At 37.3% G+C, this 203,494-nt stretch overlaps 2 protein-coding genes and 1 long non-coding RNA gene across 7 annotated transcripts; 1 reads left to right on the top strand and 2 right to left on the bottom strand.

The window, feature by feature from the left end:
- Nucleotides 1-6,082: 6,082 nt before the first annotated feature.
- Nucleotides 6,083-47,616, bottom strand: prkag2b (protein kinase, AMP-activated, gamma 2 non-catalytic subunit b). Of its 5 annotated transcripts, none has more exons than XR_007181111.1 (16): nucleotides 47,478-47,616; nucleotides 43,072-43,143; nucleotides 39,481-39,727; nucleotides 23,541-23,752; nucleotides 21,275-21,326; nucleotides 20,868-20,977; nucleotides 18,832-18,913; nucleotides 17,983-18,041; nucleotides 16,935-16,980; nucleotides 15,657-15,711; nucleotides 15,198-15,324; nucleotides 14,854-15,019; nucleotides 14,671-14,708; nucleotides 12,860-13,006; nucleotides 10,670-10,898; nucleotides 6,083-7,552 (listed from the first exon to the last, which is right to left on the bottom strand). XR_007181111.1 is itself a non-coding variant. In XM_048165068.1 (16 exons), exons 1-16 carry the CDS (start codon nucleotides 47,562-47,564, stop codon nucleotides 7,521-7,523), a joined length of 1,626 nt encoding a protein of 541 aa, XP_048021025.1. In that variant the 5' UTR covers nucleotides 47,565-47,616; the 3' UTR covers nucleotides 6,083-7,520. The 5 variants fall into 5 exon arrangements, 4 of the variants coding, with proteins under 4 accessions (XP_048021025.1, XP_048021026.1, XP_048021027.1 ...); XM_048165068.1 differs by having other exon boundaries at nucleotides 10,805-10,898; XM_048165069.1 differs by lacking the exon at nucleotides 47,478-47,616 and adding an exon at nucleotides 46,731-46,894 and having other exon boundaries at nucleotides 10,805-10,898.
- Nucleotides 47,617-47,730: 114 nt separating this feature from the next.
- On the top strand, nucleotides 47,731-75,828 carry LOC125252004. The gene is made up of 5 exons (XR_007181112.1): nucleotides 47,731-47,867; nucleotides 66,052-66,285; nucleotides 72,429-73,159; nucleotides 73,269-73,474; nucleotides 74,067-75,828. It is a non-coding gene; the product is annotated as an uncharacterized LOC125252004 (long non-coding RNA).
- kmt2cb (lysine (K)-specific methyltransferase 2Cb) lies at nucleotides 57,040-190,705 on the bottom strand. Its single transcript, XM_048165067.1, is given in 63 exon segments — nucleotides 57,040-58,983; nucleotides 63,631-63,739; nucleotides 64,421-64,494; nucleotides 64,596-64,712; nucleotides 66,110-66,281; nucleotides 66,791-66,921; nucleotides 67,037-67,173; nucleotides 70,165-71,314; nucleotides 71,451-71,552; nucleotides 71,771-71,910; nucleotides 72,407-72,617; nucleotides 73,041-73,177; nucleotides 73,294-73,472; nucleotides 76,365-76,506; nucleotides 76,836-76,977; nucleotides 77,150-77,317; nucleotides 78,630-78,821; nucleotides 78,908-80,166; nucleotides 80,169-80,478; nucleotides 81,768-82,000; nucleotides 82,216-82,279; nucleotides 82,531-82,597; nucleotides 82,713-82,824; nucleotides 85,774-86,934; nucleotides 86,937-87,457; nucleotides 87,567-87,883; nucleotides 87,998-89,866; nucleotides 90,662-90,865; nucleotides 91,470-91,543; nucleotides 91,811-92,043; nucleotides 92,211-92,355; nucleotides 94,275-94,424; nucleotides 94,512-94,544; nucleotides 94,629-94,766; nucleotides 95,820-95,867; nucleotides 96,859-96,963; nucleotides 97,631-97,811; nucleotides 101,902-102,044; nucleotides 102,358-102,471; nucleotides 102,969-103,094; nucleotides 105,274-105,486; nucleotides 106,025-106,108; nucleotides 106,205-106,314; nucleotides 106,589-106,753; nucleotides 107,065-107,246; nucleotides 109,290-109,394; nucleotides 109,498-109,602; nucleotides 109,713-109,829; nucleotides 114,969-115,088; nucleotides 118,101-118,804; nucleotides 120,043-120,129; nucleotides 130,584-130,876; nucleotides 131,159-131,331; nucleotides 131,427-131,541; nucleotides 133,511-133,682; nucleotides 134,655-134,817; nucleotides 142,141-142,250; nucleotides 142,778-142,875; nucleotides 151,194-151,379; nucleotides 161,307-161,460; nucleotides 169,891-169,979; nucleotides 186,296-186,478; nucleotides 190,646-190,705. Coding segments are annotated over 62 exon segments (14,730 nt in total). The 5' UTR covers nucleotide 186,478; nucleotides 190,646-190,705; the 3' UTR covers nucleotides 57,040-58,890.
- Nucleotides 190,706-203,494: the final 12,789 nt, after the last annotated feature.

A 203,494-nucleotide genomic window follows, 5' to 3' on the forward strand; every position in this document is an offset into this window, starting at 1 on the left:
AGGCCAGCTTTCACTTCGCACTCAATCTCTCTCCTCACACGCTCTTTCTTTTTCTTCAGCTCATGGCGTTCTTCAAAAAGACACCACTGAATCTGTGAAAAGCATGATGCGGTAAAACGAAGGGTGACTGAGAGCGCGACAGACAGGCAGAGAGAGTGAGTGAGTGAGAGAGAGAGAGAGACAGTTCCCTGAGGAGCGAGTTCATCCCGCTTGAACCGCCCTCCATCCCCTGAGCGCTATCTCTCCCTTTCTCTCTGTCTTCATGCATATGGAAGACATGACATGCTTTGACTGGAAAAAGAATTGAAAATCAAAGCCAGACGCGGGTGTGAGCGACATACCAATAGTTGTGTGCTAGTTTTGGTCAGAGTAATCAATATTTGGACTAGTTGAAATGTACAGTTTTGTTACAAGAATTGTACCTGCATGTTTCAGGTTATGTTCTGATAAAAAATGAAAACAGCAGGGAATACCAATGCTAAGTGTAAAGAACAGAATGCGAATAAAGTCATTCATGTTTTCAGTATCTTAAAAGTGAGTAAATAGTGATAGAATTTAAAGTCCCTGTAAAGTCATTTTAAAGTATGTGTTCTGAGTTTTTCACTCTGCAGAAAAATGTGTTATTAACCACCCAGCCAAATTTGAATGATTAAAAAAATCTGCAAATAAATTAAATAAGTTATCAAAATCTCGAAAAAATAGGCAGCGCTCTCTGCTCTCAAACGCTGGGGGCGTGTCCTCTGGCGGCGCTGAAGCCACGCCCACTCGCGAGAGCTGCAGTCTCAACTAACTTGAGTCTAATGAGTCAAACATACTGATGCATATGAAAAGAATCATTTAGATGATTGCAAATTTTAGCAGAGTTACTGTGGACTACCTACTAATTATAACATAAGCAAACTCGGCAACTTACACTCATTGGTGGGCACGAACTGCCGACTGTTGTCGAGTCGACAAATGACGGTGCCGCGAGACGGGAGGATGAAGGCCGGGACGGGAGAGACTCTGTCCAGCCCCATATATCATCGGTTATCGGTGGGACGGTAGGAAGGCCGAGGCGCGAGGGGGGCCGAGGTCTGTTCAGTCACAATTACCAAAAACAGCGGATTATCTGTGAATCCCAGCTGTCTGATGAAAGTTTGTAAAATTATCTGGTGTAGAACGATCACTTTAGAATATTTCATATCGTCGTTTTAGACAATTTAAATAAGGAGACCGAGCATATTGTATATTATAACAACCATGTAAATGTGCAAAGGGCTGTATAACTGTAATGACACTCGAGATTGAGCGAGTGAACTGCTGTAGAGTTAGAGGCGGCGCCACGCTCGGTGCGTCATCGACAGTTATATAGTTTTAGGGGAGGGGCTATGCTCGGGGGTCCAAGTGCGTCATCAGACCCCCGTTTTAGCTCCGCCCAAAAAATCCTGAACAGAGACTTGGTGAAAAACTGTTTAACGCTCTAACTTCACAATTAAGCATTACACAATTCACAGTCTTTGTAGTGTGTTTCAGCAATACATTTGTAACATTTATAAAGTGTTTAGAAAGAATTCTCAGAATTGACTTTACAGGGACTTTAACTATCCCTTAAATTTTTCATTAAAACGCTGCTTTAAAGGGTTAGCTCACCCAAAAAATGAAAATAATGTCATTACTCACCCTCATGCCGTTCCACACCCCTAAGACCATACACAAACACAAATTTTTGATATTTTTGTTGAAATCCGATGGCTCAGTGAGGCCTGCGCAGCCAGCTATGACATTTCCTCTCTCAAGATCCATTAATGTACTAAAAACATATCTAAATCAGATCATGTGAGTACAGTGGTTCAATATTAATATTATAAAGCGACGAGAATATTTTTGGTGTGTTATGTGTTATGAATCAGCGTGTCGAATCAGCGGTTCGGAGCGCCAAAGTCACGTGATTTCAGCAGTTTGCCGGTTTGACACGCGATCCGAATCATGATTCGACACAAAAGATTCATAACGCTTCTGAAGCTTCATGCAGTGTTTTGAAATCGGCCATCACTATATAAGTCATTATTTTGTTTTTTTTGGCGCACCAAAAATATTCTTGTCGCTTTATAATAGTAATATTGAACCACTGTACTGACATGAAACGATTTAAATATGTTTTTAGTACATTAATGGATCTTGAGAGAGGAAATGTCATTGCTGGCTATGCAGGCTTCACTGAGCCATCGGATTTAATCAAATCAAAGATTTGTGTTCCGAAGATGAACGAAGGTCTTACGGGTGTGGAACGACATGAGGGTGAGTAATAAATTACATTATTTTCATTTTTGGGTGAACTAACCCTTTAATATGCAAATTCATTAAGTGCTTCTGCTAGAAGATCTATAGTGACTGCCTGACATGGTGATATGGTGAACAGGTCATAACTGTTCACCATATCACAGCTGGACCCCTGTATTGTTCCTGCAGATCAAGGTCATGGGTTTGATTCCAAGGGAATGCATTTGGGAAAAAAAAACATGTACCTTGAATGCAATACCAGCTGTGGTGTATAAAACTCAGTGACAAATTTATAAATATAAATGCAGTGACCAATCAACATCCAGAACTGAGCCAACAGCATCATGGTCCGATATGTAGCGCATTTGTGCTTCAGGCTACCCAAGTTCGAATTCCAGCTTGTGGTCTTCCCGATTTCATGTCCCTTCTCTCTCCCACTTTGCTTCATGTCCATCCTCCAAACTGAATTGGAATAAAGGCAAAAATGCAAAAAAAATAGTTTGATACACGCTCCGAACCACTGTTTCAAAACAAAAGATTCGTAAAGCTTAGATATTGTTGAATAAAGTTTTTTTTTTTACGCACAAAAAGTATTCTCGTCGCTTCATAACATTAAGGTTGAACCACTGTAGTCACATGGACTGTTTTAAATACGTCTTTAGTAGCTTTCTGGGCATTGAAAGTGTTAATTGTCTTGCTGGCAATGCAGGCCTCACTGAGCCATCAGATTTCATCAAAAATATCTTAATTTGTGTTCCGAAGATGAATGAAGGTCTTATGGGTGTGGAACAACATGAGGGTGAGTAATTAATGACAGAATTTTCATTTTTGGGTTAACTAACCCTTTAAAATGTATAGAATAGTAAAATAATTGGACGAGAAATGGAATGGGAAAAGAAATGCTGTGTATACAAAGTTCTGTCATGAAACTCTAGATGGCACAGGCTGATAGGTCCTTAACTCAATCTGCTTGCAATCACATCATTCTCTGTAGGGCACAGCTGATTGGTTCCTGTTAAAGCAGTAACCAATGAGCTCGCTGCTCAACCTTCAAATACTTGGTCAGCATTTGCTGTAGCAGTTGCAGCACACTTACAATAACCCAGCTCCACCTGTATAGATCTGCAGGGGGTAATTTGTGTAAGTCCCGTACTTGCTCTGCAGCATCAATAACAGCAGCAACAGCATAGCAGATCTATCCCGCCAAGACAAAACATAAACATTGTCATATCCATTACAATGCCAAACACTCCAAGAGTTGTCATGACAGAAATACTATAGTTTGTTGTTGTTGCATGATATGAAACAATGAAATCCTAGGTAAAATAAGGTAAAAGGTAAAAATAAAATAAAAATACAACCCAGACTACATTACATACAGGTTGACTTGCAAACATGGTTTGTGCTGACTGTACTGTGTTTTGCAAAATCTAAATGAATTATGAGCTGCTGAGAGCATAGAACCATTGTAAGGACATTGGTAACAACCAATGTAAGGACATTTTGTGTACCTTTTATAAGCTTACCAATTGTTGGTACTGTGTTTGATACACTAGGCCACTCACTTCTTAATGTACAAAGCACAGCTGAGAAAAACTACTTCTTTTAGGCTTACAAAACCTGAAAAACCTTTTCCTTAAAGTGATAAAACATTTAAATTATATGTATAAATATAAAGAAAGAAATTACACATTCATAATTCTCTAAGAAGTACTTTACATAGTGATTAGGCACTGCGCCATGAGAATGTCAAACAGCAGAGGACAGTGTCCCCTAGTGGACATCCCAAATAAAACCCATGCATGGCCATATCAATACTGCAGAACACTGTGAAAAATGTAAACATTGTAGGATTACAAATTTAAAAATCTGTTTAAGATCTGCTGATCATATGTCCTGACATAACATTACACGAAAACTAAAGGGATATACATTGTATTATTGGCCATTTAAGGAGAGGATGATAACATCAGATGAATTAAGCGAATGTTCTCGGAGGTTTCTGCCAGTTCCAGATCTCCGTATTTGGTAGTTAAACAAACATAATACTCGAGGCTATCACCTTTTGTCTGTGATGGCTTTTGGTGCCCCTTTTGCATCTGCAGAAAGTAAGTAATTTGTGCTCAAAATGAGTAAAATGCAAAATAAAAGTCCTAGGGGATATTAAAGATCCATTTCCAACACAAACATAAAATAACATTGAAAAGTAAGCTACTGATTATTAACAGTTTGTAAAAATATTAAACTATTGTATTGTAAAATATTAAACTTTATACAAATTACATGACAAAAACCTATTACATTAATATAATCTGATTACTTTTGACCTAGCTCAATTATTACATTGATTTGAATACAATAGGCTAACCCTGTAGCATATTGATATAAAAATGCAAAAAGAAAGAAAATGTTGTCCACTCTGTTATCAACAATGTGATAAAACATGTCAGGCTTTCTCACTGGGGGTTCTGAAATTGATGAAAAGCCTATAATCAATTAAATATTAAAAATGTTATATTAAAAATATATTTTAAAATAAAAACAATCAAAATAAAACACTTACGAAAAATACATTTTACTTCTGTGGCCTCTCAATTTTCCATGTAGCCTATAATAGCTGCCTAACTAGTGGCTGGTCTTGTGTGTGCAATTACTGGCTTTCCGAACATAGGTTTATTTTATTTTTTTGAAAGGAAAATTTATAAGATAAAATTTGGAGAATTATGGGTAACCATTGAAATATGAATACTTTACTGCCATTTTTGAATATTAAGTAGTAATCATGTAATCAACATAAATGTAACTTTAGTCTAATTACTGGTATTTTAAAATGTAATATAATGTAATTAATTTATTTTTATTTTAATTATTTTACTATACAGCACTGGAAATGTAGACTTGTTTCCATTTCAGAAATCTGCTGTATTCACAAAACATTTTATCTTACCAGTTCTCCTAAACAGCAGTAAAAGTTATTAGCTACGAGTTTTCTCTCAAAGCTGCTGAGACAAACTTTTACTAAGGAATAGAGAGAAGTCTTAAAAGAGCTGCTGTGCTTTTTGCGACTAACAACGAACACTTTTTATTAGTTTTTACTCTTGTGTACTGTACATTTGTCTTGGAGGCGGAGCAATGAAGAGAGGGGTGGCTTTGTTTGGGTTGATTTCAAATCAACAATATCCAACAGCGTTGTTCAAAATCTACTTACCGCACCTTTAAGTTTTTTGAAAGTAATTACTACATTCAAGGTCTAGAAAAGTAGTAAAGACATGGTTAAAAAAGTCAATGTTACTACAGTGGTTCAACCTTAAAGTTATGAAGCGACGAGAATACTTATAAGTACAAAAATCCCTTTTCTTCCCTGTCATTCTCCTGCGCTGTTTATCTACATCAGAACGCCGACACAGTATAGATCAAAGTCCCTTGTCGCCACCTACTGGCATAACAATGTAACCTGCAGAAAGAGTCGCTGAAAAATACTACTCGTGCAGACTGACTCTGTCTCTCTCTCTCACACACACACACACTCCATAGGCGTAATGGTTTTTATACTGTACAAACTTTATATTCTATCCCCCTACACTACCCCTAAACCTACCCATCACAGAAAACATTCTGCATTTTTACATTTTTAATAAAACATTGTTTAGTATGTTTTTAAAGCTATTTTAAATATGAGGACTCATGAAACGTAATACCAGTGTCATAGCCATCATTATACAAATTTGTTTCCTCAAATCACAAAAGCGCGCTCTCACACACACACACACACAACCAAACATTAGTGACATACCACAAATAAATAAATCTCAGACAAATATTAATGCATTATCAATATATTTTAGCTCAACCACATAAAAAATATAATAGTGTCATTTCTGTGTACAAAAATGTACATTTCTTTCTTTCTGGACAGAACAGTCTTAAATTCCACTGACAGCAGTTATAATAATGAAAAATGTAATCAAATAATACATGATTTATCAGTTTTGAATCCATTACATGACATGTTGTATTTACAGTAGCTCAGCATATCACTGGGGTGCAAAGATGCGTGGCCATTTTTGAAACTGCAAGCTTTGACATTCATGCTCTTTTAGTGCATTAAGACAGGTAGTGCACATGGTTTCCCACACAAGCCAAACACTAGAGATAGTCATGATAGAAAAATAAGGCTCTGTATATAGTCTCTTTTCATTACACATTCTTTGTTCCAGTAAAAATACAGCCCATGACAGTCAGTGTGTACGCGGTGTGGTAGTACATTCATTATTCCACTGACTAACAAGGTGAAAAACAATTCATACAGTAGACATATTAGCCTAATAGGCCAGTGCTGACAGGCAAATCAACCGTATTCAGATGTATCTCATTCAAGAATTTGTCCAGGTCATATCACCTCAAAATTGAAAGAAACAGGACCACAGATTTTTTTTTTTTTTTTTTGCTCGTTACATTATTTTCATGACAATTAAGTGCATTTCCCTGCTATTTTAATTATTGTCTTATTCTCTTACTGTACACGTTTAAATATATTATAGTACTTGTTCTAATTCCTGTAATTTATGCAGAATTTAAAAGAACAATTTTTTTACTGCGTTATTCAATATTACATAATTGTTATGAAAATAATGGTGTGAGATTATATAATATTTCAGTTTGAGGTGAAATATAATGGCCACATGACTACAGAGTCTACATTTGCACCATTTACTAGCAGGTTCTTTTAACCAACAGCAATTTTTGCCTATTGCTCAAGGATCACGAACCTGCTTTTACATGCACATCTGTGGGTCTCTGTTAACCTTTCCAATCAGCTCTCACTGAGGTCTTCATTTAAGGCAAATTTCCACGTCAAACACTCAGCCAAGAGTGGATTTCAGTGCCTGATGATATAACGCAGACCCAGCTAGAACACAAAAGGAGACTTCCTCCCTGTGCCTGATATAGCTCTGTCAGTGAAGGACTCTAAAACCAGCAGCACGACCAGGCAAACATGCCCAGCATTTAAAGCAGTGTACAGTATAGCGGCAGATTCTCACGACTGGCCCACCGTAAACATGTCCAGTAATGTGTGCATTATGATCACATGTCCATTCCTTCAGCTGCAGATTCAAACGGTTTCATTCAGCCCTTCAATGAGCATCTAAAATGCTTTCAGCTGTCCTCTTCTCCGTATCCAGGAATGCAGGCTGGACTTTTTTGGTTCTCTGAATTTCTTGTGTTTCTCTTTCACCTCCAAAAAGTTGTATGTCTTGTCATTCGGTCACACTGTCCATTCTGCATCTACCTGTGGAGCAAATAATATGAAATTCAGTTAGTGAAACATAAATCTGTCAATCAGTGCTGTTTTAATACAACAAGTTTTTAAGACACTAATTTTTTTGAACCCTCTCAGCAACAAATCTGTAATTGCAGACTCAAATGATCACTAAGCAGAATGCAAATAAGCTCAAAACTAAAGTATGAACTATGGGTTATAACAGTTTACACAAATAACCAACGACATTTACATTTTTCACAATTACTGAAAAAAGTAATTTTGAAAAAAATTTTTATACAAATAATTTGAGAATTAGCGAATTTGAAATATTTTATAGCTGAAGGAAACTATAAAAATGTAAATTCAATAAATACATTTCCATGACTGACCTATGACAAATTACATTTCCATGATTTTCAGTGAATTATGATTTTACTTTTCATAACTTTCCAACAACTTTAAGATTTTATCAATGACCTTTACTTTACTGTAACTTTTTAAAACTTTTATAATTTCCATACATTTTCTGTGGCGTTTTATGATAGTATTGATTTTCATGACTTTCCTGTGACTTTTTACAATTGTATTAATTTCCATGAATTTTTTGTCACTTTTTACAATACTGTTTTCCACAACCTTCCCATTTTTTTATTTTATTTATTTATTTATTTATTTTTTAACAATTTTAATCATTTCCATGAATTTTCTTTAAAGGGTTAGTTCACCCAAAAATTACATTTCTGTCATTAAGTACTCATCTTCATGTTTTTCCAAACCTTCAAGACCTTCGTTTTTCATCAGTACACAAATTAAGGTATTTTTGATGAAATCTGAGGGTATCTGATCCACACATAAGCAGCAATGACACTGCATCTTTTAAGGTCCAGAAGGGTATTAAAAGACATCAATAAAATGGTCAACGTGACTACAGTGGTTCAACCTTAATGTTATGAAGTGATGAGAATACTTTTTGTGCACAAAAACAAAACAAAATAATGACTTTTTCAACAATACTGTATCTAGTGATGGGCGATTTCAAAACACTGCTTCATGAAGCTTCGAAGCTTTACGAATCTTTTGTTTCAAATCAGCGGTTCAGAACGCCAAAGTCACGCGATTTCAGTAAACGAGGCATCGTTACGTCATAAGTGTTTTGAAATTTCAGTGGTTCACGTGACTTTGGCAGTTTGATTCGAAACTAAATATTCATGAAGCTTCGAAGCTTCATGAAGCAGTGTTTTAAAGGTGCCCAAGAATGCTTTTTCACAAGATGTAATATAAGTCTAAGGTGTCCCCTGAATGTGTCTGTGAAGTTTCAGCTCAAAATACCCCATAGATTTTTTTAACTGCCTATTTTGGGACATCATTAACTATGGACTGATTTTTTCAGCGTGCCGCCCCTTTAATTCGCGTGCTCCCTGCCACACGAGCTCTCGATTATATTACAGCACATTTACAAAGGTCACACAGCTAATATAACCCTCAAATGGATCTTTACAAGATGTTCATCATGCATGCTGTATGCATGCTTCGAATTATGTGAGTAAAGTATTTATTTTGATGTTTATATTTGATTCTCTATTAGTTTGAGGCTGTGCTCTGTGGCTAACGGCTAATGCTACACTGTTGGAGAGATTTATAAAGAATGAAGTTGTATTTATGAATTATACAGACTGCAAGTGTTTAAAAATGAAAATAGCGACGGCTCTTGTCTCCGTGAATTCAGTAAGAAACGATGGTAACTTTAACCTCATTTAACAGTACATCAGCAACATGCTAACGAAACATTTAGATAGACAATTTACAAATATCACTAAAAATATCATGCTATCATGGATCAGTTATTATTGCTCCATCTGCCATTTTCGCTGTTGTTCTTGCTGGATCTGCACAGGTGAATCAATAGTCTGTTGATTCACCTGTGCAGATCCAGATGTTACTGGCTGCCCTTGTCTAATGCCTTTCATAATGTTGGGAACATGGGCTGGCATATGCAAATATTGGGGCGTACACCCTGACTGTTACGTAACAATCGGTGTTATGTTGAGATCCGCGTGTTTTCCGGAAGTCTTTTAAACAAATGAGATTTACATAAGAAAGAGAAAGCAATGGAGTTGCTTTCAATGAAACTCAATGTATGTCTTTTCCATGTACTGAACTCTTGTTATTCAACTATGCCAAGGTAAATTAAAATTTTGAATCTAGGGCACCTTTAAAATCGCCCGTTACTAGATATTGTTGAAAAAGTCGTTATTTTGTTTTGTTTTTGCGCACAAAAAGTATTCTCGTCGCTTCATAACATTAAGGTTGAACCACTGTAGTCACTTTGACCATGTAATCGATGTTTTTTAATACCCTTCTGGACCTTAAAAGATGCAGTGTCATTGCTGCTTATGTGTGGAGCAGATACCCTCGAATTTCATCAAAAATATCTTAATTTGTGTTCCGAAGATGAACGAAGGTCTTACGGGTGTGGGACAACATAAGTAATTAATGACAGAAATTCCATTTTTTGGGTGAACTAACCCTTTAACATTTTAGGTTAGTACCATGACTTTTTACAAATTGTATTAATCTCCATAAATTTTCGGTTACTTTTTACGATAGTATTGATTTGCATAACTTTAAGGTTTTTAATTTCTACAATTTTATATGGCTTTTAAAGTTTTTATTAGATTTTTATTTCCATAACTTTCTGGCCTAGAAAAGAGTTTTTTTTTTTTTAAATTCCATCATATTTTCAGGTTCTCCATCAATCTACATTTCATATTTTTGCTTTCAAAAGAGTGTTGCTTCTAGCAGCTCAAGACATTAAAGACAACATGCCGAGGAGCATGTGAGAGATGTGGAGTGTTTCATGCAGTTTTCCCAGCAGGCTTTATAAGGGGCGCTGAGAGCACATGCTGTATTCCAATCACTATTTAACCAGACAGCTATTTCTGTCTCATATTGATTTGTTTGCCATTGACAGAGTCTGTCAGGTCAACCTGCAGTCATATATAAGCTGTCTGTGTTATAAAAAAAAAATCAGTACCAGACAAACGCTTGCAGTGATGCCGTCACAATGTGTATCACTTTGGAATACACACCTACATCCAGCCTCATTCAGTACAATCATAGCAAGCCAATCAGAATCCACTGTACCTGTGATCAGGGGGGTCAGAGAGGGACACTCGAGTGGTAGATGTCCAAGGAGAGGAGATTGGGTCCGGGGAAGAGTGGAGAGGAGAAAAGGAAAGTGAAATGGAGGGTTGGATTAGGAATTCTGTGCGTCTATACCTGCGGGGGTGAGTACCAGCGCCTGCAGGATGTCAGACAGGGAGATGATGCCCTCGATGCTGGAGTTATCATCCACCACTACCAGCCTGTGCACCTGCAGGACACATAGATTACACAAACACAAAACTTGAGCGCCATGACTTTAGAACGCCTTCATGTGTGACAGTACCAGACAAAGACGTCTGTCTGGTGCATGTTCACCCAGGAAAACAATGGAAACGCAGCACAGTTAAATGTAAAAATGTGTTCTTTGTGAACGGCCCTGAAATAATCCAAATAAATTAAAGGGTTAGTTTACCAAAAAATAGAAAATTCTGTCATCATTTACTCACCCTCATGTCATTCCAAACCTGTAAGACTTTTGGTCATCTTCGGAACACAAATGAAGATCTTTTTAATGAAATCTGAGCGATTTCTGCCCCTCCGCTGACATACGCAGCTACCCCTTTGATGCTTCAAAAAGTTCATAAAGAGATTGTAAAACTAATCCACATGAATTGAGCGGTTTAGTCTAAATTTTCTGAAGAGACACAATGTGCTAAACAGATTTAATTTAGGCTTTTAGTCACATATAAACATTCATCAACACACACATTCGTTGTAGTAAACGGAAGCTTGCTTGACACGTGTGAGAACCAATGAGGTTCATTCTCGTGTGTTACACAGCACGTTTGAGCTTCCAGAAGAGGTTTTTTCTTGCATCATGCAGGTTCCATTAAGCTTCTGTTATGTTTGCTGATCAATGTTTATATGTGAATAAAAGCCTGAATTCAATCGGTTCATCATATCAAGCGATCATGTCTCTTCAGAAAATTTGGACTAAACCGCTCAATTCATATAGATTAGTTTTATGATCTCTTTATGAACTTTTTGAAGTGTCAAAGTAGTAGTCACGTAGCTGTCAATGGAGGGACAGAAATCGCTCAGATTTCCTTCAAAATATCTTCATTTGTGTTCCAAAAAGATGAACAAAGGTTTATGGGTTTGGAACAAACTGAGGGTGACTACATGATGACAGAATTTTCATTTTTGGGTGAACTAATCCTTCAACTAAAATACCGAAAATTAAATGGTTTTGAGTTTGGCATTTAAAGTGGAAGTTGCAATAGTCGTTTCTTCCCTTACTGTGGCTTACATCTAAGGGTGCTTTTGCCTGGACCGAACCCGAGTTCGATTGCTCCCTCCTCCCCCTGCCCCCATTGGACTGTGTTCACATTATAGGGTCCGAACCGTGGTTCGTTGGCATCATCAAACCAGCAGCTGTTTACTCCGTTGCTTAGTAACGACGGCGCAGGAGAAGGCGGCAAAATGCATAACGTTGCTCTCCTCACTTTTATATTTTTATTTTTGAACCGTTGGTTTTGTTTATAACGGCACTTGCCTCTATCTGCCGTGAATGTAGAACGCTGAAGGCGAGCAGAAATGAGAAAAGCTACGCTACAGCTCTCTGCTTGCAGCACGTCAGTCACGCTCGCCAGGAAAGTGAGTGAAACACACACACAAACACACATTTCTATCAAATAATATGGCATTAGTAGCAGTTCACTTCTGCAATTTGGTACTTTTGCATTCATATCAGAAGCGAACCGTACCGGAGTTCACTTGAACCGCACCCCTTTTTAAGCGGACTCGGGTACGGTTCGCGGGTGCGCACCCGATTTCAGAAGACAGTGTTCACATCATCCAAACGTACCGAACTCTGACGTCATTCGAACCCGGGTGCGCACCAAAAGTGCTAATGTGAAAGCACCCCAAGTGAAACGGTCTCTCGAGCAAGAAAAAAAAAAAGGGGAATTGATTGGATGGTTGTGGTTTGCTATTGCTGTAATTTCATGTGAGTGACAGGTGTGCCAGAAAAAAACATCACCAGAGAAGAGATGTCACTGCAAGAGGAAGGAGATAATGATAAGATTTCTTTATCATTAAAAATATGTTACTTGAGAAGTAAAGTGTCTAAACTGTAAACTAAATTTCAGGTGGGAATTCTTTTCTAGTGATGATGTAATTCCTGTGTTTTTCTTACTGTTGGGGATGTGTGCATTGAGTAAATCTCACCTCAGCTTTGACAATCCTGTTCACTATGGTCTCCAGGGTCTCGTGCCGATAACACTTCATAACCCCCTCGAAGTACTGTGAGCGATGCAGCAGAGCCTGAGTCACGGTGATGTCCAGATTATTGTATGTCTTCTCAGCAGCCAGGTTCTACACACACCCACAACACTAATGAGCATAGAACGACGCTATAGGGATACAGCCGCATACAGCCGAAATATACACTACACATCTACACATCATTAGTAATTTATGAATAAACATGCATGTTGTGATGCACCGTCGCGTATTTATTGTATGGAAATACATATTTGACAGAGCTTTCTTAAACAGCTGCAGGTGACTTTTACATTTACATTTTGACCCAATAGACCTTATTCCTGACAAGCAGAATTAATTTCAATGTAAGCTGTACGTAAACTCATTTGAATTTACATACACATAATTTGATACATTTACTTTAATGGATATAAATCTATTTTAAAGGTACAGTGTGTAAATTTTAGCGCCATCTAGCGGCGAGGTTGCAAATTGCTCAGTCCACCACGCCGTCGACTGAGATGTCGTCGACTGAGACAGCAGAGAGTAGTTAGTCAAGCAATGAGGTTTCGTCTTACTTCTAACAAAGAACGGTCTCTGCTTCTAATAAACCAGACGACAACTACTACTACTTCTTCGTGCGTATTCAACGTAGTGACAGTGGAAGCTGCCTTTAAAAACAATGAAGAAGAAGAACAACAACATAGTGACAAAACGTGCTCTGTAGAGCAGTTTGTCTCTTTAAGGTAATAAAAACTTAAAGGTTCATTATGTAAGGTCTTTATACACCACTGAAAACATAGTTGTGTATATTGTATTGCATTTCTATCAATAGATCCTCCGAAAATTTACACACTGCACCTTTAAGGTACATATGAATAGATTTATGAACGATATACACAAAGTACTTCATGAATAATGTCCAATAACTACCTTTCAAAAGTTTGGGCTCTGTATATATTATATTAGTCCACTTTCAAATAAAATGTTCCTGATAATTTACTCACCCCCATGTCATCCAAGATGTTCATGTCTGTCTTTCTTCAGTCGAAAAGAAATTGAGGTTTTTGATGAAAACATTCCAGGATTATTCTCCTTATAGTGGACTTCAATGGCCTCCAGACGGTTAAAGGTCAAAATTACAGTTTCAGTGCAGCTTCAAAGGGCTTTAAAGGATACCAGACGAGGAATAAGGGTTTTATCTAGCGGAATGATCAGTCATTTTCGAAAAAAAAATACAACTGTATATGCTTTATAAACACAAATGATCGCCTTGCACGTTCTTCCGCTTTCCATATTCTTCAAAAAGCTTACACTGTATGTCCTACGCCTTCCCTATTCTACTTTTTTTTTTTCACTAGATCGCTAGATATTTAAAGCCCTTTGAAGCTGCACTGAAACGGTCATTTTGACCTTCAACCGTCTGGAGGCCATTGAAGTCCACTATAAGGAGAATAATCCTGGAATGTTTTCATCAAAAACCTCAATTTCTTTTCGACTGAAGAAAGAAAGACATGAACATCTTGGATGACATGGGGGTGAGTAAATTATCAGGAAAATTTTATTTGAAAGTGAACTAATCCTTTAAGAAATTAATACTTTTATTTAGAAAAGGATGCACTCAATTAATCAAAGTGACAGTAAATACATTTACTACGTTATATAAGATTTCTATTACAAATCACAAAGCATCACTTTCATAACAAAAATGTGGTATATTACTCTTTAAGTAGTTATTCTTCAACTTTAAGTAGTATATCAAAGGCACAACTTACAATGACATCAAATTTGGAGTAAATGTCCACAACCTTTCCTTTGGGAGAAAAAAAGATGAAAAGCAAATATGAGAAAGATTTGACCTTCAAAGATGTGTACAATGAAAAATAGTTTCTAAGAAAGGCTTGACAAAAAAAATGATTACACAAACCGACAGAAAAGTTAACAATGTGTGTTGTTACCTGTGACATCCACCACTGGCAGGGCAGACACTCTCCTCTCCACAAACATGCCCAGTGCTTTAATAATGGGTGTATCTGGGTGAATGAAAGCAATGTTGCTGTACGTGCCAATGCCCAGCTCCTCCAGAGTCTGCCTCATGAAGGCTGGTTTAGGCATCTCACACACCTACAAGATCACACACACACCATGAGCGTACACAGGACGCTGCATAACGCAGGATGATTAGAGGATACTTTTCTGTAACCTTTCTCTAGTAGCTGTGTTCCCAATAACTACCATTTATAAAAGAATATTAATTGTATGCATAAAAGATCAGTAAGCCAAAAGGAAGTGGTATACTCACAAAGAGCTGCAGAAACTTGAGGATTCTCTTGTGAGTGAGGATATACAGGGCGTTTCCTGTGACTGGATCAATCACTGGCAAACGATGGATCTTATTTTTGATGAGTGAGTAAACAGCATCAAATATACTGGGGGAAAAACAGCAAAGAGTTACAAGAAACCAAACATTATTAAAAATATTTTGGATGCTCTGCTGATTAAGTCTGCAAATAAATCTGAAATAATTGCTGAATTTGGTTCAAGATAATTTTGAGGGAATGATCCCATGAACCGAAGAGATGATTGTGGGAATACAAATTGAAAAATGTCCTGACATAGCATCACTTGAAAAACTATAAAGCATCCTTCTGAAGATACACCCGAGTCTCCTGGTCTTCGCTTCTGAGTTTCCTATTGGTTCATGCGTCATGCAATGAAAATGATAAAACACAGTCAACAAAAATATGACCCAGTGTCTCACCTTGCATCTGGAGATATGTTGACTAAGGGTTTAAAAGTTTCTTGCAAGTAAAGTTCTGTTGGTATAAACAGAAATGAAAAATAATGAAAACACTTTAAAGTTAGCCAATAGTGAAAATTCTGTCATTATTTACTTACCCTCATGTATTTCCATTTTTTGTGTTGTTATTTAAATTTCCATACATGGGTGTGAGTAAATAATAACATAATTTTCATTTTCAGGTGTACTATCTGTTATATCAGTGGTTCTCAAACTTTTTAGCGTGGAGTACCCCCTGAAGGGATTCCCATCCTTCTGCGTACCCCCTCTCTTCCACTTCGACTGCAGTCACACCTTTACCATTAAGGGACAATATTTGCCCCCTAAATTGATTTTCCAGTGCATATTTTTACGTTTATGAATAACTTTATAAAATAAATAATGTTTTAAATAAAAAATGTTTAATAGAGAAATATACAATGACGGTAAAACAAAGTGATACTTTTAAATATTAAACTAAAACCGCCAGTAGGTGGCAGCAAGTCACTTTCATTCAGTAACGAAGCAAGTGGCTGTGAATGAATCATTGAATCACTGACTCTCACGATTCGTTCAAAGCCGCATTCGTGTGTTGTAGTTCTGCTCTGGTTTTCGTTAGAAATATTTTTTTCGTTGCAAAATAGAGTAAATACTGACAGTACTGTGTTTAAAATGTACGTTTTGTTTTTTGACCTGTTGTATAATAACGCACGTTTGCAGTCATGTGGATATTTGGGTACAAATGCATTCTTCCTCGTTATCAACATTAAATACAAGAACTCACACAAGGTATGTTTTTGTATCGAAGAAAGTTTGAGTCTTAAATTGATATAAATCCACTATCTGTGTCTATATTTGGGTCTTCATGCAAGTGCTAAATCCCCACTTTTACAAAGATGCATTGTCGAGAACGGCAGTAATTTAGCGCGATTTAAGGCAGCAGATTCGGCACGAATATGATTCGTTCATTTTAGCAGATTCGATCATTTTAGACTGCAAAACATGAGGTAATTTGATTAAATGTAATGGATTTACGGCATTTTGCCAGTTAGAAATACATGCTCGGTTTTAATATTATTTTAAGGTATGGTAGAGTTAAATTAACTACTCCGCATTTTGTTCGCGTACCCCCTTTTTGTCACCTCACGTACCCCAGTTTGAGAAACACTGTGTTATATATAAAAGCCTATTGTGTGACATAGTTACATAAATAAGTGTAAGCAGTGGTGAACTGAAAATGAAAACAGTGAACATATTTACCTCTCCAAGTCTCAATTTTATGCTCCTCCAGTTCATATATTTGCACCTGAGGCATATATTACAGAATATGACTTAAAATGTTAAAAAAGACAAACAATAATCCTTTTAGATGAACATTTCATTAAAGGTGGGGTAAGTCATTTTTCAAAAGCACTGTTTGGAAGTTAGTCGGGCCAACACCAACTACAAACGTGTAACCAATCAGCATTAAGGGGCGCATGACGATCGAGGAGAGAGAACGAGCAAGAGGGAGATTTGAAGAAAAACTGCAGAAAGAGAGATGAGACACAATACAAAAAAGCTCAAAAGAATATCACTGGAATAAGGGTTATGACTGTACAAGCGCTTTAGGACCAGTGTTAATATTAGAAAAGCTTTCCAGCGCTGGAGAGAGCTAAGCAGAAAGGCCTGAAAACAGACGCGGAGGCTGCTTTGATTCCGCTTCACGTGTGAGTAACACTGGGTTTGAGTGTCATGATTGTCTGGAGCTGCTGTGCTGTTGGCGACTAACAACAAACTCTTGTTTGTATTTAGTAGTGTGTACTGTATGTTCATTTTTTGTGCTTCCTTGTCGTTTGTTCATCATCTGTGCTTTATTTTTCATGAAGCATTTTGTTGATCGTCAGCTGTGATAGACATACACTCACACATTGCATGTGACACAGTGGCCAGATATTGAGAGTTGTGCAGGTAAACCACTGCACACCGACGTGTGCTAGAGAATGCAGTGTTTAACGTCATTGTCAGTGCACTCGCCTCGCCTGCCAGCAACGATCGGGCCGGTGTTCGAGACCGACTTGGAGCAGGGTGGTTAGGATTGGAGGGTGAGTTTTGGAGCAATGAAGAGAGGGGAAGGTTTTTTTGGGTTGATTTCAAATATCAACAATGTCCAACAGAGTTTTTGAAAAATGGCATACCCCACCTTTAAGTGATAACATGCAGGAGAAATGGCATGGCAAAAACTTTTTCCTTTAGATTTGGCACTTCCATTTGAACATCTGTAAAGCCACTAAACCAGCACTGTTTCTGTGAAGTCTTAAATACTTACCAGTGGTGATTTGTAGTATCTGTGAAGTATGATGATGAAGTCTGTGATGGTTAACATTCCTATTGAGAAAACATATCATTATTAGAGTAAAATCTTCTGTTAGCTTGCTGACTTATGTGTAGGCTTACAGGGAAATTGTGCCTTCAGAATTCACTAGGGCTGGGCGATATATCGCATGCGATTCTCACGCGCATTTCGTCAGTAAAGCCGGTTCCCTGATTACTGCTAAATCGCCATCACCTGCTTTCAAATGGAGGGCCATTTAACAGACAGAGCCGTAGTTCACTGATAAGCCACACAAATATCGCGTTCATTATCGAAGGCGATTCATCTGCGATATGAACGTGATATTGCGGGGCTTATCAGTGAACTATGGCGATTTAGCGGTAATCAGGGAACTGGCTTTACTGACGAAATGCGCGTGAGAATCGCATGCGATATATCGCCCAGCCCTAGAATTCACCCATCATTCACAAAGTTCTATACCTGCTTATATCTAACTACAATTCAAAACACTCCAGACAGGAAGGAGACAGCAATGAATTTCAACCAATTTGGTACATTGTTGTTAGCTAGCTAATCTAAGCATGTCCAATTATGTTACAGGTGAACAAAAATGTCCTGAAGTAATGTTTTCATTTGATTACTAATTACTAAGTTTTTTTTTTTTTTTGACAATAATTTCAAGACAGGAGGTGTATGTCAGGTAAATTGACTTGCAGGTTAAACATTTTCTGTCTATACAGCTGAAAAAAAAAAAAAGAAGAAAAAAAAAAAAAAAAGAATGACAGAAATGCAGGTAAAAGCTTGAGTGTGAGTGTGTGTGTGTGTGTATGTATCGTTGCTCACCCACAAAGCTTTGCTTTTTCGTTTCCCATAATGGGGCAGCTCGAACTCCATTAGCAACCAAGGCAAAGAAAGCTTTCTTTACCTAACAAAGAACAAAGAATTCACAAAACAATGCTTTTCTTTTAGGTGCCTTTAAAAACACGTCTGGAGGAACTGGTCATGTGAGCCAAAAATCACAGGAGACAATGAGTTGAGTGCAACCAGTGTTTGAAAAAAATAAAAATAAAAAAAATGTCCACACCTGACAAATTGAAAATTTGGCCTTAAACAATTCTTACCAGCCATAAAGTTGTATTTTGCATTTATTAAGACAGGGTTCCTCAAATCTTGCCCTGGAGGGCTAGTGCCCTGCACAGTTTAGTTCCAACCCTGATCAAACACACTTGAGCAAGCTAGTCAAGGAATAGAGTTAGTAGAAAATCACAGGTAGGCGGGTTTGATCAGGGTTTCAGCTAAACTCTGCAGGGAAGTGGCCCTCCAGGACCAGATTTGAGGAACCCTGGATGAAGACATATATTTTTCCATTTAACAACAGGATTAGTCTCTTGCAGCGTCATATAAGATAAGCCAGGGAGTGAAACGGTTCTAACTGTCCAAGTAGTTTTTTTCCTCCTCTGCATTTTTTTTTAACTTCATACAATATGCTTATTTATTGAAAAGCGACCTTGAGGTTGGGAAATGAGCTTTATAAATAAAAACTTATATTAATTATACTTTTATTTAATGGTTTAATGCAAAGAATATTCCTTATATAATGCATCCTAGATCAAGATGACGGAGATGTTAGAAGTTAAAGAAAATTTTCTTTAGTAGACTCCAGTTTCTATTTTTGAATTTAAAAAGTCACTTACATCAGCAAGTGGTTCATTCTTCATTTAACTTACACCATGAGACATTGCAATTTCCAAATAAAGTCATCGGCCCACTGGTGTATAACATTTTATTTACTCACTAATGCCATTATTTTCTCAGATATGCCACATTTTGGGCCCTGGGCGCAACATTTCTAACACAAATTGTCTCCAATTTAGACCAGCTCAGCTATCCATTAAAAATTAACTTGATTGTATTATAAAGGCAGTTCATATAAAGGCTTTTTCAATAAACTCAGCATTTTTATATGAATGTATATAGGCAGAACACTTCCTCGTTTTGAACACTTTCATTCAAAGGAATACAATAAGTAAATCATGTCATTCCCCCAATATAAATTCCAGGCATTAAATTTCACTGATCTTCTGTTCCCTAAGCCTTTAATATTTCAAACTTGCCCTCGGCCAGCGGAAATCCAACAGGTTAATAGGTTATATGATGTGTTACCCCCAAATCTAATAACGGCACATGATTACTGATTAACCATAACAAACTAGCTTTATGATGACTTCCCATACACTTCAAAGAGACCCGTCCATTTCAGTCACCAACTAAGATTTATTTACTGATGAAACATTAACCACAATGACTTAAACATCATGTGTTTAAACTGTGAAGCAAAACTGAAAGACAATAACTACAGCTCATACGAACACTAGTATGTTTGGAAAAGAATCTACACTTTCTATTTCTGCAGTGGTTAGTATGTATACTATGCACAATATGCAGCTTTCTGCATTTATGGAATACCAGAATGGCCTATACAATCAAGCAAACAGCATGGGCTTGACCATTTCAAGTGTGATCAATGGGCCAGATGCAATTACAGCTGTGATTTTTAACATCTCTATTTTAACTCATTTTTTGAATGGATGTCAAAAGTTAAGAAATTTAGATAATCCAAGATGATGTTAACTGGATGATACATACACAATAAAGAGGACATGTGACAACAATATAGCATACTACTGTTGTGTATAGTATAACTGCCAAGTTTCATATACTATTTGTAAAATAGAAGGCAGTAAACAGTGTAAACTGCACAGTATGCAGGAAGTAGTAAGATACTTTCCCATTCTGAACATAACCCAAAACACCATACCGAAATCTGTTCTCTTTTTGTTCTTGTACTGGGCAAAAGAAGACAATTAAGATCTAGTTACCTGTAGTGTAGTGTCAAAAACCACTAGCTTGGAACTGGTGGGGATGAGGTCATAGCACTTGTGGGATTTCATAAAGCGCATGTAAATATCACTGTCTGGCTCTTCAGCAGCTGAAGAAAAAAAGAGAAGAAATCATCAGAATCATTAGCAGTTGCCTAACTCTAATCCTTAAAAAGTGTGGTTTTTTTTTTTTTTTTTTTGCAGAAAAATCAAATTACTTGTATTCTTAAACCAATATACAATGCAATTATGTTATGAATAGAAAGCTTATTTTTCCCCAAAACCCATACAAAACACTACATTCAACAAACATGAGTACAAATAAAAATTAAATTTATTCATAAACCATAAACTTGCATATGAAACAAAATAAGCAAGCAATACAGAACATAAGTGTAATCCTTTACCTTCATCATCAAGTTCAAGTTTTTCCAGCATGCCTTCAGCAAGTACGCAGCTCTAAAACACAAACACACGGGCTGATTATTTCATCAACAATCACTTACTTCAAGTTAGTATCACCCTATTAGAGTCTATTGGAGTGGAAGCGTCCATTTTTAAATCTGCTTATCTGCAAACAAGCGGTCTGGTCAAAACCAAAACAAGAAAAAAAGCAGTCTGGTCACTACATTGAACGCAATGATCTTAAGTTTATATTGTTTTCCAGGCACAGCTTTCATTTACAAATTCATTACACGCTGTGGTGAAATATTTATAGACGGACTTCCCCGCGGAGGTGACAGTGGAACACTCCGAATCGATCGATTTTTTTTACGTCTGAATTCTTCAGACCAAACGACACGCAGGTAGAGTAGCCTACTTCATTTTGAGCGTATATCATGTCAACTCCGCGTCTGAAGCGATAACTTTGCCCTAGTTAAAGCTCTGTGTATTTGCGAAAGCGAAAGCATCAAACAACGCACTGCGAATTCATTGATCATGCATAAATCACCCACTGTGGCTTTGTTTCAAACCCTAGAGAGCCGCCTACATAGACAACATTTTTAACCATCCTTAGACATCGACACCACTTGGAAGTCGCTGCAAAAAAGTACATGATGGATCAGTTACAGCTGCAGGAAATAAGGTACTTTCTATTTTAAGGTTTTAAGACAAGGGGATCTTCCAGAAGTCTTATGGAAGCCTGCTGTTCCAGCCACAAAAACTAATAAATAGCGTAGTCAAAACAGGATGTTTTATCAATCTCTTACGACCTATTTTTGAACCCTTAAGACAAGTGCATTTAATTTGCCTAATAGCAATGCCAAATTATGTGTTTGATAACATTGTGTGGTGAAAATAAATTTTAAACATGTTTTGCAGTCTATTTGTTTTGCTGAGGTTAATTTCATACATCGCTGGCATCTGATTGGAAGTGACATCTTCACTGACATCATTGTCTCCTTGGTAGAGAAGTACACTAACTTTTCATAAATCTTTATTAGGTACAAAATTGTTACTGGGGGCCTGTCATATTTGCTGTAAATCACAGTTTCTGTTTATTCACAATTTGTTTAGGTATTTTTTTTATTTATTTTTTTTTTATAAATGCAACAATAGTATATGATGGTTTGCCATATTTTATGATTACATTCAGGTCTGCAATAGGTGTAAAACAATAAAATCTATACATAAAGGGTACCTGAAAAGTAGCAAAAATAAATAAATATGGATTGTAAATCATTTTATGTGATTTTTTTTTTTTTTTTTTTTCCTCCACCACAAAACAAAAAGTATACACCTGTTTGTTTTAATAGAAATCCTCCCATGGGCAGTACATATGCAGTAGAAGAAACCCAATAAAGTAAAACTTTATTATAATTGTGAATTTGCAAATCTACTTCTCATTTTTGTTATGTAGTTCCTCATTTTTCAGTTCCATAAAATGTGAATGTGCCATTTGTATAAGCATGTTCATATTGTTTGTGGTTCAGAATAATAATAAAAAAAACCATTAAAAGTTTTATTAGGCTACATATATTATGTATGTAATATTTTCTCATGTTTGTATCATTGTCTTAAAATATTTAGGAATAAATCCCACAGCTACATTATACATAGCTGTAAAATTTTAACTTTTATAACTCAATAATAAATGCTTTGCAGTAGACTTCCATAACACATTGTCCTGCACATACTGTACAAGTAATTTTACAAACATTTTCACAGATTATTGTATTTAAAGATATGCAAGTGAAGCAGACTAAATGCAGTGGGTGACCTTGTGGATGATATTTATGGGCAAGTGACAAGTCACCTGTGCAAAATATAAAGTCGTCAATTACAGGCAAGCATCATCAAATTGTCAAGAGTGCCTGTACTTGAGCTCAGTTGCAACAGATGGAGCACAAACACATTGCTGACACAAAAATCAATCACTGTGACGTTAACTGTCCATAAATAAATGATGCTTGAGCTACTAACATATCTAAACAAGAAAAAGCATCCATGCCCAACAATTTGAAAGATACATCAAACTTTATGTGAGTGTAGAAAATGAGCAAAATCTTTTGTGTTTTTTATAAATATGCCATTGGTTGGTTGAAGGTCCCTGCCATTCAGACATACATTTCCACCAGGTGCCACTAGTAGTGCAAAAATGACTTGGTTCACTTTGGGACAAGGGTAAACTATTGTAAAGCCCAGAAAGGACATGTGAAGATGTTCACTCACCTGGCGTGAGGTAGAGTTAAAGGTGTACAAGGCGATAGGGGGTTTGGTGGTGGAGGTGCTCAGGCTGAAGCGCTGACCTGTGTCAGGGGGAGACGAGAGAGAGCGGGAACGGCGTTCCTCCACACGCTCCACGGGACTGGGGGTCTCTATAGGGAAGACCGGTGGAACTGGACTCTGCGTCGGGGTGGTGGGGGGAGTCGAAAGCCCAGAGCCTGTGAGACAATCAATATAGAAGACAATGTAGTACTGAATTTGAAAAGTGTATTTAGTTCAATAGAATCCTTATTCAGATGTGACATTAGGAGAGTAGCCCATTTTGTGCAAATCTAAATTTGTGGCATCATAGGAAAGAACTACTCTGTTCCCACAACAACATTAGGCAGTAAAAAAAAGGGGGGTTGGTATGATTTTTTAAAATGTTTTTAAAAGAAGTCTTTTATGTTCATCAAGGCTGCATTTATTTAATCAGTAAAAAGTAAAAACAGTAATATTACACTAAAAATATAATAGTAAAAAAAGGAATATTGTGAAATATTATTTTTTTTAAATAACTGTTTTATATTTCAATTTTTTTTTATGTTTATTCATGTGATGGCAAAGCTGAGTTTTTAGCATCATTACTCCAGTCTTCAGTGTCACATGATCCTTCAGAAATCATTCTAATTTGCTAATATAGAGCTCAGAAATCATTTATTATTGATAAATAGTAAGTAAAATAATATAGTAATAGTAAAAGGAAGGTAAAATAACAGTATTTATTTGAAAAAAAAAAATTATAATATTATAAATGTCTTTACAGTCCCTTTTTTTAAAAGATTTTTTTTTCCCATTTTTGCCTTTATTATGACAACACAGTAAGCAGACAGCAAGCGAAGTGGGAGAGAGAGAGAGAGAGAGAGAGAGAGAGAGAGAGGGGGATGGGATTGGGAAAGATTTGCGAGCCGGGACTTGAACCCGGGTCGCCCGAAGTGCAATGGCACTGTGTCGGCGCATGCTGCCAACGACGCTATCGCGGTGGACTTTACGATCACTTCTGATCAATTTAATGTGTCCTTGCTAAATTACAATACAAAAGAAAAAATCTGACCCAACTTTTAAATGGTAGTTTATAATAATAATAAAAAAACAAAAATAAAAAAAAAAAAAAAAACAAGCAAACATTGTGTTTACAGCACTTGCAATGAACATAAATCAGACAAGATGATACCAGTGGAGAGTTTCAAAGCAGAACTGTGAAGCTTATCCTTTTATTAAAGCACATGAATATAAAATTGAGTGCAACTCATGCATTATTTGGGATTTAAAGTTCTTTTTGAAGGGGGACACCATTCCATTTTAATTAAATTCTGGTTTTGCTCTACCAGCATCATTCTCATGAATTTGCGTAAACAGTCCTGTTCTGGTAACCAAAAGCAAAAGCTACAGGGTTTATTGATGCGGATTGTTTATTATATAATGTTCATAGACAATGTCCCCTTGTACTTCCAAGGGGTATGTCTTAATGTAAATGCAATTCTAAATTATTTTCTGTGATAATTAAAATTATGCCACAAATGTGGTTGACAGAGCTCAACTTGTATTTAACCCAGAACATTCCTTTGATTCAATGTTACTATAGAGTTAATCACTTGCGTTTAGAGCTGGATTCATCAGAGATACCACAGCAAACAGGTGTGTCTCATATGACAGTCCTGACATTACCCCTCATGTACTGCATGACCCAAAACATGCACTGATATATTACTGTACCAGCCTCTACTAATACTGCCATGTCATGATCAAAAGGATATATGCTCTGAGGAATCTTTAAAGCTGTAGAATGGAGCATGATCATGATATCAGGACATTCATTCAGCTGAGGGTAGAAGCAACTGGATATATTCAGGTCAGGGCCTCGCTCATGTATCTCTGCTATCGAGGCATTTGGCTACAGCAGGTCCCTATGCTCTATAGATCTACTGATGTTTCACAACCAAAATGTTCTGTGGGAAATTCATAAGCTGAAGTTTTACACTGTACATTTCTAAATACTGGGTTTCTGTACTATCAAGTTTTTCCCAAATGGACTTATAAAAGGTATGAATAAAACTCATATGTCGCTTCTTGGCTCCAATTCACATATTTCTGTCACCATTTGACATTTTGGCCCTCAAATGCAGAAACGACTGTTTATAAAGCACGTGAATATGAGGCCACTATTGGTTGTCTGTTGCCAAGCATCTAGTTGTAACATTCTAACACTGCATCGCTTTACACTGTACATGTTTTGCACCGCAATGTGGGGTTAACACTACAAAAGCTGTGCTAACCCTGCTCCAGAGGAGGGTTTCATAACCCTGGGTAAAAAGCGATGCAAACCCTGCTTCTAAATTACAAGTGTGAAATGGGGTTAAGAACGATGATAACCCGTAGTTCACAGTTTGAAAAGGACCCCATTGACTTTCATTGTTTCTGAAAAACCGCTTTTGCCCAAACATTTTTCAAAATATGTTCTTACTGTATGTGTTCCATAAAAGAAAGAAAGTCATTTTTGAACTATTCCTTAAAAAATTGCCTGTTCCTAGACCTCCAGGACAGCAGCACTTCTGTCTCTAAACCAGAGGTGTCCAATCCTGCTCTTGGAAGGCCACTTTCTGTGGAGTTTTGCTCCAGTTTTGAAGCCTATATACAATCAGCACAAGTAAAAAGCTAAATGTAGACTATAAGCAAACTACATCATGGTTGTATGACTTCAACGTGACCATCATTAAGCTTTGGACAAACTTTTTTTAAAAACATTTTCCCTGAAGGTCTGAGTTAGAACAGTTTACAAGAACTAGTGAATTTTCCTGTGTGGCGTGATAGCATTTAATTTCCTTCTGTAATCCTATTTACTCATGTTAGCAACTTCCTTTTAAAGACAAATAAAAGCTTTAAATTCATCACAAGGGGTATTACCAATGTATTTATGTCATAGAATAGAATGAGAAAATATCTTAAAGGGATAGTTCACCCAAAAATGAAAATGTTGTCATTAATTACTCACCCTCATGTCTTTCCAAACCTGTACGACTTTCGTTCATCTTCAGAATGCAAATGAAGATCTTTTTGATGAAGAGCTTCTGAGAGCTTTCTGTCCCTCCATAGATAGCAATGCAACTGAAACTTTGACGCTTCAAAAAGTTCATAAAGATATCGTAAAACTAATCCATATGAGTTTGATTAGTTTCCGCCTCCCTTTAGTTACTGTTGCTATGTCCGACAAGCCATGCCACACATCATGTTCTCACGCAGTGAAAAATACATCGCGGAGCAACAAAGACACTGACAATGCGTCGACAGACAAGGCAGAGCAGGTTACTTTTGATATGAAACAAAGTCTCAAATTTTGTAATTTTTAAAGAAATTTAAACAAATACCGTTCTGTGGCTCTTTAATATGTCGTGATGTCCAAGCGGATTGAACCGATCATCTCTTCCTACTAGTTAATCTATAGCACCAAATAAACATGAATGTTTCAACCGCAGAAAGACGTCAGAGCCATTTTTCAAGTTCAAGTCCACCGACGTTAATCCACTAACTGTCCTGACTGCTTTGTTGGACATAATGGCGGATTCAGCGTTATGATTGGTTAGATCGCCTGTCAATCAAACTCACGGCGAAGGGTCAATTGAGTGGTTTAATCCAAATTTTCTTAAGAGACAGATTTCATTTAGGCCTTTAGTCACATATAAACCTTGATCAGCAAACATGAACAGAAGCTCAACGGAACCTGCTTGACAGGTGAGAACAAATCTCTTCTGGAAGCTCAAACAAGCTGCGTGACACGAGAATGAACCTCATTGGTTCCCGCATACTTCAATCAAACATGCTTGAGCTTCCGTTTACCACAACTAATGTGTGCGTTGATGAATGTTTATATGTGAATAAAAGCCTAAATTCAAAAGTGATCATGTCTCTTCTGAAAATTTGGACTAAACCACACAATACATATGGATTAGTTTTACGATCTCTTTTTGTGCTTATCAAAGTTTCAGTTGCGTAGCTGTCTATGGAGGGACAGAAAGCTCTCACATTTCATCAAAAATTTGTGTTCCGAAGATAAACGAAAGTCTTAGGGGTTTGGAATGACTTGAGTGTGAGAAATTAATGACAGAATTGTTAAGCTTGTGTTAATCCACAGACCTTATTTCAGGCATTTAACAAAAAAAACAATTCAAAATACCCACTTCAGGGTGATGGAACTGGAACTCGTTTCTAGATTTTGGCCTACAAAAATATATTATCCCTGCAGCACTCTTATTGACAGTTGACTATGCCCATGAAATTTTGGCAAAATTTAGCTAATGTGACCACATCTTCCTAATAGCTTCTTCTTCCCTCCAGGCCTCTCCCTCCAGCACACTGGCTAGGTGGTTTCACGAATACGCTATAAGCTTTCTCTGCCACCGCTTGATTTATGTCAGTAGATGTGAGGAGCTCATAAGAACAGCTGTGCTGAGATCCTTACTATATGATGCTACTAGTAGCAACACACACTGAAGGATGCTTGTTGGATGAAGGTACAGTACAGTAACTTTCTAATATCGATCTCTATTGAGTTTGGACCCAAACTACACTTCTCATATAAATCATATGTGGGCAGTAAGCATTAAAAGCCAATATGTGTGCACATAAACATGAGTTTGGGTTCCTAGCTATCTCCTGACATTTAGCCACATTCTCCCAGCTGGCTTAGACCTGTTTGGTGTGTTGCTGCGTTAGCTTCTTATTTTAGCCTTGCCACTGCTACACATTCCACGAGGGCAGATAACACTCACTCACAGCACAGGGTCAGACCTCCAGTATGTATGCTGGTATGCTGATCTCAGACCAGTTAGACTACTCTCCATGGTAATGTCAAGTGAGGGATTCTGGTTTTAGACTATGTTATGTAAAACCTGACTGCATGTCTTAATTCAATTCAATAATAATGATGCAATGATAGTTTGAAAGATGGCCACAAAACCTTTGTCCCATTTGAAGAAATGAATGTCATCTTATCTAATTGTGTGCATGTAGTTTTACATTATATTTTCATCCTTCTCAGTTATTTGAGTAACTGTCATGCTACAAATGAGAACATTAATATCAACACCTTCCTACAAGCTATTGCACACAGCACATCCTAATAACTTAACCACATTAACTATATTGAGCAAGAAGACTATTGAGTATCATGCTTTCAACAGCTGGAACTTGAGAAACGGAGGCTAAAGCTTTCAGACACTTCCATGGCTCTTATTGAGCAAATAATCAATGTCAGAGTCAGTCAGGAAATATACTGGCTCTGAAAAATCATCTGACAAATTTAGAACTATACCTATATCCTTAAAACCTATATCCTAAGCATGAACATTAACCTGAATAAAACTTTCAACTGACAGACTGGTGAGGCAATCTGAACCTGTTCGATTTGCGTCAGGAACACCATTTCATGTGACACACAGTGAAGCCCCTTAGGACACTACTGCGGCTCTAATACAACTCTCCAGTCAGGCTGATATAATGTGACCCATCATATGATTCAGTGCATGTGTATGTGTATCCAGACATACTGGAAATGCAGTAGATCAATACAAACTGACTGCTGTAATACGTAGTTAATGTAGTGTAGTTGTTCTTTAAAGGTGTTGTGTTAAATTTCTACATTACTAGCAGCACCATACAAATTATTGCAAAAATATAGGCTTTCCAAACAGATTCCCCAACACTACCCTTTAATTCTTTAATTGCTCAGCCAACAGACAGTCCCGCCCCAAACTTACACCAATGGTTGAGCTAATATCACTATCGCTATGTTGGGCTGGTCAGGACACCCAAACAAGCAGGATAATGTTTTGATAGTGGCATAGTGTTTATACTTTTATGGGAAATCAACTTACGAACAGCTTTCTTGGTTGTACACTAAAAAATGCTGGGTTAAAAACAACCCAAGTTGGGTTCAAAATGGACAAACCCATCTATTGTTTAAAAATTACTATATGGCTGGCTTAAAATGAAACCAAAACTTCAGACACATAATTACTAGAGGCAACAATAATAATCAAAAGCTGAACCTTTACTAATAATAAGCAATTTAATAAAGCAATGTTCATTTATTAAACATATTAATACATGTTAGCCTAATTCTCAACATACTTTGGGTTCATTTTAAGCAACCAATACAGTTTTTAAACAATAGTTGAGTTACCCAGTTACTCAATTAAACTACCCAGCAGGTTGGGCAAACATTTAACCCAACCACTGGATTTGTCCATTTTCAACCCAACTTGGGTTGTTTTTAACCAAGCATTTTTTTTTTGAAAAAATTACATCACCTTCAAGTATGTCCAAAATCAAGTTTTACATGTCACATGACTGCAATACTCAAGATTCTTACATTTACATTCTTAATATAGTATGCATGTTTTGCCAACTGCAATAGTAAAACATGAGTTTTAATTTACAGTTAATGCCTCCAGTTCAATTTAAGTTTAGTAATCAAATAAAAAAATGCATCAAAGGAATGTTACAGGTGACTCTGATGTCCCTTTCAAGCCTTACTCCTAATGGAACCCATAGTCACATTTGTGTTTGCGTCACAGTGACGAAGGCATCAGCTGATGGCTTCAGGGTCAACCCTGAACCAAATTAGTTCTGAAATGAGTTTCCCAGCCAAGTGATTAATAAAGATATACAATGCTCAATGTGGACCATGCCAACCAAGTGTAACTGCCTTTACCTCTACACTGTAATGTCTATTTTAATGATCTAATGACACACAAAATAGTGGCCAAGTCAGCAGACCATGAATGATTGATCCAATTCAAACAATATGAGTCATGGCACTTTATACAACATATACTGTATATATCTGACCAATTCTTAGATTATTTGATGAACAACACAGTCAGTGCTTGCCTCATAATAGCACAAGGCAGACTGTAACATTCCACTACCACCAGATATCAATACTGTTATGTCTAGCTGAAGGCTCTATACAGAGACATATCCTGATTAGTACCATACCAGATGGACATGCCGACTCTGACTGCCGTCTCCCGGTGAGCAGCTCGTCGTCCTTGCGCCTCTTTGTCCGACGCAAACTGCCAAACCTCTTCATGGGAACCAGCAGGCCTCACGTCCGACCTGAAGATCAACCATACCCTCCTAACTAAAATGATGCACGACACAGAGATCCTGTTCCAATAACAGAGAACTCAACACAAGTGAAGCCAAAGCAAATGTCCTGGATTACAAAAGAGGTTCTCGTTCTTAATGAAACCACCAGTTCTAGATGATGGAGCTGAGCTACGGAGAACTGTGCTTTCAGAAGTGTCTCCTATAGGTGTCTCTTTGTGTTTTCCGTCTGATCTTCACAGATGCCACATGTCCCAGCAGTCCACTTGGATTGCCTTAGTGCCCTTTGTAGAAATAAAATCCCAGCATTGGCTGTATTCCAGTGCTATTGATCCCCTGATTTTGTCTCCATGGAACACACACTGTCACTTCAATGCAGTCCGTCACTTTGCTTACACTGTGTCAGTTGAGCAGACCTTGCTGATGAAAGGCAGACTTGCTTATGACCCCCAGTGCCGCAGATTGTCTCAGAAGTGATGCCTCTCTTCACTCATCTGTCTGCTCTCTCTCTCTCTCTCCTCTCGCCTTTTCTCTTCTCCTCTCTCTCTCTCGCTCTCTGTTTGTGGAGATCAGCGTACAGTCCTGCCCTCTCTGCAGGAAATTGTCAGGTGCAGCTGTGTCTCTTTAAAATAGCATACATGGCAGGAAGCTGTAAAAGGAGACCAGGCAACACAAGCCAGCTACACTACTGGTACAGTCCTCCACACGGCGTTGGCTTTTTTGCTTTGCCACTGAATTTGCATACAGACACTATATTACTTTTACTCTGCTACTCTGGCTTTACCCATTTGGTCTTGGTGTCGCCCTCTCAGCTTTCAGTTATGCTATGCCATTTTACTTTCCCTTGATTAGAATTATAAATTTAATTACTACACTTTTAAGAAAAATGGTTCTTCGGCTTGTAACAATAGCAGAACCCTTTTTGGTGCTAAATTGAACCCTTTTTATAAGGTTCCATAAAGAACCATGATTTGAAAATGCTATATAGGACCTTAATGGTGTTATAAATAGCCTTTTATTAATAGTTTGTTTTAAAATTAATATTAGTATATTAGTATCTTTACAGTTACAGTGTGTCTCTGCTATTTGTTTATGTAAAAACTATTATGAAGGCCAAAATTAGCAAAAATGGACAGTATGTGAGCCCTTTACAATGTTAGAAGGAAAATATATAAAGTCATGTGATAGCTTTAATGTTTTTTTGTGGCTGGGTATATTTATGCATAAAGTAGTAATTTAAAAAAATCTAACAATATGGATCATAAATTCAATATCTCTGTTGCTTAGTGGAGAAGAGAAGATAAATAGGCCTATCCTTAAACGAACGGAGCTGCTCACACTTACATGCTCTGTTAAACTAAAAAGAGAAAAAGGCATGACTGGTAGGAAACTAGTAACAACTTTAAAGTTAAGAAAGAAATAATTTACCTATTGAGAGCGTGTTGACAGTCTGTGTAATTAGATGGCTGCTGAGCTCCAGAAAATCAGTAATGAGGTGGCTTTGACAGTTACAGATTTGAAAAACAAAAAAGCGGGAAAAAAGATCAATAAACTCTAACATAAAGAACCATTTCAGCATATAAAGGGTTATGATACAGTTCTAAATAGAACTGTAACTACATGTAAAGAACATTTAAGGAACCATCTTTTTTCAGAGTGTACAATAAACATTTAATTGCAAAAAATATATATTAATGGTGTTTGCTAAGTCTATTATTAATAATTTGATGCTTCAAAACTTTCATATAGAGATCATAAAACTAATACATATGAATTAAGTGGTTAAATCCAAATTTTATGAAGAGACACGATCGCTTTATATGATGAACAGATTGAATTTAGGCTTTTATTCACATAGAAACACTGATCAGCAAACATAACAGAAGCTCAACCGTACTTGCTTAATGCATGAGAACAAACCTCATTGGTTGTTGTGGAAGCTCAAATGTGCTGCGTAACACAAGAATGAACCTCACTGGTTCTCTAATGTCAAGCAAGCATGCTTGAGCTTCCATTTACCATAACTGATGTGTGCGCTGATGAATGTTTATATGTGAATAAAAGCCTAAATTAAATCTGTTCATCATATAAACATTTATCAATGTACACATCAGTTTAATGTGTAAACATTCCCTTTAATATCAATGAGAACTTAAGTGTGCTATTGCTAGAATCTACATTCTATCTGAACAACTGTTTGTGATCTCAATCCTATAGTTTCACTTCTGCAGTTTAAAATCCCATCTCTTCCTGGTTGTTCAGCACTGCCTTCTCTTTCAGGGCAGACAATAATATAGAAACTTTACAGCAGTGACCTTTAAAAAGTGCTGATGCTCTGTGTCCCTCTGAGCCTGCAACTCATCTGATTCCTGGTGTTTACACCCTGCCACAGAGCTCATCAGTCCAATAGATAATAAAGCCTTCTATACATGTTCAGAGTAAAAATGAAATATTCAGTGGTCGATCAAAACAGACCACATTATTCTATGAGATCAATGTCTGTCTGACTATAATACAGCACGACTGTTTAATCAAGGCTGCATGCAATGCTCTCTTACTCGTGAGGGGTGATGTACTTCAAAGATTATGCAGTTGCTGTTTTCCAAGTACTTTGAAGTATGAATTATCATCTAACTCTTGAAACTGGGGTGTATGATATAAGATGAATGTTTGAGCCACAGTGCCTCCTGGTGGGAAGTAAAGGAGATCGCTGAAACAACGTTTGAGGGTCAACCTCTGAGTCTAAGGCCCTGTTTACTCCTGGTATTAAGATGTGTTCTGGTTGATCAGATCACAATTAGACGAGGTAGACATATTTCCAATTACACCCAGTGTTTTAATCCATCTCATTTGTCCACTTTCAACCAATTCTGTCCTGATTCCTTCAAGGGGAGGGTCTATGGTAAGGTAAATGTATGGGCTTTTTCAGATCTTTCAATCTAATGGATAAAATAAGCTCACACAATTTACATATGAATGCGATTGGGGATGACAGAAAAACATGGAGAGCAGCAGCTTTAATTTCTGCTCTGATAGCCGCAATACCATGCCAAACATGGTGAGTGCATGTTAGAAATCAGGAATGATGAGAGAACATTGTGCTTGCTACGTTTTTCATCTTTAAACCAAACTTAGGTCTTCAGCCAACAGCTTAAATTTCATCTGGCTAGTGGGTCCCATAATATTTCCATCGTTTGTGGCTGTTCAAACACATTCAACCACAGGAGTGTCTACACTATGATGAAATACGGTCAAACGCGTTTTTGACTACTTGGAAGTGGAAATCGAAGTGGACAAGCTCAAATCTTGTTTTAGATCCCATTTACATCTGTATTTAGCATTGTCCACTTGTTGTGATAGGATTGACTAATATGCTTCTTAATACCAGTGTAAACAAGGCCAAAGGATAGTATGGGCCAGAATGAAATTTTTCACCATACAGTACAATATGTACTGTATGATTAAACAGAAGTGGAACAGGCCAAACAAATGTGGTGAGATCTCAGTGCATGCAGATGCTCGGGTTTCATATTATTCAAATAAAGTGCACAAAGACATGTATTCATGAAGCCTCAATATGCCCCCACAATCATCAGTCCATAAAAAGAGCTCTTTAAACTGAACTTGCAATTTGAAAATTGGTCTAAAAGCTTTTCATCAATAAAGGAGGCGTTCCTGTGACCCTGAGGCAAAGGAAACACCCTTTGGAAGAGTCCTCTTATTGGAGAACAATCTGGAAACATGGCCAGGAACCAGAATTTTTTTAGGTGTATTCATTTTGATTAAGTATGGAACATAGTAACAGTCACTCAAGTCTTGCCACTCCGCTGGACACATTTATGGAATATTCTTTTCACTGAGATGCAAACAAACCTCTTCATACTATCAGGATAGAATGACTCACTGCTCTTATTTTAAGTGTGTAGACTCATACACCACCATATTTCTTAAGAACATCTTTTCATGTCTTGAACACATTCAAGCAGTTTAGAGATAAAGGAGTTTCTCTCAAGATCAGCTATGTCTGTGTTTTTCAGCAGTTATTAACAGCTCATGAGTTCACATTCCAACTGCTCACAGTGATTTAGTTTGAGAGCAAACATGCTTCCTCAAACTAAAACCTTCAAAAAACAGGGAGGGAGATTTGTCGGTCCTTGGCTCACGAATATGTGGTTACCTTATTTAATAAAAGTATAACCAGCTCATGTTTCAACTGTAGAGAAAAGAATGCTACAGTAGATCAACAGCATAAACCACATCACATAATACATCCCCTATAACAGAACCATTATCAGTGATTTAGTAGTGTATTTTTATGTCATTATTTATGAATATTGTGAGACCAGTTTGAGAAACAAACACACTGGCATCTGATCTTAGTTAAGAAAATCACTGAGAATGTGCACTATTCATTCCGTTAGCAGATTTTGGAAATGACACAAGGAGGACTGAGCACTTCTGTTAATCAGCCAAATTGGCAAAATCTCTGTAATGATCACTTCAAAACAACTAACACTTGAAACCAGACTGAGAAGGTGCTGTGTTTTACTGCCATGCAATTAATATTAAAGCATTTGATTTGTTGACTGTGATATACTGAACCTGCTCTGTTCAAGTACAAAATAGATGCATAAAAGAGTACACTGTAATCTGTTGATATTTGAAATAAACTTAAACAAACACATCCCTTCCTTCATTGCTCAGCCCCCAAAATGCACTAACACGCAAAGCAAAGAGTGGATGTCTCTTTATCATAGCTGAAGCAAAGCAAAATAAAGCAGCACACCAGCTCCAGACAAACAATGACACTCAAAACTATCCCCAGGACAGTAGCTGGGATATATCGGTAGCCATGGTGCAGGTTGTTGCTGTGGCCCCCCTTGATTGATATTGTGTTTCGGATGTTGTGGTGGTGTGGGTTGGGATATTGGTGTTGGGTTTGTCCGTCTCAGGCTGAAATCACAGGGCCCCCCCTGCCAAGGGAATCATCACCACCTTTCGCCCTGCTAGAGATGGCCTTGCCTGTTACTATAGCTAACATTACAACAACAGCATATCTTGGTTCTGTGAAACATAGCAAAACCAATGTTACTCAGGTATGGAGCAGAAACAACGCAACCTCAGTGCCCGTTTTCAGGCCTTCCTGCTTAAGAGCCGGAAAGCTTTTCTAAAATTAACATGGGTCCTAAAGCTCTTGCCTGATCATAACCCTTCTTTTTCCAGTGATATTCCTCTGACCTTTTCTCTGTAATGTCTCTCAGCCATTTCTCTTTCTACAGTCTTTCTTCAAATCTCCCTCTTGCTCACTCTCTCTCCTCCCCCATCATGAGTGTCTACGCCCCCTAATGGTGATTGGCTACAAGTGTGTTGTGCTGCTCGGTCCACTTTCATCAGCATTTCTCAGAAATCACTTACAGCACCTTTAAGACAAATCATTTGAGTTGTAGATGTAAAATAGTTGCATAAAGCTGCAAGATATTAAAAATGTTAAATGTTAAGAAATATGACTAAGTAAAAAAAAAAAAAAAAAAAAAAAAAAAACTGTCATTCACTTCCCCTCGTGTCCTTCAAAACCTGTGAATTTCTTCTGCTGAACACAAAAGATATTTTAACCCTTAAATGCATACCTCGGGTCTTTAGTGACCTGGGACGTCATTCACTACCCTCCTCCTCGTTCATTTTTTAAAGTTAGACATCAACCTTCTTGGTATTCCTCAATCAATTCATTATAAAAAAGAAAAAAAATCATAAAATTATAAAAGAATGCCTATTTTTGTATTAATTTTTTGTAAAAATTGTATAGGGTCGCAAACGACCCGAGGTGTGTATGAGTGTACGTATATTTTTTCTGCACAACAATAATTGAATCTTAGATGACGGAATAAGTGCAATTCACCTTTATTCCACAAGGTGGCAATGTCTGAAACACAATGCTGAAGTGACGACTCATTTAGACAGAAAACGAAATAATAAGAAAAACATGAAATGGCTCAGCGATTTACCGCAGAGCAAGTACTGAACGCAATCAAATATGACTGTAACTGTTACTGGATGGATCTGGTGAAGCTGTTAGCGATCGAAATATTGATTTTGAAGATGCTGAAAATTATATAGTTTTGAGAATATGTTTGAGATCACGAATGGGCTCATATCCTCAAACATAAAACTAGCCCATTATTTGCTGAATTTACTGGGAAATGAGCTCTGACGAGGACAGTGGTGATGGCATAAAACATCTGCTCAAACGGAGCCCTTTCAAGCTCCAAAAGGTAACAAAATATGCTTTATTTTATTCTTCTGTAATTGTTACTCTATTATCAGAAGAGTTTTATATTATCGCGACAGGTAGAGATCCTTCCGTGTTAGATATAGATCTGGGTCGATAAAGACCCGAATATGTAAGAATGATTGGTGAAACAGTCAGGCATTTAAGGGTTAAAGAACGTTAGAGTCCAAACAACTGATTTCCATTTTCTATTTCCAACTTATTTCCTCCCTAAAAAAAAAATCACATCTTTTTTACAATATCATCTTTTGTGTTCCATAGGAGAAAGTAAGTTTAGAAAGACATGAGGGTGGGTAAATGATGAAAGAATTTTTATTTTAGCGTATAGTTCACCCTTTAAAGAACTTGGTGTCGCGTTCATTCCGTAAGTAGAATAGGTAAGGCGTAGGACATACAGCGTAAGCTTTGTGAAGAATATGGAAAGCGGAAGCATGTGCAAGGTGAACATTTGTGTTTATAAAGCATATACAGTTGTTTTTTTTTAGAAAATGACCGACTGTTTCGCTAGATAAGACCCTTATTCCTGATCTGGTATCGTTTAAAGCCCTTTGAAGCTGCACTGAAACTGTCATTTTGACCTTCAACCGTTTGGGCTCCATTGAAGTCCACTATAAGGAGAATAATCCTGGAGTGTTTTAATCAAAAACCTTAATTTCTTTTCGACCGAAGAAAGAAAGACATGAACATCTTGGATGACATGGGGGTGAGTAAATTATCAGGAAAATGTTATTTGAAAGTGGACTAATCCTTTAAACTATGCCACAGCGCGTACACACCTCACGCACCGGATGCAGTGTGCAAGGCAGTTGGACATAGTGGTGTATTAGAGGTAAAAAATGATATAAATACTGTTCCGTTTCTCGCAAAAACCGATCGTTTCGTGTCTTAGGACATCAATGTGTCGGCTCATTTTTTTGTCTGTGCATTTTTTTTTTTTTTTACTCGTGGATGGATGTTGTTCCCATTGACCCACATTATACGACTGACAGACCGCAACAGTTGGAGTTAAAAATCATCATTTGTGTTCTACAAACAAAGTCACCTACATCTTGGATGCCCTGGGGTTAAGCAGATAAACATCAAATTTTCATTTTTGGGTGAACTATCCCTTTAAAAACATCAAAAACATTTTTGCAGCCTTTAATCTGACATCATTAAGAAATACAACCAGGCAGTAAGCTAATAAAGAATGATATTAAATGTAATTATTATAGATAATTCTTCCATTTACCCTTGCATAGCTAGACTCTGTGGTTCTGAGACTGGCCTGTAAATCCAGTAACAACCCCTCACTCAAGTCATTTCCAACCACGACTTGACTCTGACATGTCTGTGCCCCTTTATTTAAAAAATTGCTTAATGTGCACATTAGATCTGCACAATTTGGCCTAATAGCATGTGCTGTAATGGCTTTAGTCATTAGAAAATCAAAGGCTAGAAAATCCAAATCATGATCTAACCACTTCCTGTTCTGGTATTTTGAAAGCAAGTCAACAGGAAGTCAAACTCTGTGAAGAATACCCCCTTGACACTGATGCTAGATTAGCTTCCCCAAACCATTATAACAAAAGAGAGATGCAAAACAGGTCTGCGATCAGTATACAGGGAAAACTGACTAACTAAGGAAGTTAGCTATATGAATTCTTACCATGCTGGTATTGTTTTGGGGTTACACTTCATTTCAATGGTCCACTGTAGACATTCTGTAGCTATGTGTCAGCTAACTCTCATTGCAGTATTAGTAAACTGTTAGTAGACAGTTAGGTTAGGGTTCGGATAAGTAGAGTAAGTTGACATGTAGTTGCAAAGATGCTTATAGTCAGTAGAATGTCTGTTGGGGAAGCATCAAAATAAAGTATTAGCAGATATTAAGCAGTCTACTGATACTCTAATGACTGCTAGTTGGCATGTACTTGCAAAGTTATAGTAAGTAGAATGTCTACAGTGGACCATCGAAATAAAAGTGTAATCTGTTTTGGTCTTGATCTCCAGCATGCTTTGATATGCTCACAGAGCTCACATGTGACCAAAATACTTTAACACCTGATGGCCATAATGTGATATGTTTTACAAGGGTAGAAAGTATATAAATTAAATAGATAATAATTTGTATTTATAAAATGGATAGTTCTGATTCTGGATTGGTCAATACAGCATTCTTGTCATCTTAAAATATATAACACAAAATACAAAAATAACAGCTAAGACACAAAACACATACTGCTGGCTACAGTGTATATGAGTGTGCAAATATTTTGAATAATATAATATAATATAATATAATATAATATAATATAATATAATATAATATAATATAATATAATATAATATGGCTCAGGTACAACTAATTTCATCAGCTAAATAATAAAACAATCTAAAAACAGGGCCAGAACATTATACTTCATTAGCCATTTCATTAATCACCAAGCCTGGAATATGCAGTATTTTCTATTAATGGAAAAATTATGGGTTCAAATCAACTGAAAATATTAAATGAGCAGACTTGTGTCTCACCTTTTCTAGATCTGGAGAAGAGCTTGATGCTGGCAGGGGCTGAGCTGGATGAAGAGCGGAAGATACCACTGAAACTGAGACGGCGGGGAGATTTGGGAGGTGAGTCCTGGTGAGAAGATAGTGGACGTGGAAAGACAGTTTTAGGAGATCCTGGACTGGTCCTGGGACAAATAGGGGCTGAAACTGGGGTACAAGGTTGACTGACAGTAGACCTCAAACATGGGCTAGCTGAGTCACTTCTGTCACCCTGTGGGACAAAAATAAATATTTTCATTAAATGAACTTTTAGAGTTGATGAGAAAGTAGATTCTACACAGCAAAATCCCCAGAGTTAAATCAACTCTGCTCAGAGAACATATGGTCCCTCTCTACATAGAGTTAAAATAACACTGAAGCAGAGTTAAAGTTAATGAGTTAATATGCTGTTTGTGGAGTTGTCATATCCTGAGAGATTTAATGTCTTTTATCTTCAGTTGACTTCATCTAAGACTGTGGCTGGAAGTCATTTGTAGTGTTTCTCTTCTGTGATTCTGTGTTCATCACTAATGCTCAATCATAACTTAATTAATCACTTAATTATCTCACTAACTTTAACTCTGCTTCAATGTTACTTTAACACTATATAGAGAGGGACCATATGTAATCTGAGCAGAGTTGATTTAACTCTGGGGATTTTGCTGTGTAGTTGTGTCCCAAATGACACAATATACAATATACACTTATACTATACACTGATTTATAAGGAAAGCTGTGATAGTTGTGTGTATTAATATGAGTGTCCAACATTCCACGCTAGGTTTTGTGTATAACATGGTATCTTCAGCTCAAAAAAGGACAATCTACAGTATATGGAATCTCCTGACACATCAGCTGTATCTGCCCATTAGTTTTGAAGTTTGAGACTTTTGAATCAAGCAGGAATAGAGAGCTTTGCCATTTCAGAAAAAAAAAAGTTGAAGAGAGAATGAAGTGCTTCAATGTATTGATGTGATACTAGGGTGAAACAGGATGAGAATGTTGCTACATCAGCATACTACTTGAAAAAAAAAAAGCAAAAAAAAAAAAGCACGACAAAACCAAAACATTGCACAACACATGCTGATGGAGAAATATTTACATCAAGAATTGAGAAGAGATAGGAACATATCAACTGTGTAGTTACCTCAAGGCTTCAAGTCAAATCAAACCTTATAAACAGTGACCACGGTTTAAAAATATAACAATTCTGTAATATTAAGTGTAATGATTTGTAGTGAAATGACTCATTATTAACAATAAATTAAATTATTAACTAAACTTTGGTAACTTCACAAATCTTGTTAGTTATTTTCTAAAGTTTAGTTAGAGTGTTTGACAAGGAATATCTTTGTAAACGTGTATAAATATTGAAATGTAAATGTATAATTTTGTGAGAATTAAAGGTGCCCTAGATTATGTTTTTAAAAGATGTAATATAAGTCTAAGGTGTCCCCTGAATGTGTCTGTGAAGTTTCAGATCAAAATACCCCATAGATTTTTTTTTATTAATTTTTTTAACTGCCTATTTTGGGGCATCATTATAAACGCGCCGATTTTATGCTGCGGCCCCTTTAAATCCCGTGGTCCACGCCCACAGAGCTCGCGCTTGCCTTGAACAGTGCCTTAAAGTTTACACAGCTAATATAACCCTCAAAATGGATCTTTACAAAGTGTTCGTCATGCATGCGGCATGCATGCGTCGGATTATGTGAGTATTGTATACTGTTATATTGTTTACTTCTGATTTTGAATGAGTTTGATAGTGCTCCGTGGCTAACGGCTAATGCTACACTGTTGGAGAGATTTATAAAGAATGAAGTTGTTTATGCATTATACAGACTGCAAGTGTTTAAAAATGAAAATAGCGACGGCTCTCTTGTCTCCGTGAATACAGTAATAACTGATGGTAACTTTAACCACATTTAACAGTACATTAGCAGCATGCTAACGAAACATTTAGAAAGACAGTTTACAAATATCACTAAAAATATCATGTTATCATGGATCATGTCAGTTATTATTGCTCCATCTGCCATTTTTCGCTATTGTTCTTGCTTGCTTACCTAGTCTGATGATTTGGTTGTGCACATCCAGACGTTAATACTGGCTGCCCTTGTCTAATGCCTTTTATAATGTTGGGAACATGGGCTGGCATATGCAAATATTGGGGGCGTACACCCCGACTGTTACGTAACAGTCGGTGTTATGTTGAGATTCGCCTGTTCTTCGGAGGTCTTTTAAACAAATGAGATTTATATAAAAAGGAGGAAACAATGGAATTTGAGACTCACTGTATGTAATTTCCATGTACTAAACTCTTGTTATTTAACAATGCCAAGATAAATTCAATTTTTCATTCGAGGGCACCTTTAAGAAAGTAAAAACTAATGCAAATATAAGTATATTAACTATTTCAAAGTTTAGCTGTTCTGTGTGGCTGATCTTAGTACACAAAGGCACACCTGAAAGCAAGCTATGTTTTCTCATACTTCATTGCACAATGAACAATCAGTTTCAAGTTAAGCCAGCAGTGAGTCTACTGCCCTAAATAGTTAGTATTTCAAAGTACTGACCTTCAACTCTTTGGCAAACACTTAGATTGTTTATTTGTTAATGTGCCCATTCACTAGGTTGCGGTTGCTTCACAGGCTGTTTTCATTGGCCCAGCTTTGTTTGGCCTTTGATTACAAGAGGAAGGGTAGGCGTCACCTTCAAGCTTAGCTCTGAGTGGGTGAGATATAAATATTAGATGTTGTAAAATAATAAAGCGTGAAAATGTCCAAAGTGGGCCGAATCATTTTTATAGACAATATATATTGGGCACAGTTAGTTTATACCACAGTTAGTATGGTATATGTGGCACAGTTAGTTTACACGTATTATATCAACAAGGTAAATAAATATAAAAGCCATTAGCGTTAGCTGTAATATGGTACTAAATAATGCAGAACTAACTGTGCATGGTACAACCATCACTCTGACCTATTACAAACACTGCCATTATATAATTCACTGCCACACTTAAGTGCTGGCATAGTTTTTTTTTTCTTTACTGTGCAAAATCATCATCCATAGCCACAAAGAAAGCATTTAAATGGTCTGAAATTGAAAGTACAGCATGTGAAAAGAAAGTTTGCCTCGCCTTTTATTAATGAGCAGGTTTGCCTAACGTTTCTGCCCAACTTTTCTAAGCCAATCCAACAACAAAACTGGTATGGGCAGCACACACACCCTCTTTTTTTCTTTTTCTTTTTACCAACAAACCTTGTCTTTATTTCTCAAGTACATGTTTGAACAAGTCAGCTCTATTTCTGTGTAATATCACGTAACAATCCACACATAATTCCTTCAAACCGCACATGCAAAGGCTCTGTTCCAAAACCTAGTGACACAGTTTTGCTCTCTACTCTCTCTACAGACAACAGCTTTATACAGTAAGGCAGCATGCTGAAATGAAACAAAAGGGAATGATTTGGAATGTTCTACATGGAAAAAAAAAAAACCTCAATGAGTGCAAAAAATGTGCAAACATGCAGAAAAACTGGTAAAAGATTGGCATTTTGTGCATTTTACCTTTTGCAGTTCATCTTTATCTGATCGGTCAGTCTCTCCGTCCATAAGAGAGGATGCAAATGTGCTCAAATCCTGTTTAAAGACAAAAAAAGAAAAAAAAGAGTTATGATAAAAGCCAAACAATATGACTCAAACCATGAATAACAGTCTTTTAAAGAGACAAATTTATACGTTATCAGCAGATATTACAAATTTTTAAAAGCATAACAGAATCAAGATGATTTAGCAATCATTAACCTCATTGTTCTTTAAGAAGGTGCTGTTAAATAACGTACAAAATTAGGATTAAGCAGACATTTAAGATGTCATTTATCACTATGTAAGCAAGACGCTCGGCAAGCAAACATTACTCTGCCAGACATTTCTTATCCTTGTAAAGAAAGACAAAATTGACTCTCTAATCTCGTATTCAATGGAGGCAGACTTGGAACAGGATCTGACATTGGTTGGTTTTTTAGCATCATGCCTTTGTTGGGGGGCCTGAAAAACATCACTGTGGGGGGTCATGTCAAAGTTTAGACATGTTTTAGGCAACTGTTCAACATTTATTCAACTTTCTTAAAAGAGTATATCTTTCTAAACAAAGAGTAGCTCAAACACATTTGGTTTTAGACGACTCACTTTCACAAAAGAATGACCTAATGCATTTCAAACAATGTACACAAAGACGTATAATGGCACTAAAATATATGCTGCATTCATACCAAGAATGATTTAGTAAGGTAACTAGGAAAACTGAAAAAAACCTATATGCAAATAGTTTTGCATACAGAAGCAACAATCATTCAAATTCACAATGGTACAAAAAATACTGAAGTACTAAAGAAACTAAGCTAATTATTTGACTGTAATAACCAGTGTTTGGCATAACACATTACAAGTATCGCGAGTTAGTAATCAGATTACTTTTTTCAAGTAACTAGTAAAGTAATGCATTACTTTAAGATTTACAAGAAAATATCTGAATTACTTTTTCAAATAAGTAACACAATTTACTTTGTTTTCCCATTTATTATTTATAGACTACTTTCTTTACTGAAGTCCTCAACATGTCATCCATGAAAGATGCATATTGTATTTACATAATGAATATACTGGAATAGCAGAACAAATTATGAACTGTTCTTACACTACATACCACTGTAGTCATCATAGTCAAAATACGCTTCTGACAATTCAAGAATATTACATTTCAGACTATGTCTGAAGAGTTCTACTCATGGATATTCATTAATGAGCACTATTACTAATGTTTTATACTGGTGCCAGGGGTTTTATGGTTTTGTCTTAAGACCAAGATTTTCAACCCCCTCCCAAACTGCAGCATTTGAACAGAGAGTCCTTTCTGAGCAGAGCCAGGACACACCTCTCATATGGACAGAGATGTTATGAATATGGAGGCGGATGAATAAATGGAAATACCTCATCTTAAAGCAGTGGTCATTGTTGCAAAAACAAACAACCAACCAAACAAAAGAGCTACAGTTTGTTTTACCTAAAGGGACTTTTCATAGAAACATGAAGTGATCTGTAGGCTACAGTAAAGAATCTACAAGGTAGGAATGGAACTGAAAACGGTGTTGTTTCAATAAATAAATTATCAGTATGCTAATCTACTGCAAAAGTGTTTAAACTATTTTCCCTAAACCGAAACTAATTGTAAGGTAGAGCAGGCAGCTCATTGTTTTTTTGTTGCTCTTAAATGAGGTTGAAACTGATAGCTCATCTTTGGATGGCGTCAAAAGAAGACCTTTGCTTTATGGACCACAAACAAACATTTAAGGCCTACAAGATATGATATTTACAAGAGAGAGAGTGAGAGAGAGAGCAATCAATCATAATGGATGTTTTGCAAATGAGAACTTTAGCCATTCTGCAGCAGTGGAAAGTTTTTTGCAACTTTTTTCAGAATGTTCAGATGAACAGGTCAAGTGTTATGTTTGTTGGCTATGACAGCAAAAACAAATCTTTAAAGAGAAGGACATTTTAAAGAAACAATTCATTCACAAATCACCTCAGTCAGTATTTACTCCTGTACATGTTGTACCAAACCTGTGTGCTGTTATTTACTTTGTGAAACACAACAGGTTAAGCTTAAAATTGTCATAAAATAGAAATTCACCCTATTTCTTAATGCATATGTTTCATTTTTAAAAAGGTTTTTGATCTTGTAAATGTCATAACTGGGCCTTGTGGTGAAAATGACTTTTCCAATCATTTCATATACAATCATATATGTCACAACAAGGAAGAAAATATCTGTTGCTACTTCCTTTTCATCTCAACTATAAAAGGAGGTATTTTTGCACAGCCCTTTTTCATTAATGAAAGTTTACTGTTATTATGTCTGTCAAATTCTAAAAAAAAATGTTCATAAAGATAGTCCATAGACCTTCTGTAATATATTGTAAAGCTTCTGTAGCTATACTACAGCTTTGTGTGAGGAACAGAAAAAAAAGATAAGTCATTAACAGTATTCTCTCTGTCAAATCTTTCATTTGTGTTTGAGTTTAAATTCAAAAATGGTGCATCAGCATTGCAGGTTTGACATCATTGAAGCCAAAACACCATTGATTCTCTCATGTGTCATGACCAAGCATGAAAAAGGAGTTAAAGGATTAGTCCACTTTTAAATAAAATTTTCCTGATAATTTACTCACCCCCATGTCATCCATGATGTTCATGTCTTCTTTCTTCAGTCGAAAAGAAATTAAGGTTTTTGATGAAAACATTCCAGGATTTTTCTCGTTATAGTGGACTTCAATGGCCTAAAAAAGGTTGAAGGTCAAAATTACAGTTTCAGTGCAGCTTCAAAGGGCTTTAAACGACACCAGACGAGGAATAAAGGTCTTATCTAAAGAAACAATCGGTCATTTTCGAAAAAAATACAACTATATATGTTTTATATAAACAGATGATCGCCGCTTCCGCACTTTAAAAAACATATATAGTTGTATTTTTTTCAAAAATGGCAGATCGTTTCGCTAGATAAGACCCTTATTCCTCGTTTAAAGCCCTTTGAAGCTGCACTGAAACTGTCATTTTGACCTTCAACCATTTGGAGTCCATTGAAGTCCACTATAAGGAGAATAATCCTGGAATGTTTTCATCAAAAACCTTAATTTCTTTTCGACTGAAGAAAGAAGAACATGAACGTCTTGGATGACATGGGGATGAGTAAATTATGAGGAAAATGTATTTAAAAGTGGACTAATCCTTTAATTTTTGTTTCTTTTTGAGTTGTATACCACTGATCACAAAGAAAAACCTGGGAAAAGAGCTGTGTGAAGATTCTTTAGAACATTCTCGTGTTCCATTGAAAAAAAGTCATATATGGATCATGAGGGGCAGTAAATAAAGATTTACTGAATCTTTATAAAGAAATAAAGAATCTTCATTCTTATAAACTTATTTCTAAGCAGCAGGGTGCCTGATAATATTCCTGCCAGATATGAGCAGGAGATGATCCCTTTGAAAACCTGAGAGAGATCTACAAAGCATGCTAAGAGAAAACACTTGGCTATATAATGAATGCAGGGTGCCATAGCTTCAGTACTGAACTTAATAATCTCTAAGAAAGACACTGTCATAAATTTTCCTTATCTTTGTTTTGAGTAGATGCCACTGAATGGCATTCCATAAAGGAATAATATACAGACCTGGCCTTCGTGATGTTAATTAAACAGGCAGAGATCTCTTCTCTGCATGTAACGCTATGATGAGTCACGGCTCAGCCGAACACACTCTCTTACAGCTGTTTCCCTCACTTCCTCTTTCAGCTTTCTAAACAGCCAGGCTCATGGAACAGCATGGCGAGCCAAACCATTTACAATTTAAGCCTACATGCGTACATTTCGAGCAATTCTTTTGAAAACGTTAACAATACACCAGCGCGCGCGTTCTGTTTTGTTGTCGTACGCAAAACAAACGTAGGCCTGCTCAACCAAAGCTTGCACACGCGTTCATGTTTGCGACACGAGTTCGCATCAGGGCGGGGGGAGGGTTTGCATGCAACTCATGTTTTGACAGCTCTGGATATCTCAAGCAGAACTGATTTCATACAAAAAAAAAAAAAAAATAATAATAATAATAATAAATAAATTAACTATTATATTTCGCACGATTGTAGTAAGATAAATAGTATTAAAGCAATTAAAAGCATATACATTTAGCTTAATAAGTTTCAACAACTTATTAGGTAACATAAAGACGTTCTTAAAATATAACATCTACCTTTCCAAAAAAATGCATCAGAATGTTTAAAATGTGAACAATGAGAACACACAATGTACTTTATTAAAGACAGTAAACGTATTCCAGCCGCCTACGCAGCACGCACGCGGAATTGTCAACACTTTAGGAAGCAATAAAGTTACAAAATATATGCTGCAAAATATATAACTCACTGGCATGTTTAGGCGCAGAGTTCGCTTTTTCTTTGAGGATTTCTTAGTACATTCCTTTTTCTTGGAGTCCATCACTGTACTTCCCATTTTTCTGCAGTCATAATTCTTCTCTTAATATTTAGGGGGAAACGCTCTCCACTCGCGAATGTATTCACTCCAGTTTACCGACTAAATCGTCGTCCGTAATGTGGATTTTGCAGAAGCTCGACTTAAAATGAGCACATCCCCACACTTCAGTTCCTTATCAGTGTCACCGCGCCGTGGAGGACATCCGCATTCAACTCCGCTTCTGTCATGGGTTCGATTCCCGCACTGAGCAGGCGATTCGCCCGGAGCTGCGCACACCCTTCTCCTGCATGGCGAAGAGCTGTAATACACTGTTACAGAGAAGTGAGTTTTATTCACCTCATTCAGACATTATCTCAGAAGTTTCACACCCGCAACCTGAGTGTCAAACTGGTGTCAGAAGATGACGGAGTTTCACTGACAGTGTCGCTTTCCATCGATTCATTCATTCAACTAGCTACAAAGAAAGTCATGACAAAATGATTAAATATTTACAAAATCCTCCCGTATTAATTCAGGCTTATCTGTAGCCTATGTATTTTTAATATTAGGTAGGCTACTATAAGAAAGGAAAGAGAAACTTCTAATCGCTATCTCACACAGGAATCGTTCTTAAAGAGGTAGTTCACCCAAAAATGTAAAATCTCTCATAGACTAATTTACTCACCCTCATGTCGTTTCGAACCTGTATGACCTTTTTGTGTAACAAAAGATATTTTAAGAAATGTCTCAGAAAATTAATTGTCATCATTTAGGCTACTCACCCTCATTTTGTTTCAAACCTGCATTATTAGATAGGCCTAAATTAGACGATTGTTGGTGACCAAACAGTGTCTGCACTCAGTGGTTAAACCAAATGATTCTCTAAGATCCATACTCATCATATCAAGGCAAAGACAGGCTTATAAGAGAAAATTCACATTTATTAATGTATCTTGATTTATGTTGTGTAAAGTTCACAAAGTTGACATGCTCCACTCATACTAGTTACCGATGGTAAAGTAAATATTATGCTTAGTAGATACAAATCTGGTCTTCATATATAAACAATGTCTGTAGTTCAATATAAATAAAGTTTTATTATAGAAGAATAGCCATTAGTGGAGTTGCATAATACAGTCTCTAGGGGGCGCTACTGCACTGCAAGGTAAGCGACACCACTTCCTATATCAATCAGTCTATCTTTTGTTTCATCATCTAACAAATTTTCTTTTGTGAAACACCAAAAGATATGGAAAGAAAAAAAAAAAAAAAAATAGCATGCATTTTAAAGACATAGCCTATCTAATAAGAGATTTTTCCTCATAAAGAACTACAATAAGGTTTTTTTGTTTACTCGGAAAACCAGTGAATGATTAACAAGAAATTATTAGATTATGTTAACTTAATTTGTTTTGTGGTCTGACTCAGTAGTTTTAGAGATCTGAAAGTCCTATGGAGTCGACATGCATAATGATGACAATAAAAGGCAATTTTGCAGTAAAACACTACACTCAGTGCTTTTAGTATTTTTTCTTTTTATAAACTTAAAAATGATGATATTGCATTTGAATATAGAGGCTGGACATCTGCTCAGCACTTCCTCAGATTTATTAATATTTAGAATTGGTGATTCGGGAGGCCTTCGGAGGTGTCTGCTTTCGTCCTGTCGTTTGTATTTGTGTAGTAGTGTCTGTGGAGACGTTATCATCCTGGAATACGGGATCATCATAATGGAGCAGTGTCTGAATGATGGGGTGCAGCTGGTCCTGCAAAATAGACTCATATTGCTTGGCTGTAATATGACCCTGTAGAGCAATCATCAGACCTAATGACTGCTGTGTCATTATGGATCCTCTGCTAGGATTAATACCTGGAAGCAGATTGAAGGGATTGAAAATTTGCTTTAAAAAAAAAATCACATAAATCACATTTTAAGTGCTGAAACCAGTTTGATAATTATTACATTTCAGAATTGTTTTCCTGTGTCTGAGGATATGCTAGATTGATCAGTCAATTCGATCTTCATTCTGGATCCAAATGTAGTGCAAACTGAATTTAGTGCACTCAGACAATGTCTCTTATGTTTCATATCCCATAGAGCGATAATTTCTTCTAGTTCATTATTGTGTAATATTGCCCTTCAGAGCACCGTGTCTGTGTTGATGTGCAGTTCATTTGATTTTCTGCAGCCAGTCGTGTAAAATTGAGTATCTGTCAACAGGCTCAAGTTTCCACTCTTACTCTCTCTCAGTTCTATTCATGTAAACGCAAATCATCCTCTATCTATCTATCTATCTACAAACCCGGTTCCAAAAAAGTTGGGACACTGTACAAATTGTGAATTAAATAAGGAATGCAATAATTTACAAATCTCATAAACTTATGTTATCTATATTCTATTGTGAATAAAATATATCAAATGTTGAAAGTGAGACATTTTGAAATGTCATGCCAAATATTGGCTCATTTTGGATTTCATGAGAGCTACACATTCCAAAAAAGTTGGGTGGGGTAGCAATAAGAGGCCGGAAAAGTTAAATGTACATATAAGGAACAGCTGGAGGACCAATTTGCAACTTATTAGGTCAATTGGCAACATGATTGGGTATAAAAAGAGCCTCTCAGAGTGGCAGTGTCTCTCAGAAGTCAAGATGGGCAGAGGATCACCAATTCCCCCAATGCTGTGGAGCAATATCAGAAAGGAGTTTCTCAGAGAAAAATTGCAGTTTGAAGTTATCATCATCTACAGTGCATAATATCATCCAAAGATTCAGAGAATCTGGAACAATCTCTGTGCATAAGGGTCAAGGCCAGAAAACCATACTGGATGCCCGTGATCTTCGGGCCCTTAGACGGCACTGCATCACATAGAGGAGTGCCATTCGCCGTTGCCAGCTAAAACTCAATAGGTCAAAAAAGAAGCCATATCTAAACATGATCCAGAAGCGCAGACGTTTTCTCTGGGCCAAGGCTAATTTAAAATGGACTTTGGCAAAGTGGAAAACTGTTCTGTGGTCAGTTCTTTTTGGAAAACTGGGACGCCATGTCATCCGGACTAAAGAGGATAAGGACAACCCAAGTTGTTATCAGCGCTCAGTTCAGAAGCCTGCATCTCTGATGGTATGGGGTTGCATGAGTGCGTGTGGCATGGGCAGCTTACACATCTGGAAAGGCACCATCAATGCTGAAAGGTTTATCCAAGTTCTAGAACAACATATGCTCCCATCCAGATGTCGTCTCTTTCAGGGAAGACCTTGCATTTTCCAACATGACAATGCCAGACCACATACTGCATCAATTACAACATCATGGCTGCGTAGAAGGAGGATCCAGGTACTGAAATGGCCAGCCTGCAGTCCAGATCTTTCACTCATAGAAAACATTTGGCGCATCATAAAGAGGAAGATGTGACAAAGAAGACCTAAGACAGTTGAGCAACTAGAAGCCTGTATTAGACAAGAATGGGACAACATTCCTATTCCTAAACTTGAGCAACTTGTCTCCTCAGTCCCCAGACGTTTGCAGACTGTTATAAAAAGAAGAGGGGATGCCACACAGTGGTAAACATGGCCTTGTCCCAACTTTTTTGAGATGTGTTGATGCCATGAAATTTAAAATCAACTTATTTTTCCCTTAAAATGATACATTTAAACTTTTCATATGTCATTTTTGTTGTATTCTGAACAAAATATTGAAATTTAAAACTTCCACATCATTGCATTCTGTTTTTATTCACAATTTGTACAGTGTCCCAACTTTTTTGGAATCGAGTTTCTATCTATCTATCTATCTATCTTAGGAAAGCCATACATCATCAAGTGTAGATTTTAATTTTGTATATAATTTGTCGAAACCCCTACATTATGTTTTGGAAATTTTGACTGGAGAGGATTTCCCCCCAAAAATGCTAGTTAATGTTATCGCATTGGAGTAAAACTATACTGACTTTGCTCACACAGGGTATAACAACTTCCCAAAAAATGTTAATAATATTAAGTAATAATAAAAGCTAATAATACATTTTTTTTTCACCTTTGATACACTTGTGGAGTTCCCAGTCAAAAATGACAAAAAAAATTATAAATCTCTCATTATGCTATATGTTATTGCCAAATACTGGATTCAATCCTTTTTTTTATCTACTTGTTTCCTTTCAATTAGCACAGGTTTTGTATTTCTTTTTGGATCCGATTGATCATAGCCTAGGTCTCATTGATCTGTGCTTATGCATTATTTTTTTTAAGGGAATATGCTTTAGTAAACTTTTGTAAATTAAAAACCGAGGTGCATAAGCACAGATCAATGAGACCTGCGATCAGTCATTTCCAAAAAGAAATACAAAACCTGTGCTAATTGAAAGGTTGATAGAACTAAATACAATATTTGGTGATAATATGATTACAAGCACAGTCTTTCTGTTTTTTTTTTTTTTTTTTTTTTTTTTTTTTACCAGAAACACCAAATTCGGTAAAGGATTTTCAACACAGCAGACAGCACAACTGTTAATGATAAATGACTGTTGTGATGTTTAACTTAAAAATAAATGTGTTTTCTCATTTGTCAAACTCTAAATTATTTCTGTTTACCAGCAGGTGGTGCCTTTTAATAATGATTCCACTGTAACCCAATGAGGCTTTAATTAATATTAAGGAAAGCAAAAGGATCATCCTTTATTATTTGCATGGTCGTCAGCCTAAAGTTGCACATTAAGAACTTTAATTGAGCTTATTGTTATAGGACCTCAGTTTGTAACTTATACTGTTGTAAATGATCCACCTGACACAGGCTACCATTAACGACTGTATTTTGTTCGGCTTCGTCATTCTCCCCACGAATGAACGGCTCAGTGAATCCTTAAACATTGGTTTTAAAGTAACATAAACCCAGACCGTTACATCTTTCTTCTCAGATATGGTACATTATGATCTAACATTCTGTGTTTGACTGATCGTCAGATGGCCTTTCTTTGAGGCAAAAAAGCAGCCTGAAACCAAATGCTTCCATCATGACTGACAATCAGCATGAGGTATGTTTGGTCCGAGGTTTTGGTTTTTATCATTTTCATATATGATTTCTGGCACTGGCCAAACAGCCTTACTTTATTCTGGTCAGTACCGTGCATTGTTCCAGTTAAATCAGCTCTCCAAATGAAATTGGTGGGGCAACCTGATGTGAATAAATTGCCTAGGGTTTGAAATTTATATAAACTGGAAGATTATTTTTTGGACAGTGCAGCAACTGACAAGAAGTTGCTTGACTGTAAACCTCATCCTAGACTGCAGTCTCAGTAACATCAAATTCTTCTTTTAATGTTGTTCAAATCTGTGCGCCTGTAAAGGCATGTGATGCAGTTTTAAAAGTATAGTAGAAGATTTTAACCACATTTCTGCTGATTCAAATGTAGTATTAATTAGTACAACTGCAATATACACCAATCGGGCATAACATTATGACCACCTTCCTAATATTGTGTTGGTCCCCCTTTTGCTACCAAAACAGCCCTGACCCATCGAGGCATGGACTCCACTAGACCCCTGAAGGTGTGCTGTGGTATCTGGCACCTAGGTATTAGCAGCAGATCCTTTAAGTCCTGTAAGTTGCGAGGTGGGGCCTCCATGGATCGGACTTGTTTGTTCAGTACATCCCACAGATGCTCATTTTACATCCAAGTGATGTAAAAGAAAATGATTCATCAGACCAGGCCACCTTCTTTCATTGCTCCGTGGTCCAGTTCTGATGCTCACGTGCCCACTGTTGGCACTTTCGGCAGTGGACAGGGGTCAGCATGGGCACCCTGACTGATCTGCAGCTATGCAGCCCCATACGCAACAAACTGATGCACTGTGTATTCTGACACCTTTCTATCAGAACCAGCATTAACTTCTTGAGAAATTTTAGCTACAAGAGCGCTTCCGTTGGATTGGACCGCACGGGCCAGCCTTCACTCCCCACGTGCATCAATGAGCCTTGTCTGCCCATGACTCTGTCGCCGGTTCACCACTGTTCCTTCCTTGGACCACTTTTGATAGATACTGACCACTGCAGACTGGGAACACCCCACAAGAGCTGCAATTTTGGAGATGCTCTGACCCAGTCGTCTAGCCATCACAATTTGGCCCTTGTCAAACTCGCTCAAATCCTTATGCTTGCCCATTTTTCCTGCTTCTAACACATCAACTTTGAGGACAAAATGTTCACTTGCTGCCTAATATATCCCACCCACTAACAGGTGCCGTGATGAAGAGATAATCAGTGTTATTCACTTCACAGGGGTCATAATGTTATGCCTGATCGGTGTATTTGTTATACAGCATCTCACAGAAGTGAGTGCACTCCTCACATTTTTGTAAATATTTTATTATATCTTTTCATGTGACAACACTGAAGAAATGACACTTTGCTACAATGTAAAGTAGTGAGTGTACAGCTTGTATAACAGTGTAAATTTGCAGTCCCCTCAAACTAACTCAACACACAGCGATTAATGTCTAAACCGCTGGCCACAAAAGTGAGCACACCCCTAAGTGAAAATGTCCAAATTGGGCCCAATAAGCCATTTTCTCTCCCTGGTGTCATGTGACTCATTAGTGTTACAAGGTCTCAGGTGTGAATGGGGAGCAGGTGTGTTAAATTTGGTGTTATCGCTCTCACTCTCTCATACTGGTCACTGGGAGTTCAACATGGCACCTCATGGCAAAGAACTCTCTGAGGATCTGAAAAAAAGAATTGTTGCTCTACATAAAGATGGCATAGGCTGTAAGAAGATTGCCAAGACCCTGAAACTGAGCTGCAGCATGGTGGCCAAGACCACACAGCGGTTTAACAGGACAGGTTCCACTCAGAACAGGCCTTGCCATGGTCGACCAAAGAAGCTGAGAGCACGTGCTCAGCGTCATATCCAGAGGTTGTGTTTGGGAAATAGATATATGAGTGTTGCCAACATTGCTGCAGAGGTTGAAGGGGTGGGTCAGCCTGTCAGTGCTCAGACCATACGCCGCACACTGCATCAAAATGGTCTGTATGGCTGTCGTCCCAGAAGGAAGCCTCTTCTAAAGATGATGCACAAAAAAGCCCGCAAACAGTTTGCTGAAGACAAGCAGACTAAGGACATGGATTACTGGAACCATGTCCTGTGGTCTGATGAGATCAAGATAAACTTATTTGGTTCAGATGTCAAGCGTGTGTGGCGGCAACCAGGTGAGGAGTACAAAGACAAGTGTGTCTTGCCTACAGTCAAGCATGGTAGTGGGAGTGTCATGGTTTGGGGCTGCATGAGTGCTCCCAGCACTGGGGAGCTACAGTTCATTGAGGGAACCATGAATGAGCAGAGCTCTCCTTCAGAGACTGGGCCGCAGGGCAGTATTCCAACATGATAACGACCCCAAACACACAGACGACCACTGCCTTGCTAAAGAAGCTGAGGGTAAAGGTGATGGACTGGCCAAGCATGTTTCCAGACCTAAACCCTATTGAGCATCTGTGGGGCATCCTCAAATGGAAGGTGGAGGAGCGCAAGGTCTCTAACATCCACCAGCTCCATGATGTTGTCATGGAGGAGTGGAAGAGGTAGAGACTCCAGTGGCAACCTGTGAAGCTCTGGTGAACTCCATAGCCAAGAGGGTTAAGGCAGTGCTGGAAAATAATGGTGGCCACACAAAATATTGACACTTTGGGCCCAATTTGGACATTTTCACTTAGGGGTGTGCTCACTTTTGTGGCCAGCGGTTTAGAAATTAATGGCTGTGTGTTGAGTTATTTTGAGGGGACAACAAATTTACAGTGTTATATAAGCTGTACACTCACTACTTTACATTGTAGCAAAGTGTCATTTCTTCAGTGTTGTCACATGAAAAGATATAATAAAATATTAACAAAAATGTGAGGGGTGTACTCACTTCTGTGAGATACTGTATATTAGTACAACTGATGTTGGTGGCGATTTTCAAAAAAACAAGCCCATTTTATCAGCACTGTAGATGATAAAATAGAGAAACACACACTTTATATTCAGTTTAAATACATCTTATATTTAGGCCAAAATATGCTGTAATCCGTGGCCTAACATAATGGTAGTAGAAAATATAATGGAAGGGGGTGGGTGGGGTGGGACTTATTTTAAAACTTAAAAACCTCTAAAAAGACTGACCTTTGTATTGGGGTTTACCAACTTTTTAACACCACTGTATTTAAATGCACATAATATTATATCCATTTGTTGAAGATGATATTAAAAACAAGCTAATTCAAACTATAATCAAAACTACCATATTAGTAATGACAAAAAAATTGTGAAAACCGTGTCAAACAAAGACTATAACATAGGACATGATATAAGACTGGCTCAGCACTGTCAGATCAGGGTGTGTCAGCGTAATGAGAGTGTCCCACTCATCTATTTAACATGGGGTTACCATGGCTATACAATACAAACTCATACTCTTGACATGGACCTTGTTATGGCTGAAGAACATTGTGTGTGAGTCAGTACACGATTCCCCCTCCCAAACCAGAGGCCTCAGGGGTGTGCTGTGGTGTCTTGCTGCGTCCCAGGAAAGCGAGAGGGTCTTTTAATATCATAAGCATACGACCCCCTCCCTGAATATAAAATAACTAAGACCTGTTGTCACTTCAAAAAAGAAATTTTAAAGGAACACTCCACTTTTTTTGAAAATAGGCTCATTTTCCAACTCCCCTAGAGTTAAACAGTTGAGTTTTACCATTTTCGAATCCATTCAGCCGATCTCCGGGTCTGGAAGTACCACTTTTAGCGTAGCTTAGCATAGTTTATTGAATCTGACGTTGCTGCCGTACCATGGGTGCAGCAGGCGCAATGATATTACGCAGCGCCTCTCACAAATGTCGCCATGGTTGCAAGGCACAGGCGTTGCGTAATATCATTGCGCCTGCTGCACCCATGGTACGGCAGCAAAGTTCCTTGATTATTACGCCGGAATGAGAGTATAGTTCCTAGCCATATCGGCCTAGAAAATCGCAACTTTTAATTTTCCGTCGGTTTTAGGACACGATGTAAATACAGAAGAGTCAAGTTTTAAATAGGAAAAATATCAAAACTCTTTGGTCATTTTTGAGCGAGATGCTAACGGTCTAATCAGATTCAATGAACTATGCTAAGCTATGCTAAAAGTGGTACCGCCAGACCCGGAGATCGGCTGAATGGATTCGAAAATGGTAAAAATGGTAAAAGGGGAGTTGGAAAATAAGCCTATTTTCAAAAAAAGTGGAGTGTTCCTTTAATTAAAAAAAAAAAAAAAAAAAAAAAAAAAAATTTCAGCTAGTTGCAACATTTCTCATTTTCATTTAGCTGATGTACTAGAATAACTAAAACTAATAAAATAATAAAAACAAGACATAGAAATGACAAAACAGTAACTAAAATTAAAATAAAAACAAAAACCACAATAATAAAAAATAATTTAAAATATTGATAAAAATATATATAATTATCTCAATAAAACTGCAACACATTACCAGAAGAAAATAAGTTGTGCATCAATTAATGATGTAAAATATTTTATTATTTTTTTTGTAAATGTAAATTCAATTCCTCAAATACCAAACCCTATATCGCTCTGTGTACTTCAAAAAAGCTTCAGTTTCCAAAACAATTTAGACTACTATACAGAGCAAAAAAGAAAAAAAGAAAAAAAAAGAAAGAAAAAAAAAAAAAACACTAGGAAATTGATGTATTTTACAAGACAAGGAAAATATCCATGAAACAATTTTGTTACAGCTGTTCATTGAGAAAAAATATATACAACTGACTCTTTTGAAAAAATTCATGCCCAGTACAATACAAAGTCTAAACTGTCCATTTTTCAACGTGAAATTGTGCACACAGAAACTCCCAAATTGAAATAACAAGGCATGTGAAATGTGAAAACAGTTTTTGGCTACAAAATGAATAGCGCTCTCTGAACAGATGCTTCACTTCAATCAATAAAACTAATACAGGCATATGTTTTTCATATGTACACATTTTTTAGAGAGTTACGCTGGCCCTTCCTCCCACCGATTCCTGCTCATAATACGACGACTTCTCTTTCTCACGCAACGAAGTTGCATGTTTATAAAATCCACACGACAGCCTTTTTTTTAAAAAAATGAGCATGATCTACTTGTGCCTGTTCAGGTTACGCTTGTGATCTCATAATCGGTTTGTGAGGTTTAAAGTTCATTTCACAGTTATCCCTATATCTACAATCCCACCTGATTTACTAGAATGTCACTTGTTTTGAATTCTGTGTCGCTGCTATCCGTAACATAAAATGGAACAAATTGAAATGAAAACCAACAAAATGGTCAGCAATAATGAATAAACCACAAAGTCACTACAAATACCACATCCTAAGCACAGAGAAAATACTTTCTTGTGAAAATCACTTTTGTAATTCTGTACAGTTTCATAATTACACGTGTACACGTGGTATCGTGATGTGTCTTTGTTAAATAATTCTGAAAAGGAAAAGAAAGGAGAAAAAAGCAAAACAAAACGGAACAAGCACATCTAAAATATCTGAATACCGATATGAATAAGGTAGTGAATAAGGTAGTATTTGGTCAATCATTCCGATATTTCTCTATATTTACACGGTATTTACAGATGTAACAGAATCTCAAACTGCGTGCAAGAATCGCAGTCGGGCATCCTTTTTATCGGCATAAAACCGCTTTTAAAAATAGGCCCATTCATTCACTCACACAGTAATAAATACAAAACACCTTTATTTTCTTACACTAAACAATGAGAGATATCTAGGATAAAACTGACTCATGGAATCAAGTATTTTTGAGTTTTTTCGTGAGTTTGTTTTCTATTTCTTTTTTTTTTCTTTCTTTTTTTTTTAGTGCAACATGTTTTTCCCTTTGCGGAAGTCAATTCCGTACATTCTCCATTCAGTGATGTTCTACATTGATTTCTACGGTACAGATCACGTCATACAGATGGGCCTGCCCTCTCCATCGACCTATAAGGCATACCCGGCACAGTGCTCTCGCTCATTCTCCGTCCTCATTCGCTGGTGAAATCTGTCCCGTGTGACGCACACGCATTTGAGCTGACAAACAAACCAAGCTAAACGCTCACACACACGCACGCACGCGCACACACACACACGCACACAGACTCATGGCACATGCACATAACGGAACCTTTTCCTTTCAAGTCAAGAAAATGAAACAAATGGCTCTCACACAATGCTGTATTCTAGCATTGTGTTTTCCTCTTAGTTTTGCACGTTTAAAAATGATCGCCCGCTAAAACAACTTCCAGGATTGGCTGTTTCCTTTTCTTTTATGTCTCCCTCTGGTAAATTGGCACCTCAAGAGTTGTTGCTGTCACTCCTGTTCAGTTTATCCACTTGCGGCAGTTGGCGGCTCCACAGTGACATGGGATCTTGCTCTGATCTTCAACTGGGGTGAGCTTGTAATCATAGCAGAGCTGAAACAAAATCATTCAAAGGTGGTTCAAATCTCAAATCATAAGCTCTACGGATAGTTCTTATGAAAACAGACACTCCAAAAATTGTCCCTTATTCAGTATTTCATCACATGATCGAGAAAAGCATTATAACCAGACGTGGTGCAGTCGAGAGCACTTTGTCTAAATGAACAGTCACACTAAAAAATGTAGGTATGCACCACAATTCTGGCCGGTACTGATGTTTAAAGGGTTAGTTCACCCAAAAATGAAAATTCTGTCATTAATTACTCATTTGTTGTTCCAAACCCATAAAACCTTCATTCATCTTCGGAACACAAATTAAGATATTTTTGATAAAATCCGATGGATCAGTGAGGCCTCCATTGCCAGCAAGATCATTAACACTTTCAGATGCCCAGAAAGTTACTAAAAACATATTTAAAACAGTTCATGTGACTACAGTGGTTTAACCTTAATGTTATGAAGCGACGAGAATACTTTTTGTGTGGCAAAAAAACAAAATAACGACTATTCAACAATATCTAGTGATGGCCGATTTCAAAACACTTGTTTCATGAAGCTTTGAACCTTCACAAATCTTTTGTTTTAAATCAGTGGTTCGGAGCGTGTATTCGAAATGTGTTTCGAAATTTCAATGGTTCACCCCTGGGGGGCGTGACTTTGGCAGTTTGATACACGAACCACTGATTTGAAACAAAAGATTCATAAAGCTTCGAAGCTTGCTGCAGCAGTGTTTTGAAATCGCCCATCACAAGATATTGTTGAATAAAGTCATTATTTTGTTTTTTGGCAGACAAAAAGTATTCTTGTCACTTCATAACACTGAGGTTGAACCACTGTTGTCGCATGAACTGTTTTAAATATGTCTTTAGTAGCTTTCTGGGCATCTGAAAGTGTTCATTATCAGTGTTGGGCAGTAACGCGTTACTGTAACGCTGTTACTTTTGACAGTAACTAATACTGTAACGCATTACTTTTTAAATAAATTAACTCTGTTACCGTTACCATATGGTGCGTTGTCCATTACTTTTTAAAATGAATTAATTTTAGCTGAAGTGTAGCCTACAGCCTAACCTGTTTACAGCAGCGACGCATTGTAGGATTGGTGGATGCCAACCACTGTAAACACGAAGACGCACTGTGGGCGTGTTTCCGTTCATTCAAGTATGTGCGGCAGTCATGGCGAGTCAAGGCGAGAGCAAGACGAGTTTCTCAAAGTGGAAATATGCTCATTATTTCACTTTAGTTGAGCATAAAGACAAAAACCTTTTAGTCAAATGTAAGCTGTGTCTTTCTGGTTCGAAGGTCCTACCTACTGCGATAACATGTGACATGCTGGATCGAAAATATGTGAAATAAGTTTTTCTAGTCGAATAGTAGTTGTTCGTTTAAGCCATTAGTTGACTAATCACATTTATATTAATTTAATTTCTTAAATACTGGAGAGAATAAACTAATAATGAGTGTTTATGTAATATAGGCTATGCACTCAAGCGCACGCATAACGCTTGTCATAAAGAACCGGCAAAAGTAATGATTATGAATATGACAAAAAAACAGCAAGGAGACATTTTAATTATTTATTAATAAAGTAATGTTTTTTTAATCAGTGTCGGCTGCAAAGATGAAGTTGACATTGCTGACTCTCATCATCTCCGCATATACTGGACGCATCTAGAGAGAAAATGCACATTTCATTCAGATTACATAATCAGAGTAGACTCTTTTCGTTTTTAATTATTTTGTTTTAAAGTATATATTTCAAGCTTTCTATAGATATATTTCTCATGTCTGCGAGGCAAGCAGCCTATACGCTGAGTTTCGGTCCATTTAGCCTATAAGTCGCGCTCCAGTTCACGTGCAAGTGATCGCGCCGGCGCCTCCATGATTATATTGCCTGCTATATTTGCTTCTTATGTATTAAATCCAGGCAATTGGTTGATGAAACATTGATTAAAATTAAGATACAATTTTTACAAAACGAAATTCACTTTAAAGAGAGGCTTTCTATAAAACAAAACTTAATGAAGTGGTCAAAATCATGTCTGACCCACTCCATGAGTCCCGCTATATTGCGGATCTTATAACAACAACAAAAAACTCCCTAAGACTTCCTAGCTCATCCATCCAGATAGCAAAATTCTCTGTTTTTACTATTATTTCTATTCCTTATGTTCTATTTTTATTATTCTTCTTTATGCAAAGCACTTTGAATTACCATTGTGTATGAAATGTGCTATACAAATAAAATTGCCTTGCCTTATGATGCATCTTACTCATGGTGTTCACTTTTAATAATCAAGTAAATGAATTTAAAACATAGGACTATTTAAACATATATATGAAACTACATTTTCTTTAATGACAGTACAGAGAAATTTCATAAGCAAGAGCGGATCATGAGTCACGAGTCAGATCAAGAATTATTTATTCTTAGACTTATATTTAATAATGGGGGCATTCAAGTTATATGACATATTTGAATTTTTTTCAAAGTAACGCAATAGTTACTTTTCCTGGTAATTAGTTACTTTTATAATGATGTAACTCAGTTACTAACTCCGTTACTATTTGTGAGAAATAACTAGTAACTACAACTAATTACTTTTTTAAAGTAACGTGCCCAACACTGTTCATTATCTTGCTGTCAATGGAGGCCTCACTGAGCCATCAGATTTTATCAAGAGTATCTTAATTTGTGTTCCGAAGATGAACAAAGGTCTTATGGGTTTGGAACAACATGAGGGTGAGAAATTAATGACAAAATTTTCATTTTTGGGTGAACAAACCCTTTAAGTGTTGTTAAATTAGTATTTTAAAGGTACACTATGTAATTTTTTTTGTTCAAAATTAACAACATTTAAATAATAAGTCAATACCTCATTAATCCTTCTTCCAAAACAAGTTTTTGCCTTTCCCTTTCCCTGATTCACTATGGTAAGCCTATTATAAGTGTTTATATTTTAGACCTGATGGGATGATTTTTTGCAAGAAATTGCGTACATACTGTACATCACTCGCCTGTTCGTATCTCATCATATCTGTAAATAGAGAAAAGTTGCTCTGGCTACTTTGATGTGTCTTTGGTGTGGGGGTGGCATAGGTTAGTTGTCACAAAGAGTGAGAAATGTTGACATGGAGCATGATAAATTTTGAACCTCTGGGGAATCACCTGTTTAAAAAAACGGCGAACAGAGGGGAGTCTGCTGGCAAAAAGAGAACGTGACAGAGCTCGTAATAAAACAAGAATCAACATTGGCTTGGCTTTTCAGAGATAGCAAGAACTGAGGGATTTGAAATGTTGTAAAACAGACGTGGAGATGGTGTGTTTCCCATACAGCAACGTAACTTGCTGCTTCATTACCATAGTACGATGCATCGTTGAACAAATCACCTAGCTGGTCACGACTGTTTCCTGAAACCGTATTGTCGCAAACCTGATGTTCAGCCACGTTGGTGAAAGATGTCACGCAGGTGGTGGAAGAAATAACTTCTTTAAATGAATCCATTTGAGATTTTTTGCTATAAATCTCGAACTTGGCATCTGAGGACTAATTGTCATTTTTCTCAGTTATTTTGCTTTATTTCTAGATTCAATCATAGGTTCGTTCTAGAGCACGTACGCAGATGCGCACTGTTCAAAAATGGTGCTTAAAATCTCTTGATAAACTAAAATATGTAAATGACATTTGTATTAATTTGAAATAAAACTTAATGTCAGTTTGCTTATTTTGCTCAAGATAACGATTTATCAAGTTCACGTCATAAAAACAAGAAACTATGCTTCTAACCACAGTTCGAGAGCTGTCGTTCCAACCACACAATTTTGCGATGCAGTTTGCGAATGTTCATTTGAACTATGGTTTTGGGAAATACCAAACTGTTGAACTATGTTAGTAACGATGGAACTTGCGATGATAGTTGGCTAACGATGCTTTTGGGAAATGCACCCCAAATAAATTGCCATATGTAGCTCTTTAACAGAATTCATTGTAAAGCATTATCTGTTGTGAAGGGTCATTTCATTATGGTTGTTGTAGCGCTGTGCTGAAATTTATTTTCAAGGAAGTACCGTTTCTATTAATTTTAGTTTTTATTTTAATTTTTTAATTTTAATTTTAATTTTTCTATTAATAATAGCTACAGTAACATCTTCAGCTAGTCAGCTTTCCATCTAAACTGGTTATATCTCTTAAGCCTAGTAGTAAATGTTTTATGAGCAGTAGGATTTAACCATATTTATCTGCACAGTCACACATAGCCAAAGCAAAACCAAAAGAATGTTCTTCCGAAAATTCATGCAGTTTCATTTTTAACCGCTAGAGTGCCAAAAGTTACATAGTGTACCTTTAAGTGAGTGTCAGATGACAGTAAAGGAAATCTAAATGTCAAATAGTGGAAATGAGCATGAACAATTAAATATCCCTTATCAGCCAATACCTATACAAAAAATTCTATAATATCAGCCGATAACCGATTTGGTATCCCTAAAAGTATGCCAGATTGCAATGGTCTGCTGCATCCTTCACAGTTTACCAGAACTGCTCTGCAAGATTGTTGTGCATTGCAAAGTTATTTTTTGGGCATGTTTCCACAGTTTATTTAGGGTGCATGAAAATAAATGACACACTTGTACAGTCTTACCTCTTCTCCCCTCTCAATCCTGCGGGCGGCACTGATTATAATCTTGTAGCCCCGCTCAAACGTCACAACCTCAGCCACACAATTTGGTGAGCATGAATGATTGATGTATCTACGGGAAACATCCAATTAAAATGAATTACAACTTAATTTCTACTTGCATCCAAGAGCACGCTTTGAAATTTCCAACAGCAATTTATGTCAAACATTTTGTCATTCACTAGGAAAAATTGTAATTTAAATATCAGAGAAAAGCAATGGCACACTAAGTTTATACGCAATTTAAAACTTTAAGTCGGTTTGTTCTGATATACACCACCGTTCAAAAGTTTGGAGTTAGTACAGTGTTCCTGGAACATCAAATCTACATATAAGAGTGATTTCTGAAGGATCATGTGACACTGAAGACTGAATGATGCTGAAACTTCAGCTTTGCATCACATGAATAAATTACATTTTTAAATATATTAAAACAGAAAACAGTTATTTTAAATGGTAATAATATTTCACAATATTACCATTTTTACTGTATTTTTGATCAAATAAATGCAGCTTTAGTGAGCATAAGAGACTTCTTTCAAAATCCCCCAAACTTTTGAATATTAGTGCCTCAAATAGTTATCCTAAAACAGTAATATTAAACATTGGGTTCACAGGTATTCAGAACTGTGCTCAGAATTGTGCAAAATACAGAAAATGACAGTAATATATCAGATTTGACATTGCCCATAATGCATCATCAAGTAATGTACATATATGAAAGCTGACTTGACACATCAAGTTCATTTTTTACCTTGCTGGGCTTCCAGAGTGAGTTGCGTCGATAACTCGCTCGCTGTCGATGCGGAACATATATGCTGGGCGGTTCTGTGGGAGAAATCCACACAGATTTAGACAAACGCATTTGACAGCATGTCAAGGTAACATTATTCCCAGCACTATTTCCTCAGTGGATGAGCGAACGTTACCTTAGCCTTGTACAGCAGCTCTTTCCTCATGGCCACCTCAGTGCGCAGAATATCCCCCATGTATTCAATCACCATGGTCTGCTTCTCAATGTCACGCGCTGCAAACAGCCCAAGACCCTGCAGACACAAGATGCATTAGACATGCATCCACACCCAAGGCTAGAGATAACACACACACACACACAAAATGGGCACGTTCCATAGCCTTCTAGTTACAAATACTATAACTTAACCCTAACTGAAAACTAATATATTTTGGATTTTCCTTTTTTTGCAATTTAATTTTTATACTGTTTTTGCACATTACACATCCCAAAAGGAGGTTTTGTCAGGTTTAGCTCACTTCTGAGTATGAATTTGGCCCCAAAATATGGTTAAGCAGGTACACAGACATTTACTTGCTCTATCATACTTGTATTGTTTTTGTACAGCTAATTATCAATACTATAAACCTAACCCGAACCCACACCCTAACAGAAAACTTCTGTATTTTTAGATTTTTAAAATATATTTACTTTATTTTTATATCATTTTTTATTAAAAGTAAAGGGAGTTTTTGTCAAGTTTAGCTCACTTCTTTGAACAATTTTTTCCTTGAAAATGATCATCCCCGAAGAGTTTTCTCTGGGGTTTTTTTTTTTTTTTTTTTCAATTCTGAGAAGAAACATCTCTGGATGATACTTCACAGCAAAAATAAAATTAATATAAGTAAATATAATAATTAAATGAATCAATAAATAAATCAGCAATTATTTTTTTTATAGACATAATGGTTAAAAGGTTATTTAATTTTTATTTATTTTTTTTTTTTTTACATTGTGACATTTTTTATAACTATTAAGCTCATTCCCTGCCCTATTGTCATTACTGTAATGCAGGAAAATATGATTTAAATTGTAGTAATAGTAATTTCAAAATGATTGTAGTACAGTATTTTTACAGTACAATACAATAAATATTTTTACAGCACCGTAATAAGAATCTAAATTTAATGAAAATTTCTAATTCCTTCATTTCCATATGCAAAATATCTTCTAAATATTCTATTTTTTTTTTCTTTTTTGGGGAGAAAATATGACCTAGACATAGTTTCTAGAGACTGACCCATGTACATTCCATTCTACACTGCTTCAATTAGCATACACAGGTTTGTACAGCTGACTGAATGAGACATCAGATTTATCTTAGTAATTTAGCTGTTTTTATGCCTGTGTGGTTTTAAAAAGCTTGGCAGGGAACTGGAAGAGACACTGGATCAGCTGTGGCTCTTTTAGATGACCAACAACTGTGCCAGAGGGAGGAATGCCAATAACACAGGCTTAAAAGAGACCGTTTTCATTAAGATGCTCTTAGAGGAATAACAGAAACTGTAGTCACTCAAGGCACACCGAGTATTTTAAGGCTTCAATCCAATGAGGTCTATCTGAATCTCTTAAAAAAAACTTTACATTTTCAGATAATCAGATGAACCTGACAATTTCAGCCAGCTTTCACAAATAGCTGAACGGACCCACCTGAATGCGGGAGTGTGCCAGAAACACATTTGTCTTCCAGTCGCTGGTCAGCCGGCGGTACTGAGATGACTTTGAGTGCACAAAGTGCTTGCTGTGAGATGATCCACTATCCGTCGAGGTGGAGTTCTGGATGCAGTGAGATGTTCTGGCCCACACGGAGAGGATCTTCAACCTTTGTGAGTATATGCAAATTTGTTGGCGAGTATAAGAAAAGAAAATGGCAGAAACAGAGACAGAATTAATACTGCTCTTCCAACAAACGCATAATGTAAAAGTGTGGTCGCATTTACAGTAAGCCCTGTTCACACTACCAGTAACACGTAGCAACAAAACGACACAATCTCATTCATTTCACTAGAGAGCTGGTGATTTTTGGCAACACGAGTGACAGTGACCATTGGAGACAGGATGTAGGTGTATCCAGCGAAGCGACAAAGTTGAGATATGTTTAACTTTATGCAAATGAAGAGCGAATTTTGTGAGCGACAACCAATAGGAGTGAAGTCACTGGAGCACACATGATCCATGACTACATCACATAGTGGACTGTCACGGCAAGTTAATTTTAGAATTTTAAAACTGATTAGTTGTCTACAACATAGAATAACATCCGAATGAATAACGAATGGCAATCTGAAATTTTGTTAATGTGACCACACTGTAATTTTTCACAATACTGACCTCTCATGATGGGGGAACGTCTGCAACTCAGAACGAGCGCTGCCAGATGGATTGATCGACAGTGGAAGCACCAACATGGGATTACGTCCATAACGGAATCGATACCTTGAGCACGCCTCCACACCCGGCAGCTACAACAGAGTGACGTTTCACAAAATGAGTGCATTGTAAGAAGCTGTACATAACAGGGCATTTCACTTTACAATATGCAGTGAGTGATATTAAGGTTGTAATTATTGTAAATACCGATTCAGTGATGCGGGTAACGGCTGAGATGGTGAGCCCAAACAAGTCCTCTCCCTTCAGATAGATAGGGAAGAGTCTCAGCATGCCCGTCTCAGCCCTCCTCTCAGCCACGGGCCCAAGAACCTTGTCCCAGACTCCTAGAGCACATGGGTGAGAATGAGCACACAAACAAAGCAAAAAAAAAAAAAAAAAAACATCACCTTGATAAGATTATTTTAAACTGGATTTAAATGAGGTTTACACAATTAATCGCATTGAAGTTTAAATTATAATATGGCATAGTGCAATTATTGAACCTCGAAAAGCTGCAACTGTATTTGTTTAAATAAATATACAAGGTCCCTAGACATATTAGAGCAGATTTGTTTTGTCCTCTGCGTATATGGGGCTCGTAAGTTTTTTTTTTTTGTGGTCTCAGGTTGTTTTGTAATATATGCACAACAAAAAGACATCTGAGTCCACTTGTCAGGTCAGTTATAATGTGAATGCACAAAGAACTGGGTTCTTTTACACTCATTTCAGATTTGATAAACTGAAAGCTTTGATTTGGTTCTTTTGAAGTGGATTGTGGGCAAAACACGACTTTGTTTGGAGACAAAAGGCACTGCTTGCAAGTTTGTAGTTTTTTTTTTTTTACACCCTGCTGAACATGAAAGCTGCCATTTAATTTTATGCCCTGTTCTTCTTTTAGTTTAGCTATTTTAAATGTTGTTTTAGGTTTAATGTCAATCATATTGCAGTTAAAATCACTCATATATTTCAAAATAACACTAAATTAGTAATAATAATAACAATAATAATAATTTGTTACATTTATATAGTGCTTTTCTGGATACTCAAAGCAGTTTACATGGAAGTGGGAATCTCCTCAACCATCACCAATGTGCAGCATCCATCTGGATGATGCAACTGCAGCCATATTGTGCCAGAACGCCCACCACACACCAGCTTATTGGTGGAGAGGAGACAGAGTGATGAAGCCAATTGGTATAATGGGGATGATTACGAGGCCAAGATAGACAGAGGCCAATGGGCAAATTTGGCCAGGATGTCAGGGTTACACCCCTACTCTTTTTTTTTCGAAGGACATCCTGGGATTTTTTTTATGACCACAAAGAGTCAGGACCTTTAATGTCTCATCCGAAGGACGGTGCTTTTTGACAGTATAGTGTCCTCATCACTAATGAGTGTCATCATCACCATACTGGGGCATAAGGACCCACACAGACCACAGCAGCAATCTGGGCATTATTTAAAGGTGCCATCAAACGTTTTTTTTTACAAGATGTAATATAAGTCTAAGGTGTCCTCTGAATGTGTCTGTGAAGTTTCAGCTCAAAATACCCCATAGATTTTTTTTTTATTAATTTTTTTAACTGCCTATTTTGAGGCATAATTAGAAACGCGCCGATTCAGGCTGCGGCCCCTTTAATTGCTCGCGCTCTCCGCCCCCTCCCGAGCTCTCGACTCTATCATTGCATAATCAAAGTTCACACAGCTAATATAACCCTCAAAATGGATCTTTACAAACTGTTCGTCATGCAACATGTCTAATCGCGTAAGTATGGTATTTATTTGGATGTTTACATTTGATTCTGAATGAGTTTGAGGCTATGCTCTGTGGCTAACAGGCTAAAGCTAACATTACACACTGTTGGAGAGATTTATAAAGAATGAAGTTGCTTTTATGAATTATACAGACTACAAGTGTTTAAAAAATGAAAATAACGAAGATTGTCTCCGTGAATATAGTAATAAACGATGGTAACTTTAACCACATTTAACAGTACATTAGCAACATGCTAACAAAACATTTAGAAAGACAATTCACAAATATCACTAAAAATATCATGTTATCATGGATCATGTCAGTTATTATCGCTCCATCTGCCATTTTTCGCCATTGTCCTTGCTTGCTTACCTAGTCTGATGATTCAGCTGTGCACAGATCCAGACATTAATACTGGCTGCCCTTGTCTAATGCCTTGATCATGGGCTGGCATATGCAAATATTGGGGGCATACACCCCAACTGTTACATAACAGTCTGTGTTATGTTGAGATTCACCTGTTCTTCGGAGGTCTTTTAAACAAATGAGATTTATATAAGAAGGAGGAAACAATGGTGTTTGAGACTCACTGTATGTCATTTCCATGTACTGAACTCTTGTTATTCAACTATGCCGAGGTAAATTCAATTTTCAATTCGATGGCACCTTTAATACCTCCCCAAATACTGCATGTCCATACAGAACAAACGCAAAAAATGTCAAAATAAATCATGTATTGCAGATTATAAAGCTGAGGCTCACATTCCAGGACTTTTATCAACAAACTGCTAACTGTAACTGCAAATTTTAGAATTGTTTTATAAATAATATACTGTTTTATGTAATATATACATAAGTATTCAAATTGGTATATTTATCAATATAACAATATATATGAATTAGAGGCCGCTAATATTGTATTTTGCTGACAAGTTAATAATGTGTTTAAAGAAAGGCAGTAAATAGATTATTGTGCCAATAATTGTACAATTGTAATTGTTGAATATGTTCCTTCTTCCTTTGACAGGGCAAACCAGAGAGAAGCAAGTTTATGTTGAATTAAATGAGTAACCAAAATAGCAATAGCCAGAAAAAAGACTTAATTATAAACAAGCCTGAAATACACTTGGATCCTTATTTTGTTTAACATCCTTAGATGTTTAACAACGTCTAGCTACTCACTCAAAAAGATGGAGATAAAATATGAATCTTACAACGATCTACAACATAAACACCATAGAGCAAACATATGCCATAATTTATTAACAGATCATGGCATAAATGAGTGGTATTCACTGATTTTGAACTGCTCTGTCTGAAGTCTGTAGTCTGTAGAAAGCGTAGCAGTGCCAAGTTTTTACTTTGAAACTTGTAGCACTGACATTTATTTCAGTAAATCATAGCCATTTGAAGTTTAATAATTGCATTAGGTCATCCCCCAATTTAAGACCTTTTAAAATTCTGATTAAGACTTTTGTTATACCACTTCAGACTTTTTATGAATTTGATAAAACTGATTTTAAGACTTTTTTTAAGGATCTGTCATCAGTATATGTGATGGCGACTGAGGCAGCTGTACCTTTAGCAGAGGTGTCAGTTAGCACCAGATCCTCGTAGCCCTGCTCAATCACACGGATGCTGAATTCAGGACGCCCCTCATGTTCTTCCACAGAGCAGACATATCGGCAGCGCTTCTGACCGTGCCGCATGCTCCAGTAAAGCCTGCTCGCCTCATAGCCTGGTGGATAGATGGCCGTAGACGAGTGGAACGTGGGCAGCAGGGCAGGTGGCAGCTGACCCATCGCATGGAAAAGCAAACTGCCCACACGGAAAGTATGGCCGCGCTCAGGCTGCTGCACAGCCGCTGCTAACTGTCGCAGTTCATCACGCTGTACGAAGACACGGCGGAACACAGAGAAGCAGCGCAGCTGATGTTCTAAGTGCAAGCCAGCGGCAGCGCCGGCTCCCCGGGGCCGGTGCTGGTGGCACAGCATCGTCTTATCCTTAAAAAACGTACAGCCGGCCTGCAGGGCGCAGGTGAAATGGTAGATGTTGAGGCAACGCAGCCGATGGCAGCCACTGGTGGCGCCTAAGCGCTGACAGAACGCACAAACCACCGTTTGCCCACGCTGACGCGCCAATTCTACATTGATCAGGGCACCGGATTGAGTCTCATAGACCTCAGAGGACCAAAGGGCGCAGTTGAGGTGCACCCAGGTGTCCAAGTCCAAGTTGAGCAGCCTGGCAGGGCCATCCGTCATCCCATCGCCAATCTGTTGGCAAAAACAACAGCGGCGCCGGTCACGGGTGGTTGAGCATGGCCGCAGAGATGAGTTGAGCTGCTGCAAGAGCTCCTCAACTTCTGACTCTTGGGTGGCAACTTTTGGTACCGCAATGTGTACTGTCCATTTTCGCCAGCGCAGGCCTTTCCACCGTTTGCCGTGATGCCACAGTTTGTCTTCCATGTGGCTCTCTGAACACGGTTTCAGCTTAACGGTCACTTTAAGATGGCTCTCCGATATGCTTTCAGGTTTAGATTCTGTCTTGATCGCTTGAGATGCTTTGGCTGGGGTAAAAACCGCGTGAAGGTTCGGAGAGGGAGGGGAGGGTTTGGGCTGGAGTTGGGCCAGGCAGTGTACATCCAGCGAGGACATGTTGTTGCTGTACTGGTGCTGGACTTTAGAAGGACTCTGTTTCAAAGCACTTTCAGAAAGTAGAGCAACTGATGCCTGGAAATACAATATAGAAACTTGTGCATAACATTCATCATGCGTAATCAAGAGAAATTCATATATCGGTTAAATAAAATCAGCCACGGTCCGTCTCAAAGCTGTTTGCATATGGATTATGACAGTGAAAACAAACCTTGTTGTCAGTGTTCCCATTGGACTGAGAGGATGATGAGTGCAGAATGAGACAGCTATGACTGCAGAACACCAAACCCCCATCAGAACATAACTGGGACTCCTGGGAGAAATCAGAGGTTGAGATATTGGAATAATGTAACTTGCTTCACCACTGAAACATGCGTCCTACTGGCTAATGTTAACTAATAGCAAAATAACAGTTTAGGCATTAGCATTAGTCTGGCCTCACACTCTATATTTCACATGGAAATATGTCAAATTAGGGTGCGAATGCCTTTTTGAATACATTAAAGGCAAATAAAAATCACACATTCCTACCTGTGCTTTGCCCTGCTCATCTTTGGTAATTTTCCTCACGCCATTGCCCAGGACTACCACTTTACAGTGTTGACACCATTGTTGCCTCGGTCCTGGGCTGCCCTGTCCCTTCTTATACTGCTCTCTACCACCAACAACACCTGAAAGAGATCCACAGTTGTCAATAAACAGAAAAGGTTCCTCCTACCAGCTCTGATTAGCGTAAAAACAGCAATTACACAACGATAATAGTGTCATTACCCTGTAATGAATGAGATGTAATCTTGTATTGAAGCTTTTAATCTGATTCGGTACATTCATTAAGTGAGTATCTGACACAGATGAGCAGACTTCAATAGGATAGCTCAGGCCAAGATCACTACTGTGTAAGTAGCTTCTCCAATCGTTCACAAAATCAATAGTGATTTTCTATTAGCTGAGCCAGACACAGTCATAGTAATGGATACTTAACAACTGGTGGATAAATAATTATATCCTGATCACTATCCTATGATTTTTGTGTCATTTAAAAAAAAAAAAATTAAATATATTATTGCACCACAGTCATTTTAGAATGATTTCTGAAAGATCATGTGACACTATGAAAGAGTGTATTATGACATAAGGCCAAAGTATGGATTAGCAGGCATTTCTCACTTTTGTTATGGTTGTGCTGTAGCTGCAGGTGGTGAGGCGCTTGCCGTATGGCCCTTGGTCCATTCGGCTCGTGAAGTGCAGAGGCTAGACGCTGTGGATCCACAGAAGTCCTGATGGCTCCCATAGAGCCCGGGCCACTGCTGACCTCATAGCTACTGGGGATCTTCACACGGATCAGATCAGCAATGGCTGCAACGACGTCAGTGATGTTCTGAAAGAGCAAAGGAAAGTGCACAGTGAGGAATTAGAAAAGTTTAAATAGTATTTCTCACATTACTTGAAATGTATTAGATATGTTTACTGATGCAAGCAACACTATTCTTATTGCTCATACTTGCTCATACTTTTTTTTTTCCTTGGCAAAACAACTCTAGCTATTTATACCATTTGTACTCACTCCATTCCTACTGACTGCTTGTGCCGTGAATTTAAATTATCTGTCAAATCTTGTGTCAAAGACACCCTTCTTTGCACCTATTCTGTAGTAGGGAAATTGTTGTACTTGTTCCTCTCTGTTTTGTTGTACTGTGTTGTTTTTTCTGTACTTCATGTTCTTGTGCTGTCAATCGAGACAAATTCTGCAAGTACCTCTGCAGAAACAGTTTTTTTTTGGTAAACCAACACTGTTTCTCACCTCAGCAGCAGCTGGCTTCAGTGTGATGGCAATGGACACCAGCCCAGTGTTGGAACCATTTTGTACCGATCCAAACGGAGAGCCGAAGAACACTGAAGAAGGCTCCGTCTTGACCTCACGTAACCTGACTTCTGAGCCTAAAAAATAGGAGGAATAAATAAACAAACAAACAAAAAAATTAAATCCGCTGTAGTCACTCAGCAGCACCCATTTATATTGTAATTGCAGGCACAAAGGGGAAGGAGCTAGTTACCTTTGCCCCTAAAGACAGGAAACATTGGAATTACTGGAGACAGGGCTGGAGAAGGAGGTTCCTCCTTGACCAATGAGAGATCTGGATAGCGACTGATTTCCATGCCAACGACACTCTCTGGGGAAGACGATGGGACAAAGCTGTCTGGGGTGTCTCTGTCTTCACAGTGCTCCTGTCCCCTGTGTGTATGAGAGAAATACATTTGTTACATTTTAACAGAGAAACTGAAAATAGACTAATGGGTAGAAAATACAAAATTCATGATGTTTGTGTGCCATGTTTATATGCAATCTCATTTCAAAGTACTGCCCGCTATTTCCTTTCTGCACATAATATGGCGCTTTTGATAGCTTTGAAAAATTAAACTTCTTTAAATTAAAGGGTTTCATTTGTGTTAAAACATTTGCTCTGGAATAAAGATATAATCAATTTTAACATTAAATTTATTATAGAGGGAAGTTAAAAGGACTTGGGTAGGAGACAAGCCAAAAATAGAGAAATTTCAACTTCAACACTATCAAAATGTAGGAAAAAGTATTCAAATACAAAGTAAAAAGTTATATTGTATAATTTAAAAGTAGAATAATCAATGTCCTTCATGGTATCTTGGAGGGGTGAGGTGTCTAAGTTGCATCATCTTGTTACTGGGGTGCCTCAGGGCTCAGTGCTGGGACCAATTCTCTTCTCCATCTACATGACATCACTAAGATCTGTGATTCAGAAACATGGCTTTTCCTATCACTGCTATGCTGATGACACACATCTCATTCCAGCCAGATCATCTGACAGTAGCTGCTCACATCTCAGCCTGCCTGACAGACATTTCCTCCTGGATGAAGGACCATCTCCTTTAACTCAACCTTGCCAAGACAGAACTGCTTGTGGTTTTGACCAACCAATCATTTCATCACAACTTCTTCATTCAGCTAGGCTTATACACCACAACTCCTTCCAGGACAGCCAGGAACCTTGGAGTTGTGATTGATGATCAGCTAAACTTCACAGACCACATTGCTAGAACTGCCCGGTCCTGCAGATTTGCCTGATAGAGCATTAGGAAAATCAGGCCCTTCCTATCAGCGCATGCAACACGACTCCTTGTCCAAGCTCTTGTTCTATCCAGACTGGACTCTATTGTAATGCTCTCTTGGCAGGCCTTTTGGCATGCAAACCTCTACAAGTGATCCAAAATGTGGCAGCAAGAGTGGTCTTCAATGAGCCAAAGAGAGTTCAGGTCATACCTCTCTTCATCAGTTTGCACTGGTAGCCAATAGTCACTCGCATCAAATTCAAGGCATTAATGTCTGCCTACAGAACAACCACTGGTTTTGCACTCCTATACCTAAATTCACTACTTCAGATTTATGTCCCCTCCAGAAGCTTGCATTCTGAAAGTGAATGGTGCCTTGTGGTGCCATCCCAAAGAGGCACAAAATCACTTTCAAGGACCTTTACCTCGACTGTTCCCTGCTGGTGGAATGACCTGCCTAACTCAACATGAGCAGCTTTAGCCTTTTTAAGAAACAGCATCTTTTTTTTTTTTGACAACACTTGTCCCATTAATACTAACACTAAATTTCTATTCTATTTTTTTTCTTTCTATTTATAAAAAAAAAAAAAAAAAAAAAAAAACTTACTTACATATTTTTGCTCTTTTGTTGGTTTAACTGCTTTTATTGTTCTCATTTGTAAGTCGCTTTGGACAAAAGTGTCTTCTAAATGATTAGATGTAGTGTAAATATAAAAGATTTTTAAATATATAAAAAATAAAGTCTCTTATGTTCACCAAGGCTGCATTTATTTGATCAAAAATACAGTGAAACAGTAATATTGTGAGATATTATTACAATTCAAAATAACTGTTTTCTATTTTATTATATTTTAAAATGTAATTTATTCCTGTGATGGCAAAGCAGCCATTACTCTAGTCTCCCTAATCATTTTTATATCTGCTAGACCAGTGGTCGCCAACCCGTCGATCTTTATCACTGTTCCAGTAGCTCGTGAAAATAACAGAAATATGAGTACAAAAATACATTACATTTCACCAGTCTTTGTACTGTATTTTTGTATTTATTTTATGTTATTTTTGGGAGCTACTGGGACAGACAGATAGAGGTAAATAGCCCACATCATGTCTGAGTCTGTAAATGGCCGTTAACAGAGACGAGACGAATGGCCAGTAACAAATGGCCAGAGACGCTGAAGACAGACGCGAAGAGGAGAAAATTCTGTAGCAGGCAGAGCAGCTCACTGTTCACGATGCTCGAAATATAGGAAGAAAATATAAATATTGAATTGGGGGTGAGGGCTTATATGAATGCATCTCTAAAAGGAGATCAGTTTTCAGAAAGATATTGATGGCAATGGCATTTTATTTTCCTCTTACCTTAGAATAAAGTAGCTAATTATTAGCGCATTTAAGCTTTGTTTACAGCGGTAACCAAGGAAACACCGTATCACTGCTGCTCCATAAGCGCCACCTGCTGTTGAATTTACGTCCCATTCAGCCTGCTGTTTTTGTTTCATGCTTTTTTGTGTGTGTAGCATTTATAATTTCACAAAGATAAAGTCAGACTGTTCTGTTTTTGCTTTAAATCTTGAAATTAAATCTAATTAAAATAAAAAAACAACTGCTCATGTAACGTGCCTAGCATCTTTGTTTGGATTGTGATTAAAAAGCAGTGGTTCCCAATTTGAAATGGCTATGTATTTTTGTTTATTATAATAATATTAATAATGAATATCTGCAACCAGTATCAGAATCAGCGAATTTGCTTGTAAAAATAAATAAATCAGAATTTACATTGGCCACGAAAAAAATACTAAATACAATCTGGGCTGTCTTTTTCTATCAAGTAGATCTTGTCTTTCAAAAGGTCGAGGTCAGGGATCTTGGGCTTAAAAAGGTTGGTGACCAATGTGCTAGACAATATTCTGCTACTTAAAACAATTATAACTCTATTCTGTTACTTAAAATACCTACATTTGAAGGTCAAACTTTGACATAACAGAAGCATTAAAACTTCAGTGGGAAGTGTAATCTCAGTTCTCGGTATTCGCGTACTGACCTGAGCTCTTCCTGGTTGTTATGAGGCGGGGTGGGTAGAGATGCCGGCACATTCACAGTTTTGGGCCCTTGAGCCAGAGCTCGAGCCAGCAGCTCCTCCTCAGCCTTAAACTGCAACGGCCGAGAAAGCAGCCCTTTGGTGACTGTTGGGGAAAAAAACAAAACAATACCCAGCGTCAGTGGTGCATTTCTATAAGCACCTATTGTACATTAGAAATATTATGTTTTGTGATCAAAATTTATCTTTGTTTTGGGCTATTGCTATAAACTGCTACATTTCTAAATGGCAGCAATTTTTGGTAGACTGACACAATATTGACCAAAAACCAATAAGTATAAATGTGTGATTAATCATAAAAAAAAAAAAAAAAAACAATGGCCAAACCTATTATCTCTAGTCAAGAGTATACAGTTCATTGGCCAAATGAACTAGTCAAAATGTTCACTATCAACACCAAATTCAGCCACTCACCATCATGCCCAACAATGACGCCACCTTTGCTGACTAGCTCTTCTGTTGTGGCAAAGCCATTGAGCAACTTTTGCCGTGCCACTGGTGGAGGGGTCGGGGGCAAGGAGGCAGGAGGGGTAGGTGGGTTGCTCAGGTTATTCTGCTGTGGAGAGATAAAAATATGAGTCACCATCTGCACATCTCATATATAAAAACTAATAAGTGAAGTTTACTGCTGATATCACAAAAATTGATGTAAGTAATAAAAGTGATCACTTGATGCTTCAGTAGCAAATGAACAGTCATGGAGTATTTTATTAGCTATTCTTAATTACCTTGTAAATCAGTTGGGAGTAATAGTCTGAGACACCATCCAATGAGGCGCTTCCAAATGTGCCCGAGAGACGGCTCTCTCCATCCAGCTGTCCGCCCCCATAGGGCATGAAATGGGCAAAGTTCACCCCCACAAGAGGCTCCATTAGGGGCAAGAGAGAGAGCTGCTGCTGCAATGAAACAGTGAGCGACACATGGGAAATGTGAGATCATGCTTAGAAAGGTCATGCTTAGAAAAGCATTAGAAGAGAGAAACCAGTGCTCCTGAGGTCCTATGTAAATGTGGAAGAAATTGTCAGAAACTTCTTATGTGATAAGCATTTATTATAATAAAAGATGAAATATACTTAAAAATATTTGATCAAAGTATATTTTATATTTCAAGATATTTTCAATAAACATTTCTGATTATCAATAAAAAAAAAAAACTTGATATTTTTGTGGAAATATACTTTTTTTTTTCTTGATGAATATAAAGTTTAAAAGAACAGCAATTATTTGAAATAAACATCTTTTATAACAGTGTAAATGTCTTTACTGTCAATTTTAAACAATTTAATGTATACTTGCTGAATAAACATACAGATTCCTTTAAAAGAAAAAAAAAAAATCATTCAATTCCTAATAATTGCCATGCCTAAAATGACTTAGAGAAAACTAAAACTAAAACTGCATGACAAAATGGCAATGACCTACACATATATATCAGACCACTGCACATAAAATGTTTCAGTTTAAGTTGCTGCAAAAATAACTTTTTTATTAGTATTTAGTCCCCCTCCCCGCAATAAAAATCTATACCTCCTTAAAATAATATTAATTTAGATTAGAATATAAAATTACCCTTTAGAATATAAAATTACCTGTTAATAAGACTTTCAAGTACACGCACACACAAACGTTTTTTTTTTCTGAAAGAAATTTATACTTTTATTCAGCAAGGATGCATTAAATTGAACAAGTGACAGTAAACACATTTATGATGTTACAAAATATTTCTGTATCAAAGAGGTGCTGTTCTTTTGAATTTACTATTCGTCGAAGAAGCCTAAAAAAAATCATGGTTTCCACAAAAAATATTAATCAGCACAACTGTTTTCAACATTGATAATAATAAGAAATGTTTCTTGAGCATCAAATCAGCTTACAAGAATGATTTCCAAAGGATCATGTGACGCTGAAGACATAAGAATACATTAAATTAATTTAATTTTAAAAAATGTTGAAAGAGAAAACAGTTATAAATTAGAACAATATTTCAATATTACTGTATGTATGCTCAAATAAATGCAGCCTTTCAAAAACAGTGTCCACTTTATTAATATTGCTAATAATGTTAAATGATAATCAGTATAAAAGTGAATAAAAAGTAACACATTTCTGGTTTAGTATTGATGAGGGGATATTTGAGACAGTTTGACAGGGTCATGGAAGTAAATGTGACTCACCTAGACTGAAAATATAAAGGATTTTGGATCTTACCTGTTTTAACTGGGTCATTACTGGCTCAGTAGAGGAATACACTGCTTGACTCTCATCCTCTTCTTTCTTCCTCTTTTTACAGCGGGGGGCGGGTCTGTCTCCGCTCTTGGGTGCCCTCTTGTTCCGCTGTTTCTTCTTGTCCTCTGGAAGCAATGGTCCAGGGAAATCATGGTGGTTTGAATCCGAGAATGTCTGTAGGGAAAGGAAAAATGACAGTCAAGACGAGTTCAAAAATACCCAAGTTTTGAAAAGAAAATGATGCATCCTCAATCACTCACCCCAGTGCTATCCATGGAGCTCTGTCGCAGAAATGCCTTGCTGTCTGTGGATCCCTCTTCCTCCGACCTCAGACTGTCTTCAGACCTCTGGTGGGGCAGTGCAGGAGGTGGAGTCCTCTTATTCTTTAGAAGGTGTTTGAGGAGTTCATTCCCAGCTTCTCCTTTCAAGCTATTGGCTGGACTTTGACTCGCAGGATGAGGCATCATTCCTTCCCTCTCTCCTTCTACCTTGACCATGCCTATTCCGATTTCCATCTCCATTCCCTTATGTCCATGGCAATCACTCGACTCCACCTTCTCCAGTTTGATGTTGGAGAGGATCCTGTCATGCATCTCTTGATGGCTCATGGCCATCTCTGGCCCTCCACCACAGCTGCCTTCAGAGAGCTGGCGCTCTAGCTCAGAGTGCGGCTGGCTGCTCATGGAGCCTGGTGTAGATGATCCAGGTTGGGACGTCTCGCAAAACTCATGGTCGCCGAAGACCATTGGGTTCCTTGTCGGTGTGGATGAGGTATCTGACACGCAGGGTGTTAACGGGGCTGTCAGGTCAGAGTGAGGTGTAGAAGGAGCTCTCAGTGACTCACAATCGTCATCTTTCTTCTTCTTGCGGTTCCTTTTCTTCTTGCCCTTCTCCTCCGGGATGATGTTGGAGTACAGCTGAATAAGTGATGGACCGGGACCTGGAAAGTTTGGAGGCAAGGGCGTGGGTCCTTCCATTGGAAATGGATGCCCTTGAGCTGGATTTTGAGGCATCATATTTGGCCCAGGATATCTCTGAGGTCTAGCTTGTGCCTGGACAAAGTTTGGCCCATGGGGCGCCAGGTTCTCAGAAACAAATCCTGGTCCCATTTCCTGAGGGAATGGACCGTTACCCATCATTGGTCTGGACGGTCCTCCAACGAACCCCGGCTGCATGCCTTGTTGCTGTGGAAATGGTGGCCCTTGCATCTGCTGCTGCATTCTGGGTGGCTGCATGAAGTCCTGCGGTAGGTCCTGATTGTAAAAAGGCATCTGGGACAGGGCCCTCATGGTACCATCTTGGCAGTTAGGAACCTGCTGTTGCTCCATGCAGTGTTTCACACGCTGCCTTTCCACCTCCTTCATGAGCTGAACTCTTTGCCTCTCCTGCTGCTCCCGTAGTCTCTCCTTGCGCTCACGCTCCTGGAAACCTTCACTAAATGGGTTGGTATCATCGAAATTCACATGAGGAGACTCGCCACCTGCCTGCCCCTGACTGGGCCTAGCCACTGGTGGCTGTGGGGCTGTGCCTGGACTGCTTGAGCGGGCATTATTCCTGGCATTTGAGGTCCTCCACTGGGAACAGGTGCACCAGGGTGCCAGCCTGCTGTGTTGGACACATTAGCTGCATCTGGTTGGCCAGGGTGAAGCCGAATGGGCATCATGGGACCCATCATAGGTTGGTTCATGGGGGGCCCAACTGGCATCATGCCAGCATGAGGCTGCATTGGTGGCATTCCAGGCATCAATGGGGGCTGCATTCCACCCTGTTGCTGCTGTTTAACTCTGTACTCCTCTATCAGCTCTGCATGTTCCTTCTGCTGCTTGCGGATCTAGAAAAAGCACAGAAAAAATCCATCATAAATCGGACTGAAACATTTACAACAACATGCACTTTTCCCATTCATTCCAACATGTCCTTGATCTTAAAAGAAAATGTCACAAGGAATCCGGTAACACTTGCTTATTAGCATGCATATTACTAGAATATTGGCTGTTTATTAGTACTTATTAAGCACATATTAATGCCTTATTCTGCATGACATTCTTAATCCTACCCAATACCCAAGCTTAACAACTACCTTACTGACTATTAATAAGCAGTAAATAAAGAGTTTATTGAGGGAAAAGTCATAGTTAATAGTGAATATGTGTTCCCTATACTTAAGTGTTACCAAGAATCCTTGAAACAATATATGATATAAAGTATTGCTGTTAGATAATCATGTGATATCTGAAGTAATATAATGTCAAAGTAAACAACCATATATTAGAAATAATACTACTACTCTTCATTAGACATTAATGAATTGTAAATGCAACAGTATTTCTTACATCAGAAAATGTTTTTTTTCATATTACTTTTTCAAATTGTACAGACCATAGCTGAACCACAAATTTAAATGATTTTCATTTTTTGGAACGTGTTCTGTCCTTGATTACTGCAAAAATCTTACTTAATTAAAATTTTAAACTTTATTTGACTATTACAAAAAGAAACAGTCATACAAATATTTAAGGATTCAAGGAATTTGTATTCACTATTAAAACATTCTGAAAAACTACTGAAGGGTAAGATGATTAAAGTCCTGGTCAATAACTATAACAATATATAAATATATAACTATAAAGTTTTAATAATCATTCTAATTCTATGATAAAATGGAAGTCCAAACCACAACTATAACAAAAATGACACAGAGGAACAATATCGTTGGAATCACTTCCAGAAAGATTTTTTTCTTCCCAATACAAACGATAATCGATAAAACATTGACAGCTAATCAGAATCCACCTGACTTTAAAGAGCTTGAGCATTTAAAGCTACAGGTTATCATGCATTAGTGTGAAGCTAATATAATTATCATTATAGTTATCTTTATAGACATCGCTCTTGTTGTGAATGGGCCTTAAATCAAACAACAAAGTAAACTGTTCTCTGATAAAGGACAAACCATGAAATGATATTTCATTTAAATTTATTTTTCAATACTGTCATAAAGCTTTTCAGGATTGTATTATCAACTGTTTTAATCGGTTTAAGTTTTCAGAAAGAGAGACCAGAGACATTATCTGTAAACAAAGCAGCTTATGAATGATTGATATTATGTGTGTGTTTTACCTGTTCCAGCTGTTTCTGCACCACCCCCTGCTGCTCTGTCACATGTTTCAGCTGCTCCGCGTCTTCTTCAGGAAACTCCCGTCCTGCTTTCTTGGCAGTTCTCTGCTTGGCTGACAGGGCCTTTTTTGACTTTCTGTGGGCCCCAATCTGCTCCTCCAAAAACTTCTGCTGCATCTGAAGCAGCTGCTGAGTTTCCCTGAGCCAGTCCTCATACTGAACTTTCTGTGTGTCATCTTGATGGGGGAAAGGTTGGAATTATTAACTACTGGCATAAAGAATACATTTCTGTAATTAAAGGTAAAATAACATTTAAATATGTTCAGTTCAGTGCTTCATCTGGTATTACATTACACATTATACATATCTTCATATTCAGAATGTTTGCCTTAAAACTGGAAGAGAAACAACATGGACTGTATAATGATATGAATAATTATTAAAAACTTACGGGCAAATCCTGTTCCAAAATTTGGGGGATTGGGTCGTGCCATGTGAGGAGCAAGTTTTCCATCCTAAATGTAAGATTTACAACAAAATTAGACAATCACTGTGGACCTGATCTGCAGATCTTTTATGCATTGACTAAGGAAGTCATTCTGTCTTATTCACTTTTATTGGTGGCTAAAGGAAAATCAAAATATTTAATAAACAAACACACAAGGGGTGGGGGATGTGTAGACTGGCCATTCTAATTTGACTGAAATCTGCTGAATCATGCTTAGATTCCAAGTGCGATTACTGAGAAATCTGCAAAGCGTCTCACCTGTGCAGTCAACTGCATTGGAGCTATACCTCCATCAGGACCAGGTAGGGCCTGCCCTGTCTGGACACTAATTGTGATTTTGTGAAGAGAGGAATAATGGAAGAGCAATTAGTACACATGCCCAAACACACTGAAATAAACTTAATAATATTTCAGACAAACAAACAAGACTATTAACTCACTTGTTCATAACCATTGAAGTCATTCCCATGTTGTTCTGAACCATCATTTTATTGATTCCTTTCAATGCAACCATCTTTGCCTTCATTATGGGGTCAGTGATAGCATCAAAATCTGAATAATTCATTGGAAAAGTATACACATATAAGTAAATTATAGTCCCATGCATTGTCTAGTATATCGCACAAATACGTTTTTTACAAAATATAAAGTACACATATAAATTATTTAGGTTGTGATAAAAATCTACAGAAAAATGCATTTTAAATTATTAGTCTGGGTTAAATATCTGTATATGTAGCATGTTACTAATTTTAGACCTCAGTTTGTAAAAACAGGCAAAAAAGTGTTACAATCATATCCAAGTTTATGGGACAATCCCATAGACTTTCATGATAACAGGGATCCTAGACATTTTTAAAAATTCCATACTTTTCCAGACTCAAATTTCCAAACCTCTCTGTAGATTTTTTCAGACCATATATAACATAAGTGTTTCATACAGCACTGTAAATATTTTCTCTGTAAATGTGGTTTGATGTTGCATGATCACCAAACAGCAAAGTACAGTCTGATTTAGATGAAAGTTCACTCCTTTATCTGTTGCTGGTTTGAATGGGACACATTCATTTAGTGAAGTTCAAAGGAGACTCACTTATGGTAAACAAAAACAGTTCTGCGTAATGAAAATGTGCACCTTGAATTCATTCAGTCTGTTTTGACAATAAGGACTGCCCGATGGTCCGGGGCCAACATGAACGACGCTCAGCACTGTTGACGGTGCTGCATCGTCACGAAAGTTTATTATTTGCACGTTTTTATGCCTTGCCAGTTTAAATATTAAAGCGCAAGAAGACGGGAAAGAGAACTCAATTTGGTACTCGCGTGATGTTTAAGAAGTTTTGGCACACACATTCGAAGCACACAACCAGAAAATCACTTCTCAGACAGCATGTGAATACTGAATTGTAGGGGTGTGACGAGACAGGTAGCTCACGAGATGAGACGAGACACGAGATTGAGTTCACAAGAACGAGACGAGATTTTTACACACTATTTTTAAGAAATCCTCAAAGATGATTAGAAAAATAATCTGCAGGTGTATTTGAAATGTTTTAACTAATCATCTTGTAATTAATGTTATTTCAGTTCTACTTTCGGAGTATGAATTAACATATGCAGCAAAAGACAACAATATTCAAGCGCTGTAAAACGTTTTGCCGCAAACTCAATTGACTGGCTTCTCTCCTGTATAATTTCATAGAAGTCTCTTCAGACCTTACTGTACATGATTTATGAGCTTCTACAACTTTTGACCTCCTAGCTGAAATCCTTTCCACAAATTGATCATAGAAATAAAAAGAGTATAAATAAAAATGGTAAAACTTTACAATAAGGTCTCATTTATAAACAATGTATTAACCAACATCAACAATGAGCAAAATCTTTGCTACAGTATTTATTAATCTTTGTTAATGTTAGTTAAACATAAAAATAGTCATTCATGGTTAGTTCATGATAGTGCATTAAGTAATGTTAACAAATACAACTTTTGATTTTAACAATGTATTAGTAGCCTAAATGTTGAAATTAACATTAGCTAAAATAGTTTAGAAGTATTGTTCTTCCTTAGTTCATTTAAAGTTAACTAACATTAACTAATGAAACCTTATTGTAAATTTTTACCATAAAAATAAATAACAGTTTTCTTTTAGTCTTAAGTGCAATCAATAAGTGCAACCATAATCAAAGCACTCTCTCAATATTCAAAGTGCAAATAGAGACCAAATTTTTCTTTAAGCATGAAACAGAGCTGAGAGATGCTTACAACTACATAGCCCAGCCTAAGATCGCTTTCATATTGGAAGATATTTGCATGCATCAGGGAGCCGCTTTCAAAATGCGGGGTGCTGAAATACGTTTGAAACGATAAGCGACGTATTTGAGCGTTTGAATACGCGCTCACGTTTACTTTCACTTTCGCGATCGCGCATACTCTAGGGAGCGGCAGCGACCGTTATCCAACTGAATTAAATGTTTTTTATTTCTATAAAAAGCAAAATGACAGTGGAGGCATAATGTAAATGTAGCGGTAGCATATTCTTTCCTAATGTCACCCTCACACTATCACGAGACTGCTTTTCGCCTTGACGAGAAATCTCGTCACACTTTAGTCTCGCGAGATCTCGTCACACCCCTACTGAATTGAGCTCTCTTTCATGTCTCCTTGCGCCTGAATGGACAAATCCAGACAAAATTATGTCGACTAAAAATGCCTGTCTTGGCGAGTATCTTATAAAACACCGTCGGTTATGTCTTAAGTGAACTTAACAGTTGAGAAATAAAACGCATGTGTTTTACTCTATATTCGATCCATGCATTCGTTTTCTGGCTGCTGTCAGTGTTTTTAATGTTAATCAAAAAATAAAAGACAGAAAAAAGAAATACTCACTGATATATGAGAATAACTTAACCTGAAAGTACCTGAAAAGCACTGTTTGTTTTCTTTGTATGTTTTTTCTATTGTATGTATTTGTGCTATTGCTATTATTTGTTCTTATTTTATTACTGGCTGTTTACTTGTCTTTAACAATATCTAAGATATATTAGTTAGGCTAGTAGTTTTTGCTGTGGTATCAAAATTATAATCGAGAATTGTAAAATTTCACTGGTATCTGAAATTTGGTGTCATGACCTTATTAAAATTACATGGGTCAAACACAATGAAAACTATTTTAATGCATTTATGTATTACTATTTTGAGGTGGGGCCAGTAAAAATTTTGGCAGGGCAAGTAAAAATTTGAACCACTGGCCCGACCTGGCCAATAGAAAAAATTCTTAGCGCTGCACCCTGATCACTAAACGTTATGCTAAAACTATTATTTTTATTTTTTAATTATTAATTTTATATTTTAGAAAACTGAATAGGGCTAATAGTCTGAAACACAAATATTTTTCCATACTGTTTTCTTTTTTCCATACTTTTCCAGACCTGTAAATTTTCCATATTTTTCCAAACTGTGTAACAAAATTACATCTTTTTATATTAGGTAAACCTTACCTATGTTGGGAAAGAATGAGTCACTGGAACGTTGTCTTATCATAGCTTGCATTTGCTTCTGCTGCTGTTGCTCCTGTCTTTCCTGATCCAGGAGGTCTTGGAGAAGAAGTGGCTGCTCCTCCAGAAGCAGTGGTCTGTTCTGATGGCCTTGCTGTGACAACATTGCCTGTTGTGTAAGAATACTGTGTTGTTCCCCTGAGAGTACATCATCCTTTTGATCCATACCAAAAATATGGCTTTGTTGCTGTTCCTGAATGGAGCCTGGGACTTCTAATGCACTTTCACCATGAGAAGACACCAACGATTGGTCAATACTGAGGCCAGTATCCATCCCCTGCACAGAGAAGTTTCCTTGCCCCAGTATAGAACTACTGAGTGACATTGTAGCTTCCTGATTTGAAGGGTTGCTCTGTGCCGCTGACTGCCCACAGTGTTCCTGCTTTAGTGATTCACTTTCTGGTTGTACATTGACCAGCATACTTGAAAGCACTGGAGTAGCATCAGGGTGAATTCCAGTCTTTGGAATCTGTAAACTGGCATCAATATCACTTTCAAAGCCAGCTTGATTAATGTCAGCATTATCATTTATCTGATTCTTACAAGAGGTGTCTTGGGACAGGCAATCTTTTATTCCATTTTTGCTATCCTCTGTTTTCAAGGAAACCAACACCTGATCTTGAGGAACATCTTTACTGATGTGACCTTGAGACTGGGCAGTTTTGTCTACCACGTCCCTCACCGCTGATGTAGAACATGATGATGATGCGGATGCGTCATCAAAACTTTCAGTCTTTTTTTCAGCTTTGGTTTTTTGGACATCAGACGTCTCAGTGTGGTCTTCCATAGGATCACTGAGATCCAGGTCCTCACTAAGATCTAAATCAGCATCAGCATAAGCAATAATATCAAATTTCCCAGATGTTAAAAAGTCATCTAGATGCAGGTCATTTGTTTCAAGATCCAAGTCCTTTCCATCGTCCGGGTCAAGATTTAGGTTCTCTAAATCGGCATCAACAAGGTCCTTCACCTCAACATCTTCAAGGTCCTTCACAGCAGATTCATCAGTATCAATTTTTTCCTCAGGTACTTCATTTGAGGATAAAGGGACCTCATCACTTTGTACAGCAGATGTAGCAGCAATATTTGTGAGTAGGGGAGACTGAGTGTCTCACTGGGAGCAGGTTGGCTAATAGACCTTGTCAGGGGGATTTGTGGATGTCCAGCTCTCAGCGGAATATTGGCCTGCTGTAAATTCCCCAAGCTCAAAGATGCCTGCATCTGTGTAACAGCTACCTGAGACTGATTCATTGTTGTGTCCATTGTCTTTGGAACCTGATTGAAGGGGAATCCCATTTCTTGGCCACCCAAGAAACCTGGGGGTCGTTGGTGTGAGGGCGATTCCATTCGATTTCCCTGCATAACAGGTGGTCCAAAGGGAAGCCGCAGTCTGTTATCTGGTGCTCTGTGTCTCAGTTCTATGAAAGGTCCCATAATGTTATGCTGTTGCATGTGCATGCCACGAGGTGGCAAATGTGGGTTTCCTAAAGGGCTGCCACCTATTGATTTTCCCAAGTCCATAGACATGGATCTTCTCATCTGTGGATGAGCTTCAATTATTGAGTCCTGCATCTGATGAGGTCTTGGAGCTCCCATAGGACCCTGGACACTGGAAGTGAGGGGCATCCTAAAATCAACAAGAGAATGTTACAATTTTTGCTTAAAAAAACAAAAAACTTTAGTTCCTTAAATTAATACAAAGTGCTACAAGTTTGGTAGTATGTAAATTCACCCACCTTGGCCCAAGCTGCCTTATATTTGAGTCAGCATCCCCAGGAAACTGTGGTCTAGGAAACTGGCTTTCAGGGAAATGCCCCTGCTGATCCCCTGGATATGGTCCATGGAATCTCTGAGGGGCTCTTACAGCTCCTGGACCAGGATATGGTGGTGGTGGGCGATTAAAAATTTCATTCTTTTGGCCTGTAGACTCCTGACTCCAGTGTTGAGGGGTTCCTGGAGGCATGGTCAGAGGATGTTCCTGTATACCCTTGTCTTGACGTATGGCACTTTTCTGCTGTTGCTGTTTGAGGATCAGCTCTCGAATACGCTGACGCTGTGAACAAATTAACAGTATGTGTTAATTGGTGTAAAAATTATATATTGTAACTGATATAATGAACCTCATTAAAAACATCTTAAATAGAGTAGCAATAAATTAAAACAACACCTGTCTGAGTCTTTCCTCAGCTTCAGCAAGAGGTACTGTTTGAGCTTCAGTGCTGGGCTGCCCCATGGTGTGGGAACTGATATTCTGTACTAATCCTTGTTGGTCCTTATTTTCTCCACACTGAGAATGTGGAATTATGGGGGCCTGCTCAAAGGGGTCATGGATTGGAGTCTGATTAGGTCGACTGGATAGTTGCTGAGATCCGGTATCATCTGTCATACCTAGATGTTTGAGGGTCTGAGGTCCATGTTTTGTTGGACTGGCAAAAGTGTCTTGCATCAACACTTGAGGAGGGGAGAATGGATCTTGATTGGACATGGGCCCAGGTCCCAATCCCTGTCCGACACCTCCAGGGTGAGGTGTTTGTGAGAGATGTGCACAGGGATCATTAGGTAATAGCTGGGACCTTCCCAATGACTGTGAATGAGGATCGGGCCCTACCGGGCGTGGCAGTCCAGGAGGTTGACAGAAAGGATCAGGAGCCCTTTGGTGACTTGGAGACTTGGGGAACCGGTCTGCCATCCCTGAGCGTGGGGTCCCAGGGGGTTGTGCGTAAGGGTCCATTGACATAGGGGACATTATGCGGTTTTGAGTCTGCTGCTGAGAGGGTTGATTCATCATGACTGGATGGCGAGATGCAGGCTGCTGAGTATAGGGTTCAGGGTCATGTGGTCTAGGTGTGCCTGGCATTCTAGAGTAGGGGTTAGAAAATGGAGACTGAGCAAAAGGGTCACTTGGAGGTCTTGGTGTAACAGGTTGGGTTCCATAAGGATCACACTGAGAATAGTCTGGCCGAGGGGTAGAGGGGGCTCGAGCATATGGATTACAGGAAGGCTGGCGTGCCATTGGCCCAGGCTGAGGAAACGGGAGGGTTTGGGGCTGCCGTGAAACTCTCTGATTTGCATAGCCGTCACTTACTGCAGGACGTGGAGTGAGCGGAGGCTGTGCATAAGGATCATTCTGTTGATTCTGTGAGAATCCCTCAGAGGAACGAGGTGGCATCATTGATCTTTCAAAGGGATCCCCACTTGCTCTCCGTGCATGCATACCTGCATATTGTTCCTGAGCCTGAGGAGGTGGCATAGGGGTTTTAAAGACCTGGACGGACCCTGATTCATTGCTGCCTGGGATAGGAGTGAGTAAAGGACGCGCATAAGGGTCTGAGAGTATCATCCTGCCTTGAGGCATCCTCTGGTAGGCTTCCTTTCTCACAGACACCCTAGAGAATGGATCATGGCCTGGGGAGCCAATAAGATGTCTTCCTTCCAAAGTTTGACTTGGTCTAGGAGGGCACATAGGCTTGAGAAAAGGATCTGTAGCTACTGTTGGCCTTGGTGTGTCTGGGGGCTTGGCATAGGGGTCATTACATATGGCTGTTGGAGAGCCAATTGGCTCTGAAAGACCCCTGGGAGATTTCCCTGATTCCGAGTTACGGCGTGGAGTTCCCTGCCCAGCTGGTGGTGGTCTGGGTGTGCCAACCATTTTGGTGTAGGGATCCCAGGGTGAGGATGGTCTGGAGCCAGAGGAGCTTGGGGAGAACATCTGAGGGGATTGAGGCTGAGATCCCGAAGATGGGGGTGGAGGGTGAGGGCGCAAAAATACATCATCAGGGGAACATGATGTAGGCGTGCCAGGCAGCTGTGACTTTAAGACCCCATTCTTTGAACTGGGCTGCTTGGGAGACATGTTCCCATTGTTAGAATGCACAGAGACAGGACTCTTAAGGCTACCGGAAGATTCAAGCTCAGATTGGCTGATCGATGGGAGTTGCTGCTGCTGCTGTTGAAGTTGTTCATTCTTCACCTGCTCAAGTTTCTGTGTAGCTTCTATCTTTGCTTGCTGCTTACTTTTCTGTCTCATTTGCTGCAACAATAAGCGAAAATATATATATTCTAATGATTAAATAGTAAGAATATGTGCAATTTATGATTTATTTAAAATACACAATGCATCACAATTATAATCAAATTCATAGAATAGTAATTAGTTAAATTTTAGTCTTCATTTTAGAATTCAAAACAACTCTGCATCTATATTAGGGCTGTGTAATTAATCAAAATTGATTTTCAATTTTGATTTTGGCTTCCAACAATTATGAAAACAAGATAATCAAGGTAAAATTGAGCATCCCTAATCTATATTTTATGTCATTTGATCAGTTTAATTACTTCTTGGCAAAAGAGAACACAGATGTAATTCATTTGAAATTCTGAGGTGTGTGAATATGTGAATTTATGCTTGAAGAAAATTAGATTAAAAAAAAATCATATTCTTTTCTTCCCTCTGAAGAAAACATTTTAGTAGAGTAAGTAAGTTTAGTAAAGTAAATGCTTAAGTATGGTTTATTTGTAAGGTCGCTTCTGCAAAAAATTCAACAACATTAAAAACTGTAGCTCAAAATGCAGCTGTGACAAATTTGTTACAGTTTAAAAAATATATATTTTTTGTGGTCCACAAAAGGAACAGTTTTGCAGATTTGGAACAACATGAAGTTGAGTAAATTAACATTTTTATTTTGGGGTAAACTATTTCTTCAATTTTTGAAGATCTACCATGACAAACCCAATTTCAGGACATCAGGGTCCAGTGGTATGTTTAGTTTGTTGAGATGACCGTTTACAAACTGTCATTTAGCCCTTTTCCAAACAAATATATTAAACTTACCTGTCTAAACTTCCATTCTTGTTCATGTTCTGATTCCTTGTGCTTCAGTGGATCTTTGAACAATAATTCTGGGTCCAGTGGAGGAATAGCAGGATCAAACACTTCTAAAGGCTGCTGGGGCTGGGTTGGCTGCCGCTTAATGGTCTCGTTGGACATTTGGACTTTGTTAATGCGAAGGGCTGCCCTGTTATCTCTGGCCTTTTGCTGTAAATGGTGGAGTAGTCAAGCAGGTTTGATATCAAAAAAAGACCATTGAAATTCAAAGGTTACATACATTTGCTAAAATTACATGCTTTTTAGATTAATTGTCTAAAAGTTTTTTTTTTTTATTATTATTTTAAGTGGTACTCCTTCATGTCAAGGTAATGTTCCCTTTAATCCTGAAATTTATTTATCTCTCAGACTATAATGAGCTCCTTGGACCCAATTTATTCTTTTGACTTTGAGTCCCTATACCTTGCTGAAATAAATTCCAAGCTGGTTTATGCTGTCTAGCAGGTAGACCAGCATAGCTGTGTTATTAACCAACAAAATTGATCAGGTAAAGCTAGTCGACAAGCCAGCACACCAGCATTCAAAACATGAAACTGCATTTGCTGACCAGCTTCCCAAAATACAAAAACACAATATATGCTGCTCTTTTCTGTAATTGATCCAGAAATTTCTATCAACATTTTGTAGGCCCTTAATAGCTGATGAGAGAGGCATTTTACTGTTCTGCTGAACTATAAAGTTCTTTTTGTCATAGCATAATAATGTGATGATGATGATGTCCTCTATGTATTACAGCTGATACTGTGCAACTTACTACATATGGAGCCCGGTCCTGTGAACTTGCTTTTCTCCATAGTTTTGCAATTTGTTTTACTCGTGTTGACCAGTCTGTAAGGTTATAACATCAAAATAAAAGTATCTATTAGAAGAATAACATTGAGAGATATTAAGAAGAGATAGTGTCATTTAAGGTCAACATGTAAATCAATATAGATCTTATTTACTTTCTTAATTGCTTTATATATTTAATATGCAGATTACATACTGTATAGTAAGTAGTTATCGATTACAGTAGTACAGTATTGATTATTACAGTAGTAGTTATTGATTTTTAAAGCTACATTTGACAGATAACTTTAAAGTCTCTTTGCAGACCTGGATATTCCTCCTTGAGGTTTGGGAAGTTGACATTAGTGTACAGGACGGGTGCAACAGTGGCAAGTTCTCCGAGTGTTTCCTCTTTCTCCCACTTCAGAGTGCTTTTCTGTGCAGTGGACATGGAGTCTCCCTCCACTTCCGAGGCAGCGGCTGGAGCAGATGCAGAAGCTGACCCTGTAGCGGACCACGGACCAGCAGTCTCCTGCGCTATCAAATTGAATTTCCTGTCCCTGCACAGTAGATATAATAAATATCATCTAGAAATGCTGATTTTATTGACTAGGCCACAATATTTTTACCTACTGAACAAGAAAAGACCTTTCCTTGTTTTATCAATACTGCAATTTAGATATGTGTGGGTGTGCATATGTCTGAAACAGATATACTCATGGCTGACCTAAGATTGTCTGAGAAAGGCATGCGCTGCATTGGGGGGATATTTCGAGCCATATCTGGCCCTGTTCCAGGACCAATTGGGGACTGTGAAAACTGCTGTTTGGGTTCCATCAAACCATTCATCACTGGCATTCGTGAAGACATTCCTGTACAAAAACATAACAATACAGCTAACCAACAGTGCAACAATGCCTGGTCTTAAAGATTTATCACAACGTAATGTGTCAGTTTGGTTCACCTGAGAATGAAAAACTACAGAAAAACCTTTGTTTGTAAAATGGTAATGCACTTGAGGGATGAGTCAAAATGCCACAGAAACCATCAACTGAGCTGATACAAAACCCAGAATATGCTGATAAAGGTGAAATTTTTGCACCACTACCATCCCCACCGAATTACAAAAATAATAACTGTTATCAAAGAGGTTTCTTGAACACTCTCCGTCTGTTGTTGTCAAAACAGAAAGTCCAGCCCCAAACTCAAACCACTGTAAGCCAATATTGGCTGTGTTGGGCAATGTCGGCTTTGCTTTGAGTAAAACATTTTGCTAGTTAATCCATTCAAGATTTAATTATTGTCAGATTATTGCTGTAAATGATCTCAACACTACTTTGCTGTTTTGTCTGTTGTTTCCAGATGTTTGAATCATTCACAGGTTCCCTATTACGTCACTCTTCAAAAACGATGCTTTCATTCTCTTGACAAACTAAAAGATGTAAAATGTAATTTGGGTCCCACTTTATATTAAGTGGCCTTAACTGCTATGTACTTACATCAAAAAATAAGTACAAAAATAAGTACAATGTACTTATTGGGTTCATATTGAATTGCAAAACACTTTTGCTGCTACTGAGGTGGATATGGGTAAGGTTAGGGGAAGCTCTGGTGGTATGGGTAGGTTTAAGGGTAGGGGTAAGGGTTAAGGGATGGGTCAACAGTGTAATTATAAATGTAATTACAGAAATTAATTACAGATGTAATTATATGCAGGTGTTTTTAAAATATAAGTACAATGTAGAAACATGTATGTACACAATAAGTGCATTGTATCAAATGATTAATTTAAATGTAAGTACATAGTAGTTAAGGCCACTTAATATAAAGTGGGACAGTAATTTGTATTTATATGGAATGAACCATATAGATTGTACAGCATGTGTGCTTGCTTATTTTGCTCAAGAGCATGATATGTGTAAGTCCACATGTTATCTACAACAAGAAACTGTGAGTCTAACCATGAGTTGAGAGCTGTGGTTACAACCACAAAATGTTGCAATGCTGTTTGCAAATATTAATCGGAACCATGGATTCGTTGAACTATGTTGGTAACGACGGAACTTGCGACCACAGTTAGCTAACAATGCTTGGGAAATGCACCCCTGGTGGGGATGCTCAAATAATCCAGTGTCGCATGTGTTCACACTCTTTTGGAAGTCAACTTCTGGGGCCCTATTTTAACGATCTAAGCGCATGGTCTAAAGCGCATGGCGCAAGTGCACTTAGGGCGTGTCCGAATCCATTTTTGCTAGTTTAACAATGGGAAAAATGGTCTGCGCACCAGGCGCATGGTCTAAAAGGGTTGTCCCTATTCTCTTAATGAGTCATGGGTGTATTTTGGGCTAACGTGAAATATAGTCTCGTGTCCCATTCCCTTTAAAAGCCAGTTGCGCTCGCGCCATGGCCTCAAAATAGAAATGCGCCAACAATACACCTGAACACACCTCGTTTTCAGACCAGCACGCCCATGGACGCACAAATGCATTTGCTATGTAAACAACGTGGCGCAGGACCCGAAATTGATAACTGTGTCGGACTGAAACTAGCAAAAAACACTTGCGTCGTGCCTGGCACCGCATTGTGCCAGCTATATAATAGGGACCATGAATGCCACACTTATAGTTGTCTGTGCATATTCAAATCAGCATGGGAATGCTTTAACATGGAAAATATGACACACATCACCTTTAAATTACATAGACAAGCATTACTGTCAAAAGACAACAACAAAATCAGAGTCTCAACCATATCACTCAATCGTAACAGTCATTAATTTCCTACAACAAACCTGAGTTGGGTTGGGAGGGATGTAAACCAGGGCCTGGGGGACCATGCAGGGTTTGAGTTCCCTGAATCTGTTGAGGCATCTGAGGAGGTTGGCTGGTGCTGGGGCTCAGGACAGCTGTGAAGAGATCCTCCACATCCTTCCCACCAAGCTCTGCAAGGAAACATGTCTATTATTAACAACATAATGAATTGCCATGCTCACTGGCAATGTTTAATGTTCACGGAGTACATAACCTACCTGGTATTTTGTAGAGTCTGCTGAGTATTGATTCTGTACGGCAGAAAGATTCAGTGTTTACATTTGTCAGGAACAAATATTACTATTAAACAATGCGAACATTTGTTATATACAGACCATCAGTGACCATCTTGTCCAGTTCAGGGCTGAGGATGCCATCCAGTGGCTCCTCAGGCACCTGACGTGGGTGAGTTCGGCCTAGATGAGCTTGAGATGAGACAGATGCGTCTTCTGTTAAAGGAGCAACGTCCAGACCTATGTAAACACATAAACAGAAAAGCACACAAATATTGTTACTTCCATCTTAACAAACTAAACATACCACTGGGACCCTGATGTCCTGAAATTGGGTTTGTCATGGAAATTGAGAATAGTTTACCCCAAAATAAAAAGGTCAATTTACTCACCCTCATGTTGTTCCAAATCTGTTTATGTGTGTGTGTGTGTGTGTGTGTGTGTGTGTGTGTGTGTGTGTATATACACAGTGTGATATATATAGTGTCTCAGTGGGGTCCATTGTTATTTTGGACCCCAATGACTTTCATTTTAAAAACAAAAACAACTTAAACATTCTTCAGAATATCTTTTGTGCTCCCATTAAGAAGGTTATACAGGTTTGGAACGACAGTAAGTGAGGGCAAGTGATGACAGAGCTTTCATTTTTAGGTGAACTATCCCTCTAACACTGAACTAAAACTAATAAGCAAAACCGAACAGAAACAGGTTGTGTTCAGGTTTGTCTGATGTCAAATGATGTCGCTGCAAATAATTCAAATAGAAATATAACTGTGGGCTCTGAGGGAGGTCAGACCGCCTCATCCTCCAAGGCTGTTTTTACAGCAGGGATGATAGCTCAACATCTTTCACAAATTACTGGGTTGGTTCCTTTTCATCAAACCAAGGACTCTGTGGAACTCATTGCACCTATTCTTCACTTATCCATTCAGATAGAGGCCCTGGCTGTCGCTCATGGGAGGAAGGCCATTCATCAATGCCTTCGGTTTTCTGAAATGCCTGTCTCTAGAACATCTCAGTACAGTGCCGGTATAAGGGAAGCGTCCAGCACTGCATTGCAGCATCATTCCTAATCTGTTAGGTTCTGATAGGAGTCTGTTATGGGATGTTTTACTTAGTGAAACTAAATAGACTACAAGATGCATAATGGTTGGATTCAGCTTCAGTAAACATTGTGAGTGAAGTATCAACAATCAAAAAGTAACAGAAATGTGCCAATAAAAGCCAAGCAAAAGGGTGTGAGAGAACAGAAGAAAAAGGAAATAACCAAAAAACATGACGATGAGCTCTTACCAAATGGTGAAGGAGAGTACTCAACTTGGAAAGGGCAAAAATCAAGACCTACAAGGACCCAAACCAAACACAATGAGGGATCAGCACAGTGGAGAGAGAAAGAAAGAAAGATTCTGCAGATGATTCATACATATATTGTAAAATAAAATGAGCTAAGAATGAAATATGAAAATGCCAAGAAAATTAACAAAATGAAAAGACAATCAAGGCCATTTAGATATTAAACTACTTATGTATTATTTTTAAGAAAAGTTTATTTTGCTATGATGAACATCTGACTGTACACCATATTACACTGGTATAGAGTCACACATTAGAATAATATATTCTATATTTCTCAAAACCACACTGAACTCAACAGAAAATATGAACAGATAATAATGGAATAACAAAATTGACAAAATAACACAATCCTGGACGTGTACAGTTGTTTTTGCTGCTAGCATGTTCAATTTAACTTTTCTATGAATGAGAGCGTTTCACTTGTTTGTGATAATAAAGTTTCACCATGCAAAGAATGCAAATGACACCCCATCTGGGTTTGATTTGTAAATAAATTATATGCAAGTCTTTCTCAATTTACCAAAAAATGCATACTGCGCTAGGGACCTTTATGTATGTGTGTGAGAAAGGGAGACGTTGGTACTACGCCTCAGCTCTGAACATTTGTTGATTTTATTTTGGAAATTGCACAGAACAAATTTAAAGAGTTATGTGTTAATGTGTTAACACAGCATCAAAATGAATTAACGCTGCTAAATAGATTGCATGTACTAACATGCTACATTTGACAACCCTAAAAACTGAAAGTTTTACATGAACATTCATTAACAGGCATACTTTATATCTGTCATCTAAACACATGGCTTTATATTAGATTATGAGAACCTTATGAACTCAAGAAGTTCCTGTTTCAAAGCAGATTCCCAACATTGACAATATTAGAGCTAGAGAGCTGGACCCCACTGAAGGGGCTCAACAGAACAGCAAACATGTGCTGTTATTTCTCATATGTTTAGAGACAGTCATAATGGCCTACCGGGCTCCTCTGTTTGCTTGCCAATGTTATCAGAAAACATTCCCAGCAGTTCTGTGTCTGATTTCAGCTCTTCGGAGAGGTCCACTAGAGGCTCCACAGAGTTTTCTGTGGATGCGGATAAAGCAGGAAAGTGATTATAAGGGCCTAATGATTGTTGTCATGTGTGTGGCTCTAGTAAGCGCACAACGCAGGAGATTCAGAGAAATAAACAGTCTTTAATAATAAATCCAGGGAGAAATTTAGGAGAACACAACCATGTTAAACCATCGACAATACTGGACAAAGAACTAAGGAAACTAAGGGCTTAAATACACAGGGAGAGTTAATTAACCTGAACAGAAACGGGTGCGGGATTAATCAGAAACTAATGACCAAGGAACAGGCAAAACGGAAGCAGGGAAAACAAAACCAAATTACGATGAAACATAACCCTGACAATTGTACTCCAGGAAATTGGTCTAAATTGTGTAGTAAATTTAAAGGCAACATGAAATTGCACTCTCAACCCATTTTACTTTCCCTAAGAGGACATTTCTGAGTGAATCCGCCGGCACCCATACCAGGAATGTGTGTAAAGAATGTAAATGGTGTCTATTTAAATTTCATATTGACTTTAAGGGAAATACTTTTATGAATCAGACTGGGTATGAATGTCAAATGGAAAAAAATATGAAAACAGAAAGAGATGTGTGTGTGTGTGTGTGTGTGTGTGTGTGTGTGTGTGTGTGTGTGTGTGTGTGTGTGATTGCACCAATAACTATGAGTAACGTACGTGCTGCTGCTACTGCTTTACTGGGCAGCGGTGCCGCCGACGCACTGAGTGATGCGTTTGACAACGGCTTCATCTGATTGGCCGTGAGCTGTTTCCTGTCTCGGTCATCTTCTAGCAGCCGTGTGGTTTCCTGTCTGCTCTGCTTGCTCTTGTCCAGCAGGTCTTTCCCAAAAAAGGCCTCCTGTAAGAGAAGAGATTGGAGTCAGAGTACTTCAGTATATAATGTGCTAGGTGACTGATTTGTCAATCTAGTAAGATGATATGGGTTTTAAAAAATTATGGCTTTCATAAATTGAGTAATAACTGTTCAGACTAGTGGTCAACCATTATGGGTTTTTCAGCGGTGAATGCTGATGCCAATATCTAGAGAGTATCTCATGGCCCATAAAATGCAGATACTGCATATAATACAATTTAATGATAGCAAAAAAAGATATACATGAAAATGTAGCAAGTCAATAATCCTTTATGCTACAGAATATTTGAAAAAGGAAAATATTTATTACCCATGACCTACTTCTGTAAATCAAACAAGTGGACACAGATCATTTGAAGGCAGCTAAATATTAGATTAGCCAATATAACAGTCAGGGTTTCCACATTTTTATGACCTTTAAAAAGGTCATAAACTGACTTAAAAAAAATATATATATATAATTCAATAGCATACTAATATGCTAATGAATCATTCAGACTGATTCCTGTGAACTGTTTTTGGCTTTAATTACAAGAAATTAATGATTTTATTCATGAAGGATGCACTATATTAATCAAAAGAGAGTAATGAAATTAATAATTACTCAAGGCATTGAGTAATGATGCTGAAACCTCATCTTTTCTTATCAAAGGAATTAATTACATTAATTGAGATACTCTCTAGATATTGGCATCAGCATTCACCGCTGAAAAACCCATAATGGTTGACCACTAGTCTGAACAGTTAAAATAATTCAGCATATTATTTTAAATTGTAATAATATTTCACAATATTACTGTTTATTGTACTTCTGATCAAATAAATACAGCCTTGGTAAGCATAAAAGACTTTGAATATTCTTAATATTTATAATATATTTATTTTTAAAAATATTTTCATGATTTTTTTCTAAATTTCCAATTTCCCAGTGCTGGAAAACAACAATATTGCACTTCGGATGATCATGACATTCAAAGCAAAATGAGGGATACTCAAATCACATTGTACTGTTATCATTTCTAATGAAAGTATTGTTTATAGAGTATCTTTTTTGGGTACAGTGGAGATTTTCCAGACGGCTCTGTGTTTGTCTGAGCTGACTGTCTGGCAGTGAAGCTCTGGCTTCTCATATGGTGTTACACTGAACTGACTGTCACGTTGTGGGAGCCCCTCAAATGAGCTCATGTTTCATCCCGTCTCGTACCACTCCAGCGCAGTCCCACAGGACGCACGATCTACGAAGACGCACGGCGCTGCATGTGCACGGCAATAACAGGAACAAGCATGAAAACAACAAGCATGCGGTATTGGCCGTAATACGGCCCAACACACCGCCTGTTCTGTCATTTCAGCTCAGCTGACCTGACAGCCTCCAGCTCCCAGCGACCTGCCTGGCTGAGACATTAAAAGCCTCCATTTTCAATAATTGATTTGAAGTGGCTCTTCTGAGAAGCACCTTTAGGGTGGATTCTCTCAGTGATGATGCAGGAGCTAGCAAGCTAGCATTAGCCCAACCATCCAATTACGTCATTCCCATCCCATCCGTTCTTGGTTTCTAGGGCTGGCCGATATGATGGTGGTAATAAAACGTGTGATGGTACAGATTTTGCTGGATCTTTTATAAAGTGGTAAATACATTTGTGCAGCTATCAGTGTACAAGACTGCTTTATACTATGTACACGTGTGGGTGATGGAAACATGAAGTAATATGAAAATACAAAGTGGGATGGGTCCCAAATAAATCAAGATTAAAGGGTGTTGATAAGTACAGCATAAGTTTACTTGTTCTTACAGTTGCCACATTAATAGAGAATTCAACTGATCTGTTAATCAACTATGTAACATTGAAAGTGGCTCATTTAAAGGGTTAGTTCACCCAAAAATTAAAATTTTGTCATTTATTACTCACACTCATGTCGTTCCACACCCGTAAGACCTTTGTTAATCTTCGTAACACAAATTAAGATATTTTTTGTTAAAATCCGATGGCTCAGTGAGGCCTGCATAGCCAGCAATGACACTTTCCTCTCTCAGGATCCATTAATGTACTAAAAACAAATTTAAATCAGTTCATGTGAGTACAGTGGTTCAATATTAATATTATAAAGTGACGACAATATTTTTGGTGCGCCAAAAAAAACAAAATAATGACTTATATAGTGATGGTCGATTTCAAAACACTGCTTCATGAACCTTCGGAGTGTTATGAATCAGCGTGTCGAATCAGCAGTTTGGAGTGCCAAAGTCAAGTGATTTCAGCAGTTTGGCGGTTTGACACACGATCCGAATCATGATTCGACACACTGATTCATTTATTCTCCGAAGCTTAATGAGGTAGTGTTTTGAAATCGGCCATCACTATGTACGTCGTTATTTTGTTTTTTTTTGCCGCAACAAAAATATTGTCGTCGCTTTATAATATTAATATTGAACCACTGTACTCACATGAACTGATTTAAATATGTTTTTAGTACATTAATGGATCTTGAAAGATGAAATGACATGGCTGGCTATGCAGGCCTCACTGAGTCATCAGATTTCAACAAAAATATCTTAATTTGTGTTCCGAAGATGAACGAAGGTTTACAGGTGTGGAACGGCTTGAGGGTGAGTAATTAATGACATTATTTTCATTTTTGGGTCAACCTTGTCAGAATTATTTGTTTCATAATAGTAGTTTTACGGATTTGAATAAATGTTTTTTTGCATTTAACAGTGGTGAGCTTATTCATTATTCATGTTATGAATCTTTTTTTGTTTGCATCCATCATGATCCAGATAAAGAGGAAATTATCTGACAAGATGATGTGCCTTTCATTAGTATACACAACTGTACAAACATTTGAGTTTTTTTTTTTTTTTTTTTTTTGAAAGAAGTCTCTGTTCATCAAGGTTGCATTTTTTTCAGAATATAGTAAAAACTGTAACATTGTGAAATACTATTAGCATTAAAAAAAAAAAAAAAAAAAAAAAAAACTTTTTTCTATTGTAATGTATTTTAAAATGTATTCCTGTGATGCAAAGCTAAATTTTCAGCATCATTACTCCAGTCTTTAATGTCACATTATCCTTCAGAAATTATTCTAATATGATGATTTGGTGCTCAAGAAACATTTCTTAATATTATTAACAGTGTTGAAAACAGTTGTGCTGCTTAATATTTTTGTGGAAACCATACGTTATTTTCAGGTACATTTTGTGACATTATAAATGTCTTTACTGCCACTTTACTACCACAATAAAAGTTGAAAGCTGAAATATTAGTTTCTTTCTTTCTTTCTTTCCAAAAAAAAAAAAAAAAACCTGAACCCAGAACTTTTGAAAGGTAGTGTAATTCACAGGTAACATTCTAATAAATTCTGTTACATTTCCAGCAAAAATACTGTATTGTGATTTACAGATTGACCATGATATAAAATTACCCATACTATGATGTAACATTTTTATCATACCATCCAGCCCTTATGCTTTCTGACATAAATTTATAAGCATGCAAATGAATGCAAAAGAAGTCTAGGACAAACTCTTAAGAGTTTGTTGTAACTTTCAAACATCAGTTTGAAAAGTTTGAAAATGACATCATCTCCCTAAGAGTCCACATGTCAAACTCAGCTAGACATGCTCCCAGTTCACCTAGCAGAGTGCTCTAAAGTCTACTAAAAGCTGTGGCATCTCCCAGCGCATCTGTAGCAGTTGCTCAGTGACATCCTTGGAATTGACTTGAGATATAGTGAGCATTGGCTGAAAAGTTGCAATTGATTTCAGAGGACTGCAGCTTAGAAATGATCTCATATTGTGTGGCCTGTTTCGGAGAGATGTGCTACAGCTTTTCCGAGTGAATGTGATTTATGATTTTTACCTTGTGGATGAAAAACATTGGGTTCCGTTTAACCCAATCCCTAACTTGGGGATGGTCTGACAACCAGCCAGAACACCTTAGCATAGCGATGATGTTTTGCACAGACAAACACCACTCACATTGTCTTTAAAATGTAGTTAATCAATTATATTTTAAAATGTTAAAGAGTAGATAATTTGACCTCAAAGATCTCAAAGGTTGACAATGAGCCAGACCTGTAGGTAAGCGGGGAAAGCCTCCTCCAGTTTTGTCTTCTTTTTCCTATAGCGTTTCCGTATTTTAACTTCAGGATTGTCGGGAAAATCAGACAAAGGATGTTTTTCATCAATTGGAGTGTCAGGCGCTTGGTCACCCCAGCCTATCAGGACAGAAAAGAGAAACCATATTCATTATGCAGGTGAGTTTTACACCTAAAAATATACAGTATCTACATCAATGCAATATATTTTTGTTGTAATAATAACTTCTTATGTTAATCAATAGATCAGTCTAGATTAAGGGTGTCAAATATATGGCGATCGGGATGAGCCCAATCCAGCTTTATGCACTTATGCAGTGGTTGTGGACATTTGACAGCAGTTGATACATTCAAAAAGACATTAAAAAATAGGTATATAAAGACTGAAGATTGACTTAAGCTTCAACATAAGTACCTGCTGAATGATACTCACACTCATCTTTGCCTTGCAGGGTCTCAGAACCAGTGGAGTCCTTCCTGACCAAGGCCGGTTTGGCTCTGCCCGGACCTGTCCGGTTCCTCTGTCTGACCATGAAACCTCCAATACCTGAGTAAAATCAGAAACTCTTCAATATTAACATTTCAAATGAAATTCTGCATCACTTCTGCTGAAATTATGGTACACGTTGTTTAACATTTCAAATTCGGATTGGACTTCCGATTGTAATCAGAATACAATGCTCCATGTAAACGCACCAACTGACTGATATTTTTGTATCCAAGCAGTCATTCATTATGTTTTGGAATAGACTGCCAATGTATAGTTATAATAACATCTGATACAGTGGCACAGAAATTAATTTTTAAAAATTAAAATAAAAAAATAATTAATACATTTATTTGATTTATCTATCAATTAAGAAATAAAAAAATAAAATAAGAGAAGCTCTGTGCCTTTTACTCAATTCCTTTTTCTGATCACGCATAATTGTATCAAGTACAATCGTGCAAAATTTTCCAGCAGACCTGGCAATGCTGTGCTATGGACAATTATAACGAGAAATGCTCTCGTGCAAGGGAAACTGTGTTAGATTCTACTCTCACCTGGGCGGTAGGGCTTCCTCTTCCTCTTCTTGGAGGCATCTGTGTCTTTAGAGTCATCTTCTGCTGTGGCCTCTCTTTCAGGACTGGAGTCTGACTTCCCCTCACCGTCCACCATCTCCCCTTCTGCTGCAAAACACACACAGGCAAACAAATATACACAAAGCTGTCAGGAATCAGACACAGGTAAGCAAACCGCACACTCTGAGCTCCAGACCACAAGATAAAAAACTGTAATATGAGACACTTTAATATGTTTTACGCAACAGATTCAGACAACTGCAGTCCATCTGTGCTAAAAGTAACATTTCAAATCACTATAATGAGCTGCCTAGCTAGATAACTAGTTTTATGGCATCATAAGTGCACTCCCAACGTGAAGGCTGTTTTAAATTGTAGGTAGAAAATTACGCCACCTTCTAGGATACCTAATTTTCCTCTTAATTGGAGGCACAATCACATGGATCCTTTATGGATAATTCCAATGCTTTTCCATGAACTCACCAAAACATTCAAACATTCAAAAGATGAAAGAAATTATATACAGTGGTGGTCAAAATTATTGGCACCCTTGGTAAATATGATCAAAGATGACTAAAAATAAATCTGCATTATTTATCCTTTTGATCTTTAATTCATAAAATTAGCAAAAATCTAACCTTTCATTGAAGGAAAAGAATTGAAAGTGTGTGTGTGTGTGGGGGGGGGGGGGGGTCACATTATGAAATAAATGTTTTTCTCCAAAACACATTGGCCACAATTATTGGCACCATTTTATTCAATATTTTGCCAAGATAACAGCTCTGAGTTTTCTCCTATAATGCCTCATGAGTTTGGAGAACACCTGACAAGAGATCAGAGACCATTCCTTCATGCAGAATTTCTCCAGATCCTTCAGATTTCCAGCTCCATGTTGGTGCTTCTTCTCTTCAGTTCATTCCACTCATTTTCTAGATTGTTCAGGTCAGGGGACTGGGATGGTCATGGCAGAAGCTTCATTTTGTGCTCAGTGACACATTTTTGTGTTGGTTTTGATGTTTGTTTTGGATCATTTTCCTGATGGAAGATCCAACCATGGCCCATTATTGGATTTCTAGCAGAAGCAGTCAGGTTTTGATTTTTTATCTGCTGGTATTTGATAGAATCCATGATACCATGTATCTGAACAAGATGTCCAGGACCTCCAGCAGAAAAATAGGCCCACAACATTAAAGATCCAGCAGTATATTTAACCGTGGACATGGGGTACTTTTATCCATGTGTGCACCAAACCCATCTGGTGGGTTTGCTGCCAAAAAGCTTTTTTTTAGTTTCATCTGACCATAGAAGCCAGTCCCGTTTGAAGTTCCAGTCTTGTCTGACAACTGAATATGCTGGAGATTGTTTCTGGATGAGAGCAGAGGATTTTTCTTGAAACCCTCCCAAACAACTTGAGGGAATGTAGGTGCTGTTTGATCATTTTTTTAGGCTTTCTGAGACTCAAGACTCAACTAATCTCTGCAATTCTCCAGCTGTGATCCTTGAAGAGTCTTTGGCCACTCAAACTTTCCTCCTCACTGCGCATTAGGACGATTTAGACACACGTCCTCTTCCAGGCAGATTTGTAACATCTTTAGTTGATTGGAACTTCTTAATTATTGCCCTGATAGTGGAAATGGGGATTTTCAATGCTTCAGATGATTTCTTACAGCCACTTTCTATTTTGTGAAGCTCAACAATCTTTTGCAGCACATCAGAACTATATTCTTTGGTTTTACTCATTGTGTTGAATGTTTAAGGGAATTTGGCCTTTGTGTTTCCTCATGTTTGTACTCCTGTGGAACAGGAAGTCATGGCTGGACAATTTCATGTTCATGATCACCCTGGTGTGCAAAAAAATGTAAATATGAATGGGAATATACTTCAGAGATATTTTACTCATAAAAAAAATTCTAGGGGTGCCAATAATTGTGGCCAACGTGTATTGGAGAAAAACTTTTATTTCATAATGTGATTTCCCCCCCACTTTCAATTCTTTTCCTTCAATGAAAGGTTAGATTTTTGCTAATTTTATGAATTAAAGATTTACAGTCATCTTTGATCATATTTATCAAGGGTGCCAATAATTCTGACCACCACTGTAATATAAATCAAAAACTATGCATACACGCCAAGGTTTGAATGTATAAACAAAAGCATTTATTTTAGATTTAAGGCATTATGTTAGGTTGTGAACCCCTTAATACTCCATCTCTTAATTCACTTATCATCCAAGGAAATTAAACTATTGCAAAAAAAATAAAAAAGGTCGAGATGTAAGAAGCAGTACTTTTGGTGTCGTCAATGTCTCCATCTCTGGAGAGTTCAGTCTGTGGGTCTGGAGGAGTCTGCAGCACGGCCACACTGTTCTGGTTTATGATCTTCAGTTTGAGTTTGGGTTTGGAGCGTCTCCGGCGAGAGGCTGCATTGGCGAGACTCTGTAGCTGGGACAGACCAGACTCCGTGAGACAAACACCGTCCTGGGTGTACGTCCTCGACAGGTCTGTGGAACAGAAACATAGAGGAACCTCATTCGAAACACGAAGAACCGACTCAAAATAATGATTCACTCTCAACTTGTACATTATTATGGCCTGTGAGAAAGATTTACTCTACAAAAAAATAATATCTAGTTGATTAAATATTTCATAGCAAAGCATAACCAGAAACATTTATATTCAATATAGAAATTTTGGTAACACTAGGTTCCATTAGTTAACAATAATTAATGCATTAACTAACATTAACTAACAATAAGCAATTCATCTTTGTTAATGTTAGTTAAAAATACTATTATTTGTTAGTTCATGTCAGTTCAGGTCCATTAAATAAAATTAAAAGATACAATTTTTGATTTGAATAATGTATTAGTAAATGTTGAAATTAACATTACCTAAGATAAAGACTAAGATTTTTTCTTTGTTAGTTCATGAACCTTATTGTAAAGTGTTAATATAAATTCCATTACTTTTAAATGATAATAATCTGCCATTTTTATAATTCTGTTAAAAAAATGTTTTAGTAAATTACATCAACTTTACCAGGATCTCGTGTTTTTGTAAATCTCTGTGGCATAAGAACAGACTCGACTAAATCCAAATTGGATTTGGCCGGCATTCCAGGTGCTGTGTAATGAACACAAATACACAATATCAACCAAAAAAAAAAAAAAAGATTTATAAATGTAAAACAGACTGTGCTAAAGCAATGTTTGTGTTTACCAGGAGAAAGAGGGGTCTGGCCTTGGCACAGACTGCAGTCAAAGCTGGTATCTGCAATCTTCTCCACTTCCTCCTCCGAGTGGATCCCCTGACACGACGCATGCATCCACCTGCAGACAGGGAAACGACATGTTTGATATATTGCTATATATAGTAACTGTCTAGCAATCACTATTTTAACATCTTATCAAATACCGTGAAATATAAAATGTTGTAAATTTTTATATATATTATTTTGCATGGGCCAGCATCTCTTCCTCAGAAAATACATCCAGTAGGTTTTATAATGTTTCATGGCAGTGATTTGCAGTGAGTTGAATGGAATCCAAGCACACCAGCAGGTACACGCACAGCCCAGACCCAGAATGCTGGACCGCAGCTCACCTGTCACACTGGCGGCACTGCAGGATGATCTCCTCCTCATTGTAGTCCTGCTGGCATAGTGGGCATGATGCCAGGCTGGCACAAGGGGCACACTGAGTGTAATTATTCTGCCACTCACACCTCAGACCCGCAGACGTGGCGCCGCACTGCGTACAGGACACACACCTGTGGGAGGTCAAAGCAGACACAATGACATTAATCACCAAGCACGCGGCTCCACCAATTTTACCAACCTAATAACGGCTCACATCAATACAAGACAAGTAAAATAATTCTCATGAATAAAAGTCATTAAAATATGATTTTGTTAATAAAAATGTACTCCATTGTAACTAGCAAGTATTCTTAAATTAACCATGAGTAAAAAGTAGAATAGTTTTGTAAGACTATGTAAAAAATTATGGTTATCATCCATTATATTATTTTGAATATGCATTTAAATAGCAAAGAGTAAATTGTGAAACAATGTGGAATACCATTTGCATTTCCAGCTCCCATTGGGCACATTCTGCAAGGGCGGGTCTAAGCAGTAGGTATGGTAGCTGATGTCACAATCGTCACAGAGCAGCAGACGTCCCGGGTCACTGGCCTGACCACACGCCTCACACACAGTACACTCCAAACACCGCCAGCCTTTACTCAACACCACCTTAGTGATCTGACAACCAATACATGTCATTTAACATAAGGCAGCATGCATATGATGAGAGGACTTTCAAAAAGAAACGAAAGAACACAGCAGTTTTTAGTATGTTTTTTTTTTTTTTTTTTTTTTTAAACAGTGTAGCTTTTATATATTTTGAAAAATGTTTCGACTGTATTTGTCCATACAATGAAAGGGGTTAAAAACAACATTGTACTCAATTAACTTCAAGGACAAAAGAACGTTGAGATATTTTTCAAAATGACCATTACTTTTGTGTTCCACAGAAAAAAAAGGTGAATTTTGATGTCAATCGATTAAAATAAATAAAATAAAAAACCTAATTAATCTCACATTCTTCTGTAATTAATCGTGATCAACCTTAAACTTTTTTAATATGTTTATATTGTAATAATTTCACATTTAATCTCCAAATGAATGTAGAGACAACATAAAGACAGTATATTTTAAATATTTGGTCTAACAGGTAGGAAATATAGGCCTACAGTAATTGAATATAGTGATCAAACACTTCATAGTCTTCACTGTATAAATTATAAATTAAATATAGATTAATCCTAATTAAAGCTACAGAAGTTTAGTCAAGAGCACTGAGTGATTTTCTCTTTATCTTTTGTTCTTTGATTAACATTAATAACAGACATCACAGCAGCAGGTTTGTTAGGCTGCTGTCACTTTAAGATTTGGCGCTGCCGCACATGATGCAGATCAAATACACATCTGATGTCCTCACAACTCTTTACGGTCATTTAAGATTAATTTAAGTGATTTAAAGGTGCCATCGAACGTTTTTTTACAAGATGTAATATAAGTCTAAGGTGTCCCCTGAATGTGTCTGTGAAGTTTCAGCTCAAAATACCCCATAGATTTTTTTTTATTAATTTTTTTAACTGCCTATTTTGGGGCATCATTAACTATGCACCGATTCAGGCTGCGGCCCTTTTAATTCCTCACACATTCATACAGCTAATATAACCATCAAAATGGATCTTTACAAAGTGTTCGTCATGCATGCTGCATGCATACATCAGATCATGCAAGTATAGTATTTATTTGGATGTTTACATTTGATTCTGAATGAGTTTGATAGTGCTCCGTGGCTAAAGCTAACATTACACACTGTTGGAGAGATTTATAAAAAATGAAGTTGTGTTTATGAATTATACAGACTGCAAGTGTTTAAAAATTAAAATAGCGACGGCTCTTGTCTCCGTGAATACAGTAAGAAACAATGGTAACTTTAACCACATTTAACAGTACATTAGCAACATGCTAACGAAACATTTAGAAAGACAGTTTACAAATATCACTAAAAATAACATGATATCATGGATCATGTCAGTTATTATTGCTCCATCTGCCATTTTTCGCTGTTGTCCTTGCTTGCTTATCTAGTCTGATGATTCAGCTGTGCACAGATCCAGACGTTAATACTGGCTTGTGTAATGCCTTGAACATGAGCTGGCATATGCAAATATTGGGGTCATACATATTAATGATCCCGACTGTTACGTAACAGTCGGTGTTATGTTGAGATTCGCCTGTTCTTCGGAGGTCTTTTAAACAAATGAGATTTATATAAGAAGGAGGAAACAATGGTGTTTGAGACTCACTGTATGTCATTTCCATGTACTGAACTCTTGTTATTTAACTATGCCAAGGTAAATTCAATTTTCCATTCGATGGCACGTTTAAGACTGTGCTTATGAGGATACTCGACAAAGCGGACATTTTAGCATACTTTTGTGAGAACTCAATGTGGCCCTAATATATATAATGTATTACTTATGATTTAAAACAATAACAAATGCTTAAATATATCAATGCGGAGTTGATTGTTATCTTATAGTCTCCTTAAGTAATTTCAGTGGGTTCATTGGTTTGTAGCTTAGTAATATATATATCCTTAAGTAATTTCATTAAATTCATTAATTAAAGCTACCATCATCACCTCCAACACATTTAGAAAAAGGGAAAGATATAATGGCCTCATCCTGTAAAGTGTTCTTTTGTGCTGTGGCGCTGAAATATGCTCACCTTTATGTTAACACAGAAAGGGTGGTAACACTGTCCACACTGAGCACAGGCCAGGAGTCGACCCTCCACACCCTGTCCAAAACTACCACACACTACACACATATCCTAAGGAAACGAAAACACACACAAAATACCACTGTAAGAGAGCAGCAGACTCCACACATATGGCTCTAAGTAGCACCGACTGCTCAGAAACATTCACTTTTACCTGTTTCAGTGTGAACGTGTCTGTACTAGAGAAAATCACCACTGTATTGTGCATAGCGTTTTCCTCTTCGTCCTTGAATGTGCACATTGGTTCCATGATGTTTATCTGCAGAGATACAAACATACCATACAATAAATGGAAAAACAGTCGCACTATAGTTACATATCCACATATCAGAACAAACCATGAAGTAGCTGACAGATAATGTGACATACTCCTGGTGTTGGGATTGGAGGGACTCCATTTTTCATTCTGGCACGGCCACGTCCTCCCCGGCCTGTGACACCCGAACCCCTGGGCCGCCTCCTGCCGGGGAAGCCAGATCCTCGGCCCTGCAGACATGACAGAGAGACCATCAGGGTCATCCTCGCTGGCAGAGATTGATTCTCATCGAAAAGATGGAGCTAAAGGATTTAGTTTATGGATTAGCTTCTACTTTGCCCACTGGGAGCTTCCAATAGCTAGCAGTAACTTTTTAAGTGTGATATATATATATGCGCTTATACATTTGTAATTACACTGTAATAACTGTTCACTGACTGTGTTTGTGATGGGTTCATTTCATATCTCTGCAACAGATCACAGATAGTTTTTAAATATAGGGATCTAACCTCTTTTCTATGAATACACATGACCATTTTTTATAATGAATAAGGATTTAACAAAAATATTTTATAGACTTTTTAAAAGTTTGGGGTCAGTATTTTTTTTTTTTTTCAAAGAAATTAATACTTTTATTCAGCAAGTATGTATTAAACTGATCAAAAGTGATGGTAAAGTACAAAAAAATACATTCAAATAAATGCTGTCCTTTTAAACTTTTAATTATTAGAAAAAATCCTTTTGTGGTTTCAACAAAAATATTAGGCAGCACAACTGTTTTCAATATTGATAATAATAAGAAATGTTTATTGAGCACCAAATCAGCATATTAGAATAATTTCTGAAGGATCATGTGACACTGAAGACTCGAGTAATGATGAAAATGCAGCTTTGCATCATAGGAATAAATTACATTTTAAAATATATTCAAATACAAAGCAGTTATTTTAAATTGTAATACTATTTCCCAATATTAATGTTTTACCTCATTTTTGATCAAATAAATGCAGCCTTGGTGAACATAACAATCTTCTTTCAAAAACATATATATATAAAAAAATCTTACCAACCACAAACTTTTTTGCTCCTAAATATTTACATTACAAAAAAAAAATTGTATTGACTACAGAAATTTCCTTGATTTTTGTATTTGCATAATTCCAATCCAAGTAAATTTTTTAATGACATGAGCGTGGGATGAGGGTGGGGACTCTGTAAGGAGGATTTCAACTAAGCTAAGAAAAGCTTTTTAACTATATGATAGTATTGCTATAGCTAAAAAAAAAAAATGTTAGTTCAGTACTTTGTTAAATGATTTTACTAGATTAACAAACATGTCTGACAGGTGATTAAATGGATTGATAAAAGAAAGGCAAATGATGTAATGGTCCAAACAGTGTAGCCTTCAACTAATTTTCCTGTCATCTTGAAGTGAGTCAAACAAAAGAGAAAAGTAACCTCATCTTTTTCTCTATATACCACTTCAAAGAGCCTTTTTCAAACACTCTTGACAATTTAGTTCTTTTGCATTGACAGAACTGAAGCAATTTTAACTCAAGCAGGAAACGAATGTCCAAAGTTTTCTTTTCTCGTTGTGTTTATATTTAATGAATGGTCTACCAGCTCAACTTTAATGCACTGTGATCAAATAACCAACCCAAACCAAACACGACTCTCCCTCGATTTAACTAGCTGTCATAGTGGAGCAACATTCCCCATAATGACACCAATTTTGGAGAGACTGTGACACTCCGTGTGAGATGGCATCTGAGGGAGCTGCCAACACGGCTATCAGGCTGTTGAGAGGCCTCGGCCGTGTTATTCCAGCGATTTCACTTCTATTACGCTGTCAGCGCGTTTCCTTTCCTCAGGGGCTGTGCCATTCTGACTGTCACAATGAAAACCCTTTCCAAGAATTACACTCCCTCCCTTCCCTCCCCCATCTACTGTTCTTCTCGCTGGACCGTAATTTCACTCGTTCTTTCAACTTCTGCCTCTGCCACTCAGACTTGATGTTTTTTAAATTGGTCTTTTCATCGTCTCTTTTATTCTACCTGACTTTACAAAAAGTACTGTGGTGGTACCATGATACAATGATGGTACTGGATAGTAATACCACGGTACTGTGATGTAGCTTTACCCTGACACAGGACTAGGCGATGCTGTTAAATTACTTTTCAGCTCCTATCGTTTCATATTCGAGATGCGTCAATATTCATTTATTTGTTCCTGAACAGTTTAAAGTGGTGATTACACTTTCACCATTATTTTTAATTAAATTTCATTGAAATGTTAATAATTACAATAAAAAAATTCTAAATTTACAATATATATATATATATATATATATATATATATATATATATATATACACAGACTATAATTTATAAGTAAGTTTATACAACCCTACATATTAGAAAAAGAAAAAGATGATTTAAATTAGGCTAGAGACCAGAAATACCACTTCTTTATTGTTATGGTCAGGTTTTAAAATATATTTATTTAGATATTTATATATAATATTTGATGACACTTTATAGTAGATAACCAGTTAAGTATGCATAATTACATGCAACTAACCATAAACCAAACCCTAATCCTAACCCTATAGTACATATTTTTAATTAATATTACCTAATATTTAATTAGTATAACCTAATATTTCATAAAAGTCATATAATTATTTTTAGTTACTTAAATTATAAACACTATTACTAAAACACAAAAATATCATTTTATTCAATCAAATAAACTAAACAAAACCTAAAAAACAGAAAATTGCCATCAAATGAAGGTGTATCGCATCATCAGCTTCTACATTTCTAGTGTACTCGAAATATTAATAATTACAATTAAATTAATATTATATATATATATATATATATATATATATATATATATGTAAAATCACTGCAATTATATAGTGAATATTTAATATAACACTCGCTCCTATAAAGGCAAAGAATTACCACCTTATTCATATATAATGAAGTAACTGTTTCCATTCCATAAATTCCTTTTATTTATTCTTAAATCCTATTACTTATTCTTCCTTTTCCCCTGCTTCTTCTCCATCATAATCTCTCAGTAGATGCTATTTTTTCAGTGACCCTTCACATGTGGCGAATACTATCCAACATGCTCATTGTCAAGACATGATAATGCAATCGGACCTGGTCTGGCCCCCTGCCCAGATGATTATCCGGGTGGATCCAGCAGCTCAGGAACAGATGGACCTGTAGGCCAGCGAGACTCCTAGCAGAACCAACATTGCCACTGCGCGGCCCCCTGACCCCTCAACACGCAGCACATCTGCTCCTACCCATGGGCTACGGCTCACAACGTGAATACGTTCATAACTCATTTTCATTCATTAGCCCAAGTTAAACCGGGTTCATAGGAAGAAAAGCAATGTGCATGCTGGGAAAAAAATGGTTAGTCAACAGACCATGTTAGTGACAATCATAATGTGCTGCTGTTGTTTCTGACATGAAAAAAGCAGCACAGAATTTGTCTCGCTAAAACCCAAATCAAAGCTGTCCAAGATGAGCATTGTTATGACTTCATTTTCAATGTGTTGGCCCTGCAGCAACTCTAATATTCTCTGCATGAAAAGTCAAAGGTCTGGTGTGGTTTACATTTCATACATCTGTTATTTACTAGCTCTTGCTTTTCTTGAAAATTACTATGTATTCCTATTACTTCCTATTGCTTGAAAATCACTATTAACACTAGGGCTGCCCCCTAATAGTAGACAAACTATTAGTCGACCAAAATTATATTAGTCGCTTAGTCGCAGGGGGAAAAAAATCCACAGGAAGTGGTGAAGTCACAGTCTGTGATGAACAGATCGTTAACAACTGATCTATGTGATAATTACAGTACATCGGGCAATACATCCAAATGCTCCCCTATCATTCATCAACCTCAAATATTGCTTATCTCCTGAAACAAGTAAGTAGTAGCAACTTTACATGGACGCTCGCTTTAACGTTAACCTACAAAAATTGTGGGCTATTCCAGTGTTTGTGTGGAGTGTGAAAGCTGAAAAGTAGTGCGCTTACTGCATGACAGCTAACATGGAGGCGCCGGTGCGATCACTTGCATTTAAAACACTCCGTCATTTTTTATCATACAGATAAGAGTAATACATATTTTGAATGTGTGAAGAGCATACTTTTATTTGTGTGCACTCACAATAACAACAAAATGTTATAATGTATACAGGGTACGCTTTCTGCCATCTCTTTCTGTGAAAAAAAAAAAAAAAAAACGAAACTCTTTGTGAATGTAAACTTGCCTCACAGACATGAAAATATATCTATAGAAATCGAAATGTCTACTTTTAAATTAACCTATTCAAATGAAAAACAAATATTCTCAGGTTATGCAATCCATATGAAACGTGCATATAGGTGCATTAGGGTTAGGGTTATTATTGTCAACTTCATCACTGCAGAAAACACTAGTTTATCAATTATTAAAATGTTAAAGCAGTCTCCTTGCTGTTTTTCCCCCGACACAAGCAAAGCAAGCTTTATGTGTGCGCTTGAACGCTGATTAGGCTATGTGGGCATTAAAATGTCTATTATGATTTAATGGTTTATTAATAAACGTGTGATTAATTGACTAATCGCTTGAAATTAACGAATACTATTTGAACAGAAAAATCTTTAGTGGAGGGCAGCCCTAATTAACAATGATATCAATTTACAACTTAGATAACACAATTTTAACTTTTTTTTTTTTTTTTTTTTTTTTTTTTTTTTACACCTGAAACATGTAAAATATGTTCAGTTTCAAAACATTACTGAACACATTATATTGTGTGCAATTATTTGAAAACCAAACATCTGCTGTTGAGACTGAGGATATCTGGGGAAGGTTCTTTAAAGAGTGCAGGAATAATAAAAAAATAAAAATCTTAATTATTCCAAACTTGTGTTAATTATATGTTACTAATTCATGATAAAATACTATTATTAAAATATAATATAATATAATATTATATATATATATATATATATATATATATATATATATATATATATATATATATATATATATATATATATATACATACATATTATATGACGATGTATACATTTAATTATAATGTATATAATAAAATTGGTATTTTGAATTTAATTGATAAACTATATTAAAATGTATAAAATAAATAAATAAATAAACACATTAAAAAAATATATATAAAGGAAGGGAAGCCCATCAACTGAAGGCGAGCCGAATCGGCTATTTCCAGTATAGATTGCTTCATTGACTATAATGAGAACAATTTAGTATCGTCATGTCGCAAAGTTGCAGCTGAACTTCCACCTGAGGGCTGTGTAATATTTAGCTGTATTTACCACACGGATTATCCAGGCGGCCATGCTGTGGGGCTGCCTGCTCTTTGGCCCGTCCCAGCCCTCAGTCGGGTCAAGGGACCATGAGGGGGAGCTCGGTCTGCGGGAGGCGCTCCATGCTCCCTGAAGATGGGGTGGGTTAGAGAGAGAGAGGAGGAGATGTGGGCGAGAACATGCAAAAACTTAAATACAGCCAGCAAAGAAACATACAGATACATGCATGTACAAACAGACATGGTTAACAGAGAATGTGACACATTAGAGCTGTGAATGAACTAAAAACATGACATTTGAGACAAAGCGTTTCCTGAAAAAAATACATCTGATTAAATTGCTCTCAAACATGCAAACAAAAATCTTCCTTTGGATTAGAAGTACTGCTTCCAGGGCAAGACTGTTATCTTTCGGTATGCATAAAGTGAAAGACTGCATGCGCAAATGATGGAAAGGACCGGCGAAACAGAATCCTCCGCTCTAGGAAGATGACTGATGAAAAATGTCATCAGTGCCTTAAGAGACAATATTTAAAAGGTCAAGTGTGTAGCTAAATGGAATTTAAAAAACAGAATTCAAACAGATTTAAGGCCTGAAAAGTTTGGGGTCGGTACGATTTTTTAAAATGTTTTTGAAGTCTTGTTAAAGCACTTGAATGACTTTCCTTTTCTTGCTGTTAATAGACCTTTCGTCTGCGATTCGTTGCCCTTTTGCTTTTCATTCTTGGTGTGAACAGGCCTTTACTGTTGTAGAGAGGCCTGGCATCAGAATGCCTGTGCTACCTTTGTTGCCATGACAACAGAGACACTTGCTGTCTTGTTTACAAACGCATGTGATTATGTCAGCTCGACAACACATGACTCGAGCACACAAAGGGTGCAAAAGAGCAGGCCTCTTACAGCCGTCTAATTCCTCTAATTAATCCGTTTGTGGCTATAAAGTTAATTAATACTTAGCGATCATCCGGAAATCACGATGATGGCTGTGAATTAAGACTTGCTCAATTAAAATGTAAAGCTGCCTGAAGTGAAATTAACACGTCTGTTTTTAACCAAATATGCAAATGCGTGTATACGCTTGTTGGAATGTAGTTGCTCAAGGGAGTTGTTCTGAGGAGCATTCTGGGTGCATCTCTCTCCATGTCTGTCAGGAGAAACACTGTCTTGTTAGAAAGTATACTCAAGGAAGGTAGCCATCAAGGCACATCGATGTGATTGATTTTGGCTCCTTCGCTGCTTATGATTTTTCACAATTTTGTGCTTGTGATTCGGCGGTTGATGGAATGAATAAAAAAAATAAAAAAATCAGCAGACAGATCAGCTGAAAGCAGGACATTAATTCATAAATGTCCATTTCTTTCTTCTTTTTTTAAACGTATGATTAATTTTCTACTAAGAAAATAATTGAAGTCAATAAATATTCACTTGGTTATGTCTAAAGCTCACTTGAATTTTAAACTTCATTAGATCTAGAGTTCTGGATCATTAGACATGACGTTATTTTTCCCTGGAAGCCAGTCTGAATAAAACGGTCAGACTGCAAGGCAGATGCCTTCGTTTTTCGGACACAGCCTTAGTGAATTAGAGGCTGTTTGGTTAACAGGAAAACACAATCAGAAACAGGATGTGATGAATGATGATCTGATGGCTGAGTATGACATGTATGTGAGAAGTCTGATGCTGAGATAATTCCCTTTGAATTAATATTTGAAGCCTGTGTCATCTCATAAAACGTTCAATTTATCACACATATTGTCTATAATAAAGCTTCCAACCATGGAAGTTCACGTTTCCCATGTATCGTCTATTGTTATTGTGTTCTAGCACAAAATTAACCTTTTACATTCACCAATATTTCCAGTAAAGAGCATGTCTGTATGATTAGACATATGGAAACACGTTTAAGAGTAAAAAACGAAACAGCTAATCACAACAGTGTGGCATAATGTAGCAATTACAAGAAATAGTCACAATTCTGAAAAAATTATCAATTGTGAGAAAAAGTCACAATTATGTGAAATAGCGTCACAATTGTGAGATATTGTGAGAAACAAAGTCACGCTGACAAGAAATAAAGTTGCAATTGTGAGATATACGGTCACAATTACAGGTAACATTTTTGTAGTTGTGATATATGTCATATTGAGATATAATATTGCAATCATAAAAAATAAAACCACAACTGTGAGATATATGGTCACAATTACAGAAAAAAATTGCAATTGTGAGATATACGGTCACAATTACAGGAAACATTTTTGTAGTTGTGAGATATGTCATACTGAGATAAAGTCACAATTACAAGAAATATTACAATTACGAGAAATAAATTCACAATTATGAGAAATAAAGTCACAATTGTGAGATATATGTTCACAATTACAGGAAAAAAATGCAATTGTGAGATAAAACGTCATATTGAGAAAGTCACAATTACGAGAAATAAAGTTGCGATCATAAGAAATAAATTCACAACTGTGAGATATATGGTCACAATTGCATGAAACATTTTTGAAGTTTTGAGCTACCATGTCAAATTGAGATAAAGTCGCAATTACAATAAATAACATTGTAATTATGAGAAATAAAGTCACAATTGATATATGGTCACAATTACAGGAAAAATTGCAATTGTGAGATGTCATATTGAGATATAATGTTGCAATCATAAAAAATAAAACCACAACCGTGAGATATATGGTCACAATTACAGAAAAAAAATTGCAATTGTGAGGTGTCATATTGAGAAATAACATTGCCACAATTGTGAGATATATGGTCACAATTACAAGAAATAACGTAGTTGTGTGATAAAAAGCAGAAACTATAAGAAATACCTTTGCAATTGTGATATATAAAGTCAAATTATGAGATATAAGATAATTTCATGAGATATAAAGTCACATTATGAGAAATACGGTCACAATTACAAGAAATAGTTGTGACTTTGCTGTTGAGATCACAAATAACGAAACAGAATTGAGTCGGACACGCCGAAAACAGTGAACTGAATTGAACCGAACCGAATTTAATTGACTGTTTGAACCAAACCTTTTGCTTATTAATTAACCTACAAAAAGCTATCTGCAAATGATGAATTAAATAAACCACCACAGAACTGATCATAAAGTGTATGACTGACCTGCTTGACTCTGGGCCTTCCAGGTGAAAACTTCCTCTTAGAGATGGCTGGCTTGCCCATGCCGATTTTTGGAGTGAGTGGTATGAAGGTGGATGAAGGCACATTGCTAATGGCTTCTCCTGAGACAGCCTGGGCCAGGGCCTGGAGCTGGGACACCCCCTGCCCAACCGAGGGGAATGCCTCAGGCTGCCTGCATGGAGGTTGCTGTAACGACGTCCTCTCCTCCACCAGTGAGCTCAGCTTGGCCAAGCATCGCTGATCAACATCCATAGAGATGTCCGTTTCCTCCGCGCAGCTCTCAGGAATAATGTCGTGCTGCTGCAACATAACATCCATTTCCTCCTGGCTTTGAACCACTGGCGTAGTCTTATCAGTACTAACCTCAGGCTCTACAGTAACTCCATGCGCCTTTGAGGAAGGTTCCTCTGTGAAGGAAACCTCCATGGGTTCTTCCTCGTGGGAAGTACAGGCTGGAGTTGGCTCTTTGGTGGGTGATAGGTTGGATTTCTGCTCCTCCAGGCAGGGCTTGCTGTCATCCTCATTTTTGGAAATGTTTTCCGTAAGCGTAGCTGACGTCTCTGGAAGCTCCTCTGTTTCAAAGGATGTCACAAGCTGCTGGACTGTGGACGTCTCTGGAGCTGAATCCAGTTTCTGCTCGTGTGGCTCTGAATCTTCAGGACCTTGTGTCTTATGAGGAGATGTAACTGCAACATAGAACGTCGCAAAATGACTTTTCAAAGATTTAAAATATAATACACAGGGATTTTCTACTGCAGGTCAGAAGGTAAAATTTAACCATAATGTTATCATTTTAACAATACTGACCATACTGTCAAAAATTTTATAAGTAGTAGGCTGTTTGGGCTTTTTTACTACTGTTTGATTCAGAGCACAAATATGATATAGAACTATCTAAATCTATCATAATTATAATGAATGCAACTTTAATGACAGATTTAAATGAAATATTCATTGAGAGAGTTAATCGATTATTTGTACATTACATACTACAAAATAATTTAAAATGGGTTTGTAAATGTAATCAGGTGAATAAAAAAAAGAAAAGAAAAAAAAAGAAAAGAAATGGCAGCCTTATACATTTGGTCAGGTACAACAAAATATATTTTGTTGGCATGTAAAAGCAAAGTGGACTATTAAGCATTAGAGAAAATGTTTTGCATTTAAATACATTCAATAATGCAATTAAATTATATTAATATTCCCTTAAATTAACCTTAAATTAAATGTACATTTATTCATTCAGGAGATGCTTTTATCCAAAGTGACTGCCAAAAAGGAAAAATACAAGCAATTTATCATACAAGAGCCATTAACAACATAAGAATTAATACTAAAGCAGGGTAGTAAACAGCTAGAGAAGTCAAATACTATTTTTTCCCCCATTAAAAATTTATTTGTAATTTTTTATATATTTATTTGTTACAGTTATAGACTACGTGAATCAAACAAAGAACGTTTTTTTTTTTTTTTCTTAATCTTTATCAAAATGTGCATGTATCAACCACCTGGTTCCATTCTGACATGCAACATCCACTTTTCACGACCCAATCCCAATGTACAAAATCACATTCTGTCCGATTACATTTACTCTTGATGAATATCCTGCCCTGAATATGTCAGATTACATAAATAAAATGGGATGTGAATGCTGTTTTATGCTGACTTCAATTTTTAATTCAGTATTTATGGTTATGGACTAGTTAATTGCTTGTGGAAAATGAGTGTCTTCAACTATTATCAAATATCCATTAAACTGTCAGAGGAAAACTGAATTTTTCAACAAATTCATTCTCAACCACTTGTTTTGAACAAAAGACATATACAGGAATCTTGGTTATGGTTAAGATAAGGGCATCTTCAATAACTACATGTATTAAATATATGTATGTGTCGCTGAAAGCAAACAGAGTAGATAAAGTACCTGAAGTTCTTTCGTTTTCTGTGCCGTGGTGTGAGGTCTCGCTGGACTCTGGCTTGGCTAAATCGCCACTAGCATCTGCACCAATTTCTAGAGGAGGGGGGAAAAAGTCAATAGTGTGTCTCGACTTATGTTATGTAATACAAACTGCTCCAAGCACTAGTGGAAATAATTACAGGACTGGAAAAACAACTCAACAGGATAGAAAAGTGCAGGGGAAAGTGTGAACGCAGGCACATATGGCATGTGTGTTGTTCAGAAAACATTGCGCTCAAGAGAATACAATGGCTTTGAGCAGTACACAAGTACTGACGGTAATCTTCGCCTCCTCCTATTAGGACAATTTATCCAGTGTCTCCATATACACATGCTGTACGTTTGATTTGTGGTTCTGACTACACTATTGAATGCTTTATTGTCCTCTTATACGGTCTTTAACATCGCACTCTTCTGTTCAATGTATGTTTGGAACAAAAAATTTCCACCTCAAGCACTTTAATTCATTGATTCTGAGGGCCTTATCAGATAAATCACCTCTTATCTCCACTCGGAACAGATAACCAGCCATTACAGAAAGCACGCAATCACAAAAGACTAAATGACTATCGTCCGAAGCGGCTGACATCAGCTGAGCACCATCTGAAGTAATTAGAGGGCAGATTTCTTTCTAATCAGAAGAGCAAAGATAGATCATGATTCTGATCTGGACCTGTGACTGCTATAATAGAGAGAAGATACGGACCTACAATAATGACTCGTGCTTTCGGTTATTCAGCACATCTTTTAATTACGGGAAGAAGTGATACATGCTACTTATGTGCTGTTATGTCAGATGAAGTCACTTCTGGGTAATAGAAGACATTAAAGGCGCTCTAAGCGATTTTGGGTGGAGTAACTTCCTGTTGACGTTCGAAGTGTTGTCAAACAAAACAGAGGCTAGCTAGACCCTCCCTCCTACTCCTCCTGGCCCTCTCCTCCGTGCTTCCTGAAACAGTCATGAACGCGCATTTAAAATGTAAGTAGCTTGCGTATTGACGCTGCTTGTCGGTTATTGGCTGGAGCATGTTAATTATGTTAAGTGGTCCAGGCTGCACCAGTTTGTTTTTATTGCAGTTTTCGGAGCTTGTGGCGACTACAGAGACCGCGTTTTTTTACAGTGTGTTCAGGGGACAGGCAGCTAGCGGATAGTGAGGCGATGTTTGCGGTATGTGACCAAAAAAAAATTGGGCCTAAAAACGCGTCAAATCGCTTAGAGCGCCTTTAAAAGGAAAAATACTGTTATAAACCCAATTCTTTATGAGACACACAGCTGTGGAAGCACACTCATAGTCAATGTCAAGATGTGGACTAAGTTAAAGGCCATACCATACAGGTTACTGACCGATTTTAGAACTGTTTTTAATTTATTGGCATCAGACATTATTGGATATTTAATTGCTCATACACATTTCCTCTATTTTTACATTTAGATTGCTTTTAACATTCATCTATCAATCCCTTTAAATTAATCTTTAAAAAACATGAAAAAAAACTGTTAAATGTAATCTTTAGTAAATCTCAGAATGAATATCCATTTGAACATCCTTGATTTTTCCGTATTTATGCGTATTTCAGTATTTTCCGACCTGAAATGTATGACCCACATGAATAGCATAAATCTGAGAAAAAAAAATTGTTGGTAGCTGCTTCTAACTGTGCTGCAAGAGCTCACAGTGCTATCTGCGGGACACTAAGTTAGTCAGGGCTTAAAGCGCCAAAATCGGCGTTGCAACGATTACTTGCCACTTGCCTGGTAACTTTATGAATTTTGACCATACATGGTTGTGAGAATGTGATCTGGTTTAGTGCGATCATCAAATCACAAAGGCTGTGATGTAATTATATAAATATATGGTCTGATGTGCATGTTTCAGAATAAAGCACAGCACTGTTCATTTTTAGGTTTTCGTTTTTTGTTTTTAACTGCTGCCGGATAAATTTGCGATGCCTAATTTTACTTGCAGCAAAAATAATGATTTTAGTTTTTAGTGTTGTATTTTGAATTTATTTATATTTATAACATTTATCAGTTATTGGCCATAACATGAAAAAAGAGTGTTATTTTAGTATTATTTATATAGTTTTATAGTTTTTTATTAAAGGTGCTCTAGATTATGTTTTTAAAAGATGTAATATAAGTCTAAGGTGTCCCCTGAATGTGTCTGTGAAGTTTCAGATCAAAATACCCCATAGATTTTTTTTATTAATTTTTTTAACTGCCTATTTTGGGGCATCATTATAAACGCGCCGATTTTATGCTGCGGCCCCTTTAAATCCCGTGGTCCACGCCCACAGAGCTCGCGCTTGCCTTAAACAGTGCCTTAACAAAGTTTACACAGCTAATATAAGCCTCAAAATGGATCTTTACAAAGTGTTCGTCATACATGCGGATTATGTGAGTATTGTATACTGTTATATTGTTTACTTCTGATTTTGAATGAGTTTGATAGTGCTCCGTGGCTATCGGGTAATGCTACACTGTTGGAGAGATTTATAAAGAATGAAGTTGTGTTTATGCATTATACAGACTGCAAGTGTTTAAAAATGAAAATAGCGACGGCTCTCTTGTCTCCGTGAATACAGTAATAACCGATGGTAACTTTAACCACATTTAACAGTACATTAGCAACATGCTAACGAAACATTTAGAAAGACAGTTTACAAATATCACTAAAAATATCATGTTATCATGGATCATGTCAGTTATTATTGCTCCATCTGCTATTTTTCACTATTGTTCTTGCTTGCTTACCTAGTCTAATGATTTGGTTGTGCACAGATCCAGACGTTAATACTGGCTGCCCTTGTCTAATGCCTTTTATAATGTTGGAAACGTGGGCTGGCATATGCAAATATTGGGGGCGTACACCTGACTGTTACGTAACAGTCGGTGTTATGTTGAGATTCGCCTGTTCTTCGGAGGTCTTTTAAACAAATGAGATTTATATAAAAAGGAGGAAACAATGGAGTTTGAGACTCACTGTATGTCATTTCCATGTACTGAACTCTTGTTATTTAACAATGCCAAGATAAATTCAATTTTTCATTCGAGGGCACCTTAAATATTTTGAATATTAATATTTTTAATTTTTATTTATTTATTTATTTATTTATTGTAATTGCATTGTGCTTCTGTCATTTTTATTAGTTTTTGATTTTAAAGCATTACTATTTAGGGGTAGTTTATTTTTACTCCAGTTTTCTTTTTAACCCAGTTTAAGTTTTTATTTATTCTCAGTTAGTAATTTTAGTGCTTCAGCTTAAACTAAAAAAATTAGAAGTACTGTCTTCATCTAATATTTATTCTAATATGTTTTTAAAAGCTTTTGTTTTATTTAACAATAATAGCTCTGATTTGTATTGACCAAAATTTTAATAAAATTTTAATAATTTTAATATTAACACCAATATTGAAATTCTGGTTGATAAGTCGTTTTTGTAAAGCTAATAAATGGTAGTTTTTGACTGAGAAGGAAGTTTTGAGTTGTGAAAGATACAGTAGGTTTTCATAAACCACTTGCACTCTTTGATCCCCACTCATATCTGATCACCTGCTGAGTCTCAGAGCCATTTAAATTGTGGAGTCGCCATGGTAACCTCTGGTTCAAGGTCACGTCAAAAGACCAATGGTCCAATAAGCACATATTTTGCTCTTATAAGTCTCCCATTCATAATCCATTAGGCACATATGGGGACTTTCTCTAATGGGTGAACACTGCTGGATCATGACATGTAACATAATTTAATGTTACATTAGAGAGAGCGCGAGAGAGTAAAAGCTAGAGAGAATGACCAGCCACACTAGACCAAGAGTCATTAGGCATCATCTACAGAGGTGAACAAGGTTAACTCTCTGCTGTAAACAAGCCTCTCTAAAATCGATGTGAGGGTCAAAGATCAATAAGCAAAAATCTTTTTTTTTTTTTTTTTTTTTTTTGAAAAGCTAGTTGCGGCAAAGGCATCATCTTCATCCAGCTGTCATCCACACCACCACCTGTTGCCACGTAACTAATTTTAAAATACCATCCTACTAATAATACTAAGTACTACGACTAATAATAATAATAAATGTAATGTTTAAATAAACTGTATTATTTTTAAGAAATATCAAAGCCAAGATATGTTATCATTCATGTTTTATTCATTCATATTTTAATCAGAAATGTCAGGCTTCTGAAAAGTATGTTGATTTCTATGCACTCAATACTTGGTTGGGCCTCCTTTTGCATTAAATAAATTCAATGAACTACTGCATCAATGCGATCAATTTAAAAAAAAAAAAAGTGTGGCATGGAAGCAATCAGCCTGTGGCACTGCTCAGGTGTAATTAAAGCCCAGGGTGCTTTGATAGCGGCCTTCAGGTCATCTGCATTGTTGGATCTGGTGTCTCTCATCTTCCTCTTGACAATACCCCATAGATTCTCTATGGGGTTCGGGTCAGGCGAGTTTGCTGGCCAATCAAGCACAGTAATACCATGGTCATTGAACCAGCTTTTGGTACCTTTGGCAGTGTGGGCATGTGCCAAATCCTGCTGGAAAATGAAATCAGCATCTCCATAAAGCTTGTCAGCAGAAGGAAGCATAAAGTGCTCTAAAATTTCCTGGTAGATGGCTGCGTTGACTGTGGACTTCAGAAAACACAGTGCACCAACACCAGCAGAAGACATGGCAGACCAAATCATCACTGACTGTGGAAACTTCACACTGGACTTCAAGCAACATGGTTTCTGTGCCTCTCCACTCTTCCTCCAGACTCTGGGACCCTGATTTCCAAATGAAATGCAAAATTTACTTTCATCTGAAAAGAGGACTTTGGACCACTGAGCAACAGTCCAGTTCTTTTCCTCCTTAGCCCAGGTAAGACGTTTCTGACGTTGTCTTTGGTTCAGAAGTTGCTTTGTACGTGGAATGTGACAGTTGTAGTCCATTTCCTGAAGATGTCTGTGTGTGGTGGCTCTTGATGCACTGACTCCAGCTTCAGTCCACTCCTTTTGAAGCTCTCCTAAGTTCTTAAATCGGCTTCGCCTGACTGTCTTCTCAAGTCTGCGGTCATTCCTTTCACTTGTACAACTTTTCCTACCACACTTTTTCCTTCCAGTCAACTTTCCATGAATATGCTTTGGTACAGCACTCTATGAACAGCCAGCTCTTTCAGCAATGACCCTCTGTGGCTTACCCTCATTGTAGAGGGTCTTGATGATCGTCTTCTGGAAAACTGTCAAGTCAGCAGACTTCCCCATCACTGCTGTTGAGATTACTGACCTAAACCCAGTATTTATACCCTGAGAATAGTAATTTAATAGAACTTGAAATTAAATATTCTAATAATTTGAGATACTGATTTTTTGACTATTGATGAGCAGCAAGCTGTAATCATCAAAATGAAAACAAAAAAGTCTGGAAATATTTTACTTTATGTCTAATGAATTTAGAATATATTTAAGTTTTACTTTTTGAATTAAATTACAGAAAAAAAATACTTTTTCATGATATTCTAATTTATTGAGATGCACCTGTAGATGTATTGGTAAACATTTGCCACTAGTCCTCATCCTGGCACTGAGGCTGATACTGCAGCTCTAACCCAAATAATGCATGAAAGGGACCGGCAGGGGCACGGGGTGAAATCAAACTTGAGTTTAGACCAAGTCTTTCTGCTTTATATCACCTCTTGCCTGAATTATTTTTTCACTGTTGAACCTTTTCATCGTACAGCTACATACAGCGTAATGCAAGCGCACATGTTCAGGCCGCCCTTTGGCAACCCTAAATAACCATGAACCCAGCGTGGGATGAGGTCAGATCTCTCACCTCTGCACCTAGAGATTTGCACCAGGATGAATAATGCTGTAAAAGGCCTGTGGGCAGCTGCTCCCCTAAAGGTTGAGGAATTGAATTACTGACACTTTGCTGAGCATTTGTACAGTGACAGCGGGGTGTTAATGTACCGCACACCAAAAGCTGGTTGAACGCAAAGCTGTGATGGAATATTACACATGAAGGAGATTGGCAGGAAAGTAAAACTTCCTGCAGATCTGTAAAGTGAGACGGTCTTCAGTCTTCAGGTGGAAAATTGAATTGCGTTCCAAGGAAGACATACTGGTTTGGAACAACATAAGTGAAGTAATGACAGGACTGTAATTTTTAATGTAATAATGATCTATTTCAATCAATAATATAGCCTTTATCCAGATATATGAAAGCACATAGGCAGAAAACATCACACAAGCAACACTTTCATAGAGTCTTAGCCTTCCCCAGGCAAAGTAGGCCCAGGCAAGTTTCAAATACCCCTTTCCTCAAGACCAGTCCAGACTAATCCAGACAGATCTGAGGCATGTGGGCCTATGGGATGCTTTGGCCTACTCTTCCACTTCAGCAACTTCTGGCCTGAAGGACTGGGGTGCTTCACAGAGCAACCTCTGTCCTCATGTTTCAAAGACTCCGGGCTGAACTCACAGTTACTGGACCACTGAGAAAGCAAGTGAACGGTAAAGACACCAAAGACAAAACCAAGCCAATAAGACTCTAAAATCAAATAAAAACTAAAAGATTCAAATCCAAAACCCACAAAAAAACAAGCCAATAAAAAGCCTTTACAAAAATTATTAACTTTAATGATTCATGCTAAGGTTAAAAACTAGATTTGTTGGGCCATGCAAAAAGAGGTAATAAAGCAACCAATCTATAAATTTAAAATACCTTCTCAGGGGGAAAAAAATGGTACAAATGCTCTCACTGGTGCAGTATCTTATAAAAAGGTATTAAAATGTACCATTTAGGCACTAAATGTTATCGATTTGACTGAGAACAGGGGTCAGGAACCTTTTATGACCAAAGAGCCATTTTTTTTCTTCATTTTTGGTTAATACATTATTAGGAAATAATATAATATTATTTATATTTAAAAAAAAAAAAAAAATTTTTATTAGGTCTATAGACAACAACAACAACAACAACAACAACAAAAAATGCAACAAACAATAAATAAGTTTGCAATAAGGAATTAATTGTGCAGGGCTTTCACTGTGAGGTTGAGTTACCAACTGAAGAACATAAATCCTCTTCTTGTGTGTGTGTGTGTGTGTGTGTGTGTGTGTGTGTGTGTGTGTGTGTGTGTGTGTGTGTGTGTGTGTGTGTGTGTGAGTGAGTGAAGAACATTGCACAGTGTTTAGATCGACTGTGTTTACGTGAATACTCAACATCTTGGCATTTTGACATATTTCTGTGTGTAATTTACCATTTAGGCGCGCAACTGAAGACAAAGAGGTAACAAAAGTTTGAGTTTAGCTTGAAGTGAGAATTAAGGAATGCATTTCCCCTGTATGTTTACAGAATTAGTTGAGAGAGATTTGTTTCCTTGAAAAAAATTAACATGTAAGCCCTACTGTACCTGATATTTAGCCAAATGAGCTATCGGTGGCCAGCTGGTATTATTATTAAATGTTCAAATTAACAACTCATTCTTATACAATTGATATAATGTGGTTTTTATAATAATGTTATAATATTTCTTAATGATAGAGTAAAAATATAATAAATATGTAATATAGTGCATATATTTAGCAAAATGCTCCCCTCTAGAGTTAATTTTTCTAGCAACTAACATACTATATGGTCATTGAATGGCTTTACGTGACATTGTTCACAGGTCTCGCGTCTTTTTGTGGTTGAAATACTCATTGAATGATTTTGATGTTCATTCATGTGTATTTGGTGCTATAACTAGCAATACAGAGGATGACAGATCTGTTCACATGCCGTTTGAACTGAGGCACTTCAGTGATCAATCAAGCCATGCAACAAAATGTAGTAAAACTGTCAGAATTTGAAAGCTGAGACTGTTTCATATCAAAAGTAACCTGCTCTGTCTTGACTGTCGGCGCATTGTCAGTGTCCTCTTTACTCCACTATGGTTTTACATTGCGTGAGAAAATAGATGTGTGGCGTGAAAACAGTGTCAATTGCGTGAGTCTCACACTTAATGTGTGAGAGTTGGCAGACCTAGGCTACTATGTTTGTCCTTGTTTCGTTCAGAGCGCGCACACAGAAAGCATCCTGTCAATAGCAGATTCAGTTCTCTTTTGCGGCTTATGGCACTTTTAATATTTATTTTTAATGTCATGCACATTCTGCTCTTTACTTTCTCCTTCATTGATGTTTCTTTATTAATAACTTCATTAAACAGCATCATCAACTGAAAGCCGCCCAGAGTATCATAAATACAACACATTTATAGGACATTAAAAGGTCTCTGTGGCAAAAACAAAAGTACCTGGTAAAATGTTTTGAAATGTCTCTTGGCTCTTTCAATAAAAGAATATGTTTCAGTCCAGTCACTTTTTTATATATTTTTTAAATTTTAGCTGCTGTTCAAAAAATCGTTTTCGCCATTACCACAAATAAGCTACATAGTTGCTTGAATTTGAGTGCAGGAGCACAAGGTTACCACAGAAACGTAAGCGGTTTGCCATTGATTGCGGTCGTGACACTCTCAAACCGCATTGAACAAGCACTTTGGAATATATTATTATTCTAAACTTTTAATTTACTTTGGTAGGCTTTTTCTGCAGAAATCTTTCACACAGGAGGAACCTTTTCATAGTTCCAAGAACTATGAAAAGTACCTGGATTTTGCCGTGTTCGCACTGCAGGAACTAGGACTGATTTTAGTTCTAGGAACTCCTTTTGGAGGAACTAAATTAGCTCCTACTTCAGAGTAGGGTCTAAACCAGCACTATAGGAGCTACCAGTGACATAAGTGCTTGTTGATTGGCTGAAACGCATGCAAAACACAGGCACCCGCCATTTTTAAAAAAGCCGAGTACACACACAGTTTATAGCCTATATATTTACTCCACAAACTAACTCTACAAACACAGAAAACAATGACAGATGGACCTCTCGAGTTAAGGAGAAAATCCAAAGCAACTTTCAGGGGACCAAGTGAAACATGATTATGTATTTCTGCTCAGCTAGTGACATTGGATATCAACCACAGCAAACGCTAATACTTTTTCATATATTGTCTTCTTTCTTTGTATAACAGCTCTATCTAATAACATATTAGACAGACTGTTAAACAAATCGTAAACTAATGAAGACGGAGAATGTGAGCGCTGTGTGCTCAGGCTCTGGCGTTCTCAGCAATCAGGAAAACAGCCATAGGGGAACTATAGTTCTCGGGGAACCACCCTGGTGGCTAGTTCCTATAACTAAGTTCCTAGAACTAAACGGTGTGAAACCCCCTGATGTGTCGATAACTGATGAATTTTGCAATATGACACAATTAGTGAACTGTACCAACACTGAACTGTCTTATTAGAGCTGCTTTACAACAGAATTGATCTCTTATTTGATGAAGTTTGCATCATTGATTCTGTTATTAAAGGTGCTAAAGAGGATGTTTTGTTTTATACATTTTTGAAATATTACTTGAAACTGTCTTTACTAACTGATAAAAGACTATTTATTAAGTGCACTGAAAGTAATAATATTAATATACATCATCTGTGCACGAGGTAGGGCCTTAAAAACATCAGCCAATCGTTTACGCGATCTTCGCGTAAACGATTGGCTCTCTGGCTTGTCAATCACTGCCATGACGTTCCTTGTGAGAGACGTGCGCAGATTGGCCCTCTGGCTTGTCAATCACTGCCATGACGATCCATGTGAGAGACGCGCGGCTGCGCGCTCCAGAAACTTCCCCAACCTTCACAGGCGCCGCATGCAATGTTTTTGTCAGGAGACAGGAGTAACAACTGCAGATTATGAGTCACCTGCGGTGTGTCCGACATAATGAATCCACTAAGTGTGTGCGCGGCTTTAAGTGTAAGGCCGATTATGAATGTAAATTGATACTTATGACTGATCACACTCAAACACGTCCAGTCAGAGCCAGTTGCTTTCAGTCTGCGATTACAGTCGGTGTTCAAATTCCATGTGAAAGTATATAAATCTGCTTCAGGAGCAGGAAACAATCGCTGTATGTTGAGCATAGTCAGAATGTTTTAGCTAGTCGTTAAATGTGTGCCCGGCTTAATAACACAGCGAATGCCGGTGGTAAACACTCGTGTTCCGATACTCGTGCATGAGTTTTGGGAGGCGTTCCCTCTAAATGAGCTGTGAAAGAGGGGGGTTGTTCTTACCCATGCGCTCATTTCAAAAACTCAGTCGACAAAAAGAACCTCTTTAGCACCTTTAATGCTAAGGAGCTCCTTTGAAATAATCTGTATTGTATATATGATGATTTGACTTGACTTGAATACTTCAGATCAGGGGTGTGCATACCTGCTTCTGGATGGTCGCTTTCCAGCAAAGTTTATCTCTAGTGCCAATTAAACACACCTGAACCAGCTAATCAATGCCTTTAGGAATACTAGAAAGCTCCAGGCAAGTGTGTTGTAGGTAAACTACAAGAAAGTGGCAAGAAGGAGAACGATCCAATGATAATCTTGCTAGCCTTACCAATACTCATTACATTCAGACACTAAAGTCGGTCTCACCTGTCATTTGCTTTTCATCCATTTGCTTCTCTTCATTCAGCATCTCACTGACAGGCTGATGAGGTTCTACATCTTGAACTTTGGCAGGCTCTGAATCGTTGTTTGATGGAACTAGCTGTGCGTCTTCTTCATTGTCCACATGTGATTGAGTCTCCGCCTCTATTCCTCCTGCATCTGTCCGCACAGGATCTGATTCAAAGCTGGCGTTTCTACAGATGGAACATAAGTGATCTTCTTTGGGCTGGGCATGTGCATGACCTTCACCTGGTTGCTCACACTCTGGCTGGAACCACCTGAATAAAAAGAGGGAGCCAATGAGTCACCATTTCGCTGCATCCAAAATTAGGACATTTTTGGATCTGCTTAATACACGGATGTCCAATCCTACTCCTGGAGGGCCACTGTCCTGCAAAGTTTAGCTCCAACCCCAATTAAGCACACAAGAACCAGCTATTAAACTTCCAGGCAGGTGTGTTGAGGCAAGTTAAACCGATAAACAGTGGCCCTCCAGGAGCAGGCTTAAAGGAATTTTGAGCTATCCTGTTCCAGAATACAGATCTTTTACGGAAATGTACCTTTTGCACTGATGGCAAGAAAGCAGGTCTTTGTGGACATCGGCATCTGCGTCGCTGGGACATGAGCAGGGGAGGGTGGTGTCCTGTTGATCGCCACAGTTTTGGCACAGTAGGCTGTTGTGGTGCCATTGTTCACTGCTCCGGGTGCCACACTCAACACACATCCGGCAGTTCTACAAAGCATGCAGCTATAATTAGCTATACTGCATTAAAGAAATGGGACATATTTTGTCATGACAACAACAAAGTCTACCAGTGCCGCCCATACCTTACACCTCCAGCCGTTGGTGGGGATAGAGTCCATAGCCGGCTGCAAGCAGAAAGTGTGATAGCCTTTGTCGCACATATCGCACACTAGCATTTTAGTGTCTTCTCCAGGCTCCCTGAAAAATTCAAGGACACAGTCATTTCTGTGCAACTAATTCCATTAGTTTTTTTAAATAATACATCTCCATGGCTGTATCTACATTAAAGGGATGGTTCACCCAAAAATGAAAATTTGATGTTTATCTGCTTACCCCCAGGGCATCCAAGATGTAGGTGACTTTGTTTCTTCAGTAGAACACAAATGATGATTTTTAACTCCAACCGTTGCAGTCTGTCAGTCATATAATGCATTGAAACGTTAAGACCATCTATGAGAATAAAAAAAAAAACATGCACAGACAAATCCAAATTAAACCCTGCGACTCGTGACGACACATTGATGTCCTAAGACACGAAACGATCGGTTTGTGCGAGAAACCGAACAGTATTTATATCATTTTTTACCTCTAATACACCACTATGTCCAACTGCCTTGAGCATCCAGTGTGTGAGGTCTGAATGCACTCTGATGCTGGAAGTGATCTTTCGTACTCATTGACGTATACGCGTGAGAGATCACTTCCGACATCGAGCGCGTTTTCAGACCTCACATACCAGATGCTCAAGGAAGTTGGACATAGTAGTGTATTAGAGGTAAAAAATGATATAAATACTGTTCGGTTTCTCGCACAAACCGATCGTTTCGCGTCTTAGGACATCAATGTGTCGTCACGAGTCGCAGGGTTTAATTTGGATTTGTCTGTGCATGTTTTTTTTTTTATTCTCATAGATGGTCTTAACGTTTCAATGCATTATATGACTGACAGACTGCAATGGTTGGAGTTAAAAATCATCATTTGTGTTCTACTGAAGAAACAAAGTCACCTACATCTTGGATGCCCTGGGGGTAAGCAGATAAACATCAAATTTTCATTTTTGGGTGAACTATCCCTTTAAAGAGTTAGTTCTCCCAAAAATGAAAATTGTGTCATTAATGACTCACCCTCATGTCGTTCCAAACCTGTAAGACCTTCGTTCATCTTCAGAACACAAATTAAGATATTTTTGATGAAAGCCACGAGGTATCTGACTCCTCGTTATACAGCAATTTAACCACCACTTTCAAGTTCCAGAAAGGTACTAAAGACATCGTTAAAATACTCCACGTGACTGCAGTAGTTCAATCTTAATTTTATGAAGCGATGAGGATACTTTACAAAAAAAACAATGACTTTATTCAACAATACCCTCTCTCTTCTGTGTCATTCTCCAACGCGGTTTACATTCAGCGCTTCCAGGTTCCAAATACCTCTCGGACTTCATAAAAAATATCTTAATTTGTGTTCCGAAGATAAACAAAGGTCTTACAGGTTTGGAACGACATGAAGGTGATTAATTAATGACAGAATTGTAATTTTTGGGTGAACTAACCCTTTAATCCAGATACATTTGAAAGTGCATCTTTTTCTCTGCGTTTGGGCCTTACTTCCACACTGACACTTTTTTTTTTTTTTTTTTTTTTTGTCCTGCAAGAGTTGAGCTTTTTGAAAAGTCTCTCCCAAGTGGATAAATTTGAAATTTCGTATTGTAATGTGGACAGTGAAAACAAAGGTATTTAAAAACTATGACACAAGTTTAGTCATGTGATGCATATTGTACCTATAGTTATATATGGTTATACTATGGTGCTATTCACTTGCACAGTGTTGCTTAAGATAAATGTTACTTCATACAATCTTCATATTACATTCCTGCAAAGATGCAATTTAAACCATAAATGGAATGACACACACCAGTAAGTGGTGGGATATTTTGCTAGTAAAATGATTGTGCTAGACAAATAGCATGAGAACTTTATTATGTCTGGTCTTTCTGCATCATCTCAGTGAGCTGTTTACTCCACTGAAAAGTAAACTACGGCAACCTCAGTGAATGTATGAGCATATAAAGATGAGCTATTGAGGACCACTCAACAGAAATGAGTAACAGTGCAGGCACGCTATACAGACTGGGGAGAATAAAAGGCAAAGCTTGGCTGCAACTCACTTGCATGTCTGACAGACTTTACACTCGGGGCACTGCCAGCCTGCCCTCTTCAGAGGAGTGACGCTGATGTCCAGACACATGCCGTGGTAGTGCAACCCACAGCTGGTGCAAAAAAGCTGGTCCAGGAGATCCCCGGGGCTGTCGCACAATATACAGTTCGCCTCCTCTTCATCTGAGAGAGAGAGAGAGAAAAACAAGAAATCAATTACCTTCGAAATAGGGTGCACATTATGCTCACTTTACCTGGTCTAATCCATTTTCAAATTATTAATTCAATTAAATTAGATATATAATTATATTACATATCCAATTAAATATCCAATACTGACCAACACGATTAATAAAAACAATGTCATATTGGCTGATAACCAATATGGTATAGTGCATCCCTACTCTAAAGGATTTTTATGTTGTCTGGTCACCAGTGAGATCTCTGGGATTTTCAAAACAACAAAACATCTAGAAATAGATTTTTTTGCCCTTGAAAAGGCTAAATTAACTTGATGAGTATCAAATTAATTGTGGCCACTGTGGGTGGTGAAAAAAACAAAAGTTTTTAAAAGAAATCAATACTTTTATTCAGGATTAATTAAGTTGATCAAAAGTGATGATAAAGACATTTATAATGTCACAAAAGACATTTTCAAAATGCTGTTCTTTTGAACTTTCTATTCAACAGAAATCCTGAGAAAAATGTATCATGGTTTACACAAAAACAACTGTTTTCAACCCTGATAATAATAGGAATTTTTTTTTTCTCGAGCATCAAATCAGCATATTAGAATGATTTCTGAAGGATTATGTGACACTGAAGACTATAATAATGATGCTGAAAATTCAGTTTTACCATCACAGGAATAAATTACATTTTAAAATATATTAAAATAGAAAACAGTTTGAAAACTTTTTTTTGTCTTTTTTTATTAAATTTTTTTTACAGTATTTTTTAATTTAAAAAAATCCAGCCTTATAGCATAAGAGACTTCTTTAAAAAAGGTAAAAATGCATCTTACTGACCCCAAACGTTTGAACAGTAGTGTGTTAATAAGTACTGTTTTTTTTGATGTTAGAATAAGTTGTTTTTGCAGTTGAGTTTCAATCATTGCTTAGTGCACGAATAAATAATAATAAAGACAGTTCTCACATTTGCTGACGGCCAGCTCAATGTGCTCTGTGCACAGGACAGAGCGCCTCCTGAAGTCCTGAAAGGTTCCGGCGGCCCCCGCGCAGGGGTAATGGTACGAGCGATCACACCCCTCCTCACAGCACTTGATGGATGCTCCAAGGCGCTTACAATATGCACAATGCTATAAAAGATGAGACATAATTGATGAGACACTGACAACACAGACTCCAGTTTTGATGCAAAAGCATGTTAAAAGAGAGTCCATCAATTACTTTAATACATTCTATAGTCGTTCATTGAAACCTTACATGCATTAACTGCTCATCACAATCAACATTCAAGCTTTAATGTCTAGCAACTAATATTAAACCAAACAAATCTATACAATGAGACATGAAAGCTGACAGTGTAATGCCTGTGGTCAGACTAACAGCTAAGGCGAGCTGTGACAAACCACAATGATGACAGACTGACTGATGTGTAATTATCCCATTATGCCTACAATCTCCCACAGACCACAGACGAGAAGGGCCAATTCACTAAACAGTTGCGCAACTATTGTGTGCAATATCTCAGCACCATGTGTATTGAAATTAAGTCACTGTCATATAGATGTGCAGCAAGTCAAGTGCACTGCATTTTAAAGAGCTGATTTAGGTGTCTGAATGAGAGTGGTGCAGTGATGCTGTAAAGTCAGAGTAAAGTACAGCAGATTGCAGTAGTCTGCTGAATCTTCCAAAGAAATGTGCTTAGAACTAGCCTGCAAGATTGTTGCAATTAGCTATTACTAAAAATAAATAAATAAATAAAAAGCACTATAATAACTTTAACTTGAGATAACTCAAACATTCAAGTTGTCACTTAATACAAAGTCACATTTCAAGTTGACTAAACAAAAAATAAGACAGCATGAATGCTTATTTGAAACAACAAACAAATTATCTTTTACAGTGCAGTGAGCAAATTGCATTAAAGATTGTGGGGTCTTTTGGGGGCCTTTACTGGAATTGCATAATTCCATTTGTAAACTGGGAGTTAAACAACACAGTCAGAATGTGAAAATTAAAAACATTATCAGCCATTCATTTTTAGTTCATACTCTTGCCATTTTCTTATCATGCTTAAACTTTAAACATGCTTTTACTCTCAATATGAGGTTTAGTAAATTATGACTGAATTTTTATTTTGGTATAAAAATCCCTCTCATCATATTTATCACCATAAACAAGTTCTCATCATATTTATATTCTCTCCATACTTTTCAACATACTTATCAATCTCTCAGTATTAGTTTTGTCACAATCCTGGAATTTCTAATTTTGATATTACGCCTTGAAAAATATCAATATTCGATACCATTTTTGAAACCACAGAGAAAAAATGCCACAACATTAAGGGCATACAATTTGAACGGTATCCAAGTTAATTTACTTTTGACCATATTCAAAGTATTATCTTATCAACTGAAACTCCTTAGACCCAGCAGCTCTGAGTGGGACTGTATAGAAATAATATTAATAACAATCATATTATTATTATTATTATTTATAATACAGAAATATATAATTTTTTAATACAAATGCATTGTAAAATAAAAAAGTAATATTTCTAAAAAAAAAGTTTATGATGTTACTAAATTACATTATGCATGGCTAAGAATTTCTTCACTTGCAAGAGTTGAATCCTAAAGCTTTTATTTTGGCATAAAACTGCAGAGACTTTAAGGGCCCTATTGTAACGATCTAAAACGCAAAGTGTAAAGCGCACAGCGCAGGTGCACTCAGGGCGTGTCCAAATCCACTTTTGCTATTTTAACGACGGAAAAACGATCCGTGCGCCGGGGCGCATTTTTGAAATGGGTTGTCCCTATTCTCTTAATGAGTAATGGGCGTAACGTTCAATAAACCAATCAGAGTGTCATCTCCCATTCCCTTTAAGAGCGAGATGCGCTCGCGCCATGGCGGATTGCTATTTACATGGCGTACACGCGATGAGTCAGTTAATATATATGTGTGTATAGGCACGATAGTTAATTAATTAGCCAATTTCGTTCATCATTATAAGTAGTAATAGGCTGAATTGAAAATAGGCAGCCTAATTCTAATACACGCAATGACTATTCATCATTACATTTTTATATTTATGTAGCCTACACAATAATATTCTTTTACACTGTAATCCTTTTGTTTTTAATATTTGGTTTTTAATATTTGGCATGTTTGTGTGATGCGCATCCCTGTGTGTAATAAGCAAAGTCAACGCGCACTGTGGACGCGCCCAGAGGCGCAGTTTCTACCAACGCGCTCTAACAAAAAAATATTGCGCCATTGACTTTAGACTTTAGACCAGGTTTGAGTTGGTCTATGGCGCAGTCTATTTTCAGCTCCTTAAAATAGCAATGCGCCGGCAATGCGCCTGAACACACCTCTTTTTTAGACCAGCACGCCCATGGGCGCACTAACTGGCAAACACACTTGCGCTGCGCCTTGCGTCGCATTGCGCCGGGTGTATTATAGGGCCCTTAGTGTCTGTGACAACAGTTTGACAAATGCTTCTAGTGGTGGGCAATATGACCAAAATCTTATATCACGATAACAATATATATCATGATATAGTAATTTTTGCTTTAAATAAGGTTATGATATCAAAATTTTTCATACCATTGAAATGTCATAATTCGTATCACCATTTTCAATATCATTTAAAAAATACTAGCCTAAAAAACTGTCAAGCTTACTGAAGACAAGTAAACCGTGATAATGAAAAAAGAGAACAAAGACAACAACAGAACAAAGACACAGACGAAATAGACCTACCTGAAAAACTTCAAGCACTAGAGATACTACATAAAATGTATAAAGTAATCAAAAGTATAAAAACAATGCATAGTCTTTACTGTGTAAATTAAATATAAATTTGTTCTTATTAAAGTTACAAAAGCAAGCAGTGAGAGATTTTCTCTCTTTTTTGTTGTCTGATTAGTATTAATAATGACAGCAGGTAAATTTGGATGCTGTCCCTTTCTGCACCGATCCATAAAGCCTTTCTGAAATGTACCTTCACTTAAGACATAAATGGCTATGTTTACTTGCAAATACATGGTCACTTTGACACATAGGTGTGTGTATTTAACCGTTCAAGTCTAATTAGGCACTCAGTTCAGTCCTCACGCTCTCTATGAGCAGCGGCTTGCACGTCTCTCAGACAGTTTATTAACCGCCATGCTTAAAACACTTAACATCGAGCACGTCCCTAATTTGCGACCGCCTTCTGAGAGAGGCAGGTTTCTCTTCGCGCACTTTGGCAGTGTGCCAGTCAGCACGAGTGCTGCACTGAGTTCCTTTTCAGGATATATTGCGCTTACAACTCTTTAACATCAAGCACGTCCCACTCTTTATATTCTCATTCATGCATTTCAGCACTCTGAAGTGTCAATAGTACTTTATATTTACATACCGCAATATATATGATCATATAGCAAAATCTCTAACGATAGACATTTTATTACATGGTAATGATAAATATCGTCATACCGCCCAGCCCTAAATGCTTCATTACAAATCTGTGTGAAATACTGAAAATGTAAAAAAAATTATGTGAAAAGAAAATTATGCGACTGTGAAAATAAAATGTAACCGTTACACCGACAAATTAATGGGGTGGTTCAATGCGATTTCACTTTTTTAACTTTAGTTAGTGTGTAATGTTCAAGCTGTATGCTTGAGCATAAACAGTATCTGCAAAGTTACAGTGCTTAAAGTTATGGCAGTTTATTGCCTACAAAAACGGCTGGTTTGGACTACAACAAGCTTCTTCCCGGGTTGGTGACATCATAAACCCTGCAAAACACGCCCCCGGGAACATGCAACAAAGTGGGCGAGGACATGTGGCACAGCACAATGAAAGCGAAAGAGTTGTGTACACCCGACGCGAGCGGCGCGGCGTAGCACGACGCATCAAAAGATAATAGAACCCATTATAATCTGTGATTTTTTCTACACTGGATGTGACGCTGAAGACAGCTTCCAGAATCTACACGAGTTCAATGATGGATTTGCACAAAGCTAGGCTTTTACTGAAAGATGAAGCAGTTCCCACTTTAAAAGCAGAAGCTGCTGTTTATTGGCTTCAAACTGTAAGTACGTTTTATTGTTTGTACATGTCTTTTAAACATATAGTTCTGTTGCTATTTTTGGTTGCATCAAGGACATATACAAAGAGCAACTCGTTTTTGCTTCGCTAGCCAGTTAGCTGTATTCTAGTGCATACTTCTCCAACAAACACCAACAAACTTCTATTTTCATAGACAAACAGTTGTTCTTGCCGTAAATTAAACGCTACCTTTACAAAAATGCGACTACTGAGTCATGTATTCGGCTACAGTAAAGCTTTAATCAGGATAAAACTGTATATTGAAAGCTAACAAACAGCAGTGACAGCATCTAAACACTTTGACACAAATACAAAATGAAATACCATTCATAAACGTCCTTTAAAAGTCGCAATTGCTGTTCATCTGGGTCTGATTCGGGCTCAATTTGATAGAGCAATATAATCAAATTGAGCATACAATATAACCGAAGCCCATGTAACCGGTAACAAATGGTAAGGGGTGTGGCGTGGCGTTTCCGGACGCTTCAGCGAATCACGATGGCTCTGGATTACACTGGGCCCGCTAACCAATCTGAGCACATTGCGTTTTCGGAGGGAGTGGCTTCATAGAAGCAGAAAGTCAAACGAGCCGTTCATATGACAGTGGAAACAGAGGTGTAGAATAAAGCTAAAATATATGAAATATACAGCGTTTTCAAAAAAACTAAGCATTAAGACATGTTAAACTGCGCCCCAAAAACACAATAAAGCCTAGAAAAAAAACATTGAACCACCCCTTTAATGTTCCCCTTGTAATTTTTAATCAAACTAACTTCCCTTTTCTCTGATGACATGTTTACTGGCGCAAGGGTGGGACACATGACAGGTCACATGACATCACAACAATAGCAAACCACAACCATCTAATCAATTCCCCATGGACAAAATCATGCCCACCCTACATTTTTCTAGTTCGAGAAGCTGTTTCACTCAGATATAAGTCACAATATGGAAGAAAATACTATCGCAACTTCCTCTTCATGCCCATCATTTAATGAAAATACACATATTGCAGTTTGTCAACTTGATGCTGCAGAAAACAGAGCGTGAAAGCGCAGCTGGTATTGTGGTGTATCAATACAGCGGAAAATTAGTATTTAAAGTTTTGAATATTCAAAATCGATTTGTATTGAAAACATTTTTTGACAACAATACTCACATCTACCTTCATCAAATGCCTGCAGCCCTCCACAACCACTGGCAAAAACAAGCAGCTGGAGTATGCAAGATCTCAGACAACACATACGAATTGTGAAATAATAATGACTGTTTACAAAAACAACTGTCACTGTGGCCTGCTGGGATTTCATAATCTTTCAAACCTGTACTATGAGAGTAGTTAGGCGATTCCTAATAAATATTCAGGGACAGCAAAAGAGTGTAATTCCTTAGAGGTCCCACATTTCAGCTCAACAGTGGCATTTCATTAACTCATGTAGGGTGAATGCCAAGTGATTTAGTAATAACGACAATACAGGTTGTTTCATGGGCCAGGTGATCTAAGTGTACTCTTCCCTAATGTTAGGTTCCATTTTGCAAATCCTGAAAACACATATTTCCATCTAAAAACCAGCACTAGGCCAATGTTCTTTCTTTCTATTGGAATCGATCTGTTCTGTGTCTCTGTCCATCGTCCTGCTTAATGAGCTGCTCAGAAACCAGCTGTACGCTAAAAGTCAAGCAACACTGCGAGATGAGTCCAGACCTGACATGTCATCAGCCCTCATGTTTACAGCTGCTCTTCGCGTCTTGTTAACTTCGCACCTCAAGTTGTTCGGCACCCACAACAAATAGATTTTGATAAGGCATGAGGTCAAATGAAGTGATTTATGCACATCCATCTAAGGGGGATTCCACTCAGGAAAGCATGTCAATCTGATGAGCCACCTATACGAACGTTCAAATCACACACACGTATTAATTGAGCTCTCACTGGCATTTACCATTAAATGCTGCGTTGCTGTTAATTCACAAGATCAAATGGCAGAGCGCTATTAAGGAATCTGATTCGAGGAGGTTGCTGCACGGGGGTGTTAAGTGATGAAGCTGATGACGCCGCAGCCCCTTTGAGTGCTGTGACCTTTTCTATTTCACAGCTGATCAGCGGCGACCTTTAGCAGCCAGTTAGATCCCTCCTCCAGCTCTAGCCTTTCACAGAGAGGTAGCAGCACGGCCATAAGAGTCAGCAGGACTCTAAAAAGACCCCCAGAACCGTAACAGGTGTCATCAGAGTGACATTAAATAAGCAAGATATAAACTAAAAATTAGGGCTGGGCAGAAATACAGTGGAAATATAGATGGTAGAATGTAGAAAGAGGTAGAAATAGTTGACTCTGCAAACTGTTGGATTATATTGGAACTTTAATCTTATTTTTTGGTTTGAGTCCACCAAATAATAATACATTTAATTTGAGGAATATATAATTAACTGGATTATCAAAAAACAGTAATTATGACATTATGAGCACGTTTGAACTTCCGCAAGAACCAATGAGGTTCATTCTTGTGTTACGCAGCTCATTTGAGCTTCTGCAAGAACCAATGAGATTCATTCTGTGTGTTACGCAGCACATTGAGCTTCCAAAAGAACTAATGAAGCTTGTTCTCGCGCATCAAGCGGGTTCGGTTGAGCTTCTGTTTATATTCACTGATCAATGTTTATATGTGAATAAAAGCCTAAATTTAATCTGTTCATCATATGAAGTGATTGTGGCTTTTCAGAAAATTTGGACTAAACCACTCAATTCATTAGTTTTATTAGATTAGATTAGTTTATTAGATTAGTTTTACGATCTCTTTATGAACTTTTCGAAGCATCAAAGTGGTAGTTGCATAGCTGTCAATGGGGGACTACAGAACTGGCTCAGACTTTATTACAAATATCTTTATTTGTGTTCTGAAGATGAGCGAAAGTCTTACGGGTTTAGAACAACATGAGGGTGAGTAAATGATGAAAGAATTTTCATTAAAATAAAATAAAATAAAATAAAATAAAATAAAATAAAATAAAATAAACATGAGGTCCCCCCATCAAAAATGCAACATATTCTGGTGTCTACCTGGAAGCCATAAAGGACAAAATCTAAAAACAGCTTCAGGAAAGACAGCTGTCATAGATAAAATTAAAATACGGACACTTTATGGTCAATCAACAGAAGAAGAAGATGAAAAAAAAAAAAAAAAAACATTAACAGAGAGCTGAGCATTTTAACCCTCATTTGCATAACCTTTCAAGTACTCCAGTAAGGTGATGTAATATTTGCATAAAGTTTACAGTCATTATTTTATTCACGAGTCCTTGCATGCTTCACCCAAGATGAACGTCAACTAAACCACAGTTATCCCAGCATACCTCTGTGCTCCCTGAGTGGATGGCTTTGTCCACATTTAGCAGTGATTGATCCTCCGCTTGACACACAAAATTTGACCACAAAGCGCAGCTTTGATGGGCCCAGCACTGACCTGCCAACACAAGAAAGTTGGACAAGGAATCAGAAGATGGCAAGGGAAATTTCATAATTTACTGTTGCTGTTGTCTTTTCAAATGTTATTTTCTTTCTTCTGTTAAACACAAAAAGAGACATTCTGCCTAACCTCTCATTTTGTGTTTCACAGAAGATAGAAAATCACCCAGGTTTGGAATGATCCCTTTAAGCTTTCTGACAAACACTGTAAAGACATTTATTGGCAGAACAGCAGTTCAAGTTCATTTTATTGGACTAATAATTTCTAGTCCTCACCTTCTGACAAAAGCCTTCAGGCTGTGATTTTTTAGTTTCTTTAAATCATCCTCTGTACAATCAGTGAAAAAGTCTTTTGAACATACTGAAAGAGCTTTCCACACCTTGATATGAGAGTGAAATCCTGGTTTCAAGAAATACTGTATAAAATCTTAATTAGTTAAAAGTAACACTCAAAATTACAGTCATTGTTTCTATAGTTTGCTTTACTGTAAATGTGCTTTGGTGAAGTTTTGAACAAGTGCTTACCCGACTCCTCAAAGAGTGTTCGGACGTCAATATCGTCTGGCAGGCCGACGTGGCGGAGCTCATCCCAGATTTTGCCTCCTGCTTCCTCTGCCCCGACACTGAAGACAGAGACAGATTAATTAGAGGTGATCAGTTTTTAGTCTTACACCATGTCCTAACCATGATTATCTGTTTGTCCAAACAATGGAAGATGAGGGAAAGTGATCTTGTTTGAAAACAGTCATTATTTTTGCATTTTCATTTGATGACTTTGAAATTAAAGGTACACTATGTAACTTTTTTGTTCAAAACTAACAAAATTTAAATAATGAGTCAATACATTATAAATCCTTCTTCCAAAACGTGTTTTTTCTTACCCTGATTCACTATGGTAAGCCTATTATAAGTGTTTATATTTTTGACCTGTTAGGATGGTTTTGTGAGAAAATTGGCACATACATCACTCGCCCATTCGTGTCTCGTAAATAGAGAAAAGTTGCTCCGACTACTTTGACGTGTGTTTGGTGTGGGAGTGGCACAGTTTAGGTGGCACAGTTTAGTTGTCACAACGTCCAATAAAGGTTTACATGGAGTAGCTAAATCTAGAACCTCCAATAAATCACTCGTTTTAAAAAAAACTCTTGACAGAAGAGAGTCTGCTGGCAAAAAGAGAACATGACAGAGCTCGTAATAAAACAAGAATCAACATCAACTTGGCTTTTCAGAGTTTTTATTACTCAACAGGTGAGTAAGGTATTTTATTGAACAGATAAATTGCCATATGTAGCTTTCTAACAGAGTTAAATGTAAAGCATTATCTATTGTGAAGAGTCATATTTATCCACACAGTAACACAGAGCCGAAGCACAACCAAAACAATGTTCTTTGCAAAATGTATGCAGTTTTGTTTTTAACCGATAGAGGGCAAAAAGTTACTTAGTGTACCTTTAAGACATTTCTCCTTAATATACATTACAGGTATATTGACCACGATTTTGGACCAATGAGATTTCAATGTGGGCAGGCTACCCAGAAAGATGCAACTAAACTAGAAACCAATAAAGCATCAGAATGTTCCATTGCTTGATGCTTGTCAAAGTCGAAGCTGGTTTTGACAAAAACTCGGGTTGTGCTTTGTTATGTTATACCTTGTAGCGACAGGAGAGAATGAAAAGCAAATAAGGATGTGTCAAAATCATCAAACCAATGAGGTTAAGTTAATGAAAAGATCAAATATTATATCAAGGAGCAATACAAAGGGACTTCTGTAATAATAATAATAATAATAATAAAAGTGCAACCACACTGCCACAGAAAACAAGTAACAGCATTTTCCAAAATATATTATCTTTAAATGTTGAACATTTACAGGACCATTATTGGTCAGGCACCAACTTATTTGCAAAATATGTCACTCTGCCAAATATCAAATTAGATTACCAAACTCCATCTAATTCCAAATATTCCCCAATTCCTCTGCTTTTAAATTTATGCTACTAATGATGGAATAAGCAACAGAAAAATTTAAAATGGCTATTTTCACACCTGCACATTCTTAGATCACTGTACAGTGTTATGGAAATAGAATATTACATATAAGCCATATTTTTGTAATGTTTATTCAAAAATTTTACTTGTCTACCACGACAATGTCTATGAATTATACTCATATTTGGGTCTTTTTGGGTTTTTCCTCAGTTGATTTGATATAACTTAATCAGCATATCATGTACTTAATTCAATTAAAATGTTTCACAGCCCTAATTTCTATAGATCATACATAGACTGAGATAAATGTGTACATGCTCTCTAACTGCTGGCCCTCTATCATGAGCCACCGGCACAAGGAGAGCGTTAATTTATTCTTGACATTCAGGGACTGGAGGGGTTTGACTCACAGCCATTTTAATTTAGGTATGGGGGTTGTGTGGGATGGTGCTGATTGATTAACCACTTACACAGAAATGACTCATCGTAAACACATCATGGGACAAAAATGCATCCATCACAGCTCTGCGCATCTCATTATACCCCTCCTCTATCCACTTGCTGGGATGGCTAAAATATATACGAGGGGTCAGCTGTGATTTTTAACGCAGTGTGTGCTGCTGACTGACATTCTGGGTAAATCCCATGACAATAGATGTGGATCAAATGAAAAATAATTTCTGAGTGCTGTATTATTTTACCTAATAGCGCTCATACTGTAAATACAAATGGGGTTTCATGCTATATTACATAAACTAACAAAGCAATTAAATGATGTACACTAGGTAAAATCAATATCATGATCATGGAAACAAAAAAGTTTCCAAAAATAATATATTTGTTAACATATAGCTGTGGTTAACATTAATAGAGCTTCATGTGGCCTTCTACATTTTTTTTCTTTTCACCACAGTGATACAAAACGGAACTAGAGATGCACCAATACTGGCCAGTCCCAATAAGGCAATGATGGAGTGGTTAATAAATTCATAATTTTACAATTCAATTATATTTTGTCTAAATAAATTAAAAATAATACACTAATAACTAAAAACATGTTTAACATCCCTTTAAAGGTGCCCTAGAACTTTTTTTTAAAAGATGTAATATAAGTCTAAGGTGTCCCCTGAATGTGTCTGTAAAGTTTCAGCTCAAAATACCCCCTAGATTTTTTTTTTCATTAATTTTTTTAACAGCCTATTTTGGGGCATAATTAGAAATGAGCCGATTCAGGGTGTGTGGCCCTTTAAATCTCGTGCTCCACGCCCCAAGAGCTCGCACTTGCCTTAAAATAAAAAAGTTCAAACAGCTAATATAACCCTCAAAATGGATCTTTACAAAGTGTTCGTCATGCAGCATGTCTAATCGCGTAAGTACAGTGTTTATTTTGATGTTTACATTGATTCTGAGTGAGTTTGAGGCTGTGCTCCGTGGCTAACGGCTAATGCTACACTGCTGGAGAGATTTATAAAGAATGAAGTTGTGTTTATGAATTATACAGACTGCAAGTGTTTAAAAATGAAAATAGCGATGGCTCTTGTCTCCGTGAATACAGTAAGAAACGATGGTAACTTTAACCAAATTTAACAGTACATTAGCAACATGCTAACGAAACATTTAGAAAGACAATTTACAAATATCACTAAAAATATCATGTTATCATGAATCATGTCAGTTATTATTGCTCCATCTGCCATTTTTTCTATTGTCCTTGCTTGCTTACCTAGTCTGTTGATTCAGCTGTGCACATCCAGACGTTCTGCCCTTGTCTAATGCCTTTCATAATGTCGGGAACGTGGGCTGGCATATGCAAATATTGGGGCGTACACCCCGACTGTTACGTAACAGTCGGTGTTATGTTGAGATTCGCCTGTTCTTCGGAGGTCTTTTAAACAAATGAGATTTATATAAGAAGGAGGAAACAATGGAGTTTGAGACTCAATGTATGTCTTTTCCATGTACTGAACTCTTGTTATTTAACTATGCCGAGGTAAATTCAATTTTTGAATCTAGGGCACCTTTAAATGCTACAAGTGAACTTAGGCATCACAATATAATAATTTGCACTATGAAAAATGAATATTAATTTTGAAATGCAGTGGTATTAATGTTTTTTATATTAAAGTCCCTGTAAAGTCAATTCTGAGAATTCTTTCTAAACACTTTATAAATGTTACAAATGTATTGCTGAAACACATTACAAAGACTGAGAATGCTAATGCTTAATTGTGAAGTTAGAGCGTTAAACAGTTTTTCACCAAGTCTCTGCTCAGGATTTTTTGGGCGGAGTTAAAACGGGGGTCTGATGACGCACTTGGACCCCCGAGCATAGCCCCTCCCCAACACTATATAACGGTCGATGATGCACCGAGCGTGGCACCGCCTCTAACTCTACAGCGGTTCACTCGCTCAATCTTGAGTGTCATTACAGTTATACAGCCCTTTGCACATTTAGCTAGTAATGCCTTCATCACACAAATGCATATTACAAACATGGTTGTTAAAATATACAATATGCTAGGTCTCTTTATTTAAATTTCCTAAAACGATGATATGAAGGATTCTAAAGTGATCGTTCTACACCGGATAATTTTACAAACTTTCATCAGACAGCTGGGATTCACAGACAATCCGTTTTTTTTGGTGAATGTGACTGAACGGACCTCGGCCCCCCTCCCGCCTCGGCCTTCCTACCGTCCCACCGATAACCGATGATATATGGGGCCGGACAGAGTCTCTCCCGTCCCGGCCTTCATCCTCCCGTCTCGCGGCGCCGTCACTTGTCGACTCGACAACAGTCGGCAGTACGTGCCCACCAATAAGTGTAAGTTGCTGAGTTTGCTTATGTTATAATTAGTAGGTAGTCCACAGTAACTCTGCTAAAATTTGCAACCCTCTAAATGATTCTTTTTATATGCATCAGTACAATTGACTCATTATTAGACTCAAGTCAGTTGAGACTGCAGCTCTCGCGAGTGGGCGTGGTTTCAGCGCAGACAGCGGACACGCCCCCAGCGTTTGAGAGCAGAGAGCGCTGCCTATTTTTTCGCGATTTTGATAACTTATTTCATTTACTTGCAGATTTTTTTAATCATTCTAATTTGGCTGGGTGGTTAATAACACATCTGCAGTGTGACAAACTCAGAACACATACTTTAAAATGACTTTACAGGGACTTTAACTTTGATTGTCAGATGACGGCAAAAGTAATCTTAATGTAAAAACAGGGGAAACGATCATTGACAATAAATATTCAATATGTTTTTATACTGATAAATAAGTAAAGAAATCTCTAACATCAGTCAATAACTAATACGGAACCAACTGTGCCTGAATTAAATTATTACAATATAGGCTAATGATTATTTCCCAAAAAAGCAGTGGGGAAAAATTTACAAACATCTAGAGGAAAAATGTGGTTAATTGTTGTAAAACAAATATCATAATGGAAAAAAAACTTCTGTTTTTAATATATACAATTTTCTTTTGATTTTGAGATCAATTATTTATCATAAGTTTAATGATTAGGGATGTGTCTGATAAGGTATTCGGTTTTAGGCATCCCTATTAATGATTATAATGCTTGCCAAAAAACATAATATAAAAATACAAAATATAACAAATATAAAATATTATATATATATATATATATATATATATATATATATATATAAAAATAATATTTGGGTGAAATTTTAAAATTTTCCAAACAATATTAGTAAACATTATAAACCCATGTTAACTTACTTAATCATGCTGCTGTAAATGGACCAGAAATTTTCCTAAAATTGTGTTTTTCCACCATTCTGACTAGCTACTCCACATTTAGACCTGCTGCTCGATAGTGAGGCCCACAGATGACAAAGCTCAGCAGGGCTGGCTAACTGCCAACATCAGACTGGCAGCACATTACGTCACAGGGGCCCCTGGGAGACGGCTGATTGGCTCCAAAGAGCCAAGACAAATTAGGCAGCTGTGCGAGAGAGCAGGGAGAGGGCCCTTTGTTGGGCTGAGCGCACGCTGGGGCCGGCGTCTCACATCTCGCTCTGTGACTCCCAATAGCTGCAGGGTAATGATCAGCTAGGGGAGAATGCTCGGAGAGAACCACATATGAAAAGCAAATAGCCAACAGCTATGTGCGTGTTTATACCTTTGTGAATGAAGTACAGGCCACAGGATTTAGATCTATCCAACTAATGCCATATTATTGGGGTTGTATAAAGGTAGAGCTGTCATTAAATGTAACTTAAGAATTGTAGGCGTTTGTTTGTTGATGAAACATACAGACATAATACAGGCTTGATTATGTGCGCAATGTAGTGGACAATGGTAATTTATGCCAATAATGTTTTATATTTCTTTCACATACACCTACAGAACCCACAGAAGGCACACGTGACACTAAGGACTGGAGTAATGGCTGATGGAAATTCAGCTTTGCCATCACAAGAATAAATTACATTCTAAAATAGAAAACAGTTCTTTTAAATTATAATACTATTTTACAATATTACTGGTTTTGCTGTATTTTTCCATTAATATGCAATAGATAACATACAGTCAGCCAGTCAATATCCCAAAGTAAATAAATGGGCTAGTTCCAATTTATAATTTACTAGTCACACATTTATGATATTAATTTCATTACTTAAATATATAATGCGTGGTAGATTTGGAACATGGTTTGAGTTTCAGGGCTGATAAAGAATATTATATGTAACACTGCTAAACCAAAGTATTGAGCCTTTAAAAAATAAATTAAAGGGTTAGTTCACCCAAAAATTCTGTCATTTATTACTCACCCTCATGCCGTTCCACACCCATAAGACCTTCGTTCATCTTTGGAACACAAATTAAGATATTTTTGTAATAATATAAAGCAACAAAGATTTTTTTGGTGCGCCAATAAAACAAAATAACAACTTATTTAGTGATGGCCGATTTTAAAACACTGCTTCAGGAAGCTTCGGAGCATAATGAATCAGTGTATCGAATCATGATTTGGATCGCGTGTCAAACCGCCAAACTGCTGAAATCACATGACTTTGGTGCTCTGAACAGCTGATTCGACACGCTGATTCATTAATGCTCCGAAGCTTCCTGAAGCAGTGTTTTGAAATTGGCCATCACTATATAAGTCGTTATTTTGGGTTTTTTTGGCACACCAAAAATATTCTCGTCGCTTTATAATATTAATATTGAACCACTGTACTCACATGAACTGATTTAAATATGTTTTTAGTGACTTTATGGATCTTGAGAGAGGAAATGTCATTGCTCCTTATGCAGGCCTCATGGAGCCATTGGATTTCAACAAAAATATCTTAATTTGTGTTTCGAAGATTAAGATAGAAGACCGTCTGAACATTTTAATATCTTATAAACAAACTAGTGTTTACTGAGTCACTGTCATCTGCAAAGATGAATTGGACGATGCTGACTTGATATCTTCATAGTTTAGTGCATGCGCCCATAGTGAGAAATTCATGTTAAGTTAAATGTCATTCAATAAATGCTGTACTAATTTAGGGTAATACTAATTTAGGTTTATTTATGTTAATGTTTCAAAAGATAAGCTATTTTGAGGTCGATGAATAATAGGCCAACGTTTGGATTTCCTGCCCGACATAATTACCACATGGACCAGCCCTGTTAATGGTCTGTCCGTCACAGACTGCGTGACTCATGGGGAGTTTTTTTTCTTTTTTCTTCTAAACGACTAATTAAAATTTGGCCAACTAAGCCTCTTCTCGTCGAATAACGTTCAATCGACTATTAGGGGGCAGCCTTAATTTCTGAAGGATCATGTGACACTGAAGACTGGAGTAATGGCTTCAGCTCTGAGATCACAGGAATAAATTATATTTTATAAAATATTCAAATGGTTTAGGGCTGTCAAACGATTAATCGCGATTAATCGCAAACAAAATAAAAGTTTGCGTTTGCATAATATATGTGTGAGTACTTTGTGTAATTATGTATATATATAAATACACACAAATTAATGTGTATATTTAAGAGAAATATGTTATTTATGTACAAAATATTTTTATTTATATATAATATAAATTATATAAAAAATAAATGAATACATATACTTGTAAATATTTCTCAAATATATACATGAATGTGTTTGTTTTCATATATACATAATAATTACACACAGTACACCCACATATATTAGGCAAACTCAAGCTTTTATTTTGTATGCGATTAATCGCGATCGTTTGACAGCCCTAAAATGGTTACATTTTTAAATTGTAATAATATTTCACAATATTACTGGTTTTACTGTACTTTTGATCAAATAAATGCATCTTCATTGAGCATAAGAGACTTCTTTAAAAACATTTAAAAAATCGTACCAACCCTAAACTTTTGAAAGGCAGTATAGTATTACTAGTAATAGAAGCATATCATAGCTTTAGGAGACAATGAACAGAAACCATGTGCTTTAAATCAAATTATGTGGGACAAATATGCATTGCCATTTGCTGAGACGACGCAGAGGGTCACTTTAGGACAAATAATGTTTGCTTCACATGAGTCTGTCTCCAGGATATTAAGCAAAAACACACACATACTAGAGCAATGAGTGCAATTTTCAACTGGAATGATCCGTATTCAGTCTCTGCCTGAAATTTCATCCAGATGAGAGTGATTCAACCAGTGACGTCAGGTATCAGTGCCCTGCTGCCATACACCATCACAGAGAGTGCAAACACACACACATGCACATCCTTTGGCTCATGTAACACTTTCCTCTCTCTAACAATGGCCAATACCATCTGATCTATTTCACAGGGGCTGACCAAGAAGAAAAAAAAAAAAAAAAAGAGTTGTGTTGTCGTGAGAGAAGCCCCATTTAGCTGAGCTCATTTAAACATTACACTACACATCACAGCTGATATCATACGACAGCCCCACTCGCCCCATCCAATCCGCTTACCTCTCTGGGCCCCTGTGCCTCCCTGATTGGCTGGCAGCCCTACTCTTGTCGTCATGGTCATGGCCCTCCTCTGTCGAGGACTGTCGGAGTGGAGGGTCGTATTCGGGCGTGACCCTGAATGGCTTCAGATCCCCCTGGCCCAACAGGCTTCGACCACCACAGTAACAGAAGGCACAGAGCTGTTCGCTGTGAGGAGATGAGAGGAATGCGGTTAGCGAATGAAACGAGATGGCAAATGTTGCAGTTCTGAACATGTGCAATGTAATGGGTTTAAAAGAATGTTTTGGTTAAATGCAGAATGTTCCTTTAACCCTCAAAGACCCACTGTAGCAAAATTGCAACACTTATTGTTTAAAGCAATAAAATAATACATATTTTTCACTCAGTATTTAACATATATTATACAATCGACCCTTCACTAAGCTCCAACCCCCTCGCTAATTCCCCCGTGCTAAATCAGACTTGCTTTATAGAACATCCCATTGGCGTGAACTGGAGATTTTTTTTTTTTTTTTTTTTGTGAAATTTTCAGTAAAATGTGCTCAAAGTTGTAAAATTGAATGAATATTATTTTTAGTTGGGCTGGAATTAATCGTGACATTGCAAACCATTTATTCAGCCATTTCTATTTAAAACAAAATGTTAAACTTCACAGGATCATGATTAAAAACCATGGGCATAGAATACGCGGGGACGGCGGGGACTTTTAATAAAACGTAAATTCACCCCCGGGCTTTTTTCGGGCAAGTTTGTTCACATAGAGGCCAATGTGAATAAATCTTGATCTAAATTCAAAGAGACAAGATAGTCTATGCATGACCTGACGTTTTATTTTTATCTAAAATGAGGTAATCTAAACATTATGGAGCACTCACACTCACTCTCTCGCAGAATGCCCAAAACGGTTTTGTAGAAGTAATTCAGCTATTCGCTGTAACAGCAGTGTTTTTCAAGCCATCTCAAGGTATTTATTGACAAAGTATGAATTATGAATTTAATTGACAAACTTTTTAATGTTTTTGAAAGAAGTCTCAATATGCTCGCCAAGGCTGCATTTATTTAATCAAAAATACAGCAAAAACATTAATATTGTTAAATATTATTACAAATTAAAATAGCTGTTTTGATATGTGAATATATTTTAAAATGTAATTTATTCCTGTGATGCAAAGCTGAGTTTTCAGCATCATTACTATAGTCTTCAATGTCACATGATCCTTCAGAAATCATTCTAATATGATGATTTGATAAGAAACATTTCTGATTATTGTGTTAAAAACAGTTGCTTAAAATAGTTTTGGAAACCATGATACATTTAATTTTTCTGGATTATTTGATGAATAAATAGTTCAATTAACAGCATTTATTTGCATCTATTACATTAATTTTTTAGCATTTATTAAATAGAAATATTCTGTAACATTAAAAATGTCACTTTTGATAAATTGAATGCATCCTTGATGAATAAAAGTATTAATTTCTCTTTTTTTAATCTTACCACAAATATTTGAATTGTATCATGGTTTCCACAAAAATCTGAAGCAGCACAACGGTTTTCAACATTGATGATAATAATCAGAAATGTTTATTGAGAATCAAATCATCATATTAGAATGATTTCTGAAGGATCATGTGACACTGAAGACTGGAGTAATGATGCTGAAAATTCAGCTTTGACCACATATATTGTCATAGGCGTAATTTGCGGGTGGGAAAGGTGGGACATGTCCCCACCACTTTTTGCCAGGGTCGATATTGTCCCCACCACTTTTTGAAACATCTCGCGTCACGGATGTATACTAATACAAAAGAAACATCTCTAGTTGATTAGCAATTCATTTGTTTGTGTTAAATAATAGGCGATCTGGCACTGGGATGTGTTGTTTTTGAAATCATGTTGAGTGCTTGTTGCTGCTGTTATCAGTGGCGCAACAGTTTTCTCTTGGCGCACGTGTCCCTGCTCTTGATATACAATCACTGATGAACTTTGATCTTTGGTTGTAATGAGAAAAAAATAAAATAAATATCACAAGGGCGGATTAGAACCCAGAACCTCTGGCACGCTGAATAAAAATTCTACCTCTCGTCCATTAGGCCAATCTAACATTGATTGCAGTTCAAATTATTTATTGGTTAATGTAAATACTTTCAAGACTAACATTATATTGTATTATAGTAGATGTAAGGACGAAACTATAATATTAAATATGAGGTCTACATCAATAAATTTTGTGCATTTATTATTGTAATGACACATTTATAATACACCCCCCGACACACACATTCCTGTCCCACCCACTTTTTAAAACAAAGTTACGTCACTGTATATTGTGCATTTTACAATATATTCACATAGAAAACAGCTATTTTAAATTGTAATACTATTTCACAATATTACTGTTTTTACTGCATTTTTTAATAAATAAATCCAGCCTTGGTGAGCAGAAGAGACATTAAACAATTGTAATGTTTACAAACTTTTGATAGGTACTGTATTTTCTGCCTTATTCTGTGATAATCTATTTTTACATTGTATAAAATCCACGAGGACTTTATGCACAAGTGTTTGTAGTACATAAACCAATCATAAAATTAGCATAACATGTAGGGGGGGTTATTTTTCAGCAGTTAATTTCTTATTTTAAAAAAATCATTTTAATTTAAAAGCAAGAGATGAGATAAAAAAAAAAAATAAAAAAAAATATATCAATTAAACAAAGGTCAGATAAAAACTGGTATTTTCTGACCCCTCACTTCTAAAATGATGGCTACACCCCTGTTAAAAACAGTATAGGAATCAAGGCAAATGCTTCTCACTGTCAACTGAAGCTTGGAGTAAACTTATCTTTGGAATGACGCTTGACACATTGCTTAGTCACACTATGCACTTCTCAATATTTAGATTTGGAAAATTAAACAAGAAAACACCAGTTATGTTCTTTCTGGGTATCTTGTATCAATTTAATAAGTGAGCACCAATCAGAGTCCTGCAACGCATAAAAGTGGATAAAACGGGTGGATTGTGACATTCCTAAAATTCACAGGCGGGGATGCGGGCGGATAATTAACTCCTTGCGGGTGGGTAGTAGCGCGGATGAAAAATATGCGCAATATTTGTATGTCTAAATTACCATTATACGCAACAACGGTACGACATTTGACCCATCACGTCACTACCACTGCGACAGTGCGACTTTTGTTGATGCTTCTCGTAGCCTAGTTGGAGTGAGCATTGCATCTCCATGTTTTCTGTGCTGATGCGGTCGTGATGAGTTCAGGTAGGCTAACATGTAAGGGTTGCGCTGCCAATAAAGCACCTAAAAGCTGTCACAAAGAACCGGCAAAAAAGTGATGATTATGATTATGTAAAATATAGCAAGGAGACATGTTAATTGTTTATTAATAAACAAGTGTTTTCTGTGTCAGTGGCTGCAAAGATGAAGTTGACGATGCTGACTCGTGATCTTCGCAGTAGTGAACGCGCCTGAGAGAAATGCACATTTCATTCGGATTACATAAGCAGAGAGCAGTCTGTTTTCTTTCGTTTTGAATTGCTCTGTTTAAAAGTAGACATTCCAATATAGATATATTCCTCAGGTCTGTGAGGCAAGTAGGCTCCCTTATACGCTGAGTTTTAGTTCATTTATGATACGAGCTCCAGTTCTCCCCGGCGCCTCCGTGTCCTGATCATCTATTGTCTGCTATATTTACTTCTTATTTATTAAATACAGGCAATTGGTTGATGAAATATTGATTAAAATTAAGATACAATTAATATAAAACGAAATTAACTTTAAAGAATTTTGAGAATTTTTTTAAAAGTTAAGAACTTTAACTTTTAAAAAATAAAGCACTTTAATTGGAATGATTTTAGCATGTGTGATTTATCACGGGCACGGGTCGGGTAACGGGCCAAATATTAACGGGTCTGGGCGGGTGCGGATTTAATTTTGATATTATCATGGGTGACGGGTCGGATCTAGTGCTGAACTTTGCGGGTACGGGCGGGGGCGGGTCTGCAAAAATGGACCCGTGCAGGACTCTGGCACCAATAATAATTTACTGTATTTTGGTTGATTTTCATAAAATTGTTATTAAATACCCCCACACAAAGATGTTACATAGACCAAAAAAGAAAACAAGCTTGTCCGAGAAAATGACGAACAGGAACGGTTGCTAAGGTAGGATTGGTAAGAAATGTTTTTAGAGTGGGTTTTATTAAAGGGACAGTTTGAATCTTTCAGCATTCCAAAGTCACACTTACATGTTTTGGATCAAATTTAGAAAATCGTAATTATCAACATCTAATAAAGCTGGAAAAAATAATTGTTAGTTGTGGTGTGGACTCTGTTACTCTTTTACATTTAGAACGATTCTTAAAATTATATCTTTATCGTCAATGTTATAGTTATCATCTTGGTGTGAATGAGCCTTTAGTCTTATGGTTTTTGGAAAAACATGAGGTGAGTAAATGACGACAATTTTCATTTTTGGGTGAACTATCACAAAATTAGTTACTGAAGCACATTTCGCTTTAAAACACGAGCTCTGTCATATTTTTGTGATGGTTTCTGAAAAGCACAAGAACTCACGCAATGCACTGCGGATTGACAAACTATGTTTCTCAGCTGGAAAAAGCAAACCTGCGTCACGCTAGTAAAGTTTTAATGGATGAGGAAGGCAATCAAGGTGAAGACGATTATGGACAATGGAGATCCAGTTGAAAATCAATGGAAGACAATAAAGGAAATAGTGACGACAACCTTTCTGGAGGTCTCAAAAATCAACAACACAAAGAATGGATTTCCACTGAGACCTTACGCAGAATTCAAGAAAGGAAAGAAAAGAAAGCTGCAGTCAACACCACTAAATAAACACCAGACAAACAAAGGTTCATTGATGATTTAACCAAAGAAGCCCAACAGGCTGCAGGGGATGGAAATTTAAAGGAATTGTATGACATTACAAGAAAACTCACAGGAAAATACAACAAGCCAGAAAGACCAGTCAAAGATAAAGAAACGAGGCCAATAAGAGAAATTGGTGGACAGCAAAGGAGATGGGTGAACAACTGCTAAACCAGCCTGTGTCCTATTCACCACCAGAGATACAGCCAGCTGACAAAGACTTGCAAATTGATTGTTGTAAACCAACTAAAGAAGAAATACGACAAGCTATTTAACAATTAAAAAATGGAAAGCCATTAGGACCAGACAACATCCCCGCAGAAGCACTAAAGGCAGATATGGAAACAATAGTCAGTAACTTCTACCCTTTGTTTGGACAGATCTGGGAAGAAGAAAAGTTACCATATGACTGGAAGGAGGGATATCTCAAAAAGATCCCCAAGAAAGGTGACTTGAGCAACTGTGCAAGTTATAGAGGAATAATATTAGTCTTGGAAAAGTATCAAACAGAGTAATCTTGAACAGACTGAAGGAACAAGTCAACACTCAACTGTGAGACCAGCAAGCTGGCTTCCACAAGGACAGATCTTGCACAGACCAAATTGCAACACTGTGCATCATCACTGAACAGTCCATGGAGCTCTCCTCTCTATATTAACTTCACTGACTATGAGAAGGCATTTGACAGCATGAACAGAGAAAGCCTTTAAAAAAAGGCTCATTTGGATAAACTAAGGATTATTAGGAGCTCTTATGAGGATATGACCTACAAGACAGTCCATGGAGGACAACTCACCAATGCTTTTGAAGTGTGTGACAAGGTTGCCTGCTGTCTCTTTTTCTGTTCCTGCTGGTCATAGACTGGGTCATGAAGACATACATAGTGGGACGAAGACATGGAGTGGACACCTTGGAGACAGTTTGATGACCTAGACTTTGCAGATGATCTAGCCTTACTCTCCCTTGCACAACAGCAGATGCAAGAGAAGACAGTGTAGCTGCCACTTCAGCTCAACTTGGACTAAAAATCCACAGAGGAAAAAGCAAAGTACTGAAGGCAACCACAACAAATAAAATTCCAGTCACTGTTACAGATGAACCTTTGGAAGAGATGGAGAACTTCACCTACTTGGGCAGAGTCATTGACAAGCAGGGTGGTACGGATGCCGACATCAAAGCCTGAATAGGCAAAGCCAGAGCTGCTTTCATCCAGCTTAAGAAAAGCTGGAACTCCAAGGACATGACACTGGAAACTTAAATCAAACTTTTCAACATCAATGTCAAGTCAGTCCTTCTGTATGGATCAGAGACTTGGAGGACAAATGCGAAAATATAATTTTCAAGGACCGAGTACGAGTACCGATATTTTTTTTCTGGTTCTTGCCGATACCGATACATTTATTAATTTTTTTTTTTTATTTTTTTTGGGGGGGGGGGGGGGTGATGTGGCAGTTTTCCCTAATGATTGTAGGACAGTTTCTTTATTATTACTCCAATGAAAAAAAGTTATAATTTTTATGTGTTTGTCACAAACTTAAAGCACAAATTTCACAGTGTCCAATGACCTTCAAAGGGCATAATTACCAAAGTCATAATAAAAAAACAAAAACAGTCTTTTTTAACCTGCCTTTCAAAAGTGCTAAATAGACATTACAGAACAAATGTTTATAATGTAACACTGTGAACCAATGTAAACACAACCTAGGGTGACCATATTTCTCACAGGACGAGTGGGCAATATGACCATGATATTGACCAGAAAAGATGATGACCAGAAATTTTATTTATATACATATATTCATTCATTTAACATCTTTTGTTTTTTTATTAACATTAATGACAGACAAATATTTAATTAGGCGCGAGAGCGCGCGCTTCTGGTCTGTGTCATTCAGCACAATTCGCATGCAGTTCGCAATGTGTGAGTTGTCATCATTAATTTTGAAGTATTTCCACACCCTGAGGCTGACATTGTTTCAGCTGCTTCTGCCGGAGCCTCTGTGCACGGAAAATTCTGTCAGTTATGTCACGTGAGTTATCAGTCTTTGGTATCGGGGGTATTTTTTACGAGTACGAGTACAAGTACATGAGCTTGGTATCTGGCCCGATACAGATACAGGTATCGGTGCATCCCTATTATCAACAAAGTCCAGACCTTCAACACCTGTCTAAGAAAAATCCTCCAAATCTGCTGGCCAATCACCATTAGTAACAGGGACTATGTGGCACAAAATATTACAGCTCCCAGTCCAGGATGAAATCACAAAGAGTCACTGGCACTGGATAGGCCACACCCTCTGGAAACCAACATCAGACATCACAAGGCAAGCCCTTACCTGGAATCCAAGGAAAAAGGAAAAGAGGAAGGGCAAAAAACACCTGGCACCAAGACCTTGAGGTGGATTGCAAAAAGATGGGATACACCTGGAGTGAGGCTGAGAGGAAAGCCCAAAATAGAGATGCCTGACGAGCCCAGGTTGATGGCTATACCCCAAAAAGGGTGGAAAGGCGAATTAAGTACAGGAGTCATACAGTAAGCAACAAAAAAATGTGCAAACAAACCGTGTACTCTTGATGCACTGATAGCACATTGTATTTATACATAGACACATTTCACATTTCACCGTTTCACGCTGTTTCCACGCACATTCAGGATAATGTTTTGATTTGTCATGTGTATGATGCTGTGTTTAGTAATTCTGAATTAGGGCTGGGCGATATATCGCATTTGATTACCGCTAAATCGCCATCACCTGCTTTCAAATGGAGCGGCATTTAATAGACAGAGCCGTAGTTCACTGACAAGCTACGCAATATCGCGTTCATTATCGCAGATGAATCGCCTTCGATAATGAACGCGATATTGCGCGGCTTGTCAGTGAACTACGGCTCTGTCTATTAAATGCCGCTCCATTTGAAAGCAGGTGATGGCGATTTAGCGGTAATCAGGGAACCGGTTTTACTGACGAAATGGGCGTGACAATTACATGCGATATATTGCCCAGCCCTATTCTGAATGGATCCGTTCACTATAGTATATGCAGTCAGGTCAAGGCGGTACATTAATGGTTTATTGTTTTTTGTTTTTTTGCATCTCCATGTGGTCCTGTTCGGTATTGCAACTTGACGTGTCTAAAATGTTGCACTGTACACACACTATACACTGTATTCTGAAAAGGTTTTCTGTAATGTTTTCTTTTTTTTTCATGGGTGCTTTGGTGTGTATAAATTTATGAATTATATGAACTCCTTATATCATTTGGTTATTTGTTGTCCTTTTGGAGTCCCCAAGTATGCTTTTTTGGAAATTCTTACAGAAAAAACAGTTTTGTTAGAATCAGATGGTTTACTTCACTGGATATAGCAAATGATGACAAAATGAACGTTAAACAAGATAAATGGTGTAATCTTAATTTCACGATGATGAGTGTGCGATTAATTGCACAAAAGGTAAATAAAAAAAATCTATTTTTTAACAAAATATTCATAAAGATAAATTGAATAATCTGTGACTTTCTAAAAATACATTAGCAAAACCAAAGTTTCTACTACTAAGAAGTACGTGGGAGTGTTAGAATTCACACATGCTGTGTCTGTCATTTTCACGCTCACTGAAAATGGGAAAATTTTCAACAATTAAACTAGAACTCCACTACATCCTCACTGGAATAAAAGTGAGGAGACAGCTTCGCTCAAAATATAGCTACATAACATTTAGACACAACAGATTCAACAATGAAAACACATCTAGCAATATGAGTAACTCATATTTTACAACTTTCAAGTGAAAATGATCACATCATCTTGAAAAAAAACAAACTGCCACAATGTGAAAAACAAAACTGCTACAGACTGATGGACAAAACATTATATTGTGTTGCAATGTGGCTAACTTAAAATTATGTAATATTGTGAATGAGGCTTGTTGTGTTGACATCACAGCGGAGGAAAACAGAAAATACAGATCAGCCCTCAGATATAAAATTGGTCCCTACATCACCGGCCCTCATGGGCAGAACAGCCTGTACTAAAAAGCCATCTTTCAGTCTGTTAGCAACCTTTCATGGACTGAAGCCTGGGAGACTTGCGGCCGTGGTGAGTTCACTGTTTGGACAGGGGTTTGTGTGTTTATGTGTGTTTGTGCATGTGTGGCAGGGGAACCTTAAATTTGTAGTGTAACATCAACATTGAGGCACATTTAGCTGAGAGCATAAACAAACAGACACGGCACATACATACCAACAAACCCAGAGACGGAACTCCAAGAAAAAGATGTGTGCAGAACAAAATATTTTTGAAAAAGCATACTAACATATTACACTTATTCTGCAGTATAGCATGTATACTGTGCACAATATGCAAAGAATAGATGGGTGGCCTACCACAATTGCCAAAATGTGAAGTATTCAACAGCGGATATGATATCCCATAATGCAATGCTCTTGACTTGACCATCAATTTCCATTGTGATAAATTAACTTTGAGTAATTTCAGCTCTCTGCCTCTTTTTTCTCATGATTTTTCTCATTATTTGACATAATTTAGCTTACTTATGTTTGAAATATTTATTGTACACAATACCTATAGTTCTTATGCAAACAAAGTCAACATACAGTGTATAAGTAGCAAGCAACTATTATATTCTGAACAATGAATGACAGAAGTGTTCCACTTATATCGTCAATATTACTTCTCTGTCAAAATTCACTCTAGAAATCAGAAGTCAAATTGAGTACATTGCATTGTGGGATACAGTACTGTCAGCATACTGCACAGTTTGAGAATGTAAACAGAAAATCTGCATGAATGCTGCAGTTGGCCTAATGTAGCACCTTTCTGATCTTTGTGCTCTGGAAACACAGTGAACTGTGCCACAGCAGCATTTACTCCTGGGTTCCTGCACTGCAGTCTTCTTTACCCAGAATGCACTTTTATTAAGCTGATCATGTGCCCATCCCCCATGTTAAGACAGAACTGTAGCCAACAGCAATACATGCACACATACTTCAGCACACGTGTGCTAACGGGCATTTATCATTTGACCTTCCATTTTGAGATCTTTGTGGAAAGGCGAGACACAGTCAAAAAGGCTTAAAACACGAAGCCATTCACAAACTTTCACACTGACACACACACACACACGTCCACAAGCGCATGCTTCCCACGCCAGCAGTGACTCAGCCAGGCGAGAGGATGCTGCTCTGACCTGCTTTTAGCTTCTCCAGAGGCTGATGATGTTTGTGCCGCCCCCGTCTCAGGGCTCGCAGGAAGAGGGGATGATGGCTGCTCCTCTTCCTCCCCCTCTGCTGAAACTGCCACGGCAGAGGCGTCCTCCGTCTCCTCCTGCTGCCCTTTGGTGACTAACAAGAGACACAGAGGGAGAGATGCATCCATATTAATTATAGCTCCACCAATACAGATATTTTGGCTAAAACTGCTAATTAACCCTTAAAGGGTTAGTTCAGCCAAAAATGAAATTTCTGTCATTAAGTACTCACCCTCATGTCATCCCAAACCCGTAAGACCTTCATTAGTCTCCACAAATTAAGATATTTTTGATAAAATCCGAGAGTAAATCTGATCCTTACATAGGCAGCAACAACATTGTACCTTTTGAGGACCAGAAAGGTACTAAAGACAACGTTAAAACCGTAGACATGACTACAGTGGTTCAACCTTAATATTATGAAGTGACGAGAATACTTTTTGTGCAAAAAACCAAAACAACAATAACGACTTTATTCAATAAATTCGTCTGTCCCCTGTCACACTTCTATGCTATTTTCGTTGCAGAGCGCCTCAGTATTATATATTATATTATATACTATATTATATAGCCCACAGATACACAGATACCCTCGGATTTCATCAAAAGTATCTTAATTTGTGTTCCGAAGACAAATGAATGTCATACGGGTTTGAGACAACATGAGGGTAAGTACTTAATGACAGAAATTTCATTTTTGGGTGAACTAACCTTTTAAACGCATGATCGTTTCACCAACTGAATTCATTTATGTAATTTAAAAGGAACTTCACACTACAGTGATAGTATAAAATGTCAAAGTATTAATACGTTTTTTTTAAAGTTATATTTTAAAGGCTTTTTGTGCCTTTATTCAGAGAGGACAGTAGAGAACAGACAGGAAAGCATTGGGTGGAGGGAGGGGGGCGGGATCGGCAAAGGACCTCGAGAAGGGAATCGAACTCGGGTCGCCGTGAACGCATTTGCGCCACGTGTCAGCACACTAACCACTAGGCTATCGGTGCCAACAAAGTGTTAATAAGTTAATTTAAAAACAATTTGTAATTTAGATATTTTACTTGTCATTTATAATAAAATGTGGTTCATTATATCTACATTCGGGAAAATAACAAAATGCTGTTAAAAACAAACTTCACATCATTTATTTATGTTACCAATCATGATTTCACTTGCACTTCGGTAAGTTCTCAAACACAAACAGCATCAAAGTACATGGATCGCTAATTGCGTTCCGATACTCTGTTCAAGGTCCTAGCAGGCAAGTTACTTCATTCAGCAGTCATTCTGTTGACTTTCTTGGGCAGAAAACCACTTCAAAATAAAAATAAAAAAAATGATCAATTTAATAATAATAATAATAATTTGAAAGATGCATTTATGAGAGCTGCATATTAGATGTTTAAAAAATGTAGTTAAATGTAATAAATAATAAAATGATGACAATTACATAAAAATAGATTAATGTAGTATTTTGTGACATCAAACTACCCTTTTAAACATTCATCAGTTTTAAATAGCCTATGTCTATTCATGCCCAGTGATTTTTTAATAGATTATTTTACTGTCTACTTATTTGTGAATTTGAATTTATTTTTTTAATTAATAGATTTATTTACTATTTTTAAGTTGCCCTCTTATTCTTCCATAAATTACAGGCATACAAATACTACTAAAATCTATTTGAATGGGGAAAGGCAGAAATCTCCAAAATACTTCTTCAGCTCAAATGACACCAAAACACAAATTGTTTAGTTTGGTCTAGCTCTTGCTAATGCGTTTTGGAGTAAACAAACAAACAATGCATAGATCAAAAAGACGACTGGTTCTTTTTTATAAGCAGTTAGATTTATAAGTCAATTCAATAAGTCAACGTGTTGCATTGTTCAAAAGGAATGTTACAGAGACTCACACAGTGTCAAGCCTGAATGACCTCTGACTGTGTACCTTTGCCTCAAATTAATTTTCATCCATGAAATGTTTATTTATTATGAACCATGCTAATTGTTTCCAGTAAACCAGCCTTTCAGTTCCAGGCCAATATCCTTCATTTTTAAAGATCCTGAATGACGTGTGAACAATGGCTGAATTTGTATAATGTCAACAGCAGCCTGCTAAGCAAAAGAGTAGAAAGACCCAGGGTCTTTGGTTTCCCTGTTCGAAAAACAAACAGGAGGTACCCTTATCCATTTTGATTTATGGGAAATATGCAGAGCACATGTGCCATGTGTTAATAAAAGAGAAATTGCGAAAACTGTTGTCTCAGAATGTACACAATGTGAACAATTAGAGGTGTGAGTCACCTGTGACTAAGCGCAGAGTGAGCTGAGATCTAGTTGTGGTCTAAAATAGACCACATTCAAACCACAGCTGCAGTCAACCACCTCCTGTTGGCTACTCCGCTTGTTCATCCACTGCAGTCTAATCTTACAGAGCTTCAATGAAACTACAACAGACACCACAAATTGGGGTCAATTTGCAAAGAAAACTAGTTACTGCCTGGTGCTTGTTAATGAAACGTTAGCATTGATATAGCACATAATTCGGTTAGGGATATTTATGGTTAAGGCTTTGTTAAACCTTTAGCAACTCATTCCATAATGTTTGTACCTGAGAGATGAATTAATTTCTCAAATTAATTTTTGTTGTTGTGGAGACTGGAGAGATGTGCTATTACTCTTCAAAGCAATCAATCTCCATGTGGCAAATGATAAAATGGGTGAACAATCCCCAAATACCGAATAGCAACATGCTGAAACACTCGGAACACTTTAGCAGCTAAACTGCTACATGCTAAAACAAAAAAAACAAAAAACAAAAACTACCTCAACATCTGAATCAATCTATGCTTCAAACACTCAGAACACCCTAGACACAGTGGAAACACACCATACAAACTGAACAGCAATGCTAAAACACTCCAGAAACAGTGAGAATGTGCTAAAACACTCAGAACACCCTATAAACTGAATAGCAACATGCTATAAAACAAACATTGGTATAGCAATAGACTACAAACAACATAACTGCAACGTGTTAAACAACAGTAAGAACACCTTAGCATCTGAATAGCAATACGCTACACATACTCGGATCACGCTAGAAATAGTAAAACATGGTAAAAACACTCTGGCTGTTTCTCAATATGCGTTCTTAAGCGATATTGCGTCCTTGTGTTATTGCTCTACGTCATCATCAACCGTCAAAGTACAGTTCCAATCTATGGTTCCAATACTCAAGAACGCAAGAACAGAGGACATATGAAAGTACCCGGATGTGTTCTTGATATCGAGGATGCATTGAATGCAAACTTGAGAGAATCGAACCATTAAAAATCCCAGAAGACGCTGCAGGTGGTCGACATACGGAAGCCTGTAAGCTTTAAAGATCTCGCTCTCACTTATGAGATTCCTAATACAAGCTCGCAAATACGTGACGGCTCGTGAAAGTAAACCGTTTGTTTTGCTTAATTTTAATAAAGTAATAACCTGAAGAAAGCCTGCAGTATGTTTATTGGAATATAAAAAATAATCTTAACATTGACAAAGCATGTAACACAAAGGCTATTTAATCTTTTAATTGGTTATGACAATTGTTTGTGATGTTATGTTGTATTTATTGTGCATTAGCCACTTAATATGCTGGGACGGTCAGTTGAGCAACAAGATCGCAGCACATCTCAATTCTCAAATGATGCGTTCTGTGTCCTCGCGTCCTTCCGAGTTCGTTCTTTCAAGGTCGCCTGGCAAGACCGGACTCCACAAGAACGCAAGTCCGTTCTCTCCGTTCTTGGAATTGAGAAACAGCCTCTGAACATCTTAGCAACTGAATAGCAACATGCTAACAAATGTTACGTTAGCATTCTGAACTGTAATAAGCTACACATACTCAGAACACCCTAGGAATGGTAAGTACATGCTATTAAACACTCAGAACACCCCAGAAACTGAATAACAACAGGCTAAAACACTCAGAACACCTTAGCAAATAGAACTGCAACACCTGGCAACCTCTGCAACATTCTAGCACTGAGTCAGGGAGTTTTGCACAGGCAAACATCACTCACATTTTCTTTAGAAAATGTAAAAATGTAGTGGACTTAAGAAAAAAATGAAAAGGCTGATAGAAGCAGCATTAAAAAAAAGCCTTTAGTAGTTCTGGGTACTTGAAGGGTCTTTCATAATTATGGTGCCATTTACTTCAGTGGTGACCTTGACACAAAGGTTATTTCTGAGGTTCATGAGGCTAAGCAGTTACTGACAGCACCTTTAATGATGCTAGCTCATATTATTGACTGTGAGGGAGTGTTCCAACCTCCAAGGTGAAAGTGACTTGACATTCAAAGGCAGCGTTAGCTCTCCTTCAGTGTCAAGACAATTCACCTGCTTATTATAGCTCCATGTAGGCTTCAGAGAATGAATGAAGAAACTACTCTGGCAGTTTCTTCTAATTCCACAATGAATTTTCACCATGCTCACATTGTGAATTGTTGCCCTTACAGCAAAAAAAAAAAAAAAAAAGATTTTATCCTTACAGTGTTATAACGTTAAGTTTTAGATGAATAAAAAAAGCGCACACGTCTTTTCCTGTTTTTTTTTTTTTTCTATTCATCATATTCAATATTTTCACAAAAACTGTTTTCAACATTGATAATAATCAGTCCCTCCATGATTCCGCGATCGCAGAATTTGACCGCAAAATCAAGCAAACTCCGCAAAATTCTAAATTGCCGCATATTTTCCGCAGATTTTGAGCCTAAACGCGTCGTGTGACGTCATCACAACGTACATTCAGCCAAAGGAAAGCACACTTCACAGTAGACTACGTGCATTGAACTTGAATCGATCGATAAACAACTGTTTGTGGCGTTGCTTCGGCAATGCATCTGTCAGTCAGTCAACCACCGCAACAATCCCGCTCCAGTTGTAAGCGCGCAACTCTTTTTCTCACACACAAACACACACATGAGCGTGCACACTCTGAGTGACATTGTTTCCATCAATCAGTTCAGTTTATCAACAGTGTCTGTATGTTGCATAAGATCACGCACTCTGTAAACAGCCCCAAAATGGACGAGGAGCTAGATGGAACAAGTGAAGGAGACGCTGAATGACAATGTATTTGATAATATTTCCAGGGTCACCCCTAAAAACAGCAGGCAACTACTTCACCTTTCTGAAAAACCGCTTGTCTACTGATTGTTTACATTCGAACTATATAGTTATGTTCTTTTGCACTTTAATCTGTTTGAGACATTTGTTTGCCTTATACATTTTGTATATTTTTCAAAAGTAGGCCACTGTTATATTTAAGGTTCTTTTTTGTTGTATTGTAAAAATACTAATCAACCCTGTAAAGCTTGAAACAATATAATGGTCAGAAAATAATTCATTTTTTTAAACATAAGTTTTTTTTAATCTTTAGACAAAAAATAGAAGAAGTTTGCATGTGCTTTATGTTTTGTCATATATTTGATACACCAGGATTTTATGGCCCATATAGTAGGATATGGTTAGAGTATGGAGGGGAAAAACAGCTTAATTTTATTCAGAGGCCAAAACTGAGCAAAAATTGCAGTTTGCTGCAGTTATTTATGTAAATCAATGAGATCTGTATAACAGTACATAATTTGTCACTCTATATCTCTTACAATATGTCTTGGTAAGAAGATATGCTTTATGATGAAAGCTCTATAATTTTTATTGTGGGGGGCAAAACACAATGCAATGCAATGCAAATGCATACAATGATGATTGATAGATAAATGTTCAAATTACAAATAAATGTTCCTCAAAGCCTGTTGTATCATATTTGATAGATAAAATATATAAAACCTTCTAAATGACAAACATGCCCCCATAGTTTCACAAAATCCTTTGGGAAACACTGCAATGTAACATTTCATATATTTTTTTTGTTTTATTTTAAGTTATTATCAGTGTTCTCCTTTTCAAAATTACAGAGCCCAGAGGTTCTTGAGCTCAGAAAAGTAATAACAATGTTAGAAGAATATCGATTCTGGTGTATTTTCACAAAAAAAAATTACACAAGAAATGCCACAAATATTGCCGCAAATTGCGAAATGCCGCAGCAAAATCAGTCATTTTAGGCCGCAGAATTCAGAAAAAAGTCCTGCGAAATCCTGGAGGGACTGAATAATAAGAAATGTTGCTCTTGTAAGAGATATTTAAAAATTTTACCAAACTACCCCAAACTTTTGAACAGTACTGTAAATTTGGTACTTTATAAATTAATGATCAGTTATATAAATTATCCATTTTACTGCAGTTAATAATTGCAATTTAATTTTAATGCTGTGAAATTAGCCCTAATCGAGTGGTAATTGTTTTTCATGTGGACGTCTGTAAAACGTAAAAAATAAATTTGCATTGCACCTCAGTGATAAAATTCATGCATTTGGATGGCGATTTATTTATGGCGGAGAAGCAAGTTCAGTCACTGCTCACGTGGTCAGTCACATGGTTGTCAGCTATAAGGTAAAACGTCATATGCTTGGAATAAAATGAATAAATTCATATTTAATTTAATAATAGGAAAATAATATCCCATTTTTTATTTGATTATTTAAATCTATTTAAAAATAGCAAAATAGACACGCTATAGTTTTCTGTCTTGCATTTTATCTCTCAAAATGATGAATATAATTTTTAAAATTTGGAAATGAGCAGAAATAGATTAATACAACCTCTTATTTAAACAAGGCAAACATAAACCTGCTTTACTTATATTCTTAATGTATATAATTATACATAAAACATATTTTAAATTGTATTGCATACCTGTTGCTATAATAATGACCCATTTCAAATGTTTACATGCTTTTTATTTTTGTTCTTAAGAGCTCCAACTCGCTGAGGTGGAGCAGTGATGAAATATTGTTCTTGTAAATACTTTCCAGCATTTCAGTAACCTAATAAAAGTGTAGATTTTTAAAATGCAAATTACCACGAAGTGAAAGAGTTACCGTACTGTGCTCAACAGTGGTGAAAAAGGATTTAAACCATGAATTGTGAATTGATCCCTTCTTGTAAACACAGAGATGTGGTTTTGGACAGCAATTAAATTACCACAAAGCCTTGGTGTTTGTCCAAAAAAAAAAAAAAAAAAAAAAAAAAAAACGGTAGATAATCAGCCTTGGATTTTTAAGTGGGTTGTGGGAGAAAAACACCAACATTTTGTATTCGGACAGCAATAAAATTCAATGACTAACCCCTGTAAATGCTGAAAATACCATACGAACAATCCGAATAGGGCTATTTTTTTAAACATTGCTCGATTTAATGTAGTTATCTACTTTTAACTACAAGTTAGCTTATAGCTTAGCAAGCTGCAGTTTATCTTCCCCAACACTGGTTGTCTAGGCGTTGCTATGTGGTTGCCAATTAGTTTTTTTTTTTGTTTGTTTGTTTTTTGTACAGTTGCTAGGGTGTTCTGAGTGGTTTTAAGATGACAAATAATAGCACACTTCTCCAAAACCAGTGGTTTTCAATCATGGTCCTGGGGACCCACCACTCTGCACATGTCATATGTCTCCCTAATTTACCAAACCTGATCATCAGCTCATTGGGTGAGAGCTCAATGAACTGAACTGAGAAAGTCAGATAAGGGAGACATACAAAACCTGCATAGCGGTGGGTCCCCAGGACCAGGATTGAAAACCAGGATTGAAAACAATTCGAGGTATCATTCATGTCCACAGAAAAAAAACATTGCAGGACTAGTTTACGTGACAATCTTAGGGTAAGGAGTGAGTAAGAATGAAAAACAATGATACTGATGCCTTATTCGCATTCAGAAAGCACCACTAATTTAAAAATGCAAAATGTTAAATGGTATAAACACAATCATAACCAAAAAAAAAAAAAACAAGTCTTTAAGCTGCTTGTGAACCTGAATGCACATCATATCTTCAACAGAAGGCCGGCAGCCACAAGCAGGCAAAAGGGCCGAGAAAATGAGGGGAAAATGCACAAGATGAGATTTTAAAAGGCTTTCAGTGGGCATTAGCTTCCACTGGCTGCTGCGAACCTCAATCACATGCTTTGAGAGGTGGTGGGGCGACTCCAGAGCAGAAAGGCTGTGGCTGGAGTCAAATCCTTTCAATTAGAGCTAGAGAGCGGAGCCATGTGGAGACGGGCAAAAATCTCATCAATCCTGCTCAAGGAGTGTGGACGGCCGAGCCTCTTGAAAGCTCCTCCTCGGCCGGCCAAGGTTTGAGTTAGATTGACTGCACAGCTGGGAAAGAAAATCAATTCAGGGCTCCACATTGTGATTTTGTTTATCATTGGAACTGCCTCAGAGGAGAGGCAGACTCGCTCTCTGACTCTTGAGGAAGGGGGATGTGACGGCTGAAAGAAAAGACTGACACAGGAAACCCAGAGCAGTGGGAAAAGAACTTTAAAGAGGGTATATGTGGGGGAGGAGTGAAGAAAAGAGAGGAAAGAGTGGGAGAGGAAACAAGAAGAAAAGGGTGAAAGTAAGAAAAGGAAAAGAGGGCTGCAGTTACCTGTCTCCTGTGTGCTTCCTGTTTCTGCTGTTTCCATTCCATCTGTGCTGTCTTCATCCTCCACCAGAGCTTTTCCTCGCCCCCGATTCCTGAGAAAGAGATAATTATTACAACGCTTGATTCAGGGAAGACTCTTTGATCATGAATAGAGCGCAACGTTCGTTCCGGAAGTAAAAACCGATTCATTATCTCCATAAGGAAATTGAGTTTTAATGACAATTTACAAATCTCAAAGAGACCTACTGAGGTTGTTAATTGATGGTATATGCTTTTTGTTGAAGCCATCTGTTTGCATTATTTCAAATTACTTACACTGTAATAGTTTCATATTTATTTTTTCATTTTTAATTTACGTCATTCACAATGCTTTGTGGTATTGTAGTTCTTTCCCTCACTCAAGCCTAATACCTTTTTGTCCGATTTTCAAATACTTTTTTGCTTTTTTTATTGGCTTGGGTCAATGCTGTTTAAAGAAGTTTTTTTAATCCATATGGGGGAAAAAAAAAACACTGCCTGAACCAACACAGCTGAAAAAGTGGACAGACACTAATGTATTATATTAGTTAAATACAGAACCAGTTGTCTCTGGTTCTCAACCGAGTGTTTGTTTGTAGCCCTGGGCAAGGGTGGGACAGCCATGTGAAAACGGTGTGTTTGTATGTGGGCACATTTGTTTACATGCACTGAAGGGGAAGTAACGGGTGCAAGACCTCTCATTAAAGCTTCCGCTCAATGGAGGAGCATCATGAAGATGACATTTCCTCATTTACTCAGAAGCCCTGAGGGTGGATACACAACCCTGCTCTGGTGTCACCACTCAAACCTAGATTACACACTGAACTGGGTTTCATCTTCTTGGTGACTCATTCGCACAAGCAGTGTCCAGTCATATCAGGTTTTGATCACTGCAACTGTGCAAATGCGGTTAGTGTGATGAGTAATTTGACATTAATTAGCCTTTTTCCTCTAATTAAAAAGGCCAAACAATTATATTTATATATATATATATATATATATATATATATATATATATATATATATATATATATATATATATATATATATATATATATAGGGGTGCAATGGTTCAAATCGTTCACGGTTCAGTTCGTATCATGGTTTTAGGGTCACGGTTTCGGTACAGTTCGGTATGTGCTATGTTTAGGGAAAATAGGACTACTGTCAAATAAAAATAAAGAAAATAAGAACAAACAATCAAACTACAAGCAACATCACAAATATGTACAATAAAGCAAATATTCAAATAAAATAAACAGTGCTTTTCAGGTTTTTCAGGTATCTAACAGTAGTTTTCAGGTACAGAAAATGGATAAAGTAATCAAATATAAAATATCACTGCATATTATCTTTACTGTATAAAATAAATAAAGATTAATCATTATTGAAGTTACAAAAACTATTCAGTCAAGATCAGTGAGTGATTTCTTTGTTATTTGTTGTTTGATTTAACATTAAAAACAGGCAGCAGGAATAGTTTTTTTTCCCTTTAAAGCTGCTGTAGGGAGTTTTTAGAAAACGTTGACTTAGCCTGAAAATTTGAACAAGCACAACTCGCAGGTCACTCCCCCTTGCTCTATGCTGTGCTACAGCCCTCCCTCCACAGCTCTTCCCCCATCACAACGGAGCCTTCCGTGAACGCGGAAGGCTAGTAAGGCGGATAAACAGTTATGGCACATTCACTGGTACAGACGAAACATCAACAATATGATTTACATTGACTATGGCCTGCCCATACTTTGACTACAAACTTGGTCCTCAAAACATTACGTATTTTGCAATACATGTAATGTAACTATATGATGTTGCACTATTTCTATAAGTAATAAATAGCTAGTAAGATGATATAACGGTAACTAACGTTACAGTATGCAAGTAATTATTCTATCGATATGTAATGCTAAATAAGGTTTGCTAGTACATTATTTCAGCAACATGACAAGCCAGTGAATTAGTAGGTTTCAATAGTTGCTTTGCACAGTGCATGACATTTTATCTGTATGTTATGCGGCTAGAGTTTTGACACCGAGTCAATGGGCTCCGACGAGGAATTCACACCCACAGCAACTTCGAGGAGTCAACGGGCGGGGAGAAGAGGAAGCATCAGGCAGGGGACGGGCAGGCCTGTTTTGAAATTATCTTAGTTGTGTAGTTCTTAAAAAATGAAACAAATCAAGCAGGGACACTTACTTGTCAAGCAGAAATGTGGCTAACTCTGCATCGGTTTTTAATCCTTTCAGGACACGTAGCTCCCTCCACCTCGGAAAAGCCGCTCCGATATTTACCCTCGTTTTATTTCGGGCTCTATCTAATTTCTTTTTGGCTTTTTTATCCTCGTCATCTGTCTTTTTCTGTTTACCCGTCTTTATTTTATGAGCAGGAGCCACTCGAGGAATTGGCAGTTTGGATTGTTTGTCCGGCATAAGCAAATCTGCGGCACACCGGTAATCTTGAATTTGAACGCCTGTACGCGCTGGCGCTGTACATGAGAGGAGTGTGACCAGCACGCACGCGAGCTTGATTGATACTGCTAAGACACTCCTCCTGACTCTAATTGGTTGTTTCTTACCGGGAGTGGTGTATTTCTGCAAATGGCAATAGGACCACTGGGAGGAGCCAGAGGAGCTTGATTTTTTCACAGATTATCTGTCTCATATTCTACTGTCAGGACATAATGACAGGTTTAACAAATATGTAAAAAAATACATTTTTACAAAAGTTACCTACTGCAGCTTTAATAAATAGTTTACCAGGTCTTCTTAGGTAAATTAAAAACCTACTTAAAAATGTTGTCCAACATTATTAAGCAAGTCACAGTTCTCATGCAATATGAGGAAGAAGAAAGATCTTTCTGAAGATGAAAATCATGAAATGGTGCAATGTCTTGCAAAAGGCATAAAAACAACTAATATTTTGCAAAAAATTAATATAGATTGTAAAAATGCCAAAAAATTTGTGAGTGATTTGGAGCACACAAGAACTGTCATATAAAGGCTTATTAAGAGAAGTTTCTGTCCAACAAATTAATATTATTAAAGGTGCCCTAGAACTTTTTTTTAAAAGATGTAATATAAGTCTAAGGTGTCCCCTGAATGTGTCTGTGAAGTTTCAGCTCAAAATACCCCATAGATTTTTTAAAATTAATTTTTTTAACTGCCTATTTTGGGGCATAATTAGAAACGAGCCGATTTCAGGTTGCGGCCCCTTTAAATCGCACGCTCTCCGCCCCCTCCCAAGCTCTCGACTCTATCACAGCATAAACAAAGTTAACACAGCTAATATAACCCTCAAAATGGATCTTTACAAAGTGTTCGTCATGCATACTGAATGCATGCGTCGGATTATGTGAGTATTGTATTTATTTGGGTGTTTACATTTGATATTGAATGAGTTTGAGGCTGTGCTCTGTGGCTAACGGCTAACACTACACTTTTGGAGAGATTTATAAAGAATGAAGTTGTGTTTATGAATTATACAGACTGCAAGTGTTTAAAAATGAAAATAACGACGGCTCTTGTCTCCGTGAATACAGTAAGAAACGATGGTAACTTTAACCACATTTAACAGTACATTAGCAACATGCTAACGAAACATTTAGAAAGACAATTCACAAATATCACTAAAAATATCATGTTATCATGGATCATGTTAGTTATTATTGCTCCATCTGCCATTTTTCGCTGTTTTCCTTGCTCGCTTACCTAGTCTGATCATTCAGCTGTGCACATCCAGACGTTCTGCCCTTGTGTAATGCCTCAATCATGGGCTGGCATATGCAAATATTGGGGCGTACACCCCGACTGTTACGTAACAGTCGGTGTTATGTTGAGATTCGCCTGTTTTCCGGAGGTATTTTAAACAAATGAGATTTATATAAGAAGGAGGAAACAATGGAGTTTGAAACTCACTGTATGTCTTTTCCATGTACTGAACTCTTGTTATTTAACTATGCCAATATAAATTCAATTTTTAATTCTAGGGCACCTTTAAAAGGGCAGCAATAAAAAAAGCCATTGTTGAGCAGCAAACAGGTATTTGAAGCTGCTGGCCTCTCTCGAGTCTCAAGAACCTCTCCATCCAGGCTGGCAGTTGTGCATAAAGTTGCTTTTCAGCCACCCCTAACCAAAGCTCACAAATGGCACTTTTCCACTTCATGGTACGGTTCGGTATGTCTCAATACAGCTCACTTTTCGGGAGCTTTTCCATTGCATGGGACGGCTCTGTATGGAACGGTGCGACTCACTTAAATAGTACCACCTCGGTTGAGGTTCCAAGCGTGCCATACCGATACTAAATGTAACGTGTAAACACTGCAGAACACTGATTGGTCAGAGAGAATCAGCACTACCAGCGTCACTGGATTTGAAACACGAGACACCAAACCCGCTAGATTTAAATAGTCAGTAAGACCAACTGCAGTATAATTTGTTCACGAAAGAACTTGCTTTAAATGACTTTCGCATGCAACTTGAAAAAAGAAATGGCTGTATCGTGGTCAGTACATGAGGTGCAGACTCGTTGTAATCCCAACCACTTTGAAGCGGTACTAACTGCAATGGAAAAGCAAACCGAAAGTAAAGCGAGCCAAGTCGAGTAGTACCACGCAGTGGAAAATCACCAAAAGAGAAACATTTACAAATAAAATCTTATAAATTTGCAAGTAATTTGCTGATTTGGTGCTCAATAAACATTTTCTTAGGACCATTCACACAGAACGTGTTTTTGCAGTTAAAATCCCCCCAAAAACTCGTTTTTTGAAGGTTTAACTTTTTTAACTGTGCCATGCATGAGACACTGCAAAAGACACAGACAGATCACATGTTTGTCATAGGATAAACAACTAAAAAGTAGTGGAATGGAAAAACACATTCTGTATACGTCCCTTTAATCAAACTACTTGACCAGTTGCATTTTGCTGATAAACCGCATAGGCCCACAATTTAAAACACAAAGATTATTATTTATCTAGGTTTGATTGACCGAGGATCTGTCTGGAACTGGGGATATTAGGAGACCTTAAGCACAACTAATCCTGGCACTATTTTTACGGTCTTCTATGTTGTGTCTTTTGAAAAGCTCATTGTTCCCTATTGTGTGATGTCATTGCTGTGGTCGGCTGTAAAAACCACAGTTTGTTTTCAGAAAGAGAAGACCAATGCAAATCTCATTACCTTTATTGAGGCCAATAAAGTATTCTCTTTTTTACCTCACCCTTTCAAAAGGATTCGGTGTCAAAGAAGTGCATGACAGGCTGCCAGTCACTTGAGTCTGCCCTCAGAAAGAGCCTAGCCTGAAGCTGTTGCCATGGTGCTACGTGACGCTCCAGTCTTTCAGAACACGCAGTACTCAGAGGAAGTATCTGATGTACAGTATGAACTCCTGGGCAAAGAAAATGGGCCAATGCCAAAATGCCGAAAAAATAAGCTTTTAATTGTCTTAACCACAAATTATTGGTCACGAAATTAGCAAAATTTAAGAAAATGCACTACTTAAAATGCCATTGCTGTCTCAGATAAACATCAAAGGCAGAATTAAGTTTTTGTCAGAATATGGGAAGTTGTGTGTAGAGTGATGAATCACAATGAAACATGAGTTGCATGGTGATGCTCCAGAGCGGTGTCTTTGACAATCTGGTGAGAAATATAATAATAAATGCATCTCTACCACAGTGAAGCATGGAAGAAGAGGAAGTCATTGTGTTGGGAGCCTTTTTAGCTGCTGGTATTGCTGAGCTACTTCACTGTGAAAAGTCATTTAATGCTTTGGAGTACAGGAGAATATTGCAGAATGTCTTGCTTCCCACAAATGAAAAGCTGTTATCTAAAGAGGAGTGATCAGATATTACTTTTCAACAAGACAATGCTCCTGCCCAAATTGCAAAGACAACCAAGAAGTGGCTTGAGAACAAAGTCCACCAGGCTCATGCTCTGGCTTGGTCAGAGTCCAGATTTGAACCCTATAGTGCATATTTGGTCTCAAATTAAACAAACGGGGAGACATTTGTCAACTACTCATGACCAGTTTGAAGCCACTGACTCTTCTTTCTATAAAAAGCTGTCTGCAAGGTGGGGAAGGTTACTAAAATGGTTAAGACCACTAAACATTTTGCCAATTTTTTATTTTTTTGCCCAGGAGTGTAGTTTATACTAACATTGAGACCACATGTGCTCATCCCATGCAATCTAAAGGAAGAGACCTTATGTAACCAGCAGTTCCACATCAAATTACTGGCCAATTCGTACTTTATTGGTGGTACGATTTCATCAGTAAGTTTTCATACAATCTGCTTATGCCACACTGACCTTTATGTTTAGGGGTGCTTACTTTTCACACTTACTTTTTTCTAAAAAAATTATACATTTACGCACAAATCACATCATACGAAATTGCCACCTTGTGAAAAAATTTTCATTTTTCTGACACCATTATTGTTAATAAATATTTTTTTCTTATTTTGCCAGTGGACTTGGTTCTACCTTTATAATGACTCTGGTGATATAAGCCTCATATTCTTTGTAGCGTTTGTTACCAACATTTCATTCTTTTTCAATTTGTGTAATAAATTTACGCATAATCTAATGTTTGCAACGGTGATGGTGTGTATGTGTAGATGGATATTATTTTACTTCAAAATCACATGAAAAATATTATAAATTACATTTGACATAAAATTACTGCATTACAAATCTGAGACTCAAAAAAGAAATCACCATTGACAATGAGAAATACAAAAAAAATCAAAAGTAAATTGCTTTCTCTAAATGTAAAATATTATTTATTTTATATTGAGGTGGAATATGAGCTAGGCGTGTTTACATGAGATTTCTCTAAATATACATTATAAATAAGGTATATACACAAGTAAAACAACCAGTCATTAAGATGAATTTTGTCTTTCAAATGTATGAAAAACAGCACCACAAAATTTACTGTAGACTAATAGGGAGAAAAATCAGGCATTTAATCCATAATCTAGTTATTCAAAGAACTCACAATAATTATTTCACCTCATTAAAAAAAACACGTAATGTGTGCACAGAACAACAGCTGCATGAACAACAAGATGTATAATAACAAAAAGCTAAAAGAATGCCATTTCTAACATTATGGCTATGAGTAATTTGTGATAAATAGTTCCATGGTTAATTTAGTTATTTGAAGATGTGTCATTCCAGCACTTAGGGTTCTCTAGACACAAACAAAGATGTAAACTTTAACCAGTTATTGGCTTTAATGCACTGTCCCACAAAAAAAAAAAAAAAGAGAACACTGTAGTTCAAACTGTGTGAAATTAGTTTGACACTTCCTTTTGGTCATGTTACTTAATTTGCTGAAGTCATGGACTTGTAGAGCTCTGGTGTTTTTTAAAATTTTGTATGATGCCGTCATTCCAACCTCAGAATACTTTTTCTGTTTCCTATAGCCCCTGAAGGCTCTTGGTAAATGACCAAAATCACACATCCTACTGGTTGGCCAGTTTTCTTCGCAATGTGATGGGGAAAAAAATTAGGTTTGACATCATGCAAATGTTTGTGTTGGTCTGAACAGACGCATTCAATCCAATTAGAATGTTTAACCATTGAAACGGTTATGACCTGTTCACACTACGTGCAAAAATTTGGTACTGTTTGTCAGTCATCCCTCAATTCAATATTCACTTATTCTGAATTCATACAAATTCCAATCCTACAACAATAATCATTTTCCCCTACAGCGACACTAACAAAACAGACCTGAGACCCATTCTGGGTCACAATCCACCAGTTGACAACCAACTAACAAGCATGCATCCATCTACAGCCAAACATCCATTTGCGTTTCTACACATCCGCCCCACAAATGCGCAGTGAAGATCCATGGCTGTCAGATTCCCGTGGGGGCTCTTCTTGTCTGATCTATGCATCACTTCATCAGGGTGATAATTGTTAGGCATTCAAATTAAAGTCTCACAGTTTGAAGACGGAGGAGGTACAGCAAGCAGAGTTGAAAGGGAAGCCAGCCCCTCTCTAGGGCTGGTGTGAGGAGGGAGTGTGAGGGATGGATGGGTAATTACCAGTGCCACTGGAGAGAGAAATCGCAGTCTGTCCCATGCCAAAAATGACTCCTCCCTGCAAATGACTTCCTATACCAGACAGTTAACAAGGCTGAACACTGACAAACGGGAGGGATTTCACCCCAGAGGTTAGAGACACATGCAGCAAAACCTTCAGAACCATAGGCCATATGTCCGGGTTTAAGGAGCTAGTCGAATCAGCTGAAATTAGATATCCAATATGATTTACATATATTCAATGATGATAATATCTGGAGAAAATACATATTAAAAGATTTCATCATCAATAATTTTATTTACAATAAAAAACAAATATATATTTATTTGTGTATATATATATATATATATATATATATATATATATATATATATATATATATATATATATATAGTTATATATATATGGGCAATTCCACGCAAATTTCATCTTTACCATGAAAAAAAAAAGTTTTTAGCAAAAGCACAAAACCCTTTTAAATTATCCATTTAGGTCTGTATTATACTGTATTAATGTGCTCTAACAGAAATTTTAAGAAAATTGCCATGTTTATCCACAATATATGTGGTAAGCAACAATGCTTAAATTACATTTTCATCCAACCATATATATATATATATATATATATATATATATATATATATATATATATATATATATATATGACATGCCAAAATTCTATATAAATATTTACGTACAATTAAATAAAAAAAATTAAATACAATTTAGTGATGTTAATCATTAAAAAAAAAAAATTAATTCAATTAATCACATCTAGCAATAAATTTAACATTTTTATTTTGTAATAATTTCACATTTAATCTTAAAATTAATGTAGAAACAACATAGACAGTATTTTTTAAAATATTTGTTTAATAGCATATTTTTATGGATGAAGGCCAGTATCACCGATACCAACACTCCTACTGATGTCTCAACGAAATTGCTTTTTTCCCCTCAATTTTAGCCATTAATAATAGCCACCCAACATTATAATTGAAAGCTATCAATTTTAACATTAGGCTTTAAAAATATAACAACTTTTAATTTAAATGAACTATCTTCATATAAACCCATTTGAATAAATGTGAAATTGAATAGTCAAACTCTTAAAGGGTGTACTCACACTAGGCGCTCTGAACCGTGCCCGAGCGCGTTTGACCCACAAAGCCCGGTTCGTTTGACAAGTGTGATCGCTCTGTTCCATGCCCGGTTCATTTAGCCGGCCCTGGCTCACTTGGAAGAGGTGGGCCAGAGTGCGGTTCGGTTGGGCTAGAGCGCGGTTCGCATGCAGTGTGAGTGCTTGTGTGCACTACTGTCATCATTATAATGGCAAACATCTTTATTACTACTTTGATAGTACACTTATCAATTCATGTAATTAATTGGAGTGTATTTGGGTTTATAACGGGTCTCACCTTATTGATGAACATGAATTGTAGTTTGCGAGTAGAGCTGCAAATTCCTCCATTAACGTCAGCTGCCTTCGTAATAATCCTCTGATACGTTCTTTTGAAAATCGCTGCACGGCATAAATTATAAATAGCCTATATTAGGCAGTATCTTATGAAAGTGCATTTCTTCCTGTTTTCTTCCATTCAAAAAGTTGCATCGTATATGACGTAGGCGTGCTCCAGCCGGGAAATGTGAGTGCGGGCCAGCGGGGGAGGGGGGACAATCGCGCTCAGGCTCGGTTCAAGGCAACCGTGTCTAGTGTGAGTACACCTTAAAGTCTTAACTAAATTATTCATAGAATATTGATTAATCCCTTATAAAGCTAAGTTATTCAGTCAAAAGCAGTGAGTGATTTTCTCTATTTCTTTTGTTCTTTGACTTTGATCAACTTTAATGACACATCAGAGCAGCAGGTTTATTTGGCTGCTGTTACTTTAAGACCTGACACACATGACGTGTATCTGACACACATCCCATTTCCTCACAACTCTTCACATTCATTTAAGACTTTATTTAACTAATCTGATACTGTGCTTTCAAGGATACTCGCAAAAACAGGCATTTTGGCATAATTGTGTGTTTTGTCCGTTCAAGCGCTGTCTGAAGCGGCTTTCGGTGCACATGTGTCACGCAGACAGGAGATTAACAGACACCATGGCAGTACCACACATTGAGCATGTGTCTTGTGGCACTTTTGTGTCTTGTCGCTCGTTACTGGTTTAAAAGCATTTGCATGAATAAGAGAGCAATCATATAATGTAACACCAGCCAAAGGATGACAGAAATAAATGGATACTGTGTTAATCGCGTTAAATATTTTTAACGTGTTAAACTGAAGAAATTAATCGTATGTGTTAATGTGTTAATTTTGACAGCACTAATACAATTATATTATAGTAGTTAAACTGATCAAATAAAACTTACTAAATTACAGTGACCATATTTATGCAAAGTAAAATAAAAATATTTACACAATATTTACTCAAAAAATCTATTGTTTTCACACACACACACACACAAAAAAACACACATTTGTCAAGCTATCAGCAGATAAACCTGACACAAGATGGAAGAAACCAACCATTTAGGTTAATCAACCAAGAGAGAATACCTATAGGCTGATACCAATAATCCTAAAAATCTGATATATACGTTTATAACGAATTTTATCAAAGCATGGTCCAAAACGCTGAATGCAAGTGAAAAATAGCTTTGCTGAATATCTTGCCAGTAAGGCATTTCTTTATTTGAAACTGCAACTGATACATGGTTTAATCGAATTGTAAGAATAATATTTTTATGCGACACATAGGCTATATGGAATATTACTTGCATTAAGCCACCAAAATGAAAGACGACCAAAATCACAATATATTTATGTTTTTGTTGCTTTGGCTCATCTCATATATGATACTGTGAGCAACAAAGTATCTGTTTGTAACAAGATGATAATCAAGCTAAATAATACCATTATCATGGAAAACATGTATTTTTTTCATTTATTGTTTGTAAATATGGCCAACCATTTGCATGCGCAAATATTAGTAACTAAAGTGTACACATTAGTCTGTGCTCAATGTGTCTTCAAAATGTCACTTGTCAGGGCACAAAGATGTTTGTAACCTGAGCACCAAAGTAGCCAGTAGCATGTCTCTTGTGATTTCAAGAGGAAATCATTTAGTACACACATAACACAAACATGCAAATTTAGCATACCCTTGTGACACACAATGAAGCTAATACTATTCTGACAGGTCATTAATCAGTCATACTTAATACACTTTAGGATCGATTGGTTTGGTATGTGTACCTTCAGAGTAAATCTCCTTCAGCTATTCAAATCGTTTGGATGGAGGCACCATAGAAATTATCTGTGTTAACGCCCAACCCCAAGATGACTTAGTAGGCCTCTGTAGTAGACAGAGAATTAAATATGCATCACGATTCCCAGACAGCCAAACATCATCTCCGTCTGGATGAAGGAACTTGAAAATGTCCTACTTATGAATGGTCTTTACTGATCTAAACGAACGGAACAATAAGGTCAACATGAAAAGCCATTCACAAATAATAATGCTTCCGTACTTCCATATGTCTGAGTGAAACATTAAATTCAACAAGAAAAAATATTAATGAAGAATATGACATCATGACAATACTGATGGTTGATGCGTCAAAATGTAGGTACAACTTTAAAAACTAGACCTAAAATCAGACTGACAGTTGTGATGTCATCTAGTATCCACTTGCAATTGCCAGTCATGTGTCACTACCTAATGCTGATGTTGTTTGCTTTAAAATCCTGTATTGGCTCTGCAAAGAATCAAATGTCATAGGTAAAATAAAAAATCATTCTGCAACACGTTTAAAATTAAGTATATTTGTGTAAATATACATACACATTGGTATTGGTCTATGCATTTGCAAAAAGAAAAGAAGAGAACAGAAAATGCATGGTCCATTTAGGCGTGCTTGGCACCCAACCCCCAAGCCCAGAGACATATAACTTATCCCCATGATCCCACCATAGAAAGAGAGAGAGAGAGAGAGAGAGAGAGAGAGAAACTGTTTTCGAAAGTAGAGCCAACAGACAATTACAGTATAATATCTGGAGTGGAGTTTTATGGAATGGATTTCAAAGACTGGATGCTGTGAAGCAAACAGATCCAATGGTTCCCTTCTAAAATATGGGACCAAATTCAATTAAATCCTTGGAGATGTATAGGCTAAAGTAAGCAACAAAGGAGAATGAAAAACAATAAACTGAAGAATTCCTTTTCTAGTGGTGTTTGCCAAGGCAAACCTCACTGTTTCTATTACTAAGAATTAAGGATTTGAACAAACCTAAAACACTAAATATATAAATTTGTTGTGCATTGTTTGTGGTACAGACATGGATAATACCTCAAATAATGCGGTTCAGACTTCTTGGCGGATAATAAGATGGATGAAAAACCCCATAGACTTAAATCGAATGTGGAATTTCATTCTTTGGGGTTGGATCTGTTGTCTTGGGATAGTAAGCAACCACCCTGGCAACTGCAAAGCAACAGCCTAGTATTACGTTAGCAACCGCATAGCAACCATCCACAATACCCTAGCATCATGGTGGCAGCTTTTTCACAGGTATGAATTAGGGGGTGGGTGGTATGACTGAAATCTTATTTTATGGCAATGTAATTTCATATAAGTTAAAGTATATATCAATCTTCACTGATTTTTTTGTTGGAATTTTAACCCGATTATTAATGTATTACATAATTACATAAAGTTTTCCATTTAATTAAATATTTCGCAAAGCATGAAGGCTATCTTTTTGAGTTTAAGGCTGCATTTACACTTCAAGTCTTGATGCCCAATTCTGATTTGTTGACTATATCTGGTTTTTTTTTTTTTTTTGATGACCAGCTTTCATCTTCTTTTAAAAGTGATCCATATCTGATATCTGCATTTACACTAAACACTTAGACGTACTGACCCGGAAATATCCGATCTGTCTGCTTACATGGTAGACGCAAATGTCCAATTCATATCAGATTTATTTCCACATATGAATGAGGCCTGATAGCGAATAGAGAGTATTGGAATCCATGTGCTTTTTTCCTGCTTACACATTCGTGGGTCATATCCGATCTGCGCTACATAAAAAAAAAAATCGGAATTGGGTCACTTGAACTATGTAATGTAAATGCATTTCAAGATGCTTTTCTGTAAAAATGCTTCAAAATGAAATGTATTGTGAAAAATGCTATATAAATACACCTGACTTTACAAATAAAAGGTACTTTATTATCCTTTAGGTTTTTTTTTGTTTTGTTTTTTGGAAGTTGATGGACACCAAGCACAAGTCTGGCATCTTCACATTATGAAAGACTTTTGCAAAAAAGACTTTTACAAAAAGATTTTGAAATATGTAAATATTTGAAATTAGCCATATTTAAATGCCAATGTTGAATAGCTGGCATAAGCACAACTGTGATGATCTGACAACATTAATTCTATATTAATACACTAGCATTTAAATATTTGGTGTCATTACGATTTTTTTTTTTTTTACATATATCAATACATTTATAATGTTACAGATAGTTTCGATTTCTATTTCTATTGTTTTTCCACAACAGTATTAGGAGCACAAATGTTTTCAACATTGATAATAATAAGAAATGAGAACCAAATCAGCATATTACAATGATTTCTGAAGGATCATGTGACACTGCAGACTATAGAGGGTATGCATCGACATCACTTTCCCGCCGGAACGCTCTCCCTCAGCTAGACTGAGTGGTAAAAGAACCTGCTGCGTGACTGGATTTAATAGGGGAAATTGAGAAAACACGAGTAAAACAAACGATTTCACTAAAGGTTGGCATTGAATGTGTTCCTTACAACTTATGAAATAAACCTAATCCATGGATATTGACATGCAGCCAGGAGTCGTGTTTCCTGACATTTATATGTGCCTGATTTTGACGCTGGGGAAATACATAAAGCAAATCAGCCTGTGAATATTTTATATAACTACAATATAGGTAGGTTTAAATCCGAGTAATCACTTATATTAATGTTATATATATCGTCATATTGTCCAGCCCTAAAAAAATATAGTTTTTGTCAGAGTTTATATAAAAACACCCAATTATGCAGAATATAAGATGGTAAATATTTAATTGATGATTTGTCTACACAAACTATATAACAATACAATATATAGGGTATGATTTTACCCCAAAAAATCCAAAATTTGACAAAATGATAACTGCAAATCCATGTTTCTCTGCCTGGAGTCCAGCTGTTTCTGTGAATTGCAGTGATCCATTTGCTTCTTTTTTCTGTAGCTATCGGCAGTCTTTAAATATATACCTCAGATTTTGTGTCAAAGCTATTTGTGCAGTCAATCACAAATCTCTTTTCCATTTTGGATGGGTTTTGTGTGTTTTTCGTGGCATTCACGCTGAAAACAAATGCTGCCGCTCAGTCTCTGTGCCACTCAGTGGGCGTGACCGCAGTCATAACGGCCGACGGTGATGTCACGTGCATACCCTCTATAGTAATGGCTGCTGTAAAATTATATTTTCCACTAAACTGAAATAAATTACATTTTGAAATATATTAACATAGAAAACAGTTATTATAAATTGTGATATTTCACAGTATTTCTGTTTTTACTGTATTTTGTTCAAATAAATGCAGCCTCAGCGACTTTTTTTCAAAAACATTTACAAAATCATATCAACCTCAAACGTTTGAATGGTAGTGTATGCCAAGTTGTGATGTTGGGCAACCATAAACAACCAACAGATACACAGGACACAAATGGACCATTATGATTCATTAACACTAGCTTGATAGGTAGTAGGTAATCTTGCAAGTTTCTTATTATGAAGAAGATAAATTTGTGAGATCTATTAATAAAAGCACCATGCACTAGAGTGTTCCTAGTCGCATCCTCTGACATCACACCTTACACATTCATAGTAAAGCTCCTAAGCTGGCAGAGGCACCTGCGCTTTTCACTTCAAACACTCCTATATAATTAATCCCCTCAGGAAAAATTCCAAGCACCTCCCCTCCATTTAGATGTTTATCTGAGTCAAGAAAGGTCCACATACTCTTCTCAAATGCAGATGCAAAACAGGATTATCGTTCAAAAACTGCTTCTGTACATTCAATGGATTCTGGTTGGCCTGAAGTCCCATCCTGGATCAAGTTGCCAGTCAGGTAAACAGGTGCTTCTCGTTAGAGGAACTCTAATGTGCTCTATGGGTAAATAGCTGTGGGGCTCAGAGGGGTTCATTGAACGCACCATCATTTAAAGCAGCTTGTCAGAGAGAGATATCAGAGCCAGTGAGGAGACCTCCACTGCCATGTGTCCATGAAGCTAAATTGGTCAAATGCATTGCTTGTCACATAGGAGGAAGGCTTATCATTAGTCCATGAATCAAAATTTTACACCATGCTTACACGGGGCATGAGCAGTGCATCAAAACTAGACTGTTCCCATAATAAATCAGCAAAGACGTCTATCATGGAAAACGCCCATCGTGGCGTGAAATAGTGAACTCTATTTCAGTTTCTCCTCCTGATGTGCTGCACTGCTAAACCTTCCATGTTATTTTTAGCACAAATTTGAAATAAAATGTTAGGGATGCACTGATATTCAGAATCTGGCTAATACCGATTAGCTAAAAATTAAACACACACACACACACACACACATACAAAAACAAAAATAAAGTCATATTCAGTCAATTTAAATGCCACAAGTGAATTTAGGTAACAGAACATTATAAAGTACAGTATGAAACTTTATTTGTTTTGTGATTACCTTTCACAGTATTATTAAATTATTGCTGGTTTTTGGTTGGAGGTTATTGATGAAGTCAGCATTAGATGATGGAAAGGTCATCTTAATGGAAAAAAATAAATATCAACCTCTTCATCTAAATCTAACAACTCAACAGCTTTCCTTTTCAGCTAATGTCAGCAATCTCTTGCCTTTCAACACCTCTCATTCAACCACCTTGCTCCAGGCTGGTACATAACACCCACTTTTCATGATTTTGGTCTTTTTTTTTTTTTTTTTTTTGATATTCAAAAATAACCCATGTTATTTTACACCAAGGAACTTCCTTTAAAAAAAATGGGACAAAGTTGCTGAAGGTGAACCACAAACTCACAATTAATTGGTCCATGGTTAGTAAACATTCTGAGGTGACACACAGCTTAAATGTTGTCAATGTTGACAGCCAAGTTTATGTTGCTTCCAGCACAGACACAGAGTTAGACCAACTGAATGAATTTCTTCCAATAATCAACATTAATTTCTGAACACATTGAGATCAATAACGACAGCAACCCAGAAGTTTAATTAAACTTACTTCTTTCTCGGTCTGGGCACAGATGGAAGTGTTGTTGCCGTGGATAATGCGTCCTTACGAGGGCGGCCCCGGGGCCGCTTATCTGTGGGGGCCGGACTTCCAGTGGGAGTGGCCCCAGAGCTGCTAGGAGGTGGTGAGGGTCCTTTGTCAGAGGGGTCCAGACTTCTCTCCTCTGATGACATTCTGTGAAAAATATGTGTACATGTAATATATTATTTTCACAAATAAGTATATAACATCATAAATGTCTGCTATCCAGTAAGATGACAAAATTTTACATTCCTATGGAAGCTTTCGACACAGCAAGTTTTCCAGCTTTGCAGCAGATTTACACCTTCAACACAACATTGTCCAACTAGTGAGGTTTTAATTCTGATTTTATTAAAAACCTGGTAATGCCGAAGGAGAAAATAATCCCTGAGGTTAATACTAAAACAATATTTTAATAAGCTTGTATGATCTCCTCATAGTGTGGAGTCTAACTCACAACTCAGCCAAAGTTCCATTAAAATTAGCCAAAACAAGTGTTAGCACACTTTATTAATTCCAATAAAATCAATCCACACAATGTTATTAAGTTTCTTGTTACATCAGACACACTTTTGGTACACATTTTCTCCTCAATTTAAGTGGCAATATTTAAAAAAAAAAATTAAATCTTTATCAGTCATGTCATTTTTAAAGGTGAGGTTTAGCTAACAAAAATTATCTATCCATCTATCTGTTTTTGACTTGTGACATATTAGCACAGCATGGGACTTCACAAGCCAATAAAAAGAAAACACAACAAAGATGAAAGTGACAGACCAATGTTTCGGTCGTGTTGTATTCTTTCTGGAATGTAGTGCATATTGTTAGTAGCTGCTCTGCCGGATCCCCAGCGCTGACCCTTGCGCCTGCTCTGCGTGGTGCTTCTGCCAACCTGTCCACTCAGCTGACAAGGCATATTGCCAACGGGATGCTGTCTTTTCCGGGAACTACGTGGGATCCCTCCCTAGGTTGCGCTCATTGTATCCTGCCTTGAGTAAACAATTAGACCTCATATGGTTGAGTCAAGCCTTCAGTGAGGCTGTGTGCATTACCATTAGTGTGTGTGCATGTATACACATTGTCTGTGGTAGCCATTTAAAAACCTTATGAAATGGCTTGGTGAGTGCATTTTTTTTTTCCATGTTGTTATATTTCTGATTGAAACTGGAAGCTGGGGGAGGACATTTTGAAGAAATTGTCTCCTATTTTTAAACAGTCAATAGGCTTTGGTTAAAGTCACAGCTGAGAAGCATGATATGCTACATGCTATTGCTAGCCAAATGCAGGCAATACTGGGGGAGGGACATTATCATTCTAGAGCACATTTGATTGGATAAACATTTGTATACACCCTTGTGTGTAAGATGACTCAATACTTTTAGTCCTTTTTCATATTATATATATATATATATATATATATATATATATATAAAAACAATAGAAATGCATACATCTGCTAAATGTTTATTTTGTCAACTAGCGGTACAGGAGACATGAACTTATATAGTGATGGCCGATTTCAAAACACTGCTTCATAAAGCTTCAGAGCATTATGAATCTTTTATGTCGAATCAGTTGTTCAGAGCGCCAAAGTCACGTGATTTCAGCAGTTTGGCGGTTTGACACGTGATCCGAATCATGATTCGACACAAAATATTCATAATGCTCTGAAGCTTCATGAAGCAGTGTTTTAAAATGCCCATCACTATACAAGTTGTTATTTTGTTTTTTTGCCAAGCCAAAAATATTCTCGTCGTTTTATAATATTAATATTGAACCACTGTACTCACAATAACGGATTTAAATATGTTTTTAGTACTTTTAAGGATCTTGAGAGAGGAAATGTCATTGCTGGCTATGGAGGCCTCACTGAGCCATCGGATTTCAACAAAAATATCTTAATTTGTGTTCCGAAGATGAACGAAGGTCTTATGGGTGTGGAACGGCATGAGGGCGAGTAATAAATTACATTATTTTCATTTTTGTGTGAACTAACCCTTTAAAGGTGTCTTTTAAAATAAAACATCAGCCCGTGGTTAACATCTGCAAGGGCAAAGGATTTCTAAACCTTCCAGGACAGAGGAAGGCAGAGGTATTACATATAAATTACAAATAAGATTAAATAACAAGGGTACAGTAAATTAAAAGGTTAAAGCTTACAAAAGTAGACAGACTCTTGCATCGTTCCCTCTGTTCACTCAATTAAACAGCAGCTGTGCATGTACAGAATAATACTGCTGCATAATTATCAACATCTTTGGATTCATTTCAGACATGCAGTTTGCAAATGTATCTCTACACATGCAAATTAAAGTTTTTAGTTATTCAGACATATGTAAGGACATTAATAATGAACAGGTGTTTCTGGCACACAACATGTTAGCAGCACCAGCTAATGCATTCACATGTGCATTATATTTGGGTCTTGGTCAACTTGACTACATTGTTACACCAACAATAGTAATTTTAAGGGTAAGACTAGGAAAAACAAATAGCTTCTTAACCACCATCTATCCATCTGAAATAATGAAAAATTTGTAAGCCTCGTATAGAGGACTTCTTTTGAAGTTATCCAGAGAGTGGGTCAAACAAATGCGTGAATACTTCTGAACACATTACTTGTAAGATTCGTATAATGCATAGCCTACCTCCCAAATATATTGGAAATGATTAGATAACACATTACAGGAACCAGAGGGATAGCCTTAGTGAAACAACAGAAGCACACAAAGCAAGTGCTTCTTCACATGAGGGGGCATGTCCAGCTTTTTGCCTTTGTTCAGTTGTCTCCAGAGCTTTGTGTTTCAGAGCCTTACGTACGCAGGGTGCCAATAATACCATCATGCCATGAAATACTCAAACGCTTTCCCTACTTAATACTTCTTTTTATATATATAAAAAAAACAAGGACAAGACGGGGACTTTAAATGAGAGACACGGATTTGCACTCTTTAGGGAGTCCAAAGGCTAAATCTACCTGCACACAAAGTATTCGTGCTGTCCAAACATTCGTGTCTCGGCAGATGAACATCGCGTGCAATGTAATGTCAACTTATATGTGATAGTGTTACAGTGGAAAGATGACTGTAAATGCGCAAGAAAGGCTATAAGTGGATACAGTAGAGGCCTTGCAGCCCGGCTGATTAACTTGGAAACATTACTCAGGCTTGGAGTCGCCTATCCAAGCGGGAATCATATAACGGACCAATAAAGGCAGTGGACAGTAAAGATGCAGGACGTTTTTAAACATGTTTTGATGATTTTGGAGGAAATGGAGAGGCTAGCTAGAGTATAAGACGAAGAAAAGCTGCACACTCGGTAGAAATGAAGTGTTCGCTTGCAGAAAGGCGACAGAAACGACAAAAGCGCTCGCAAACGATGACGAGAAATACACACAACACACTCATCGATCGATATTTACTTACCTCTTCGACCCTAGCAATTTTTATTTATTTCCTTCATGACAAGAACCGTCATATACGTGACATATAGTACTTTTGTTTAGTGTTTGTGGCGCTGGGGGGTTGGGGAGGAATACACCACTATTCCTCAGGAAAATAAGCCAGCGTGACAAAGCGATATCTTCTGCGATATTGTACACGTATTCCAGTAAAATCCACGTTTATATCCAGAAATCTATAACGTTTAATCCATATGCAGAAAGCATCCGCTTTCCTTCGGTTTGAACGGATCACTTTTCTTTATTCCGCTTCATCCCACATCGCCAAATCCTCGCGGGTTACATCCCTCATCCGAAAACAAGCCATACCGACCGCTATCTGAGCTCCTGCAAAGCGATGACAGGAGCCGATCTCTGGCCACATTCGGGAAAATAAAGCCAAAAATGTCCCCAAATGAGGGAAAACCGAAAGCAGATTTCGCTTTCAAGCTTTCAATCCTGACGATTTCGATCAGCTCGCGGAGCAAGCTGCAAATTTCGAGCAATACTTTATTAACGCTAAACACACCGAGCTGGTCTCCTTGTCTGGGTATTCACAAATTGTTGAAGGAAAAGACGATAATTAGACGCGGTTGTAGAACGGAGAATGAAGTAAAACGTTACATTTCTGCATTAATTCAAATATTAAAGTTGTAGCTCTCACTCCATGGTAGCCATATTTGAGTGTAACCGAATCACGCACTGTGAGCGACACCATGCTAAATAGTGCCACAACATTAGGCACGGCATTCAAAGGAACGACACCTTCTCATTTAGAAGTGCACGCTATTATCATTCATAATAACATGAGAATGTATTTTAAAACAATGTATTAGCGGTTTTACAAACGCCAGAACAAAATAAAAATAATATAAACTGACCCTGCGGAGTGATATGTTGGAGCGCTCAGCAGGTGAGGCGACTTTTTTTTCCCTTTTTTTTTTTTCTTTTTTTTTTTTTACACGCACAGAATTTCTGCAAAACTCGGAACGGATTCTGGTACAGGAACTGATCGACTGGTCTACAGTCTCCATTCAGGCCATGAGGTCATTTGGTTGTGTTCGACTGAGTTAGCATGTAATTGGTGTTTTTTGAAAATAACAGCATGTAAATATATTTTAGCCTACATTATAAACATAATGTACTATTTCTTTTCATTATCTTCGTGGCTGACACTTTGACAGATCAATATAGTCCTATAGATATTACAATATAATTCATTGTTGAATCTGCAGCCAACCAGAGACCATATTTGTATAAAATAAAAGTAGGCCTACTGTACCTTAACTATGGTTGTAAGTCAAAGTTGAAGTTTTCAGCAGTGGTTTTGTTTGAAACCTATTCAAAAACTTTAGAATTAATTAATTATGTTCTCTAAACTATTTTCTATACCTGTTTTCAGTAAAACTTTATAATAGGTATACAGAAGTAGGCCTACTTACAAATAATTTTCAAACTAGTTTATAGTTAATTCATAGTTAATATATTGTGGTCTCTACATTGTTAATATAGGCTATTAATATACAAATAGTGAGTTCTTCATTCATTGTCACTGTAATTAACACAATTATTATGGTTTAATTTGCTCATATGTAAATAGTTAGATAATGTGTTTTATGATTTGTTAACAACTTATTAACTATAATAGTTCTCACTTTAGATTAGGTCACGGAAACAAACCTTGGTCTCTCCTACGTAGCCGAATTCAATCTCTTTAACATTTTAAATATCAACTGAGATTACAATGCTATGTTTATTTTGTTGTGTAAATGCTGCTTCCAGTTTCATTTGTAAATTGCTTAACAATATAGTTTCTTAAACATGGCTACCTGAAAACAAATGTATATATATATGTATATATATATATATATATATATATACACTGTATATACACACATGTAGGGTAAATCCCCTGCATGATTACAGTGTTTGGAAATACATTTATAACCACTGTGGAGGAGGCTTTTTTTCCCCAGAACACTTAGAAAAAATAGCCACTGAGAGGCTAGTGGACATTTTGCAGATACTGCATGTCTTTACAGCAAAATTTGGTCACATATGACTATAACAACAAATTCAGTAGCATTTTAGGCTGGAAAAGAGCAAAACACTCCTTAATCCAAATCAAGTTTTATTTATCTTTTCCTTGTGCAAATACTAAAATCTAAGAAATAAAAAAAGAAGCATTTACTTTAAATTTAAAATATCATACATTCAGTTACAGAAGAAGAAATATTAACCCCCTTCACTTCCACATTTTCTCATACACCTGGTCAAGTCATTTGTTAACAGTTGTTGATAAAAAAAAAAAAACAGTTAGAGTTACACATTCGTTTTTTAAGTAACTTTAAAAAATGTGCACTATACTTACCCATATGTAATAGAAAACATTTTGCAAAAGAGAACACATTATAACATTCATCTTACATCTCTGGGAGACCTTTTTTTTTCAGATCTAAATTTTCTCTTTTTATCAGGTTATTTTCTCATCATTGGTTTGCCTCTTTAAATAGACTATATGTGTCTGACTTTGGTTCCCTTTCGATAATACACTCGTACTGCGTTGCATGTCTTATTATACATAAGACAAGACGCATATGGGGAAAACTCCTTTTTATGCGATTTTTGAAGCCTTTATTCAATCACGCAGTGTAACTGCACGGCCATTGGTCTGTGGAGTTAAAGTAAATGAACCAATGATGGCGTGGCAGAGCCACGCAAGCCAATGGTGAGCGAGCCCGCTCAAGCCCACCAAAAGGGGTGGGGTATCGGGCTATACAAGCGGCCATCTCACCATGGCAAATCGATTCATTCTCCTTCAGCGACGCAGATATCATCTCTTCACTTGATTCTACGAGACTTGAAGTCGCCTTCACCTGCAAGCAGCTGGAATTCGGCACTCTCTAGCAGCCGCCACCCACGAGCAGTCTGCAGCTCTCTGGCCGCTCTGCTAGCTCGCCGCTCTGCTAGCTCGCCGCTCTGCTAGCTCGCCGCTCTTGTACAGCGCTGATCCCTGCAAGCTGCGTTCATTAAGAAAGGCACGAGAGCAAGCTCAATGCTGACAGCGCTCAGCTGAATATGACATGACACTCTCCCCTGACTCAGGTGAGACTCTTGGAAAATATTCACTCTAAAAGAGCGTATTCCTCCAGCATTTGTTGTAAAATGCCCAATCTCTGAGCGTGTCATTTGCCGGCCACACCCCTGCGAGCCACATTCATTGAGGGCATGCGCTCTCACGCTGAGAGCACTACAACAAGATTAATACTGATAGCGCTCAGCTGAATATGATATGACGCTCTCCCCTGACTCAAGTGAGACTCATGGAATATATTAACTCTGAAAGAGCATATTTCTTTGGCGTTTGATATTAAATGCCGAACCACTGAGCGCTTTGCTTGCCGGCCCCGCCCCCACAAGCCGTGTTCATTGAGGGAGTGTGTTCTCACTTTCAAGAGTGCTAGAACAATCTAAATGCTGACAGCGCTCAGCGCATATACAGGGCATACTGAACACAGGGGCGGACATGTTGTCCCGGAGCAACCTTCCCTCGGAGGAATGGTCGCTCCACCCCCACACGGTTCAGAAAATTTGGGATGTCTTCGGGAGGGCAGAGGTTGACCTCTTCACCTCAGAAGACAATTATCATTGCCCAATGTATTTCTCAAAAGCCAGGGATGCGCTGGCCCATGACTGGCCCAGCCTCCTCCTTTATGCTTTTCCCCCGGTCGCTCTGATTCCCCAGGTTATCAGACGAATCAGAGAGGGTGCGCAGAAGGTCCACCTGGTGGCTCCTCTGTAGAGGACCCAACTATGGTTCTCGGAGCTGTCTCAGCTATCACCCATGGAGCCATGGCCGATTCCTCTGAGACAGGGCCTCCTCTCTCAAGCAAAAGGAACAATATGGCATCCCATACCCAAGCTGTGGGATCTTTATGTGTGGTTTCTCAATGGGAGCCTGCAAGCCTCCTAGAGAATGTCTTAAACACTATCTTACAAGCTAGAGCTCCGTCAATGAGACGTCTCTACTCTCTTAAATGGTCCGTCTTTGCCACCTGGTGCACAGCCCGGGGGCGACGACCCATTGACTTGTGACATATCCCAGATATTGTCCTTCCTTCAAGACTTAATGGATAGAGGCCGTACTCCCTCTACCCTTAAGGTCTATGTCGCAGCTATAGCAGCCTCTCATGCTCCTGTAGCAGGGCAGTCGATAGGGAGAAACAACAGTGTTGTTCGCTTCCTGAAAGGATCCAGGAGTTTGAATCCTCCTCGTCCCCTCACGATTCCTACCTGGGACCTGTCTGTGGTTCTTAGAGGCCTTAAAGGCCCTCCCTTTCAACCAATCTAGACTGCCGACTTACGACCCCTGTTGCTGAAAACCACCTTACTGCTAGCTTTAGCATCGGTTAAGTGTGTGGGAGATTTGCAGGCGCTCTCTGTGAGCCCCTCTTGTCTTGAATTTGGGCCTAACGACTCCAAAGTCGTCCTGAAACCAAGACATGGATACGTCCTGAAGGTCCTATCCACCCACTTTAGGACACAGATTGTCATTCTCTCCGCTCTTCCTCCTTCCCAGGATGACCAGGAGTTGAACCTTCTCTGTCCTGTCAGGGCCCTGAGGACTTACATTGACCATTCTGCCTCCTTTCGTCAAGCGGAACAGCTTATTGTCTGCTTCGGTGGCTGTACAAAAGGTCTTCCAGTCACGAAGTCCAGGCTTTCCAGATGGATAGCGACACTATAGCCCTCGCTTACTCCTCTTTAGGCCTTCACTGCCCTTTAGGTGTGAAAGCGTATTCCACAAGAGCTATGGCCTCCTCATGGGCATGGTCTTGTGGCATTTCTATCACTGAAATCTGTACGGCGACTGGCTGGGCCTCGCCGCCCGCATTTGTTAGGTTTTATAATCTGGACATTCCTGCGCTTCAGACGCAGGTCCTTTCTGCATAAGCCTCACTGCTGTGTCCAGCTTATGGTTTTCCGTTATGACCCTGACCATGTCCGGGTATAACTATATTCTGAGCCCCCTATATGCATCCTATGCCCCGCTGGTGCCTTGGCTTATGGGCTTGGGAGGATGACTACAGTGTTTCAGTCCCCGTTATCTGGGCTATCCTGTCCTATGGGTATCTGTCGTGAGCCCTTTTCAAGTGCTCTGCCCCGATGCTCGGTCACCCCCCTGCGTAGCATGGCATGATTGAACTGTCCCCATATGCATCTTGTCTTATGTATAATAAGATGTACGATGCAGTTCAAGTTTAGTATTGAAAGGGAACGCACTTGGTTACTAAAGTAACCTCGATTCCCTTAGATATGGAATGAGTATTGCATACTCGCTCACCATTGGCTCCCACAGCTCTGCCGCGCAGTCATTGGTTTGTTTACTTTAACTCCAAGAACCAATGGCCATGCAGATACACTGCGTGATTGAATAAAGGCTTCAGAAATCGGAGAAAAAGGAGTTTTCCCGCTATGCATCTTGTCTGATGTATAATAAGACGCACAATGCAGTACTCATTCAGTATCTAAGGGAACCAAAGTTACATTAGTAACTGAGTATGATCTCAGTACAGAAATAGGACGGTGACATATGTTTTGTACAGTATGATGCTCACCAGAGAGGAAGGCTAATGCAAATCTACCTGTTTTCTGTCATGAGGAAATCTCAATTATGCTGCACAATTACAGTCAAACCAAAATGTATTCAGACACTTTGAACATTTCATTCATTAATAAAGTTTCACTGTAGTTTAAAAAAATGGTAATAAAATATGACAAAATCTCAGAGTTAAACTGTTTTAGAAACAATTAATCTTAAATATCTCATATAACACTTAAACAAAACATGGTCAGGTCAAAGTGTCTGAATAATTTTTGGTTCCAAATTTTTATCAGTTTTACTGGTAGTCCACTGTATGAAGAATTTTTAGGTATAATCTGTCCCAGTTTACTTTATTTTGCTATCCTCACTTACATAAATGAACTATAGTGTCCTGTACCCACTAGTAAAAATATACCAAAAATGTTTGAATAACTTTTGGTTTGACTGTATATTACCACAAAACAGACAATTTCTCAAAATTGTTTTTAATAAAACTTTTTACAACTGGTTACAAAACAGTGCGGTCTAATTTTAGATTAAATCAATGAAAATGTTGTTCAACTGCAGAATAAATAGAAACCTAAAAGGCAACTGTGACTTTTATATCTCACAATTTAATTTTACATTTTGCAATTTGATTTTATATCGTATTTAAAGCTACCTCACAATTACCTTTTTACTTTTTACTCTGATACGGAAACAAGCTTTCATATGGTTATAGGTGTATTATGGTTAAAATAACTTCCTTCCTATAGAGCAGGGGTGACCAACATCAGTCCTTGAGAGCCTCAGTCCTGCAGAGTTTTGCTCCAACCCTGTTAAGAACTCACCTGCCTGTAGCTTTCTAGTAACCCTTAAGACCTTGACACCTTGTTCTGGTGTTTGATTAGCGGTGGAGCAAAACTTTGCAGGCCTGTGGCTCTCCAGGACTGACGTTGGCAACCCCTGTAGGACTTTGGGGGCACGTTTACATGACAATGATGTACTAAAAACGGAAAGAATTTCATTTTTCGCATACAGACGACATTGTCAAAATGATCCCCGTTCACACGGATCTGTGAAATCGACTAAAACTGCTGTATTATGCATGCCAGGCCAGTAGTTGGCGACATCACTTGGTAAAAAAACCTATGTGCATGTGCATATTACTGAAAATGTTATATGAATGCTGTCACCATTTTCACAAATATGCGTTTTTGTAGTTTACACTTTTTTCAAAAGCTTACACTTTGAAACCCGTTTTCAAAAGCTTACATTTTCAGTGACTGAGGTTGTTGTGTAAATTAATGGCCAAAATGCATAAAAGTTTTATACAAAGTTCTGGCATGAAACCCTAATGGGCAGGTTAATAGGTCCTTTAACACAACCTGTTAATTATCACATCATTATCTATAGGTCACAGATGATTGGTTCCTGCTGTAATAGAGGCCAATGAGCTTGCGTGCTTAATCTTTAAATACATGAGTTAGCATTGCTTAGCAGCGCAGCGTGCTTCAGAAACCCTCCACCTTCCCCAGCTCCACCTGTATAGATCTGCTATGGTTATTCATGTACGCTATATTGTACAGCAGCAGCATGTCTTACTTGCTCACAGCAGCGTGTCGTGTATGTATTGGCAGTAGCAAGTCCCGTACTTGCTCTGCAGCAGCAGCAGCAGCAGCAGCAGCAGCGTAGCAGATCTATTCTGCCAAGACCAAATATATCTACATTGTCATATCCATTACCATGCCAAGCACTCCAAAAGTTGTCATGACAGAACTGTTTTTAGTTGAAAACGGTATTGTGTAAATGGTCTGAGTTGGTTTGTCTCTGTCATTGTTCATTGTTCAAATGTTTGTTCGTTGTTCATTGGTTTGCATTGTTTCTATCAGTTTCATTTTTTTATATGTTCATTAGTTACCATGTTTTTTTTTTTCATTTCCCTCATGTATCACACCTGTGTTTAATTAGTTACCTTTTTCTTGCCTATTTTTTCCCATGTACATATAGCCCTCAGTTTGTTAAATTCTTGGTCTTGTGTTGTTTATGCTACCATGTGTTTTTTTCCCTGTGATCTTCTTCGTTTTGAATTATCTTCTTTGTTTAAAATAAAATTGCTGCAATTAGATCCCCTTCTTGCTTTTGCCTGACCTGCTGTGACAGTGTCCAAATACCTGAGGTTTAAAACCCTTGCATTTTTTATTTTAAATTAAAGGGTTAGTTCACCTAAAAATGAAAATTCTGTCATTTATTACTCACCCTCATGCCGTTCCACACCCGTAAGACCTTTGTTAATCTTTGGAACACAAATTAAGGTATTTTTGTTGAAATCCGATGGCTCCGTGAGGCCTCCATAGGAAGTAATGACATTTCCTCTCTCAAGATCCATAAAGGTACTAAAAACATATTTAAATCAGTTCATGTGAGTACAGTGGTTCAATATTAATATTATAAAGCGACAAGAATATTTTTGGAGCGACTGAACTGAATCACACATGAACCGACTTAAATATGTTTTTAGTACCTTTATGGATCTTGAGAGAGGAAATGTCATTGCTCCCTATGGTGGCCTCACGGAGCCATCGGATTTCAACTAAAATATCTTAATTTGTGTTCCGAAGATTAACAAAGGTTTTATGGGTGTGGAACGGCATGAGGGTGAGTAATTAATGACAGAATTTTCATTTTTGGGTGAACTAACCCTTTAAGCTAATGTGTCTAAGGTTAGCCCACAGACACTTGAAATTGACATAAAACTGAAAAAATGTATAGTCTATATAGCTTATATAAAGTGGAAAGTTGTGAAATAAAAGATAAGGCATTCAACATGTTTACCTCATTTACTTTAGAAACAATGTTTCAAAAACAAACTAATATGAATAATGATATTTTTTTGTTAAGAGGCTTTTTGCAACGTTATTACCAACTTACTTGGCCAGGGGGCAGTATGACACTGCATACCGTTTCTTCAGAGTGTGATAGAAGAGAAAACTGCATTAATATTAATAATAATAATAATAATAATAATAATTCCACTTTGATTTATAAGCTGTTTTCTTCATTGGGACCAAAAATGTCACAAATGTTGGATTTCCATGTTTTATGGGGACTTTCCATAGACGTTATGATTTTTATATTGTACAAACTGTATATTCTATCCCTAAACACAAGCCTCACAGAAAACTTTCTGCATTTTTACTGAAATGGAATTGTTTTTAATTAGTATCTCTCTTTGAAAAAATAAAAATACTTATGCTTTCAAAGAGAAAATGCATCCTATCATGGAAGTGCTTTAATCTATCTAATGTAGCACTATTAAATCAAGTATTGTTATGCAACTGATTTTCTTAATGTTATTGTGGTACTGTGCTTAACAGCCAGACGTTAGAGTTGACTATCAGTTGTCAGTCTGTCACAATAAAAACAGTATCTCATTTCAAATGTTTGACAATGTTTGACAAAGCAGACAATCAATATCTATATCTAAATGGCAGACATTTTTTACTTCTGTATTGTGTATTCTGAATGAAATCATGCATTTAAAACCATGTATCGCACTGAAAACAGTTCTTTTTGAAATATAACATTATTTGCTATCATTACTCACCCTCTTGTCACTTACCTGTATGACTTTCTTTCTTAGCAGCTGGGCAAGGTAGGACTGGACAAGGTAGACAGCATCAGAGAGGGCAGTACAGGACACGAAATGTAAATAATGACAACGAACAGGGACACGACTGCAAGACTTGTGTCCAAAATCATCCCCTATACCCTCATTCATTATTCCCTACATTACTCCACTAATATAGTTCACTGGATGGAGTGAATGAAAATGAGTCAGTGTATTCAGACACTGAGTGCGCCGGAAGGGCTGCTGCTTGTGCTTGCTGTTTAATAATTATTTTAAACTTAGCAAATTGGCAGTTCCAGTATTCTTTCATAGAAACTATGTATAAACCTTAATTAAACAGTCAGTTAAAAAGGAATTTATACATTATATAATTTATATTACGCTGTACCCACATTGGACCAGCGGTTTGGAAAATGGATGGATAAATGGTTCAGCTGCAGTGGCCATCTTGTGGCGATACACAAATATTCATTCACCCTGACCCTCACAGTGCATTATGGGTATTCTCTAGCCGTTGAGTGTACATCGGTTATACGCTTGTTATTGTGGTGCATTGTGGGATTGAATGAGTTCTAGGGTTGGGAATCGTAAGAAATTTTCCGGTTCCGGTTTCCGGTTCTGATTCCGGTTCTGCCTAAAAATTCCGGTTCCGATTCTGGTTCTTTTAAAATGATTAAACAACCAAAAAAATCAATCAATCAATCAATCAATCAATCAATCAATCAATCAATCAATCAATCAATCAATCAATCAATCAATAAATAAATAAATAAATAAATAAAATAATAAATAGTAAGGCAAAAATGCACAATAATCAACTCAAACAGTGCTTTTTGTGTTTATTATGCTTGTAAATTGAGTTTAACAGACTGCTAATAATGAACTGCATTTCTACAGAATTTATTAATCTTTGTTAATGTTAATTACAACATTTACTACTACATTGTTAAAATCAAGAGTTGTATTTGTTAACATTAGTTAATGCACTGTGAAGTAAAATGAACAAACTCTGAACAGCTGTATTTTTTATTAACTAACATTAAATACAGTAACAAATGTATTGCTCATGGTCAGTTCATGTTAGTTAATATATTAATAAATGAACCTTATTGTAAAGTGTTATCACAAATTCAACACAAATAAGATGCTTGAACACACATGTAAGATCCAGACAGGTGAAATATTTTTGTAACTTGGATTCATTAAGACTTCACTTGTTTCTGAAAGAATGATTCAGTGATACAGTAGATACATTTTTATCAGTGATTTGTTGCCATCTAGTGGTGTAACAATGCAATCAATACAGTTGTTATTTGAAGCACCCAGTTACTTTCAAAAAGTGATTTATTCAATTTTGATTGGTAATGTAGACATCAGCGTTTATCAGAATAATAAACTTTTGTATACTTCTGTGATAATTGTAATATTTGTAACACAGAAATAATGATACTTTGTGTTTGAAAAGATTGTTTGTGATGCTGTATATCTAACATGACAACTGCTCTCAGCGCAAAGATTTGAATGTCACAATTTTATTTTTGTGGAAGGTTTAATATACATGGATGAATCGTCATTTAGGAATTCATTCATGTGGGTGATGAAATCAAGAATGTGATCTTTTAAAGATTAATTGTGCAGCTTTGTGCACCTCTCAGTGCATTCATTGCTATTATATTCATGAGGTGTATGTCTTTATTAAAGGATACGCTGTTCTTACTTTGCCCTCCCATCACACCAGAACAGTTTTCGAAATCGAAACTTAGAAATCTTGCACGGTTCTGGTTCTTTTTTAAAAAAAAAAAAAAAACACTACTCGGTTCCCAACCCTAATGACTGCATTTGAAGGAAGAGCAGGTAGGGCAACTAAACCAATAATCAATAAGGGCTGGATTAAGACAATAGACAGGAGAGCATATGGCACATAGAAACAAACATGACAAGTCATGTGCTCACACCAAACCTGACAAAAACAAGAGCACATGGCCAGTAAACACAATCACAAGCCATGTGCTCAAACAAAACATGACATAAACATGCATCCAGTTTATATAATTTAGTTGCAGTAGAGTGATATAAATATATATTAAATAATATAAAATATTATATACAAAATCATGTATGAAAAGATAAAAGCACATTACAATACATTTCAATAGAAGCTATAAAATTTATAGAAATTTTGCTTTGTTTGCATTCACCATGCTCTTTCATATGTATTCTTATGCATGAGATAAAAGAGTAACTTTGTCTTGTATTTTTATGTTTATGCACACTCATTGCATTATAAATGCACATTAATGAAAGTGGAGTTTGAGAGACTGGGGATCAGGAAATGTGACCAAAAGCTATATTTCACAGTAAAAATACTTTTGATTGTTGGTATTCAAATGTTCACATCCGGCGTAAATTGGACCACAGGAACCCAATGTTTTCCACACCTAAGTTTTGCACTACGCATATTGTGTGAATTCGGTTGTTAAGTCTGACGTCACGTGGCAGCGCTTCCGGGTCCAAACGCTCTATCTTATACCACAAGAAAACAACAAATGGTGCTAATATACACACACAATGTGGTGTAATACTTCCAAAAATTATAATCATAACCTTTATCTCCATACCAAAATCCCAGAAGGCCAGACAGTGATTCATCTTTTATAAATCGCTAAAATATTAATGTCTGTGACGCTGTGAGCACGGAGACTGTTGTGTAGACTGTAAGTGAAATGTTTAACCTTAAAATGTTAAATGTTTAATACGAATAAATAGTGCTCATAAAAGGCCGTGGAGATGCCATTCTCAAGTGAAACGAGTCGAGGCTTGGACCCAGAAACGGCGTTCCTTACGTCACGACTTAACAAGCGGATAGGCCTAAAGACTGTAATTTTTAAATATGTCTTTTAAATTTAGTCCACTTTTGGGAGTTATCTAGCATATGGGCAACCTCAAAGCTAACAAACATGGACTACATACCACAAAGATCCAATTTTAATTTGGTAGTATCTTTAAACTGTTTCTTCAGCAGACCCTTTTCTGATGTCACAAGTCTAACTCTATTACCACAATAAATGCCAGTTGAGTCCCTGCAGTGACTTCAGCACCCTCAGTAAAGAGCGCAATCTGTGAGCATAAAGCCAATGCTTATCATCAAACAGCAGGAGGCAGAAGATGCTGTAAAACTGAGTTTGTTTTCTGTCCTTAACTTAACATCCTATATGTGAAGCCTATTCAGGAGGCACGACAGACCTGTTTAAAGGTTAATCACTGTATCTAATTACTTAAGCAAGAAGAGCAGGCCTCAGAAGAATAAGAGTGGAACTCAAAGGCTATGCCTTTTCCTTGCTACAGCATAAAAACTGGATTTGCTTCCAGATTGTACATTAGACCTCAAGTGAAAACCAAACAGTTCTAACAGTGGTCTCTAAATGCCACTAATGGTGTCCACACATCTGTTACCACAGATACAAAAATTATAAACTAACAATAAATTAATCTACATAAACAATGACATCAATTTTATGGCAGCCCCCCAAAATAACATATGCGTTATGAATGCTTTGAACATCATACTTTAGGATGTACAAGTCTTAAACTTAAATAGGAATTATTGAGGCATAAATGAGTGCCATGTTATTACAAATCAATAACATATTATGATGAAATCTGAAGGCTTTACTTTCGCATGCATTCAGACAGACCCCGTGAAAGAGCCTGTGTTGAGTCAGCTTAAACACAAAAGAAGATCTAGATCCATCTATTGAATGGGCTGAGCTCTGTCACAAAATCTCTCTACTGGGCCCAATGCTTTAAACCTGATGGGTCTTTCCTTTTGAAAAAAAGATTGAGGGGTCTGGAGTGCTTCCTCGATTCAGTGAAAGAATGAATAGCCTAAGCAATGTGCTGTGGTTTAGGCAAGGCATTTTATTTGTATAGCACATTTCATACACAATGGTAATTCAAAGTGCTTTACATAAAGAAGAACCAAATACATAATAATAATGGAACACATAAGAAATAGATATAACAGTAAAAACAGAGAATTTCGCTATCTAGATGGAAGAGTTAGGAAATTTCACGGAGTTTAGATTAATTCACATATGAACAAACACAGACCCATGACCTCATTTGGATAAGTACAACTTTTTGCTCATGAATGTGATTATTTTGTTGATATAGTGAGGGTGAAAAGTAGAGGATAGCTTTAACAAGTACTGAAAATTTATATATTTATATATTTTAGCGTATTTACCTCAGGTTTCACAGACAAGGCTTAAGCTAGTCCTAGATTAAAATGCATGTTTGAGCTGTTTTAACTGAAAGCAACTTGTACAATTTGAACTGACTAATCCTTAGGCTAAGTCTATGAAACTGGGCCTTAGTATAGGAGTAAAAAAAGTTTTGTTCACTCTGCAACTCTTTCACATTCATTTACAAATTTAAGGCTTATATAATGTTCTCAACAACAAAGTACTCAAATTGTGTACATTATAGGTTTTACATCCACCAGCTGGGATGTCC

This window comes from Megalobrama amblycephala, linkage group LG17 (genome assembly GCF_018812025.1).
Source record: "Megalobrama amblycephala isolate DHTTF-2021 linkage group LG17, ASM1881202v1, whole genome shotgun sequence".
Lineage (NCBI taxonomy): Eukaryota > Metazoa > Chordata > Actinopteri > Cypriniformes > Xenocyprididae > Megalobrama > Megalobrama amblycephala.

Bases quoted from the DNA above. Each gene is read 5' to 3' on its own strand.
- prkag2b (XM_048165068.1), bottom strand. From the start codon at position 47,564: ATGGGAAGTACAGTGATGGACTCCAAGAAAAAGGAATGTACTAAGAAA. The intron at 18,914-20,867 runs GTAACTAGATCT...GTTCTTTGTTAG, and splicing joins TTTTTGACACTACACTACAG to GTAAAGAAAGCTTTCTTTGC. The intron at 16,981-17,982 runs GTAAGTATTTAA...TATATGCCTCAG, and splicing joins GATACTACAAATCACCACTG to GTGCAAATATATGAACTGGA.